Below are 284064 nucleotides of genomic sequence, written 5' to 3'. Positions count from 1 at the left end.
TGAGCTTTGAAAAGTGTAGATCCAACTGCGTAGGGTCCAGCTTAGAGATGACCCTGCTTCTTACCACCTTCAGGACAATATTCCTTGCCATGTCCTATCTCCAGGGCTGTGCAGCTCAGGCCCCAGCACCCTCCCAGTCCTCCTCCCTGTTCTCTGTGTTTGCTCCTTCCAGCCATTCTGAGCCACATGCCATTACGGAATGTGCCAGGGCCTTCATCCTTGGACCAAGAACTCTCGTCCTTCTCTTTGGCTGAGTTCTGCCTGTTCTCTAGTCCCCTGGGAAGGCCATGCTTTTGCAGGGAGCCTCCTCGGAACCGGTACGATGAGTGGTGGCCCTCCCATGTGCCTCCCAGCAAGTTGCATTCGTGCCTGGCAATGGCCCTTTGCTGTGTCTGTCTCCACGCTTGACCCCCAGTTGCTCCCGCAGGTGCCCTGGCTTGCTCTCTGCTGTGCCCGGGACCTCGCAGGTGCTCAGTGGAGGTTTGTCGAGTGATGGGACAGAACTCCTGAGTCGTGCTGCAGGGTCAGAGAGCTGGGGCCCAAGGGAGAGAGGAGGGGGTTGGCCGGCTGGGGGCATGGGGGTGGGGACGGCCAGCTGGAAGTGTCCCCCTGTTCCTGCTTGTCTGGGGATCACCAAGCCACGCAGCCACTTCCTTCTAGAGCTGTCCCGCTTCCCCAGCACCCCGACCCAGCTTCTCCACTTCAGACTGGCCTGACCTGCCAGGGTGCCAATCTTGGGGAGACAGGAGAAGCCCAAGGTGGGGCCGGGCTGCCCTGATCCCAGTTTACTGTTGAGATTAGCTGCTCACTGCATCTGACAATGTCACAAAAGGACCTTTTGGGGGATTAAGAGCTTCAGGTAGAAATAGTGGCTTGGCAGGGGTGGAGCAGGAGAGGCTGCAAGGGGGCACTGCCAGGGGATCCTTGAGGTCTCTGCCCTTCCCAAGAGAGGAGCATCCCATCTTGGGAGATATATTTTAAAACTAAAATCATTTTGTTAAGGTCTAATTTACATATAAGAAAATGGACCCATTTTAAGCGTATGGTGAAATCGTTCTGACAAGTGCGTACCTGGGCGACCTCCATAATCGAGACATAGAACAATTCCTCCAACCCAGAGAGGTCCCTCATGTCCCTTTGCAGTCACCCTTCGGGAAGCCTCCCGCAGCCACCCCTGCCCTGTGACCTTTCCTGCCCACCTTGCTCATCAGCCACTCTTGGGTCTGTGCTCAGATACATCCAGTATGTTCTTCCCTCTTCAAACAGACAGCAGCACCCAGGAGAAATGAAAGCATGCATCTGCAAAAACATTTGTTCACACATGTTCACAGCAGCGCTACTCATGTTATAACAGGCAGAGTAAGTGGAAGCGACCCGTGTCCACCAGCAGATGAATGGACCAAGGCAGCATAGTCATGTCACAGAGTATTATTCAGCCATAAAAAGGAATGAAGTGCGAAAATGTGGATGAACCTCAAAACATTATGCCAGTCTCCAAAAGCCACATGTTATGTTGTTCTATTCCAGGAAATGCCCCAAACTGGAAAATCCACAGAGACAGAAAGTAGATTATTCACCAGGGGCTGGGACAGGGGAGGGAATGAGGAGTGACCGCTAATGGGCACAGGGCTCGAGCGAACCTCCTGCCTCAGCTTCCGGGGTAGCTGGGACTACAGGCACGCGCCGCCATGCTAATTTTTCTATTTTTAGTAGAGATTCGGGTCTAACTCTTACTCAGGCTGGTCTTGAACTCCTGAGCTCAAGCGATCCTCCTGCCTTGTCCTCCCAGAGTGCTAGGATTACAGGTGTGAGCCACCGTGCCCTGCCTGAATTTTACACTTTAAATGGATGAATTGTACGATATGTGAATTATATCTCAATATAGCTGTTACCCACAAAAGCCCTCCCAGACTCCTGGCGCATGGGCTGGGCCTCCAGATGCCCTCAGGAGGGCTGCTGGGGCCCAGCGGCTCCCACCGCCTCAACTCTAAGTAGCCATGACGATGAGGAGCTCCAGCCCAGGAATCAGCAACTTGCTGTGTGTGCTGAGGGGGGTCCACACCCTCTCTGAGCCTCTGAGAAGTGATGCAGGAGGCAGCATGCGCAGAGGCGCTGGAGTGGGCCTCCTGGCAGGACTTCTGTCTAAGGTATGTGGTCAGGACCTGGGCAAGACGGTAGGGGTGGGGGTGGCACCCCGGCCTCCCTGCTTTGGGGGATGGGGGCCACTCTACCGTGCTCTGCCTTTAACATGCCCAGAGCCCAAGGGTGTTGGTCCTGAGACTGCAGAGAACGAAAGCAGATCACCGACGAAAAGCGCCTCGTCGTTGGCAGCGAGCAGCACATTCAGCTGTGACTCCGTATCTAGAGCAATTTTGCCAGAGTCTTTTTTTAGATTAACAACCTTTTTTAGATTAACAACCTACAGAGAACCTTGGTCTCCTCCCCTCCTAATCCCCTGCTTTGCACAAACATGAAATTAATCTTCTCAATACCCAAGCTGGTTCCAAAAAGAAGTGAGCAGGGAGAAGGGGTGGGGGAGGGCTGGACAGGAGCCCCCCCATCCTCTGAGGTCTCACTCATGTCTGAATCACTGCCCAGCAGGGGCAAGTGGCTGAACTGCCACCTGATGCCCTACGTGACATCCCTGCACCAAACCTGCAAGCGTTTGTTCAGCCGTACTTGCACACCTCTGGTGATGAGGAGCTCACCACCTTCAAAAGCATCTCATTCTATCCTAAACAGCTCTGCTTAGGGCAAATTCGCCCTCCGTGCAAGCCTGCCGCTGCCCCCTTTTGCACTCCCCCCTTGGGCTTCGCTCTGCCGTCTGGGAATTTTAGGACCATACCCAAATCCCCCCGAGCCTGTTATTGGTCCAACAAATAGCAAGGAGCCTGGGTTCAGAGCCCTTACAGGGAGATGACCCCTTCCTCAGTGCTGGTCACTGATGGGGAAGACAGATGCTGGGAGCGGCTCGGCCCCTCAGGCCCCCAAACGCCTGTTATCCCAGCTGGGACACATCCTCTTCCCCACCTGCCCAGGCTCAAATGGCATCTTAAGCAAATTAGAAAAAGGGGCCCCTTCCTCCAGATAGATACAGCTTCACGCCAAGGTCAAGGGTTCAGCCCCCACCGGCCCCTTAGCCTGGTGGCCTTGTGCAGTGAACAACATACACAACCATACCAGGGGGCCCTGAACCTGTGCCCATCCCAGGTGCCCAGTCTCGGCAAGTAGCTCCACTTTCCCCTGTGCTGGTTTTGCTTTGGGTCGAGTTGGCCTAGCAGGGACCTTGCTTCCCGGAACCCCCTCCCCACTGTGGGTCCGAGTTCGAGATGAACCAAAGAGAACGTTGTGCTCTGAGTGTCGTCCTGGCTAGAGGTGGGGGAGAGGCAGACCCAGAGGTGCCAGCAGGTTCCCGTTTGTCCGCGCTCTTCCCTCTGCGTGTCCTCTTCCTTGATCCACGGCCAGCTCTGCTTCCCGCCCGCCGGCCCCGCTGACTCACAGTGGCTGGGGACTTCCACACGCCGCTCAGCTACGAAGAGACACGGCTGTCCGCAGCCCTCCTCGACGACGTCTGCACCGGCCCTGGCCTCCCGCTCCGGACCCCCTGCGAGCTCCGACTGTTTGCTCGTGCTCCGGCGGTGGGAGCGCTGGCTGGCGCCTTTCCCCTGCTCCCCAGTAAGGCGGACGCCCCCATCTGTGTCAACGCTGATTCTTATTCTGCATCTCCTCCTGGCGCTGCCTCCCCGGGGGCCCGACTGCCACCTACCCGGTCATCACAGCAGAGCCATTGGAGGCGCCAGATACCTCCCTCTGCCTTGCACAGTTGATTGCTCCCTGCATCCTGGCAGCTCATCCCTCTCTCTAATGGATGCCCACCCCAGGACCCAGCCAGGCCCCCGGTGCCTGTCTCCTGCCCTGTCACATCCATCTTCTCTGGGTTTCCAGCTCTGGTCTAGCGCCATGAGGCCGCAGTGACTGCTTCATCTTTCTCTCTGTCCCAAGCCTCCCCGCGGCTCCCTGCCACTCACAGGACCAAGCCCCTTACCTTGAGTTCAAGCCCCTGTCCCCAGGCCTGGCATTCGCCACCTTTGTCGACGACACCCCGCCAGTTGTTCACCCTGCGCTGTGTTTCAGCCACGCCCTACGTCCCCCCTGCTGAATCCAGGTCTCTGATGATCATTCCTGGGAAAAATAAGAGGGAAAGGCAGTGTCCTGCCACCAGGTCGTGTCTAGAATCCCCTACCTCTGCTTCCCCTCCTAAATCTGTCTGGAAAACTTCTACTCATCCCTCAAAACCTTAGCTTCAATGTCAGCTGTGCTCCACTGGTTCTCTTGGCCACACTCTCCCCACCCAAATCAGAACCACCCCTCCCTCCTGGCTCTGCTGGGTTCCGTGGGCTTCTGTGTGTCCTAGTCCTGTCTCACTGAAGGTAGTGGCCGTTTTTCTTTTTCAAGACAGGGTCTCACCTGGCGCCAGAGCTGGAGGGGTCCCGGTGCACAGTGGTCACCCGCACAGATTCCACAGAGGCTCAGCGCAGTCCCCATCCGGATCCCTCCTCTCCTGGGCTGTGCAGACGAGGACAGTTGCTTTTCGTGCCTCCACTTCCTCCTGTGCGCCACGAGGCAATGGCGGCAGCGCCCGCCCGAGTGGCCCTCGGATGGCGGGAGTCGCTGCGGGTGCGCGACCCGGCCGAGCGTCCTGCCGCCGCCGCCCAGAGCAGGTTCTGGGGAAGGACCCGTGTTCTGCGCTCCGGGCAGCTGTGTGTCGCCCTCTGCGCCCTGAGTCCCCGTGGGGGTAGCCGGGGGACTCCCGGGACCCCAGCCGCTGAGGCGCCAGAGTCCCCGCTCCGACCGGCCGTCGGCGGCAGCACATCTGGGCGTCTACGGTCGCCTCGCGCTGTCCTGTGGGCTTTTATCAGAAAACGCAGGTTTTGTTGTGTGTTTCACAGTCTTAGCATCTTTAGTTTATCACACAACAAACTGGGGAGAATTTAGCGTGTATTTAATTAATTTGACGGAAATAGTTCAGCAGTGTAAACAAGGCAGAGGACGCGCGCTCTCTGCGAGGCCGTGGCCTGAGGTTGTGCTGAGGCGCCCAGCGGGCTCTGCAGGGCGGGCAGAGGTGGCACTGCCTTGGCGCCGGGGCCTGGCGCGGAGCGGGTGGCGAAGACCCGGGCAGGAAGCTGGGGGCCTGCTCAGAGCGGGGTCGCAGGCCCACCGCGAGCCTTGGTGTCCTCACGCTCGTGAAGGGGTGGGGACCTCTGCCCTCCTCCTGCTCGGGCCCCTGAGGATCTGCAGAGGCAACGGGGGAAAGCTGCTTTGCAGCTGGAATCCTGGACATATACAAGGCGCTGGAGTTACCTGCCGCCCAGTCCACTCAACTCCCGTTTGTCCTTCAGAGGGAGCTTCAGCTGCAAGTAGCAGAATTCTCTGCCCCAAAATAGTGGCTTAAACGAAATGAGGGCTTAGCATGTATTATAACAAGCAGTACAGAGACAGGAGAGTCATAGCTCCAGGGTACTGCCAATGTCTCCTGTTCCTTTTTTCCTCTTCACCATTCTCACTACTTGTCTTCCATCTTCAAAGTCTCCTCCTGGCTTGGAGACAGCTGCCACAGCTCCAGCCCTCACATCCACGTCCTCAACAGCACCAAAAGGAAAGGAGGAAGTGCAAGAAGGGTGCACTCAGAAGGGTGCAAGCCATCTGAATCTGTACCTCCCAGAAATAGCACTCAATGCCTTTTACATGTCATGGGCAAGAATTTAGTCACCTGGTTACCTTTATCTGTAAGAGAGATTGAGAAATGTAGTATCTTGGGCAGACTGGTGGCCCTAGCAGAGTCAGGTGCTGTTAGGGAGGACAGAGAGGAGGATGGATATTGTTGGGTGGGAGGGAGCAGCCAGCAGTGTCCAGCCCACCCTCCCTAAGCCCGGGTTGGGGCAGGGCCTACAGGGCTCCACTGGCCCCAGCTACTGGGAGGGTGCAGGGGGTTCCTGCCCACTGGAGCTGGGCTCGCTGGGGCAGGACTGTGTCTGGTTCCCCTGGGGTCCCCACCTCTGAGGACATACCCTGGTCCCAAAGGAGCAAGGGGGGAGCCAGTGAGTGAGTGACTGAGTGATGGCTCCTTCCCAGTGTCAGTCACAGGAGGCTGGAGAGGCGGGACATGGAGCCAGGTGTCCGGTGTGAGCCCAGCCCTGCCATCTGCCACCTGGGTGACTGCAGCATTTGCGGGGCTTGGGCCTGTTGGGAACGCAGGGAGGGGGTGGACCCAGGAAAGGGAAGAAAAGGAACTTCTCCAAGGGGACACTGGGCTGAGCACGGGCCCATGGAGAAAAACCTTGGCGGGGGGCCCTGTCCTCCCCCACAAGACACCTGAACCTTCCCCATTCGGTTGCAACAGGGATTGGTGCTGCCACCCTGTGCCAGGCATGCTCTGTCATCTCCCGTCCCTCCAGCCTCAATGCCACATGGTGCAACCAACTCGTCCTGTTTTAAGAACAGAAAGTCCCGGGAAACCAGGACGGTTGGTCACCCTCCCCCACTTTCTTCTGCGAAAGCAGAGGAAGAGGGAGAAGCCACAAGCCTGGAAGAGCCTGTCCTTCTTCTCCCTGGTGGGGAAGCTCAGCTCTGCCTTCCCGCCCAGCCCCCAGGTCCCTGACCGCAGGTGAGCCCACTCCTCCCTCCCCTGGGCTTGCTCTTTTTTTAAAAAAAAAAAAGTTTCATTGAGATATAATTGGCATGCAACAACTGCACGTATTTAACTTACACGATTTGCTGAGTTTGACGTGTGAACAAACCCATTAAAACATGGCATGATGGAGAATTGAGAATTTAGAATCTAGATTCTAGATGATGAGCACGTCTGTCACGCCCTCGCCCCTTGGGAATCCCGCCCCCCAGCCCCAGACTACCTCTGGCCTGCCTTCTGTTACTAGAGATTAGTTTGTATTTTCTAGAATTCTATATAAATGGGTTTCCTACAATACCTACTATTTTTTATTAAGTTTTTATTTTAGGACAGTTTAAGATCTACAAAAAAGTTGCAAAGATAGCAGACTCCCTCTACACTCCACATCCAGTCTCCCCTATTATTAGCATCTTATATTAGTAGGGTAAGTTTGTCCTGATGAATGAACCGATATTGATACATTATTAATAATTGAAGTCAGGCCGCGTGCGGTGGCTCACACCTGTAATCCTAGCACTCTGGGAGGCCGAGGCGGGCCCATCGTTTGAGCTCAGGAGTTGGAGACCAGCCTGAGCAAGAGCGAGAACCCTCTGTACTAAAAATAGAAATTAGCTGGACAACTAAAAATACATAGGAAAAAAAATTAGCCGGGCGTGGTGGTGCATACCTGTAGTCCCAGCTACTCGGGAGGCTGAGGCAGGAGGATCACATGAGCCCAGGAGCTTGAGGTTGCTGTGAGCTAGGCTGATGCCACGGCACTCTAGCCTGGGCAACAGAGTGAGACTCTGTCTCAAAAACATAAAACAAAAAACCAGAGAAAGGACTGGTCACGGTGGTTCACGCCTAAAATCCTAGCACTTTGGGAAGCCAAAGTAGGAGGATTGCTTAAGGCCAGGAGTAAAAAACCAGCCTATGTACCACAGTGAGACATCACCTCTACAGAAAACACAAAACTTAGCCATGCGTGGGATCGTGTGCCTGTAGTCCCAGATAATTGAGAAGCGTAGGCAGGAAGATTGCTTGAGCCCCGGGAGGGGCAGGGCCGTGTGGTGGTGACCAGTTCAGAGCCTGGGTTGCAGCCAGCCTGGGTTGCAGCCCTACCAGCTGGGGGACCCCTGCAAGTCACTTAGTCTCTTCTGAGGCTCATGGGGACCCTCATCAACCACTTCCTGGGGTTGTGGGGAAGGTGAAATGAGCCAGCCTGGGCAGAGCGCTTGGCACGGTGTCGGCCCATCATAAGCCCCACTATGGCTTTTCCGCTAAAGGGAAGCCCCACGGAGGGCAGGGTGCGTGTCCCTTGTCCTGTCATGTATCCTGAGCACCCAGTGTCACACAGGGGCACCCACAGGTATCTGTGAGATTAGTGAGCAGGGTGTCATGGGGCCGACTTCCCCCCTCCCTCCCCCTTCTGTCTCTTCATGGAGGTTACATCCTGCAGGGGACGTCGTGGCCCCTCCACCTGGGCTGGTCCAGTCATTCCTTCACTCCTGCCAGGCAAGGCGGGGCCCTTCCGGCCAAAGGAGCCCCCTGCTGCTGTCTCTGCGACTCCTCACCCTGGGCGCTGGGGTGGGGGGGCTCTGACCCTGTTCACCCCGTGCTCTGACTCACCCCGGCTCCTGAGCCCACCCAGCGCGGCTTGCCCACCTGTCGGTCCTGTGCCCGGGCAGGGCTTGCCCTCACTGCTCGCTCTTGGCAGACGGACCTTCCTGTTTCTAAGAAAACCAGCTTTAATTGGTGATTATATCATGTCTTTGTACAGCGTCTTTCATCCCGGTGCCCACAGCACCCAGCTTGTTAAACAGGATCCTTAGAAGGTGCCGGGACTTCAAACAGTCCCCTGGCTCATTCGGGCGCCTCCCGGGCTCCCCGCAGCATGAGGGCCAGGTGGGAGCCCGAACATGACCTTAGAGGCTTCCCCGAGAACCCCCAGCGTGGCCAGCCCTGGGGGGGCCCTGCGGTGGGGCAGAGGGAGGGGAAGACCATCCTCCCGTTCTCCCCTCTCCCCTGCAGCCCCCAAGTCCCTCTGTCTGAGACCTCCTGGTCTTGGCCACCCCCTCCCCTCCTTTGAAAGGAATCCCGATCTCCATAGAGCCCTCCCCCCACCAGCCACCTGGACGATATAAATCAGGGCATTTGTTACACAAATGTAACTTTTATGCAAATCTCAAAGCCCCGCTTTCCAATATAGATTGTTGCTCCTGACATTTACCCCCTTCCTCTGCCCCCACCCCCTCTGGAGATTTGCTGTGGGACAAAGATGAGCACCCCAGGCCCGGCTCGGGACCCTCTGGAGATAGCTGCGGGGACCACCCCCATGAGGACAAGAGCGAAGCACAGCTCACCAAAGCGGGCACTGTTTTCACCATTTCTTTCTCAGAGGCAACACAGGCAATTCCACATCAGGGTGGCGGTCTGTCCTGCCGGCAGCGTTTGGTCTTGCCCCTCGGAGCAGTGCATCTGCCAGCCGGAGCCGGGCTTGTACCCGGGCAAAGAGCTCTTTGCTTCCCTGCACGGAAGGACTCAGCTCTACCTAGATTGCGCACTCACCGGTAACCAGGGAGATCCAAGTCAAGGTCCCCGTGTGGGCTGGTTCCCAGGGACTGTGGTGACAGAATGCTGTAAACCGGGGGCTTGCACAGCAGGAATCGAGTGCCCCCTGGCTCTGGGGGCTGCCAGTCCAAATCAAGGTGTGCGCAGGTGGGTCCTCCTGAAGGCTGCGGAGGAGAATCTGTTCCCTGAGTCTCTCCAGGCTGCTGGTGGCCTCCGGTGTTCCTTGGCTTCTAGATGGTTCTCTCCGAGCCTTCATGCCCTTTGCCCTCTGTGCCTATGTCTGGATCCCAATTTCCCTTTTTATAAGGACAGCGGTCGTGTTGGATTAGGGCTCACCTTGATTACCTCTGTGAAGACCCTGGCCCCACAGGAAGTCACATTCTAAGGTGGGAGGGGTTAGGACTCTAACATATCCTTTCTGGGTAAGGACACAGTTCTACCCGTTACACCACGAGATACGGGTTGGATTCTTTGAATTGGCAACAGTGACCAAGTCTGGGAGGGCGAGACCAGCAGGGTCTCTCCGGCTGTGGGCGCCTGCCAGGCAGTGCCTTTCCCACGGTGGCGGCACGCGAGCAGGGCGTCTCATGTTTAGGCCCTTGGGGCCTTTTGAGGCTCAAGGATGTCATGGCCGCACTTGGATTTTTAGACCTTATAATACAACACGGCCAAGCTCAGAGCTCGGGATAGGGAAGTGCAGTCTTCCCGTGATGAGGCCGCGGCAAAGGTGTTGATCTGGGAGGCTTGGAAAGTTGGGGCCTCTCATTCAGTCTCCCACACTTCTAACACAGTCATGCGCCGCATAACAAGCGACATTTTGGTTAATGACAGACTGCGTTTATTATTCGATGGTGGTCCCATAAAATTATAATGGAGCTGAACAATTCCTATGGCCCCGCTGTTGTAATGTTGCAGCATAACCCATTACTCACGTGTTGGTGGTGACGCTGGTGTAGACAAACCTACTGCGTTGCCAGTCTTATAAAAGTTTAGCATGGACAATTATGTATAGTACATAATATCTGATAATGACTATGTTACTGGTTTATGTATTTACTATACTATACTTTTTATCGTTACTTTGTAGGGTACTCCTTCTACTTACATAAAAAAAAAAAAGTTAACTGTGAAGCAGCCCCAGGCAGGTCCTTCAGGCGGGATTCCAGAACAAGGCATTGTTGTCACAGGAGATGACAGCTCCACCGCCCTGAAGACCTCCCAGTGGGACAGGATGTGGAGGTGGAAGACAGTGATATTGGTGATCCTGACCCTCTGTAGGCCTAGGCTCATGTGTGTGTTTGTGTCTTAGTTTTAACAAAAAAGTTTAAAAAGTTAAAAAAAAAAAACATTAAAAACAGAAAAAAAGCTTAGAGCATAAGGATATGAAGAAAGAAAATATTTTTGTACGGCTGTACAATGTGTTTGTGTTTTAAATTAAGTGTTATTGCAAAAGAGTCAGAAAGTTCAAAACAATTGAAAAGTTTATAAAGCTAAAAATTTATACTAAGCTGAGGTTAATTTATTATTGAAGAAAGAAAAATATTTTTTATAAATTCAGTGTAGCCTAAGTGTGCAGTGTGTTTAAGGTCTGCAGCAGTGCACAGCAACGCCCCAGGCCTTAGTGCTCACTCGCCACTCACTGACACCCCCACGCCCCCAGAGCAACTTCTAGTCCTGCAAGCTCCATCCATGGTAAGTTCCCTATACAAGTATGGCATTTTAAAAATATTTTACACCATATTTTTACTGTACTATTTCTATGTTTAGTTATACAAATACCACTGTGTTGCAATTGCCTAAAGTATTCAGTACAGTAACATGCTGTACAGGTTTGTAACCTAGGAACGAGCTGTATCACATAGTCTGGGTGTGGAGTGGGCCAATACCACCTGGGTTTGTGTAAATACACTCTGTGATGTTCACACAATCACAAAATCCCCTAATGACGCATTTCTCAGAATGCGTCGTCCCCATTGTTAAGTGACACATGACTGTGTAATGTTGTAGACTAGGAGACTTTGGCTACCCCTTTATTTAACGTTTAAAAATAAGCAAAACTCTATATTGTTTAGGTGTACATATATATGTAATAAAATAAAATAAGCAAGAAAATAATAAATGCAAATTTAGGATGGCTGTTACTTGGCTTTGGGGAAGGCAAGTGGGTAGGGAGGTATAAGTGATGTGAGTTATTGGTGATATTCTAGTCCTTGGGTTGGATGGTGGGTGTATGGGTGGTCATTTTATCAGTCAATCAATCAGGTAAATGGAGGGAAAAAAAAAAGGGCCAAGCCTTGGTGAATGATCAGGGTGTCCCATGAACCAATGTTTACAGTTAATCTAATTTTCTAAATGTGAGGTCCAGGAAGTTCTGCTAGGCCATCTGCTGTGTAAAGGCACCAGCCAGACCCAGACAAAGTGAGTGTGGGTCCTTGCTATCCCCCGAGCTCCTAGAATCTCTCCTGCAGTGTAGCTGTTCTCTCCCAAGGGAGGCCCAGACTGTACTCAGAACTCTACGATGGCACCCACCCAGAAGAGTAGAATCCTTCTCACACTTCACACAGAACACCATCCTTCTGGGACTGCAGCCCCAGGAGAGGTCAGCTGGGGGGATGGCCCTGTGCCTCCTCTAGGACATGTGTCTTATTTGGTTGAGGCAAGAAGTTGGGAAACTGTGCCTTGAAGAAGGTTTACCATGTACAGCCATCCAGGTTGTGCATTGCTCAACTGAAGAGGCCACCATTTCCATTGTAGCCTAGGTTCTAAGTTGCGGTCTGTGTAAGTGGCACCCTGGAGCTGTGCGAGGCATACCTTGCGCAAACAGCCATGTCAGCCCAGCCTCGAGTCTGATTCCAGGGATGTGGGATTAAAGGCTGAAACGTGAGGGTTGCTGTGGACCATGTCCAAGGAGCTTTGGTCTCCTGCAGCAGCATTCAGAATCACTGGACACCTGTGATTCTAGACCAATCTGTGGCCAGATTGAGGCATGGAGCAAGAGAGGAACCCAGGAACTCAAGCAAAGACAGGTGGAGATGAGCACCTTAGCCTGGCAGAAACAAGGCTCCAATAGGCCCTCAGCCTGCTCTCCTGCCATGCCTCCCCTCCGCAGCCAGGGCTCTGCACAGTCCTTGGAAGTGACAGGCTTTGACCACACCTGTGCCTTGGTGGCTACCTTAGCCCAAAACATCCTCTCTCCACCCTGTGACCTGGCCAGGCCATGCTGATGCCACCTCCCTTGGAAACTTCACCTCCTCTAAGGGGACAGAGGGAGGGAAGGAGGGACAGAGGGAGGACAGGGAAAGGGGATGAAGGGGGAGAGCACATCTTCCAGTCCTTTCTGAGAAAGTACTTAGAGAACGTTCATGGCTGAAGTGCCTTTTGTTCTGCCCTCACCCCCTAGTGATTGGCTGGGGTATAGACGTCTGGCTCGGAAATTATTTTCCTTCTGACTTTTGAAGGCATCATTCTGTTGTCTTCTTGCTCCGTGTTGCTGATACAAGTCCGAAGCCAATCTGATTTCTGAACGGAGCCTGTCTTTGTCTCTCCTCAGCGTACCCAGGGCGGGACCTGGCCTAAGTGGACGAAACCAGCTCAGGGACCCAGGCCACACGCATTGCTGCCAGAGTGCCCACTGCGTGCTGGGGCCTGTGCTCGGGCTGGGGTGCAGGAAGGAAGCAGACGTGGCTTGTGTTTCCTAGGAACTCCACATCAAGAAGGGCAGGGCCCAACTGCCCACGTGTGTGCTGGGACCATGTGGCCTTGACATTGGGGGGACCTTATCAGCCGTGTCCTGTGCCGATGGCCAGACAGGATTGGCAGCCCCTGTTTGTGAACAGCAATGTGTTCCAGACACAGTGTGCTAATCCCCACGACAAACGTGCACAGGGGACAGGGAGAAGACTGAGCCCTCGGGGGAAAGATGCAGGTGAGGTCATAGCGCCGGGCCCAGCAGGACTCCAGCCCAGGGCCATCGGAACCCAAATCCATGCCCTCATCCTCCCACGGCCCCAGAGCCCTGTGGAGAGGCCTGTGGCCGTGCAGCTGGTGCCCTGCAGGTCAGCCCACCACGCTGGGCGCTGGAGGGATGACTTCCAGGAGCTCCTGCTCTCCACCATCTCCCACTGGGGGTGCCCGGCCTGTGGGCTGGGTGGGTGGCCTGGCTCAGTGATCCCCCTGGAGGGTGGTTAAGGTCAGACAAAGGTGACAGCAGGGAAAGTCGGGCTCATGTCTGGGCGTGGCAGGTGGGGGATTAACAAGTGGCTCAGCTCGCCCCGACCCTGCCCGGGCTGTCAGCTGCTGGGTACTGGGCGACTCGGTTGATCTCTGAGCCAGGGCAGCAGGATGTAGCTCGACATAATTATAATTTGTCCTGTTGCTGCCACCGGCTCTCCGGGGAGGGTGTGAGGCGTTTCCAAGCAGCATAGAGCCCCCATTAACACAGCAAACGGGGCCTGTGTGGCAGCCTCCAGGCCCTACGAGGGACAAAGCCCAGGCAACACTCGAGCCACCGCCCGCTGCAGGATGCCCCAGCCCGGGAGGCCCATCCGGATGCACCTCTGGGCTGAGCGACTCCCAGGTACACCTTCATGGATGGGGTGGGAAGGGTCCGGCTGGAAAAGTGCTGGTGCACCTTGAACTGGCACCTCGGCTGTCCAGGGGGACGAGGAGGTCTGCCTGGCTCTTGGGTGAAAAACAGGGAAGCAGAGGGTCAGGCCCCCAGCACCCTCCAGGGCCCAGCGTGTCCCTCCCCTCCTGCACATGATCCCAGGGGCTCCTCCCTCCCTGGCGCTCTCTCCTGCTCGGAGCCCCACAGAAATGCCGGCAGGGGCCTGGGTCCCCACACACCATCCCTGGGCTCCACCTGCAGCGGGCAGGGGGCCGGCACAGCAGGGGAGCAAGGGGCTGCACCTGCGGGTGGCGAAGCTGCCGTGACCTCCTTCCCCTCTCTAAGCCCCAGTGTCTACTCTGTGACAGAGAGCGAGGCAAGAGCAGGCTGAGGGGGCCCCTCTCGCCCAGGGCTTGTTTCCTGGGATCAGGGAAAGGCACCTGGGGACACAGAGGTGCTGGCGCGGGGGTGTCCCTGGTCCGGGCCAAGATGGAAGGGGCTGGCACAGAAGGAAGGCCCAACCTGCTCTCAGCGTGGTCCTCAGCAGCACAAGGGCCTGACTTCTCTTCCCTTCTCCGGCTCCTGTGCAAACTCAGGCCTCCCTGGCTATGGATGGAGAGCCACCAGCTGCCACCCCTGGCTGGCTTTCCTGGCCTTCCTGGGCCCACATGCTTGGCTGTGGGACAGAGTCCCTCAGGCCTGGATCTGAATTCCGGCTCCCCTGCCTACCCGGTCTGTGACTTTAGGCCATTTTCTGCCCAGGCAGGGTGGGAGTGGTGGTTGTAGAACATCTGCAAATTCTGGACACTCTCCCTATGGAGAGGCGGGGTCTAGATAGATCATCTTTCTTTGCCACAGGGCAGGGTTTTGTGACTGCTTTGGTAGAAGTGTCACCATGGGACTTTTGAGGTTAGGTCACCAAAAGCCATGGAGCTTGCACCTTATTTTCAGGGACATTTGTGCCGGAGGCCTGAGCCACCATATGAGAAGTCTGACAACACGAGGCGGCCATGCTCTAAGGAAGCCCAAGTCACACTGAGAGGCCCTGTGTCTCTGCTCTGGTCATCAAGTCACCCCCAGCTTTAGTGTCCTTCAAGCTGAGGCCCTAGACGTCACAACAAGCCATCCTTACTATACTTTTTCTGAATTTCTGACTCATAGAACCTGTAAGCACCCCATTATGCTTTGGGGGTGACTTTTTACAAAACAACAAATAATTACTCAAGCAGTGAGATTTAAATGTGATCTGTAGGGGACGAGTAGTACAGCCACAGGCCACTCCCGAGACTCTGGGGGCCGTGGGAAGATGAGAGCATGAATTTGGAATCCGATGGCCCTGGGTTCATGCCCTGCTGGGCCTGCTTGTGCTGTGACCTCAGGCACGCCACTGAATTTTCCTGAGGTCTCAAGAAAATTCTTTGAGGTCTCAGGACCTCAGGAAAATTCAGTGGTGTGCCTGAGGTCACAGTTTCTTCACTTGTCCCATGGAGTCGGTGTTTGACTTCCCAGGTTTGTCATGAGGGCTCTGAGAGTTGTGCCTGGAGCACGGTGGGTGCTGGTAAACTGCGGCTACCAACCTGTCTGGTCCTTGGCAGAGGACAGCTGCTCGTGTGACAAGATCCTCTGCCAAGAGACATGTCTCTCAGGCTTCTAGAATGTTCTACTGGCACCATGGCTCCCATGCCCATGGTGGAGGGGAGGTGCGTTTGCGGCCTGCCCTTTCTGGCCTGTCCAGGGCAGAATGGCCCCTTGGGCTCCTCCTCCCCCACTCCAATGTCATGGCTACGCACCACGGCTCCCCTCGGACGCTGTGGCCCAAACACAGACAGTGGGCTGAGTCCACAGAGACACCCACAGCCACGGGACGCCTGCCCACATCTCCTGTTCCCATCTCTGTCACGTACTCAGGAAAAGGCCCCAGCGTGGAGCGTCCTCCTGCAGCCACACTGAGGAGTTCCTGACAGGCCGGAGCCGACCCGGGGCCAGAGGCCGGCTCAGCCAGAGCAGCCCACACCGAATGCCTCGGGCCGAACCCTGATCTGGGGCCAATTGCCTCTTTCTCCCTCTCGCCCCACAGGAAATCGCCTCTCGCACCCGCGTCCCTCAACTCTCATTACCAGGTGGGACAGCTGCGATTCTGAGGACAATCAGGGGTGGTCTTTTCCCAAAGCCCCCAGGGTCCCGTCTTCCCCAGCCCCACTCTATCTGGAACCTTCCTCTAATTTGGAGGCAATTAGAAAAGACAAGGAAACCTTAAAATGAAGAAGAACGCCTCTTGCCCATTTTCTAGCTCCGGCCCAGTGGGCTGGGGAATGTGCTTTCCCACTGGCAGAAGCGCCACAGAGCCATCCTGCCCAAGGGCCTGTGGTCACAGCGTCCCAATGTCAAAACAGCTGCAAGGCTGACAGCTGAGAGGAGAAAGGGGTAGGGTTTGTCTGCCCCGTTGGCTCAAAGTCGCCCTAACCCAGAGCAGAGGGGTCTCTGAACTGAGTCTAGGAGCTCCTGGCTGGGTCCTGCTTCGGCTTTTGAGTTCACCTCTCGATGGTCCGGCCCGTCCCTCTGAGCAGCCCTGTCCCCTCTGCTCCCCTCTCTGTGCAGTGTGCTGGGACTGTCCACACCTTTACCTGCCCTTCCACCAGGACACAGACAACTCTCCTCGCGTCCTCTGCTTCCCTCAAGGCCTAGGCTGCAGGCTCAGGGCCCCTCTGAATGGGGTGTGGCACTCTGTCTGTGTCCCCTCATTCTTGGAGCCACACTTGTTTCTGGCACCACCGTCTGCAGTGCCCAGCACTCAGTAGTACTCAACAGATATTGAATACATGAATAAACTCAGTACATTCTGTGACTAGGTTACCAGAAGGTTCCAAACCCCAGGGATTGTCACAGATGAGTTAGTCCCCAAGAGCACATGGTATAGAGCTGCAGCAGATAATTGACGAGTATTTGCTAATTTGAGTTGCCTTTGAGATTGTGTGGGAAGTGGTGAGCTCCCCATCACAGGGAGTGTGCAAGCAAGGGCCACTTGATGGGAAGTAGCAAAGGGCACTCAGCACTTGGCAGGGCTGGACTCAGAGGGCCGATGGATTCCACTGGGCTGCTGAGGTCCCCCTGGCCTGAAAGTCTGTTGTAACTTTCCAGGTGGGAGGTGTGTATGAACAAACCCCGAGAGCTTGAGATCTGTGTGAGAGGCTGGGTGGGGGTGTTCAGAGCTGCATTTCTGGGGGCCCCTCTGTGTTCCTAGGAGGCCAGGGGGCTGCAGACTGAACATCAGTGGTGGCAAGCACACAAGGCCGAAGGGAAGGCCGGTGGTCCTTGCTCTGCAGGGTGCAGGTCTCAGGGAGCCGGTGACTGCAGCAGGGGAGGGCACGGGAGGGGTGCTCTAAGGCAGGCAGGAGGTTTGCCATGGGGGAGGGCGGTTGCGATGTGGGCAAAGCCTTGGAAGAAGGAGATTTCTGGAAGTATTTGGAGAATAGTGGAGAACAGAGTGGTGGCTGGCCAGGGCAGGGGCCGTGGACAGCCTGTTGACCCCAAGGAGTTAGAGGTGGGTGGTTAGGGGTGAGGGTTGAAGGTGGAGTCACCTGGTACTCCCTGGTGTCTGGGTAGCAGCTGTCACCTGCCAGGGGCTGGCTTCTCAAAGGTAGCTGGTCTCTTTCCAAGCTCCCCTCCTGGCCTTGTCATTCTCAGGTCACCTCTGGAAAGGGGCGTGGTCTTCACGAGGGGCTAAGTATCCTCGGACTCAACCCAGGCAGACCTGGAATTCCAGTTCTGGAGGCTACTTGCCCCCAGGTGTCCCCAGCTGGGAGCAGAGATCCCTCAGGAGTGTCTCTGACCCCAAGAACTAGCCATGGCCTTGTGGCCGGATGGGTCAAACAGTGTGACCAGCCATGGCACTGACTGGCTGCAGCCCCATCCAGTCGCAGCTGGGAGAGGCTGCGACTTCCACCAAGGACGCCAGCGATGCGGGGGGGCTCTGCCCTCCAAACCCCAGGACGGTGACTCTAAAGGCCACCTGCTTCCCATGGCACTAGGTTGCCTGATGACAGCTTCGAGGGGTCTGGGCTGCTGGCACCGTTTCTCAGATGGGGAAAACCGAGGGTCTGTGTGTCTCTGAGCTGGGCCCCCACAGTGAGGGCAGAACTCGCGGCTCCCCGTTCTCGGGGCCGCTGCACCCTCACACCCCTGCCTCCGGGACAAATGTCTCCCAACTGTCTCATCCTGGGTTTCCAGTCTCCACAAGATTTCCGACTCGCTCTTTCGGCCTCTGTCCTAGGAAGGGGCAGGCCAGGGAGGGAAAGCCCTTGTGATTCACTCACATGTCATGGTGACTCTTGCACTTCCCTCCCCCAGGCAGGCTGGGCGGCTCTCCACTTGCTCAGGCCTGTCCGGCCTTCAGGAGCCCTCCGAGGTCCTGGGCGTGCTCCCCGGAGGCCAGAGCTGTGCATGCGGAGGCCTCGGGCCAGCAGGAAGCCAGAGGCAGGAAGCAGGGCGGGTTGGGAGTTATCTCTCCAGATGGCATCATGTCCCCCGCTCCGCAGCCCAGAGCCAGGACGCCCCAGGGCCAGGCTTGCAGACTGGGCAGGGAAAGGCTACACCCTGGCCACTCTCCTGCCACCCAGGCCCTGAAAGAGGCAGGCACCTGTCCTGGTCACACAGCCCACCTCCCACGGCAGGTCGAGCAGTGGGACCGGAACCCAGGATCCTGCCCCAGAGCTGGGTCCTCCTCCACCCCGGCCTGCCGAGCACCTGCGGAGCATGTGGTTGGCCCTCCAGGGTGGGCACCAGGAAAGGAACCCTGTTGGATACAGCATGTCAGGGCCTGACCCCAGCTCTGGGCAGAGGGGCCCATCACAGGTGCTCAGGGAGGTCAGAGGGGCTGGCCAGAGTCAGCTGTAGCCAGGGACGATGAGGAGAGGGCAGAGGGAGGGGAGAATTTGGGTGGGCAGAACCTTCTGGAAGCTTTCTTCTGGAATCACTAGAAAGAGGGGCTCTCATTTTGGCTCCACCTCTTACCACTCTGGGGTGAGTCACTTAACCTGTGTGCCTCAGTTTCCTCATCTGGAACATGGGGTAAGGATCGAATGTGGGATCACATGTTCCAGGACACAGCCTGCCCCCCTGTGTGTGAGAAATGTCATCTGTTGTTATTACATACCCTCCCCCGACACCAGGGATCAGCCGTGCCGGGGCTGGGGGGCCTGAGGCCAGCTCCGGGGACAGTTAAGCTCTCCAGCTCCTGAGGACCAGTGGGCTCAGCGCCTGACCCCAGCACTGCCGGCCCTGGCAGCCGGTCAGATGTGGCGAGTCCCAGGAGCCGCCTTTGAGGCCGGGCCGGGGCTGTGCTGGGCTCATGGGGCTGCCGGGCCAGGTGTGGGCTCAGTTTGGCACCTCTACTGGGGAGTCCTTGGGTTGGGCGGGCCCGGGGTCCGCCTTAACGCTGGCGTATTGGAGAGGCAGATGCAGAAATCATCTCCACAAGCAGACTGGGGGTGTCACGTCCCCCCACTGTTGATAGGAGAGGACTAGGCTCCCTAGAGGAGGTGTCCTCTGTCCCCCATTTCACATAGCTTGCAGGGGCTGGACACATTGCAGCCTGAGTGTCCCCAGTTGCCACGTGGTGGTCTCCCTGACCCTCCGTGGCCCCAGGCCAAGTCTTCCCAACTGGTTGCAGGCCTCAGCTTACTGCCTGTCCTTGGCCAGGTGCCCCTTCCTGGGCCCTGGTCGCTTGGCTCTAGAGGAAACAGTTGGCCGGGGCTCGCGGAGATCCTCCAGGCTTAGGCGGTCTCTGGATCCAGGGCTTTGGCCCAGGCATCCCACAACCCCACCTACTCCGAATGGCCCAAGGCAGGTGCCTGGCAGGGAGGCCCGGTCCTGTCCTCTGTCACCTTCCACACTGTTGCCGGGCCTGGCACGTGGCCTGGGAGGAGCATATTTAAGGGCCAGCCCCCAGCCGCCCCCAGCCCTGCTGCAGCGCGAGGGAGCTCTCCAGACCATGGTACGCTGGGGCTGCCCTGCCTCCTGCCGCCGCCTCCCCCGCACCTGCAAGCTCCCAGGGAGCTCCACCGCCGCAGCTGTGGCTGCTGTCCCCGCCCGCTTGCCCCTGGGACTACCCTCCTGCCCTCATTCTTCAACTCTGACCTCATCCCATGACCTTGACTTCGTTTGCAATCCTGACCTCCACCTCAGGGCCCAGCTCCCCTGACCTTGACCTTGCTCTGGTGTTGTCCCTGGTCTGACCCGCTCTTCACCCTGGGTGCTGCGCCTGGCCCTGGCCCGCCCTGGGCGGCCCTCAATGTGTGGCTGGTCCATCCAGGGGGCCCTGAGTTGAGTCCCTGCTTCCCTGACTTGGTGGGGGCTGCTGAGGTGAAGGGTGGGGGGAATGAGGAAGAGGATGTCAGGGGGAGATGGGGTGGACCAGGATTCAGGGCTCTGTTCCCGCTGAGAGGACATAGTGCTGGGGGACAGTGTGGCTCCCCTGGACTGTGATGCTGTTCTCGGTCTTGCAACTCCTTACTGCTTGTGTCTCCCGCCTCGTTAGTCCTCCTTGGCCTGGGAACTCTGACCACTGTCAAAGCTCAGTTTGCCTAGGGCCTAGGGCCTTCCTGTGTCCTGAGGGCCAGTCCCTCCCTGTCACCCTCAGGATTGCCCATCTCTAGCGGTTCTGAGAGGTCCTCGGGGACAGGACAGGGCCTGATTCAGCCCTGGGTCCCTGTGACTGGGCACAGGCCTGGCTGGAGGGCGGCAGGTGTCTAACACATGTCCTGATGCTGTGAGGTAGGTGTGCTATTGGTTTGACAAATGGGGACACTGAGGCTCAGAGAAGGCAAGCGACGTTTTTAACATCACAGAGGCTGTGATCAGAAAAGCAGGATTGAAACCCAGCTGACCCCCTTCTCTCCTGAGATGTTCCTTTCGGTGAAATTTTATTTTCAGGGACCCATTCTCGGAGGGAATTTCCAAGACTGCCAGGCCTCCCAGGCCTGGGGACCCCCTGGGCAGTCAGAGCAAAGCGCCCCCTCCTCCTGGCCGAGCACTGGGGCACACTAAAGCCACAGGCAACCGGGCGGTCACGAGAGTCTGGGTGGGCAGGGCTGGGGACCCCAAGGCGGGGCCAGGTCCCCGAGAGCCAGCGCAGAATCCCCACAGGCGGAAGTGATCGTTTTTTATTAATCAGAGGGAAATGTATATGTAATTATGTGAGATGAACTCTGCAGGGAAGTTCTTTTCTTTATGATGTCTGAAGGGATTTATAAATATTACAGAGCTTTTACAGCATCATAACGTCCCGGCCGCCCTGCCAGCCCCTTTCAAAGGATTAGTGGAGACAAAGCACCCAGTAAAAGCTAATTATAAGTCAGCCGGGCGCTGCCGCTCCTGACGTGGGGCCAGGAGCCGAGGGGAGGGGGCCAGTGCGGGTGGGGCCGGGAGTGAGCTGGGGGCAGGGGGACCACACAGGCTCTGGGGGCAGGTGGGGGGCAGAGGAGCAGGGGAGCCCGTGCTCTGGGGGCTCTAATGATGGCTGCGGAGGGTGAGGTCCCTTGGGGGCTCTTAGGGACCTAGAGCTTTCAGTGACTGCCTCATGGGAGACACTCAGGCACCATGACACCCCAGAGGCAGGAAGGCCAGTCAGGGACCCCCATGTCCTCCACGTGGGTGGTCGCCCGCCCTGCCTGCTGCCGTGGGCCTGAGCTCTGGGCGACTATTTCCAAACACCAGCTGATCCCCGCTCTGAGCCAGGCCTGGGTGGGGACAGGAGAGGCCAGCAATGGGACAGACAGGGCTCGCCCGAGGGGTTCACTTAGTTGGGGAGATAGACACCCAGAGCTTGGCAGGACAGTGTGGTACTCGCTGTAGGGGTGACAGTCCACGTTGGAGACCTGTGGGGAGGAGAGAATGCCCTGGGGTCAGAGAAAGCTTCTCAGAAGAGGTGACAAGGAGCTAAGCCTGAAGGATGGATAGGATCCTTCCAGACGGAGGCAGGGAGGCCTTCCAGGCAGTGGGAATGGCAGGGCCACGTCAGGAGAGAAGGCAGGTTTGGGGAAGTAGAGGAACTGGGTGGGAGAGAGTAGAAGCTCTGGGTCGGGACAAAGGCCAGACGTTCTCCTGAGACCATGAGGGAAGGTTCTAGCAGCTGATGGCAAGGTAGGATTCCAGGCGTAGCAGAGGGTGGCGGGGCAGGGGATGGGGACCCCGGGCAGAGGCTGAAGATAGCAGAGGTGCCCCTTCCGCTTCACAGCGCGGGCGTTGACCCCCTTCCGGAGCCCGGGGGCTGGCCAGGAAGCAGCTGTCTGGCCCTGGGGGTGGCCGTGGGCTGGGAAGACGTCCTGATTATCTGCTTGGCCTCCCTGGGAGCGGGGTCTGTCTGCCGTGGGCTCCAGGAGGGCGAGTTGGTGTCGCTGGGGACCTCGCCGCTCTGGGAGATGGGGGTCGCTGACGCCCGAGGAAGGGGCTGCTGCAAGCCCTCACCTGGCACCTCGCAGGCGCCGAGAAGAGCCCGGAAAAGAGTGGAAGGCGGAGCCAGCTCCAACGTCTTCTCCATGTTCGATCAGTCCCAGATTCAGGAGTTTAAAGAGGTTGGTCAGTCGCTTAGGGAGCTGGACACAGGGTCAGCCTTCAGTCCCCGGGGCCGAAGAGCAGTTGTCATTACTTTCTGAGGCCACCCTGGCATGCCTCAGAGACTAGACATGTGACCTCTCTCTGTATCTGAGGCTGTGCTTGCTGTGTGACGCTGAGCAAGGCCTTTCTCTCTCTGAGCCTCAGTTTCCCTCTTTGAGCCAGGGAGCAGTTGGGAGGAGGACAGCCCTTAGGGGAAGGTGTTGGGGTGGGGACTCGGCAGGGACTGGGCTGGAGGCTGCTTAGTGCCGTGTCTCTGCCAGGCCTTCACCATCATGGACCAGAACCGGGATGGCTTCATCGACAAGGAGGACCTGAGGGACACCTTCGCCGCACTGGGTGGGTGGCCGGCAGCGGGGAAGTGTGTGCTGGAGGGGGAGCTGGGCCCAGGCAGCGGGGGCAGCGGGGGCAGCAGGGCAGTGGGCACAGACGTGTGGCAGGTGCCTGTGCTGAGGGCACAGGGGAGAGGTGGCCGCTGGCGGGGAAGCCAGGGGAAGGGCCTGGGGGCTGGAGGAGGACTCAGGCAGGGAAGCGGAGGACGGTTCAGGCGCAGGAGTGGCTGGGGGTGGCAGGATCGGGAGAGCAGGCGAGAAGCTGGGGGCAGGGGAGGTTGCAGCCCCAGGGAGGCTTGTCCCTGTCTAGGGGCTCAGTGAAGGGCCTGAAGGGGCCAGTGGGGGTGTGAGGTGGGGCAGAGGACTTAACCAAGTCAACTCTGTACTGAGCCCGGAGCCCCTGGGAATCTGAGTGTCCCCTGAGACCATGAGGAATCCATCTCCAAGGCATCCCCACCTTCGGGCAGGGTCCTGACCCCCTCCTGGGGTGCGTGAGCCCTGAGAGCCAGGCCTGCAGCCCCTGTGCGCCTCAGCTACAGCTTCTTTGGCCTCAGTTTCCTCACCTGTAAGATGAGGATAAGGACAGACTTGTTCCTTCCCGGGGAGGCCGGCAGGGGCAGAAGGGTGTTGCTGTGGCTGGATGACCCCACAGGGGCCCCCACAACCTTAGGGCTGAGTCAGGTGGGTGGGGTGACAAAGTGGGGAGGCTGCAGGACTCTCCATGGTCCCGAGCTCTGCTCCCCGGGGCTGCCTGCAGGCAGGGCCCTTCTGTAGGCCCCCCATCACGCTCCTGGGGCCCCTCCTTCCGCAGGCCGCATCAACGTCAAGAATGAGGAGCTGGAGGCCATGGTGAAGGAGGCGCCCGGGCCCATCAACTTCACCGTCTTCCTGACCATGTTCGGGGAGAAGCTCAAGGGTGAGCGGGCTGGGGCCCCGGGGAGGGGCCGGGGTGGGTGGCCTGGGGGGCCCTGGTGCAAACACACACAGCACATGGGGGAGCACGGTGTGGCCCCCAGACACAGCCCCTGGGCACACACTCCTTCAGCACCAGGGGTGACTGTATAAACCCTGCCATGTATGACCTTTGCCACCGTCAGGAGGGCCCCCCACCTCTCCCTGCCCGCTCCCCCTCTCACCTCCCTACCTGTGGGCTCACTGCCTGCTCTGCTGATGGGGGCACATTGAGGGTCACTGGGGACGGGATTTTGGAAAGCTTCTATGGCGACCCCAGTGCGGGATGGGTTCTTCACCCTGTCTGTAGTCACTGCAAGACTCCAGTGGAAGAGTCAGGGAGCCCCATTCACAAATGAGAACTCTCAGGCTCAGAGAGGTTGTGACACCTGCCCCAGGTGCCCCAGCAGAGAGTGGCTGGGATGGAGCCTCAACCTCAAACCCTGGCTCTAACCACTGCACCTCCTGCCACGGCATCAGGCCTAGGGTGAGGGTGGGGGCCATCTCTGCCCCCTTTCTCTCCTGCCCCTGGGGAGCTCCCCCATAATGGTGTCCTCTGAATTGAGAAGGGTTGGCTAGGCTGGGCAGTGGCTGCCCCAGGAGGTGAGTGCTGTGGTCACCCCCTCTCAGGCTGCCCTGCCCAGCGCTCTCCCTGTCCTCCCTGCCTTGGCCAGGTATAGGGTCATGACCTGACTTCCACTGCCCCCCTGGGTGACCTGGGACAGGATTATCTGCTTTCTGGACTCGTAATTTTTATCTGTAAAATGGGGTTTGTATTGGCTTCCAGAGGCTACTGTGAGGCATAACCACAAACGTGGAGGCTGAAAACAACAGAAATATATTCTCTCGAAGCTCTGGGGTCTGGAAGTCCAAGATTTGGCAGAGGCTCTGGGGAGAACCGTTCTTTGCCTCATGGAGCTTCCGGGGTGGTACCCCTGCCGTCCCTCCTCGTGGCCACGCAGCCCCTTCCTCTCATAAGAACATGTGCACTGCATTTAGGGCCCCCTGGGTCACCCAGGAGGACCGCCTCCATCTCATAGTCTTTAACTTACACCTGCGAAATCCCTTTTTCCAAATAAGGTGACAGTCACAGGTTCTGGTGGACATATGTTTATGGGGCCACCATACAACCCACTGCCGGGGTACCCTACCTAACACCACAGACCTATTGGGTGAAAAATAGATGCTCTTGTGGGTCACACCCCCCTGGAGAGTACAGTAGCCTCCACGCATGTGTCCTGGCTGATCCCAGAGCCAGGAGGAAGCTGACCTCCACCCGGGCATTAGAGACCAGGACACTGAGGGTGGGGAGGGCAGGCACCCCCATCTGGGGCAGGCTGTGAACTTAGGGTTGTCCAGCTGGGTCAGGGGTGCCCCTGGCCCCACCTCCAGGTAGCAGTGATTCCCAGGACTGTGGCTGCTGCCTCCTAGAAAAGTCCAGAAGCCCAGGTGCTGGGGCAGGGTGTGCACTATGGGAAAGCTGTGTGACTCCAGCCGGCCACTTCAAAGGAAGCAGACGGACGGGCCTGCCGCTTTTATCCAGAGCAACGTGGCTGAGGGAAACTTGTAAAGGGCCAGCAGAAAGGAGAGCCTGCGGGAGGGCAGGGGGACCTAGGGCCCAGCCCAGGGGCTGAGACAGTAGGCACCTCCTGCCCCCAGCATGGTGTGTGCCGGGCATGGGCGAGGGGGCCCTGCTGTATGGGCAGGAGTTTAGTGACACCCTTCAGAAGTGCTCAGGGGAAGGGGAGGGGGCTCTTCAGCTCATGAGGGGCCCCAAACCTGCTTTACGGATGGGGAGACAGAGGCCTAAGCTGGCGTTCGTCCAAGGCTGGGCTGGAGCTGTGACCCAGGGTCTGGTGGGGGCCGTGGAGCTGCAGCTTTTTTTCATTTTGCAGGGTGCCAAGCTGCGGCTCCAGCTGAGCCTGTCATGCAAACTCGGCCAGCCTGCGTGACAGGCCGGTGGGAGGGGCCGGAGCCGGGAGGGCAGGGGGCTGGGGCAGGCACCGCCTTATCCTGCCCGCTAATTGGGAAGAGGAGACTTTGTCATGAGAGTCCCAACAATGATGGGGGAAGCTGCCACTCTGCAGCGCATTTTATGAGGCTCGCAGTCCTGAGAGCGGAGGCCCTCTCTGGGGAGGTGGGAAGGGAGGACGGCTGGCCCAGCGCTCCCAGCCGCCCCGACAGGGCGTGGCAGGGCTGCGTGAGTGTCCAGCAGCTGGGCGCAGTCTGTGTGCGTGGTCCTGGAGCCAGACACAAGCCTGCCCAGCAGTGATGCCCTTCAAAGACGCTGGGCATTCTCCACTACTCCGTGCACCCCACAAGGCTGTGAGCTTGGAGGCAGAGACCCCACACCAGTCCCCATCGTGACCCTTTGGCCATTCGACCCTCACCGGCCTGGAGCCACCCCCACCCTGCTTGGCCAGGCCAGGAGGGCCAGGAGCCCTGCCCCAGCTGGACCCTGGGCCTAGCCTCTGGGCTGACACCCCAGCTCCCTGCCACCCTGCCCAGGGGGAGCCCACAGCGCTGCCCTCCAGGAGCTCCCAGGCAGCAGGGCCAGCATGGGCCAGGCTCCTTCCCGAGGGGCCTGTCTCAGGGATGCTGAGTGACGCAGACACCATCCCGTCCTGGGTGAGCTCCCAGTCTGAAGGGGAGACACAGAGCCCTGATCCAGTCTGACGGGGGAGTCACACGGCCCCACCCCGGCATCACTGGCAGGAGCACAGGTGGGAGAAGGAGGGGGGACTCCGCAGCTCCAAGGAGGGGGTTCAAATTCTCCCTTCTCTCATCAGCGGGGCTGTGGCGAGTGCCGGAAGCTCCGTGAGCTCGGCCCCGCTGTGGCAGAGTGGGACAGCAGCGCCTACTGCGTGGCTGTTCTGGAGCTTTCGTGGGATGACACGGTGACGCTGCAGGCACGGAGCTTGGCACAGACGTGTTTGTGGCCCTGATGCTTTGATGTTTCTCGAAGTCTTACCATTATCCTGTGATCAGCAAACACCACCTCTGTCCCCATTTCAACAATGACACAGCTGAGCCTTAAAGAAAGGAAGGGGGCATTCCTGGGTCCGCAGAGAGCCAGAGGGGCAGAGTGACAGAGAAGAGGAGAAAGTGCTGGGTGAGGGTCGCCAGGTCACCTGCTGTCCTTTACGCTGCCTGCAAAGCTTTGGGGAAGCCCCCTCCTCTCTCTAGCCCTCAGTTTTCTCATTGGTAAAATGAGGGGCTGTGCACTCAATCTACTGTGGGTATCAAAATTACTTCTTCCGATGATGTCTTTCCCCGGAGCTGTGACAGTGACAAAAGCAGAACTGCTCCAGCTGCCCCCAGGTGCAGAGCACTCTTCCTTCCACCCACAGACTCTTGTGCACAGCTTGGGTAATGTGTGAGCCCTGGAGTTGCCACCCCATGGACCTCACCCATCATGTGGCAGCATCAGCTGTGAGACCTTGGACAAGTCCCTTAACCTCTCTGAGTCTCAGTTTCTTCATCTGTTAACAGGGACAATTGTCAGGAGGGCTAAGCACATAGTAAAGGCTCAGCCAGGGTCTCCATGTACCATTGTGCAGGTTGTTCACATTATTTGTAAGCAGCACCCTCATCTGTTACGACTATTTCTTGTTTTGTTGAAACCTCCTTGCTCTTGCTTCAGATGGGCTCGCCCTCCACTGGGGAATAGATGTCAGAGAGGAAGCCCCGCACAGCTGTCCCCCTCTGTGAGGGATGCGACCTGCCCAAGCCCCCAGCCCCTGCCCAGCCAGGCTCCTGTCTCTGTGTGACCCTCTCTACCATCCCTCTCCTGCCCTGTGTGTGCTGCTTCTAGGCACGGACCCAGAGGAGACCATCCTCCATGCCTTCAAGGTGTTCGACACGGAAGGGAAAGGCTTCATCAAGGCTGACTTGTAAGTGCCCCCTGCCCTCCTCGATCCTCTCTGCCCAGAGGCTCAGGCAATGAGCCAGCGAGGCTGGGGTCAGGGTGAGTGGCCCCCCAGCGCCCCCCTGTGCCTGGAACTCAGCCGAGCTTGGGCACATCTGGCCAGGAGCGGGAGGCCACTGCCCAGCCCAGCAGCTGTGGCTTGATGTCCCCTCTCCTCTCTGGGTCCAGGTGTCCCCATCCCCATGTGTGTGGAAGTGGATAAGGCGGGGGTCACTAGGGAGAGCTTGCCAGGGAGAGGGAGATGGGGAGAGGGTGAGCCTCGAGGGAGGGCTCCCGGATGCCTAGGCTGGGGCCGGAACAGCATTGTAGATGAGGGAACAGAGGGAGCGAAGGGCCAGGGCTTGGGGAGGAGGAGTCGGCAGTGGCTGGAGGGTGGGGGAGAGGGGTGGGGCAGACTGAGCACACCAGCCCCTGCACCCCGGTCTGCCTGGGAGCATGGGAGAGGATGGAGGCAGGGACACCATGGGGCCAGCCTGCAGGAGGGGAGGAGAGGGCTGCAGCTCCCAGGAGGGCCACGGGTGCAGGGGTGAAGAGGGGCAGATAGACAAGAGAAGAGCCAGAGGCCAGTGGCCACAGGGTCCAGGGTCTGGGGACAGAACTGAGCCAGACGTCAGCCAGAGCCTGAGTGGACGCCCAGATGGAGGTGGGGCCACCGCCTTGGGCAAGGCGCTGGCGAGGGCTGGGGAAGGGACGAGCTTAGCCTGGGAGGCCTGAGGGGGAGGTGGCCTCGGGCAGCTGTCCAGCGGTGGAGGTGGGGGTGCTGCTGTGTCTTCCCATCCAGTGAGAGCACAGGAGCAAAGGGCCCAGGGTGGCAGCCTGCCGGGGGCCCCGGACACTGCACCTGTGGGTGGCCCTGGGCGGTGAGATTTCCTCTCAGGACACAGGCTTCCTGGCCAGTTGCTCTGATGCTTTGGGACTCCAGGTTTGAGGCCAGTTCGCTGCCTGTTAGATCCTCCCACGTGGAGGTGGGGCGGGAGGGGCCGGCAGGGCAGGGGTGGGGTGGGCAGGGTCTGGCCAGCTCACATGTTCTCAACTCCAAGGTTGCGAGTCACACATGCCCTAGGGTGGGAGAGGCTGCTGAGGGCTTCTCCATGCTGCAGCGTCCCTTCTCCACCCCTCCATTTGGGGGACCCGGGGAAGGACCAGGGCACCCCTAGAGTGACCTCAGCCAATCCCTCCAATGTCACCTTCACGCCCACTGGTGTGAGGTCACAGCTGGGAAGAACCCTTAGGGGCCAAATGTGGGAACTGAAGGCATCGCCCTGGGACACAGGACCTGGGAGATGTGGCCGCAGGCCAGACAGGCCGCGGTGGGGGCTCTGGTTGAAACGGAGTCTGTGAAAAGTCCCCAGCCTGGAGAGCTGGAAACTGTGACGGTCCTGTGGTAACATAAATAATGGAAAATGTGCGTCGGTCCTTAGTGAGGCCTGCTGCTGCCGGCGCCAGAGGACACTCTGGGTGCCGCGGGCCCGGCTCGGCCCTGCCCACTGAGTCCCCTAAGCCCTGCGGCCTCCTCTGGGCTCGAGGGGGCATCAGCCATTCGAAGATCCAGGAGGACACACCTGGGCAGGCCTTCTCGTGCCCTTGGCCAAGCACAGGCATCTTGCAGTCTGTAAAATGTTGTCAATGAAAGTCACCAGCTGGGAAAAGCAGTGTGCCCAGACCCAGGCACAGGAGGCCCCCGGCGGGGGTGGGAGGGTGGCTGTCTCCTTCCAGTGACCTGGAGGGCGATTATTAGTGCATGATGGGAAATTCTATTTGGTCCCCACCCGGTGCTCCGAAGAGAGCCTGCAAGGAAACCAAGGCTCAGAGAGCTGCCCGAGGCCACATGGCCATCAGAGAGGCCAGGTAGGGCCAGCCCCAGGTTGGCGTCCTCCCAGGCCAGGACGCCCCCACCCCCACCCCACCTACCGTCCTCACCCCTGCGATCTGCAGGTCCAAGCAGGGAAGCCCTTCCCCTGAACCTGACCCTTTCTCTCCCTGGAGCAGCATCAAAGAGAAGCTCATGACCCAGGCAGACCGGTTCAGTGAAGAGGAGGTAAATTGGGGATTTTCAAGGTGCAGCCCATTCCCTGCTCTGGCCACCGCAATGCTCCGCCTGGGCCAGGCTGACTCTCTGCTCCCTTCCCAGGTCAAGCAGATGTTCGCAGCTTTCCCCCCAGATATGAGCGGCAACCTGGACTACAGGAACCTGTGCTACGTCATCACGCACGGTGAAGAGAAGGACTAGGGACAGGGAGTGCCCCCCACATTCAGAGGCGGCACATGCTGGGGGGTGGAGGGTGGAGGGGAGCTCCTGTGGCCAGAGGGTGCAGGGAAAAGCCCCCCCCAACCCCCAACTTATGGTCTGGGGACGAAGTAAGAATAAATAATGCTAACAAGGTCTGAGTTTGTATGATTAATTCTCCAGTTGGGGAGAAAGCTAAACATTCCTATCTTTTTGGTTTTTCCAAAACTTTTTCGCTTCCCTGGCTTTGCTCACATGTTCCTGATGAGCTGGTGTTTAGAACTAATTGACAGTTTTAATGCTCCCCAGCTGGGCCACAGTCGCCTTCATTTATGTGGCTTTCCTTGGGCACCTAGTGCGTGCCAGAGCTAGTGCCAGTCCCAGGGCCTCCGAGAGGAGCCAGACCTGTCCCCGGGCAGGACGATCGTGCTGACTGTGATGCATGAGAGGGTCAGAGAGGGCAAACGGTGGGGAGAGGACATCCGTGGGAGCAGCAGGGGGCAGAACCAGAGAAAGCTGGCAGCAGCACCCTGGCCAGAGGCTAAGATGCGCGGATGTTTAAGGGGTAAGCAAAGACGTCTAAAACCGAACACACATAGCTCCGACCATCAAATAAAAAGTACATAAATTGGACTTCATCAAAATGGAAAACTTCTGCTCACCAGAAGATGCAATTAAGAATGTGAAAAGACGAGGCGGGGAATGAGAGGAGATACTGGCAGCACATAGATCACGACAAAGATCTCGCATCCAGAATATATATTTTAAAAAATCCTATATATCAATACTGGAAAGACAACAACCCCAAAAAAAAAATAGAAAAGGTAGATGATAAGAAATAATATCGAAATAGCCAATAAAGATCTGAAAAGATCCTCAACTTCATTCCTCACAAGGAAAATGCAATGATAATAAGGTTCACGCTACCCTCTAGGATGGCTAAAATAACGAGACTGCCAGTACTGAGTGTCGGCAAGGCTGTGGAACACCCAGAACTCTTCATGGACCTTGGTGTAAAGGGGGTCAACCACTTTTGAACTCTGTTTGGCAATATCTACTAAAGCTAAAGACATGCATATTCTGCCCCAGCAATTCCACTCCTGGGGATATACCTCCAGAAATGTTTGTCCTATAGCCGTCAAGACACATGCAGGAATTTACAGGCTGGGTGTGGTGGCTCAGGCCTGTAACCCTAGCACTTTGAGAGGTTGAGGCAGGAGGATCACTTGAGGCCAGTTTGAGACCAGCTTGAGAAACAGTGAGACCACATCTCTACAAAAAATAGAAAAATTAGCCAGGTGTGGTGGCGCATGCCTATAGTCCCAGCTACTAGGGAGGCTGAGGCCGGAGGATCACTTGAGCCCAGGAGTTTGAGGCTGTAGTGAACTAGGATGGCGCCACTGCACTCTAGCCTGGGCAACACAGAGAGACCATATCTCAAAAAAAAAAAAAAAAAAAGACATGTAGGAATTGACAGATTTATATTACTCTCAAATTGGAAACAACGTGAATGTCCATCAAGAGCAGAATTGATAAATAAATGATAGTGTATTCATACGTGGGAATACTACATAACAATAAGAATAAACTTCTGGTGCACACGACATGAATGCTGCTCATATATATTATGTTCATGGAAAAACACAGACCAAAGAGTGCCTACTTTAAAAAAAAAACCCTTTAATTGAGATATAAGTTATATATCATTCAATTCACCATTTTAAAGTGGCTTTTAGTATATTCACAAGGTTGTGCAACCATCGCCACTATCGGTATCCAGAACATTTCATCACCACAAAAGAGAAATTCGTTAGTCACTTTCCATTCTTCCTGCACCAGTCCCTGGCAGCCGCGAATCTTTGTGTCTCTATGGAGTTGCCTAATCTGGACATTCATATAAATGGAATCCTACAGTACATGGCCTTAGTGTCTGGCTTCTTTCACCCAGAATAATGTTTTCATGGCTCATCTTTGTTGTCGTACTTCATTCCTTTATATAGCCAGATAATATTCCGTTTTATAGATATACCACATTTTGTTTATCTATTCATCAGTGGAAGGACATTTGGGATGCTTCTACTTATTGTAATAGCTATTATAAATAATCTACTATAAACCTTCATTTACAAGTTTCTGTGTGAACATATGTTTTCAGTTAGTTCTCTTAGGCATCTATCTAGGAGTGGAATTGCTGGGTCATTTAGTAACTCGATGTTTAACTTTTTGAGCAACTGCCAAATTGCTTTTCAAAGAGGTTGTATCATTTTACATTCCCACCAGCAATGTAGAAGAGGTTCCAATTTCTCCACATCCTTGCCAACACTTGTTAATTTCTATTTTAAAAAAGAAATTCTAGCTACTCTAGTGGGTATGAAGCGGTATCTCATTTTTATTTTGATTTGTATTTCCCTAGTGATTTATGATATTGAGCATCTTATCATGTTTTTATTGGCTGTTTGTATATCTTCTAGGGAGAAAAGTCTATTCAGTTTCTCTGCCCATCTTTAAATTGGGTTATATGCCTTTTCCTTGAGTTGTAGAAGTTCTTTAAATAGTCTAGATCCTTTTTAGATATGTGATTTGCAAATATTTTCTCCCGTTCTGTGGGTTGACTTTCCACTCTCTTGATGGTTACCCTTAGTGCACAAAGGTCTTAAATTTTGATGAGGTCCATTTTATTTATTTTGCTTGTGCTTTGGATGTTATATCTAAGAAACTGCTGCCTAATCCAAGGTCATTAAGATTTACACCTATGTTTTCTACTAAGAGTTTTATAGTTTCAGCTTTCAGACTTTGAGCCATCTTGTTATTTTTTTGTGTTCTGCTCTATGGCGTGAGGTAGGAGTCCAACGTCATTCTTTTTGCATGTGGACATCCAGTTCTCCCAGCACTATTGCTGATAAAACTGTTTTTTCCCATTGACTGGTCTTGGCACCCCTGTCAAAAACCAATTGATCATGGATGTGTGAGTTTATTTCTAGACTCTTGTTTCTAATCTATTGATCTCTGTGTCAAAGAGGGTATACGTTTTAATTCCATTTAAGTGGAATTCAAAACCAGGCAAAACTAATTTATGGCATTAGAAGGCAGAATGGTGTTTACCTCGTGGGGAAGGGCCATGGAGGAACATTCTGGGGAGTGGGCAATGCTCTGTGTCTTGTTCAGGGTGGTGGGTGCTCAGGTGTAAATATGCAAGATCAGCAAGCTATACCATTAAGATCTGTGCACTTTATGCATTTTATTATATATGTTATGTCCCAATAGAAAGAGAGGAAGGAAAAAAAGAGAGAGAAAGAGAGAGAAGGTGGAGAAAGAAAAGATGACATGTTCAGGAGGCAGAGTGCAGAGACCTTGGGGACCAGGGGTGTGGGGAAGAGCTTTGGGGTCTCACAGGACTTGGCTTTGGTGGCTGCTGGCACTGCACCCCACGATGGAGAGCTCTGTGGGGGGCGTGGCTGTGGGGGGAGGCTGGGCTCAGCGTGGGGAAGCCCGGGGACGCCCATGCTATGTCTATGGTGCCGAGAGGCAGCAGCTGCGTGGGACCGAGGGCCGGGGACTGAGTAAGCTGGTGCGGGAAGAGCAGGTGGGGGAGAGGAGAGGCTATGGGCCAGTCTTGAGCGCTCAGGGCAGGAGGACCCGCAGAGACTGGTGGTCGGGGCCAGGCTGGCAGCCCCCAGGCTGACGTCTGCACGGGCACATGCTCATCTCACCCCTATGAGGACAGCAAAGGAAACTGAGGCACAGAGCCTGCCCAGGGCTAATGACGGGGCTGGGAATGGAACCTGCACCCATAAGCTCCACCTCACCCTGTCTCCCAACCAGGCCAGGGTGTAACCTTGGGACAGGGTAGCTGAGGCGGGGGGAAGAGGTCCTTGGAGCCAAGGTGGGCAATGGGGATAGAATTCAGACGCTGAGAGGCTCAAAGGCAGGAGGTCCAAGGAGGTGACATGCGGGACCAGGCAGAGGGCCAGCCCGGGCTCTGACGCAGCAGCTTAACTGCAGGGGCCGTGCTCCCAGACACTCAGCCATGGTGAAAGCTGTCCCCTCCGCTTCACCTCCTCCTGGGCCCCTGCTGCCTCCAAGGGGGTGGGAGAGAGAGGCGCCCCCACCAGTCTGGAGCGTCTGGCTCAGGGCACAGGGAGAGGCACAGGGCAGCCCAGGGGGACTGTTCGAAAACCTCATTCCTGCTTGCTCTCTAAGAGTTTGGCTTTCCTGGAAATCACAGACTGAGCCCTGTCTCAGCAGCTCAGGAACCTGTCAGACCTGTTCCCGCAGAACCAGGCCAGAGCCAAGCTGGAGGATGCAGGCACCACTGCACACCTGCTCGCCAGCCACTCCATGACAGCGGGCCTGCTGACCTGCAGGGGCCCCGCTGCCCAGGACAGGGGGGCAGCCAGTGGAGAGAGCCGGGGGCTCCATGCTGGCTCAGAGAGGAGGCTGGGGACATTCATCTCATGTATTCCTCTGTCCTCAGTTCATCCATTCCTCTGCCCCACCTCTGTCCCCAAGGGCTTCTGGTTGATGGCTGTGGCTGGGGTTGGCAGGGGGAGGACACCAGAGTGACGCAGCTCCAGTGGGAGCCCAGGGGGAAGAAAGGCTGCGGGCCTCTCAGGCAGTGCACACTAGCTAGGGGGCTGCTGGGGCGCCAAGCCTCCAGCCTCGGCCTCCCTTGGAGGCCACAGAACGGCTTCCGAGAGGCCCCTTGGCCCGAGCTGTGGGTCACCGGTGGTCTTGGCTGCCCCTGACCTGAGTCCATCACTGGCTGCCTTCAGTCTCCTGACTCCCCAGCCAGTCCTCCAGGGCTGGCTCTGCGTGATCCCGGAGGGCTTCCCCCAAACCCCACTCTGGCCCCTGCACTGGGGTGATGCACAGAGCTGCCCTTCCAGGGGTGGGGCTAAGGCTCCTGAGAGCCAGGGAGAAATCAGCAGAAACACGTATTTGGTGGATGTACCATCTGTCCCGACTCACATCTGGAATCACCTGTCTACAGACACAAGAATCCCCCTGCTGGCCTCCGTGACCTCCCACGTCACCGTCCCCTCGGCTCTTGGGCCAGCTGCACAGCTTCACTGAGGTCCTTGAATGCCCACATTTCCTCCTGCCACAGGGCCTTTGCCCATGCTGTCCCACCCCGTCACCGCCACCTGCTTGTGCAGCTACCCTCTACAGGTTTCAGCTCAGCAGCTCGTCTCAGGCCCTGTTGCGGAATGGCCCAAACGGCTTTCTGTGCACGTTCATGACACACGGTGCTTGCGCTGGGGAGTTGCAAGAGGTGTTTGTCCTCCCCATGGTGCTGTAAGTCCCTGAGGTCAGGGATCAGGTTGGATTTTGCCCGCGCCTGTGCCCCCAGCACCCTGCACGGCTGGCATGTAGAAGACTCTCGGGAAACATTTGACCTGCCCCAGGAGGCCCAGAGAGCAAACCTGGAAGCACGTGGGGCGTCTGGAGGCAGCTGTGTGGCGTTGGGACTCCAAGACACTGCGGGCCAGAGGTTGATGCTGGAATTGCAGCTGGTGTGGAGCCTCGTCCGGCTCCAGGGGACCTGCCCTGTCTGCCTCAGTGTCCCCTTAGGCAGCATGTAACCTCAGAGCCCCTTGTGTCTCACGGGTTTCCAGCTCTCAGGGCAGCAGCAGACCCAAGCCGGTGGCCAGTCCTGGGCCTGCCTGGTGGCTGGGCTGCATCAGAGGTGACCCGCCCTGTGAGTGCTCCCGGAATTCTTGGTGGCCCAGAGCACACCTGGTGGGTGACGAGTGGAGAACCCAGGCAGGGCCAGCGCAGGCCATTCATCCCCGGGGAGCGGACTGCAGGGATCTGGCCCAGCCCTGCCCCGGGCCCGCCGGCTCCCCCAGCCAGCTGGGTCTCATTGAGGGTAATTAGCCCAGCAAGACGCCTGGGTCTTGGCATTTCATTTTCCACTCGGGACCCATCAGCTGGGGCCTTCGGACAGTGGCCCCCGTATAAATCACGAGGGGGTCGCTGTTAAGAGAAACGGCACATTCCTTCCACCCGTGTGGCTGGCTAAATTGACTCTGAGAGCAGATTCCCTCCTGGCGCTCACTCAGGAATGGCCAAGTCCTTTGAAGGTCCTTCCAGGACGGACCCCAGGGGCTTGGAGCCGCCTGGGCGGGGAATCTCCCAGGGAGCCTCTGCTGACCGCAGGAGGGCGGGGCTCCCCCTGGGACAGTGTGGCTGGTGGAGGGCCCCTGCCTGGCACCGGGTTCTGCCATCAGTCTGTCTTCCTGGCAACCCTGGGGGTGACTGCACCTTTTTTGCAGCCAGGAAGTGGCTGGGGTGGGCGGAACCGATGATGTCCTTAGCCTGGGACACCAGACCTCAGAGCAATGAAATGTCCCCGTGGAATGTCAGGCCTCAGGGGGCTGCGAAGGCATGCGGTGAGGTCTGAGGGGACGCCCCAGCAGCCACAGAGTCTGCTTGGTGGGAAATTCTACTCCGTGCCTGCTGCGAGCTGAGCCCTGGCTGGAAGTTGCTGTGGGCCCCAAGAGTCTGTCTGCGTCTGTCTGTCCCTTCCTGTCTCTGTCACACACGAAGTCTTACTTGACAAAGGTGGAAAAAGTCCCACCAGGGAGACAGTGTAGAGTAGGGTTGACTTAGGCCGGCCCTGGGGGACTGAATTTGCATCCGGGTTGATGGTGACTGGGTGGGTGACTGCTGGCAAGTCACTAACCTCACTGTGGCTTGGTTTCCCCATCTGGAAAATACAGACAATGACAATGCTAATTTCCCAGGTGTGTCCTTCCTTCAAGCAGGCCAGGCTCAGGGGTCCAGTGGTAGACAGATGAGACCCTGGCTAGACCACATTGAGCCTCCTTCCAAGAGAAGGCAGACACCAGCGAGGACATTGTGATGCGTGGAGGGTTCAAGGTGGCAGAGAGGTGGACGGTGGGGGATGGGGAAGGGAGGGAACCATGACTGTAGGCCATGGCAACAGTGTACGTGGCACCAGCATCCTGGGGGTCATGCCTGGTGCAGGGCCTGGCTGGGGTGGGGAGACCCCAGCCTGTGCGGTCTGGTGGGAGTGACCACATCAGAAATGTGACTTATTAACCTAGGGTGACAAGTACAAAGTCAGAAAAGGTCTGCGGAAGGAGCACAGTGGGGATGCCTGATCCAGCCTGGAAGGCTTCCTGGAGGAGGTGGTATTAATAATTTGACGACTGGGTGGGAGAAGTGCAGCCAAGGAGGGGACAATGACCAGCCTCCAGGTGGAAGGTGCAGAAAGGGAGTCTCCGTCCAGACACGTTCACCGCTGACTGCATTGAGGAGAGAGGCTGGATTCCGAGCTGGCAGCCCGGGGCCTGCCACCGCCCCTCCAGCACCCAGGAGGCTCACTGGGGTTGAGCAGTATTGTTTTGCTTCTGTTGTGTGTATTTTTATGATTATTTGTCTGTTTATGGCATGTGGGACTAGCTTTTCACTTTCGGTATTGAGTTTTTTGTATTTTTGGTTTTGGTTAAAGTTTTCTTTAAAATAAATGTATGTACATGAGTTGATTTAAGGGAAAAGATGAACATAAACAATGTTTAGGGTCAAAAAACCCTGACAGTGGAATGGGAATTTCTGAAGTCTGGGAAGAGCTGAATTCTAGAAAAGAGGATATGAGATATTATTCTGAAAGAGAATGTTCTGGAACTCATGGGCCTTCCCTACTGTGTCATCTTCCGGATTTGAGTCCAAAACTCCTTGAACAAAGAGGCTGGAACTTAGACCCCAAACAGGCCGGGTGGGGCAGGGGAATGTGGCTGGCTGCTCACTGACAGACTGACAGACAGACAGACAGACGGCAGAACTCCCAGCCCCGCGGCACGGGTGCTAAAGTGTGTGCCGGTGGAGGTGGTGGAGAGGGGAACCTGTAACATGTGGCCTCTTGGTTGACAATGAGGGGCTGTAAAGTGGGGTCTCAGGCCAGTGGCCTGTTTTGGGGGGACTTGGGGCTCCTTAGTTCACAGGCAGAGGGCCTCTGTGAGGGGCTGTGCCATTCTGGGCAAGTCCTGCCCTCTCTGGTCCCAGACCCCTCTGTGCCACGAGGACTCTGGCTGGAGTGGCTGGCAGGGGTGGGCCTGGCAATGGCGTGGGAGGGAGAGGCCAGCCTGGAGCCACCCTAATCTGGGGCTTAGCTCTCACTTCAAAGCTGCGGCTTCAGCTTCCTTGGAATGTCCAGCCATGGGGGGAGGAGGGGCACACCTGGCTCCCATCAAGCCCCAGGGAGTAATAGTGGCCTCCTGAGGGCTGGGGCGTGGGGTGGGGGTGGGAGGCATTGACCATCTTGGGAGGGCAAGTCACACACCTCTGCTCCTTACAGCTGTGTGACTTGAGGCCAGTGGTTCAACCTCTCTGGGCCCTCACATTCTTCATCAGAGAAACAGTGTACGTGGCACCAGCATCCTGGGGGTTGTGCCTGGTGCAGGGCCTGGCCGGGGTGGGGAGACCCCAGTCTGCGCAGTCTGGTGTGTGAGCGGCCGTGTGGGCCCACAGCGCCACCTACTGACGGCCGAGCAGCCTCGCCCGGCTCCCGCTTCCCTGGGGCCTCCCGGACCTGGCATGTTCTCAGTGGCCTTGGGCGCTGGAGTGAAAACCGCAACTTTGGGGCAGACAAGACTGAATGTGAGTCCTGGCTGCTCCCATGACTGGCGGCGCGACAGGGCGAGCCACCTAACCTCTCTAGGTAAGTTTCCTTAAGTAAAACGTAGCAGCAAACACTTGGCAGCCAGAGCGCCGGGCGCTGCGGTCCACACACACGGCCCTCCCAGCAGCCCCGTGGGGCAGGTCCTGCTACTACCCCACTGGACAGATGAGCAAGCTGAGGCCAGAGAGCAGACAACGGCGGTCTGAGGTCACGCAGTCAGTGAGCGGCTGAGCTGGGATTCGAGCCCACGCAGACACAGCTGGGGCCCACCTCGCTCAGTTGTGGGGAAGAACGACACCTGGTCATTCCGCTGAAACCCCTGGCTCCAGCCACCCTCTGTGCTTGGTCTGGGCTCACACCCGGCTCTGTGCCGCCTGACCACGGGGCCCAGGCAAGCCATCTGACGTTTGGTGCCACTGCCTTCGTATTCGTTGTTTTTATGCTTCAATGGCGTCTTTCCTATGAGCTGGTGGCCCCTGCTGGTCCACACATCCCCAGTGACAGTCCGTGAAACAATCTCACAGAGCCTCAGTCCTGCATCCGCGGGCTCAGAGAGGAAAAGCGGCGTGCCTTTGGGCACACAGGCAGGAAGCGGCAGAGAGGCCCCAAAGGCAGGGCTGGGGCCTCGGGCCCAGCGCTCTCCCCAGGGCCTGCCGTGAAGGCTCCCGCCTTGGCTGAGGTCTGCTTCCTGGGGACTGGGCACAGACGGCAGGTGACAGAGAAGCCTGGATCGACTGACATTTTTTGAGCACCTGGGTGCTGGAACTTGTGCCTGGGGCTTCACGTGGTTGGTGTCTCTGAAACCTCTCTTCAGCCTTGTGTTGCTGAAAGGATGTTAATATCCCCATTTTGCAGATCAGGAAACTGAGGCTCAGAGAAGGTAAGATACTTGTCCAAGGGCTTCGGCTGCCCAGGATTGCCTGCCCTCAATGCCTGCCACCTTTCTGCCCCAAGGACCTGGTCAGGCTGCCCTCTCGATGCCAGAGACTTCCCTTCAGTGCAGCTTGTGCTGGGCTTGGGAGTCCGAGCCAGCTCACACCCAGAGGCTAGCGCCCACCAGCAGCCCACAGCAGGAGCTACAGAGTCCTGGGGGGCCTGGAGGAGAGACAAGCTCTGGCTGCTGGGGGAGGAGGAGCCAGCCTGGGCCCCGCTGAGCCAGGCCCTCCAGGGCAGGAGGAGCTCCCGGCGGCAGCAGACAGCCTGGTGTCGCATTCACTGGGAGCCAACCTTGGCCAGTAGTCAGAGGCAGGATCTGAGCTGAGACAGATTCTCAGGGTCAGGTGGCAGGACCTGGGGCCTCCCGCCAGAGCTGAGTGGCTGTCCTGACAACATGGGGCCTCCCTCGAGGCTTGGGGGCCCACACAGGAGTGGTGACAGAGGCCACCGCTGGGCACAGTGAGAGGCCAGCATGTGCCCTGTCTTGGACTCCTGCCCTGGGAGTACTTGCAAAAGCCAGAGACTGCCATCTGGTCTTCATGGGTGGAGCTAAGGACACATGCCAAGAGGGCAGAGGTCAGTGGCTTCTTTGGCCTCGGAGTTGCATATCCTCTGGGCCAGTTTCGGCTCCTGGGACGTGTCCTGTGAGCGCACAGAAGAGTACGGCCCCCGGCGCACTTTCCTGCAGGCCAAGCATTTCTGGCAGGTCCTACCCGAGATGGAGCCAACTGCTCCCCTGGCTGGTCCCTTCCTCCTGGACACTGCTGGCCATCGGGGGACAAAGCCCAGACTCGGGCTGGGCTAGGAGCAAAGTCCCTTCAGCTCCAGCTCCCAGCTGGGCCCAGGGGTGGAGTCCAGGATCTGGGGTGGTGTATGTGGGCCTGATGTCACCGACTGACCAGAACATACAAGCTGCCATGTCCCTGGAAACGGGGTGGGAGGGGGCTGGGCTGCCCTGCCCCTTGAGGTGCATGGGGTCCCCGGCCAGGCCCTGGACCCCAGTCGGGCCTGGCCTTTCTCTGCAGGGTGGACACGCTGTCCAGCTGCCCGCACGCAGTTCTGCCCAGATCCGGGCCCTGTCTGGGCCCCTTTCATTTGTCCATGGAGTGGGGTGTGGGCCAGGCCCAGGAGGCCCTGGGGCTGTGATTTGTGTCCTCAACATTGGGTCATCAAAGGCCTGACGAGGCCCTCTGGCAGGCCGGCTGGTTTCCGAGAGGTGAGATCATGCACCTGAAAGAGGGGCCCGCCCGGCCCTGCGCCCTGAATGGGCTTCTTGTTCTCCCAGATCCCGGCTGTCAGCGCCAGGCCTGTTGGCCGGAGGTGACTCTGTCAGCCACTCCTTCCTGGCCAGAGGCCCTGCCAGAGGCCAGGCGAGGTGGGGGCCGCTCGGTATCGGCCCTGACCATGCCCTCCGGGTGGGAGGCCCGGCCTGATGTCTCCCCACACTTCACCCGGATGGCGGGGCGTGGGAGGGGATTCTGATACCAAATACTCAGTGCGGGCTGTGGGCCCCTGTGTTCAGCAGCTGGGTTCTGATGCCGCCCTGGGGGCCCAGAGGTGAATAAGCCCAGCGACCACGCTCTGGTACGTCCAGCCCAGAGAGCAGAAGGCAGCGAGTGGGTCTCAGACGTACGACCCGGCCAGTGGGAACTTAGAGGGGTGTACCACAGACGACGCTGCAGAGGGGGAGTCAGAGCTGGCCTGGGGGACAGCGAGGGCCACACGAGGAAGAGCTGTCAAGCTCAGCGCTGGTGGAGGGAGGCAGGGAGGGGGCAGGGGACAAAGATGGGGATGGCTAATGTAGCCACCTCCAGCGTTAGGCATGAGGCCTGGAGCTCTGGCCAGGGCAGGACGGTGGGGGCGGGCGGGGGCCAGAGTGGGTGGCCACAGGGGTGCTGTGCTGGCCTAAGGGAGTGTCCCTGTCCAGCTGCCCCCCTCTTCCATGCCTGCCTCTCTCTTCAAAGTCCTCTGTCCCTCCCCATCAGCACAGCTTCCTTTTGATCTCTCCTCGAAAGCTTTCTCAGCATTCCTCCTATAATCTGTTAAATGTTTGCACCCCATTGGGCCATTCTGAAGACTTTCAAACTCACAAATAAATAAATAAATAAGGAAAAAAGTCCGCAGTGTGGCTTTTTAAAATTTTTAACCGAGAGGACTAAATAAATAAACGCTCAGAAACACATACGAATCCTTGGAGGCAAGGTTTTAAGTTCAAAGTCTCGTGCTACATATTTAACGTTCCACAGAAGGAGTTGGTAAACTGTTTCAGTAAAGGGCCTGATAGTAAATATTTTAGGTTCTTTGGGCCATACGGTCTCTGTCACCACCACGAAAGCCTGCCGCTGCCGTGAGAAAGCAGCCGTGGACGCTATGTGAACAAATGAGCGCCGCTCGTGTGCCACTCAAACTTTATTTGTGGATACTGAAATTTGAATTTCATATAATTTTCTCACTCAGGTCACAAAATAATATTCTTCTTTCGACTTTTTCTAGCCGTTTTAAAATGTAAAAACCGTTCTTACTTTGCAGGCTGTACAGAAACAGGCAGCAAGCTGTTGTCCATAGTTTTCTGGAGTCTTTTTTTTAAAAAAAAAAATATGAATAAATACTTAAAAATCTCCTAAATGGACATACCATATGTTTGGGTTTTCTGCATAACAAACTGCCCCCAAAATTAGTGGTTGAAAGCAATAACCATCTTATTAAATTTGATCATCCTGTGAGTTGACTATGCTCAGCTGGGAGGTTCTTCTGCTTTATGGGATGTTGGTTGGGGCTACAGCCATCTGGGGACTCTACAGTGGGCTGGAACATCCAACGTGGCTCATTCACATGACTGGCAGCTACATTGGACGTTGGCTGGGACTCTAGATGGGCTGTCAACCTGAGTGCCTGTATGTGGCTTCTCTGCGTTTTACAGCATGATGGGTAGATTCTGAGAAGCAATGTCCCAAGAGCTGGCATTCCAAGAGGGGAGAAGCAGAAGCTGTCAGTCTTCTTAAAGGATAGGACCATAACTGGCACAGCGTTCTTTCCATCACATTCTATTGATTAAGCTGTCACAGGGACAGCCTAGACTCAAGGGGAGAGGAAATAGATCTCTTGAAGGGAGTGACAAATAATTTGTAGCCATCTTTAATCCACCATACCACCTGTCAATGTCAGCATTGGATGAATGAACTGCTGTGGATTTCAGGTGATCGCTGGACACTTGAGCATTCATGGGCTGCATGCATGAGTACTACAGCCAGCTGGACAGCGGGGACATGTTCCCAGACAGTCAATGGCCACCATTCATTGAGCACCTATGATGAGCCCATTGAAACTATGAAATTGTTATATCCTCACAATATCCTGTAAGGTAGAAAATGTTGTTTTACTTTTACAGATGAGGAAACAGAGGCTTAGAGAGTTCCATCTGGAGTGTGCTAAGTTGAGTGTCCATGGGACACCCCATGATGAAGCTCAGGTGGCTGGATGTGCCAGCTCTCTCGGGCTCAGAGAGAGGTCAGGGCTGGGGGGCAAGGGACAGAAGGGCTTAGATGGTGAGAAGTGAACAGATGGAAACTACTCACTTGGCACTCCAGGCCCTGCAGTTTCTCAGCTATAAAATGGCCCAGGATTTAAGGATTAAATGAGATGATGTGTGTAACACACGTGACACAGAGTGCCCCCATCCCATGTGCTGGTGGAGGAGAGCAGCTCTGTCCCCAGCCCCCAGCCCCCACCCAGTGCCTGACAGATAACGTTCAACATGTGTTGAATGATGAATGAAAGCATCCTTGAATCCCTGCAGCTGCTAAAAGAACATAAAGTAAGGGCCGGGCGCGGTGGCTCATGCCTGTAATCCTAGCACTCTGGGAGGCCGAGGCAGGTGGATCGTTTGAGCTCAGGAGTTCGAGACCAGCCTGAGCAAGAGTGAAACCCTCTCTCTACTAAAAATAGAAAGAAATTAGCCAGACAACTAAAAATAAAAAAATTAGCATCCCTGGTCTCCTAGGCTTTCCAAAGCTAGGAGAGGCTGGGCCTGAGAGGAGCAGGTACATGCTCGGTGGTAGGAAGTGGCAACACTTTGGGCTTTACTCTTGAGATTTTGTGCCCAGCCTTCCCCCTCAGCTCCTGCCTGTGCTTCTCTGCTGCTGACCTCTCCTTGGGAGGGGGTCCGGTGGCAGGTTCTGCTTCTGACCCTCTCAGTCCCCCAAACCCCAACACTACCTGGCATCAGGAGTCCCCAGTGCACAGTTGTTAAATGAATGGATGAGAGAATGGATAGATGAATGGATGGATGGATAAATGGATGGGTGACTAGATGGGTGGGTGGACGGGTAAAGAGATGGAGGGGGGAATGGTTGGGTGAGTGGATGGATGGATGGGTGGAGGGAGGGATGGATGGGTGGTATGTGGACTTTTAATATACTTGCAAAGCAAGTTCAACTCCTTTATTTTGTTTTTTCCTCACAACACTGTTTTGAAGACAGGGACAGACCTATTAAGCCCATTCTAAAGAATTGAAAACTGAGGCTCAAAGAGGCAAAACAACTTGTTCCATGTCACACAGAGATGAAGTGACTGAGGTATGAGTCAAGATTAGTCTATTGACACCCTGTTCCTGGTGCCTCTTCTAATGAACCCCACTCCTTCCCTCATTCCTTCATTTATTCAGGCCGTCCGTCATTGTCACTGGGCGTCATTCCTTCAAGCAGAAGCTGATTAAAGCCCATGCCGGGCCACCTGGCGCTGGAGACCTGGCGATGAAGCAGACCTGCCCTGCCTGCAAGGGGATGTCGGGTCCTGAATACTTACAGCCAGCTCAGCGCAGTGGCCTGGGCTAAGTGCTGAGGGCACCCGCTGTTGTGACGCAGGGGTCGCTGAGAAGGTGACAGGGCTGCACCTGGAAGGAGGCGCAGGAATCGGCCAGGTAGAGAAAAACGAGGTGGTTGATGCCAGGCCAAGGCTGCACAGGACTCTGGGTCGTGGCAGGCCAGCTCCTGTCTGGGCATGTGGAGTGGGGGATAGGTGGTGGAGGGGACGGGGCCAGGCCAGGGAAGCTGGCGGTGGGTCTGCAGGGCTGGAGCACCGGGCCGAGTCTAAGGCCGAGAGGACATGCTGAGGGTGGGAGCGTGAGGAAGTCCCCAGCGAGACAGGAAGGAGGTTGGTTCCCACTGAGGCCACCCTCGGCCCTCTCCTGCACCCAGGACCGCCCTCAGCACCGAGTCACCCGAGGGCGGGTGACCTCAGCCAGGCCTGCAGCCCCAGCGCTGTCTCCCGCGGGCAGCAGGAGCGCCAGCCCGAGCTGGGGCCCACCCACGACTGCCCACCCGGGAGCGCCGCCCTCCGCTGCCAAGGGGCCCCAGCCGCCCTGGAGACCTGGGGCTGCGTTTAGCAGGGCCGGCCTCAGAACCCGCCGCAGGGCGAGGCCGCCACGCCAGGTGCGCCCGGCGCTCGTTAGGCCGCGGTGCGCGGCCCCGGCTCTCAGTGTCTTTCTGAGAATCCCTGAAGAAGAAAGAAATCAAAGGCTGGGGATTGAAAAACAAGGATGAGGAGATATAAAACAAGATTTCTATCTGAATAATTTCCTCTAATTGCTGGTAAGAGACATTAATTTTCCTTTTGAAGCTCCCCGCGGCCCCGGGCGCCTTGGGACGTGCCAAGATGGCAGCCCGTCTAGCCGGATTATCTCACCGCCCGCCTGCAGGGCTGGCACGGGGCCACTGCGGGGGCAGGCTGGCGGCGGGCTGGGTGGTGCTCGGCTCCCGTGGGGGGGCTCGGGGTGGGAGGAAGGAGCCCTTGATCTGGTGCCTCGAGGATGCAGGCAAAAGGCCTTCGGAGCACAGTGGCCTGGGCAGGGCTCCTGGCCTCGCTCCCCACCCTGTGATGGACACTGGAGTGTCCCGACCACCAGAGGCCTGGGCCCCTCTTCTTTGCTGTGAAATCATGGGGCTTTGCACACACAGGGCATTTCCTCACCTTTCCCACCCGTGACCACAGCCCCCACAGAAGAAAGACCCGGGTGGGGCCAGCAAGGGTAGGGCCAGCGTGCCAGAGGCCCCCGCGAGCGTGCACCTGTCCACAGCTCTCGCTGCTCCCCCGGGGAAGTAGCTCTCATCATTCTCCCCATCGTACAGATGAGAGTGTTGAGGTTCAGATTAGTCTCACTGTAAGAGGGAAGCCGAATTGAGCTTCTGTCTCCAAGCCCAGGGATCTTTCCGTCCTGCCCCCATCGGCAGATAGCTGTGGGGAAAGGCACAGGGGGAAACTGGGTTCTTTAGCAGACAGTCACGACAGTCCTAACGTGTCCCCAGCTCACACACCTGGTCTCTTCTCTCATTGTCCCTTATCCTGTTTCCTACATCGGGCCATGCTAAAGGCCTTCTCTGGGTTCCCTCGACTTGGGGCTTTCCCTCCCAGCAAGTATCATTGCCCTTTGCTAGGCCTGGTGTCCCCTCGGGCTGAGAGCATCTCAGGTCTGGGCCATATCTAAGCCCACTCCACGTTCTGTGCCCAGCCCGGGCCCCCTCCTGGGGGGCACAAGGGGACGCTGGGTGGAAGGGAGGCCCCACACTCCAAGACAGTGGTGTGGGGCATTCCAGCTGGTGATGGGACTCACATTGTCTTTTACCCTAAGAGGATTTTCCTTCCCCTTTGATCCTTTGCAATTTATGAAAAATAGAACGCATGTGTTTCCGATTAATTTCTACCAAAAAAATCACGGAAATGTTGACTTTAAAAAAAGAGTCATTTTATGTGGAGGCTCCTTTCAGATTCTTTCAAGATTGTCTTTGCCCAGGAAGTTGAGTTTGGGGAGAAGAACGTCCACCCTGCCACCAACACAGGATTTGAGGCTGTCACAAGAGCTGGCCCTGGTGGGCAGGTGTCCTGGGGTGTTCCCACCTCACTTGCATTCTTCCCTGGCTCCCTATTGCCCTCAGGGTAAAGTCTGGCCTCCTTAGTCTGGCGTTCAAGGCTTCCACAACCCAGCTCCCCTGGCTTCTCTGTCCCCAAACATCCTAATATCCAGCCTTGCCGAACTTCCAGTTGCTCCTGGAATATGCCAGTCTGTTCCTGTCTCTATCTCTTTGCACACACTGTTCCCTCTGCTGGGAATGGTCTCCCCTCACTTTTGCCACCACACAAACTCCTACTCATCCTTCAGGACCCGGGCCCAGTGCCTCCCCATCTGCTGCCCCAGACAGTCCCCGACTCTTACCCCAGCCTTCAAAGAGGTGAGTCCTTGTTTGACCCAAGAGGCCTGGACACGCTGCCTTTGGCCTGACCTGCGTGCACAAAGATGAAAGGCTGGCATGTCATGGTAAGAAGTCATAAAAGGAGAAAGACAAACCCTCCCCAAATGAAAGCCATGCATGGTGTTTATTTTTGGTATTTTATGGGGTGCTTTTGAAAATGGGAGCTGGAAAAAGAGAATTCCACCCAGGACAAGCAACAGATTTCACCCTTGGGGTGGGAGGAGGGAGAGAGGAGGAACAGTCCCTCTGGTTCAGAGCTGACCTCTGGGTCCTGCCTGGATTCCAAAGGAGCAAGAGTTGCTGCCCCAGCCCAGAGCTGGTCACAGGCAGGATTTTAGATCCCAACAGAGCATCCCACTGACTCCTACAAACTCTACCCCCATGCCCACCCCACAAGTACTAACCTTGTAATTTTGTAGCTAACCTTGTAAGGCAGGCAGGATGAGTATGCCCCCATTTTACAGATGAGCAGCCTGAGGCCCGGGAATGAAAGTGGTTGGCTTACGGCTAAATTAGCAGCCAGACAAGGACCAGAAGCCAGGCACCTGCCCTACAGTTTAGGCCGATTCTTTTGGGCCCAGCTGTCTTCAGTCTTGAGAGAGGCAAACCTGGGGTCTCCAGCCTTCCACGTTGATGGCAGAAGCTGCCATATTTGTCAGTTTCCTCCAGCCACACCGGCCTTCCTGGGCTTCCTGCCTCCTTCCTTCCCGTGACCTGCTGCTTCCGTGCTTGGAGATGGGGGCAGAGGGTGCATGAGGAGTTCCAGCCATGAAACCACGTGGCCTGACTGGGGTGGGCCAACCCTGTAGACAAGGGAGACCGTTATCTGCTGGATGGCCTCTTCCCTGCCCAGCCCCAGCCCACCCCCTCCCCACACCCACAAGAGCTGGGGGTATCACAGAGGGCTTCCTGCAGGCGGGGCCCAGCTGTGGGCAGGAGCCATCCTCATGAGGAATGGAAGCCTGAAGCCATGACAGAGGCTGGGAGGAGCCAGAGGCTGGGAGAGGCCATGGGTGCTGTTAGGTGTCAGCCCAAGTGAGGAGAGAGAGCTCAGCCCTTAGGGAATATGCATGGCTTCATGAAAAACGAGGTGGCCTTGGATGAACCCACTTCCTGAGCGCCTATTAGAAACCTGGCTTTGGCCCCTTAGTAGCTGTCACAGCTACCTGATTTGCCTCCATTGATAGAGAAGAAAACCGGGAAGGCTGGGGAGAATTGGTGACTCACCCCAGGACGCACAGCAAGTCCATAGCAGACCTAGGATTTGACCCACAGCTGTCTGACCGCAGAGCCTGGGCCCTGACCCTAACTGCAGTGGGAATGTCCCAGGTCCCTCCCCATGGGCCGCAGTTGGGCGAGAGTTTGCTGAACTGGCCCAAAGAGGCAGCCTCAGTGTGTGGCCTTGTGCTGCCTGGCCAGGCCCCATGGGAAGCATGAAGGTGAATGCTCTGCCCATGAGGAGTGACCACCGTACACCACTATGGAAGGGGGCTGGGCGTACATCCCCATTGTCCAATCCACTTCAGAATCATTTATAACATCTTGAGGCCCTGCTCCAGCTCTTCCTTGCCCTCCCTGTGGACTGTGTTTAATTGAACACTCACAGTGACTTCGTGTGAAAACTAAATGCTCGCCATTTATCCACGTGTTTCTCTATTTCCCAGCATCCTTTGTGATTAGCCAGGGGCCATGTGACTAGTTCCAGCCAATGGGGTGTGAGCAAAGGTGACTGCTCACTTCCCAGCTGAAGCAGTCATGAACTGACCCTTGCTCCGACTCTCTCCTGCTGGAATGATCTCAGAGGGATGCTTGCTCCAGATAAGAAAGCTGTAAGGTCGAGGAAACCTGCCACATCAGACTGCTGGGACAAAAATTAAACCTTTATTAAGCAATTGTGGTTTGGGGCTTCCTCTGATGTAACTTCCCTGAGTATTATCACCCTTGAGTATTAATCCAACCCTGGGAAACAGGAAATATTTTCTCCCCGCTGAAGACCGAGGTGCAGAGAAGGGACCTGGCCGTCTCTGAGTCCCAGAACCACTTCAGTCCGGACGGAAGTGAAGCAGCGGCCACAGCCTGCTTCCAAACTTGCATGTTGCTGCAGCCCGATGAGGCTCGTGCAACCCATGATGTGTGGGGCGGGGGCAGCTCAGAGAAGCAGGAGGGGGAGCTAATGCTGCGCAGACACCCAGGCCCCCCAGGACGGCGCAGGATGCGTGGCGGCCACGTGATGGATGTGCCTGCGGTTGGCTGTGGGATGCCCCACCTGCGGTGTGATGGGTGGCAGGTAGGGGCCACCAGGACCCAGAAGGCAGAGATAGGGCCTGATTTACAGGCACCAGGGAAGAAAACGCAGCCAAGATTTATGGGGGCTCAAGTGACTCGTTGGAGCCGAGTTTATTATCCATCACGTGCATCTGAATGTGTATTTATGGCTTTCCAAATGATCCTGTCTCGCTGAAAATTATGTCCGAAGAACATCAACAGCAATTAATCTGCGTTGAGAAGGGCTGATCCAGAGTGGAGTTCAAGGCCCCTCCTGGTCTCCCAGGGATGCTGGGGGCTGGTTCCATCTGTGTGTGCTTAAGTTCGGGAAGCGGGCGCTGGCCGGCAGATGCTGTGAGCCGAGCTCTCACGGCACCCGGCGTGCAGCGTTGACCACGTCCCCGGGGCCCTGCTGGCCCCCCATTGTGCCAGGCGCTCCAAGTGCTAGAGCTCCCAGAGGGAGGGCCAGAATACTAGCTCTGTCACCTGACTGCTGGGTGACCCTGGGCAAGCCACTGAACCTCTCTGAGCCTCAGTTTCTTCTTCAAGAACTTAGAAGTAGCAGCAATAGCGACCTCAGAGAAATTCTCAGGCATACAAGATACTGCCTGCAAAGCGCTGAGCACAGTGCCTGGCGTTCAGTAGGTGCCCATAAATGGTTGTTTTCTGTTGTCATCACGATTATTACCCAAGCATCATATGTAATGTTTGGCACAACCTGACCACCAAACAAAACCAAACTAGACAAATTTCTGGCCGAAGTCCCATTTGGGAGAAGAAGGACCACTTAATAGGCCCAGCCAATGAGATAACCACCTAAAAGTGGGTTTTATCTTGGAACTGCGTGAAAACATGAAAGAACTGGTTGTGAACGGCTTCACCTGCTCAGGTTCCAGACCCGCGGATACCTTTATGAAACCCTGGACTTGGGCATCGCTGAAGGCCAGAGTCGCCCTTCTGCCGGTGCACACCAGCGTGACTGTGTCTTCTCTGTGTCAGTAAACAGCAGCCACCCCAAACACTCAAAGTACCCCTCCTGCTAGCCTGGCCATCACCCCTCCCCACCAGGGCCCCTTGATTAAGGAGTGTCCTAGTTTGGATTGTTCCCAAAATGGAACCCAAGATGAGGTCTCAGGAGTTGGGAGTTTGGGAGGTATCTCAGGAAACAAACAGAAGGAAAAGAGAGTGTGAAGGGGAAGGAGGAAAGGCCAATGTCAGGGTGTGTTATCATGGTCACTGCTCTTCGCAAAGGGGGCTTGGTTGGGAAGGGACCCCTCGGGAGAATAGAAAATGTCTCCCAGAACTGTCCCTCTGCAGGAAGAAGCCTGCAGCATGTGGCCACCAGTTCCTGTGTCCCTCGGTGGTTGAGTATTGCCCTGGGGGGCACAACTCCCTCACAATTGTGGGCAGAGCTTGTTCATAGACTGAACAGACCCAGTTGTTGGGAAGGATCCTGAGCCAGAGGGAAAGACACCCGTCCCATGCTCGATGTGGGACACTCTGGGGCCTGAGCGTGCCTGTGACAGCCCACCACAGCTGCTGAAATCAGAGGGAAGCTGAAGGAAGTGACCTCGAAACGAAGTGACACCAGAAGCACCTGCTGCGGCCAACCCCTGTGCCACTGGGTTCCACGTGTGCCCACCTTCAGTCCACTGTGGCACGGTGGCAGTGGACAGGCATAATCTATAAAGAGACTTAATCCAGAGATGTATTATAACAAGCTGTGTGCCCTCCTGAGTCCATAATCTATACTGGCCATCTGCCCCCTCCAGAACCCATGCAAGATTTCCTTTATCTGTGGTCAGCAATTCAGCTGGTCCAGGTCTCTTGTCTGCTGGGGTGACCCAGGCCCTCATCCCTGGGAACCCCCAGCCTTGGTTCCCTTGCTTTGGCAGGCACGGCCGCTACCTGTTCACTGTCATCACCAGGCACGAACGTGCCCAGTGAAACGCCACGTTCCAGACACACTCCTCCCTGCCCCCGTTGTGTAGCAGCAACCCAGACCCCTCACTATAACCCATACTTGCCCCCGTTAGTGTGGCAGCTCCTTCCTTTGCCTTCTGTTTCACCTGCATAAGAGGCCCAGAGTGACAGGTGACGTTCATCCTTGCAGGTTCAGTGGGACTTTAGTGGGTTTCCAATGGAAGTGTTTCCCTAGCAACTGGGAACAGGGCCCCCGGTCTGGTGCAGCACAAATTCCACTGGGGTCGCTGGGGGTGACTTGAGAGGGATCAGTCCTTGCTTCTGGAACCTCCGAATTCTAGCTATTGAGATCAGCCTATCAACAGTTGGTTCAAGGTGTACACTACATGTGAAGGGCAGCTTGTAGCCACAACTTTGTAAAACTTTTCTGTATTTTATAATGATTTGACTTCTTGGGGCCTTACTAATCCTGGAGAGACTGCTTCTCCCAGGGCTCGATAATTCCTAGAGATAGTAAACAACTTGGCGGCCTGCGAGCGCCAGCACGCCTTTGGCACGCAAACCAACCGATCCAGACGCCTCCTCCCTCTGGATTTTGCACTCCGGGAGATGATACTGCTCTGCCCCAGTCATCTCGGGGCCAGACATCAGATAACCAGGAGCAGCCCCCACTTGCTAACTGACTGCTAGGGAGCTGAAACTATTCAAACCAGCCAATCCCAGACCTGGGGGGCCATACCCCAGCTCACCCATTCCCTCCTGTGAAAACCACCATAAAGGCTCTTGCTCACGTGTCCCCCTCTCCCTCCACCTCCCGGTGACCTGGTCCCTCCCCACGTGTGCCTCCCGTTTCTAAGGATGTGTGCGTGAAAACTTCTTCCTTCAAGGCCTTCGTCTCCTGATCTGTTGGGCTCACAGATTGATTAAAACAAATCCCAGCTACATTTTAATACAAGCTCCCAGCTCCACAGGGAAAACTCAAATGGGCTCCTTAGCTGAGGATTTAGCAGGCCACAGCAAGGGTCACTCAGGCTGGCTGTGTCCAGGTGGCGTGGTAGTTGGTAGAACGCACGAGCACATCTCCTGTCATGTATCCACTGTGCCCCCTTTGCTATAAAATGGGTCTCTTGGTCTGAGGCAGGGTCGTGCCAGATTTTTGGTTGGGGAATCGGTCACTCTGTAAGCCTGTGTATGGTGCTGGCAGGGGTGTGCAGCCAGGGAGGGCACACACATATCTGGAGTAGGTGACACTTATGAGGATGCAACATTGCCCCTCCACAGTGGAATGGATCCAAGTAAATCAGTTGCCACCAAGGGTTGGGCTGGCCTCTCTCTGTCTGAATTGGCATATAGAATTATCCGGGTGTCTCTATGTCCTTGTGTCTTTACATGGTGTTTTTATAAGTACATCAATCATTGGATATAAGTCCAACCCTAATCCAGTATGACCTCATCTAATCTCATTTATATCTGCACAGCCCCTATTTCCAAATAAGGTAATATTCACAGATAATGGGGTTCAAGACTTGAACATACCTTTTTGGGAGACATAATGCAACCCACAACAGACTCCCACCTCTCACCATGTGAGAAATTATCACCAAATAGATTACAGACGTATACATAAGAGCTGAAACTATAAAACCCTTAGAAGAAAACATAGGTGTAAATCTTTTTGACCTTGGATTAGGCAATGGTTTCTTTGATGTGACACCTCAAGCACAAGCAATAAAAATTAGATAAACTGGAATTTCTCAAAAATAAAACCTTTCGTGCATTAAAAGACATTATCAAAGAATGAAAAGACAACACAAAGAATGGGAGAAAACATTTGCAAATCGTATACTGGATACGAAACTCTCTATTGAGAATATACAAGGAACTCTTTCTTACAACTCAACAGTAAAAATACAAACTTTCCAATTTAAAATTTAGCCCACAAAATGCCTAATCCAAGGCCAGAAAGATTTACACCTATGTTTTCTTCTAAGGGTTTTATAGTTTTAGCTCTTACATTTAGGTCTATAATCTATTTTGAGTTCATTTTTTTATATGGTGGGAGGTAAGGGTCTGTTGTAGGCAAAGGATTTTACTAGACATTTCTTCAAAGATATATAATGACCAATACGCACATGAAAATATGCTGAGCATCATTAGTCATTAGGAAAATGTAAATCAAAACCACAATGAGATACCACTTCACATCCACTAGGATGGTTATAATAATAATAATAATAATAATAATAATAATAATAAAAGCAAGTGTTGATGAGGATGTAGAAGAACCAGAAAGGAGAATGTAGTGAGCTATAGCTAGTTATAATCCTGGTTCTTCTACATTCCACCCACACCTTTAAAAATAGTCTCCTTGATATAAAATCATCCTCAAATTAACCTAATCTAAGTGTGCCATGTGTTTCATGTTGGAGCCCCAAATGACTCTGGTTCTTTTATACCCCAGCCTCCATTGCAGTGAGATTGGGGTCACATGACTAGTGCTAACCAATGGACTGTGAGCAGAGATGACTGCATATCTCTCAAGAGCCTCCTCCATCCAGGTCTTTCCTGCTGTAGCAATCTCAGAGGCTACTTTCTCCAGATGGCGGGGCCAGAATGGCAAAAGGCTGCCTGATCTAGTGTATACTCACTTTATATGGGTCAGAAGGAGGCATTGCCTTAGTTAGATCACTGAGATTCCAGGATGGATTTATTATTTCTGCATAGCCAATTCTACCTTGACTTAACATCATGCACTATATCTACTCTTATATCACAAATATAGCTTGCAATTGATGTCTGCCTTTTTTTTCTTTTTCTTTTTTCTTTTTGAGATAGAGTCTCCCTCTGTTGCCCCAAGTTGAGTGCAGTGGCCTCATCATAGCTCACAGCAACGTCAAACTCCCAGGCTCAAGCAATCCTCGTGCCTCAGCCGCCCAATTAGCTGAGACTGTAGGCGTGGGCTACCATGCCCGGTGAATTTTTCTATTTTTAGTAGAGACAGGATCTCACTCAAGTGATCTTCCCGCCTTGGCCTCCCAGAGTGCTAGGATTACAGGTGTGAGCACTGTGCCTGACTTTTTTTTCTCTCTCTCTCTTTTCTCTTTTCTCCTTTCCTTCCTTTCTTCATACCTTCCTTCCTTCCTCTCTCTTTCTTTTTTCTAATTTTCTTGTTCTCTCTCTCTCTCCCCCCCTTTCTTTCTTTCTCTATTTTTCTTTCTTTCTCTGTTCAGTTTTCTCTTGTTCCTGCTGATTCCAAGACTTACAATTTTCTTCCAAAGAATTTTCTTTCTGCTTTACCCAGCCAGCCAGAGTGGGTTTCTACTGCCAACAGCTAAGAAGCCCAATTGATATACTATTTTCCACTTAATATTATATCACAGACATATTTCCATGCCATTAAAAAGTATTCAAAATATTGTTTTAATGACTATACAGTATTTCATCATATTTATGTACCATAATTTATTTAACCATGCCCAAGTGTTTGAGTAAATTATACATTTCTGTTAAATGCTTGCAATGAATATTACTGTATTCACAATTTGAGCTTCAATCCTGCACATCTCCTTAGGATACCTTAGGAGTGTGAGTACCAGGTTAATAGTATGAATATTTTAAAAGTTCTTGTGGCATAAAGTGAATTTTTTTTCTAGAAATTTTATCCTAATTTGTACCTTCACATGTGAGATGAATAAGAAACTCAGTTTCATTCCACTCAACAAGATTGGGTGCTGAAATTTTAAACATTCTTGAGAATCTGGTAGGGGAAAATCTCATTGGTGTTTTAATGAACAGTTATTTGATTACCAATGAAGCTGAATATTTTTAAATGTTTATTGCATAATTTTATTTCTTCTTTTGAATATTTCTTATTGACTGTTTTTCTAATGGAATATGCATTTTTATTGATTTGTAATTACTTTTTATATATGAGAGGTATTAACCCTGTGTAATATTTGTTACAACTATTTTATACTTGTTTGTAGTTTCCCAATAAATTTAACTAAATAGTTTTTTAAAACATGAAGAGATTTAAATTTTATGTATTAAGTTTCTATCTTAATCATCATTATTTTTTCTATTGCTTTTATGTTTAAAAAAGTCATTACTCACCCCCAAGAGAAATATTTATCTTTTCTTCTGATTCCCCTTTTTACATTTAATTCTCTAAATCCTCTAGAATTCATATTGATATATGGTGTGAAGGAAAGAGCTAATTTTATTTCTTTCCAAATAGCTAACTAAATGTCCCAGCATCATTTATTGAATAATCTGTCCCTTCCCCACAGATTTGCAATGCCACCTCAGTAAGCTGAGATGTGGTGATCGCCATGGCAACGGGGCTGCATTAAAAGCATCTGTGTTCACAAAGTGGAGGGCTGGTGCCTGGCAGAGTTCAGTCTGGTCTCACTGCACATCTTCCCTAATTAAGATGCACCTTTTGGTTTTGTCTTTTTTTTTTTTTTTTAAAGTGTACCCTTTATAGCCAAGATGCAGAAGAATAACTAAAGCCAGGGTCCTGTCATGCCCAATCTGGATCTGCCAGGGTGATGGGAGTGTGGGAGGGCCGTGGGCAACGAGGTGAGAATGTGGAGAGTGATTTGCCCCTGAGAACCTGGAAGGACATCCCCAAAGTCCTTGAATAGCTGGAGGGTGGGTGTGGGATGGTCACGTTTGAAAATGCAGCTCTAATGTAAAACAAAGCAGCAACTGCTCAGCAGGAGCCTGGCTGGGGACCCTCAGTGTCCCTTTCCTTCCTGGGGTGGCAGCTTCTGCCATCAACAGGCAAACCCCCCCCTACTTCTCACCCTGAGTCTTCTGGTTTTAGTTCCTCAGAATCCTCCTTCCTTATCAGGTATCTGTGTCCAGGCCTGGGACAGACAAGACCAGAGCTGACCCTTGTTGTCCCACAAGGAAAAGAAGGCTATGGGCTGCATGTTTGTATTCTGCTAAAATTCCTCTGTTGAAGCCTGCATCCCCAGTGTGATGGTATTTGGAGGGGGGACCTTTGGGAGGTGATTAGGTTTAGATGAAGTCATGAGAGTACAGCCCCCATGTTGGGATTAATGTCCTTATAAGAAGAGACACAGCAGAGCTTTCTTCCTCTCTTTCCCCACCATGTGAGGACACAGCGAGAAGGTGGCTGTCTGCAAACCAGAAAGAGAGCCCCCACCCAGAACCGATCTGCTGGCACGTTGATCTTGGACTTCCCAGCCTCTAGAGCTGTGAGACATGTTTCTCCTCCCACTCTGGTCTATGGTATCATTGTGATAGCAGCCCATGCTGCCTAAGATGCCTATGTTTTGGGAGATCTCAGGTGCACATGGAAGGTGCTTGACAACCAGTTTGAATATTGGATGACTGCAAAGCCACCTGCTGAAGGGGGACAGTCAGTGAAAGGTCATGGCAAGCCACGGTAGGAAGAAGCAGAAGTTGTGAACAGATTGAAGTTATGAGGCCAGAGACAGAATGACAGATTGCCAGGAGAGGAAGGATGGACACACAGAATGCAGAACCCCTGGGAATTAGCAACTTCGTCTTGCGGCTGACTCAGCTCCAGTTCTGCTTCTTTGGTGTCTGCCCCTGCTCCAGCCCCTGTCTTTGAGGATATCCGTGTAGCTTTGCAATGAGCCACACTCTCGTATCTCCCCTATCTCCTCCCTGGGACACTTCCAACAACTTCCGATGATTTTTCCCTTCTCACCCCAGCAGGCCTTTGGACGTGCTGGTGCCTCCCAGACTCGCTCTGCCTCCTCCTTCACCGGAGCAACTCCTACCGCGTCCCTCCCAGGAGAGGACTCCCTTCCCTCTGGTGGGCTGGGTGCTCCTCGCTGGGGTCGTCTGTTTCGTGTCTTTCCTGTCTCCCTCATTGCTGTCCTTGTCCCCCACTCCGTTGGAGGCAGAGGCTAGCCTGCCCCCGTAGACTGACCTGTTGAATCGCCCTGGGCTGGGCGGGGCAGGCGTGGGGCAGAGCACGGGGCATCTTCCCTCTACCCTGCCCTGCTAGGCAGTGGGCCGGGCACCGAGCCAGGGCCTGTGCAGTTACCTGGCCCCGATGAGGCTATGCCCACCCTAAGGGATGGATCGAGATGGGCTGTCCCTTCTCCTGCTGGGGGCTGCTGCATTCCCAGCACCCCCTGGGATGCCAGGCCTGGCAGTGTTTGCAAATGCAAGACGGCAAACACCCTGTGATGTGAACAGGCTGCAGCTGACCCTGTGCATGAAGACATCTTAGAGAGGGCGTGGCTGTGCCAACTCCTGATGCAATTTCTGGGGAGGGGACAGTATTTGGCAGAAACACTCAGACTACAAAGCCCAGACCCTGTAATGCACTGATGTGAGACCAGAGAGCGTGTGTGCCTCTCAACGTCACACAGCCAGCAAGGCACTGCATTAGGACTGGGCTCTTCAGGCAAGCCCCAGGTGCAGGGAGGGCACGCTCACCAGCTCTCCCCCCTGCCCCCAAGTCAGCTGCCCGGTAAGGCTCTGCTGAGATTGTCTCCCAAAGGTAGAACAAACCAAACGGCATCCTTTAGGTGCAGGTGCTGGTCCCTGAGATCGGAGCTCCCCATCTGTGCTGTGAATGGCCCCAGGTGGACACAGATGTTGGCCTTTGGAGGCTGCCAGGGTAGTGCCACCGTGGCCCTGCGTGATGTGGCGTGGTGTGGTGTGGCATGCCCCCTACTCCTATGTAAGTAACAACTTTCTTCTTCCAATGGCCTCACCTCTCCGAGTTGTCCCCCAGATTCCCCCATAAATTGAGACCCTGCGGGGACCAATGAGGCAGTAATCCGGCCTCGTGGCTGGTGTCCTAGCTCTCCCACGGTGCGGCACTGCCGCAGTTCTTGTGCCGGAATCCCCAGAGCAGGAGGACAGGACCTGGGGGAGGGAGGTGAGAGACCCCATGCCCAAGTCCTACAGTTGGGCTGAGACTTCCAGAACATGTTGATCCTATAGAAAAGTTTTCAGAGCTGCCGGGGGCCTTACTGGTCACTGTGGTGGGTAAGAGCAGAGGCTCCTACTCAGCCGTAAAGAGAAACGAAGCACTGACACACGCCACAACACGGACGAGCCGAGACAGCCTTATGCTAAGTGGAAGGAGCCATCACCGAAGGCCACATGTTGTATGACTCCAATTCTATGACGTGTCTGGAACAGAGACGGAAGGCAGACTGGCAATCAAGTGGGGTTGGGGAGATTGGTGGATTCCGTTAGTATTACAAAAGAGTGCAGGGGTTTAGGGGGGTAACAAAAGTGCTCTAAAATCGACTGTGGAAGAGACTCACAGAGGAGGCGGCCACGGAAGCAGAGGCAGAGATCCGAGGGAGCAGCCACAAGCTGAGGGATGCTTGGGGCCACGGACGCTGGAAAGGACAAAGAGTGGCTTTTCCTGGAGCCTGTAGAGGGAGCCCGGCCCCTGCAGAGGGAGTGCAGCCCTGCCAGCACCTTGACGCTGGAGAAAAAGCCTCTGTCGTAAGCCACCAGATGTGTGGTCCCTTCTTACTGCAGCCTAAGAAATTACAGTTTCTAGTCACTCTTAGCACAGCCACTCAGCCCGCGGTGTCAGAGCCAGGGCTGTTGTCGCACATTCTCACTCGAGACCTGTGTTAGGTTTCTCCAGAGACCTGGAACCAACAGGGTGTGTGTGTGCACACGTGTGTGTGTGTGCACGTACATACATACATATACAGGGTGGGGGAGAGAGAGATTTATTAAATAAGAGGAATTGGCTCACACGGTGATGGAGGCTGAGAGGTGCCAAGATCTGTGGTTGGCAAGCCCGTGACCCAAGAGAGCTGATGATATAAGTTCTGGTCCAAAAGCCAGCAGGCTCAAGACCCAGCCAGAGCCAACATCTCAGCTGGAGTCAAAAGGCAGGAAAAAGCCCACGTCCCAGTTCAAGCTGTCAGGTAGGAGTTCCCTTGCAGCCCACCTTTTTGTTCTATTCAGGCCTTCAGTGAATTAGATGAGGCCACCCACTTGGTGGACGGACACCTGACTTCCTGAGTCCACCCATTCAGTGCTAACCTCACCTGAACACTCCCAACTCATGGTTGACTAAAAGTCTGGGCACCCCATGGCCCAGTCAAGTTGGCACATAGAGCTAACCGTATAGGCCTCTTCGTTTCATTTGCCTTGAATCGAAACAGCATCAACTCAGGTATCTGAGGGTCTGGAGGCAGGTTCTGTGATGAGCACACAGAGAATGGTTGTCACTCGCCCAGCCCACATGCCCACCAGCTGCGCTGGGACCTGTGACCCCGGCCATCTCCTTCGGGACACACTGACTCATCAGGTTTACCAGCCCCTGCCTGAAAAAGTATTTAATTTGCCTTTTACAACGCACTGATGGCAAGTTAATTAACTGGCAATTGCAAGTTATAGGTGGCATTAGAATTTATTAATAACATTGGAAATAAATTGCCCTGGAATTCAATTAATTGAAAACCTCATGAAATTCTCTTTTTATAATCCATAAAACAGGCCTTAGAGGCGGGTTGGGACTGCAGGTGTCGGGAGTGGGGAGGGGGCTTCTGCTCTGACGTGGGCCAGCCTGGGCTCCCGCCCTGCTCACACCCTTGTCACTGCCCCGGGGGCTGGCAAGGGCCCCCCACTGTGAATGTCTTGCCACATGCCAGGGTTCACTGGGGGGATATCTCTGCACCGCACCCAGCCCAGAGCTGGGTGCTGGGGCCGCAGATGTGACCCCGCACACAGGACGCTCACAGCCAACGGGGGGAAGATGGAGCAGTGGGGATACCCTTTGGATCCAGAGGGTGAGGTCTGGAGCTGGGGACCCCAGTGGTACCTTGACTGCCCCTGGCTGGGGCCCAGGGCTACAGACAGGGTGTTCCTGCCACTCTAGTGGGACAGTCGCCCCTGTGGATCTTTGGTACATGCCAGGGACAGACTGAGAAGAGCATGCATCACTGGGGCCCCCTCCCACACCGTGCAGGGGAGGGGAGGCCGAGGTGGGGCCCTGCTCCAGCCTGAAGTCTCACTCTGCCTTGGGGCTCAGCTAGGCTGAGGGGGTAAGGGCAAGAGGGTCCCACAGAGCCATGGGCCAGGGCCTTGGGGGTAACGAGGACCATGGCTGGACTCAGCTCCGGAGCCCAGGGGAGGGGGCCCAGAAGGGAAGGAGATATTGAAGTGGTGTCTGCCCCTTCTCTGCCACACACAGACACAGGCACACACACGTGCACATGAGTATGAACACTGTAGTAGATGTGACAGTGTGCATGCTCATAAACACACACATACTCAAGTACACACGCGCACACATGTGTACACACACTGGTAATACATGTGCACACTTGCACGTGCACACGCACGTACAGCAGGGGCTGGAGCCAGTTGGTGTTGGAGAAGGAACGCAGTGCACAGGACGGGGCAGGCCCCACAGGTGGTGCCCTGCAGTGGGTGACTGGAGGGTGCAGAGCAGAGGGGACTAGAGGAGGTGACAGACAGAGCAGCCGGGCTGGGCAAGAGCAGTGGGGTGGGGTAGGTGAGATAAAGTGGGGCCGGTGCTAATTCTCCCTCCTCAGCTGCATGGGTGGGTGGGCAGGTACTCCGGGGGGAGCTCAGGGCTGTCCAGGCAGTGACAGGTCCATCCAGCCCTGCCCTTACTCTGGTGCTCAGAGCTCAGCTGTGCTAGGAGAGGACCTGGGAGCCCCACCTGTATGGGGCAGACCCTGGCACATCCCTTTCCCCAGGGCATGTGGGGACAGGAGCAGTCTGGGCAGAGGAAGCTGGCTGGGGCCCAGGCCCGCGGCATCCTAGCGGAGCTCTGGTGCTTTGCTTCATATTCTGAGTCCAAGCCCTGGACACTGAGCTTGGAGGTGCAGGTGAGGGTGTCCCCGCATGTGTGCAAAGGCCCACATGGTGAAGGACAGAACAAGAGGGGCCCGGCCTGTCTCCTTGGCTGCAGGGGTCAGAGGTGCTAAGGCATCTCAGGAGTTTACACAAAGCCAAGAGCTGGGGTCCCCTTGGGGCTGTAAATGCCCAAAGGTGCCCAGGCCCTTTCCCCAGCAGCTCTCCCACGTCCTGCAGGCACTTAGCGCCACCGTGTGCCTGGGGAGCCAGCGCCCACAGGCTGGGCAGGCGAGGCCAGCAGTGAGCAAACCTCCTGGGCAACTCCTTGGGCCAGAGCAGGGGCTCCGATGACAGCAGCAGGTGGCACAGCCTAGGTTTGGGCCAGGAACAGGGAGACACTGAAGATTCCCGAGCAGTGGAGGAGTGCAGCCAGGCTTGCATTTCAGAGAGATCATTCTACCAGCCAGACTGTGAGCCCCTGCCTCCTCTGCTGTCCCTCGGGGGGTCAATTTCCTCCCCCTCCTGCATCAGGGTCCTCCAACGTCATGCACCTGGCAGCTGCTGCAGTGTCCTGGGAGAATCCTCTCCGCGCTCACCCCGGTCTGCTCTGCTCCCCATCTGGCTCCGGCCTGTGCTCACACCTGCCTGCCACAGTGCTGTCCTGGGTCTTGGTTTGTGTGAACGCCACTCTGCCTTCCAGAACCGCTCGCTGGGGGCGGAGCAGGTGCTTGATCCCTACTAAGGCCAACCAGGACTCAGTGTGTCATCGTAGGCTTGTCATCAGAGCATATGGGTCACCCTGGGGTCCCAAGGGTGAGGGGCAATATGTCACTGACCCCTAGGCCTGAGCAGGCCAGAGCACCGAGGCCTCCCCAACTCGTCCCCTCTTCCTGCAGAGCTGGGGCCAGGCCCAGCTTAGACACAGCGGGTGGGAGGTGGGGCACCCTCTGAGGGGCTCCCCTGGCTGCCCTCACATTCCTCGCACCCCGGGGGGCTCCTGGAGGCAGAGCTGGGCCTCCCTGCCTCTGAGGCCTTGGGCCAGCCTCGGGCCTGGCCAAAGCTGCCCGAAGGCTTCCTGGGCCCACGGGCCACAGCCCAGCCTCGGGGACTGCTGCCGCCACACAGACAGACCCACAGTGGGGAGAGCACCTTTATTGTCAGACACGGTAACAGCGCGACAGGCTGGTGTGCCAGTCAGAGGTCCCGCCGCCTCTGGCTTCCCCTCCAGACCTGCCCCAGGAGGGGTCATCAGGGCCTTGAGGGCTGGGAGAGGTAACGAGGGCCCAGAGGGACCAGGCCACAGCCTCCCAGGAGCACCAAGAGCGCCAGGGACAGTCACTCCTGCCACAAGGGGAGACGTGTCCCAGGGTGGCGCCAGCACCTTTGATTCTCTGAGTTTGCTCCGTCGCTGAATGCCGGGTCCTGGCCCAGCAGGAGGGTGACACCAGGGCCCGGCAGGTCACAGGAGGACTGCGGTCTGAGCCAGCAGGCAGACCCTGCAGGTTTCCCAGGGAGGCTGGGAGGGGCCTGGGCTGCAAGTCCCACCTTGAGGGACATTCCCATGAAGCGCCCCTCCTCTGGCTCGGGGCGGGCTCGGTGAGCCTGCAGGGGCTCAGTGGGGGATGCCAACCTGGTCCGCGGCCCTGCACTCCCAGTGCTGCTCTGTCACAGTCCCCAAGTCCATGTGACCTCCAGTGATGTATTCAGGGTCTCCCTGGTCTCTGAGAGCAGCTACCAGTCAGGCCTCCCCAGCCTGAGGAGCAGACCCTAAAGCCTGGGGAGGGGGCCGACGAAGGGAGGCCCTGTGGTCTTGGACTGGGATGTGCCATGCAGGGCCCCGCCATCCCCTCAGCTGGCCCTGCGCCCTCCCGTCTGAGTTTCCTCATGAAGACGGGAAACCAGCATTGCTGAGAACACCGGGCTTCAGGAGCTGAGAGCCCCAGGTTCAAATCCTGCCCCAGCCATCCATGAGCTGGTGGCCTCGAGTGGGTAATTTGTACCCTCCGAGCCTGGGTCCTCTGTGTAAAGTGAGGATAATAAGCCTACCTCCTAAGGGTTAAATGAGACGACATAGGGAAAGCCCTGGACAGGCCCAGATGTCGCAGGGACTCAGTAAATGAGGAGTATTAGGATTCTTCTCATACCCGCCCCTGGCCCACCCAGACCCCGTGTCCAGCAGGGAGTGGGGGGTGGGAGAGGATGGGCCTCTGCCGAGGGTGCTGGTCCCCTCTGGACCCTGCCCCTGGAGGCGCCGTCTGTCCCCAAGACCCTCGGGCCCCAGGAGCCAGCGTCCCCCCACAGTCGGTGTCTGCAGCCCGGGCCCCCGGGGCGCCTTCAGGAGCCGGCAGCAGCTCGGGCCTCCGGGGCCGCGTCTCCGGCCACAGTGGGGCTTATCCCAGGAGCTGGGCTCTCACTTCCTGCCGCTGGCCCGCTCTGCACTCTTCTGCCCCGGGTCGGGGCCAAGCAGGGCAGCAAGGACGCCATCGGGCTGGGAGCCGCCTCGCTTCATCTTGAGGTTGGCTCTCAGGCTGGCGTCCTGGCCGGAGCCCCCCTCGGGGGAGGCCAGGGGGTCTGGAAGGAGAGCAGGGGCGCTCCAGACAGAGCCTGCGGGCACTCGGAGCACCTCTGCCCCCGTCCCGGCAGTGGAGAGAAGGCCTCGTCCAGCGCGGAGGAGGCAAAGCAGCAGCGGGCTTCAGGCCCTCACGCATTCGTTCACTCGCCCATTCACTCGTTCACCCGTGCCCATGTGTCCACCCACTCTCCTGTCCCTTCCCCCATTCGCCCACCACCCAGCCTCCTGAGCTCCAGAGGGGCTGCAGAGGCGCCACGTGCCACCTTGCACAGGGGATCCCGGTGGGCCAGGGAGAGACGTGGGAACCCCACCCCACCGCGGAGCGGCAGGCCCCTTGGGGCACCGTGAGGACAGAGGAGGGCTGGGGGGAGGCTTTGCAGTGGCAGAGATCTCTGAGCTGGTCCTGGGTGGGAGTCAGTGCTCCCCGGGCAGAGGGCCTGGCCTGAGCAGAGGTGTGGGAGTGGGAGGTGTCGCTCCCCACAGGGCCATGCGGGAGGGCCTGGGGAGCTGGGCTGATGCACCTGGAGTGGAAGGCAGCAGGGAGCTACTGGGGTCCCAGAGCAGGGGAGGGGCGGCATCGGCCTGGGCGTTGGTGAAGACCATCTGGTCTGGCAGCCACGTGGAGGCTCTTGGGGGCAGGAAGGCCCGAGCCCCGAGGCAGCAGGGGGTGGGTGGGGGAGGGGAGGGAGGGTCCCAGCCCGGTGGCCCTGGTCGCTGCTCACCGTGGATCCCAATCATGTGCTCCAGGATGAGGACTCGCTCTGCCAGGATCTTCAGCGCCTCTCGCAGCTGCTGCACCCCCTCGCCCTGGAGGGGACCGGGGGAATGGCCAGGGTCAGGGTGGACTCCAGAGAGGGGTCAGGGCTGTCCCGCTGCAGCCCCCACCCCTGCCTCTTCCCACCTGTCCCCACCGTCACTGCAGATAGTGTCCCAGAGGCTGAGGTTCAGGCCCATGTTCAAGGAGCCCAAAGCACAGAGGGGACAGGCAACATCCCTAGTGCCACACAGCCTGGACGTGGCTGCCTGGCTGCTCCTCCTGAGTGTCCTTTTTCCAGAAAATACCCTAACGAGGGCAGAGCACCCAACACAAGGCCTCAGTGGGGAGGTGCTTTCTCATTTCCTTCCTGGGCTGCCCAGCTGGGAGCTCCCTGCCACGTTAACGCTGCAGGGCAGGCCGGGGACAGACCAGGTGTGGCTGCACCAGGCAAGGAAGAGCAGTGGGGCTCCTGGTAACGGAGCCTACATTCCTGGCACCAAGGACCTTGCATATGGAGACACGTGAATGACCCAAAGCAGGGTGCTAACTTCTCAAGAAGACAGGTGTCAAGGCCACTTTGGAAAGAAAAGTGACAGTGGAGAGACAAGGCCACTGTCCCCAGCTGGTGGCCCAGCCCTGGGAGGTGGCAGCAAAATGGTACCTTTTGCTGGTGTAACATGACTGGTCTTTCTCACATTCAGATTAATTTAGCTCAAAACTAAACACAAGGAAACCAAACAGCAGCCTCCTGGGTCACAGGAAAGAGGTCTCCCCGCCAGGAACCCAAAGGTGCCGGGAAGCTGAGCCATACACAGCGTCTGGGATGGGGACGGAGCGGGGGGTGGGGCTCCAGGCCCCTCTGTCAGGGACCCAGATAAGCCTCATGTCCGTGAGCCATGGGATGCTCTTCTCATGAAATGTGGGTGGGCAGGGTGTCACAGAAACTTCCCAGAGTCCCGTGGCGAGTGACACGTGTACCTGGGCTCAGGCCCCACCTTCTTCCTTGCTGCTGCCTGCACCACTTTCGCTGCCTGGGTTCCAGCCTCTTCCCCTTCTCTGATACTGCAAGGACCTCCTGGAGGTCCCTCTGCCCCAGCCTCGCCTCTCCAGCTGTGCAGGTGGCCCACCGAGCCCTGACACCCACCGCACCTGGGCACCCCCACCCAGCCACCTTCACGCAGTCTGCCCCACAAGCTTCCCAGGGCAGGGACTGCCTGCAGGGTGGGTACAGATCTGCGGGGCACCCCTCCCCCTACAGCACTCTAGCACAGTTACCTCTGTGGCGGCCGCTTTGTCCCCCTCCTCCCCCTTCAGGCCGGGCTCACCCTAGGAAGGAAGTCACATAGTCAACACCTGGCACCAGGTGGGGGACACCTCTCCACCCTCTCGGGGGCCTGCGGGGAGTCAAGGGCAGGCTGGGCAGGCAGGGCCCAGAGGACGCCTGCCCTGGGGTGAGCAGAGCAGGGGAGCCCGCGACCCCAGGGCATGAGGAGGTGTCTGGGTTCGGTTTTAAGGGCTTCATAGGCTTCTGGGGCAGAAGAGGCTACTTCTGTGTGACCGTGAGCAAGTCTCTACCTCTCTGTGCCTTTGTTTGCTCACCTCTAAAATGAGGTTAGTACAATGAGTAAGATGTGCAACGCTTGGGGGATGGACACACTTGAAGCTCTTACTCAAGGGGGGAGGGGGGCATGGGCAATATATGTAACCTTAACACTTATACCCCCGTAATATGCTAAAATTAAAAAAATAAATAAATAAATAAATAAAATGAGGGTAGTAACAGTACCTATCTCAGAGAATTACTAGGACGATTAAGGAAGTTTATATTGACAATGAGCTTAGACCATAGCCTGGCAGACAGAAGTGCCATTGAAGTGGTCACCATGTTGTTACTGTCAGGAGACAGAAGCATGGGAGGGGGCAGGATGAGGCCGACACTCCTAGGTCAAATCCCAGCTCTTCTGCTGCCTTGCTGTGGTGACTTTGGGCAAGTTACTTAAACTCTCTGAGCCTTAGCTGCTGGTTCTGGCAAATAGGGATAATGAAGTGTGGTCTCGCTGAGTCTCTGTGAAGCTTAAATGTACTGTGTGTGGGGGGGGGGAAGTACCTCCATGGTGGCCGGCACACAGTAGGTGCTCAGCAAGGATCTATTCCTCCTCCCCCGCCCCTGCACCTGGAGTAAGGCTTGGGTGGAGGGAAGTGCCTGCATCCTTGGCCTTGGAGGCAGGAGTTGAGACTCATAAATTTTTGTTTCCAAGAAGGGCAATTAGAAGCCAGCTGTCTAAGCCTCTTACTTCTGGGAGGTTCAGAGAAGGGAAGGGACTTTTCGGGTCACACAGCACATTAACCTGTGGCCCCGGGCAACACAGCACATTAACCCAGGCCCAGGTCACGGACGCGTTAGCCAGGGCTCTGGGGGCTCTGGAAGAGACTTAGGGCTCTCCCCAGTTCCTGAGGTTGCTGCCCTCCGGCCTCCTCACCCCGACGGGAGCTATTTCAGGCCCCGCTCACACGCCCTGGGAGCCAGAGCCCAGGCAGGGCCACCTGGGACAGACCCCACCCACCGGGCGCCCTGGGCGTGGCCCGGGCCCATCGCACAGACAGACTTACGGACGGCCCCGCCGCGGCCCGCTCTCCCGCCAGGCCCTGCAGGAACAGACAAGCATGTGAGATGCCACCTGTGCCCGCCCAGTCTCCAGCCCCGACCCCGACTGGGCTCTGGGTCTGAGGATGAGGAGGGAGGCCTGGCAGGAACAGAAAGGCCAGACTCAAGGGCCTCCAGTCCTGGAGCCACCTGGGGCTGGCGTGTGGCCCTGGGCCTCAGCTGAGCCTCAGTCTTCCCACCTGCAAAGTGGGGTGATGCCAAGTACGGCTGTCCCATGGAGAAGGGGACAGACGGTCAAGCACTTGGAGGGCATGAGTCATGGTGATGGCGACAGTCCCTCCCTCCTGTGCTAACACCAGCCCTGACGGCTCCCCGGAGCCCCAGACCCATGTCTGGCCGTCCCCTGACATCTCCACCCAGCTGACCACGAGACGCCCACTCCATCTCTCCCTAAAGTAACCCCTACCCGGAAGCCTTCGCTTCTTGTGGAACTGGAACGGCTCCCTCCTGCTCCTGGCTGGTCCCTGCAGACCCGCGGGAGTGAACCCAGAGCCTGCCCTTCCCCTCCCGCCAGCTGTCGCCATCAGCCAGACCTGTCCAGCCCCACTCTTCACTCTGCCCTGTCCACTGGGACCTCCTGCTGGTCTCCAGCCTCCTTCCCTCTCCTGCCTCCCATCCCCCACGACAGCCAGGAGGCCTTTTAAAGACGTAAATCCTCCCTGGAACTCAAGGGGCTCCCTCTTGGTTACAGGAGCCTACACTTGGGCCCAGAGGTCAGGCCTTGCCCTCTGCAGCTCAACCCACACCACACTCCTTTGCTCACTCCCTGCCCCCGGGCCTTTGCACCTGCTCTCCCCACCACCTGGGCCTGATGGGCCGCACGGCATGGGAGGCAGAGCAAGGCTAGGGTCCGGGGTGCCTCACCCACCCCATGGGCAATTCTTAGGGAGGGAGGGGCCGAGGTGGGCATTGAGTGACTTGGCCCAGCTCTGCCCACACCCTCTGTGTGTCCTTGGGCAGCACTGGCTTCTCTGGGACTCAGTTAGCTCATCTATGAAATGGGGGTGCTGCTACCACCTCCCCGGCATGGAGGAAGTGGGCAGCAAGGGGCACTGTTACTAACAGAACCAGAACCCCACGCCTACCTTGCTCCCAAGCCACTCCAGAAATGGCAAAGTCCTCACCTGGGAGCCAGGTGCTCCTGGGGGTCCCGGGGGACCGTGCGGTCCTGGGGGACCTGTGGGCAGAGTCGCAGATGTTCACCTAGGGCCAGAGACGCCCACTGCCCCCTTCAGCTCTAGGGGAGCATTCAGCCTCCTGTCCCCCAGCTGCCCTGGGCCTGTCCCTGGGCAGCAAATGAAGGTTTGCTGAATGAATAGTTGTGGGGGCCAGGTGCTCCGGCCCCCATTCCTCGGATCCCACAGCCCTCCCTCCACCCGCCCCCTCCTGTGGCTCCTGCTCCTCCGCCTGCTCCCCTCCCAGAGCCTCATCCATGAGACCTAGGAGACCAGCTAGGACGTCCACGCAGCCACGCAGAGCGAGCTTTCGAAACAAACCAGGTAGGGACCTCCCAGGGATCCTGAAGTCCTCAGCCCTGCCCCTTCCCACCCTCACTCCCAGGTACCCTCCTGGAAAGTTCTGCTTTGTGTCTTTGCCAACGCTGTTCCTCCTCCTGGAGCTTCCCTCCCCATCCACGCTCCCAGAAAACTCTTTCCCACTAGTCTTAGGCTGAGTGTCACCTCCTCCAGGAAGCCTTCCCAGCACCTCCTCCCACCCCACTTCTAGGCAATCCCCTGACGTGGACCAGCCACCGCCCATGGCCACGGTGCTATGTGCTATACACGTCTGTCTCCCCTACGGGCCGTGGAGTGCCCAGAGGGTCAGGCTGGGTCTCATGCGCCCGGCATGGGGAGGGTGTCTCATGACTAACGTCTGGCTCTCATGGAGGTTGAGGCCTCTGTCCCCAGTGGCTCTGCACAGGCCTGGGCCTCCCGGACTGTGGGGAGCCCCTGCTGGGCTGTGCCAACGTGGCCCCACTCCCACACCTGGGGACACGTGGGGTGGGGCACCCCAGGGTGCAGTGTTAGAAACAGGCACCCTCCCTCCAGTCTGAGTGCTCCTGAGACCCGAAGGCCACCTGGAGGCTCCAGGTACCCCCCGCTCACCTCCTTTCCTCCCTGGAGCATCGGCTCAAATGTCTCGCTGTGCTGAGGCCCCACTTGCCCCAGTGCCCGCCAGCCCGGCTTCTCGCCTGTCACTGTCCCAGATCCCACCCAAGTTACTGATTCATGGTGTTCACGCACGGCTTGCCATCCTCCATGAGATGCCAGTTGCTCAATGACAGGGACCTTTGTTTTGATTACTCGAGTGTCCCAGGAACCTAGAACACTGCCCAGCACGTGTGGTCGCAGGTGCCCAGTGAACGTTTGTCAAAAGCACAGGAGAGTGGATGAGTGACAAGCAATGAGCGACAGGCTTTTCCGGGCAGGGCGGGTCCCTGGAGGACAGGCTCAGGCCAGGCCTGAGAGCAGGTTCCCACCCCACTGAGCCCCAGGGCCCTTGGTTTCAGCCTCAGAGGCCTGGCACTTCCTGTCTCTTATCCACCTGCCCCTACGGTTCCTGAACCCCCTAAGCTGACCCTACACCCCATTGCCTGGGCCTCCATGTACCCCGGTGCGGGTCCCACTCTAGCCCACGCAAGGGCAGCCTGGGTCCACATGTTCCAGCAGAATCACTTGGGCTTTGTGTGTCCAGTCCCGGGGCACTGGCACCGAGAAGCGAGGGGCTTCACCTCAAGCCACATAGCAGGTTGGGGCAGAACCAGATCCCAGCCCTGTCCCAAAGCTCTGGACTCCACCCGGCCTCCAGCCCCCTTGCGGCCCCTAGGCTTGGGCCAAGCCCTGGGCAGTCTTCCGTCTGGGCCCGGCTGTGCTGCTGTCTACTTACCTGGTGGGCCGGGGGGACCCCGGGGCCCTGGGACACCCGCCAGCACTGTGTCCACAATGGCAGGTGCCAGCCGTGAGTCTCCATCTGTGGGAAGAACAGAGTGGCCAGTGGTCTGGCGGGGCAGAGCTGGCAGTGCTGGGAGGCTGGCCCCGAGCACGCTGCCCAGCTCCAGGACGGCTGCGTCCCTTAAGGGCCCTGAAGCTTCGGGAAAAAGCGTCCTGTCTGAGCGGGGCTCGATGGCAGGGGGCAGGACCAGACGCAGGACATCATGCCCAGACCAGGGCAGGTTGGAGCCCACAGATGGCTCCTTTTGGCCCAGGGGTGCAGGTTACTGTCCTCTGAGACCCCCTCCAAGGCACTCACATTCGAGAACATCATCTGTTCTCTCCCTGCCCAGCATCCCTGCGCCACTGCACAGGTGGGGAAACCGAGTCTGCAGACAGCAAGTTAGTGCTCGCCCCTCCCCCAGCCCTGCCCCTGGCCTGGCCCAGCCGTCGTCCCCACTGAGGACAGCCAGGACCCCGCCTGGCCGGGGAAGAGTCCCGTCCTCCTGGCGTAGGCACCCGCTGGGGCTGTGTGTTTCCATCTCCAGAGTGGCTCTATCGGGGAGTGTACCCATCTCTACAGATGGGGAAACTGAGGCTGGGAGAGGGACGGGGATTCAGGCGTAGATTTCAATGCTCAGAGGAAGGCCGTGCTGCCTGTGAGGACGGAAGCCCCAGCAAAAGGGGGGTCGGGTTTCTCTGACAGTGAGCCAACACGTCCTGATGTCCCCCCGCCACGGTGCCCGGGATGCCCACTGACCCATCCTCTCTTTTCAGAATTTACAGTTGATCCTGTCACCTTCCTCTTACTGCCCTCCCAATTGCCCAGGACACTTAACAAAAATGATGCTCCTTTCGGGGACTTCAAAAATGATGTTCCCACAGGCTCCTCTGCCCAGCCCACCCGTGCCTCCCTGTCCCTTGGACTCAGAGTCCTGGTCCCGTCTGCTCTCTGGGCCCGCGGCCCCACCTCCCACGTGTGGGCGGGGACGTTGCAGTGTGATCAGAGCCGGATTCGCTCCCTGCTGCATCCCAGTGACTAAAGCCCTGTGCCCGGCGCACAGTAGGGGCTCACTTAATTCTGCTGCATGACTTGCCGTGGTAGTAGGGACAGGCCACGCTGGAGCCAAGAGCAGGGCTGAGGCCAGCACCATCCCCCCACTCCCCGGTGACCCTTGGCCTGGCTCCCGAGCTGACTCTGTCCCCATCGGTGGCAAGTCCGGTTCCCCAGGGATCCTCTGAGGAAGGCCGGGACCCCTGGAAGGGAAGACGCTGCGGCCCAGCCCTGCCCACGCCGCTCAGGCGCGGTACTCACTGTCTCTGTCTGTAGGCGGCTGCAGGGAGTAGAGGGCGCCCTGGGGGCTGTTTGCTGAGGGGCCCGGGCTGCCTGCTGGGCCCGGGGGTCCCGGGGGGCCAGGACGCCCCATCTCTCCAGGAAGCCCTCGGGGTCCTGGTGGCCCCAAGAGCCCTGCAGTGGGGAGAAGAGGAGTCATAGTGAGAGCAGAGCCTAGGCTGAGAGATTACAAATGGGGAAACTGAGGCCCTGAAGGGGAGGGGGTCAGTCAGGGCACACAGTGGTGGCCTCTGGACCCACAGTCCTCCTGGAGGAGTGTCCCGGAGTATGTGCGATGGTGTCCCCTTCCCAGCCCAGTCTAGAGGGGACACCAGGGACGGCTGGGGAGGGTGAGGGAGGCAGAGGCGAGGACCTCCCAGGGACCTCAGCTCTGGACAGGGACCCCAGGGACGCCTGCCAGCCTGTGCCGGCCCCAAGCTGCTCAACCAGGGATCCCTCCCCTGCAGGACCCGGGTCTTGGGTCATGGGTGTGTGGGATGTCACCTGCTCAGGTGGGGGAGAAAGCCCAGCCCCTTCCCCCCGGGAACAACATGGGGGCAGGGGCCTTACCAGGGGGCCCTGCTGGGCCCTTCTCTCCTGTCTGGCCTGGGTCACCTTTGGAGCCTGGGGGGCCTGCAGGCCCTGGCGGTCCCGTCTGTCCCGGGGGCCCTGGAGAGAGAACGAGACGGGCCTCAGAACCCTGGGCCGGCCGCCTCTGATGGCTCCAGGCCTGACCCCCAGGCTGTCTGGTTCACCTCCCCCTGGGAGTGCCGCCCACCTGTCCCCCTCCCCCACAACAGGTGAAGGCCCCAGGGTCACTGTAGGTTTGTTGTTCTTTACAGTTTACAAACCATTTTTGCACCTGTGAACATCTATGATCCCAAGAACTGCTTTTGTTCCCATTTTAAACATGGGGAAACTGAGGGTCTGAAAGGTCTAGCCCCTTGTTCAGGGTCGCAGAGCCAGGCCGCAGCTCAGGTCTCTCAGCGCCAAGCCCCCCCGAGAGTCCTACCGTGTCCCTACTCAGGGTCAAGAACTGGGTCTGTGGCAAAGTGCTCCCCAGTATGGCCCCTCGGAGGCCCCAGAAAGCCCAGGACTCGCCTGGCCACCCTGGGGTTCGAGGCCCTGAGTGGGGGTGAAAGGAGGACACACAGGGGTGAGGCCCACCGTGTGGCCCAGGGACAGCCCCTTCCCTGTCTGGGCTGCCAGAGAGGATGCTCAGAAATGTTTGCTGATCTGATGGAGGGACCCGCGCTGGCTCTTAGGGCCTTTGAGCTCGGGCTGCACGTGACTCTGGTCCTGGAGGGAGGACCTGGCTGAGGGCTGCTGGCTTGGGGACAGCCCCCTGCTCTTGGTGACTCCAGGGCCAGCCAGGCGGCTCCAGGTGCCGCCATGTGTAGGGTGTGCGCCCCACCTGGTGGCGATCCTTGGAACTGCATCTTCCCTGGTAGGAGCGGTCTGGCCTTTGGGGCCTGGGCGCGTAGAATCATTGAGGCAAATGCCCGTGGCTTGCTGGGTGACAACAGGGGAGTCACCTAGCTTCTCTGAGCCTACCCTCTGTAACCTCATGAGCCTTGTGTGAAGATGAGAGATGATATCTCTGCACCGAGTCTACCGTATTGACAGGTGCCAGCAACACAGGCACCCAGGCAAAGCTCTAGCTAGGGCCTGGCACCAGGAGGGCTGCCAACAACTGCGACTATTATCATCACAATTGTTCCTACTATTCTGCAGCCCCAGGGGCAGAGCCCAGGTCAGCGGGAAGGATCTACAGAGAGAAAATGTTTGCCCTTGATTTAAAAATGTGGCAGGGAAGTCAGGGCGGCAGAGGTCCTCCCACTCTGGTCGGAGAGTTCATCGAGGAACCCCCGGAATGTGGGGGAGGCGGAAGCTCCCGCTCTCTGGGACACGCAGGCAGGCTGCTGCAGGATTGAGCCGAGCACGGATGGGCCGGGCTGGGGGCCTATGTTCAGGTGCTAAGGGCCAGGGTGGGTCACAAGGACAGTAGCAGGCCTGTGACCTGGGAGACAGTCAGGAGAGGTGTGGACTGCAGCTAGCCACACCTGGACTGCATCTACAGCGACAACCAGGACTCTGCTGCAGCTGATCGTTTGCATGAGCCAGCCCAATGGCCTGAGCTTCCATTTTTTAAAGAGAAACTAGAAATCCTGATTTTTCTATGAAATTTTTCGGCTTTAAAATGTTAACTCAATTTTTTAAAATGCCACGTGGGCAGGCTTGACCCAGAGGGCTTCGTGGGACCTGTCTGCTGAGGTCCTGGGAGGCGATGCCTGCTCCCCCACCCCCACCCCCCAGCTGGCCCGAGCCTTCCCTGCCGGCCTCACTCACCAGCCGGGCCTGTGGGCCTTCTCCTTCGGGGCCCCGGGTGGGCCAGAGGGATGGCATCAGGGAGGAAGTCCTCGTTCCAGGGGGGCGGGGTGCTCTGGGGGGCTGGCAGGTCATTGTCAGGGCCAGAGGGCCGCTCCGCTGCTTCGAGCAGGAGAACCTAAGCCGGAGAAGGCAGAGGGTCGGGCCAGGCCAGGGCAGAGAAACGAGTGTGCAGGAACATGTGCCCATGAGACCTGCAGCTGTCCCCTGCCGCATATGACCGGTCATGCTCCTAGGTGGGACCAGTGTGCCCGTGCTCTCCCCCGGCCTCTTGTCCCTCCCACACCAGGAAGCCCTCGGGCTCCAGCAGGGCCCACTGACACCTTCATAGTCCCCATGCTTGTGCTCAGAGGTTGTGGCTGTTTGAGCAACAGTCCCATGCTTGTGCTCAGAGGTTGTGGCTGTTTGATGCTCCAGCTCTGGGGTGGGACTGGGGGAATCTGTGCACTTTGTCCCCTCACTCCCTGGTACAGGGCACAAACCCCTCGTCAGGGAACATTTGTGGGGGGATGGGAGGGAGGAGAGAGAGATAAAAGGAGGGAGGAAGAAAAGAATGAAAGAAAAGAAAAAAGAAAGAGAAGAAAGGAAGGGAGGGAGGGACCGAGGGTGGGGCCATAAATCAGCCCATTTTGGTGCCTGGTCCTTAGGGGCCACTCCAGGGAGACAGAAGGTGGCCATGGTTACTCAGGACCAGCTGGAGGCAGCACTCTTTTCTCTCCTTAAGGGAGGCAGGGGGCAAAGTCACAGAGCCTGGGCCTGGGGGGACTTTCGCCTTCATTCCCAAGCGACCTGGGAGCCAGGCCTCAGGGACCCCAGTGAGTCCCTGCTGCCCCAAAGAGGCCGGCAGGGGGCGCAGTGTGCCGGGGATGGGCTCAGGCCTGGCCGAGAAGCCCCGCTTAGAACCTGGGTGAGCCCTGGGGCAGGGAGCGCTGTGGACCTGTCACTCAAGCGGAAGCTGCTGGGTCGCAGGGCAGTCAGCTGCCCTCACCGCACTCAGGCCTGCGGTGCACAGGGAAAGGGTCCCTCTGGGCAGTCCCCTCACCAGTTCTGCAGTGTCCCTGGGCCTGGGGGACAGAGTCTAGGGACCCTTGGGAGCAAAGTGGCCTGTTGTGAGTCCAGCCCCAGCAGGCGGGTCCCCAGGTCTCAGGCACGTGGGGCGCAGCCACGGCCCCGCACCCAGGCCCTGCTGTGGGCCGCAGGACGGGCTCCTCCACCCCGCAGGGAGCGGCCCAGTCCTGTGGGACAGCCGGGGCCTCAGGGTCTCCATCTGCACTTGGCAGGGGCTCCTGTCCTGTGAGGCTACCCCTCCCTCTCCCCACCCGCCACCTGTCTGAGCCCCTCCCCCTCCTGGTCCTTACAAGGACCATGAGACAGGAAGGGTTGCAAGCGAGGTGCAAATAGAGGCTCAGAGATGGCAAGTGACGTGCCCAATGTCACCAAGCGAGCAGGTGGTACGGCCAGGGCCCCGTGCAGGGCGTCACCCACCAAACGCCAGCGGAGGCACAGAGAAGGGGAGCGGCTGGCCCAGATCACACAGCAGCTCGGGTGGCCCCTGGAGTCCCCGCTGGGGGAGGATACTGGCTCCTGCCCCACCACGGAGCGTCCCCTGGGAAGCTGATGCCACAGCCAAGGTCAGGGGCTCCTGGCAGTGGAGGGCAGGGGTGGGAGAGGCACGTGATGGAGCAGCCAGGGGCCCCTCCTGTGCAGACACCCCCGCCACAGAGCCCACGGAGCTGGGCAGAGGAGCCCCGGCCCGGCCAAGGTAGGCTCAGCCCGGGCTGGCGTCTCAGCCCTCCTGGGCCAGCCGCGGCCGACTCCTGGAGAAACTGACCCCGTCCCTGCCCAGGCATGAGCTCACCGGGGCGGGCAGCTGTGGGTGTGGGGACTCAGCCCAAGAAAACCAGACTGCGGCCTCCAGGGCCATGGCCCTGATGATGTCATTGCGGCCTGGTGGATTGGCCAGGGCACCTCCCTCCTGCCCCAGAGACCGCTATGAGGAGGCTTCAGTGGCCCTGGTGGGGGAAGTCCCCTTGGGCTCCCTCCCACTGTCTGAGGAAAGGCTCAGGGGAGGAGGGAGGGAGGAGAGAGGGAGGCAGGAAAGTTCCCTGGTGCCTTGCCGGCCTCCCCACCCAGCCTTCCCAGGAAAAGGGGGCAGCAGAAGTCCCGGATCAGCTTCTGGGTCTGGGAGCCCAGTAGGGAGTGAAGACGGAGCAGGCCCCCCACTGGCCCTTCCCCTGCTCCAGAACCCCCTACTGAGTTCCTGTACATGTGGCCCAGGGTAGGAATCAGGACTGGCCTGAGCAGTCACAGCGATCCCTTTCTTCTTGGCCTGGTGCCCAACTTTCCAGCTCCCTGCCACTAGGAGATGGTGACACCGCCCAGCACTGGCCCCTTACACATAATGAGTCTGTTGGGGTGCCGTGCCTCACCCTCCACTGCCTGCCTTTAAACACAACGTGAGGATGTGAGGCCTTGAGCCACAGCAGCCACTTTGCCATCATGAGGCACCAAACATAAGGACAAAGGCTTGCTAAGGGGAAGTCTGTGAAGAGCCTGGCTTCTGGAGCCACCAGCCAATACCAAGACCACCTATTCCTGGACTTCTTGTTGAACAAACAATAAGTGTCCTTATGGAATAAATGACTGCTGGCAGGATTTTTGTGTCCTTCCTGACACATCAAAACAGACTTCTTGTCTGAGGGAGCTGAAGCCTCAGCTTCCAGGGCTCTGGGGTGCAGCTGTTTTGTGCTGCTGCCTGATTTCTGCCTCCCCGTCTGAGGTCTGCCTGCCTGGCTGCCACCTTTGGCTCAGCCCTCACCTGCTCTGGGGTCCTCTGATCCGGGCCAATAAAGCTCCCAGCAGCCCTGTCTATCCAGGGGACATGTGGGCCGGAAGCAGGCAGGTGAGCAGCTGGAAGGTGACCCAGAGAAGACACAGGAGCTGAGACAGGGATGTCCCCGCCCCGACCTGGGGATGCAGGCAACTGTCCTAAGGAGGGACGCGCCAGACTCAAGCTGCCTCCCACGCAGGAGCTGCCGGAGCTCATAGCAGCAGACCAGCCTGGAAACGCCGGGGGTGGGGGCAGGGGGCAGGGGGCAGGGGGCAGGGAGGCGACTCCTTCAATTTCCATTTTCCAGGTCAGCCGACCGAGGCCCGAGGGCCTTGCCGAGGTGGAGTAGGGCTGGGATGGGAATGTCCTACCTCCAGCCCCTGAGGTCCACAGAGAGGACACGGCCCTCATCCTCAGGGTCCCCGAGCAAGCCCTGCCCAGGCCTGCTGTCTGAGGCCGTGGCAGGGGCTGTCGGAACTGGGAGGGCCAGGGGAGCAATTGCTCATGGCGGGAGGGCATGGGCGAGGGCCAGGTGGGTGGGGGGCAGAGGGCAACGTGCCAGTCCTGCCCTAGAGCTGGGACTTGTAACACCCACGCTGCTGGGCCGGGGCCAGGGCAAGCTGTGGCTGCTGCTCTGCGCCAAACCACGCGGAGGCTTCTGGTGCTCGGAAAATGTCCGTCAGGCTGGGCCTGGCCGGGGACCCCACCCCTCCTAAATTCTCGGGTGCCAGAAGTTCACCCCCAGCGCCTTCCCCCACACCCCTGCGAGGGCTGTTCTGGCCCCTGGTGGCAGCCCAGGTGGCAGCATTTGCTCCCTGGAACCTTCCACCCCTACCCGCCCTCCAGAGCTACTGACCCCAAGGAGGGCAGCTGGGTCTCCCCGACCCCTGCCCTGTGCCCAGGGGCCTGGGCTGCTGGGGGACCCTGGCCACCTGCAGAGGGCTCAAGGACAAGAGAGGTCGTGCATGCCCTGGGGCTCCCTGCACGGGAGTCTCCCACACACCTGTGTCTTTATCTGCAAGATGGGGACAGATGGTGGCAATGACACTAAGCCCTCACTCCTGGCCAGCACTCCACCATTTCCAAAGCCGGGTCCACCACCGCCTCGCCTGAGGCTCCCGACAGCCCTGCGAGGCTGCTGCTCTGGCCCAGTCTGCAAATGGCTGGGGAGGGTTTGAGAGAGTCGCCAGCTGTGGGGTGTGGCCCCAAGCCACAGCGACCAGCAGCCCCCAGAGGCCCTCAGGGTCAGCCTCTCAGGACAGAAGGCAGGGCCAAAGGGCAATGCTGGTTGTCAAGGGCTGGGCGTGTGTGTGTGTGTGTGTGTGTGTGTGTGTACAGGAGCATGTTATGTGTATGCATGCATGTCCCTGTGTCTCTGTGTGCATACATGTGCACAGATGTATGTGTTCACATTTGTATTCATACCTGTTTGTATGTGTGCTTGCATGCATACTAGTCTGTGTTTACATCAACATGTGAGTGTGCATGCATATATGTATATGTTTGTGTGTGCGTGAGTACATGTGTGTTTGTGTGTCCGTGTGTGTATGTACATGGGTATGCATGTGTTCGTGTGTGTGTATACGTGGGTATGCATGTGTGCATGCGTGTGCTTTCCTAGGTGGGGACACAGCTGCCCCTGGGCCTGCTCTCTGGGGGCTCTTGCTGTCCCGGGCTCCTGCCCGCCTCAGGTCTCCAGTCCTCACTCCAGCCACCCTACCAGCCGCCCCGTTCGCCTGCTCCCTCCTGGGCGATATCACCTGCTCCACCAACTGCAATTCTGCCTGAGGAAGAGCTCAGCCTCAGGAGGTGAATCCAGCCTGCTGGTGCCGGCTCAGCCCTGGGGGACAAGGCAACCAGCAGATCCTGCTGTCCCAAGAAGCTTCGCAGAGATTTGGAGGCAGCCTTGGCAGCCTTGTCCCCCAGGCCTGTCCTGCCCTAGGCCATGCCCCTCTGGCTAATCACCCAGAGCCACCTCTGGGTGCAGAAGAAAACAGGCTTGTCCCCATCCAGGGCAGATGCTCTTGGTGTCCCTCACATGGCCCTGGGCCCCACACGGCTTCAGCTTCTGCCTGCAGGCACCTGTGACTCTGCCGAGGGCTCTCTGGCCCCAGGAGCACACTCAGGGGCTCCAGGGTAAGCCAGAGCGACAGGGGCTACCCCAGGGAAGCCTTGCCCAGGGAGAGCAGGAGAGACTGCCCGGCTGATGCCCCCAAGGAGGGCTGGCCCTGAGATTGGTTCTAAACCATCTCCCAGACGGACCACGGGCTTGAGCCCAGATGCCCCCACAGGTAACCTGCCCATTAACACACCTGTACTGCGCACATCCTTCCCTTCCTCTCTCCTCTCCCAGCGCTGCCTGGGGCCACTCCCAGCTAAACTGCTTGTCCTTTGCGGAGTCATCCTGCCTCTGCAGCGACCACCCTTGGCCTGCTCCTTCCGCAGGAGACCAGGCTGAACACTGGCTGCTTCCAGGCAGCTCCTCCACTGAGTCTGTCCCATGGGGTCCTCCGTGCCCAGCCCCATGCCAGGGCTGGGACAGCAGCCCTGGAGGGACAGCAACTCCTTCCTCTTCCTACTGACTTTCGGGTGTCCAGCCTCCCAGACGCCCAGGTCCTGGGGGCTCAGTGCCATTCTGCCCTGCCCATGCCCAGCCTGCCGCCTGGGACCTTCAGATTCTTGCCCTCTCACTCTCCCCACCCCGGGAGGCTGGCCCAGCCTGAGAAGGCCACCCGGGGCCACCAAGGCCTTAGAAGCATCCATCACATAGGACCAGGCTGCTCAGGCCTGCTGGGCAACCTGGGCTGAGGTTTTCCCAGCCACACCCAGCAAGTGACTGATGTCCCCTGACCCTGGCCCCCAACCAGGTCCTTAGGCCCAGGCTCCCCAGCCCAGCTGACCTTGGCCTCCAGCGTGGTCAGCCGCTCACTCATGTCGCTGAGCCTGGTACAGTTCATGCACTCTGAAAGAGAAGAGGAACCAATGTGAGGGCAGAATGTAGACCCTGGGGAGAGAGCAGCTCAGGCAAGCAGGGAAATCTCCAATCATTTTACCTGGAAAACTCCTATTCAGCCTTCAAAGCCTTACCCTCAGGGCCTCCTCCTCCATGCAGCCTGCCAGATCTCTGAGCCTCCTTTCTGAGCACCCACAGCACACAGTACCACCTGTTTACTCAGCAAAGTGTCTACTCCATGCCAGGCACTGAGCCAGCACCAGGGATACCATTAGCCTGCGAGTGCCACGAGGGCAGGGGGCTTTGTCTTTTTTGTCCACCCATGAATCTGAGTGCCTGGCACAAAGCGGGGACTCAAAAACTATCTGACAATTGCTGAAGGAGTGGTAAACAAGATGTGCTCCCTGACTTTGAGAGCCACAGTCTGAGGAAGGAGACAGGCAAACAGACACAGGCTGGGAAGGGCTCCGCTGGGCTGTCAGAACAGAATGCTGCAAGCCAGTCCCAGAGGGAGCAGTCATGGAGGACGTCCTGGAGGCAGTGACATCTAAGGTGAGACCTAGGGGATGCACAGTGCTTGGCCATGTTCAGTGGAGAGAAGAACCCATGGCGAGGCCTGCAGGGGAGTGAGCGCAGGGCAGTGTGGCTGACTCAGCGGCCTGGGGGCCACCGAGGCTGGAGAGAGAGGTGGATGGGCCCCACCAAGGGGCCCGGGAGGGGCATGTGAAGCAGCATCCAGTGGCCACTGGGCAACTGCTGGAGAGTTTCAGGCTGGTCAAAGTCAAGGTCAGGTTCGCACTGTTAGAAGCTCCGTCTGGCAGCGGAGCAGACAGTGGGTGGGAGTGGGAGGCCAGTGAGGAGCGGGGTAATGGTGACCCCCAAGCACACATCTCCCTGGGCTGTAATTATCTGTTTAAGTCTGTCTCCCCCGAGGCCGAGACCTGGAGCTCTTTAATGAGGAAATAGACGGTTCAAAGCTGTTCTAAAGAGCTTTTATTGCCCTAGAAGTCAAGGGAATAAATTCCTCTCTTGCCTCAGCTCAGTTCAAAGCCTGACCCTGCGGGAACCCCAGCCCGGCTAAACAGACTCGCAGACACAGAAGAGGTATCTGGGCAAGTCAATGGCCCCGCTTGGCTGGGGCTGACCGCTTGGGGTGTCCTATCTGAGGCTCTGCTCCCCAGCATGGCCCAGGCCCCCCGCACCGTCAGCCTCCTCCGTCCTTGGAGATTTTCCCCATCCTTGTCACTGGGCACAAGTCACCTTGCAAATTCCCCTGTCCTAAAATGTCGATTTCTCCATAGGAGATGCAGGGCTGGGGGACCATGGGGGGGGGGAGGGTGTCTCAGGACCACAGAAATAAGTGGGTCAGGCTTTGTCCTCCCTGGGGGTGCCCAGCCTAGGGGCCAGAGGGGTGGACACCAGCCCTACCTGGTCTCGGGAGGGGACCCCGTGGGCCGGCAGAGGCCCCTCAGCCGCTCCCCTCCCTTCTCCCCTTGGCAGGACCAAGCCAGCAGTTTATAAGCATTTTTTAGGAACAGAACTCTTTCCTCTCCATAAAACCTTGTCAGTAACCATGATGCTCAAAGCAGATTAAAGACTGAGGTATAAACACTGAGCAGGGGAACAGCTAGAAGAATGTACACAGTTTTCTGATCCTGGGATGGGACAGGGCTTTGTAAAAGGCAAGCGACAGAGGTGGGTGGGTGGTTACACACGGAGGACTGAACACACATTGTCCCCTGTAGTTCCTCCCAGGAAAGGGGTAGTAAGGAAATACAAAGGTATAAAATCCATAAGCAAAGAGAAAGGCAGAGGAAAGATGCAGGTGACATTTTGCAAGGTGGCAGGCGGCCAGGTGCCCGCCCAGCCTGGCACACGGGAGGAGGCCGGGGAAGCCCCAGGCAGGGGAGCGGCAGGTGACTGGGACCCGCCAAAGAGGAAAGGCTCACCCACACTGACGTGTGGGAAGGCCCCTGATGAAATGGCGGGGTCCCCAGAACACCAGCCTCCAGGAAGAGGGGCTTTTGGTGCCTTCCTCTTAAACTGGGACAGCCGAGGACGCCAGGGCTGCTAAGAGAAGCCCTTAACGGGAAGGCAGAGATCAAAACAAACAGGATTCTGTTTGCCACCCACCCATCCACCCACCCTGCCCCCACCTATGCATCCCCCTACCTGGTATTCACCCCCACCCACCCACCTACTCCCCCACCCTCACCCTCCCCCATCCCCCCAGCCTCGGTGGGTGCTTCTGAGCTGTGCTGACGCTGCAGAACTTGGGGGGAGGCAGGGCCGCATGGATGGGGGTGCTGCCCTTGGGGGCTGTCCCCCTGGGACCTGAGTCCTATGGGCTGGGCAGGGTGACTTTGAGGAGGCTACTTTTCAGCTCGATCAGTGCTCCTGCCCACACCAGGAGGCTCCTCACCACCCAGGGGCCCGGCAGAGAGAGCAGGAGGAGGTGGCCCTCGGGGGAGCTGTAGAGAGAGCCCTGGCCTGCCCGGGCACTGGGCAAACATTCTTGAGGCTTTCAGAGTCCCTGAACAGGGCGTTTCTGGGCCCAAAGGAATAAATAGGATCCACGCAGGGGGCAAGGTCAGCAAGGGAGGGACGCTCTCGTAGGGACCTATTTCTGGAAAGTGTGCTGGGCCCGGGCCCAGTTTGCTCTGGCACCGGGCACCCTGCTTGGCAGGGGAACAGCGGCTTGGCTGTCAGCAGGCACGGGGAGGGGTCCCGCTCCCCAGCCAGCTCGGACGCCCCGCACCACCAGCCCGGGCAGGTGCTCCCGAGCCAGGCAGGTTTTTGGCTCTCCTGCATCTGTCACCGACAGGCAATTAAAGCGTGTTTGTTTAACTTTCTCTAATTATTCACTGGAGCGGTGGAAACGGTGCTGGTGGGACAGAACCTACCCACTCGTGGCCCTGTGACCAGGCGAGGCCCTGCCCGTCCCACTCTTAGCCGTGGGCTCTGACCCTCTGGGATTACAGGAGTCCCAGGTGCCCGGGTCCCCTCGATGGCATGCAGGCCCTCGAGCACCCGGGCCCACAGCACGTTTCCTGGGGTCTAGAGCACATGCGGAAACCAGCCGGGGAACCTTTGCCAATATGTGCGTGTCGGAAATGTCAACGTACCAGGCAGCCCCGCGTGTGTTCCTATGTTCCTGTGGGGAGGGTGGGGCAGAGAGAGAGAGAGAGTGAGCGAGCACCGACTGCTTGGTGTGTTCACTGGAATGAGAACTATAGAGACCTGGGCCTAGCCTGCCACTAGCTCACTGAGTGGCTTGAGAGGCCCATGCTCTCTTTGCACCTCGGTTTTTCTGTCTGTAAAAGGGATTTACACTGGATCAGCTCCAAGGGCCTCAGGCTCCAGGACTCTTTGTTCCTGCCACCTGTGCCCTCATCCTTGGCCTCTTGCTCGAGGGCTCCGTCACCCACTAGGACAGAGGTTGCCAACTCCACCTGCCATCTGCCTTTGGCCAGCACCCTTGCTAGTCATGGCTCTGATTCCAGAATTCAGGACCCGCCTCCTGGATGAGGCAGGGTTCCCAAGGCCTGGGCCCTGAGAGGGGCTTCGCCAACAGGGCAGGAGTTGGGTCCTGCAGGAAGGTCTAAAGAGGCAGCGTGAGTCCACTGTGAGGCTTGGGTCACAGAAAAATTGGATCATAGAAAAATTAGCTGGGCATGGTGGCACATGCCTCCCAGCTACTTGGGAGGCTGAGGTGGGAGGATCACTTGAGCCCAGGAGTTGGAGGCTGCAGTGAGCTATGATGAGGCCACTGCATTCTAGACAGGGCAACAGAGTGAGATGCCGTCCCCCCCCCAAAAAAAAGAAAGAAAGGAAGGAAGAAAAGAAAAAGAAAACAAAAAACAAAAAATACACTTTTAGAATGAAAAAAAATAGCTGACATTAAATAGTCAGTAAAAGGATTGGAACATTAGAAAATTTTCTATAAAGTTTATAAAAGAGAGGAATTGTGAAAATTGGAGAGGAAAAAATAAGGAAAGGATCAGTCCAGGAGGTCTAACATCTGACTAATAGATAAAGAGAAAGAAAGAAAAGTTTCTTTCCAGAGAAAGAAACTAGAAAAAATGGAGGGAAGAAAAGTATCAAAGAAATGATCCAAAAGCCCACCTAAAACTGAAGGATATGGCTTCTTAAGTTGAAAGAGCATACAAAGGGCAGATGAAAAAGTAACTCACACCAAAAAGCACATCACCATAAAATTTTGGAATCCCAGAGACAAGGAGAAAACCCTACAAGTTTCCAAAGATAAAATAAGGCTTAGGGAAAATATCAGGAATCAATATGGCATTGAACTTCTGAACAGTAACAGTGGCAGTTGGGAAATAGTGGTATTTTTGGTGGGGGGAGAAGAGGATTTTCCAGCTAAGATTCAGTATCCAGCTCAACTATCCCTCAAGGTTCAAGGATAGAATGAAGGCATTTTTAGATATGCATGGTCTCAAAACATTTACACTGCCCATACCTCTTCTCAGAAAAGTGCCAAAGGATGTACTCCACCAAAACAAGGAAGTAAACTAGGAAGAGGAAGACACAAAACATGAATATGCAAAACCAGGAAGTTTAATATGGAAGAGACCAAGAAACATCCTGAGAAGGACAACAAAGAAGTGTCACATGATGGCAGCTGTGCAGCAGGCCTGGAGCACACCAGAGCACCTTAGACAGCAAGACAGAGGGCTTTAGAAACTAGACAGCACCTGATGTGTGTGAATGTTAATAAAGGGAGAATTAAACTTCTCTTGGAAAATCGGGGGTGAATTAGCAACATGTCAAGTGATACATATTTATGACATTGCTTAGAAAACTAAGCATAAAAAATGAATTATTATCTCCCAAGAAAACTGAAAGTCTAAAGAGAGGAAAGCATCTTGGGATCTGTGACTATAAACTTGTTCCTTATGACAGTCACTTCCCTGTCCACATGCCTTCCCATACCCGATTAAGACAAATCCCAGGTACATTTACAACACTGGGGTGTATTTGTACATGAAGGTGAAGAAGGGCTCCACCACCAACTCACCACCTTTGCAAAGACTACTGAACACTGGGGGCTCAGTTTGCTCATCAGGAAAGTGGGCATGATGATCTCTCTCTAGCCCACCCCAAGAATTATCATGGGCCGACTGACACACGCACACACTCACGTGTGTGGGGAATGGCTCTCAGGCTCACATATCCGGTCTGGGGTGAGGAGGGGCTGGTCTTCCCACTCCCATAGCCCCTTAGGGTTAGGGGGCCTTGAGGCCCCCGGGATGAAGGGCAGCCGGAAGCCTGTGATGGCTCATTTTACGAATCAACTTGGCGAGCCTTGCTATCTGGTTGTTGAGTGGAACGCAGCTCTAGCTGTTGCTGTGAAGATATCTGTAGATGTGGCTAGCATCTGCAATCCGTGCACTACCAGCAAGGAGATTGCCGTCTCTAATGTGAGCGGGCCTCGTGCTATCCGTTGAAGGCCTTCAGAGGCATAAGTGAGGTTTCCTAGAGAAGAAGGAAGGCCACCGCCTCTAGACTGTGATACGAAATCCTGCTGCAGTTTCCAGCCTGCCAGCCAGCGCCACAGAGTTTGAACTTGTCAGCCCCACACAAGAGCATGAGCCAATTTCTTGACATAAATTCCTTTACACACTTGCATGCATGCACATACCCTGTTGATTCTGTTTCTCTGGGGAACCTGGACTGGTACCAGGCCCAACCCACAAATGCGTCCTAAATGGACCCCCTGACCAGGGGAGCGTCCCCTGGGGTCTTCAGAGCTCCAGCTGCCTTAAAGACAGTGTTGCCAGAGCTAGCAAATGAAAGCAGGGCATTTTATCTGGCAACCTCCTTAGTTCCTCGTTCCTCCTACAAACACACCGAGGCCTTCTCTGCAACAGGGATCCAGGGACAAGAGGCCTCATCTGCAAGGGTCTCTGGACATGCAGGTGCCTGTCTGTGTGCCGGATGCCAAGGAGGTTCTCGGGGTACATTCTGAACCCAGCTATGGGAGACCAGGAGGACTTCCCAAGCAGGTGGCACCTGAGTTGAGCCTTCATGACAATGATGACAACCACAACGACCTATAGTAATAAACACTTGCTGAGCAATTGCTCTGTGGAAAGAAGCTTCAGTAACCTTGAAGCTGGCACTAGATTGCTATCCCCATTTTACAGGTGGGAAAAATGAGGCTCAGTGACGTTAGGCAAATTTGCTGAGAATTCTCTGGTCAGAAACTGACCTGGAAGCATGTGCTCTTTGCTCTTAATGGTTGAACTATTTAAGTCCTGGCATGACGATGGCCAGTGTTGACCATGTACCTGCTCTGCTCTGGGGCCTGGGACTGGGGGATTTGGTGTAGGACTTTTGAAATCCTTGCATTGGCCAGCGAGGGTCTCTACTGTCACTCCCACCTACAGAGGAGGAAGCAGACGATGGCCATGAGCCCAAGCCCACAGTGAGTAGGATGGAGCTAGGAGGGGCACCAGCATGGCTGCCATGCTCCTCCCCCCACCAGTTTTAGGAGACTCTTCTTGGCCTCGTGCTGGCCATCTGCCCAAACAGACCTCGCTCAGGTCCCAGGTTTAAGCTCCTGTAACAGGTAGGAACCCCACTTTCCACATGTGCCAGAGGCGGGGAGGCAAGCCAGCTGCAGGCTGGAGTCCCAGAGTCCACTGGGGCCCCAGGTCCCTGGGGCAAGCAGGCCGTGACAGTTCTAAGTATGTCCAGTCCTGGTGTTTCCGGTTTAGCCTGCAGCTCCACGGTACCCTCTAGCACTCGAGCCCGGCTCCGTGGATAGCGGAGAGGCCCGTGCCTGGGAAGCCACCTCTCTGGTTAATTTCTAGAAAGCCCCTTGTCCCGGGTAATCACAGAGACTGGATTTCTCTAAGTCACACACCCAGAGAGGGGCAGTGGAGAGGACAGGCTAGGCTGAGGGTGGGGGCCCTGCCACATGCCAGCACAGTGAACCCCCTCGGGGGCTGGGAGCCTGCCGGTCAGATATAGCCATGGCCACTCACCCGGCCCAGCTGTAGGGCTCAAGGACTGGACGGAACAATTAAATCCCATCCTTGGTTGTATATCAGGGATCACAGAGAAGACAACAGTTTTCAGGAGCTTCTGCCAAGAATTTTTTGAAGAGGAACTCGAGTTGCTTCTCGGGGAGGAGCAGCCTCACATGGGTGTCGTCACCATGGACGCACACATCTCCAAAGGACCAACGGCACCAAAGCCTGGAACACAATGGTAGCCAGCCACTCCACCCCATGGGCACCCACGTCATCAGCCCCAGGACATGGAAATTTCTGGTATGTTCAGACACACCACACAGGTGAAAGGAGCAATGCTGGAGAATGGAGTTGACTCAACAATGTTAATCAGGCTCCCGCTGGGCGAGAGACACACATGCCCTGGTATACTGCCCTCCCTTTGCAAGTGAGGAGGATGGAAAGCAGAGAGGTTTGGTAACCTGCTCAAGGTCACATGGATTATTGATTAAAGGCCAGAATCAGAATTCAGATCTTCTCTTCCCCTGAGGCCATGGTGGTGGGCTGGGCTAGATGCTCTGGTGAGAGCAGCAACTCTCAATGTGATGTGACAAGTGCCTGGACCATGGCTGGGGCTGGGCAAAGTCTGCCTGTGACTTCTGCACTCAGCCATGGCCCTGGGGGCCCTGCTAACCTGGCTGGCTGAGTCTATCTTCCTCCCTCTCTACCTCCACATCCAACCCAGATTTCAAGGCTGATGGGTCTTGCACCATGGCTGGAACACACCCCAAGGTATCTTTCACCCAACAAAATCTAAAGAGGAATTATTAGAATTATTAAGTTGGTTTAGAAAATCAACTTTTAGTTAGAAAAATCTAACTTTTAGATTTTAGTTAGTTAGATTTTAGTTTAGTTTTAGTTAGAAAAATCAACCATATTCCCACATACAACAAGCAAATATAAAAAAAATTTTCTTCAATGATACCATTTACAAAAGCATCATAAAGTATGAAATTACTTAGGACTAAATTACTTAGAACTAAATCTACAGAAAACTATAAAACATCACTGAGAGAAATTGAAGAACTAAATAAATGGAAAGATATACAATGTTCCTGGATTGGGAGACTCAATATTGTAAATACATTAATTCTCCCCAGTTGATCTATAGATTCAATGAAATCCCATTCAAAATCCCAGCAGGCTTTTTTTTTTTTTTTTTGGTGGAAATTGGCAGGTTGGTTCCAAAATGTATATGAAAATGCAAAGGTCCAAGAATAGTCAAGGCAATCCTGAAGACAAAAAATAAGACATACAGGATAGATTTTTCAATAAATGGTGCTGGGATAATTGGATATTCAAATGGAAAAGAAAAATAAAAGAATCTGACCCCTAATCCACACCACATGAAAGTCAATGTCAATTGGATTGCAGATCTCCACGTATTAATAAAATGTAAAACAATACAGCATTTAGGAGAAAACATAGGATACTATTTAAATGAGCTCAGAATAGATAGAATCCTTAGGCAGTACACAAAAAGCTCTACCAGGAAAAAAAAATTTGACAAAGTGGACCACATTAAGAATTTCTTTTCATTAAAAAATACCATTAAGAGAATGAAAAAGTATATCAGTGAGTAGAAAAGGATTCTGGAATACATATATCCACAAAATAAGAGTTCTAAATCACCAGTGGTTTTATGAAGAGGAATCCAATGTCATTAGCCATAGCAGGGAAATGCAAATTAAACCACAATGTGACATTCCTACACACCCACCGGAATTGCTCATATTGAAAAGACTAACAATCTTTTTACCAAGTACTAGAGAGGGTGTGAAGCAACTGGAACTCTCATACACCACTGGTGGGAGCGTCAATGGCACAATCACTTTAAAAAACCACTTGGCTGTTTCCAACAAGGCTGAACACAAGCTCACCCCATGACCTAGCAATGCCATTCCTAGATTTCTACCCAACCAAAATGAATAAATATGTTCACAAAAAGTCATGCACAAGAATGCTCATAGCAGCATTGCTCATAATAACCAAAAATTAGAAATAACTCAAATCCCTATCAATGGTCAACTAAATTAATAAATTGTCTATTCACAAAACGAAATACCGTACGGTAACAAGAGTAGACAAACCATATGCAACAGTGTGGACAAATCCCACCCACATAATGTTGGGTGAAAGACAACTGACCCAAAAAAGCACATGACATTCGATTTCATTTATCTGAAGTTCAAAAGCAAGCAGAAGCATCTACGGTGTTGGAGTTCAGGTTAGCAGCTACCCTTGGGGAGAGTCGTGATAGAGGCAGGTCATGAAAATGTTCATTTGTGATGTGAGTGCTGGTCACACAGGTGTGGTCAGTTTGTGACAAACACGAGGAGCGGCTCCCCTAATCATCCTAAAATGCCAACCTGACCCTGTCACCCTCCAGTGCTCCCCATCGCCCTGAGGACAAACCCGCTGCTGCTGGCTGCCTGCCATGCTGAGCACCTCCTGCTCTTCCAGGCCTTCGGCCTCTGCCTGACTTGTCACCTCCTCTAGAAATGGCTCCAACCCGGCCCGCTGGCCGGGAGCTCCTGCTTAAGCACCACCTCCTCTTGGGACAAGCGCACCAAACGCCTGCCTGCCGGGGGGTGGGAAGGACAGTTCAGCCAGGCACGGCACAGAGCACAGCACCTAGGGGACACTCCCAGGCTCCAGGCAGCACAGCCTTTTGCATTCAGACTGCTTGGAGAGAAGCTCATTTAAGAAGTACCTGACTGTCCCCTGCTCTAGCAGAGGGCAAGGGTTACAGGCACACCCGTGCAGACCCCTCACAAGGGCTCTCCGGCTATGAGCATCCAAGTGTGGAGGGCGGCTGGCCCCTAAATTAAATGCCAGTTTCAGGGGCCAAATGCCAGTTTCAGGCACAGCCCCCTCCCTCTGCCCCTGCTAGCTGCCCGGCTTCCTGAGCCCTGGTCTCTGAGTCTGGATGTGTCATCTTCCTGAAGCCTCCTCCATGCCAGTGACATCTGCGTCAGCAAGTGCTTTCTTTTTGGTTCTCAGTGGTGTCTATAAGGATGACAATAACAAGAGACACACTCCCTGGAGCATCTGTAACCCCCCCTGGGCGTTTTAATTTTTCTCTGTGCCTCCTCACCATAGGTATTTGGACTCCTCTTTTACAGCTGATGAAAACGGAGACCTCTAGAGATTAGGAAGTTGTCCCAGGTTCCCCAGGTGGCAGGGGGCAGAATCCAGTTCAGAGAAGCTCCGAAGCCTGCGTTCGTGCCTTAAGAATTTCCTACTTCTAATTGCTGTGGCCCCCTTGGGAACCTCTTGAGTTAGAACTGTAGCCTTACGGAGAGCTCTCGAAAAAGGCAGTGAGCTTTGGTACCTGGTTTGGATGCCCACTGGAGCCACTCCGACCCGGTCATGGCTGTGTCACCTGCCGGAAAGATTACCTGGAGGTGAATATAACTCACCTCTGGACAGGTGAGCACAACAGGTTATAGCACAGCTGTTTCATTACATCAATGTATTCATCATCATCACTGCTCCAAATGGGTCGTGGAGTGGCCTTCCTCCAGACTGGCTGTGGCTGGGGACCATCCCCAGTATCGATGATGTGATAACGGAAGGGCAAGAATCTTGCAGGAGAAAGTAATTCTTGGCTCTCGATTGGGGACGGATTGGGGTCCCCACAGCTGGGGACGCTTGGACGAGGGCAGCTGGGTTAGTTTGCTCGGTGGAGGGATTTCAAGTCTTCCAGGAATGTCCCTCGGGACTTGAAGGGGATTTCATCACAACAGAAATAAGTGATCCAGTCTCCACGGCCATTCAGGGGATGGGAATGCAGGGTTGGGGGGCTCCCTGCTTATGTTTATCTTTCAGGGCTCAGAGATTCGGCTGCTTCTCCTGGGCAGATTTCTGAGGATCAGGTTGTTAATCTGAAGTTACTGTTTGAAGAGCTCTGCCCCCTTTTTTCCTCATCCAGGAAGAAATCATTAATACCTCCAGGGTCCCCTAAAGCTGGCAGCTGGCCGCACTGGGGCCTGAAAGATGACACCAAGTGCAGCCGGGGGAGATGAGCCCCGTGGTTCCTGACCCACTTGGACGTGTAGAGCCGCTGCTCTGTGTCACTGGGATAGAATCCCTCTTAATGGAGCTGCAGGCCCAAGGTCAAGGTTCAGCCGGGGGCCTCCAGACCACGGAGGGGGCTGCCTGACTCCGCAAGGGGCTCTGGCCCCCAGAGGGCTACTCGGGGCACCCACAGCCTCGTCCTCCTGCAGCACTCACCAGTCAAGGCTCAGGAAGAGGCGATCAGCTCTCCAGGGAACAGACGAGGTCCCCAAAAGTACAGCAAGAAGGGGCAAGTCTCGCTGGCCATGGGGGCTTTCAGAGAGAAATGGTAGCAGAGTTTTAAAAACTAAAGACACCTTGAGTTACTGATTTGAAATTCCGTGTTTATTAAACAATATATTTATGTATATATATATATATATATATATATAAAAAACTAAAGACAAAATCACTGGCTCTTCCCACCCCCCATTACACCCCCCCAATCCAGGGGGTGGAACAGGGCAGGCGGGGAAGAGGAGCCTGGGACACAGAATCTGCATCTTCTTCGATGGCCACGTGCTCCTGGGCAGGTCCCTTCCCCTCCTGGGGCCCCTGCTCCTCCGAAGGCAAAGTGAGGGCCCGAGGTGGCTTCCAGCTTTAGGTGAGGATTCATGTGGCCTCCAGGAAAGGCCTTGGCCTCATCCTGGGCCATCTGCCTCCCGACGGTTGGTCAGGGGAGCTGGGAAGTGAGCGTGGGGCCCCCTCTGATACCACGTCTCCCAGGGTCTCTGTCAGAGGTAGCATCTCTAGCTGGAGGGACCGCTGGCCTGACTGCTCGTTGGACAGGGGCTCAGAGCAGCAGTTTTCCAGACATGTTTTTAAAGAGAGTAAGACTTCCCCCTCCACAAAATTGCTTCGAAAACTGCTCTGGTCGAGGTGGGTGGGGGAAAGGAGGCAGAGAAGGAAGGTTCATGGGGCAGGGGATGGATCACACCTTTCCTGGCAGGAGGAGGTTGCCATGGCAACTAAAGGAGCACTTGATGGGGCCCCTCCCCCACCAGGCACAGACCTTCGCTGAGGATGGATTTTTCTTCTGACCGCCTCTATTTCCCAGCCTGGAAGATCACTCGAATACAATCTGGTTCTTTCTTAGAGACACTTTCCTTTTATTGCTCCCCTGAATAGTTTAAAACACATTTGAACAACATGAAGGCATTTGTACAGGATTTTGCAGCAGTTGCCTGATAGCTTAGTCATCTTTCTGGGCCCACCTGGGCAAACTATGTAACCCCGGGGAAGTTACTTAGCTCTCTGAGTCTCAGTTGTTTTGCACATAAGACAAAGGTACTTGAGGCCACCTGCTGGGGCCCCTGAACCTGTTAGAGAACATGGGATTAGACTGCATGTTTGAGAAAGGGTAGCTGTTATTCATACTATTATATTAAAAAGCGAATTTCCCATGCAATTGTCAGGACAGGAAAACTTAGAATTGTCACACTCAGCCCTTTCTTTGTGCAGATTAGAAAACAGATCTGGGTGTTAAGTGTCTCAGGGCCCTAGTTGCACATTTGAGTAGTGGCCAACCCAGGTCTCTGGGGGTAGTGCCTCGTTATTCCCCCTTAGTCATTTATACTATAGTAAGAATGAGTCTTCACAGTACCACTAAGGGCTCTACAAAACCCTCTCCCATCCACCTCTCCTTCCAGAGAGCCTGAGAGGGTAGTCTTGTTCCAACAAGGAAGGAGGGGAGAGAGATGTCCCAGCCCAGAAAAGGTAAGAGAGAGGTCCCTGAATCCAGAAGCACCTTGATCAGAGGCACCATCTGAGTGCAGGTTCAAGGAAGGGGACAGGAAGCACCCTGTGCTCAGGTGCAGAGTGCAGTTACTAGGTTGGGGCTCCTGTCACCTTGTCTTTCAGCACCCGGGCGCTGGCCTGGAGCAACAGATGGGAGAAGGTTCAGACCAGAAGCAAAGCCACTGCAGGGGTAGGGGACAGCTGAAGGCTGGCCTCAGCGTCTGATGCCTGCTCTCTGCTCATAGCTGGGCCGGGGCGTGGGAGGAGCAGGGAAGGAGCCCAGAGCTCCTCCCTCTGGCCTCTCTGAGCTTTAGGGATATGGTAGTGGCAGATGGGGAGCTGAAGATGCAGAATCTCTCAGGGGAATGGTCTGTCCAAGTGCAAAGGATAGGCGGTCTGGCCAACTGACCCCATGTCCCCTTCTCCCTCTCTGCTGCCCCCCAACCCCCGTTCTGCAGGCTGGGCACAGCTGCTGCAGCCAGGAGCACATCTGGGAGGGGGGCCTGATGCCAGCAGACTCCCAGGGAGCAGAGTCTCAGTCCCTGGGGTAGGACCCAAACAGCACTGCCTCACTGGCCATAGTACACTGTCTCCTGCCCTCTGAGCCACCCCAAACCAAGTCCTGAAGAACAACAGGAGTCGGAAGTGGCCTCCCTAGTGGGGCTGGGGGCTGCCTCTTGTCCCCTGCCTTTGACACCCCTCCTGCCCAGAGCCCGGAGCCCGGAGCCCAGAGAAGAAGCAGCTGTCCAAGAGACCGCACTGTCTCTGCCAGTTTGATGGATCTCGTTGTGGATTGAATTTGCATTTTTCCACTTTGCTAATGAGGCTGAACATCTTTTCATAGGTTTTTGAGCCGTTTCTGTTTCCCCTCTCTGGGAGGTACCCTTTGTGTCCTTTACCCATTTTGCTATTGGATTGTTCCGTCTTGTTCATTCTGATCCACAGGAGTTCTTCCTGTATTTCTGATACCAGCCTGATGTCAATTTCATGCTTTGCAAATATCTCCTCCCAGTCTGTGGTTCGTGTTTGTGCTTTGGTAATGGCGCCTTTTGTCATAAAGAACCTTCCAACCTATTTACCTTTTATTCCTTTAACCCAACATATCGGGCAGGGTAAGACCTGCATGGCAATGCTGACTAGAAGTCATGTTGGCTACCTCCAAATCCCATTCATGTCTTTTTTTTTTTTCGGCATATTATGGGGGTACAAATTTTAAGGTTTCGATAAATGCCCTTTGCCCCCCTCCCCCCACAAGTCTGAGTTTCCAGCATGACCATCCCCCAGAGGGTGCACATCTTACTCATCATGTCTTTAAAGGGCTTCTGTTGTCCCACATGAGCGTGATGCTTGCTGGGGGATGCAGTAGCTCAGATCTATGTGCCAGGAAGTTTCTTTCTCTTCTTAGCTTGCCAGGAGTTTTCATCATGAATAAGTGTTGAATTTCATCCAATGCTATTCTCTTCTAATCTGTGAATGAGCTGAATTGCATGAACAGATTTTCTGAAGAACCTCACTTGGTCAGGATCTATGATGTTTTGATGCACTGCTGCTGGATTTGAATGGCTAATATTTTATTTGGGGGTTTTCACCTGAATCATTTATGGCTCCAACCCAGAACCCATACTTGGCGGTCACTTGAGCTTTGAACCTGTGGGAGGTAGAGGTCAAGGTTAAGATTGCTCAGACTCAATTTTCCCCACCCAGAGTACAGACAGATGGGCAAGCTATCTTGTGAGCCAAGCATTTAATTTCATTTGTCACCTCTTCCACCAAGTCTCAGCTCTCCCTGCTGTGACAGAGGAGACCAAGCCCCTGCTCTGTCCTAGCTCAGGTGACCCCTGTCCCCACTCCACCCCAACCTCACAGTGACCACAACATCCCCGGCAAAACCTCTACCTCTTTAGGTTCTGATCCCTGGGGCACCGGGAACCCATTTCTGCCTTATGAATTTGGCTGTGTATTTTCAATAATTCTTGCACGACTATATCTTTTATTTTTCAGCATTTGTGGTAGGAGAGTTTCTAGGTTATCTGAGTCCATAGCCTTGGCAGAATTGGACCTCGGCAGAACTTGGGCCGTCTCTTTTGTTGTCCCATGGGAAAGCACTTCTGAGGGATCATTACCTATAAGGTTGCAAGTAGTTACATGAATACTACCAACTACACTGGCCTGACCCAGGGAAAAATCCATGTCCTGGGACTAGGAACATTCTTGTCCACATGTGGCACTCGGTGACTGCCATGGCCAGGGACCAGCAGGGCCTGTCTGCCTTTGGCCTGGAGCAGGGCTCTGAGCTGCCTTCTCTTAGGATGGTTTAACAGAACCCATAATGACTCAGTTCCTGGGCCAGTCAGGCCATTTTTGCGCTGGAGCAACCAGGAATCGCTCTGAGTATTCAGTCTGTAGCCCTCACACTGGGCACCCAGGAGTTCCAGCCTTGAGACAGGTCCCTGCTATCCCCACTGCTAGGGACCCTCCTGTGCCACTCAGCTAAGTGGGCTCTGCTGTTCCACATCCAAGCCATACCCAAGTCGATGGCACCTCCAAGCTCTATAACCAGATGACAGGAGAAACTTCAGGAAGCAGCTTCAAGTGAGAAGCTTCCATGTCCAGCTCCCGCGCTGAAAGGGCTGCCTCCAGCGTGCTGGAGCCCATGAGCTGTTGGAGGCGGCGCCCAGCCGGGGCTCTAAGCAGCTCCGACAGATGCAGGAGCTCAGTGGCTAGGGGTCTGCCCCAGGTGATGAGATAAGATTCGGTTGTTATAAGGTGCTCCTGGGCTGAGTGTGGGAGGACGGGGCCCACCTTCGTAGAGGAGGGGCTTGCCTACTTCTGGACACACAGTAGGGTCTTGGCACGCGCCGGGCGCTCTGGGACAACTCGCTGCTGAGTGAGAATGGCCCCTTGCCTTTGGAAAACCTTCAAAAGGTTTCTGCACTCAGGTGGACACCAAATGCTGAAGGCACTTCCTACGGAGAAGAAAGATCCCCTGCATTCCCAGCCGCAGCTGACAACCACCTTGTCTCCCAGGCCCACACCTGACCCCACGGGGACAGGCAGCTGCAGGGAGCTGGTGACAAAGCCAAGCCTGGGAAGACCAATGGCATCTAATATTCAGTCTGACATCATCTGGCTGCAGTTCCCAGAGACTAAAATTAGGCAGAGGAAATTTAGGATGTTGCTTCAGATTTCCAAAGAAAACAGGGGTGAGGGCCAGAAAACGGATCATAAAAGAATTTTTGTGACTCAGTCCCAGCGAGGGAAAATAGGCGTGAGCCCCGCTAATGGGAAGGGGCACAGGAAGCTTCTCTCTGCTCACTGTGAAGGGCGCCCAGGCTCCCTGCGCTGACATGTCCCCACCAGGGGGCTCTCGGTCCATCCCCATGTCACAGACAGATGGGAGATGCTGGGTCTGGCCCCAGGTCTGCTGGAAGCCGGCTGAGCTCCGTCTCTTCCCCTCTTCCTGGGAGAGGTGAGGTGGTCCTGAAAGGCCTGCGGCCCCATCCAGATCAAATGCTCTATCCCATTTCTCGGCTGGGCCACTCGGGTGGGCGGGAAAGTACCTTGGAATTTGCAAAGTGACCCCTGCCTCATGCGAAATGCAGCCTAGCAAGGATTAGGGGCCTCTCCTAGTTCTACCATCTCAGCTGAAACACCTAAGACTCGGGTTTCATGAGCGACCAGGGAGGCCTCCAAGGTTCCTGTAAGGAAGTCTGTGCCTGGGCAAGCTTCAGGAGAGAGGGTCCAAAGTTTCATCTGATTCTCAGCGTGGGAGGGGGTCTACAACCCCATAAATGTTGAGATCATTACCTTCATTGTCCAGTTCAATTCCTCCTCTTATAGACAAGAAAGCCAGGGCCCAGAGACGCAGGGTTATCTGCCCAAAGTTGCACAGCGCAAGAGGGGCAAGACTGGGTCAGGCTCCCAGCCAAGTTCAGCACTTCCCCTCAGCCAGGGTCCTCGTGCAGCTGATGGTGACAACGCCTTACCAGGTGAAGGGTGACTGCAGATGCTGACACACAAGCAGATGCAAAGATGGAGAGGAGGAAATGTCAGGGCAGAAAAGTACAATGAAGCCAAGAGTAAGTCAGGGTTTAAGAAATGGGACTGGGAGAGCCTCCCCTGTTGTCAATCATCAGATACAAATGGGTTAGGGTCAGGGTTAGGGTTAGGGTTGGGGGTTAGGCTTGGGCTTGAGGCTTCCTAGGAGGAGAAGCAAAGAATCATCATGTCTCTAGGCTGCTCAAGAAAACGGAGCTTTCACTTCTGGCAAAGGTAGGAGGAGTTTCTTCAGGGGCCTCCCTAAAAAAGAGGCTGAATAAGGAGGTCCCCAACCCCTGCTGGCACATCCATATCAGCATTGCAGGAACCTCTCCCAGGGCCTCTCAGACACACCCAGGCCAGGCCAGCCCTTACTTGTCACATGGGGCCTCTCTTCCACCCTCACATGGCTGTGGTGGGAATTGCAGGCACAAGCTGATTAATACCCACCCCCACTTGTGCATGGAGCCAGACCCAGAGTGAGCAGGTGCTCTATACAAATATGAGTTTTCTTTCTTCATAAGAAAGGAATAGGACAGGCCACAGTCAAGACCTGTTAAGGGGGAGGGAGTTGGAGAGTGGGTATCATTTACCATGTTTTTTGGCATCTTCAAGTCCATAGTATTCCTGGTTTACTGCCCAACAGAACTATAATCCTGGCAATGTAACAGAGATTTCAGATCTTATTCTGGGATTTCATTTCCAACTTTCTAGGCAAGTTCTTTTAGAGGTACAGAATAAATAAACAGGAAGGTGAATGGGAAGACTAGCACCTCCCACCCCCTAAGAGCAGCAGGTTAAAAATCCAATTCCAACACCAGGGCTGTGGGGAGAGAATTAGCTACAGTCCCTGAAGATTTCCAGCAGCTAACCTAAAGGAAAAAGGAAATGTGGTCTCTGCAAAAGACACAGAGGAAGCAGAAGGAAGTGGGGACAAGGAAGGATGATCCCCATCCCACGCTGGCAAAACCAACTCAAAAGTGGTTTGCCCAAGGTAATCACAATCAGAATATGCAGCCTTGTTTGAGGCTGCCACAGCCTCAGTGGGGGGTTCACCCAAACTTTCATTTTCCAAACAAGGAAATGGAGGCCCAGAGAGGCCCTCCCCACAGCACACACAGGACAGTGACAGAGCCAGGGCAAGAACCCAGGCTTTAAAAATAAACCAGAACCATATATCTATGGCCAACTGATTTTCAACAAGGGTGACAAGACTATTCAATGGAGGAAAAATGGTTCTTGGGACAACTGGATATCCACATGCAAAAGAATGAAGTTGAACCCCTACCTCACACCATATATAAAAATTAATTCAAAATGGATAAACAACCTAATATAAGAGCTAAAACCGTAAAATTCTTAGAAGAAAATACAGGGATAAAGATCCACAACCTTAGATCTGGCAACAAATTCTTAGACATGACACCACAAGCAGGAGCAACTGAAGAAAAAAATTGATAAATTGGACTTCATCGAAATTAAAAACTTTTGTATATCAAAGCACATGATCAAGAATGTGAAAAGACACCCTACAAGATGGGAGAAAATATTTTTAAATTATAAATACAATGAGACTTCAATATCCAGACTATACCTTATAACTCAACAACAAAAAGAGAAACCGCCCAATTAAAAAGGAGCAAAGGACTTGAATAGACATTTCCAGGAAGATATATAAATGGCCAACAAGCACATGAAAAGATACTCAATATCACTAACCATTAGGCAAATGTAAGTCAAAACCACAATGAGATGTCATCTCACACCCACTAGAATGGCTATAATTAAAAGAAAAAAAAAACAGAAAATAAGAAGTGTTGGTGAGGATGTGGAGAAATTGTAACCCTTGCTGTCCATTGATAGTGGGAATGCAAAATGGTGCCATTACTGTGGAAAACAGTGTGGTGAGGGCTCAAACAGTTAAACATAGAATTATTACATGACCCAGCAATTCTACTTCTACATATATACCCAAAAGAATTGAAAACTGGTGTTCAAACAACTACCTATACATTACATGCTCATTGTTCACAATAGCACTATTCACAGTAGCCAAAAGGTGAACACCTAAATGTCCATCAGCAGATGAATGGATAAACAAATTATGGAATATTATTCAGCCATAAAAAGGAATTTAGTCACGATACACAATGCAACATGGATGAACCTCTAAAACATTATGCTAAGTGAAAGAAGACAGCCACAAAAGGTCACATATTGTGTGATTCCATTTATATGACACATTCAGAATAGATAAATCCATAGAAATAGAGAGTAGGTTGGTGCTTTGGAGTGACAGAAATGTTCGGAATCAGAAAGAGGCAATGGTTATACAACATTGTGACTATACTAAACACCATGAATAGTTCACTTTAAAATGGTTAATTTCATGTTGTGTGAATTTTATCTCAGGAAATTATTTTTAAAATAAGCCAGAAAATCTATTACAAACCACAGGATATCCATCCCTAAGCTGAATGCCCCTCACCCCTTCTCAGACCCCTGAACCAGTAAGTTGTCTCCAACTACCCCATGGAGAGCACACACCAGTCTCTTCCTCAAGCCAAGTAGCAAAAGGGAATGTCCAAGCTAGACCTTGTGGGGTTTGCTCGTGCTGCATGGACCCTGCCTCAAGATGATAGACAAAGTCATGCCCCAGTAGGAAAGGATCTTGGTCTGAAATGGCACCACTTCCTGTTTGAAATGACACCATTTCCTGTTTGAAATGACACCACTTCCTATTTGAAATGGCACCACTTCCTGTTTGAAACAAATCCTTCAGTGCCAGGTGTTCCATTTCCTTCAAAAAGGCAACTGCCAACCTAATTAGAGAATTCCCTCCCTGGACACTTCACCAAGGGCTGCCCCCACACACTGCTTCTCTTCGGGGCCAATTTATTATCCGAAGCCTTTCTCACAAGCTGCCTGGTTTGAGTCTGCCTGCAAGCCTAAGGCAGACATGATAGTAGCATGATGAAGCTGAGGCTCAGAGAGGTTTTTGACTCCCTCAGGGCCACGGAGCAGCTGGTGACAGAGCTGGGACTTGAGTCCAGTCTTATGATCCTGGCTAATGGGATACCCATTCCATGACCTGCCTCCTGGTGTATGATCCCACAGCTCTTGCAGGAATGGCCTTGATGCCAAGATAAAAATGGACTGGGCACCACCCTTCCCACTGTGTCCACCTTACCTTTTCCTTTCTCTGTCTCCAGGGTTCCAGGCCCTGCCCACCCCCATCCCCACCCCCAGTCCTAGGACTTCAGGCCAGGAGCCAGCAGCTCCCCTACTCCTCCTGAGGAGGCAGGACAGGCAGGGCTCAGACCCACCTCTGCAATCACTCAGACTCGGCTGGAATCCTGGATCCACACCTTACTGGCCGAGGGGCCTTAAACAAGTTTCTTAACCCCAAAGGCCTCAATGTCCTCATGTGTAGAATGGGACCATGAATAGGGTTGCTGTTGTTGTTAGAATTTAATAAGCTCACCATAGTGATCAATGAATGTTACTTGTTATTCATTTTTCCCTCTTGGCTTCCTTTGTCATTTATTCTACCTAATAAATAAATGACATTTACTGAGAAAAATCTCATCTATTTTGCCATTTTGAACTGAGAGCCCATATAAAGGATACTTTGCTTAAAGCCAGTGTTAAATAGCAAAATGCTCAAAAGGAGTTGAGCTGATTCTCAGGACAAACTTTGGGAAGTTTCTACTCTGAGACGAGCATTAAATGGCTGGTGTTTAGACTAGACCCGGCCAATGAAACCTGTTGGCAAGGAGCTCACAGCCCAGGGACATCCAAGGGACATCTAAAGGACAAGGACAGCTGTCGATAGAACTATGCCACAGGGGAACCCAGGGATTGGGGTTTGGAGGTGAGATGGAGGCATACCTGCCCAGCCCTGGCCTGGAAGGCTTTCTGAGCCTTGGCCAAGCAGAGAAGAGGCAGGTGGAGGGATGGAGAGAGTTCTCAGCAGAAGGCACATGTGCAAAAGGACAGAGGCGAGGGATGATAGAAAACTCCTAACATAGCATTCGCAATGTGTCAAGCCCTGTTTTAAACATTTCACAAATACCAACTCATGTAGTCGTCACCACAGCCCCTCGAGGAAGGTATTCCTAGCATCTTCATTTTACAGATCAGGAAACTGAGGACGCAGAGGTTAAGGAATTTCATAGCAGGTACAGGGCAGAGTTGGGATCCTGTCTGCGAACTCCCCATTCCTCATGACTGTGTCCCAGTGCATTTGGAGAGCCTCAGCTTGCTATCAGTGGAAGATACGATAGGAGTGGGGGGAAGTGGTGGAAGTGAGGCTTGGAAGCCACCAGGCAGTTGGATGCAGGACGCACAACTGCATGCACAACCCTAGGGGGCGCCATCACACTGCCCAGTCGTCACAGACTTGAATATTTATTACGACAGCTTTCCAGCAGATGGCAGTCACGTGCCTCAAGGAAGAGGTGCCTTTTCCTTGTCCGCACAAAGACACCATATGCACTGGCGGGCCGTGCTGCTTGGCTTATATCCAGAAGGGGGTGGGAAGCCGCTGGAGGATCTCAAACAGGGAAGGGGATGTTTAGGTTTGTGTTTTAGACAGCTTGCTCTTGGAAGGGGGGGACTGGAGGTAGCTAAGCCGTCCAGGTGATAGGTGGGTGAGATCTAAGGTAAGAAATCAGCGGGGGCAGGGGCAGAAAAGAGGAGATGGGTTCAAGGGTTGTGTAGACAGAAGGATCCACAGGACACAGAGATCCCCTGGAACCGTGGATCCCAAGGAGAGGAGACTGGTGGGGCTTTGAGGTTTCGGATTCAACAGCTGATAGAGTAGACAGAGCAAACAAGGAGAATTAGAAGTGGTTCTAGGGAGGGGCGGGGAGTAGCTTTTGTTATGTTTTTGTTTGTTTGCATGAGACAGGGTCTCCACTCTGTTGCTCTGTCATACAGACTAGAGCGCAGTGGTGAGATCATAGCTTGCTGCAACCTCAAACACCCGGGCTCACGAGATCCTCCTGCCTCAGCCTCCCCAATAGCTGCGACTACAGGCGTGCACCACCACACAGGACTAATTGTTTTTAAATTTTTGTATTTCTAGAGATGGAGTCTCATTATGTTGCCCAGGCTGGTCTCAAACTCCTGGCCTCAGGCCATCCTCTGGCCTTGGCCTCCCAAAGTGCTAGGATTACAGGCGTGAGCCACCACACCCGGCCAGGAATCTCTCTTGGAAATTTGGGGGAGGTGGGGGGCTGCAGGCAGGACAGGAATGTTGGGATGGTGGGTGGACACAAAGATAGGAATCCGAGCACACAACTGACAAATCCAAGGTGCTGGCACCCCAGGAATCCCCATAATGGTTCAAATCATCTTGCAGAGCTGGAGAAAGCTGAGAGGCAAGTCGGGTTTATCCCCCAACAGTGGGACCCTGAGTCGCTGTCCCCCTCCTGTGCCAAGATCTTTAAATATACTCTCTCCATCAGGGCCACAGTGGAGGCCCACTGACTAGTTTGAAGAACACCCCAGGAACCTCTCTCGCAGTTAGGAATGCTGAGGCCTGGAAAAAGGAGACCCAGGGTTCTACAGTTTGGATACAGGGGACCCAGGGCTGGCACCAAGGATCTCCAGCTTCTAGACCAGCCATGCAGCCCACCCATGGTCTGGGAGCCCCTCTCAGCTCCCTCGAGCCAGAGCTGCTGTCCGAGGGGGAGGGCTGGGTGAGTCTGGCACTGACCGGTTTGGTTTCTGCTAAGAGGCCCCCACCAGCTCTTTGATTAGCAGCCAAGATATGCTTCTTTCCAAGTCAAAAATAAAATAAAATAAAGCATGTTACAAAGTGACTCTCTCTCCTCCAATTCATTTTAATGTGGTTTTCAGCATGGGTTTACTGTGAGCAGCCCAGTGTGCAGAAAACATGTGCTTGCAATATGCGTGTGACAGTCGGGGTCCAGGGAGCCGCCCAGCCGCCCGCCTCGGCAACACGGACGGGCGGGAAGGAAGTTCAAGGCATGTCTTTGAGGATCAGGTAATTGGTGGCTCTCAAATACTTGTCCAAGGCTCTGAATGGGTGTGCTTTCACCCAGAGTCCTGTCCCTTCCTGACCCAAGCCTAGCAGAGAGGGAGAACTCAAGGGCAGTGGCAAGGGGTGGGTGTCCACCTTGAGTGTGGCTTCTCCTGTCCCCAGAGATGGAACCAGCTGGGAAGGAAGAGCTCTCCGGCAGGAATTAGGAGACTCAGGGTCTAGCCTATAATGACACTGTCATCTTAGGCAAGTGTCTGTCCATCTCTGGGCTGCTGGGCCTCGGTTTCCCCACCTGTAAGAAAAGGTGGCTTAGGAAACAAAAGGTCCCTTCCGTCTCCAACACCGTCTGGCTTCTCCAGGTGGGGCTGTGGGAGCAGGGCTGGTGGGAGGATGGCCCAAGCCCTGGCAGGATCTTGTGGCCTCCTTGTCATTTGTGCAGAGGGAGAGGTTCATTCAGCATTGCCCAGCCCACTCCAGTATGTTATGTGACTCTCAACACCGTCCCCGCTAACTTACTGTCCAGCCTTCTCCTGTAACGAGAAGTCACCGCTGCTCAGGGGCCCTGTCCTGTCCTTCCGTGGGCACCTCTGACCGACCGCAAGCAGGTTCCTCTTGAGGATATGCTGGTACCTGCCTGCGGGTCACATCCCCATCTCCCGCTGGTGCTCCCCAGGCAGAGCTGGCCTTCCTTTCCTGCCAGGACAGCCCTTCTGATGCCTGGAGGTGTGGGCGAGTCTCCCCTGAATCTCTCCGTGGCCTTGGCCGACGCCCCGCTCTGCAGGCTCCACCTGCAGGTCCCGGAGTCCAGGCCCGGCCACCGGCCAGGCTCACGTGCAGGAGAGCTCCGCCTGCTGACCACCCTCCTAACAGAGCTGCCGGCGCTGAGCGAGAGGACAAAGGCAGAGGAGGGGCCAGCACTTCTGTTTCCTCCTTCTCTGTGTCGCAGTCCTGGAACTCGCCCAAAGTCACGTGACTTGTACCTAGTACTGCATGCAGTATCGGGAGGCAGTGAAGCCCAGAGGTTAGGAGCTGGGTCCAATCGAGTCCTCATGGCTTTCCAGCTGTGTGACAGGGAGAAGGCCACTTAACTTCTCCAAGCCTCAGTTTCCTCCAATGCAAAATGGGCATAGTAGCAGTGCCCGCCTCACCGGGCAGCTCCCTTAAGGCACTTGGCTCAGTGCTGGGCGAGCTGTGCTCACTGAGCGATGGCAGTCACGGCAAAGTGCCGGGCGCCATGGGGCCCTGGCTCCACTGGACTCTGCCAGGGTGGGTGCAAGCAGCCACCTCAGGCAGGACCCTCTTTCAAGAGGGAGGCTGAAGGTCACCTTTGCTTCTTTGAGACATAACAAAACCCCATGGAGTCTGGAAGACGTCACTCCCTGGTCCTGGGGCTGCCGGCCAAGCCTTGCTCAGGCTCCACCTGAGAGCCCCAAACTGCAGAGTCTGAGCCCCAACCTCAGACCCTGCTGCTCCTTTCTGTTCACCTTCCCTTTGTCCCACTGGGCAACCAGCCCCAGCTGACCAGAACCTTCCGGGGCCTGATTCCAAGGGAGCGCCACTTGCCATGGATGTGAGAACGGCTTCAAAGCAAATATTTCAGTTTGTGGATTTCCGCAGTCATCCCGGTCTCTGGGCCATTTCCGAATGGCAGGGGAAGGGCAGTCACACACACTCAAGCATGTGCACATGCACTTATGCACAGATTGTTCACACACGGCACATCCCACAACGTGGATCCCACACTCATGCACACCCAGACCTGTGGGCTCATCCACACACGTGAGCGGACACACAGGCACATGCGGACACTGACGGCTCTGGGCCAGGCACAGTGACACTTTGGGAGGGCAAGGTGGGAGGATCGCTTGAGGCCAAGAGTTCGAGATCAGCCTGGGCAACACAGTGAGACCTCCATCTCTACAAAAAATACAAAAATGAGCCAAGAGTCTGAGCCCCGCCATGGACAAAGCCCCATGCTGGGCTTTGTCAGGAGGAACCCAGTGACTGTCCTGCCCAAATGGATCATGCCACCGAGTGTGGGATCCAGACCTGGGGCAGGAAAAGCAGACAGAGTGACAAGGGTGGAAAAAGAGGGGCAGCCCCTACAGACAGCCTGGCTCCCATCCAGACAGACCAGGGAGGGCTTCCTGGAGGAGGTGCCCGGTGAATCTGGAAGAAAGGACGGAAGATTGTGGAGCTGAAGAGATGGGCCATCTCCCAGGGTTGTCACCTCTGAGCTCAAGCCCACCGCCTCCACAGAGGGAGGGACCCCTCCAGACCCAACACGGTGGCAGTGAGAGCTGGAAAAGGCCCAGCGCTGGGTGTGGGGACGTGTGCAGGTCTCCTGGTCAGTGTCTCTTGTGGTCACCAACCCACTCCCCCCCTCCTCCCCGCCCCCCCCCCAATACTGCAGGCTTATTCCAATTGGCGGATTCCTTAGCAGTATTTGACTGTCTCATTTAGAAGATCAGGGCAATTTTCTTTTTTAATAAGACTAAAAAGAAAACACCTCTGTACAGGAGGCTCAACTCCTGGGCTCTGCAGTAAGAATCTGGTTCCAATGAGTCGGATGGCCCTGCCCTGGGAGCCCACGCTGGTGGACCAGTGTCACCAGCTGGCCTGCTTACATGAGGGATGTTAAGGGAGCGTGTGACTTAGAGAGGGACCAAAGACTAACTAACACCCCGAAGGAGCCCCTTAGAAGTCTGAGATCCCAGGGTCTGTTGTCCAAAGACCCCTCTCCTCCCTGGAGCAGGAGTGTCTGCGCAGGGCCAGGGGCAGCAGCTTCCTTGGGACCCATCGTGACCCAGGAGAGATGCCTCCAGGCCACCAGACCTGGTTCCACGCCCACTGGGCCACCTTCTATGTGGTTCCCAAGCCCTGAGCATTTTGGCCAGGGGAAAGGCAGACTCCCACTGGGTGCTCTTCCATGCCCCTCCTCAAACATGCTAACTCCCCCGATGGGGCCCAGAGACCCAGAAGCAAAGGGAATGGTTTGCAAATATGTGCTGCTCCTTCTAGCAAGCTGCAGTTCAATAGTCCAGGCTGTGCTAAGGTCTCGAACCTGCCCCTGTCCCCATGGGCAGGCACATTTCCTGCAAAATCAGCTTGCGACGGAGGCAGATCTCACCCTCATCCTTCTACTTAGATCAAGGCGGAAAACCTTGATGAGTAAACAAGTCTGCTTGCTGGTTACTCTCTGAGCCTCAGTTTTGTCATCTGTAAATGGGGATAACAATAGTTATAAAATCATATAATAGTGTATATGTTATACATGATATATTGCTATGATATGTATTATTTGATATAATATATTAATAAGGATGGCTTCATAGTGTTGTTGGGCAGACTGGGTGAGTGCTTTGCAAGCATGCAGTTTCTGCACTAACTGTGACTATTGTTTCTTTTATGCATCAGGGTGTTAAATTGAAAGTTTCCACTAAAGCACTAAGCTGCTAAGTACCAAAGTCAATTTAGGAATCGACATCATGCCTCGTAATATTCTGAAATTTAAAAAAAAATAGAAACATCACGTAGCAAGTTCAAAGGAGGTGACCGAGAACCTGTTAGACAATTCACTCCTACCCAAGATATCAAAGGGCTGAGAGGATTTCGGGACATGTATCCGGAGAGGGTGGGGTGTGCTGTGGCCCCCAGAGCTGCCCGCCTCTCACTGCAAACCCGGTGGGTGGGTAGTGAGATGGCTCACCAGGCCCCGGCACTCCGTAGCGGGAGATCCCTGCAATGACAGGACACGGAGAGCTGTTGGGTGACTCTTGGAAATCTATAAGATGAGGGTGGAATGGGGGTGAGTTATCAAAAATTACCTATTGGAGGTCTAAGCGTGGTGGCTCACACCTGTAATCCCAGCACTGTGGGAGGCTGAGGTGAAAGGATCACTTGGGAGATAGAGACCAGCCTGTGCAAGAAAGTGAGATCTTGTCTGTACAAAAAATACAAAAATGAGCTGGGCATGGTGTCCACACCTGTGGACCCAGCTATTTGGGAGGCCGAGGTGGGAGGATCCTTTGAGCCAGGAATTGGAGGCTGCAGTGAGCTATGATGATGCCACTGCTCTTCAGCCTGGATGACAGAGCAAGACCCTGTCTCAAAAAAAAAAAAAAAAATTACCTGTCTGTTACAATGCATGCTATTCGGGTGACAGGTGCACTAAAAGCCTTGACCTCACCATTCCACAATGCATCCACGTAACCAAAAACACTTGAACCCCCTAAATCTATTGAAATACATGAAAAAAACAAACAAAAAAGAAATCTGGAAGATGAGCGGTTGGCTGCTTTGGTGGTGGAACCAACGGGAGTTGCAGGAGCCGCTGCACTCTCTGCTTGTCTGAGCAAAGGGTGTCTGGCTGCTTCCCCTAGACCAGGCATGGGCCACACACATGGCCAATTGGCCAGGGTGTCACCTCGTGTCCAATGTGGATGAACAGGCCTCAGCGGAGGAGGAGGTGGGGATGGCCTCCAAATTCCTGCAGGTTGAAAACGGCATGAGCAACTGCCAGAAAGGAGTGCCTTTGCCCAGGGTTAGGGTTAGGGTTAGGGTTAGGGTTAGGGTTAGGGTTAGGGTCGGGGTGGGAGTGTCCCTTCAAAGAGAAAGGCAGCCTGGAGGGGACAGCTGGGCTTTCCCCACCTCCCCCACACCCCTGCTTCAACCCTGGAGAGGTCAGGAGAGGTGGCCAGAGAGGCGGTGGCTGCAATGGCAGCGAAGGTGAGCGTGCCCAGCCCATGGCCGTAGCAGGCTGCAGCTGCAGAAAGGGCAGGTTCAACTCTGAATCGAGGCTGGAATTTTGCTTATTACACAGGAGCAGACGTTGCTGGTTAATGAATTGTAGCTTATGACCTAAACTGACTTTATTAAATAGTCATGGGAATGCCCCATTTCCACTCAAGGGTGAGGGGAGATCCCCCACCCTGCACCTGAACAGATGTCAAAGGGAGCATGGGAGATAACTGCAAAGGTGCTGTCTGGCCACACCCACGAGTCCTGCGTTTCTCCTGCCAGTTTCTAGGACACAGGCACCTGCCCCAGGGAAGGGCATGTTAATGACTTGCTTTCCGGCACCCTCTTCCCCGTGTTCAGGAGCAGCCCCCTTCTTACAGGGACAGCCCTTCATCCTCCTGACTGTGGAAGTGTGAGCTGCCGTCCTCAGCCACCCCTGCCTCCCTGGCTCAGCGGATGGGCCAGGGTGGCCAGGGGACCCATCGGGCCAATCAGAATCCTTCCCTGGGATTTTTTTCCTTCTCCAGCATCCACAGGAGCCTTCTTTCCTCTGACCCCCAGTGGTGAGACTGTGAGCTTGTGTCACCGTGTACATGCCCCGTGCTGCAGGGAGAGACTCCTCTGAGCGAATGAAGGTGGCGCATGCAAGGGAAAACCCAGAGACAAGAGACAGAGAGAGACGGAGGGTGCTGACTCCCTGGTCCCCACCTGTCAATCATGAGCCAGCTCCAAGCCACCCCTTTGCAGCTTGGTTGTGGGATTCCCCTGCTGCCTATGTCCCCTCCATGACCATCACACCAGTGCCGTGACCCTCATCAAAATGCCGTTTGGTGGAGGGCTCCTCAGCGTATACAGCTGCCGCATAAGTGCGATGCCATTTTGTCCTTCCAACAACCCTGTGAGCAAAGCATGATTATCTCCACCCTAAACATGAGAAGGTGGGCACGCCCTCCCCAGCCACAGACTCGGTGATCACTACTCATCAGGTCTTCCTTAGTTCCTGACCCTCAGTTTCCCCATCTGCAAAGTGGGGTGATCGTCCCACCTTGCCTCCTTCCGGCCAAGGGGAGAACATGTGTGTGGGGAGCTGGGAGCTGCGGAGCACGGCCCCACTCCGAGACTTTGCCAGCAGGACGCTGCAGACACACAACAAAGCCCGTCTGTGTCAAGAACAAACTTCCAGCAACACTGGCCCAAATGGATGTGATAAACAAACTTCCTTGAATCCAGTGGGGCCAGCCCACTGGCCTACCCACCATCCTCCTAGCAGCATCAGGCCCAAGGTCACGTTTCAGGATGTCTGGTCCTGTTTCTTTTCTTTCATTCATTCACTTATTCACTCATTCCCCAGGTATTTATGGAGCAACTGGATATAGCAAAGCCCTACAGGAATCTACATTCCAGCAGAGAAAGATTATAATTCACACAATAAGTAAGCTATGCAGCACACTGGGGTGATGAGGGCCACGAGGAGGAACAGAGCAGCCTGAAGGGTAAAGCTGGGCATGTGGGGCTGGGCCACGCTGTCTACATAGGAGTGCATTCCAGTTAGGAGCACCAGGGGGTGCAAAGGCCCTGAGGCAGGAGTAGCTGGCAGTGTTGAGGACTGTCCAGGTGCCGATGGGCTGAGGTGTAGGGAGCAAGGGGAGCCCTGGCAGAGTGGGCCAGGAAGGCCACAAGTTGCCCCAGCGTGGGCAGGAGTCACCCACCTGCAAACAGACCCCACAGGGCTCGGCTGTAAGGGGCAGACATTCCCCAGTGCATTTCTGGGGCAAACTAGAAGGGGCCTGGGAGGGGTCAGAAGGCCCCACTCTGTCCCCACTCAGGCTCTGACTCAGATTCCAGAAGTTTCCATCATCACCTTTGGCCTGTGCAGCTCTAAACTAAGAGTCCTAATGCCCACCTTGCAATGGCTGGAGGGCTCGGGAGGAGGAGGTTGTCCCCCTGTACCCCTGTGTCCCCACGAAGCCAGAGGCCTGCATGCCACAGAGCTCCAGCTGCCACAGCTCTGCCGGCCTCCCCTCCCCGGCCGACCTTCCCGGGAAGGAGCATACCTCTGCTCCCCCAATCTGGAAAGCATTGAGGCCGATGGCTCCATTTCAAGAGCAATTATTACTAACCCTTCAGGGAATGTGAGCTCCAAAATGAAATCTCTCTGTCAAAACTTTCATTAATGCGCCGTCTTGTGCTGGGATCGGCTTACACGCCGGCCCGGCGCGCTCGATGGAGACCAGATTCTCGGGGGTGCCGCGCGGCGGGGAGCCAGCGCCGAACCTCCCGGCCTTTGCAAACCCCAGGAATCCGTCTGCCTCCAGCCCGTGCCCCTCCAAGACTGCAGCCTTCTTCTTGGGAAAATGTCCCCTTGACTTTCACCAAAGCTGGCAACATGCGTGTCTAGGAGAAAACACGGCGCCGCTTGCTTCGTCCAAAGCGCCTTCCCTCGAGGAAAACCGGCATCACCAAATAACCCGGGAGCGTGCCGAGCGGCCAGCGCGCCACCCACAACCGCGGCAGCAGTGCCTGGGGCAGGGTCACCGTTTCTCAGGTGGGAAAACGAGGCGTAGGGGCCCCATGCTTGCTCAAGGCCACAGTGCTCAGAGCCTGCGTGAGAACCCAGGGCTCCCAGTCGTTGCTCGGTGCTCTGCACACCCGGTCTCCTCCCTCAATCACTCTAGTGTCGCTTCGATGGCCCCAAGGGTAGGGGGTCCCAGGGAAGCACCAAGAAACCTAGCACAGGGGCCACCTTGGCCTCACTCTCTCTGTGTTGAGTAAAACTGACAGGAGCTCCTGATTTGGACCAAGCTTCCTGCACGAGGTCCCAAATGGAGTCGCTCCTGCTAAAGGTCCCCATGCTACCAATCTCGCGCCCCCTCCTTTATCTGACCTTCCGAGAAATCAGGAGAGAGACATCGCCGGGCGTCCTCAAACTACGGCCCACGGGCCACAGGTGTGTGTTTTTGCCAGTTTGTTTTTTTACTTCAAAATAAGATATGTGCAGTGTGCATAGGAATTTGTTCATTTTTTTTTAAAACTATAGTCTGGCCCTCCAACAGTCTGAGGGACAGTGAACTGGCCCCCTGTTTTAAAAAGTTTGAGGACCCCTGTTTAGCCAAATCCCCAAACTGGCCAGTTGTGGCCAGCATAATAAGGAAGCTCCCTCAGCTGTAACCTTTGGGAGGAAAGCGACTCTGAAATGCCATTCCGCCTTTTGTTCTGCGTCTGCGTTCCTCAGCCTTTTCTGCCTACAAAAGCCCACCCCCCTGCCGGCTCACGCAGTTCTATTGTAGAATACCAGGTGTCGCCTGACTCTAGAATGGCAAATAAAGGCCAATTCGGCCTTTACACTAAATTTGCTATAATTCTGTCTTTTGACACCCAGAAGGCAAACTGGAGAAATTCCTGGACCAGAAGCCCCCCCCCCCACCAGGGCACCCCCCTTCTTAGAGGGAAACAACAGAGCAGGGACCAGCCCCTCAGCCCCAAATCCTCTCTGTGTCCTAAAAGCCTCCTCCTCCTCGCTACCAGGGAAGACTTTCCGCCTCCTGCCCATTTCTCTGCTCACTAACCGCACACACTGCCCGCTGCCCACAGGGCCAAGTCGAGCCGGTGGGGCAGGCGGCACCACCACGTGCAGCCACAACTCCCCTGCCCCCACCCCAAGCCCTGTGTCCCGAGCGCAGGAGGAACCTCTTGCCATTCCCTAAACCCAGCCACGTGCTGTTGGAGCCTCCGTGTCTTTGCATTTATTTGCTGTTTCCCCACCAGGACTTTTCTGATTTATTTCAGCCGGCCGGTCCTTCCTCATCTTTCTGGGTCTGCCTCCTCTGTGAAGCCCTCCAGGGCTGCCGGGGAGCAGGCCGCCTCTCCCCTGAGAGCCCACAGCCCCCGCATGTCCTTCTCTATCACGTCGGGTGTCAGGCCCTGTCGAGTTTATCCGTGTCTCAATCTGCCCCTTCGCTAACAGGCATGAGCTCCTTGGGGACAAGGACTGGGTCTCAGTGTCTTTAGAATCTCCAGCACTTAGCAAAAGATCTGACAAAGAGACAGTGTCTGAACAATTTGGGCTACACAGCTTCGTGGTTCGGGCACAGATAGTTTTAGGTCACAGGTTCAAGTCCCAGCCCGGGCACTTACAAGCTGGGTGCGCTCAGGCAGATTTTTCAAGACTTCAGTTTTCTCATTTACAAAATCTGACCAGTCTCTCGGGATCGTACAGATTAGCCCAAATACAGTGAACTTGAAGTAGGAGAAGCCGCCTGCTCCCTGGACCACAGGGGGTAGCTCCAAACTGATCACCCGCCGCCCCTGCCCTACAGCCCGGATGCTGCAGAACCAATTTGTGACAAACTAGATCCAGAGGAAGAAGGAAATAAAGGCTCAGGGTGATGTGAGGGGTCCAGCCTGCTGGGCAGAGCATGCTGGTGAGCCATGAGCGTCCACCCCTTGGGGACAGAAGCAACCAAGGGTCCCACTCTGATGAACCCCTGAAGGCTCTGGTGCCGGGCCACGCCTTGTCATGCTGAGTCACCTCTCTGGTTGCGTGTGGCAACCATTTGAAGGCCCCCATTCCAGAGTGGCCAGGTGTGGTGGCAACAGCACCCCAGGCTGCCCACAGTGGCTGCTCGTGTCCTTGCACCAAATCTCACTGCGGAGGTGCCCTGGAAACTTGAAGAGCCAGGCAGCTTCTCTTGAGATGAAAGAGAAATCAGGTCAACGTGCTTTGGAAACTCCGACTGCCAGAGTCCCCAGCGCCTGGTCTGCCCGACATCCGGGCTGCGTCAGGCAGATGATGTTATAGCCCCGAGTGCTCAGCGGTTCCTCTTCCCGGGCGGCTCCCCGATAGCCTGGCATTCTCCGCGGATGGCGTAATGCCTCCTTAAGACGCCACTCAAGATCTTTTCTCTCCAGGCCAGAATAGTATCAGGTCAATTACTTTCTTAAACCACAGCAGCTCCTACAGGCTGTCTTTGCCAGGAGGAGGGTTTGGAAGCGGCAGGGAAGCCCAGGGCCGTGGCGAGGCCCAGGGGATGAATCACGGCCACTCCTGGGCCACATGTTACAAGCACTGATTCGGAGAGAGGGTCTCGCTTTCAACCTGCGGGGCTCTGGGCAGCGTGTGGTCCCCACCAGGGCACCGGGCAAAGCCAAGTCATGTTCACACCATTAAACAAGGGCAGCTGGGAGCCCTGAGAGGGGAGGAGCGTGGCCTGGCCCCCCGCTGTGTCCTGCTTGACTTGAGTCCCTCACCCACCCGCTCACCAAACCCGCACTTGCCGCACAGCTGCCTGCGTGGCACCCGGTGCTGACACGCAGCCCAGACCCCGTCCTCACCCTCCGGGGGCTCTGATTCTGGAACCCAGGCTCTCACCAGGGGCCAAGGACTGAAATCAGAGGTTGGTGAACTTGGATGGGAAATAGAACTACACTTTTACTTTTGCCAACCTTGAACTGAAATTTAGTATCGCTTCCTGTTATGAGCACAATGACAACAACATCAAGTAGAAGTACGTGTGCCTTTGTTCCCAGTAGAATTCACAGAATGCACAGGCCGGTTGCCACAGCTATCTTGAAATACCGTGTCCGCAGGCCTCCAGTTGGATCTCGATATTTGTGTGTTAGTAAAGAAGCACGTGCATCGTTCTATATATAATTTTTTTTTAATTTTAATTAACTGTATTTCATGGCCATTGGTAATCCTGATGGTTCACTTTATGTACTTAGAAACATCATCCTCACGCCTGTAATCCTAGCACTCTGGGAGACCGAGGCAGGAGGATCGCTCAAGGTCAGGAGTTCAAAACCAGCCTGAGCAAGAACGAAACCCCTGTCTCTACCAAAAATCGAAAGAAATTAATTGGCCAACTAAAAATATATAGAAAAAATTAGCCGGGCATGGTGGCACATGCCTGTAGTCCCAGATACTTGGGAGGCTGAGGCAGGAGGATCACTTGAGCCCAGGAGTTTGAGGTTACTGTGAGCTAGGCTGACGCCACGGCACTCTAGCCCAAGCAACAGAGTGAGACTGTCTCAAAAAAAAAAAAAAAAATCATCCTGAGAAAGAGTCTACCAGCTCTGGCAGATAGCCAAAGAGTCCGGGGAACCAAAAGTGAAAAGCCGCTGGCTGAAGTGACAGCAGTTTTCACCTAGTGGTGAGGACTGCAAAGGATGGGCAAAGTCAGGCCTGCAGGACCTCGGGAGTCAGAGGGGCTTCACGCAGGAGGGGACTTGGGAGCTGGGCCTCTGCAGGCCACTGGGGCCTGCTGGGCAAACAGGGAGGGGTGAGGTGGGAGTTTTCTGGCCTAAGTTTGGATGGAGGAGGAGAGAAGAGTGGCTGGGGAGGGGACAGAACGTACTTTGGTTTCAGGCAGATCCCAGCTCTGGCATTTCCCGGCTGAATGTCCCCGAGCCAAGTGGCCTCTCTTCCAGCTTCCTATTTTTCTCCTCCATGAAAGGGGAATGGCAATGCCCGGCTCATCTGAGGATTAAATTCAACAATGGACGAGGGCTGTGGTTTGTCTGCCCACCACCCTTCCTACCTAGAGGCTGCCCAGGAAATGGTTGCAAATGGACATCGTGTCCATCTGACTTTTACTATTACTTCACCTATTGTTTTTTTCTTAAGGGAAAATGAAGAAGCCTCTTCCGAGGAGATTCTGCTGTCTGGGCATAAGTGAAGAGCAGGAAATGTCACTTTCCAGAGTTCCTTTCTCAGTCCCTTAGATTTCACCCCTGCTAACCAGGGACTTCCCTCAGGGACCCTGCCCTCGTCATTCCATCCAAGCAGGATTTTCCCAGAGCACCCCAGCCGCCCACCCAGTGTTCTCTCACCCTGTTATACCAAAGTCCTCACACCTCAGAGGGGATGAGCAGTGCCAGGCACACATTTGGCACAGCCACCAGTGGTGTGCTGGTAAATATTTAACAACCAGCTCTCTGTGGCGCTCGCTAGTTTCCATGGTGTAAATACACCCAGCAGGGCTGATTTCAACCTACCAACAGGACATCATTGCTCATGGAGTTGGGAGGTCACCTCTCATGACCTACAATAGTAGGTGTGAGAGTGGATGTGGGGAGCACATCCAGGGTCAGTGAGAGTGGATGTGGGGAGCTCAGGGTGGCCACAGGCATGTAGGACATGCTCAGGGCTGCCCACCTGAGCCCGGCCACAGGGCCTCTATGGTCACATGAACAAGTTGGCAAGATGCTCTGAGGGTCCCTTGCAGCTCTGGCTGGCAGACCCTATAATCACTGTCACCTGGCTCCTGACATCCTCATCTGCCACCTCTGAGCAGTCACCTCTCATGACCTACAATAGTAGGTGGCTCCAGCACACAGCCGGCAATGCCCTGCAGGGAAAAGCATGCACAATTGTCCCCATTTTACAGGTGAGGAAACTGAGGCTAAGAGGGGTGAAGGCCATATACCTGGAGACTCTAAATCTATGCTCTCTGCTTTACCATGGGCCACCCATAAAAGTGCACTATGTTCAGAATAGCACTGAAGAGTTGGTCAGAAGGACAGATGGCCTGGGAAGGACTTGGGGGTGGTGGGAGGCCATGGTTGCTGGGAGTCTCCAGCGGGGGGGGAGCTCCACCACCCACAGATCCCCGGAAGGGGCTTGTTTTCAGGGGAGGCCCAAGGTGACCTGCCTGCTCAGAGACAGCTGCGGGAGGAAACCCAGCCTGTAATTCCCCCCAGTGACAAATGCATTTTTCCAACCAAATGAACAGCCACCCAGCGGGCAGTATTTACATTTCTCCTGCAAATGCTTTTTATTGTTTTGTTTTTTTTCTTTAACGATTCTCTTTCTTCTGAATCAAATAAAAGACTCTTTGTTTGAGCAGTTCCAGGCACCCGGGAATGTCTCGTTTGTTCCACTGGGGACCCCTTGATCCTAAGGACAGAGCTGGTAAGAACAGAGCTGGAGGCCTGGGCCCCTTAGCCGCTGCTGCCTGGCAGTGGCGAGACCTTGAACTGGCCATTTCACCGTCTGGAGGCTCAGTGAATTCGCTTCCAAATGGGAGGCAGCACTCACCTGTATGCACACCTCACAGGGACGTCCCCAGGGTCAGTGAGAGTGGATGTGGGGAGCTCAGGGTGGCCACAGGCATGTAGGACATGCTCAGGGCTGCCCACCTGAGCCGGGCCACAGGGCCTCTATGGTCACATGAACAAGTTGGCAAGATGCTCTGAGGGTCCCTTGCAGCTCTGGCTGGCGGACCCTATAATCACTGTCACCTGGCTCCTGACATCCTCATCTGCCACCTCTGAGCAGTACCCAGCTCCCAGGTCCCAGTGGGGGGTGGGAGGAAGGCACAGAGCTGTCCCAGCCCCTGCCACGCGGCTACCTATTCTCACTTCACGTGGCACTGTGCCTTTGGCTGAGGAATTTCAGGGGTTAAACCACAGCTCCTCCAACACCGCAGACTAAAATCCTGTTGTTAAAGGACTGATTCTCGCAGGAAGAAAAACCACAGCTCTCATGCAAATATAAAACGAACATATGTCAAAGATTTTATTTAATGCATTAATCAAAGAAGGAACAAACCAGTGAGATGCCACAAGCAGTTCAAAGGCAAATGCACAGAACCGCAAGAACACGTAGGCAAACACAGAATGCTGAAATGAATTTACAAATAGATGCAAAACAGGCCCGTCCCCAGGGCAATAACCAATTGCATTCCACCGGACACGATGAACTCACATTAATGTGGACAAGCGTTATTATTTGTTTTGCACAACTTTACAAGGGTTGTAAACTAGCTCAAAGACAATAAAAGGTGGAGATATCCCAGAAGGGTGCGCTAGACAGGACACGCACAGGAAACTTTTTTTTTCCCTTTAAGAGTCTGCAATTTAATTGGGATGGTGAAAAAGTTACAGACACGGATGGTGGCAATAGTTGCACAACAATGTGAATGCACCTAATACCACTGACTTGTACACTTAAAACTAGTTAAAATGTATAACTTCTTATACATTATATACATCTCATACATTTTAAAAATGGTAAATTGTATCTTATATATAGTTTACCACAATTTTTTTTAAAGCCTGCAATGTAAAAGGTAGTGCAATAGCCCCAACCGTGGCACAGGGAGTTTACTTCATGGGCTGGAAGGTCAGTGCTCTGACCTGGCCCCAGAGCTGGTCTTTTCTGCCCAGAACCACTCCAGCCCCAGCGACAGGGGGTGAGCTTTCCTCACATGGAGGGTGGCCAGCCACAGGGCTGGCTCAAGGGCTGGAGGCCCTGGGGACACAGTGGTGGCTGGAGTGGCCAAGGGTTTCAGGTCTGCACGGGAGCATAGCTTCTCACAGGAGGGCAGAGAGGCCTGGCCTCTGCCCTCCACAACCCCGATGTCATACCCCAGCAGTGTGGCTGGTCCTAAGTCCCTCCCTCAACAGGGACGGGGCCCCTCAAGTGTGCCCCAGAAGGTGCTAGGATGGCAGATCACCATGTCATAAGAGAAAAGGTTGAAGGACCCAGAGGAGAGCTCCCAGGGGCCATGTCAGCCCTCAGCCTAGGAGACCTGGCAGCAGGCAGGGGGGACAGGCTGGCTGGGAGCCTCCAGGGCCAACATGAGGTGAGGGGTGCAGGCTGCAGCCCAGGCTGCCTGGGGAGTCCTCAGAGAGGGAAGGGGCTGCCTCACCAGGGAGGCAAGGAGCCCCTGGGACAGTAGTAAGTGGCCGCAGCTAGATGGACACAGCAGGATGGAGGCCACTTTGAGCTCATGCCTCCTCCCCAGCCTTTCTGATCCCAACTCAGGGGCCCTGAGATCTGTCTGGCCTGTGGTCTCAAAGGCCTGGGGGGGGGGTGCCAGGCCTGTGGTCGGGGGCTCAGGACAGCAAAGAGACCTCTGTGTGTCCTCCATCTCCAGGGACAGACCAGAGAGAACTTCCAGGGACATGTGCTACTCTCGGCTTGGGCACTACCTCTAGTGCACACAAAGGTACGGTATGTGCTGGTGACAGCCCTGGCGTGTGATATTATGATAGTCACTACCTACTTACCTGTTCAACAAACAGGGAGGAGACCTGTCCTGGCTGGGGGCAAGCTGGGCAATGCATGGCACACCAGCCCACCACCAGGAACAAAACTTTCACAAATAAATGACACTCATACATATTTCTAAGGCTCAAGGATGGCTCTGGGCAGAGAACTGCAGCCTCGGAGACTGGGAGTGACCATGCCGGGGCCACGCTGTGAGCGAGGGGGGCAAAGCTTGGCTCCAAGGGGAGTCCCTTGGTCACACCACCTTGCCTGGACACCCAGAATCAAGGTTCTCCTCCCCAGGGCCTCGCAAACTGGTGTCCAGTGTCTGTGGCCGGCCCCTGAGGCCCTCCCCATTCCTTGGTTTTTAGAACATCTGTGCCCCTTCCTCCCGCCTGCATCCTCCCGGCTTCCTTTGTCTGTCCCCAGCACCCTCTGGCCTCTCCTCCCACGCCTGCCTGGAATTCCCTTAATGGGGAGCTGTCGCCCGGCTCCCTTCCTCCCCCGCCAGCCTGGGACTGTGCGGTTCCCGGTGCCTGTCTGATGGCCACGGGAGATTTACCCGAAGGCTTCAGAATTAATAGGCAGCGTCTGATTCCAAACTAGCATAAATTACATCCTGGACTGCATTACGTTCTGATCTGTTAGAAAGGAGGAAACGTGGTCTGTAGCAAAATAAAAGACATCCTGGAACCCATTATGGACTCCAATAGAAGACAAAGGCAGCAAAAAAGGACATTATGGGATCGACGTGCCTAATAAACGACGTGTTGGCATCTCCCTTCCACCGGGATGTGGATTAACAACAGATGTACTACACTAATGTCGATTTGTATGCTAATCTAAAACAACTGCATGGCCTTTGCAGACAGGAATTCTATAAATGCAGCCCCGGTCCCGTTCCTGCAGCTGCTGGTGGCAGAGGCAGGGGCGGCTGGTGGGGGCTGTCTCCGGCCCTCCCCTACAGAGCTGCCAGTGGGGGACCCCAAGTCTCCTCAACATCTCTGCCGAGGCTGGCCTGTGAGCCCGGCACGGGGCTCCCCAAGGGGTAGGACACAGACAGCCTCAGGCTCTGGCGGGGACATGGGACTGAGAATTCAGTTTGGTTCCTGTGAGACTGACGATCTCTAACCATTCCCTCCCCAAGGTTCAACTGTGCCCAGCGGGTGAAGACGGGTCCCAGAACCCCAGAGAATCTCGGACCAGCTGGGATCACTTTGGCCCCCATACGACCATCTGAGCTGAGGGTCAGAGGCTGAGAGAGAGGATGTGACTATCTCAAGTCACACAGCTGGGGCGGCCAGGCCTCCCCAGGCCTCCTGCATCCACTGCCCCCATGCTGCCCTCCCCATTGGCAGGGCCCCCACAGCCCCGGCACCTGCAGGTTTGCCAGAACATTCCATCTCTCCCACCACAGAGCCTTTCCTGAGGCCGCTTCAGGGCCAGGTGCTGTCCAGGACACTGGGGACAGAGTTGAATCAGATGGAGGTCCCAGCACTCTGCCCAAAGCATCCAGGTAAACAAAGGCAGCCATAGGTCAGAGCTGCGACAGAGCCTGGGACAAGCTAGTGAGGGGCACAGAGAAGGAGGTGACTGCAAGGGCCTTTCTGGTCCATCAGCACCCAAGCAGGTGTCCCAGGAGAGGACCGGTGGTCCCTGCAGCAACATAGCCTATGGCACAGAGGACCCAAACTCACATTTATCGAAAAGCATTCATGCCTATCCTTGGAATGTCTCCAAAGATGCGTGTGTCTGCCTCATGTGACAATCCTCTCCTGCTGTGCCGTAAGCACCTCACGCACCTGAGCTGCTCTGCCACTTCGCTGCTCCCAGGGCTCAGACAGGGGACAGCATCATCTGGCAGCACTGCCATGTCCAGGGTGACCCCTGGATTTCTCTCTCCTCTCTCCACATCTGTTTGCTCCTCTCTTTCTGGCTCTTTCCTTCCCCCGGAAGAAATACACGATGTGGAGTCAGAGGTGGAAGGCACATCCTAGCATAGCTACTAACGTGGGGTGGCACCTTGCATAAGTTTCTAACATCTGTGAGCCACAGTCTCTGCATTGGCAAAGCTCCCTGCAGCATTGCTGAGATAGAAAGAGAATGTGAAAAATATAGCCAAGCACAGTGCGGACGCGTAGAAGGTATTGATGAAAGTTAATTTCTTCCTGTTCTGTCTGTAACAGAGACAGATGGAGCCACCAAATACCCCATTTCCTTCCCTACATTTCCTTGACTTCTTAGAGTTGACCAGGGTCACACGACTGGTTTGGACTAGTGAATCCTAAGACGCGGAGGCAGTGAAAAGTCCACAGGCAACGTCCCAGGCATCCCACCGCTGCAAGATGGCACAACTTCTGTCACCCAGAGCCCTAAGGAAGCTGCGATGCTCATCCCCCACTGACCACACTGGACATGTAGCATGAGCAGGAAGGGAACTTCTGTTGGCTTAACTTACTAAAATCTTGGGGCTGTTCGTTACCAAAGTGTGACCTCATCCTTCCTGACTATTACAAAGTCCGACATTATGGGGTTATTATAGGGTTGACACGAGATGATATATATAAATGTAACTAGCATAATTTGGGAATCCTAATTTTTATTTAATTTTAATTGCCTTTTTGCTACCTCCTTCTCAGGATAAATTTGGCACAACTAAATATCATCACTTATATAGGGAGCAAATTAGTTATTTTATTTTCAAAGGCCTCCAGCCAACAAGCTACATAAAAATATCAATAAAAAGGAAAAAAGTACATTTGATATCAGTGTAATAATCATCATTATTGTTAGCATGTACTGAGCACTTCCATGTGGCTAGATTGTTTACTTAAATCCTTACCTAATCCTGATAACTCTTTGTAGAAGGAACATTATTCCCACCTTATAAATGAAGAAATTGAGGCTCTAGTAGGTTTAGTAGATACCTCTGATTCTATCTAACAGGATGGTGGGTAAGAAAATCAGAAAACCCTCCTGCTACCAACACTTTGAAATGCTGGATAAAACATAGAAAAATTGGCCAGGCCTGGTGGCTTATGTGTATAATCCTAGCACTCTGGGAGGCTGAGGTGGGAGGAACACTTGAGGTCAGGAGTTCAAGACCAGCCTGAGCAAGAGCGAGACCCTGTCTCTACTAAAAATAGAAAAGATTAACCAGGCATGGTGGCACGTGCCTGTAGTCCCAACTACCTGGGAGGCTGAGGCAGGAGGATCGCTTGAGCCCAGGAGTTTGAGGTTGCTGTGAGCTATGTTGACACCACGGCACTCTAGCCCCAGGCAACAGAGCAAGATTCTGTCTCAAAAAAAAGAATACATACATATATATAATTGTTATAAATGCATAACTGAGTTCCCAAGGAAGAAAAGAAGTGCTTACAAAAATAAAGAGGAAACTGAAGATAGAGAAGCTGCTATATGAACAGACGCTATAACTGAACTTGGGTGGGGGGAGTGGTTATCATCACAGTAACCCAGCTGCTTCTACAGCTGTTTTTACACCCATGTGTTTGGACAGACTATGAAATGGGAAGGCAGCATTCTCTATGAAAGATTTGCTAGAAAACTCTCTGCCAACCATCACAGGGAGGGAATAATGCAGCTTCTCCTTTTTGCCTATATTTAGACAGAAATCCTCCCCTGATACATCCAAACCTCAAGCCTGTACCTTGTTTGGAGCTGGGGTGTGAATTAATATTAGAAATCCACTAGCATCTATCCAGAAACCCACAAACCAAGAAATTAACATAGCCGGGCGCGGTGGCTCACGCCTGTAATCCCAGCACTTTGGGAGGCTGAGGCGGGCGGATCGCTCGAGGTCAGGAGTTCGAAACCACCCTGAGCAAGAGTGAGACCCCGTCTCTACTATAAAAATAGAAAGAAATTAATTGGCCATCTGATATATATAGAAAAAATTAGCCGGGCATGGTGGCGCATGCCTGTAGTCCCAGCTACTGGGGAGGCTGAGGCAGGAGGATTGCTTGAGCCCAGGAGTTTGAGGTTGCTGTGAGCAAGGCTGACGCCACGGCACTCACTCTAGCCTGGGCAATTAAGCGAGACTCTGTCTCAAAAAAAAAAAAAAAAAAAAAAGAAATTAACATAAAAACCAATTCCTGCCCAGTGATATTCTGGAACATCTTGTAAAACTTTGTGGAAGAATACTTCAATACTCCAGGCTGCTTGTTTTCTCACAGGACAAGAAGCTGTGACAAAAATGAGCTCACCATAAAACAATTACAAGACAAATAAGAAAACAAGCTACCATAAGTGAGAGAGCAAATAAAACAATTGGGAAGATTAAAGCCCCAACAACATGAGAAAATAGAATTTCAATATGAAAGAAGTATGAAATATATATAAAACAAGGATGTTTTAAAATATCAAAGAGCTAAAAGCAGTTGAAAATAGGATAAAGATGAAAAAAGAACTAAATATAACATAGAAATTAAAAATATCATTAAAAATTAAATGGACGGGTGAAAAGGCATACTGGACACTGCTGAGGAGATTAATAAAATGAAAGCTAGATCTGAGAACATTGCCAAAAATACAAGAGTGAAACCTAAAGAAATAGAAAGCATGAGTGGTTTAGAGACTCAGAGGATAGAATGGGAGTTCTGTCTGTCTAAAAGTAGCTCCAGAAGCAAAGAATAGAGAAAGTGATAAAGAGGAAAAACAGATAATGGCTCAGTGGTTTCTGGAAATGATTTAAAATACATGGATGCTCATATATCAAGGATTCAAGGAGTATGAGTACCAAACAGATAGATACATTGATCATTATCTAGACAAATCATAGTGAATCTGCAGAACACCAAAGACAAAGACAAAATCAACCAATCAACCAAAGAAAAAGGATGAATTATCTTCAAAGGCATCTTCAGTAGACCTTTAAACAGCAACAATAGCAGCCAGAAGATAATAGTATATCTCCAAAGTGCAGAAGAAAAATAACTGTCGACCTAGAATTTTATACCCAACTAAATTATCATTTAAGAATAATGCCTATGCCAAGGATATATGCAGGAAAAAAATAAAAAATAAAATTAAAAAGAAGAGTCAATGACTAAATACAATAATTTTTGAAAAAATAAAAACTGAGAGAAGCTAAAACTTAGATATATTAGGAAAATACAAATTTTTAAATGATATACAATTTCTCACCCATTAGTATGCAAAAATTAATAAGTCTGGTAACACTATTGGCTAGGCTGTGGAGTAATGGGGAACTTTTGTACACTGCTAGTGAAGTGGAAATTGGAACACTGAATTTGGAAAGCAACTGATAATATCTAGATAAGTTAAAAGTAAATCTAGATAAAAGTAATATCTAGATAAGTTAAAAGTTAAAAGTAAACCTTTTCTGTCTGGGCAAGACTTTGCTCATACACACATACTTGTAATTACAAAAAAGTAGAAGCAATATGTCTTTCAGTAGGGGAATGATAAATAAACTGTAGTATATCCATGCACTGGAATACTATAAAGCAGTTAAAATCAATGAACCAGAGGTAAAAAGTGTCAATATAGATCGATCTCACAAATAAGTGAAAAAGCAAGCCGAAAAATGATTAGTTCAGCAGAATATCATTATGCAAATTTAGAAACACACAATCATATATTTTGTTGATAGGTATAAATATATATGTATGAAAAGTACAGAAATTTGGGAATGACATGCATTACCTTGAGATCAGTGTTGTCTGGGAAGGGAAAAGAGAAAAGGCATGAAGGACATATGCCTTTAGCTATACCTGCCTTCAGCCCTATCTGTAACATTTTATTTCTTTAAAATACACTGCTCTGGCATATTTCAAAATGGGAAGTTAAAAAGAAAACACTGAAGCAAATATGACATAATGCTAACAACTGTTAAATTCCAGTGGTAGGTATATACATATTTTATGGGGTGTTTTATGTACTTTTGGTTAATTTGAAATATTTCTTAGGTAAATTTTAGAAATTAAGAGTTTAATTAAGAGTTTAACTTTGCCATGAGGATGGTAAGAGTCACACTACGGGTTACTGAGCCCAGTTGCCCTGTGTTGTGACCGAACCTTCAAAGGGACATTCCATCTTGCTCTGCTCATTCCTTTTTGGCACAGATGGCAGCTACACACTTACCATCATGCTTGCCTGAACGCCTGTCCTGAACCCTCACCTGATCACGCCCCTTTTGTCCAATCATACTTCTCCACGACTGTCCACTTCTTCATCAGACTTAGCATAAAACACACAGGTTTGTTTCCCTGTTTCTTTGGGTCTGAAAGCTCCAGTGTCATTTAAAACTTATGTAAATAAATTTGTATGCTTCTCTCTTATTAATCTGTCTTGTGTTATAGGGGCCTCCACTGTGCACCTAGCAATGAGTGATAAAAGAAATCGTTTCTCCCCCACGCCATCACGCCCAGGGCTTCCCACACAGCCGAGCCCTGGGCAGCCCCAGCCACGGTGCCACCACGTACTGTGATCATGCATTCATTCCTGTCCTCCTCAGAGAAGAGGGTGCCCCCAAAAGTGAGCTCTGGCTTCTGGTCTAAGATCAATCACATACTACCCTGTAGCCTTAACCACCTGCCCTCACCTTTCCCATCTGTAAAATGGGCACACAGTGACACCTGCCTGCTCCATGGGGTTACTGGGAAGGTAAAAGAAAATAATACTGTCAGGTCAAGGCTTGTGCCAGGCACTGGACCCATTGCCCGGGTGCCCACCAGGTGCTTGGCACTGAGCTGGGCACCTTCTAGAAGCCTCTAGACCTAGACCTCCTTCCACTCTTGTAGGGTAAGCACCATTTTCTTATGTCGTTCATGGAGAAAGTGAAGCTCTGGGGAACAAGACAGCTTGTCCAAAACTTCATAGCTAAGAGGGGCCAGATTTAACCGCAGGTCTGGAGGCTCCAAGCCTAATTCTTTTTCTCCCTTGGGTGGGATCCTCACAGACAAAAAGCAATAGAGAAAGATCCAACTCTCGGGCAGCTCACAGACTAGTTGGGAAGATAAACACGTAGGCAAGTGAGAGAAAAAGAAAATGAAAACTCCAAGCTGGTGAGAGAAGTGCTGAATGAGAGGCCCAGGCAATAAATAACTGTTCAAAGGCAGAGTGAGGCCCAGGGATTCTGGAACATTCCAACTGCACGTCGGGAAAAGCAGGCAATGCTTGGCCATAAAGAACATTTAGGAGGTTCTTGTGGGGACCGGGGACCCCGAGCCAAGTGCACTCCCTCCGCAGATCCGGAGGGTCCCCCGGGGCCCTGCAACACTTCAGCTGGAAGGAGTGAGGGTTTGAGCCACAGATTCCAGTGTTTATGGGCTCCTAAGAACATGTGGGCACTTCATAAATGCGATTTGATAGTGGAACAGTTGGCTGAAGGAAGGGCTGTCCTCATCCCAGCTGCCCCTTGCTCTCCCAGGGGGCATTTTCCTGAGGCGGGGGGACACGACCTGGGCCCCACAGTCCACATGTACCAGGATGGCAGAGCGCCACGTCCTCAGCACACACAGCGTCCTGTGGGTGGCACTGAGACACCGGCCTGGGATTGCACGGGTCCCCCCACGCCGCAGTGAAGCCATGGTCATTGCTGGACTTCGGCCACCCTACTCAAATCTCAGCCATTGCTCAACAACGTGCATGATCCGAGCAGAGCCCCTGTGCTTGTTCACATGGGGGCAGACCCTGGTTATGCCACGTGGGGGCTGGCACCATGGAACGTCACGATCCAACACGATCCAGGGTGACCCTATCTGGAACCTAAGTCTCAGGTGGGCGTCTTCAGCACACTCAGTAGCATCCAACCCCAGTTCAAGGAACTTTGTATCTGAGATAAATATATATATTTGGTCTTTGTCCTCAGTTCCTGGCACAGAGCTCCTAAAACCCTTGAACTTCCCTGGGTGATAGGAGTATCTTTTGTTATTCCTAACAAGCCCCATTCCCCTGCAACCACACCTGAGTTTATGCTAGTGAGGTGACTCTGGGTGGGCCCCTAGACAGCCTCAGGACAGCAGCTGGTCACCAGAGGAACCAACCACGTGATTAGGGAGTACGAACTTTCAGCCCCACCCCGCCTTCCATCCTCCGCCTATCCATAGGGCCTATCCCACCCTTTCCATAGGGATGTCCCTCTGTCGAATACTTCGAATAAAACAGTAATTAGCCATAAGCACAGTGGCTTCCTGAGTTCTGGGAGTCATTCTAAGAGGGAAAGTCGTAGAAATCCCTGAGTTTGTAGTTGGCCAGGCAGAAGTGCAGGGGGCCTGGGTACCCTGCTTGTGGCTAGCATCTGAAATAGGGGCGGAGTTATGAGACTGAGCCCTTAACCTGCAGGGTCTGCCCTAATGCTGGGTAGTGAGTGTCAGAATTGAATAGAATTGTTGGTCACCTCAGGGAATCCAGGAATGGTTGTTGGAACAATGTATTTGGTGTCAGGAAAAAGCACAACAGTATCCACTTCCTTTTCCACAAAGAAATCTCCTAAATTGCTACCAGCAGAGCTTTCAGCCCTTTTCAGCAGAGACCCCCGGAGACCCCAGAATTTCCAGGACAGCCCCCTGGCATCTGCAAGGCACTGCACAGGCTACCAAGCCCTTCCCCCGCCTCGCCACGCCACCAAGAGCCCCAGGAGGCAGGTCTTGAACTCAGAAAGGCATTCCTTCTGCCCAGCGTGCGTGTCTACTGCTTCGCTCTGCCAGGTGATAGAGGATCAAGGGATGGAAACATGTGTGCTGGAAGATTCTCTCTCCCACGCCCATTTTACAGACGGGGAAACTGAGGCCCTGCGAGGCTGTGATTTGCCCTAGGTCCACTTGGCGCAGCAGGGCGGAGCTCCAGCTGCAGGTCTGTGGGAAGCAGCTCTGGGCACTGCCCCCTTGGGAAGAGGCGCTGGCTGAGACCCTCTGAGTGCCCAGCTCAGGCTCAGCCCCAAGGCGGTGGCTGCTCCCCTACAGATGGCCCCAAAGGAAGTGAGCGCGTCTCTTCCCTCCGCAGTCTTCCCTAGCACATGTTCAAGACACAGAAATCTCTCGTTAAAGTGTTACAGTTTAACCACCGAACATGCCACTTTGCCATAATTTATACCTGACCTGCAGCTAGACATGGCATCACGGGAAGGTGGGCCTGCGATGAGCAGAGCTCGGCGTGGCCGCAGCCGCCTTGCCCAGCGGGCGCAGCTGACGAGGCCGGCTTCCGTGGCTTCTGGTACCCAGGGAATCTGTACTCAGACCCCCACCTCGCAAAAGAGAGCAGAGACTGAATCAATCTCTCTCACTCACACCCCAGGACCTAACCATGGCGTTAGAGTCCATTTTGGTCCTAAGCATGTATATTCTAAGGGGAAAACACAAAAATCAGTCAGCAAGCATGCCTAGCACTGGGCAAGCTGAGAGAATAACAAAAGTAACAAGAGCCATTTATTAAGGACCTACTACGTGCCACAGACAGGTACTTGTTATTCGCCTCGTTTAACGTACAACATAATTAACAATTCTGTAAGACAGGTATTGCTGTGCCTATTTTACAGGTGAGGAAACTGAGGTTCAGACAGGAAGTGAGCATGTGGAGCCAGGATTTGAACCCTGGGGCTGGGGCTGTGGGAGCCTGTGGCCTTTCCACCGCCCAAGTGGGTGAGGGGTACAGATCGCTCGGCAGGGACAGACTGGGAGTGACAAGCCAGGCCCACAGGCGCTGCTGGGGAGCCCTTGGGGGGATGCTGAGCGAGCCCCAGCGCCAGTCAGCCAGCGAGGCCCTGCGATGGGAAGGGGAGGTGGGCAGGTGCTTCCTTGCTCCTGGCTGGGCGGAAAGCCACTGCCGCTGCCAAGCCGGGTGCCCTTGCCTCTGCCCGAGCCAGCCGAGCTGACACTCTCTGGCTGACTCACTGTTGCACTCTGCGGGGACAAGCGAGGGCCCCTTGGAAGGTGAGACGCTCTTCTGCATTCTGTGTGCAAAACTGTCACACTGTGTTCATAGGTTTCTGGTTACATGGGCAGGGGCCTGATGTCTTATATCACCCCCACGCTGGGCTGAGAGCACTTTCCCATGTCATCCCGTACGGGAGTGTAAGAGGGAAACCCGGCTGGCCACTGGGCAGCAGAGCCCTCTCCTGGCCCCCGGCCCAGAGGCTGCTGTTAAAATGGTGCAGAGAGAATGCTCCGGGCTCCCAGTGGACCCCAAGCTGGTCTTGGCCAGTCGTGCAGCATTAGGAAGAAAAAGTTTTAGGGCTGGGTGAGGTGGCTCGTGCCTATAATCTCAGTACTTTGGGAGGCTGAGGAAGGAGGATCACTTGAGGCCAGGAGTTCAAGACCAGCCTTGCAACATAGTGAGACACCATCTCTACACAAAATTTAAAAATTAGCTGAGCATAGTACTATGTGCCTGTAGTCCCAGCTACTCAGGAGGCTGAGGCAGGAGGACCACTTACATTCAGGAGTTCGAGGCTGCAGTGAGCTGTGATGCCACCACTGCACTCTAGACTGGGCAACAGAGTGAGACCCTGTCTCAAAAAAAAAGTTTTTAAATGGCGTACATTGCCCAGAAGGCAAACTGGGCATGGACTGAAGCCCCCTCCACCCAGGCACGGGTGGTCTACCCTGCCACAGTCCCCAGGGGCAGGAGAATCAATCAAGGCAGCAAATGTGGAGGCTGCAGTAACCTGTCTGTTCTGAAAATGTTTAGGGAAAAAGTTTGCTCAGCAAGAGAAGAGACAGAGACGCCCTATAATGGGGAACCGCAGATACGCAGCGCCTCAGCTGTCCAGGCCCAGGCCGAGTGGGGGACACACAGCCTTCCCCGAGAGTCCCTCCTGTGAGGGAGGACTCGAGGATCCATCTTCACAACGCCCTTGTGAAACAGCAGCTGGGGTGTTTTACAGGCACCACAGCGAAATCCTGAGGCTCTAGCAACTTCCTAAGAGTAACCTGATGCTGAAAGGGCGCGGGGAGGCTGGATGTGAGCTCCGTTCTGCACACCCACTAGACCACAGTGCTGCGACCTGCTGTGTGGAGAGAGACACAGGTTCAGTGTCGGCGTCTCCCAACCTGGAGCTGGAACATTCGGCTTGATCAAGCATCAGCCGATGCCCTCATGGGGGATGTTGTGCCACCCACAGCGCCGCTTTAGGACCACACGTGCACACACACGTGCACAGACACATGCACACACACATACACAGGCACACACGTGTGCACACACACATACACATACCACATTGCCCCCTCCCTCAGTCTGCATCCTGGGGACCCCAGCATGCACGGTTCTCTGGCCTCCCCACTTTCCCCACCCACGTGTCTTTGGCCTCATGAACTGACGTGGCCTTCTCAGGCCACGTTGAGTCAGTGTCGGGGGACCTTTCCTCAAGGACAGAAGGTGGGTTGGCAACTGTTTTTTAAATTAAGAAAGCAAAACACTCTAGGGCTTTCTCTTCAGAGCCCCAGAAAGGCCAGGTTGGCCCAGAGGGCAGGGCTACAGTAACACTTCTCACACCCTGTCCTGGACCCATGTCACCAACCTGGGCCACCTGTGCAAAGTCCTCACCCAAGAGGTTGTTAAACACACAGGTAGCTGGGCCAGCCCCCTGAGGGTCTTACTCCAGACCTGGGGAGCACCTGAGGCACCCCCATGTTTAACCTGTCTCCTGGGTGGTTTTAAGCCTCAGGTAGCCAAGGAACCAGCCCCACTATCCAAGCCTCAGGTGGGCACTGCCAGCACTCTACCTAAAAACAAGCATCCCATAAAGCCCAAATGGCCTCAAATGTCCAACCCAGAGCTGCCCGCTACAATTGAGTGACATCATCGAATGAAATATTCACTCTTGGAAGACTCTGTGCTATTTCTCTCTTTTTAAATAAGGATCAGAGCCACTGATGGCAGTCGGCAGTGTTTGCCCCCAGTGTTGTTCCAAAGTCCTTTATGCATGTCCTCTTGGGTGATCCTCCAAAGGTCACCCAAAGGTGAGGCAGTAAGTTGGGTGGAGGCCTGGCCTCAAAGGTTGGAGAAGAGCATGGAAGCAAGGAAACTGAGGCAGGGAAAGTGGGCAGTTCTTCCAAGAAGCCTGGCTGAGAAACGAAGCCAGAGGCAGGCAGTGGTGGCAGGGTGACACAGACTCTGTGAGACTGAGCAGCTTGGGCAGGTGACAGATGCTTGAGTATCCTCAGGTGTTCATGGGAAGAAACCAGTGGGAAGAAAAGTAGGATCTACAAAAGACAGGGGCTTCCCAGTGGAGTCCTGAGAAAGTGAGCCGAACTGGACCCAGAAGGCCAGGCCTGGAGCCAGAGGAGGACCCCCAGGTCCCTACCTCCTGCGGGTCCCATAGCACCTCAACCCTACCCTCGGCAAAGCCTTTATTTTACAACACAGGGATTCTCTGCTCACTCCTCTGGCCCCCACACACCCCAGCTTGGAGTTCCTGAGCTCCCCTTTTCATCAGTGTGATCCAAGCACCCTGCACACTGCCTGGAACTCCCTAGGTACTTGGTTCATTTCAATAAATGGCCCCGGCTTTAGTGACAGCCATGATGGGCAAGTCTCAAAGACTGAGAATCATTTCCCTAAAATGATGAACTCTGCAGACTGACCGGGAGGCTGCAGCCTTCCCCCCAGGAGAACCCCTTTCTGTCTTTGAACTCTCAGCCATTCAAAACACAAACACGCTCATACACAGCGCCGGAGTCGGGGCGAATGTCAGCATCGTCTTGGACTCAAATCAGTCAGCTCCACGCTTGGATGCACTAGCTAAGCCACTTTGCCCCACGCCTGCCCTTGCCCATATGGGGGCCTAGGGGATTCATTTCCTGTCCTGCCTGGCTTTGTTTTGAGCTGGAAAAAAAGAAAAAAGAGGGAAAATCCTCTACTCCAGTTAAACTTATCACCTCCTGATGGTTGAGTTCATCAACGTTGTTTGTGGCATATTTCCACCACACCAAGGCACAATGAGATACAGACTCTAAAACCCTAAGAACAAGGCTATGTTAGGTTTTGCAGGAAGAAGACAGCCCAAAGTCCAGCTTCCCTGTCCCTCGTGCTGGGACAACTTTAGATAGGATTTCCCAAGACCTCAAGGGTCCCAGGTGGTTTAGGAGCACCTAACTGGGATCAAAAAGACCCAGGTTTTCCATTGGCTGGATGACTTGGCCAAATCTCTCCTTTCCTCTGAACCTCGGTTTCTGCATCTATAAAATGGAAATATATAATAACAAACTGAAAGCTCTTTCTAAACGGTAAAGTACCATTTCAGAGGTGAAGAATACTGACACGATGCCATGATGTTGATAAGGGTGATGATGCCCCCTCTGCTGCCAGCCAGACTGAACTCACTGGAGGTCTACACACTGGTGGAATATACTCTTAAGATAAAGTCCAGTGGCACAGGAATGGTGCATTGTCCCAGGCTTAGTGCTGACTCCTTCAATCAACACTGGCAGAAGTCATGTTCCAGGTGCAGTCAACAGCCTTTACTGTGCCTTAACTGTCAGGCACAGTACCAGGCACCACAAAAGGAAATAGTTGACAACACCCTCTCTATCTTCTGGAACTTCAAATTCAGCAGTACTGTAATGAGGCCACTTTTCTGGGGACAAATTTGGCAATAGGATTCAAAAGCCTTCATGCAGTGTATGCCTTTTGACACAACAACTCTGCATAGGAATTTATTCTAAGGAAATTATCAAAGCTGTAGGCAGAGGTTTAGCTAACAAGATGTTCACAGAGTTCTAGCTCCAGTTATGATGGAGTAGCTTATAACAGCCTAACTCTACTTTAAATTAAAAAATCATAAGCTCTAGATAAAATATTTTTATCAAATAAAAACAACTATTTGAAGGCACCAGAAAGAAACAAAAAAGCTGGCAGATCCTGAAGGGAATTCAAACCTTAAAAAAAAGAGAACAGCACCAGGTGAATTCCACATGACATGGCCTCTTCCCTGAGGAGCCAGCTCAGCTCAGGCAAACAAGGGTGACCAGAACTGAAGTCGAAAACCATAGTCATCTGGCTTAAGGTGGCAAGAGGATCTGGAAACTGAAGGGAAGAAATCTAATAAGGAGAGAAGACACACAGAGCTGAGAGCCCTCAACTCTGTGTCCAAAACTGCCCTGAAATCTTTGGTCCACCCCTGAACTGTGCATGTGCAGGGGGGATTCCAGTGAGCTCAGCAGAAAACAATGAGAAGCTTCTGCCCAGAAAGGGAAACACAGAATTTGAGTCCCTCCAAGTTAGGGAGCTTATTTAACTGCTATGACTTGTCTTTGAAACCACACAAATGCTATGCCTTAGGAGTAAAAACTGTATCCCAGGTCTAAGGGATTTACATACCCATCCAAATAAGGTATAAAACCTGAGCCTTCACAAATGTATGGTAACAACTGCTTACTAGAACAAAAAGCAACACTTCTAGGAAACCAGAATCTCTCCAACATTTCATTTAAAGTGTCTGCTACATAAGCAAAAATTACTAACAAAGAAAAAAAGAGATAAAGAGACAAAGAAAGAAAGTAAGAAAGAAGCAACTATGCTCCAAGTCAAGAGAAAACTGTGGGTACAAATAATCCCCAGGATGACTCAGATATTGGAAATAGAAGATAAGAACTGAAGAGCAGCTATTATATAAAAGTTCTAACATATAAAATAAGTTATGGTCATAATGAATGAACAGGTGGGGAAATCTTATCAGGGAAATATTTAAAAATTCACAAATGAAAATCCTAGAACTGAAAAGTACAATATCTGAAATAAAAATGTCACTGGATGAGGTTAACAGAAGGTTGTAGATGTTGGAGAGTCAATGAACTTGAAGACAGATTCATAGAAATTATCCAATCTGAAGAACATAGGAAAAACAAACAAACAGAGCCCCACTAGCAATATCAAGCAATCTTTGCAGTGTGCAAATGGAATTTCGGGAGAATATAAAAGAGAATAGGTCAGAAACAATGTTTGAAGAAATAATGAATGAAATTTTCCTAATCTAGTAAAACAAAAACAAAACATTGACTTATAGATCCAGGATGCTCAAAGAACCCGAAGCAGAATTAAGAAAATTCCACCTGGTAACATCATAGTCAAACTGCTGAAAGGAAAGAAAAGAAAAATCCTGAAAGCAATCAAAGAGAAAAAGGCAAACATAGAGGAGAAACAATATGAAAACAGCAGACTTCTCACTGGGAACGATGGATGCCAAAAGACAAGGGAATAACAAATCTGTTTAAAGTGTTGAAAGAAAAAAAAAATATCAATCCAGAATTATGACTGCAAGGAAAATATTATTCAAAATTTAATGAAAATAGAATATTAGTGAGGATGTAGATAAATTGAAACCTCATACATTCCCACCAGCAGGTGGGAATATATAAAATGGTGCAGCGCTATGCAAACATTTTTACAGTTCCCCAAAAAGTTAAACATAGAATTACCATATGACCCAGCAATTCTAATTCTAGGCATATACACAAAACAATTGAAAGCAGGTGTTCAAACAAAAACTTGTACACGAATGTTCCACAGCAACACTATTCACAATGGCCAAAAGGTGGAAATAACCCAAATGTCCATCAACTGACAAATGGATAAACAAAATGTAACATGTCCATGTGATGGAATATTAATCATTATTCAGCTACAGGCTACAACATGGATGAACCTTCAAAATATTATGCTAACTAAAAGAAGCCACACATAGAAGGCTATGTATTGTATAATTCCATTTATATGAAATACCCAGAACAGGCAAATCAACAGAGACAGAAAGCAGATTAGTGGTTGCCAGAGGCTGGAAGAAAGGGTTTGGGGGAGTGACTGCTAATGGGTACAGAGTTTCGGTTTGGGGTGATGAAAAAGTTCTGGAACTGGCTAGTGGTGATGGTTGCAAAACACTGTGAATATGCTTAATATCTCCGAATTACATACTTTAAAATGGTTAAAATGATAAATTTTATGTTCTGTATATTTTATCACAGTAAATAAAATAAATAAATAAAAATTAAGGTAAAATAGAGACTAAAAAAAATTTTGTTTGAGCTGAGAGAATGTATTGCAAACAGACCTGCTCTACAAAAAATGCTAAAAGAACTTCTTGGGTCTTGGGTAAAAGGATACCAGATGGAGGCTCAGAGCTCCAGGAAGAAATAAAGATCATGGAAATGATAACTATGGGATAAAATAGAAGACTTTTTTTTTTTTACTCTCTTCACTCCTTAAAAGACAACCTATTCAATGCAAAGTTATAATACTGAATTGTGAAGTTTAGAACATATTTGGATTTCAAATACGTGACCACAATAACATGAAAGAATGGTGGGAGTGGACGGGTCAAATGGTACTGTTGGAAGTTTCTTCCATTTTACATGGACGAGTCCCATATTGACTCTAAGTTTATTATGATAAGTTAAGGATACATACTATAATCCCTGGAATAACTACTAAGAAGTAACACAAGGAAGTATGATGAAAAATCCAATAAATGAAAATATGCAATTTCTGCTTCTAGTCATGTTAGACAAACTCATACTGAACTTGACCTTCCACCATAAACAACCAGAAAATTGGACAAAATTAAGGAAACAAATATTCATAGACATTGGACAAAAGGCAATATGGAACAATACAGATCCCCGAGAGAAGGGAAACAAACAGGGTGACTCCCAGAGGCACATTCTAGATGAGCACATGGAGGGGAGACTAAGTAGAACCTGGCAACATCTCTGAATTGAAGGAGAGAAATCGAAGTTAAGGGAGGCTGAGACAAATTTGGTGGACAGAGTAGCAGAGAGAACTATATAGAAAAGGAGCTCCAGAAATATGCATGTGGTCAAAACCTATTGAACAGATGGGGATACATTATATGCATGTAAGTTATATGTACATAAGAAGATGTGTGTAAATTATTCCTCAATAAAAAGTCAATGTCAAATACATAAATAATTCTTAAGAAATGGAAATATGTATAGCCCATCTATTGAAGAAAATAAATTTGTTATCAAAAACTTCCCCACAAAGAAAAGTACAGGACCAGATGGCTTCATTGTGGATTCTATAAAACATTTAAGGAAAAAGTAATAACAGCTTTATCCAAAAAATGCTTTCAGAAAATAAAGAAGGAGGGGATGTTTTCCAATTCCTTTTATGAGGCCAGTATAAGTCTCATAACCAAAAACTGACACAGATATGGCAAGGAAAGAAAATCATGGATAAATACAATTCAAAATTCAAGTTGAGGCCAGGCGAGGTGGCTCATACCTGTAATCCCAGCACTCTGGGAGGATGAGGCGGGAGGATTGCTCAAGGTCAGGAGTTTGAAACCAGCCTGAGCAAGAGCGAGATTCCATCTCTACTAAAAAGAGAAAGAAATTAATTGGCCAACTAAAAATATATAGAAAAAATTAGCCGGGCATGGTGGCACACACCTTAGCCCCAGCTACTCAGGAGGCTGAGGCAGGAGGATCGCTTGAGCCCGGGAGTTTGAGGTTGCTGTGAGCTAGGCTGACACCATGGCACTCTAGCTCAGGTGACAGAACAAGACTGTTGTCTCAAAAAAAAAATTCATATTGAAATTTAATCCCCAATCTGGCAGTATTAAGAGGTGTGGTCTTTAGAAGGCTCTGCCCTCATGAATGAGATTAGGTGCCCTTATAAAGGGGATTGATGGAGGGAGTTTACTCCCTTTCACCCCTTCTGTCTTTCTGTCCTGTGAGGACACAGTGTTCCTCCACTCTGGAGGATACAGCATTCATGGCACCATCTTAGAAGCAGAGACTAAGCCCTCACCAGACACTGAATCCAGCAACACCTTGATTTTGGACTTACCAGCCTCTAGAACTATGAGAAATACATTTCTGGTCTTTATAAATTATCCAATCTCAGGTATTTTGCCATAGTAGCACAAACAGATTAAGATACATATCAAATACAGAAATATTTAAAAAACAATAATACATCTAAATGAATTTTATCCAATAATAATAAGGTTATTCCCAGGAATGAAAAGTTAGTTTAATATTCCAAAATCAATGTAATTTGCCACATTAAGATAGGAAAAGATTAGGAAGACTTATAATCACCTTAATATAGATACAAAAAAAAAGCATTTGACAAGACTGAGCACTTAATCATGATGAAAATTCTCAACATATGTAGGAAAAAATATCCTCATCTGATAAATGGCACCTAGGAAAAATCTACTGCTAACAACATAGTTAATAGTGAAATACTGAGACATCCTCCCTAAGACCAGAAATAAGACAAGCATGTCTGCTCTGGCCACTTCTATTAAACATTTTATTAAAAGTTCTAGCCAGTCCAATAAGGCAAGAAAAAGAAATGAAAGGCATAAAAATTAGAAAGGAAGAAGCAGAAATGGCCCTATTCTCAGAGAACCTGATAGTTTACATAGAAAAACCAAAGGAATCAACAAATTATTAGCTACTAGCAACAAGCTACTAGCACTAATGAGTGAACTTAGCATGGTCTCTTGATATAAGGTCAATATTTTAAAATTTAAGTATCTTTCTATATACTAGCAGCAGAAAAATTCAGAAAATGAAATTTTAAAAAACAATCTTTCTCTCTCTCTTTTTTTTTTTTTGAGACAGAGTCTTGCTCTGTCACCTGGGTAGAGTGCAGTGCCATCAGCCTAGCTCACTACAACCTCAAACTCCTGGGCTCAAGTGATCCTCTTGCCTCAGCCTCCCAAGTATCTGGGACTACAGATTGTGCCACGACACCTGGCTAATTTTTCTATTTTTAGCGGAGATGGGGTCTCGCTCTTGCTCTTGCTCAGGCTGGTCTCAAACTCTTGAGTTCAAGCAATCCTCCCACCTCTGCCTCCCAGAGTGCTAGGATTACAGATGTGGGCCACCACACCTGGCCAGCAATCTCATTTTTTAAAAAGCACCAAATATATAAGATACTTAGAAATAAATTTAAGAAAAGACAAGCAAGCCCTCTACTCTGAAAACTACAAAACAGAGCTAAGAAAAATGAGCAGACCTAAATAAATGGAGAGCTATACTATGTTCATGAATCAGAAGACACATTATTAAGATAGCCATTCTCCTCAAGTTGGTTTATAAATTTATCACAACCACAATCCCAACATACACTTTTTATAGACATTGGTAAGTTGATTTTGAAATTTATATAAAAATGCAAAGGAGTTAGAGTGGTCAAAATAGTCTTAACAAAGAAGAAATTACAATTATATACCATTCCATATCCAATAGCTAAAATTAAAAAGACTACCACCACTGAATGTTGGCAATGTGGAGCAATTAGAACAGACTTTGCTTGTGAGAATGAAAAATGTTAAAAACTCTTTAGAGAACCATTTGACTATTTCTTATAAAATTAAACAACCCAATTAAAAATGGCAAAAAAGTCTTGAGCAGACACTTTACAAAAGAAGATATAAGAATAGCTGGTAAGCATATCAGATGGGCATACAAAAAAAATGCTCAACATCATTAGTCATCAAGGAAGTGCAAATTAAAATCACAATGAGAGACCATTTCACACCCACTAGATGGGATAAAATTAAAAAGACTGGCAATACCAATGTTGGCATGGATATAGAGCAATTGGAACATATTTTACTGGTAGGAGTGTAAAATGGAAAAATCATTTTGGAAAACAATTTGATTCTTATAAAGTTAAGCGTACATCACGACCTAGCAAAATGGTGGTTATTCACACAATGGAATAATACCCAGTAACCAAAACAAATAAACTACAGACATGTGTGTAAACCATGGATAAATCTCAAAGACATTATGTTAAGTAAAACAAACCATATACAAAAGATTAGATGTTTACAGTAATGTTATTGAAAAATTGGAAGCAAGTTGTATATCTTGTAGTAGGGGTTTAGTTAATAAAGTGTGTGTGTGCCCAAATTCCACAACAACTCAAAATGATATTATAGAAGGCGACTGACAAGGAGAGATGTTCGCGGTAACTTATTCGAGAAAGAAAGTTACCAAATGGCATGCACAGTACATTTGACATGCAAGCACAGGGAAAGGTCTGGAAGCTTTTCACCAAGGTGAGACTTGAGCTTACCTCGAGAGGTGTAATTGTGGGTGTTTCCCTCCACTCTTTCTACACTGAACATGTACTCACTTTTATAGTGAGAAAAAATCATTTTTAGGTATATAGAGATAGATGCACAGATGTAGTTGATTCTGGTTACTGACAATAGTTATGCTCTACAAAGTCACCATGAACACTGCATTAGCAAACACTCAGCGTTTGCTTCTAGGGAAAATACAGGTTTAGGGTCCTACAAGCCTCTAATCACATTTTCATCAACCAACCAATACATGGTCTTGCTTTATGTGTGTTTCTGCTTAAAGACACCTTTAAAAATATCTATTGTTGATTCTATTAACATTGAACTCACAGCCAACAGCACTACAACTCATGGCCGAACAAAGTTTCTAACACATATATTTTCTCTGTGAGGCACATCATGGCCTTCTTGCCCTTAGGGACATTAGACACAGTTCAGCACTATGCTTGGGGGACATTTTAAACAACAGAGTCACCAACTAAAAAGCACAAAAATGTGACACCAACCAGACCAAGAAGAGGACACTTGTTTGCAGTTTGAGAGCTGAAACAAGGAGGCAGAGGGTCACCTTGTCTGACCTCAGCTGGGAACACGTGCGTCGGGTGACTCAAAAGGTTTTGCTGCTCTGCCCACATCCTCGAATGACCGCTGTGAGCACTGATTTTGTGGTTACACATCACTTTTAGTGGGTAGGCAAATTCACAAACACAAAATCTGCAAATAATTAAAATCCACTGTATATAGACATATATATGAAGCAAAGTATTGCCCAGCCTTAGACATGCACTCCTGGGGCGTCCAGGGAGGGGAACCTCCTCTGAACCAAAACAAAACCCATTAAGCAGCACGTCACTGGCCTGCGGTGCTTGGGGGGGGGGGGAAGAAGCAAAGGGGAATTAATGGTGCAGGACCCACCACAACCATCTTAGGAATGTGCCTAAAGTCATGGGCATGGCCTTGATTTAGCCCGCTGTCTTTATTGGTTTATATTTGGGAATGTAAAATCTTTACAAGGGTTTTCAGGAGCCAGTCCCAAACTCAGCCCAGGCTCACACTCCCAGGAATCCCTCCACTGCCAAGCCCCCCACCCCAGGGCTTCCAGGACCCTCATGCTCACAGCTGGGAAGGGCCACTCAACCCTGACGCCCACTGAAAGAGGCCAGCCTCATCCCGCATCCCGAGGTGGACGTGCATCCTAAGCAAGGTGGGGAGCCCAGAAGGTTCTTCCACCGGAGGGAGGGGTTTTGGCAGAGGCTCTGAGGCTGACAGCACCTTCAGAGGTGCCAGCAACTCTTCGTAATTAGTCCAGAAACCCCAGATGTGCCTGGTGAGTACAGTCGCTGCATAACGACATTAGGTCAACGACAGACTATGTATGCGACAGTGGTCCCATAAGATTATAATACTGTATTTTTACTGTACTTCTATGTTTGGATATGTTTAGATACACAGATACTTACCATTGGGTTCCAGCTGCCTCCAGGGTTCAGTACAGTAACGTGCTGTTCAGGTTCGTAGTCTGGGAGCAACAGGCTAGACCGTATCGCCCAGGTATGTAGCAGGCTGCGCCATCTAGGCTTGTGTAAGTACACTCGGACGTTTCCAAGGTGACGAAATCGCCTACTGATGCATGTCGCAGAACGTATCCCCATCGTTATGCGACACAAGACTATATATTGATAATCAATATTGATGTGGCCTGATCAGAGCGTCTTTGTTTACAAGGGAGCCTTGGGCCACACCCTGCAGTCTATGCTAATGATGTGATTTCGGGTGGGATTTGTGGGCCACATTGGACAGTTCATGCTAACGATACAGTTCATGGGGGAGTCCTTGGGCCACATGGTACGGGCTCAACGTCCAGAAGAGCTAGGAGCTGAGGTCAGCACTGCAGGCTGCCACCATGCCTGTGCCACCAAGCCCCAGTAGACGCTCTGGCTCGGGTGAGCGTCCCTGGCTGGCAATGCTCTGTGTGTACTGTCACATGTCACTGTCAGGAAAGTAACACTGCCCAAGACTCCACTGGCAGGGGACAAATGGAAGTTCCATGTCTGGAGCCCCCTGGACTCTGCCCATGTGTCTACTCCCTTGGCTGATTTAATCTTTTGCCATAATAACCCACAACTATGACAGTCATGGTTTTCAGTGTGTTCTCTGAGTCCTTCTAGCAGGTTATCAGACCTTAGGGTGACCTTGGGGACCCCAATCTACAAATACGTGTGTGCACATGTATGTGTGTGTAGACACACACATATCCATTTCTCTAATCCTCTGGTTCACTCCTTCAGGGAGTTACATAAAACATGTAAATAAAACAGTGCTCACTATCTAGCTGCATAACAATTATGCCCTAAACATTTTGAGACCCACACTTCATTTCATAGTATTCATTTATTCAACAAAGAGACCACGAAGAGAGATGAAAAATATATATGCTCAAACTTGAGGACAGGAGACAGGGCCCCTATTCGGGCTGGCCTCAGTTACTCTTACAAGAATGGGACAGTCCTGCAGGGCCGCAAGTGGCTGCTGATGGCAGCAAGAGGAACACATGCGATCACAGCCAGCTGAGCTCGGGGCTAAGAGAAGGGCCTGGAAGCCTTGGTAATGCTGAGAGGAGGCTTCTGGAAGCAAGGCCTGGAAGGTAAGCCCACCCAGGACTTCAACTCGTTGCCCATTTTACTGATCATTGAAAGGGGCTCAGGCAGTGACTTGGGCTAGTGACAAACCAGCTTCACCCTAGTTTGGCCAGTCCAGAGCATTTGGTTCAGAGGTGGTTGGGAAACAAAGAAGTTCAAGCTATGAGCACATGTGGCAGAAAGGAGACCTGCTTGCAGGAGGAGGGGAGAGGAGGGAGAGATGCCCAGCAATGCGGCAGCCACCTGGGCCAGCACCCCGTCCCCCTGCGCCCTGCGCCCTGGCAGACTTACCCTCATCACAGTTGCTCCCGGTGAAGCCAGGGCAGCACCTCCACTCCAGCGCCGTCACCGTGCGGTAGGACACTCTGTAGGTGGGTCTGATCAGAGTCCTGTAACTAACACAAGGACAGCTTCAGCGGGGCATGAGCTCCTGCCACCCACCTGCCCCCAGACCCCACTCCTGCAAAGACGGCCCAGCCTGTGTGCCCACCCAGGGCTCTGGAAGGCCCCCGGGCAGTGGAGCCCATGGTCCACCTCTGTGTCAGCTGCAATCTAAAGCCCCTTACAGCTCTGTCTTTCTAGAACTCTCCTACTCATGGCCACTGCTTGGGAAAATGTCGTGCACGCTGACCAAGATAATGAACAAAGAAAACAAAAATATTATCAGAACTTTCACAATTTTCAACCACCCTCTATCCACTAAGTCCAGTCTTTTTCCCAGTCATTATTTCTTTTGGTTGATTCATCCACAAACACTTATCAAGCACCCACTGCGTGCTATATACTGTGGTCATAGGTTGATAAAACTGAGTTCCCATTCTCGGGCGAGTGAGACACTTCAGTGAAAACTTGGAATACTGTAGGGGACTCATGCAGGAATAAAAGAGTTCCCATGAAATGCCGTGGATCCCGGGGTAAAGCTTCGCACTCCTGCAGTTTTGATATTTTTCTTACAAATAAGTTGGATACTATTTTGTCACATTCCAAGAATAGTGAACATGAAACGTGTTACCAAATTTCACAAGGGGGATACATTCAGCTTTTATTATTTGCTTTATGGGCATCATTATAACTTTGCTGCTTGATCGAGTTTGCACAGTATCCCCTTGAAGACAAAAACTACATGACTTCACAGAGTTTAAATCTGCTGACGTCGAGCAACTTCATCGGTGAATGGAAAAATTATGAATTAATTGGTAGCAGCAGGCGTGACGTCGGGAGATGTACCGTTGACAGGAAAACACACGAGTCATGAATTGCATTTCAGAAATATGGCTTGAAATCTGAAAAATCCTGTTACACTAATTTATCTTTTTTAAGAAAAACCTCTCTCATGTTTCAAACATGCAGGCAAACGGGCTTGCCCCTGGAGACGTGGGGGCGGTGTGGTTGTGCACAGCTGGGGCAGGAGCCTTCGGGAGGAGCCAGTCGGCCGGGAGAGGTGCCCACAGCTACGGGCTGGGCACAGGCCCAGGCCTTTGGGAGCCCCTGGGGAGCCCTGGGCAGGTGGGGTGGGGGTGGGGGTAGCAGAGCAGCAGCGTCATGGCCACCTCTCCTCACCCAAGTGACCTGGTGAGACAGAGGGTGTGCTGATGAGTTGAGGTCCAAGGAGCACAAATGCACTGTCTATGTGATAAACACACGCTCACACCCACACACATGCACATGTTTACATGCACACTCGTGTGAACACACACGTGCACGCTCACCCTCTCTCACACTGACACACCTGCACAGACTCACTCACATGCTCCCACAAACTCATCCACGCTCACTCACACTGTCACGAACATACTCAACACTCACACACTCATGTACACACTCACGTGTTCTCTAAACACACACTAGTATCTTCACTATCTCACACTCACACACACACCTCTGCACACTCTCATTTGCTCTCACACACACTTATGTATGTACACACATTTTCACACACTTGCATAAGCACACACTCTCACACGCACACTCACAACACCTCAGTATTCACACACGCACACACTCACACTCACTGTCCTGTACACTGTCACACTCACATGCACGCCTCATTGCTGTGTCTCAGGATGCTAAAACAGGATGCAGCCAGCCAGTCTCAGCAGGGGTCCCCAAGACTGGGGACAAAGCCACAAAGCCACTGCCCAGAAGTGAGGAGCTGGAGGGGCTGGAGCAGCCAGGCAGGAAACGCCCCCTCCTGTGAAGGCTGTTCTGCCAGGCTCAGCCCTCTCCGCCCTCAGGGCATGAGAGAGACAGTGAAGAATGAATCCACGGGGGCTGGGGGGTGCAACACCTCAAGTGGGGAGTTTTTAGAGAATTCATTGACCCCACCCCGATACCTAGAAGGAGGGACTCAGATGCTCCCCCCTGTCCCAAGAGACCCTGGGGAGAACATGACACAGACCCCAGGAATTTGGAGTAGGGGTGGGAATCTGACTCCAGCTTGAAGGGGACAAGCAGCAGCAGAGTGGCAGTGTGTGTGTGTGTGTGTGTGTGTATTTGACGTTGGCCAGATATGGAACCCCAGCACGCCTGAAAGGAAGCCAGACTTGCAAGAGGGGCACCTGGATCGAGGTGACCCAGCAGCAAGGAGGATTCCTGGGAAAACCAAAGCTGAGGGCAAGGTCACGAGTGGGCCGCCAGAGGGGCCCTGCAAGGTGGGGACACCCAGGATGGGCATGCACGACGCCTGGCCCGAGAAGGGGCCAGCCATTCACAGGAGTGACATTCAGGGCCCCCTCGCCGGATGGCAACAGTATCGGCCAAGTAAGACTCTCCTGTCCCCTCCTGCCCTAGGGAGCCCCTAATCAGTATCTTCAAGTGAGAAATGACGACAAGAAAGAGAGAAGGGCCCCCAGCTCCTCTTGCTGCCACAGACCTCCCAGCCTGAAGCAGGTCGGCTGGGAGAGGGGAAGAACTTTAATTTAGACTCAAAATGGCAGTTGTAAAATTAATTCTTGAAATGAGATTGTTCTTTTGACTAAGAGAGACCAGAAAAACTGCAGAATTCATCCAGGGCACAGGCTCTGTGGCACGAGCCTGGTCTCTGGACCAACCTCTCTGAGCCCATTTCCTGTTCTGCATGATGATGTTACCATGGAGACCAGGATGCCAGGCGTGAGGCTCTGAGAGCAGAAAGGGACACATCGATGCCAGGTTTGCAAAATGCAGACCTGACCTCATTCTTCCTGGCCCACACCCTTCCGCCGTCCCCTCTGTCATCAGGAGAGAGTCCGAGCTGCTTAGCCACATGTGCTGGCTCTTCTGCAGCTGACACTGCCCCGTCCAGCCCCCTGTGCCACATTCTGCCCCTCACCCGCCAGCCCCGAGCCCTCCAGATGCACCAGGCATTCTCTATTCTGCCCGTGCCTGGAATGATGATGATGATAACAATACAAAACAATAGTAGATATAATAAATGCTTCAATTACACACTCACCATGTGCCAGACACTAGTGAGTGGTTTCTATATACTGACTCACGTCAACTGTGAGGTGATACCATTATTATTATTATCATCCCCAGTTTACAGATGAGGAAACTAAGGCACAAAGAGGTTAAGTAACTTTCTCAAAGTCACACTGCTAGAAGGTCACACTGGTAGAAGGAACTAGGATCCGAACCCAGGTAGAACTGGTTCCAGGGCCCAGTAACACTAGTTTGAGTCCATTTAGTATATTTTTCCTCCTAACATCTGCATGACAGTACTGATCTCGGGCCCCTGAACTGGAGGGAGAGCTCACCCCCGAGAGAGGCTCTCTTTCCAAGGGCCGAGGGGCTGGCCTTTGCCACCCTGGCACCAGAAGGCTGCAAAGCAACCAGATGGCCAAGGCCAGGCACGGGTTACTCCAGTAGGTGGCGCTGCTGCACCAGCCCACAGGGCCAAGGCTCAGCTCCATGAACCCCCTGAATGCCCCAGGCAGGTTCAGCATGCATGGCCCATCTGCCAGTCTTGGCAAGAACTTGAGGGAGCTTCACCTCCTACCTCCATGAAGAACTTCCAGCCCCTGCCGACAGGGTCCAGTTGACAAACTTTCTAAAAGGCAGATCCAATTTGGTGACTGCCCTCTCTCTAAATGTTCCATGGCTCCCATAGACTAAAGACCAAACCTTTCAGGTCAGCAAATAAGGCCTTTCCCACCTTTCCACGCTCACCGCCTTCTACCACCACTAGACAAGGCTCCTACCACTGCAGCACAACAGGCTGCCTGGGCACGTGAGGCTCTTGCTGTCTCCCAGCCTTTGCACACGCAGGCTGCTCTGCCTACGTGCCCTTCCTCCTTTACTCTGCCTGAGAAAAGTCCCTAAGAGCCTTCAGGGTGTGACTTACATGTCCCTCCTCTGTGAAGCACCGCTACCCTCAACCAGAGTCGGCAGGCTCCCGTGTCATCTTGTACAGAGCTTTGTGACGACCCAACAGTGCTCCGCACACTCAGGGGACACCAGAGTGAACACGGCAGGTGTGGACTCTGCTCTGCCAGGGCCGACGGCTAGTGGGGCCACCAGCACCAGTCCCACGGTCATAGGCGTGAACAGGTGCCGCCCACTGCGTCAGTGCTATAGGACAAAGGGCTGAATTCACTCCTCGCATTACGGTGGATTTTTTTCTTTGTCTTTTTTGTTATTACAATATAATTTACAGGCAGTAAAAAAGAGAAATCTAGTGTTTGGCTCAATAAACTTCTACTTATATGTGCACCAACGTTCCCGTCAAAAATCCCCTTGTGTCCCTTCTCAGTCAATTTCCTGGCCCCCAAAGGAAACCATTATGTTGACTGCTCTCACCATAGATTAGTAATAATATTGCATTATATAAATATACTATAATTTCCTCATTCTCCTGTTGATGGACATTTGGTTGTTTCCAGTGCGAACCTTCCCCCACCCTTGACTGTACATGTCCCCATCTTTGTATAAACTGCCACCTGCCTCTCACCTTTCAGGTGAGTCTAAGAAGTCAAATGAGGCTTCTCCAGTTTGTAGCTTCTAGTCAATCTCAGGACAGTACCCAAAGCTTAGCACAAGACTCATAGCCCTGTGGACTTCCATGGCCACCGTCCATCTTGGCCACCCCCTCTGCCAGCCACGCCGGGGCTTGTGCACCTGCTCTGCCACCACCCAAGACTCGCAGCACCTATGTCTTGGTGGAAGTGCCACCTCCTCTGAGAGGCCCTCCTTGACTAGCCCACCCTCAGTCCCCCCACCCCACAGCAGGCTGGGCCCCCTCAATTTACACCCTCAAAGAACCCGCACTTCTCTTCTGAGCAATTACAATGATACCCCCACCTATGTAATTATCAGTCTGACATCTGTCCCCTCCACCGAGCTGGTGGCTGCACCGCAGGCCTCATGCAGGGCGAGGCACATCCTCTGCGCCCAGTAAAGACTGGTGGAATGAAGGAAGCAGTCGAAGAACAGTGAGCCCTGACTCGGTCCCCATTCGGGAAGTGCGATGCTAACCAAGGCTCGGAGGCTCCCTGGGTGGTTCGGGGTGAGGGCTGCAGGGACGGGCAGCAGGACACGGCCACTTCCACCAGGAGAGGCAAGAAGGAGGGACATTTGGAGGAAGCCTGCCAAGCAGAGAAGGTGAGGGGCAGCCCGTGCCAGCAGGGCCCAGGAAATCGCTTTTGGTCACTTGAGGAGCAGAGGGTTTTGATGGCGGACAGGGCGTCTCCCCAGGACCAGGCTGGGAAAGGCCTGGAAGGTAGGTGGGGATGGTGGCCTCCGCCTGCGGACACTGGCCTGGCTGCAGCCCTGCAACCGCTTGACGGCTGTCCTGGGAAGTTGCAGACGTGTCCTGTGTGTCCCCAAAGGCAGCCCTGGGCTTACAAGGTCACACGAGAGGGGATTTGAAGGGCTCCCAGGAGGAGTGAGGCCCTGTCCCTGGAAATGGGCAAGCAGAGACCACCTCCAGAGGTGACGTCCCCACAGCACCATGATGTCCTTCGGTGGGTGCCAGCACACTGCTACCTGCAGGACTCTGCCAGCCCAGAGCCCTTGTCTGGGGCAGCCAGCACCCCTCCCTCGCTGGGCACCTCTGTGCCTGCCTGCCCCCACTCCTGCCCTGACCCCACTTCCTCACCAGGGACCACCGCGAGGAGGACAGACTGGGAGGTTCCGAGACAGGCTGGAGACGCCACAGGAAACGGGAGTGGCGGTGTGGGAGAGGGAGGCAGGAGATTATTAATCTCTTGGTTCCTAACAGCAGGCCAGTGGGAGGGGAAGGGGCTGTCCCGCTGCAGTTCTGAGGCAGAGGGGGGGGTCTCTGGCCTCCCCAGAATCCATGCTAGTCGTTCCTGAGTGCACAAGGAAGGGACGGCAGGCCCAGCGGGCAGCGTGTCCCGCCCAGGACCACAGCTCACTCGGGGGCAGTGGCCGCAGCCAGACAAGCTCAGAGGTGCTGCGTCGACTGCGGGGGTCGGGGGCAGCCCTGGTGAGCTTCTCGACCCAAACCGGCCGGCTGGGGAGGAGGGGCAGAGAAGAAAGGCCAGTACTTAAGTCCGGGACTTCATGTAACCTCGAGGGCGTCCGCCTGAGCACCAGGCGACCCAACCAGAGGGGGGAGGCTGGCTGGCAGGGGGCCGTCTGGCAGAGGGGAATGAAGGAGGCAGACGAAGCCCTGGAGAGTTCCGGCAAACCCCTGTGCTCAGCACATCTGGAAAAGGTTGGCTCTAATGCCATCAAAGAACTCCGAGGGGCCTGGGACGCAGCCAAGGGCAGGGGAAGCCCGGCCATAGAAAACTTAACCCCCGAGTCCCTGGGACTCGTCCTTCTAAACCTACCAGGCCCCTGCACCCCGGGCACCCTGGCCAGCAGCTGGCCCAGGGGCTTGGGGCAGCCACCAAGGCAGTGTCAGTGTCACCCGGGTGTCACATCCCCACTGCTGTGAACAAAGCACAGCCAGGGGTGTTTTCTACCTAAGGCAGGGGGTCTTCTCTCCATTTCCCAGAAAGGGAAACTAAGGCACAGAGGAGGTAAGCACACCTTGTACTCTGCCTGCGGATCCCCAGCCGATTCCAAGAGGCCCCCACAGGGAAGTCTAGAAGTCACCCAAGTGGCATGGAGGCGACTGGCCCAGGACGCTGGCCCAGTCAGGGGCTCCCCCATCCTGGTGGCAACCCCTCTTCCCACCCATATCTCCTTCCCTAGAGAGATGCCCTAGTCCCCCAGATCTCGGCTCTAATGTTGCCCCCTGGACCAGGGCTGGGTGCTGCTGTGAGTCTTTGATTAGCCCGCGTCCCCCACCCCACATACACACACGAGCTCTGCGAGCAGAGGACCCTGTTCTTTTTATACGCTGGAGCCTGGCCCTTCGCTGCTCAGTCAACAGCGAACAAACGGACAGCTGAACGGACGAACCCATGATTAGAGAAACGCGAGGCAAGGCCACTCGCTGTCCCCCACGCCTCAGGCTGGGCCGGGCAGGAGCCCGTGCTCTTGTCCACCCCTGCTGTTGACTGACTGGGCACCCCACACTGCCTCTGGGCCCCTCGCCCCACCTCCAACACACGCACACACACACACACACACACACACACGCACACACGCGCGCGTGCACACACACACACACACTACAAAATCCAAAATAATAAAAAAGCAAATCACAGGATGGGAAAAATCCACAGGAGAAACAGTTGTATTTTTTTCTTTTTTTTTTTTTTTCTGAGACAGGTCTCACTCTTCGCCCAGGCTGGGGTGCGGTGGCGTCCTTATAGCTCACTGCAGTCTCAAACTCTTGATCTCAAGTGATCCTCCTGCCTCAGCCTCCCTCCCGAGTAGCTGGGACTACATGTGCATGCCACGATGTCCGGCTAATTTTTAAAATTATTTTGTAGAGACGGGGTCTTGCTATGTTGCCAAGGCTGGTGTCGAACTCCTGGCCTCAGCAATCCTCCCACCTCAGCCTCCCAAAGCGCTGGGACTTCAGGCATGAGCCACCGCACCCGGCAGGAAATAGTTGTGTCATATATTTTTTTTCATTTCACAAGGAGGTGGGTGCATCCATGTAATGAACGTTGTCGAGCACCTTAACATGCCAGATCCTATAGCACCTCCTGGGAATAATGATGTGAGGACATCGTGGTCCTGCCTTCGTGGCATTCACAGGGCGGTGGGAAGAGTCAGCCCGGAAATCGGACGCTCTTGGTGGCTCCAGCAGGTGTCCTCTGCCCTCCTGTCCCAGCCATTCCACCCCTTTCCTAGATCATTCCCAGTGGTTTATACACATCGCTCCCCAAAACTGCACTTGCCAGGGGCCACAGCGGCCCCCACACAGCCAAATCCAGCGGCCACTCCTCAGCCCTTGCCCTGGGCGGCCTCTCAAGAAGCATTTGGGACACACATTCTGCCCCCGAAAGTCACCCTCCCGGATGCCAGGTCCTCAGCCTGCTCTCCCTCCTATGCCCCAGGTGTAAGATTGGGGTGGCCAGGACTCTTTGGGACAGGCACCCCTTCTCCATCTATTCATCCCCAAGGTCACCACCAGTCCCACGACTTTAAGTCCAGTCCACACGCTGATGGTTCTCAACCACACCAGGTCCTCTCCACCCTAATATGCCCATGTGGTTACGTTTGAACATCTGTGATATTGGGATTCACATTACAGTTGATGGAGAGCTAGAGTTTAATGAGCAGCATTCTTAGCAATAATAAAGTAATGCACTTCTTACTGCCCATGGCACCTTAGGATCAATGAAACACAATCTGGCCCCAGCCCTGGCTTCCTCCTGGTGCTCCAGACTTTTCTACTCAACCTCTGCCTTGGCACCCCTCCCCTACGGATGCCCCGTGAGTATCTCACACTTAACTTGGCCAGAGCTGAGCTGTTGGTTTCCACCTCTGGGCCTGACCTCCTCCGGCTGTCCCCGTCTCTATGAGTGTCCCCGTCTCTATGAATGGCACGCCGGTCCCCCACCAGCCAGCTGTCAAACCAAAAACTTAAGGTCATCTCTGATTGCTCCCTGCCATCAGGTGACCGGACCTTCCTGTCATCTCAGCTTCCAGACTGCCTCCCGAATCGACCCAGTCCTCACCTCCCAGCTGTCACCCTAGCGTGAGCCACTGTCGTCTCAGGCCTGCGTCCGTTCTCCCCACCGCAGCCAGGGATCTTTTCAAAACCTGGATCAGATCATCTCAGAAAGCGTGGAAATAGAAGGAAAAATAAACCTAAACCAAGGAGAAGGAAAGACATAGTAAAGATAAGGGAAGAAATCAGAAAAACTGAAAAAAAAGAAAGAGAATAGAGACAAAATAAAAAAATTGATGAAACCCAGAGCTGGTTCCTTGGAAAGATCAGTGAAATGTCAAGGCCCCAGCAAGACTGACACAGGAAGGATTGGGAAGACACAATCAATCAGTCTCAGGAATGAACAAGTGGATATCACTCTACACATCAATTCAACAGCTATAGCCCTATAGCTATTAAGGAAATTGAATTTAAAGTTTAAAATCTCCCAAAATAGAAATATCCAGACTCAGATTGCTTCACTGGAGAATCCTATCAAACATTTGAAGAAGAATTAACACCAGTTATATGTAATCTCTTCTAGAACATAGAAGAGGAGGGAACACTTCTAACTCACATTATGAGACCAATGTTACCCTCTTTCCGAAGCCAGGCAGAGACAGCACAAAACAAGAAAACTGTAGAATAATATCTATCATGAATATAGGCACAAAAATCCTTAACAAACTATTAGCGAATATAATTCAGCAATACATATAAAAAATTATACATTATCGCCAAGTGGATTTATTCCAGGCTGCAACACTGGTTCAATATTTGAAAGTCATGCAACGCAACCACCATATTAACAGGCTCAAGAAGAAAAGTCACATGATCACGTCAATCAATGCAGAAAAGACATTTGATGAAATTCAACACCCATGACAAAAATAAAAACTCTCATAAAAACAGTGAGAGGGAACTTCCTCAACTTTATAAAGAGCATCTACAAAAACCTTATACTTAATATTATATCCACTCTCCCCATTCCCGTTCAACATATTACTAGTTCTTGAAGTTCTTATCCTCCACCACATTCCCACCTGGCACATAGCAGGCCCTCAATAAACGTTTGCTGGAAAGGTTGAGTGGATGAATATGCACATGGAAAGAGGTGTGTCTGGGGTCCTGGGAGGGCACAGGCCCAGTCCCCAGCGAGTTCTGAATAGGCCTCAACGTGCCCACATTCTGCTAGACTCCCATTTCGCAGCCACCCCTCCCTTCCCCACCTGCGTACGCCTGTCATAAAACGTCATTAGGACGTATCGAGATAACCTGCTGACCTCACAGGACTCCACAAAGAGAGGCTCCACCAAGGACTGCGGCCACGCTGATCCCCAAGTCTAGCTAATGCGCAAACCAGCTCCCCGGAGCCTCTGGCGAGCGCTGTTTGTTCCTTTGGTATTTATACCTCTTCTCGGAGAGCCATAGCTGACACTTAGCACAAGCCAGATGCCATCCTAGACCAGCCTCCAACTAGGTATTGAACCCTCCCAGGACCTCACGAGGCAGGTCCTGCAGCCACTTCCCAAATGACGCAGGTGAGACATCAACCCTCATGCCTCCCCTCATGCCAGCCCACATGTCCCACCCCTGCAAAGAGCCACCTCTCGCCCCGCCGTGGGGCACGGGATGTGCCCACCATAGGCACTCTCCCCTTTAGGGGGGCAGATTCCAGGGAGAGGCCAGTGCAGGCCTAGAAACCACTCAGGGCTGTTTAGCCAGGTACCCAGAGAATAATCTAGAAGAGGCTCCAAATGACCTCATGGACTCCTAGCCCCACAGGGATGGGCATGGCTAGAGAGGGCCAGAGTGGCCTCCCTGAAGGTTAAGATTCCTCTGTCTGGTGGAACATGGCTCCTCCCATGTAGCAAGGAGCAAGTCCTACAGCCGCTGCCTTGGCAGGAGGGGTGGGCATTGCAGAGTCTCAGAGTCCTACATAAGCCAAGGGAGTGGCCAGCCAAGCCTTGACCCCTTAGCTGAGTGCAGTGGGCTCCTCCCACCCCGTGTACCCCACCATTCCTATCACCCAGCCCAGCAGGGGTCCAGAGCCCTGAGCCCCTCCCCCTACTGTCACCCCATGCCTGGGCTCAATCTTCCCCATTCTCCTGCAAGGCCCAGCCTCAGCTCAGATGTCACCTCCTCCCTGGAGCATTCCCTAAGCCATCAGAACCAGGTGACCCTCCCCAGCAGCCTGGCTCACCCTAGCCCCAGCCACTCTTAGGAGACCATCCTTGACTTAGCCCCAGAGAGCCCTCTCCTTGAGGACAGACAGACAGACAGACTGTGCCCTCATTTAGCCAGACCTGGCATGCAACCAGCCTCTGGAGACATGAACTAATGAATGAATAAGTGAATGCATGACTAAATGAATGGTGAGTGTGTAAAGAAACAAATAAGACACACCACGTATCCTGGGAGGGAATACTGTAGGGTAGAGGGTGTTCCTGTCACCCCAAAATGACGTCACCTATTTCCAGGCAAGGCTGAGCTCCTCTCTAGGAGGAAAAGGGGTGGCAAGGCCATCCCTTCGGAGTGGCAGGAATGTGGCACAGCGTGTCTGCCCCAGGAAAAGGTCCCAATATGCCCACAACTACAAGGAGGGGGCGCCAGAGAGGGCCCATGGACAGCCATGTCCACGTGACTGGGCCAGCCCACCACAACCATTTAATAATCTGGGACTCCCCACCAGGACCGGCCCCGGGGCACAGCCATGTCAAACCAGGACGAACCAGACAGGACCTCCTTAAAGGGCATATCTCCAAGGGCCTCACCCCAAACCGCCACCCCCGCCCAAGGTCGTGGTTTGTTAGGGGAGTCTGAGATGACCGCCCTGCCCACCCCAACTTTGCTTCCACAGCCATTTACTCTTCAGCCCTGAAACTCTTCCAGCCCTGGCTCTGTCTGGGCTCAGCTAACCTCATGTCCCCCCTGTCTGACATTGTCACTGCCACAAGAAGAAATAGGGATGGAGTGACCCTGCCTCATTGGCTTTGTTTTCAGACACAGAGTCTGAAGCTAAAAATGCCTTTCAGGATTCTATAGGCTTCCTTGTCATGTCTGCTGTTTTCTGGTTGCGCTGCCCACAGTCCTACACATGGGTAAACGGCTTGGGTGAGGCCCAGTCCAGGAGCCCTCAGTTAAATATGAACTCCCTTGAGGTGTGGCACACCTCTGGCAAGGATGCCCACTAAGCAAGATGCTTTCTCATGGGGTGGGAGAACCCCAAGCAGCCAGGGGGTTAAGAGGCTAGGGGAGTTGGGACAGGAGGCAGAAAGGAGGTGGGAAGTTGGTGAAGGTCATTTACCAAGGTCATGATTCTCTTTTCCAGGCCCTTTTCAGCAAAACCCCTGCCAAGAGACAAGCACTGTCTCTATTTTAGAGGTGAGGCTTAGAGAAGTTAAGTAACTTGCTCAAAGTCACACAGCTGGTCCCAGACTCTGGTCTTTTTGACCCCAAAACCCACCTTACTGTACTATGTCTATGAAAACTGCCAGAATCAAAATGGAGTCACTTGTGTCAAGCCCTGACAAATGGAGCCAGGGAAGCCCACGAAGCTAGGGTTCTCGTGCAATATGCCTGATAACAAGAACAAAGACCACTGCAACCTTACACAGAAAAATATATATACTTCCATCTTCCCAGCAGCTGCCCGTCCAACCTTGGACTGATGACACCACCCTTGTTATTGATCCGTGAGCTAAGGATAATTGATTCAAAACAATTATATAAGTTTATAATCCTCATTTTTATTTTAAAAACTCTTGTCTTTCTGTACCTCCCTGAGTATGCACATAGTTCACTCTGGCACTTGCATTCCCACTGCAGTGCCCGCTCCTGAATAAATGTCATTTTCTTTTAGAGAGCCTCTCTGTCTGTTATTTATTGACACCAAAAAACAGGCTGGGAAACAACCTGGGAGACAGCTTTTCTCGTTCTTGTGTTGTGAGGCAGGGGCTGTCTCATGCACCCATGTCCCCAGGAGTCATAATGGCCTGTGTCATCGCAGTAGACGACATCAGCAAAGGAGGCTTCAGTAACAGGGGCCTGTTAGTCTCACAGTGTACCCGGGAGAGAAGGTTCTAGGACACACCCGGGCCCCAGAGACTACAGCTGAGACAAGAAGAAATGGGTCGCAGGGAGGATCACGCGCCACCCTGTTTTTCCTGCAGAAGTTTTGGGTAAACACAAACAAAAGCGTCCAAAATGCTTCAAAGGATGAAGGGAACCAGAATCGGGCCCCATACGGCTTCAGAAAATGGGGCAAGGACACAGACAGGAAACACAGAAACCTGCACATTTCTATGTAAATGCCGTGGTTGAAATGCGGCAAGGCAGCGGGATCACAGGCAACAGAGCACTGCCCAGGGCGGCGTCGAGGGCTCCACTGGGGCCACCCCTGAGCTCAGAGCAGGCCCAGGCTCAAACCGCCCACCGGGAGCTGCCTGATTCTCTCCACAGCTGATCCGTGCCCAGGCCTCGGCTGGCGTTCCCAGGGCACATCATCCTCCAACAACCTCGTGAGGCAGCATTCTATCGCCCCTGCTTTAGAGTTGGGGAAACTGAGGCTCAGAGGACAAGTCCTGGCTAATGAGACATCACAGGAAGTCTCCTGGGGGGTCTAGAGAAGCCTGTCCTCTCTGGGAGGGAAAAAACGTATCCTGCCACCTTTCTTCCTTTTTGGGGTATACTGTTGTGTGAGATGTGATGTCTGGAGCTGCTGCTGCCCTTCTGTGACTGTGAGGAACATCATAGCAGACACATAGGGGCTGGTGTGGAGCTTAGTCAAAGGAACCCTGAGTCTTGAGCATATCATGGCCCAGTTCCAGAACCTTCTCTCCCAGGTACATTGTGAGATTAACAGGCTCCTGTTATTGAAGGTTCTTTTGGTGATGTCCTCTACTGTGATGACACAGGCCATTATGACTTCTGGGGTCATGAGACAGGCCCTGCCTCAAAGTGCTCTCAGGAACCTTCTGAGCTCCTCCCACCCCAGGCTCTGCTCGGGGAAAACTGCCCAGCACACACACTCTTGCAGCATGCAGACTCTTAAGAAAACTGTACAATCATGTTTTTAAAATTACACAAAGAAGCACTGGGACAGGCCCCTACGATCCTGAGCTTTTTTGTCCCCTGGGTAAGTGCCCCACTCATAGAACGCCCCTGCTCTGTTAAGCCCTGAGCCCCTGCCCTGGCTCTGCCCCCACCCTCAGGGCACCTTGCTCCCAGGCAGCACCGATGGCAGCTGGGACCATGCACTGGTGAGTCAGGGTCTGGTCTGACCTCTCATGTCACACAATCTCCAGGCCCTCCCTGCCTGGGGCCTGTATACAGGAGGAGCCAACAAATGATTCTTTGGAGGAGGAAGAGAGCTGGGCCTTGGAACCTCTGGGGCATCCCACTAGAGCCCATGTGACGGGGCAGAATAAGAACAGCTGACTTGATCCGCAGCACCGAGCTAACCCTGTATGTAGCCTTGGCGAGTCACTTTGCCCCTCTGCATCTCACTCTTCTCATCACAAGTTTGTGCGCGAGTTTATAAGACACAAGCTCCACATCACAATGATCGTCGTCATCACAGCTCATCCTCGACATATTGCCACATCTCTAATCTCATCTCATCCTCCCAACATTTAACCATAAATTCGGGAACATTGCTTGAAGCCCTGCAAGCCAGGCCCCGCAGACAGAGCAGCAAACGACACAGTCCCAGCCCTCCTACGGCTCCCAGGCAGGTGGGGAGGGCAGACGACCAACAAGCTAGCCAGGGAATAGACTATGGATCGGGGACTGAACCAGGTGAGACACGGCCGGTCCCACCTCTGGGGAGGAAGTGGTCCGGGCTACAGAAGAGCAGACGTGAAGGTCTCCAGGAGGAACAGAGAGGCGTGTGGACTTTAAATGAGATGGAAGCTACTAGAAGATTTGGAGCATGAAAGACACTTGCTGATTTAAGATTTTAAAAAATGTCTGTGGCTTCTGTGGGGACAAGGAACTGGAGGGGAGAAGGAGGGAACAGGGAGACCAGTGAGGTTTCTGCCAGCAAAACTGAACTTGAGACAAGAATGCACGTGGACCCCCAGGTCAGCCAGGGAGCAGGTGACAATGCCGTAAACTGCCATCCTCACTCTCCCTGCCCAGCCAGCAGCCCCAAGCCACCGATGGAGGGGCTGCACCCCAATTCTAGCTCAGTTGTGAATGACTGGTGAGAAAGAAAAGTGTATGAACCCCTCCTTACTTAATAAATAATAACAGTAGCAATGATAATAAGATCAGCAATACAAAATTCCTCTAAAAGAGTGGAAATTTTAATTAATTAAGTTTCCATTAACACGGCTCCTGCTAGCTAGGTTTTGCAGGCACAGTGCAGGTTCATGATAAATGCGTGTCTGTTCTGACTGAGTGTTCTGTTCTCAGCTCCTAACGCCAAAGAGCAAATGGGAAGAACTCCTCTTCCCTCAAAGGCCAGGAGACGCCCACACTGAGGACCTCAGTGCTGGTGACACATGCTTCAGATAATTACTCCAGTCATAAAGCAGAAGGCAGCTGTGAAAATGAGCGGTCATGTGAAAACTGTGCAGTCCAGGTCAGCGATGACTCCGTAGTTGCATGCCCAGTGTTTCTTAAAGGCTGTGTTACTGTATTTCTAAACTATGACAATTTCAACTTGTAATTATGACATTCAGAGCACCACTCACCATTCCCTTCCTTCCAAGGTTTTTCAGAAAAGACACTCATGACAGTTTGTTTTCTAAACCCAAATACCATATGACGGCGTGTGTGCACACATGTGTGCATGTGTAAGTGTGTGTGCACTTTCTTGTTGCCATCCCGGCAGCTGACTGTGGGTCACATTCAATACATTAATAGTAGGATTGTGGCTAAAGTCCAATACAGCTAAAATCTAGAGAGGAAAAAAATTAGTTAGAAATACACAACTCTTCACGTTTAGGCTTCAACTCCAAAGACACTATAAATTTGTAAAGTCAAAGTCTAGGGCTTGAAAAGAGCCGGTTCCAAGTTGGCTCTGCCATGAATTGCGAAGTGGAAGTGTAGGCTGGCTTCTCAATGGCCTGGTTGCGGGGCCAGCCAGCTGGCTTCCCTGTTTAAAGAGTGGGACAGCCACTTTTCCAACAGAGCTCTGAGCCAAAGTTCACACTGTCAGGGTCATGGACAGAGCAGAGACTAAAGAGTTTTCTTCTCAGAAGGTGCTCCCAGGATCAAAGGGCTGTGACCTGGCAATTTGAAGTTCCCTGCTGATGGGAAAGACAGGACAGGCTTGGAATTCAGCCCCTGGGGACATGGGAAAGGGAGGAGAGAGGGGGTCCCTGTGCCTTTTGCTGAGAAGGAATGGGTAGTTGGCATCCATTTCTTCATTAGGGAGCCCCTGGCCATGTCTCCAGCACAGCACTTAAAAGCAGCCCTTTCTGTTAAAATTTAAAATGGACAGCACATCCATTTACCTAGCCATTCCCCTTGCAAAATGAGCTATATAAAAACACTCAAATACAATAGGGACCCTAAATTAAGAACCTCTATTATGAAAGAATGATGAAAATAGAAAATCACCATTTGGCAAATGCCACAGTAATGATTGCTGCGAGCAAGATGACAGTATGAGAAAAACAAGATGTTTGTGTAGACTCAAAGTACAAAATGCATATACATGACAAAGGGAAAAATAACACAGCAGCTGAGAAACCTGACAGATATCACCATAACCAAGTGATCAAAGTTAATATCACCAGTTGTGAGAGGTATCAATTTGACGTGTCTCTTAATATTAATATGATGCTCTGAGAAGGGCTCAGTGTCATTTTTGCAGTATCTTTGCTAAAAATGCATCATCTCAATCAAATCATGAGGAAACATCAGACAAGCCCAAACTGAGGAACATCTACAACATCACCGGCCAGTACTTTCCAAATTGTTATGGTCATGGAGCAAGTGTTCCAGATTGGAGGCAACACGACACCTTAAATGCAAAAGGGGGCCGTGGACCAGAAAAAAGGATATTAATGGGACAGTTGGCAAAATGTGAGTAAAGTCTACCTATAATATTGTATCACTGTCAATTTCCCAACTTGGATAATTGCACTATGGTTCTATAAAATGTTAACCTTAGGGGAAGCTGGGTGGGAGGTACAGATATGGAAACTGTTTACTGTTTCTGCCACTTTTTTGTCAATCTAAAATTATTCCAAAATTAAAAGTAAAAAAAAAACCTACTTATACAAATGTTTATATATATATGTATAATGATACTTATTGAAGCATAGCCTGTAATAACAAAATCTAGGAAACCACTTAAATATCCATCAATCAAGAACATGGAAAATAAATGATGACTGGTCCCACGGTGGAATACTATGCAACTGTTAAAAATGAAGTGGTCCATGGGAACTAATTGCAAAATACTTTTCTGGCAGGTTGTAGAACAAAATAATATCATCCCATTTCTGTTTAAGAAAAAACATAAATGTGTACAAGTGGAGAAAAAAGCCTGGAATAAGGTTAATTTCAGGAAGTATGGAATTTGGAATGGGGAAAAAGTCTGGAATAGAAATAGTAGTGGGGCTATGGAAGTAGTATTAAGAGAGGACAGAATGCTCACTTTTTACCTTATTGGGGTCTGTAACATCTGGTATTTTTTTTTTTACAGTGAGTACATATCACTTTCTTCATAATAACAACAATAAAAGGTAGAATGTAAATCTAGAAAACAAAAAAAGCTACCCCTCTCTGTGACTGGCTCAGTGGACAGTGGCCCAGGACAGGGGCACAGGGCCACATTTCCTGGTCCCACATGTTCAAGCTGCAGGCAGGGTCTAGGTGTGGGCTGACACTGAGCCCTGCAGGGGGTGGCGCTGTGGGGGGCAGGTAAAAGGGACAGGCCCAGTTCACAGGCTCATGCTCCATCGCTGGTAATGAAAACGCACCCAAGATGTGATGATCCCATGATGGTTACTTTAAGGTGTCAACTGGTTAGGTCACAAGACTCAGGTATTTGGTCAAACATGAATGGGTGTTGCCATGTAGGTATTTTCTGAATTAACATTTAAATCAGTAGACTGAGTAAAGCAGATTACCCTCCATAATGTGGGTGGGGGGCCCCCCCAATCAGTTGAAGGCCCTAAGAAAAAGACGGACTTGCTGAGGAAGAGGGTGTTCAGCCAGCAGCCAGCCTTCCACCTCCCGCTGCAACGTCACCTCCCCAGGGGTCCCTAGCCCACCAGGCCACCCTGCAGGCTTCAGCGCTGTCAGCCCCTCACAACTACAGAAGCCAATTCCTCACAATCTCTCTCCCTCTCTCCCCATCTATCTGTGCATCCTCTTGGTTCCGTTTCTCTGGAGAACCAGGGCTCATACAGACTCCCTGCAAAAATGTCCTGTTGGGGGGGGGCGCGCAAAGTGCTCTCAGTGAAAGGAAGGGGAAATTGAGGACATCTGAGGAGAGCAGCCCCAGGCAGAGATGGGGACAGGTCCTTGAGGCAGAAGCCCAGGGCTGGACAGGCTGTGGGGAGAGCAGTTGGAGGAAGCTGGTCCCTGGAGCTGGAGCAGGGCCTGGAAGGGGAGAGGATGGGGGAAGAAGGTGAGGTGGAGCTTAGAGGCCCCAAATTCCAGCCCTGGCAGCAAGATGGCTCCCTGCTGACACTGAGGAGTTGTTGAGGACTTGCAGTCTCCATCAGGTTGGGGAGGGGTAGGCTAGTGGGAGGGAGGGGAGGGGCTACTGGGAGGAAGGGGCGGGGCTGGATAGGGGTGGGACTAGTTGGAGGGGGCAGGGATGGTGAGGGGTGGGGCTAGTTGGAGGGGCGGGGCTGGGAGGGGTGGGACTAGTTGGAGGGGTGGGGCTGGTGAGGGTGGGGCTAGTTGGAGGGGCGGGGCTGGTGAGGGGTGGGACTAGTTGGAGGGGCGGGGCTGGGGAGGGGGCGGGCAGAAGGCAGGCTGGATTTCCAAGAGCATCATAGCTGCACCTTCCAATCTGAAGCCCCAGGACTGACTGGTTCCCTCTTCAGCCCCACCTGGCCCCTCCCTGACCCTTCGGTCGCCCCCACCGCCCCACTCATCTGTGGTCTGCTATCTGTCAAATGTCCACTGAGTTGTGAGGTTGTCACAGTAGGGAGCACGTCTCTTACATCTTTTTGCACACACATATATCCCCCAGCCCCTGTACACAGAAGGTGCTCCATTAATGCATGCTCAGGTCTTGAGCACAACCCAGCCTCCTCAAGACCTGCACTGGGGCTGGATCCACCCAACGGAACAGAAAGGAAGGGCAGAGCGGGCCAGCCCGCTGGCCTTTACCTCACGAGGTTGGCGCAAGGCCCCGGCCACCGGCAGCTCTGGTACACACGCTGGACCACCGTCTCTGAGCCATTCTGCACCTGGCAGGACACCGTCCGTGTCACCGTGTGATGGCACCAGTGCCTGTGGGAAGAGCAACAGTCACGTCAGCCCTGCCTTTTCCTAGCGGTACCAACTAGGGGTCAGAGGGTCATGCTGGATGAGGAGGGGCCCCCACAGACCTGGGGGGTTCGTTCTCTCAGTGAGGGGTCCACTGAGACCCTCTGTCCCAGTCTAAGGAGAAGGGAGAGGCCCCACGCCCCTTGGCCACCAAGCCCTGGCATCAAACACCCCCTATGGAATCAGTGAAAAAGACTCAGCCCCACCCTGGAAATCCACTCTGGTGTGGAAGACACTGTCCACAGGAGCATGGGGTGACAGGTCCAACCATGTGGTTAGCACAGGCAGCTACGGGAACAGAGCAGGGCACCCAGCCCAGCAGGTCCTAAGAAAGGCCACCAGCTGAGCACTGCAAGATAAGTTAGCCCACCAGATGTGGGGGGCCAGGAGAGGGGTCGGCCCAGCAGAAGAGGGAGCAGTGTGTGACAAGGACCCAGAAGGGAGAGAGACCGTGGGAACCTGCCTGCAATCAGAGGTGGCCAGAAGGCTGGGAAAGGGGAGGAGCCAGGAAAAAGGAAGAGGTAGGTTACCTGCCAGGCTACCTATGGCTGCTTTTGTGAAGTCAGTGGGAGCCACAGAAGGTTCTAAGCAGGATACACCTGGCTGCAGAGTGCAGGAGGTGAGGAGGCCCGAGCCTGGGCAGTAGGGACGGGGTAGAGGTGGCCGACAAGCACATGCTCCACCTCCTCCTCCTATCCCCATAACCTGGAAATTTAAAATCTAAAAACAAGTCCCCAGCAGCACTAGAAAGCCAGAAGCAATGGGCCAGAAATTGGGAGGGGTCCCCAAGAGACAGAAAGTAGATGGGCTTAAATTGATGGAGGAAACCATAGCAGAAAACACCCAGAAAAGAGGACAGGGGCTAAAAGTAGGAGCCACTGGGGAGCAGCAGATGTGGATAATGGGGAAGTGAGGGGCTGTCAAAAGGCTTGGCTATTTCACCATTGATCTGGAGTAAAAAAAAAAAAAAAAAAGGCTTGGCTGGGGGACCACAAAAGGAGAAGGAGCCAGACAGGTAGAACCCAGGTCCCTATCCCAGCTGGTATCAAGATCAATCATTATATTCACCTGCCCTGAGGCAGGTGTGGTCAAAGGGGGTGCCTCCAAAGCTGGTGACCACCAGCAGAAACAAGGACAACTCTCAAGGTCAGACAACTGAATTCTTGCACACTCCTTCCCCATTCTCCACCCATACCACCAGCCCACCAAGAGCCGAATTCTCAGTAAGCAGAGTCAAGTTAATGGAAAACCCCAAATACCAAGACTTTCACATTATTTAAAAAGCCAACACTAAGAAAGAAAGGCACCGACTCAACAGGCAATAAACCACACCTCAAGAAAAAATAATAAAGCAAATAGATGGAGGCAATTTTAAAAGCATAATTAATATCCTCAAAGAGATGAGAATATAGCAATCATTTAACAATTATGATTTGAAAAAATTCAATATCTTAGCAATGAAATGCATGACTGTGAACAGCAGAATGGAAACAGTTAAAGAGTGATCTGATGAGCTGGAAATCTGAGCTGTGACCTTTCCCAGGAGATACTGCAAAGAAACAAAGAGACAGAAAATGTGAGCAAAAAGGTGAGGTACCTAGAGGATGGATCACGTGCCAACATCGGTCTAGTAGTAGCTCTGGAAGAGGTGATCAGAGAGAATATAGAGAAGCATAGACTTTAAGAAATAATAAGAAAATTGCCAAGAGCTGAAGAAAGACATGAGTTCTTAATTTGAAAGCACCCACTGAGTGCTAGTGTGGTGAAACCTCAGAACAATCAGGATGAAAAGAAAAGACTAAACACCGTAGAAAGAAAAGAAAAACAGATTGCTCACAAAAGATATCCCCCTCTGAGCATATATATATATTCTATCTCCCAAGGTTATACTGAGCATTAAATAAGCACATACCCCTCAGTGGTGTGTAAATCATGCAGTGCGACCTAATCCAAGGTATCATTCTTCTTTACCTGGCTAATGAAATCCCACAATGTAAACAACAGCTTAAGGACTGTCCTTCCTATTTTGCAGATGGGAAAAGAACAACTGAGAGATTAAACCTCGTTGCCCATGGATACAGTTCAACCAGAGGCTGAGCTGGGAAGGGAACCCAGCCTTCCTGCCCCGGAAACCAACAGGGTCCCAACCACCCAACACAAACTGTGAACCCCGCCTCTGCCAGGTACCAGGGGAACTGGTCCTGAAACTGTGGGAGACGTCAGCAGCCTGGGCCCTTCCTTTGACCAGGGAGAATCAGCCCTATCTCAGGCACTCGGTGTGGTTCCAAAAAGGGAGAGAAGTGTGATTCTCTTTGGAATGAGCTACTGTTGCCTCCAAGGACAAATGCTCCCACCACCCCCAGATCTGCCCCGGGGGGTGGGGGTGGGTTCTGGAACAGACAGTCCAGCCATCCCGGAATCACACTGGGTCAGGGATTTCTATAGGGAAATGAGCTGTGAATTGGAAAACATTTTCAAATGCCTCGAATCACCATCTCCAGAACATTTGGTCTTTTAATGGGCTGTAAATGGCTTCCCAAAATCAAAACCCAGCCAAAAACAATGCAGGCAGGCAGAAAGGCCCTGGACCTTTCCAGATGAAATTCCAAAGCATGTTCACCCTCAGGTGCCCATGGTTCCAGGGACCTGCGTGGCCTCCCTCCTAGAACCCCGTGTCCTGAGCTTTTTGTCTGGCTGTGTCTTCTGTTTGGTGAGTGACCCTCCATGGAGGGTTCTGGCTCACATCCAGCCAAGGCTGTGGGCTGGGACTGCTCCCTCCAGGTCTCATTCCTCGTGAGAAGAGGCCCACAGCACTGAGCGGGAAGAGCAACCGAATTGGCCCTTGAGCAGCCACAGGCTCGAGGCTGTTGCCACTGCAGTTTCGACACTCTGAGCGTCTGGGCTCTGTGGTTTGGCGGAGCAGTGAAATCCTCAATTTAGGGTTCTTAGGGAAAACAAGTGCTAAGTGATTTCAGGAGATCATGCTATGATTGAATGGAGGGACCGTCCAGACACACCCCCGGGCTCATGCCCAGCTCTGAATGTGACCAACCCTGCTCCGAGGCTGCCTGCCACCTGGGACCACCTCCTCTCGGGCTCGAGCTCAGCTGCCCAAGCCCCAGTGCTCCTATCGGAGCTTTGCTATGGGACCTCTTCACATGTGTCTCCTCCCTTCCCGGGACCCTGAGCCTGAGTCAGCCGGAGGCTTTGGAGGCGCCCTTCCCCTCCTCTGGAACCACCTAGGCTGCCCCACTTCCTCGTCTGAGCTCTGCCCCATGTTGTCACCTCAGTGCTTCCTCTTGAACCCTGCCACATGAGCCCACATGCAGGGGTGGTCACCCATCACCATAGCCCACGGGACACCGCAAGACACGCCGGCTCCATCTGTCCAGTACTGAGCCCTTCGCTATCTACCCCCAACCTACTCCTCCAGCTTGGTGACCAGCCCCTCTAAGTTCCCTGTCCCCTTACCAAGAAACTTAGGAACAATTCGGCCCAGACTCCGCCTTCTCCCTCCCTCCCTTCCCACAGCTAATCAGCCACCACGCCTAGTGAGCCCATCTCCGGACACCTCTCCCTTGTGGTCCTGACTGGTGTCCATGTCCATCTTCCACCTGGACAGCCTCAGCCCCTCCTGGTCCCCCGGCCTGCAGTCTCCTATGCTGCCACCAGAGGGCGCCATCTAGAGCACAGCTCTGGCCCTGACACTCCATCCCCACCCCCATCCCCCATTCTCCCCCACCTCACCCACCCACCTAAGCCTTTCTGAGCTTCCTCCCTTCCTTCCCACAGGGAAACACCAAGTTCTCACCCATTGCTGGACATCACCCCCCAGCCGCTCCATCTCACCACTCACACTGTCTTGGCCCCCCGCCAGCCATGCCACCACCTTCCTTCGCGTGACCAACTCTGACCCATCCTACCAGACTCCACTCAGCTTCCTTCCCCTCCTGGAAAGGGCCTCACATGCCACCAGCCCCATGCATGCCTCTGTCTTAACTGTGCCACCCACGCGGGAAGACTTCTGGCTCCTGGGCAGGGCAGACCCCAGAAGGCCAGTTGCTCTGACCCCAGACTCCACGTCCCAGAAAGAGCCCACCCATCCACAGTCCCACACTCAACCATAACTGTTTGGGGTCGTGCTCTGTGCCAGGCCCTGAGCCCTAGCATAGTCAAGGCTGGTGAGGGGGGGGTCCCCGTTTCAGGCTCAGGCCCCTCCCCCACGTGCCCGCATCTTTCTAATCGCCTGGCCACACCCTGCCCAATGTCCAGAGAGGCGGGTTCCAGGGCAACTTGCCTGCCGGCTGAGTTCAAGAAGCTCTGTTAGAACTGAGGTTTGCAGCCTTAAGGCAATGGCCAAACAGATGGGGCAACCCAGGTGGCTCTCGGGCCCTGCCCAGGACTGCACCCCTTGGGGCACTGGCCAGTCCCCAGTGAGAGAGAGGCAAAGAAGCCTCCCAGTCCCCATCAGGGAGAAAGGGAACAACCAAGCTCAGCCAGCTCCCAACCACAAAGAGACTCTGCTGTAGGCAGAGTGGGGCCTAGCACCCCAAGGCCCGTTTTATGGGTGGCAGAGCAGTTTCACATATACCCACAGGCTGAGTTGTGTCCCCTCCAAATTCATATGTCGAAGTTCTAACCCCCAATATGGTATTTTCAGATTAGGTCTTTAAAGAGGTAATTAAGTTCAAAGGAGGTCACTGGGGTGACCCCTGATCCAATCTGACCCATGTCTTCATTTAAAAAAGGAAATCTGGACACACATACAGTGGGAAGACGACATGAGGAACAGGGAGAATACGGCCACCTACAAGCCAAGGAGAACGTCCTCAAAAGAAGCCAAGCCTGCCAACACCTTGATCTCTGACTTCCAAAATTCAGAACTCTGAGAAAGAACGTTCTGTTGTTTAAGCCACCCAGTCTTGGTAGGGCAGCTGTAGCCAACTCGTGCATGTGATGACTCCCTCCAAACTGCTCAACAATTCTGACACACAGGAATTTTGTAGGTAAGAAAACTGAGACTCAAGAGAAGAAGATTCAAAGTCACACGATGAGCGAGTGGTACGTTTACGTGTTGAAATGCAGTAGTCCGACTGCAGACCCCACGCTGCATCCACGTGCTCATGAGGATGGGCGGATAGTCCGAGAGCAAACAGAGCAGCCCCTGGCAGGCCCTTAGTAGCCACGGCCCTCAAGGGACATGAACAACAGCAGGGAGGAACTATCCCTACCCCGTGTATGAAACCAGTAAGATGATTGAGGGCAATTTAGGTAGGATCCTCAACAGCAGGACCCATGGGGAGGGCTCTTGTACAGATGAGGAAACTGAGGCACAGGGAGGGGTAAATGACTCGTCCAAAGCCACCCAACAAGTCAACAGGCAACCCTTGGCCACTTTGTTACACAGCCAGATGGACCTGAAGCCCACCCCAGACAACGGTGGTGGTCTCTCCTTGGGTCCATGTGCCCGGGACAGGCAGGCCCTGCGTCGGGAGACAGTAGCTGCCGACAGAGCCGCGGAAGACCAGGAGCCGGCAGGGGCAGGGGCCTGGGCCGCAGGAGAGCGTCGGCATCCAAGCGAGATCTGCACGGCCCACAGCAAGGAGCCAAATCTAACAAGAGGAAACATGACCAGGCGGGTGTGAAGTCCTGCGCTGCAGCCCCCAAACCCAGCGGGCGAGCCCCAGATGGGGTGTAGAGGTTCCCGCCAACAATAAGTTCAGTGTGAGTCGATGTGTGTTCGGGGCCTCCGAAAAGCAAAGGCCAGCTCAGGCTGTCTTACTAACCAAACAGCGTCAAGCACAAGCCTTGCTCCCCTCCACACCTGCCAGCCCGCGCGTGGTGGACTCTGGGATGTGCCACCCAGATCCCATGTAACCAAGGGCTTTTTGCCCCCACTGTGGGAGGTGCCATCAGCAGACATCGTTCAGCTGCCCAGAGTCACCCAAGGTCGGGCTCTTCCCGGGCACCCCGTGTCCCGGGACTGGTTGATGCAGAGCTGAAAGGCCCTGTGGCATCCCGGCTGCAGAGCTCCCGGTGGGGGCCGTGGCAGCTGTCATGGCCTGCATCACGTCCCTTCCCTTCCACGGGCATCAGTCCTAAAGCCATCCCTGACAAAAGCCCTCAGTGTTAGACTCTGCCTCGGAATCTGCCTCCTGGGCACTCCTGGTGTCGGCCGTGAGCCCCAGTAGGAAAGGCGCCCTAGGAGGACACGTCTGTGGCCGCTGTCGCATGAGCAGATGACTGAGCTGGGGGGGAGGAGAGGCTGACCTCAGAGCAGCGAGCCCCGTGGAAAGAAGACAGGTCACAGCCCGAGCTTCGGCTGTGGAGGTGGAGGGAGGCCCGGGGGCCCTCAGATTCAGAACCGCCGTCTCCGCAGGGCAGGTGAGGACTGCCCGGAACGAGTCCTGCAGATACATCAGGTAGAAATCAGCCGAGGCCACGTGGACAGGGGAGCTGGGCCAGACCTGCTCGCGTGGCCCCAGAGGACCGAGTTGGGTCAGAACATGAACCTACTGGGAGACAGGCTTCGGCTCCAGCTAAGGGGGTGCCTGCTCCCAGGAAGAGCTTGTCCCGGGTGCAACGGGCTAGTGCCCTGTCCAGGAAGGATGAGCAGAGGCAGGACACCCCCTTGGTGCGGGTGGGAAGAGAAGAGACACAATTGGCCCTGGAAGAGCTTGGAGAGCCCCTGCTCTGTTGGAAAAGAGGAGGTGGAAACATGGAAGGTTTTTAAAGGAGAAGGGAACCCGGTCAGAGCAGGGTCCCAGGGGCATCCGCCGGGGACAGGGCAGAGGCTGGGGGCTGAGCCCCGTCAGGACAAACGGACAAAGTCCATGAGGATGCTCATGGCCACAGTCCCCTGACCACCCCCTGTGAGGGGACTCGGCCAATTGGTCCAAATCAGGTCACCTCACCAGCAAAGCGAGTCTCTGCGGCTGTCGTTCCTGTCTGCCACACACCCGTCTACACGCCCGCAGGGAGATGTGCTTCTGTCCACGTAGGGACAGCTGAGTGTGTGCAACACCAAGGCCCGGTCGGGTTTTAGGGCACAAAAATCAGTGGGAGCGTTTGGATAGCAGATAGATTCGCCTGCCGTCCTCACAGTAGTTTTTACTGGAACTGCCCGTTCCGAGGCTCTACAGGGGAGGAACTTAAGTCAAGTTCAGGTCACTGGTTTTTAAAGGGAAGGGATGATGATCTGAAATCCCCTCAGCAACTGACCAAATCTTTTTGCAAAAACACGAAGGTGACGACATGGATTCCAGGGCCAGCTCGAGGCATTCGGATCCCCGCCCGGGAAGACAGAGACGGCTCCCGCATGCGTGACCCGCTCCAGGGGGCGCGGCTGTGCCGCAGGCAGCCTCCGGGCCTCCTCCCACTTCATCACGAGCATTCATCTCCAGCACCTTCCAGGCGGGGAACTGCAGAGGCCAGTCCCACCAGCAACACCAGCTCATCCCCAGCACGCTGGCCAGGAAGAGCTGGTGGGGCCGCTGATGGATTGAATTTCGCATTTGGAGGGGCAGCTAGGGGCGGATGTGATCTGGCTGAGCAGACCCTGTGGTTTGGAGCACTTCGACAGTGATCCCCAACGGCTCGCATTAACAGGAGTGCGAGAACGGACACGCCAGGAGATGGTGCCAAACGCGTTCCACGGGATCAGCATTCAGGGACGATCACATTCAGGGAAGCCACCTGCTGAGAAACGCCCTGACCAGCATTTTCACTGGGTGTATGCCATGATCCAGGAAGGCGCCGTGCATTTGTTCTGGAAATGGGTACGGAACAACAGCCTTCAGTGTCCACCGAGGGCCACCATGCCTTTGGCCAGCAAATGGCCTCTACAGACTCTGGAGCTTTCTGTGCATCCAAGATCAGCACAGGCCCCAGCAGCTGTGATCTTCCTCGAAAGGACCGTCTCTCAAAGCCACCAACGAGCTCAGGCTCTCTGGGAACGGGTCCAGAAGTATCCACCTATAGCCGGCTTCCCAGGGGACACTGATGCCCTCTGGAGTAAGGTAGGTGACTCGATACACTTCATGGAAATTGGAAAATCAAGCGGTAATAAGAGAAACCAACATTTATTGAGCACTTACTATGTGCCAGGTGCTGTGCTAAGCCCCTGATATGTCTCCTTCCTGTAGTAAGAACTATTAGTATCCCTGTTTTACAGGTGACAAAAGCAGAGAGGGTAAATAACTTCCTCCCCAAAAGAAATGTGTGCTTAGTGACATCGTTGCTGAACATTGGAGTGTCAGCTCCTGTTTTCTCAAAGGCCACACTTGGAGAAGCACTGATGAGAATCACCACATTCTCTCCCAGTTCTGGTTCTAGAAAGAGAGAGAATCTGGCCCTGCTCTTCTGTCCATGCCAGGCCCCAGCAGGCCTAGTGACTGGTTGCTTTGGGTCACATGCTCACCCCTGTTCCAGGCAGATATGGAGGCAAGTCCCACGGTACAAAACAGGCAGCCTACGACCTCCTCCAATGGGGGACTATGTCCTTTAGAACAAACCATGAGAGAGGCAGGTCCATAACTGACCTCTCACATAATACACTCAAGTCCCAACACTCATCTCCTCCTCCTCTTTCCTTGCTAACCGATCCTTAGTTTTCTTCAGACTCTAGATATTAAAATGTTCAAGAAAGGTGGGCAAAATCATAATCTCATTGGTCGAGGTGTGGGTATGTTCATTCAGTTCTGTTCAATGACAAGTAAGAAGTCAGCCAAGGGGTTTCTGGAAAAACTTATCAACTGTGGGGAAGGGAGATGAAGAAGAGAAGGTGTGTTCTTGTTTCTGGACACAGTTGCATGAGGATATGATAGCTGGAGCTGGGGCAGCCATCTTAGGGCCTGGGGAAGGCAGAGCGAGAGGCAGGGTCCTTGGGCATGTGACACTGTTGAATTAGCTGACTCTGGAGCCACCCACTTGCCAGGGCTGCCAGAAGTCCCAAGAGCAATCACATCTATATGAATGCAATTTGTGGGTTGCAAACTTCTAGGCAGACAATGGGCATTACTATTAAACTGTCAATAATCGTACTTTACAATGGAAATGTCATCATAATCCTGAACTAGCTCCATCTCTTCTAGAACAAAAGGAGACCTGGCTCTTTCCCCTTATGGTATCTGCATTTTTTTCTCCACTAGATAACCTTCTAGACTGTGTCTGGGTCGGGGAGGGTTAGACTGGTCCAGCCTGACCGGCCTCTTGGTTTTGAGTTTTACGCCCCTTGAGACTCAAACATCTCATTTCCAGAAACTTCAGCATGGCACATGCCCTGCGACTCCCACTGCTGACTGCCAATGGAAATGTAGCTCTGGGCCACGGTGACGTCATACATCAATTCCACAAATGTTCACGAAGCCCCTGTCACATGCAAGGCCCCAGGCTGGCTGTGTGGCCCCTGGGATGCCCTCACACACCCCAGGGTGGCGGACAGTGCCCGGGCCGTGGGTGGGTGAGCAGAGCCAGGCACCAGTTGCAACAGGAGTCTGAGCTCACACTGCAGCACCTCCCGCTCTGAGAAGCAAAGACAGAATTTTGTTTGGGTATATTGTTTCCCCGAAAGCATCTAGCCAGGGGCTTGAAAGGAGGATTAGAAAGGCTCTGCACTGCGGGGGGCCTTGGAAAGATCGTCTTGTCCCAACGCCCTTTGTAGAGGCGAGAACCCCAGGGCCTGGGAAGGGAAGGGCCCAAGGTGGCACAGCCAGCTGGTGACAGAGCCAGGACAAAAGCCAGGGCTTCTGTTTTTAATTTTCTCCCATCCTCCTGCAATCAGTGGGGAGACGGTCCAGTGTTCGCTTGGAAAAAAAAAAAAAAAAGCTCTGATAAGAATCTGAGGAATGTGACTGCTGAAGGGGACTGACTGTGGAATTTGGCATTTGATACCCACGCCCCTGCAAGGTCACACACAATCGCAACGCAGCAGAACACCTCCAGGTCTAAATGTCTGCAGCCGGTGGCATCCCTGCCACACGCGGCTGTCTTGGAGTCTAAGGAATTCCTCAGTTCCCCTGCAAGGGCCAGGCCCGGGGGAATCTGAACCAACTCGGAATCCGGGCAGGGGGACGAACATTCCGAAATAAATCCTGCTGTTTGTGAAGCCTTTTGTTTTGGATCACCACTTGTCTCCAAACCCCACTTTCTTCCTGCCTTTTACAGGTAGTAGTTGTTGGCAGCTCATCAAACCCCCAGCAAGCAGGGGGGAGACGTGGCTTAAACACCACTGGGCCCTGCAGCTGTCCATGGGACACAGGCCGTGGGCTCCTGGGTTGGGGGCATAGTTGCAGAATCTCTGTGTGACCTTATGCTGGGTCCATCCCTCTGCAGGATTCCTCCTCCTCCTCCTCTTCTTCCTCCTTCTCTTCCTTCTCCTCCTCCTCCTCCATCCTCCTCCTCCTCTTCCTCCTCTTCCTCCTCCATCCTCCTCCTCCTCCTCCATCCTCCTCCTTCTTCTCTATCCTCCTCCTTCTCCATCCTCCTCTTCCTCCTCCATCCTCCTCCTCCATCCTCCTCCTTCTTCTCCATCCTCCTCCTTCTCCATCCTCCTCCTCCTCCCCATCCTCCTCCTCCATCCTCCTCCTCCTCCTCCCCCATCTTCCTCCTCCTCCATCCTCCTCCTCCATCCTCCTCCTCCCCATCCTCCTCCTCCTCCTCCCCCATCCTCCTCCTCCATCCTCCTCCTCTCCATCCCCCTCCTCCTCCCCCATCCTCCTCCTCCTCCCCCATCCTCCTCCTCCTCTCCCATCCTCCTCCTCCATCCTCCTCCTCCTCCTCCATTCTCCTCCTCCATCCTCCTCCTCTCCATCCTCCTCCTCCTCCTCCATCCTCCTCCCTCCTCCTTCTCCTCTTCCTTCTCTCCTCCTGGCAGCATTAGAACTGGGAGGGGCTTTAGAGATCATGATGCTGACATAGTCACTGTCATCGTTGTTGTCAGCAGAAAGGCCAGAGTGCCGCTGCCTATCACCCAGACGTCAGACAGCCGGGAACCCAGCCTGGCTGAGTGAATGGCCTCTTTGTGTTCTCCAGCCCTCCGGGGACAGGTGTCCACAGCCTGCAGGGATCAAGGGATCAGAGAAAGCCTCAGCCCCACATCCTACCCAGGCAGCTAGTTCTGCAGACACCTGGCACAACAGGGCGATCCCAGTCTGCAAAATTGTCCCCAGGTGAGGGACTCAGTGACAACTTCCAGCCAAAGAAAGCCACCCCTGTGGAGCACGTGTGCAGATGTGCTGCTGTCCACCTGCCCTGTCTAGCTGTGGCCTTCAGCGGGCAGACACTTGAGCTCCCATGTCCCCAGCCCCTGGGCCAGGTTCAGCACGGGGCGTACATCAGTGAGTATCTGCTGAGTGAACAAATGAGTGAAGAAAGGAGGTGTGATTGAGATCTGGAAGGGACAAAGCCCACTGCCAGCCACCTCCTGCCAAGGGTCTCCATGACTGAGCCTACCTCGGCCCTCTCTGTGCTACCCCTGTGACAGTGAGCCCCAAGCTGAGCTGGCCCTGCCCCCATCCTGGCCTTTAGCCCCCTGTAGTCCAGAATGCCCACCCTCCACCCCACCCTGTCTCCCTGGGGGTCACCACTTGTCGTCCACATCTTGCTCAAGTGGCCCCTTCTCTCTCACATCTCTGCTGTCCCATGTGGACAGGTCTGACCCCCTCTTTTTTGTCCTCCCAACTCTGCCTATGGCACTCACAGCCACTGTCACACTGCAGGGCATGACCGTCTCTCTGCCACCCCCACCCCCCGGTCCCTGGAAGCAGAAAACTAACTACTCAACTTGTATCTAGGAGGCAGCATGGCATAGAATGGGTGACAAGTCCACATGTGGGAAGGGAGGGGAGTCAGGTAGGGAGGGGCAGGCTGTGGAAGAATTAACTATATGCAAACCATGTACTCAAAGAAACAACCTTCCAATTCTTACATTCAATTTCTGACATATTTTACCATCAGATTGTCGCCCATGGGAATGCATCTTTGAAATGAGAATGCAAGCCCGTTAGGGAGGATACTTACGCACGATCTGCTCTACCCACATTCAGAGACGACTTATAACGTGCGAGGGAGGAGAAGTGCAAAGTGCGGCACGCAGGCGTGTCTGAGAACTGTGGCTCTCACCAGCAAGTGCTGGGGTTGGGGGGGCGCAGCCCTTGTCCTGGCCATCCCAGGACCGCACTGTCACCCCATGGGCACCCAAATTGGCCAGAGTACAGTAAACATCAGACACAGACCAGGAGCCACCGTTCGCCCTCCTCACTCCACTTTCCTCAAAGCAGGTGTGGCTGAGACATACGGACCGGTTGTTTAGTCTCTCCGTGCCTTGCCCCATGTAAAGTGGGACCACAGCAGCACCTCCAAGGGTTGTTGTGAGGATTCAACCCAGATTGAACCCGGTAAGGCGACGGAACGACGGTGGACAGTTGGTCAATTCTCAGCCAATGGCGGCTAGTTTTATAGAAGTTCACCTGTCCCCCGCCCAGGGTTACAGCTAGGAACTGGGTGGAATGACACAGCTCAATGTCTGTCACACAGTAGTCCCCTTGGAAAATATCAAATGGAAAATTCCATAAATAAACAGTGCATAAGTTTTAAGTTTCCCACCATTCTGAGTAGCAGGATGAGATCTCACACTCCCACTCTGTCCCTCCTGGGATGTGACTCCTCCCCTTGTCCAGCGTCACTCAGTGGCCATCTCGGCTATCAGATCGACTGTCCCAGTATCACAGTGCTTGTGTTCAGTGGCCTTTCTTGCACTCAGCACTGGCCCCAAAACACAAGAGTTGTGGCAATTCAGATGCCAAAGAGAAGCCATAAAGTCCTTCCTTTAAGTGAAAAGGTGAAAGTGCTCAACTTAATAAGAAAAAAATTGTATGCTGAGATCAATGGTAAGAATGAATCTTCTGTGAAGTTGTTATATTGTTATAATTTTTCTATTGTATTATTAGTTATTGTTGGCAATTTCTTACCGCACCTAATTTATAAATTAAACTTTATCATAGGTATGTTACGTATAGGGAAAAACATAGTGTATATGTATAGCTATCCATGGTTTGAGGCATCCACTGGGGGTCTTGGAGTGTATCCCCCATGGATAAGGGGTGACCACTGTATTCTGTTAACTCTACACACATAATGTCATCTCTCATCTTGAAGGGTGATTCTGACCCACAGTGAGTATTTTAGAGCCCTGCCCACCGCCGGGAGCTCACTCCACACCCACCTTCCCCAGGGCTGAACCAGCCCCTCCTCCCACATGCACTGTAGCCAGGCATTTGTGAGTCTAATCAGACTGTCACCCAGTAATGCTGCTGTTATGAAGGGTCTCGGATAAGCAAAGTCCACACCCCTCCCCTGTGAGACCACCTGAGCACTCTACACCCTGCTTTCGGAGTGATGACAACTGGGGAGGGGACTGAATCGCCTCCCAAGGCCCAGACAAGGAGACAGGATCGACAGGGTGAGTGACACATACGCCCTTAGCACAGTGTCTGGCTCAAGTGAGCACACGATGAAAGGCGGCTGCTGCCACGTTGATTGTCACTGTCATTGCCAGTCAGGTGGGAGGACTCTCACACCCCGGAAGGTTCTCAGGCCCTCTGTGACCTGCTGGCTTGGGGCCATGGACGGCCAGGATCCCATCTGTAAGCTGACGTGGGGATGTGGCCAGCCTGGCGCCAATGAGAGGCGCCACGCAGACATGGCTGCTGAGAAAGCTCGGGGTGCATTTCTCCCTCTGTGGGGAAGAAGTGCAGCTGTGAGCCAGAAAACTGGGGTCTCATCCCAGCTCTGCCTGTGACGCCCTAAGTGACTCCCCATCTCTGGGCCTCAGTCTCCTCCTTTGAAAATGAAAATGAAAGGTTCAGGCCGGGCACGGTGGCTCACGCCTGTAATCCTAGCACTCTGGGAGGCCGAGGCTGGTGGTGGATCGCTTAAGGTCAGGAGTTCAAGACCAGCCTGAACAAGAGCGAGACCCCGTCTCTACTAAAAATAGAAAGAAATTAATCGGCCAACTAAAAACATATAGAAAAAATTAGCCGGGCATGGTGGCGCATGCCTGTAGTCCCAGCTACTTGGGAGGCTGAGGCAGTAGGATCGCTTGAGCCCAGGAGTTTGAGGTTGCTGTGAGCCAGGCTGACGCCATGGCACTCTAGCCTGGGCAACAGAGTAAGACTCTGTCTTAAAAAAAAAAAGTGAAAGGTTCAAGCTGACATTCTCTAGCTCCTGTTCACCAATAAAGTGTAAAATTGATAAGGTAGAAAACAACCCAAATGTCCACAAAAGGAGAATGAAAAAAGTATGGGATTCCCATGATGGAATACTACACAGCAATGAAAAGAACAAAGCATACGATGACATGCGTGAGTCTCACAGACGCAATGTTAGCACAAGTAGCCAGATCCCATGAGTACACACCGGATCATTCTGTGTATGTGACGTTCAAGAACAGGCAAGGCTATTCCACGGAGATGAAACCAGAATAGTAGAAAAGCATCAAGCTGTATACTTAAGATTGTTACACTCTACTGTATTTAAGTTATAGTTTAAAAAAAAAAAAACAGTTAAAAAGAAAGTGCAATTCTGAGCCATTTTTCAAGGAACGCTTGTTAAGCCTTTTCTAAGCACCAGACTCTGAGGTGGTCACCAGCATGAGAGAGCTGAAAAGGAGACCCGCAATCTGATGAGAAGACACAAAGAACCACAGACACATGACACAGGCGGCAAGAGCAGACCTGTGCTGCTAGGGAGCCCTGAGGAGGGGGTGCCTGGCTCTCCCGCTGCACAGGGACTCTAGCCCCCACCCAGGCCTCACCCGTGGCCACGCCCCCTCCTGTCCATCGGCTCCCGTCTGTCTTCACCCCTCTCGCCCCCACCTCAGTGTCTGGCAGCCCCAGACACCCAGCAGCACCCCAGGCCCGCGCTGCTGAAGGAGCACCCCCCGACCACACAGTGCAGAGCCTCTGGCTCTTCCACACTTTCGTGTCTGTTCTCCACTGGGTCCTGCACGCCAGGATCTCACATCAAACCCTGGCCTCCACTCCCGGGAAGACATCGCCCTCTGGCAGGCCATGGTCCTCTAAAGGAGAGTCCACACCCCCAGGCTCGCCCCAGCCCGCTGGCCCCCGACCCCTCCCCTACGCCAGCTACATGTCCCCTGTCCAGCCCAGGGCCTCTTCTCTGTCCTTCTAGGCCTCTTGGTGACATAACCCTCCTCCTCCATCCCTTTGTCCCCCACATATGTTTCCCTTTCCAATTCTTTCAGCTCTGCCGGCTCTGGATTTTCTTCCTCCTTCTAGATGGTGGGTCCTCAGATCCCATGAGCCCTTCTCCGTCTGTGCCCAATTGAGGGAGCTCATCCACTCCGGACCTCTGCCAGGAAGCTCCCGGACGCCTTCCCCAGGGAGTGCCCCGCCACACCTCCCTCCTGCTCCAGTGCGGACCCCACACCAGCGGGGCTTCCCCTCCTGGGTCCCTTCTCTCTTGGCAAAGTACACCATTCTCCAGTCCCCTGGCCAGTGGCCATGCCCTCCGCACCCCTCCTGAGCATCCTCCTGCCCGCTGCTCCCCGTCTGGCGCCTGCTGCAGTCGGTCCAGGCCTCACAGGTTTCTCCAGGACACCTGAAATCCGGCCTTCCCAGCCCCTCCCCACGCTGGCAAGGGGCATTAGCAAAGGCCCCGCAGCTCTGGCATTGTCACAGGAGCAGCTCTGTGGGGCTGGAGTGGCCAGTTCAGGGCTGGGGAGTGAGGCTGAGGTTGGAGAGTGACCTGGGAAGAGCTGGACCACAGAAGGCCTCAGATGCCACGCTACGTGGGATTCGAACCTTGGCCTGAGGCGTGGGGCGCCACTGGGAATACTTAACCGAGGGCCAGCCGTGAACCAGACCTAGGTCCAGAGCTGTTCTCCAGCGGCCCCAAGTGCACAGCGACCTGAGGCTGAGACCCCCGACACCCCTGAAGCTGCAGCCCCCAGAGAAACCCGAGCCACCCTCAGGTGGCCACAGCAATGATGTGGCCCCTTTGTTCTCAGCAGATTGAAAGCGGATGTCCCCCAGGTGCAAGGTGGGAGGAGCCTGACTTCCCCTCCCCTTTCCCTCCCCTCTAGCGGCTGCACCCAAGTCCATCAGGCACCAAGGGGCTGACCACAAGAAAGGCACGAAATCCCCGCAGAGGGACCGCCACTCTCCCCCGGCAACCAGTGGGACAGGACCGTTTCAAGTTCTTGATTTGATCCCGCAGCCCCGCTGATCAAAGGGCTTTCCTCCCGGAACCCCTGCAGACGGCGATGCCACAGAGCGCCCGGAGGAGCCTCGGCTTCCGCACCGACCCCTGTCCCTGGGAACGAGGCCACCGGGGCGGGCGCAGGGCCCGCCTAACACGGTTCTACTTGTTGGTGGGTTTCGCCGTGGGATCAAAACAGAAAATTAAACCCATCGCAAGCGGCAGGATGCTCTGAACTTGGCCACCCAACGGTCACACATGAAAAAGCTGAGCACTAATGACTTGCAGTTTCCCTAAGAGAAAGGTTTCTTTTAATCAGTCCTGCGGTGGCTTTGCCAGCGTTTTTTGGTTAGAATTCCTCGGGATAAGGTTTTCTGCCCTCCAGAAGAGACCTCACAACAGGACGTCTGGAGCCATGTGACAGTGAGATCTGGAAACTGTCTCATGGGGACAGAAAGTTCAGGCAACAGCCAGAGACCCGAAGGCCCCCTGCTTTCTGATCCTCCGAGACTCAGAGTCAGGACAGAGGTACCGCGACCATCTACAGATGCATGAAAACTTGTGGTTCTGAGAGGGGACGTGGTGTATTGGTTTCCTGCTGCTGCTGTGACAAGTTACCCCAAACTGAGTGACTTAAAAAAACAACACACATCTATTGTCTTACAGTTCTGGAGGCCAGAAGTCCAAGATGGCGGCAGGGCTGGCTCCCTGCTGAGGCTCTACGGGAGAATCCGGTTCTTGCCTTCTCCAGCTAACAGAGGCCGCCCTCATTCCTTGGCTTGAGGCCTCTTCCTCACGTCACTCCAGCCTCTTATTTCCGTGCTCACAATCCCTCTGCCCCTCCCGCCTCCCTCTGACAAGGACCCTTGTGATTAGGTGAGGCCACCTGAACAGTTCGGGAAATTCTTCCCCCCAAGATCCTTAATTCAGTCACATCTGAAAAGACCCTTTTATCACATAAGGTGACATATTCATGGGCTCCAGGGATTAGGACCCAGACGTCTTTGAGAGCCACTGTTTTATCTCCTCCCCTGCCAGGGACAGGCCACACAGCCCGGAGTCCGGGCCTTAGAGATCCACGCTCTTTCCTCACCGGGACGAGGGTGAGGCCTTGGAGGGGGGCACATTTCGGACAACTGGCAATTGGATCACAAACATCTGTCACCCTTTCTGGGTTCCTAGACATCACCATAGCCTGGTTTTTGAAAACTTGTCCCCTAGCTGGTCAACAGTGTGCAAAGAAACAGGTGCCTACAGCCGGGAGGCGGGAGGGAGCTGTGTGCACATGGCCCCGCCAGACCCGCTGCCCTCGGGGCTCCTGCCGTCACCACTATCCTGTGGCATCCCTCCCACCTGGAGGCCCAGCCATGTCACACCTCTGTTGTGAAATCCACAGCAACCTCTCGCTCCTCTGCTAGAATGGCCTCTTTCCCCCACTGTTACATCCCCCCAAGTCTCAGGCCCACATCCCGTCCTGCCTCCTGCCTCAGTGCACCCACACTGCCCTGCTGGGCTCCTGGAATGCACCCCACTCCCGGCTACACGTGCAGATGCCCCTCCCCCCCGACCCCCCCGGGCAGGCTGTGGCCAAGGCAGCCTCATCTCCACATCCATCATCACCACCCTCCACTCTCAAGCACTGCATCGTTGGGTAGCTTAAGGGCACAGGTTCAAATCCTGCTCTATCCTTATTAGCTTTGTAACCAGGGCAAGCCCTATAACATGCCTGTTTGCCCACCTATAAAATGAGGATGATAATAGCACCTAACCCATGGGGTCTTTGTGAGGAATACATGCATTAATGTACTTAACACACATAGAACATCGCCCAACACATAAGCACAAATTAAGTGTTTGCCATTGTAATTAGGCACCTAGCATGTTCCAGGCGCAAGACTGGGAGCTTAGACTGAAATCGAGAACACAGATATTAAATAAGTAATTAGTTAAATAATTAATTACTGAGTTAAAAATGTGTGTAGTGGCAGCACACGCCCCTGCCTGTCTGTGGTCTGCACAGATCCACATCAGCTAAGCGGCTGATCAGCCCATTGTCCACAGCCCCAAGCACCTCCTTTATCAAGCACTCAGGCCACCATTCCCTTGCCCTAATCTCCCCAGGGCCAGATACCAGAAAATGGGGGACACCCCAGAGCCCACTGATACTATTCACACGAGTTAATCCTAAACCTGCTTACCCTGCCTTGCCTGCTCTACCTGTGGAAGCCACAGCAGAGGCCCTTGCCCACCTTTCCCTGTCTCCCTCCACGTCCTGACCAAGTCCTGCACTTCCCTGTGTGGCACCCGTGGCGTGACCCCCTCCTCTTGGGAACTGTGAATAATAAGTCTCTCTTCAATGGGCATTTTCTCCTGATCTGCTGGCCTTCTCATATCTCGCTTTTTCTATTGATACACTAGATTTTGGAACACCTGTCATTCCATCAAGCCAACAGACCCAAAGCTGCACGACGCAGATGGCACAAGATGTGAGGTCAGAAATCCCAGATTCCAGCCTCGCTGCCTCGCTGACCTTGGACCAACCCTGCTCGTCTCTTAGCCTCTTTCCGCGTGGTGGGCAGAAGGGGGTAATCAGACCTGCCCCTGAAAGGGGGAGCAAACGCAGGTGCACAGGGTCAGCCTAAAATGACATAGGTCAAACGCTTAGTTCCAAACAACTCTGTAGAATTTCAAAGGCCTCTAAAATTGGATCCAAATGCAGAGCTCCCTCCCTCCCCTACAGAGCTCTAGAGAAGACAAACAAGGATCAAACCAGGAAGATGAAGATTCTCTTTTGCTCCAGGAACGTCCTGGGTCCAACCATCATCACTCATGGGACCTTCACGACACTCACCCAGGATGCCCGGGCCTGAGGGTGGGGTCAAAGCGCCCACCCAGGAAGAATTCACAGCTGAGACAAAACCAGGCCCTGGGAGGACCGACAACAACCAGCATCCCCACCAGGCCCCCACACTTCCAGCAAAAAGGGGGCGACCCACACCCTCCACACCCACACACAGGCGTGTGCGAACAAACTCCTGAGACCAGAGAAACTCGCGCCTTGGCCTGGAACCGGACGCCCCACAGAGGCAAACGAGCCGTGTTTTTCTTCACCATCTGCTCCGGCTCCGAGGGCTGGGCCCTCCCCGGCCCCCTTCCTTCCGCTACTCTGTCCCCACACCCCAGGCTTCTGTTACCATGGCCAGGCAGCTGCCCGGCAGCAGGAGGGTTTCATTAGCAGATCGGGCCAGAAGCAAAGGGCACGGGCCAAGGAGGAGACCTGCGGAGGGGAAATGCTCTGCTGACAGAGCCCTAAAGCCACCAGAGGAACAGACAGGGACTAAGAATTCTGGGGGTCTATGGGAGGCCCGTGGGCAAGACCCCCTCCCCACACAGCCTTCCAGCCTCACAGAGGTGCTTCCCAATCCCTGAGACCTCACTGGATATGTCCAAGGAAATTTCTGGGAAAGTCTTCCTTCTCTGCCCACTTCTACTTCAAAGGGAGAAGCAGGACCCCCTAAAGCTGGTGGCCTCTCTCTGTGACTTCTTCAAAAGTAGCCCCAGAAAGCTGGCCTGGTAGGAGCATAGAGCAGGTGAAGCCCTCACTGCAAGCGGACCCCTTGAAATTACAGACCTGCTCAGGAGGAGGGGCGAGGGCCTCAGTTTCCCAGAGAAGAGTGGGTCGGGCACTAGCTAATGTGTTCACCTATTTGTTCCCTCGCTTTTGTCCTCAGCTGTTTGAGCCTGTGACTGGGCCGAGGTTTATAGCCTCCAAACACTTTGTGTCTTTGCTCCAGTGGGTGTCAGACCCATAGGAGCTTCTGGACCATGTGGTGTGTGCCTCAGGTGACCCCACAGTTCCTAGCACTCAGTAGGCCTTCAGAGAGCTTTGTTTGAGTCTGAATTCCACACACATGGCTGCAGGCTTCCCTACCTCGGGGCTTTTGGAGAAAGGGTCAGGCTTTCATCTTCCCCAGGTGGTTTCTCTTCCCTTCCTCTACCCAAGTCTTGCTCATGAAGAACCTTCCTGGTTCAGCACAACTAACAATGCTGATTAAAATATCAAATTAAAAAAATAGATATTATTTAATGCATGGCTAAATTGGAGAGAAAGGAAAGGAATTCCTAAGAAGCCAGAAACTAATAGAGGGTGTAAATTCATAGGGATAAGCTAGCAAATATCTCAGCCTTGGCTCTGGGACTAACCCCAAGCTTCATGCACACTCAACCCTTTCTCAGAAAGCTACTAGAGGATATGCTCCATCACAATGAGGGAGTTAACAAAAAATAGTGGATATGAAACACAGGAGAGATGAGGGTGAACACAAGAGAGAGGCTTGGGGAAAAGAAAATCCTCAGGATGTTGTTGAAGGGCAATCCCAAAATTATAGGTCTCACCTTCAATTAGCCCAGATCTCAGCAGACAGAGGTTTAGGTAGCAATTGCTCCAAGAAGGTAAATATCTAATGCGTTATCAGGAAGAAAATTGCACAACTGGGGAAGAATTTGAAGATGATGAAGAATAATCCCACAGAAAGCTAAGCAAACAAAAACAAGAAAAGTAAAAAGGGAGGGCAGAAAAAGGAAAACTCATTATAGTACACTGCATGGCTCAGCTCTCACTAGGCATAGGATATAATTCCTGAGTATTGAGCTAACCAGAATAGTGATACAAATGAAGTGTACTGGGAAAGGGAAACACAGGAAATGTGTCTGAAGGTGATAGCAATGTATGGATGACATTCCACCCTCATCTTTCACGCCAGAGAGTCAAGATACCTAATACCTAAAACAGAAAAAGCAATATAACTCTGTTATATGTAGCAGTATAACTCTGTTTTTTAGAGATGTGGGAGCAAGTATCAAAAGTATAAAAAGTTACAAGAGTCGGAATGGTTGTCTCTGGGGAGCAACAGGGAGGAGGTGGATGATAAAGGAATATTGTTTTTCATTTTAAGCTTTATAGAACTATTTGATTCTTTACATAAAGAGGAAAGATGCATGTGCAACTTTCATAAAAAAATTTAAAAGTTAAGACATGAGCCCAGTGAAAAAGAAAAAAAATTTTTGAAGTGCCATTGAAATTATAAATATATGATCCAAGTAGGGATAAAGCCATATGCTTTAAAAGACTTTTCTTATTTAATCATCACCTCCAACTTTGAGGTAGAAGTGTTACCTTGTCTCACTTCTGTTTCTTCATATCCATTTGTTCAGACCTTTGTGACTCTAGACCTCGTATAAGAATGGTTCATTTGCTCTCCTCCACTGGACTTCAAACCCAGTGACCCTTTCTAAACCATTTTGTTCACTCAGCAATTGACACAGTCTCTGGTAAACCATGGGCATATGTAAATATCTATAGAATGAATGGAGACCACATCATAAAGACTTCTGGGAAAATGTGTTAAATGGAAAAACAACACCCCAAACTAAGAATACTGACCTTCCTCCTTAATATATGCTGTGTGATCTCAACTCTGCTAAAATAATAAATAAATAAACAAGCACAGAGCAAAGACCAAAAAGAAATATTCCCAAATGCTGACAGGAATTACAGGGCAAGGACAGTCTTTTCAACAAATGGTATTGGGAAAACTGAATATCCACATGCAAAAGAATGAAGTTGGATCCTTCCTTACACCATATATAAAAATTAACTCAAAATGAATTAAAGGCCTAAATTTAAGACCTAAAAGTATAAAACTCTTAGAAGAAAATATAGGGGGGAAGCTTCATGACATTGGATTTTTTAACGATTTCTTTGCTGTGACACCAAAAACACAGATAACAAAAGAAAAAACTAGATACATTTGGTTACATCAAAATTAAAAACTTCTGTGCAGGAAAAGACACAATCAACAGACTTAAAAGGCAACTCAGAGGATGGGAAAAAATATTTGCAAATCATCTATCAGATAAGGGGTTAATATCCAGAATATATAAGAAACTCCTGGCCGGGCGCTGTGGCTCACGCCTGTAATCCTAGCTCTTGGGAGGCCGAGGCGGGCGGATTGCTCAAGGTCAGGAGTTCGAAACCAGCCTGAGCAAGAGCGAGACCCCGTCTCTACTATAAATAGAAAGAAATTAATTGGCCAACTGATATATATATAAAAAAAAAAATTAGCCGGGCATGGTGGCACATGCCTGTAGTCCCAGCTACCCGGGAGGCTGAGGCAGAAGGATCACTCGAGCCCAGGAGTTTGAGGTTGCTGTGAGCTAGGCTGACGCCACGGCACTCACTCTAGCCTGGGCAACAAAGCGAGACTCTGTCTCAAAAAAAAAAAAAAAAAAAAAAAAAAAAAAAAAAAAAAAAAAAAAAAAAAAAAGAAACTCCTATAACTCAGCAACAACAACAAACAACCCAATTCAAAAAAGAGCAAAGGACTTAATAGACCTATCTCCAAAAAAGATATACAAATGGCCACCAGCACTTGAAAAAATGTTCAACATGACTAATCGTTAGGGAAATGCATATCAAAACCACAATGAGATACCACTTCATACAAACAGGGTCTCAAAAAAAAAAAAAAAAAAACCCAAAATAAGAAGTGTTTGGTGAAGGATGCAGAGAAAGTAGAATCCTTGTGAACTGTTGGTAAGAGTGTAAGATGATGCAGCCACTATGGAAAACATCATGGCAGCTCCTCAAAAATTAAAAATAGAACTACCATATGATCCAGCAATTCCTCCCGTGGGTATATACCCAAAAGAATTGAAAGCAGAGACATGAAGAGGTATTTATACTCCCATGTTCTTAGCAGCCTCATTCACAATAGTGAAAATGTGGAAGCAACCCAAGGGTCTATCCACAGATGAATGAATAGACACAATTTGATATGTACACACACACACACACACACACACACACACAGAGGAATATTACTCAGCCTTTAAAAGGAAGGCAATTTTAACACATGCAACAACATGGAAACTTGAGGACATTATACTAAGTAAAATGAGCCAGTCATAAGAGGACAAATATGTATGATTCCTCTTCTATGAGGTCCTAAGAGGGGTCAAACTCCCAGAGACAGAAAGTGGGAGAGTGGTTGCCAGGGAGTGGGGGGACGGCAGAATCGGGAGTTAGTGTTTCATAGGCGCACAAAAGTTTCAGTTTTGCTAGATGAAAGAGTTCTGTAGATGGATGGTGGCGATGACCACATGACAACATAAATGTATTTAATGCCACTGAACTTTGCACTTAAAAATGGTTTAAGATGGTAACTTTTATGTCTGTTTTACCATGATAAAAATGTAAAAGTTTAAAATCTTTACAAAATAGAATGATAAATGATTTCTTTCTTTCCATGTTCCCAGATTGTCTAGATTGTCTATAATAAATATAATCAGTGGGGGAAAATTGACTTTTTTCTTTTTTTTAAAGAAAACGTGTCTTGCTCCTTTCACATGAACATCTGTCTGTGCTGGCCACGGGAGCCTGAGCTCCTGCCGCGCCGGGCCTGCTGGGCCGGGGCTTCCATCAGCTTTCTGTACCTGACACCAACATTTGGTTTCCATTTCCAACTCTTCCCATAATTCTCAGAGATCAGCTTGTGCAGGTTTCAGGTCCAGCGGAAAGAAAGTGGGTCTTGGGGGCGTCGGCTTGCTTCCCCAGGGGCGGATTTGGCTTGGCCAGCGGTGAGCTGCCGGCCTTGCCCAGCCACCCCTGGCCGCCCGAGAGCCCATCCATCCTGCGGCTGCCCACCCGCTGTCAGCAGAGCAGGCGCGCTTCCTGGTGTGTGGTAACCCTAGCTCCTCTCTGCTCCCCGAGGACATGGCCTGGCCCTGGGATTAATCTCGGACAGATCCTGTGTCCGAAGCTGAGACAGCTGTCCCCATGTGCAGCTGTCCCAGGCCCTGGCCCAGCAGGCAGACAACTTCCAGCGCTACCACCTCCCTGCCAACATCCAGGCGGAAGAGTGGGCTTTCCTGCCAATCTCCTTGCTCATGCGACAGCCTGGACCCTCACGCTGTGTCAGGGTCCACGGAGCTCCCTGTTCTGTTCGATATAGTTCACTCCGGGTTAAAAGTCAACTCCAGCCGCCTCCTGAGCTCCTGAGTGGGCTGGACTCTGCAGTGTCCCAGTTGGTCCAGCTGCAGTTGAATCAATAAGGGATTGTTTTATTCCACATCCTGTGCCTGGCCCTGGATTACCTGCCATGGCAGACAAAGCCCTCAAGACAGGGCCCCTGACCCCAGGGGGCTGCCGCCCAGCTGCAGAACAAGCGCATCAAACAAGCCCAGAGCCAGCCAGGGCAGGACCAGAGGAGGCCTGCTCTCGGCGAGCGCTCGGCAGGACCTGCACCGTCCACGGCCAGCTCCTGCCGCAGATGTTCGCACTGGATTCCAAGGGCAACACAGCCCCGAGTCAAACAGCGCATTGAATGCTCCCACAGCCCTAGGCACAATCAGTCCCATTTCACAGGTGAGTAAGCCAAGAGAGGGAGCCAACTCCGCCTGACTCTGAAAGCGCCAAGAGTTAGGTCCGTGCTTTCGGCTCCATCCATCCCAGCTGCCAGCGCTGAGCCGCTGAGCCGTCACAAACCGACCTGCCCACCCGCCCAGCACGGACCTACTTGGCTGTGTCACCTCTTGCTGGCTTTGTATTGGCAGATGCCAAGGATACAGTGATGGCCAAGGAACCCTCTAGGCTTCCCCACTGGGGTATGTCAAGAGTCCAGGCACTTGCGGTTTTGACCCTCTGAGCCCGGGACTCAGCCTGGCTCTCCCTGTGACTCCCCCGAACCACACCAACAGGCGCGCCCCGCCCGGATGAGGCAGCTGACAGCTAACGCCTGACTAACATGCAGTGAGCGGCAGCCTCTAAAATAGCCTCATGGCCGCGTGAAACGCTGTTCTCTCTCGCCCGTAGGAACGCCTTTGGATACATGGGGCACCTATACGGAGGGACACAGGGCTGTGTTCTTGGGTGTGTTGATCAAGACGCCCCTTGCTTTCCATTTTGCCTGCACTCCCCAGCAAGGGACAGGCTGGGCAGGGGGAGGAAGGAACCCGCAGACTCCTGCCCCCTGCTCAGCACTGGAACCTCCTCCCCAACAGGTGCCGGGCTCTTTGGGGAGAAAGAGAAAGACCGAGCAGAAGCCTACAGCTCATGGTCTGGGTCTCCGTGCGGGATTTTTTTCAGGAAGATTAAACTGTTGCTGATGAGGAGAGCCGGTGATCACGGCAGAAGCAATGAGCCCAAGTCTGTCCCCAGGAGGAGTCTCAAAGCCACATGCCTTCATGTCATAAGGGGGGAGGGGGCGGCAGGGGACAGGAAGGCAGGTGAGCCCATCTCTAACCCCGGAAGCAAGGTGCACCTTCTTGGCACCTCTCTTCAGAGCAAAGGAGCAAGGAGCAGCAGGAGAGGGACAGAGAGGTGGGATCAGCCAGCACCCCCTTTACAGAAACTCCCCTCTCCCCTCAGAGCCTCCGCCTCGGGCACCCTTTGTGAAAAAGGTGAAGCCCCATCCTTGATGAAGCTCAAACAAGGCTCTGGGTATTTTATTCCCCGGTTTTATTGAGGTATCACTGACATATAAATATTGTATATATTTAAGGTGTATAACGTGATGTTTGCTATACATATGTGCTGTGAAATACCACCATAATCACGCTAATGAGCATATCCATCACCTCACATAGTCACCATTTTCTTTCTTTCTTTCTTTCTTTCTTTCTTTCTTTCTTTCTTTCTTTCTTTCTTTCTTTCTTTTTCTTTCTTTCTTTCTTTCTTTCTTTCTTTCTTTCTTTCTTTCTTTCTTTCTTTCTTTCTTTCTTTCCTTTCTTCCTTCTCTCTCTCTCTCTCTCTCTCTTTCTTTCCAGTGAGAACACTTGAGATCTATACTAGCAAATTTCAACTATTTAATACAGTATTGCTAACTATTGTCACACTGCTGGACATGAGATCTCTAGAACTTAGTCATCTCACATAACTTTGTACCCTTTCACCAATATCTCCCTATATGCCCCGCCCCTACAATGCCTGGAAACCTCTAGACTACTCCCTGCTTCTATGATCAAACAAGGTCAAAACCTTATAAGTGATCACACTTACACAATGACAGTGCACACACACACACACACACACACACATTGGGAGATTATAAGACTCTCTATGCCAGGCTGGGTGCTGTGGCTCACGTCTGCAATCCTACCACTCTGGGAGGTCAAGGCAGGAGGATCACTTGAGCTCAGGAGTTTGAGAACAGCCTGAGCAAGAGTGAGACCCCGCCTCTACTAAAACTAGAAAAAATTAGCCAGGCATGGTGGCGCATGCCTGTAGTCTCAGCTACTTGGGAGGCTGAGGCAGGAGGATTGCTTGAGCCCAGGAGTTTGAGGTTGCTGTGAGCTATGATCACACCACTGCACTCTATTTGGGGCAATAGAGTAAGACTGTGTCTCAGAAAAAAAAAAAAAAAAAAAGAGAAAGATTCTCTACTCCCAAAACCCAGAGAACCACCTGAAAAACCAATAAAATAACCTTTAAAAAAATTCACAAAAGTAGCTGGTACAAGATCAACATGCCTAAAATCAACAGCTTTCCTATTCGCCAACCATAAACATTTACGAATGCCAAGGAACAAAAGCAGCCATTCACGGTAGCAATAAAAACTATAAAATGCCTAAGAATAAATCTAATGAGACCTGAATAGATGCAGCAGTAGACCTTGTTCCTGAAAAGCACACCATATTATAAGCACGTAATTCTATTAATCCATTAATGCAACACAGCTTGATCAAAATCCCAATAGAAATTTTTATAAACCTAAAAAAGATGATTCTAAAATTTACCTGAAAGAAAAAATGTACAAGAACAATTAAGACTATTTTGATAAAGAGGAATAGCAAAGGAGGAATTGCTCTATCAGCTAATAAAATATACAACAAAGATAAAATAATTAAAATACACTAGTGTGGCTTTGGCACCAGATCAGATAAAGAGCACAGTAGAAACTGTGAGTTCATGCATACACATGAAAGGATCATGCATACAGCAGAATTTAGTATATGATAAAAGTGGCATTTCAAATTAGCAGGGAAGAGTGAATTATTTAATAAAAGTGTAAGGGAGATTTGAGAAAAGAACTAAAGTTAAATCCCTACATCACAGTCTGCTCCGATGGTCTGGCCCTTCACTCAAGGCTGAGTCTTAACAGGCTTTTGATGCTCAAAGCCACTGTCAGCCTTAATTCTGTTTGCAGCCTGGGATCACTGCAGCCCTCCAACACCTCAAATATCTGGTATATCTTTCCCCCTTCATCTCTGTTTGTGTGTTGAGGTAAATAATGGCTCCCCCAAGGATGTCCTCTTCCTAATCCCTGAAATTTACGAAAGCATTATTTTACAAGGTGCAATGTTTGAATGTGTCCCTCCCAAAGCCCGTGTTGGAAACTTAATCCCCAGTGAACAGCGTTGGGAGGTGGGGCCTAACGGAAGGTGTTTGGGTCATGAAGGCTCCACCCTCATGAATGAGTCAGTGCCAGTTATAAAAGGCTTCAGGCTTCAAGTTTAATCTCTTGCTCTCTATCTCTCTCTCTCTAGCCCTGTGTTTGCCCTTCCACATGAAGTGACACTACCTTTGCCAGATGATGGCCCCTGGATCTTGGATGTCTCAGCCTCCAGAACCATAAGCCAATAAATTCTGTACATTACAAATTATCCAATCCATGGTATACTGTTGTAGCAGCACAACAGGGACTAGACACATAGTAAAAGGGACTTTGTAGGTGTGAATTAAGGGTGCTGAGGTGTGGAGATTATGGGGGATTATGCAGTGGGCCCAACCTAATCTCATGGGTCCCTACAAAAGGGAAGTGGGAGGGTCAGGGTCACAGAGAGAGCAGATGTCAGAAAGAAAGGTTGGAGCTACAAGCCAAGGAATGCCAGCAGCCACTGGAAGCAGGAAAGGCAGGGGATAGATGCTGTCCTGGAGAAGACCCAGCCCTGTGAATGCCTTGATGTTAGCCCAGTGTGAATACAATCTGCAGTTCTGAGCTCAAGAACAGATAATAGATTAGTGTTGTTTTAAGCCACTAGGTTTGTGGTAATCTGTTACAGCAGCAATAGGAAACTAAAACGGCTTGTAAAGCAGTTAGTCCCTTCCTGAGTCTCTCTGGAATCCAGATCAGAACCCGGAGGTAAAGTGCCAAACAAGACAGAGACAGAGTCCTGTCCTCAGAGAGCTTACAACCTAGGGAAGCCACACACTCACTAGTTAGCAATCCATCAGTTACAGGAGTTACTTATAGTTGATTTGGATGGGTTTATTAATACTTAACATGAACCTCTAAGTAAGACAGCCAGCTCTGAAAGCGTTTAGCAAAGGAGCCTGACCTCATCTTGAGAGGCAAGGAAACATTCCCTGACCTCTGAGGTTTGAACAGCAGTTAGTTAGGCCAAAGGTAAGCAAAGACTGATCAAGGCTAGGGCAACAACATGTGCAAAGGCCCTGAGGCAGGAAGGAGCTTGAGGCTGAAGGGCAGCCAGCAGTGAGCAAAGCACCAGGAGAGACCAGGAGCAGCCACAGAGAGTTGAGGCAGATCTCCCCCTGGGCCCAAGTGAGGGGCTCACCCCCCTGCTCAGCTGCCCCCCAGGAAGGCACACATGTTCCCAGTGCTTGAGCGAAGGGTTCCAGGGTCTGAGCTGTTTGCCATCACCAGCTGCAGAATAAAAGAAAGGAAGAGGCCAGCAAACCCTGCAGGCGCCAGGATCACGTCACCCCAGAAATGAGTGCCCAGACTGGGCGGCCAAGACCTCTTGGAGCCCGGGCATCGGTCAGGTGCCCAAGTCAGTCACAGGAGGCAGGAAGAGGGATAAGCCCTTCCAGGGGAGCAGGAATGACAAAAATGTCAGAAGCTGGAGGCAACTGGCCTGGGCACAGATGGCCGGGGCCAAATCAGAAGGAAACTGCCACTTTCTCGAAGAGGCTTCACAACCACAGGGGCCGGGGGAGCCCAAGTGAGCCCGGCGTGTCCAGCAGCCTGCAGGGGCCTGACCCAGAGGCAGCTCCCTGGGGAGGAGGCCAGTCTGAGCCGGTACAGGCTCCAGCAGGGCAGGCCCCCCATGGGGCTGGGAACGCTGAGGTGCTGGGGGAATACCACCTCGCCCTGCCATTCCAGAACAAGGGAGGGGGTCGGGGACCAGATTGTTGTCAACAAAGACACACAATATTTGGGCTGCAAACCGCACTACGAGCCACAAACGACTTACACACAGAGCAAATGTCTGTGCTCACACAAGGAGTGGGGCCCCCCATCTCGTGCATAGCAGGGAGGGGGCTACAGAGCTGGGGGCTACAGTCTGGGCTGCACGTCTAACAAACACAGTTCCCGTCTGATCCCAGCCCAACCTTACTCATTTCATTTCTCGGATGAGGGGAAGGGCTGGACTGCGGGTCCCTGAGCAGCAATCACCCCCAGCCACTGCATGAGACTCAGCAGAAAAAGCCTTTCCCCCACCTCAGGACCTCCCAGCGTCCCCTCGGCTGTCACACTCCCTGGAACCCGAAGCTCATCCGGAGTCCTCCACCTCAGACCTTGCCGCAGGCATCTAAGCACACCAGACCCTCCAACCTGCGCCCCACCCACATCCTGGGGGCTGATCCTCTGTGCTGAGCCCCCCTCCAAGGGGCGGAGGTTTAGCAGGGAGTGTAGACGGGTCCCACCCCTCACTCTTGGCCTTGAAAACCTGAGCAGGGTCCTAAGAGATTAGGGAAAACAGAAAGGACCCCAGCTTCTGGATTTCTCTGGCTCCCCCACAGCACGGAGGGTGGGTGCAGCTGCAGGGTGACCTTGGAAATGACCCTGGTGAGCAAGCCTAGGACCAGCTTCCCAAGAGCACCCGGAACCTGCCGCAGCACTTAGCGCATCCTACGACACCCACCTCAAACGGTGACTCCTCTGGGACGTCCTCGGCATTTAGCCTCCATCCACTGGGTCAGCATCCCACGGAGTGTGTGGCCTGGAACACCATCCTAGCAGAATGCTCCCCCAAAAAAGGATTCCATGGCCTCATAGGTTTGTGAAACCCCTCATTTCATCATTCCCCCCAAGCTTGCTAAGACCCCGTCAGCGCACTACGCCATCCGAGAGAGACTTTATCATTTCACAAGGCCACACGGAGAGTTTACTAGACATTGCACTTTGTTAATGTGACTTCACGTAAGCCCCAGAATGACCTTATGAAGTAAACGCTATAATCATTCCCATTTTACAGATGAGGAGACTGAGGCACAGAGAAGACAGGCAACTCAGCCAGGGCCACACAGAGCCCAGACTCAGACCCGGGCAGCCTGGCACCAGGAGCCTTCTCTTCCCACCCGTCCTCTCTAGAAAGGAAACTCCAGAACGCTGCTGACAAGCGTTTCCCAAGTTTTGCTCCCAACATCCATTAACGCCCGACAGAAGCAGCTCAGGAAACTGCTCCGGCAGGAGAGAGCTGGCGAAGGTCACCGTGTCAGCAGACGATGTGCCAGCTCTGACCCTTGCACAGATCACTCCGGGGACAGCGGGGGGTGGGGGCAGACAGGGAGGCGCAGGAGGCCGGAGTCCAGGCTGCTTTCCTTAAGTGTTACAGAACTAACCTGGACTAAGCCAGCTCATCCCAGGTGGTCTCTTACAGGCCAACAAAGGGAAGCATCTAGACCCCGGTTTCTGGGAGGCAGGCAAAGAAGACCAGGCTGCGTAGGCTGGGGACCCCGGCAACTCGCAGAACAGTATGTCATGCATCCGTTTCCACAGGCTCATGTGCGGGATTCCCGAGCACTTTGTGCTAACATTCCTGAAAATCCTCAGACAACGGTGACTGTTGTTGCTCTAGTCCCCAGCCCCAGGCAGAGCTGGTCGGACTCCAGCTCACAACTCTCGAGGTGGCAATGAAGTGTTGCCCCAGTTCCAGCCAAGAGAAGCCTGGAGTGGTGTTCTTCTTGTAGGAATTGTTGCTTTGGGAATGGGTTCTAAAATAACAGACAGGCCAGGGAAGAGGGGAGCGAGATGACGAGGGAAAAGATTCAGAAAATCCTGGGCTTTAGGACAAGATCTCACCAAATAATCACATCAAGGCCATTCCTGTGGCTCTCAGGAACAGCCCTCTGTGCCTCCTCTCATGGTGGCTTCCAGAACTGGCCTAGTGGGAACAGAGCACAGACAGGGACCTTGCTCCAGGCTCCCTCAGAACTGCAGATCTGCCCTGGGGCAGTGGCTGCTGCCTCAGTTTCCCAGAGGAGCGAGGCCAAGATATGTGTTTGTTCATTCATGCATTTGTTCATTCATTCTCACAACACCCATTGAATTCCTAACATGTGCAAGTCCAGGGCAAGAGGCTGAATTTGGGGTTGAAAACTCCATGGAGGAAAAATAAAAGTATTTCACAAAATGCAAGGTAGGTAAACACTGATTTGCTGCCTTTTGAAAGCTGAGAAAACACTGCAACGTCTTTGTGGTGTTCCAAGGAGCAAAACACCCAGCTCCTCGGCACCCCCAAGCACCACAGGCTCCCTAAGCACCAGAGACAGCCAGGAGCCCAGGTCGAGATGGTTCTAGTGGCTCCTCTCCCCTCTGCTCCATCCATTGCTCTGCCCTCCGGGTCTCTGCTGCCCCCAGGACTCTAAAACTACACACTCAGCCGATCTGAACTCGACCCCACTAACCGCATACCCTAGGCACCGGCTGACAACAGCTTCATGCCCTTACACAGCTGTCTGTCTGTCCGAAACGCCCCCAGTCACTGCCTGGAACTCTCCTGCTCATCCTACCTCAAACGCGGACTCCTCTGGGACATCCTCAGCATCTGGCCTTTGTCCACTAGGTCAGCAATTTCCCGAGTGTGTGGCTTGGAATATCATCCTCACTAAATGCCCCCCAGAAGAGGAGCCCGTGGCCTCATCTACCTGTGGAAACCCCATCCTTGTGACCTGAGCAAGACATGTCAGCGCACTACCTGCATGGAGTGTTTATTATCTATTTTTCTAAGAACTTTATTATTATTATTAACTCATTTAAGCCCCAGAACAACTTTATGAAGTAAGTACCATAATCGCTTTCATTTTACAGATGGGAAAACCGAGGCACAAAGACTGCCAAAGTCCCCCACTCCCACACTCCCCTAGACGAGTGATTGCTCACCTGCTCCTCACCTGCCCACCCGACTTTGCACATGTTTGTATCACAGCAAATTCCACGCTTGCTTCTGGGCCAGCCTTCCCCACCCAGTCTCCGAGCTCAGCAAAGGCGAGGGCCGGGTCTGAACCCTCTCACACAGTAAGTGCTCAGTAGTCACTTCTGGAACATGAGGCGCCAGGGAGCAAAGAAGCAGGGCCCAAGCCTGCACACACATGCAATGCAGTCGGAGGGACGAGGCCTGTGCATGTGATCGGTCACTTCCCTGGGGGTTGTAGAGAGCCCCCTCTGTTAAGGCCACTGGTAGAGCCCCCCTGCCCTCAGGTTCACATCCCCAGCCTAGAGTGGGCTCAGTGAATGTGGGGTGATTAAATGCTCAACGCAGGCTGGGTGCTGTGGCTCACGCCTGTAATCCTAGCACTCCCCGAGGCTGAGGGGGGAGGATCACTTGATCCTCAGGAGATGGAGACCAGCCTGAGCAAGAGTGAGACCCTGTTTCTACTAAAAATAGAAAAATTAGCCAAGTGTGGTGATGTGTACCTGTAGTCTCAGCTACTTGGGAGGCTGAGGCAGGAGGATCGCTTGAACCCAGGAGTTTGAGGTTACAGTGAGCTACGATGATGCCACGACACTCTAGCCTACCTGGATGACAGAACAAGACTCTGTATCAAACATAAATAAATATAAAAAATAAATGCTTGACCTAGAGAGGCTCACATGCCCAAGAGGCAGGGGCAGGTGGTGGGCAACGTGAGCTGTGCAGGGCCACTCTGGGGACTGAACAAGGTGAGAGGAAAGACTCCATCTGCAGGGAAGGAAACTGCAGAAGTGGGTTCTCAGCACCCAAACCACAATCACAGAGAGTAGGGGTGCAGGGGGCCACCTGATAAACAGGGGCCATGAGATAAACAGAGCCGGGAAGTAAGTCCAGGAAGACTTCCTGGAGGAAGGACACTTGCGATTGTACCAGAAGACGGTGGAGTCAAGGTGCAGGAGAGGCATTGTGAGTGAGGAGGGACATACCAAGCCCCTCGGCTCAGCAGAAACAAGGAAGAGGCCCCCAGGACAGAGAGAGCTTGGAGTATCAGGCGTAGGAGGTGGGGACGGCCCCCGCTCGATGGTCTCCTGAGGCAGGCCAGCCCCACGGGGAGGCTGCAGAATTCACTTGCTGAGTCTTGACAAGCACTTCTTAATGAACTAGATGAAATACAATAAAACAGAAGATCACATATGATCACAGTAATTATTATTTCCTGAAACTTGTTTCGTGTGTGTGTGTGTGTGTGTGTGTGTGTGTGTGTCTACCCGGTCACCACAAAAGGCATTTTTTATTTCATGCTAAAAGGAACCTCAAGAAACCTGGTTCTCACCGCAGTGCTTTGCAAACCTGGCTGCACCCACCTGGGTGGGGGTGGGGGTGGGGGTGGGCCATGAAAATGCAGATCTCCAGGCCCTGCACGGGTCTGGACACCCAGCTCTCTTCTATCTGCTCGCTCATCCTGATGAGCCCGACAGCACCGGGAGCTTGGGGTGCGCCTCACACACGAGGACAAGACACGCTGACTAATCTGTGGGCTCTCATTCAAAATGCGAGGAAGGTTCTAAACTATAAAGCTTTTGTTCTTTCTCATGTGGTCTCTCCCAACCTGTCATTTAGTTACTATTCAATGACATGCTCCCTCGTGTACCAGGACATGTGTGGGGCAAGTATATACCTCAGAGGCGCACGGGGACCTCCCGTGCCAGCTGCTGGACCAGAGCATGGGTACAAAAATGGGTAAAAACCCTGAACACTGGGCCAGAACACGGCGCTGTTTCTACAAGAGTAGAAACAATCCCAGTGAGTAGCCTCGGCGTCCCCTTCCCAATGCTCCTTGTCACTTCTAAAAGGCATAGACCCGTACCAGGCCACGGCCCGGGGATTGGAGGCTGCAGCACTAGACCACCTATGAACCACTCCTGTCCCTCCACAAAAAAAAGAGACCCTAAATCTAATCAAACCTTTAAATCCAACCACCAAAATAGAAGAGACGGGGGCAGAAGATTAAGTTAATTACCACCAGGAAGCAAACGGCCAAATCTAGAACACGGACATTGTGCAGGACAACTGACTGACCTTCGACAAGTCAATGACAAGGAGAAAAATCATTCTTTCAAAGGAGGGAGGACTCCTCTATACTGGAAGAGACAGAAGAGACACCAATACGCAGATTTTGTTTAGATCCAGATTTGAACAAACTAACAATAAAGAAATGCTTTTTGGACAATTAGAGAAACCCGAGTGTGGTTTGGAGTTTAGAGGGTATGACGGAATGATGGTGAGCTTGGTAGGTGTGATAACGCCATGGTGGTGATGAATCAGGTGGACATTGACTATTGCAGATGAAAGTGCATGAGTCTAGAAAATTTGCTTTAAAATACTCCACACACACAAAAAGGAGAGGGGGTGCCGTAGTATAGCAAAATATGATCGATGGTTATCAAAGCCCAGATGAGCGAAGAATGGGTTATTTTACTCCCCACTTGCATGCAGGCTTGAAAACCTGGTAAAATCAAGCTGATTAATCTAATTGACTTAATTACAATATTTTTGGATGTCCCTCAAATCAGAATGATCAACTTCAGAGAGAACAGTGGTTTTTAACTGGGTATTTTGCTCCCCAAGGGACATTTGGCAATGTCTAAAGACATTTTTAGTTGTGAAAGTTGGGGTTGGGGGTGCTACTGGCATCTAGTAGGTGGAAGTTGGGATGCAGAACACCCTACAATGCACAGGACAGCCCCCACAACAAAGGACTGTCCAGTCCCCAATGTCAAGAGTACCGAGGTTGAAGGACTTTGAGATGGAAGTGAGCAGTGTCCTAGGTGCTCACAGGAGGGCGTCTGACCCAGCCAGGGGAGACATTCCAAGAAAAAAGAAACAACGTATGCAAAGAAGCAGAAGCAGGAGAGAAATAAATCATGCCGTATACACAGCCGGTGTGGAAGCAGAGATGGACTTTTTAAAGGCAGCCTCTATATGTAATGCTAGAAGAGGGAGACTTTATCATAAAGGCCTGGGCTGCAAATACATCCCACTCCCCTTTGCTCTCCTGCCCCTACACTCTCACAGGGCCATCACTTGATTGTCCCAGCACTGCTTCTCATGGAATCCAGACTCCACCTCAGAATCCTGCTTAACACACTGGCCTGGGAAGCTCCTACTAACCAGTGAGAGTTCACCTAAGAGATGAAACCTCTCTGCCACCTGATGTAGGAGATGATGGGACACCAAATGGTTTCAACCAGGGGAGAGATGGCCTCTGCCACCGCTGAGAAAGTTCCCTTGGACAGTCATGGAGGAGGAAGATGGACAATGATGGAACTGAAATGGGCCCCGCAGATGGCAGCCTCCAGGCCTGGTCAGGATCTATGCTCTGTGGCCCCCACACCACGGCACTGGCACTCCAGCGCCCTCCTGCCAGGCACCTCCTGTCAACACTGCCAGCAGCCCCCTGAGCCTCTGGAGGGGGGAGGGTAAGGAGCCAGAGTGAGGCCAAGACGAAGTGGCCAAGGTAGAGTAGAGGTGAGAGAAAGGCCTGGAAGTGGCGCTGGGCACTGGTGAGCCATGTGGACCTCTGGGTGCCCAGCATAAAGACAGGATGGGGAAGAGGGAGTGGCAGCCTCGGGGCGGGTGAGAATGACGGTGCCTGCAGGAACAGCACAAGGAGAAACTGTCACCATCATTCATTATATAAGCAGCCTCACTGAAGGTGTGGCCTGGATGGCCCAGAGGGTGAGGAGGTGGCACAGGGGGCTGCACAGGCTGGAGAGGGCTGGGCACGTGGCTAGGCAACTCGGACTCGCTCCTGATGACAGTAGGACTGCCAAAAAGAATGAGGTTACGCATTCTGCAAACCCAGCACCCGTGCACCCTTTTCCACTCCGGGAAGAGGAGCAGAGAGGGTAAGTCACCTGTGCAGGTTTGTGCAGCGAATCAGGGGCACAGCCTGAGGCCAGAGCTCCGCCACCGGGAGAGGAGCAGAGGGCCCTGCCCTGGGCCCTGCACTTTAAAGGACCTGCCCTGCCCTTCTCTAGCTGTGGTCCCCCCGTGGGGTGACAAGTCTGTGGGGCCAAGGAGATGTGCCCACCCAGGCCCCTGCCTCCTTCTAGACTTCACTCCTGGGGCTCTGGCTCCCTGCCCAAGTGGCCCCAAGCCCATTTCCAGGGCCACTTATCCCAGGCCATCCTTTGAGGACACATCCCACAGCAGTGCACCCACTCCTAGGCCAAGGGGTGGCTGTTTGTAACGGCTGTGGACCAAGCTTGGATGTGCCGGGAACTCCGTGGAGGAAGCCCCTCGCCATGCTGGGGGAAGCTGGCGGGGAGGGTGTGCCGGGGCAGGCTCTGCTCTGCCACCGTTTTCCAGAACAGAACTCCAAGGCGTCTGAGAATCCCTCATTGGAACCTGGCTCTGCAGGTCATGATGAAGGTGCACTTGTCCAGGCTGGAGGCCAGAACCTACCTGCCGAACCACTCATTAGTTAAATTCATAACCTGCGACTATTTAGCCCCAAGCACGCGGCCTCCATCTGTTCTCCAGCCCAGGCCCTGGACAGAGTGACTGGCTTACCAAAGGAGCGCCATTCCTCAGAGTAGGAGCCGCAAGTGACTTTGTCCTCCATGCCCTGCCCCAGGAACCCACTCCAGAGGTGCTCATTCCCTCCTCTCCCAAAATCCCAGGCAGGCCCACAGCCCTTCTGGTTTCCCTTACTTAGAAGAACACCTGCACTTCGAGAATATACAAGCGTTATCATCTATTAAATTAAAGCTTCTCCCTCCTGTGGCTGGGAGCTGTGCAGCAAGGATGGAGTGTACGCCCCTCTCTGGTCTCGCTCCTTCTCCTGCCCCGACCACTCCCACTTCCACTCTGCTGTTTTGGCCCCCTTACTGTTGGATATGGGGGTGGGGAGGGGCCAACAGAGCAGGCCCCTAATAAACATCTGTGGAGGAGACAGAAGAAAGGAGGGAGGAAGAAAGGGAAGGAGGAAAATGAGTAAGACGTGCATACTTTAAAGAGTTTCACAAACGTGAATACAGTCATTCTTCGGTATCTGGGGGAATTGGTTCTGGGACCTGCCCCCCTCAGATACAAAAATCCACAGATACTATATCCCTTATATAATATGGTATGATATTTGCATATAACCTACACAATCCTCCTATATACTTTAAATCCTGTCTAGCTGATTTACAATGTAATGCTAGATAGGTAGCTGTTAGACTGTATCATTTCTTATTTGTATTATTTTTTATCATTGTTTTAGGGTTTGTTTGGGGTTTTTTCACCAATGGTTGGTTGAATCTGCAGGTGTTGAACCTGCAGTTATGGAGGGTCGACTGTTGGGGTAGAATGGGAAAATTGGGGTAGGGGGGCTCAGGCCTTAGTGTAGCCCTCCCAGTCAATTAATTTGCATTTCCCTTCAGCTTTTATTTGGCATCTGAACAACTCTGTGGCCAGCAAAAATCATTAGTGGCCTGTATCCAGGGCCACAAGATGCTACTGGAAATGGCCTCTAAGCAATTGGAGACTTTTTTGCCAGAATAGCTTGGACAGAGGGATCCACACTGGGCTTCTGATGGAAGTGACCAAAACAGAGCACCCCTGGGTAAGGCAAGATGTCCTCAGCATTAGGCAACCCCTGACATCCTTCCCTGGAGGGTGGGAGCAAGCATGCACGCATGCACATACACACACACACACAAAGAGAACACAAACCATGTTGAAAAATCAGACTCCAACTAGGAGCAATAACTGAAATAAAAAACAACTCTTTGCCAAGAAACAGCTCTATGGACTTGCCCATCAACTGAGTCCAAGCCACTCACGGAGCCAAATCTGTGGCCAGTGCGGTGAGAAGCACCGTCCCGACTGCTGTGCCCACGCTTTCTGCCCCTGGGGCTCTTGTATTTCAAGGACAAGGACCACCTGTGATTAACAGCTCATGAGACACAGGATCATGTGACTCCCAGGCCAGCTCCAGTCTGTAACCCACCCAGACAGGAGCCAGGTGCCTGTAGTGCCCACGCTGGGTGTTCTGTGGAAAGGCTCAGTTTCGCTGTGGGGCGTCAACCTCGAGGGTCTGGAACATGCCCCGAGGCTGCTTAACACCTCCTAGTGTCCTATCCAGGAGTCCGGTGTCCACAAATTCGTCCATGTCCTCCCTGAACTTAACTGCACCTTTCCTCTCTTCTGGTCCTGGTGGAAAGAGTTCTGGATGATAACCGCATGTGTTCAGGTCTCTTTTTGTTTGTGCTAAAATGATCCCTTCCAAGTTTCTGCAGAGGTCCCCAAGTTCCAGCCCACCAAATGCCAGAACGAGGTCCCCATGCACTCCCTCCCTTCACGGACCTCAGCTCTCCCTCCTCCCAGCTAGCATATTCCAGTCTGCCGGAGCCTTTTTTCCCTTCCCGCACATCTTAATTACAAAAATAATACATAAATAGATGTTCTTTGTAAAACATGCAGACAAGACACAAGTAGAGGAGAAATGAGGTGGTCCTCGGGTCCAACCTGGCCTCTCCATATCACTAACTGCTGGAAAAGCTTTCCTAGAAATTTTCTTCCAGGCATTTATCTCCCTAGATGTACATCTGATTTTCTTTTTCTTTCTCATAAATGAGATCATGCTATATGTATTATTCTGCAACTTGAAAAGCCTGTTTTTGAGACTATTCTCATATGGAAGGGTGCAGAGACCACACTATTGCGGGTGTTTGGAGAATCCTCCTAATCGAAGCTTCGGGAAGTATTTCCAAACAAAATGAGGGAAATAGAATTGCATGCAAACTTTTCCAGAAGCACTGTTATGCTTTTCTGGGTCCCGCCCTATGCAGCCATGAAGTGCACGCTCCTCCCGGCACAAAACACCCCTGTCTCCTGGCTGCCAGGGAGGCACTGCCAGAATTCATCTTGGTGGTCCTTGGGTTTGGGAAGTATTAAGGAGAAAAAAGAACTTGGTTTCTGCCGAGTAGGGCGGTAGAAAGCAACAGACCTGGAGAAGGAAGACAAAGGGTCGGTCCTGGGTTGCCACTGAACTCAGGGAACCCTCTCTGGGCCTCGGTTTCCTGGGTTTAAGGAAAGATAATACTCCAGTGACCCTAGTGGTTTCAGGACCGAGAGAGACGGCGGGTACAGACAGAGGTCGTGTGTCCCAGCGCTGTTAGAGCAGTGTGGACTGAGGGTGCCACTAACTGGGGAAAGCAACTGCAAGCGAGTTACGCAAACAAGGAGTTCGGCAACTTTTACTCGCGGTCTTAAGCCTGTTCTGGGGGATTCAAACGCGGGCTAAGGAGACGCAGCGCCGACCGCCCGGGGGTGGCCAGGGCGCCCCCTGCCGGCAGAGGAGGCGGCCGGCGGGTCCCCGCACAGCGGGCTCGGTGACCCTGCTCCTTCTCCGACCCCGCAACCGAGCCACCGGGTCCAAGCCGGCTCCTCGTCCCCGGGCGGCTGGGGACTCGCAGCGAAGGCTCCTCCGCGGCCTCAGCCCCAAAGACTGGACGAGACCGCCCCCGCGGGACCGCCGGGCCGCCGGGCCGCCGACAGGAGAGGCGGGCACCCGGCGCGCGGCCTCGGCAGCCCCGGGAACCTGCTCCCCGACACAAAGCCGCGGCCGCGCAGGTGAGCGCGGCGGAGCCACGTGAGCCGGTCACCGTCCAGGGGCCGCCCGCGGAGCCCCAGCGAGCCGCAGGTTCGAGCCACCTCCTCTCGGAGCCCGGAGCCGCGGGGGCGAAGGTTGGAGAAGCAAAGAAAGGAAGGGAGAGGGTGGGCGCGGCCCGAGACCACCGCAACCCCGGCTCCGCGCCCCCAGGCCCCAGCCGCGCTGCGCCCCAGCCGGCCCCAGCCCCGGCCCCGCCGCCCCGCGCCACTCACCGGCGGCTCGCGTAGCCGCTGCCCGGGGAGCCGGCGCCGGGCTCGGGGTAGCCGTGCTGCTGCAGGGCTGCGGCCGGGAAGGGGTAGAGGAAGCCGGTGGCCAGCGCCGACCCGCAGAGGCAGCAGCACGCCCAGGGCAGGAGGAGGGCCAGCTTCATCTTGCGCGGCCGCCCGCGGGGGCCCGGAGTCCCGGGCGCGAGGACGGGCAGGGGCGCACCGGCGCCTGGACCGAACCCGCGGCCCCGGCCGGAGCAGAGCGAGCAGAGCCCGGGTCCGAGCGGGAAGTGTCTGGGGGCGCCCACGCCTCTGCTGGGCCGCCTTTTCAAATTCAGCGAGGTGGGCTCTGCGCCGTCAAAGGGGGCGTGGGGCTTTCTCATTAACCCTCGGCGGCCCGGGCCCGAGGAGGCGGCAGTGGCGGCAGAGCCGGGGTGCGAGCTCCGCTGGGGGTCCCGGAGCCGAGTGCTGGGAAAACCAGGCCTCCTCACGGGACCCAGGACACACTAGAACCTTCTCAGCTGAAACTCGTTGGATCCGCAAAGGCGTGTGGAGCACCCATTCGGTCCAGGCAGTCTCGCCTGGGCAATGTTTAATCCCCACAACACTGCCCTGTAGCTTAGGTGGTACCCTCCCATTTTCCAAAAGTGGAAACTGAGGCACAAAAAAGTTAAACCAGAAAAATTCGTGTCTTCTGCTCCTTGTGCAGGACTCTTTGGATCAAAGCACCACGTGCCTGTGAGAAGCTGGCCAGAGCTTCCCTGGAATCTTCTTCCCCTTTCACCCCCACCCCCACCTGGCCAGCTGACTCCTCAAGATGACACGCCTCTGGGAGTAGAGGAACACTCGGTTTGGGGTGAGATGAACTTGTCCCTAGAATCACAGATTCATGAGGCCTCTGGTCTGGAAGCGGGTCGGGGAAGATGTAATACAAGCCCACCTTTCGCGGATGGAGACGCTTTGAGTCCCAGATCCCACCCCGAGCCCACAGCCAGCCTGTCCCCACGTTGGTCTTTTCTGGGCTGCAGAATTCCCGTTCGTGGGCCCTGCACAAGGGTCAGTTAGGACCGAAAATGCAGTCGTGCTCCATTGGCCTTTTTCTAATTCTCCCAAAGTCCGAGGCCCTAAGGGTGGCTCAGCCCTGGGACCAGTGGGGAGCTCCCAGCCTGTGATGAAATGCCTGTAGGACAGTGAGAAGCCAACGAGTAGGGAAGTGCTTGGTGGACTGCAGCATGTTTTGTAAAAGGATCACAGGGTTGTTGTTAGAGGAAGACAGGAGGATGAAAATGTGGTGGGGCCCAATGCAGTGGCTCATTCCTGTAATCCTAGCACTCTGGGAGGCTGAAGTGGGAGGATTGTTTGAGGTGAGGAGTTCGAGACCAGCCTGAGCAAGAGCGAGACCCCCCCCCTCTACTAAGAATAGAAAAAAAATTAGCCAGGAGCAGTGGTGCACACCTGTAGTCCCAGCTACTTGGGAGACTGAGGCAGGAGGATCACTTGAGCCCAGGAGTTGAGGGTTGCAGTGAGCTATGATGACACCACTGTAATCTAGCCTGGGTGACTAAGCGAGACTCTGCCTCAAAAAAGAAAAAAAGAAAAGAAAACATGGTAGGAACAGCCAACTTTTATAACCTCTTGTTTACACATCCCAATGTGTGCCCATATGTACATATCCCATATGTACTGTCTTGCGTACATGTCCCAAGATACCGTATCCAACCTCCTTCACCCTCTCCCCTAAACTACCTATCCTATTCACTCAATTCCCTCAAATCCCACCTCAGCTGTTTAAATGGAATGTCCACACTTCTCAAGTCCTGAGTCTGTGTCTTGGAGTTAGGGTTGGTTGTCTCGGTGTGGACAGCCTCCTAGTGGGATCACTTCCTTCCTCTGGCCCTCCATCCCTTTCTCGAGGCCTAAAGATTTGGGGAATTTGGGTTATCAAGGGGTTTTCAGCACCTTCTCCCAAAGGAATCTGAACTGTGCTCCTTGGGCAGTTGGCCCACACCTAATAAATGATGAGGTCATCCCATCCACCCCAGGAATTTGTAAGCACTCTGTCTTCCACCGAACCCGCCTTTACGTGCACAATGAGATTTTAAAGACCAGAGAAATGCCATGTTGCTGTAAACTGGCTTTGTGCTGGGGGCATTACAGTAAGGAAATGGAATTTCATTTATTATCTTAAACTCATTCTTCCAGTGCCATGGGCTGCACCCAAGCTAGGAAGGCCATGGAGGAATTGGGAGACAAAGGCATATAACACTACTCCATATAGTGCAGGATTATTTTAAGACAAAAATAGGAAAAGAATTAAAATATCCCAGAAACTTCAGGACTGAGGCAGTTGCCCAAGTTTGGGCCAATTCTTCCTGTCTGGGCCAGTAAGTTCATCCCAGCCTGTGAACATGTACTAAGCAACTTCTGTGTGCCCAGCACTGAGCTGTGCACAGCAGAAGCTGTTGAAGATGCAAATGGCATGGTCCTCAATGTCCACCCTCAACCTCAATGTCCACCTCGAGGTGCTTACACTCTTCTTTGGAAAGGCATTAACATGGGCTTGTGTCCTTCAAAAGACAGCAGGCAGACTGGACAGATGTTCTACAAAGGAGATGAGGGTCCATTTCGATAGGGAGGGGTAAAAAAACAAAGATGCATGAAATCAGTAAAACAAGCTGATAGCACTCGCACCATCCAGACCTAGAGTCTCAGCTGCTCCTGGTTCCCCCGATAACTTGCAGGATGATGTGGAGCAAACGCATCCCCTCCCTGAACCCTCCAGCGTCTTTATTTATAAACTGTGGAGGGTGGACTGGCTTGTCCCTTCCTCCTCCACTCCAGCCTCCAAGGCAGCTGTGGACACATGCAACTGTTTGAAGCGCTCTCTCTCGTAGGCAAGATTTTCAGCTGCAGCACCACACAGCAGGGCTGTAGGAGCCAAGAAGAATGGAGAAGAATTCCGTGGCATCACCTGCTACCCTCCCCCAGAGAATACCGGCTAGTAGAGTCCAACTCCAGGAAGCACCAGCTGTGTGACTTTGGACAAGTCACCTAACCTTGCTGAGCATCCTCATCTATGAAGTCAGAATGATAATAACAGCATTTCATTTATGGATTTGCTAAGAGGATTAAATGAATAATTCATATAAAGTGCTTGGAACAGTGTGCCTGACACATTATAATGCTCAATATATTAATTATTATTGTTCTTTTCAGGGCTTTGTTGAGGGGTAAGATGGAAGGACACCACACATCTCAAACCCCCTGGGTGGGGCCAGCCAGGACACTCATACCCAGTAATACTCAGAGCTTTGTCAGAGGACTCTTGGAGCCGTGGGATAAACTCAGTACATCTTACTCCATGGTCAACAGTTTAAAATAAAGCTTTATTTTAAAACAAACAGAATATTATTGTGTAGAAGGTGTGATTTGCATAGTTTTTAAAGATGAAACACAGCAAAAGTGAGAGTTGAGCAACCCTAAAATAAAGGACTTGGCAGAGCCCTGGGAAGGGCTGAGTTCTCTGCATCAGGATGTCAGCTGCAGCTGCCACCTCCGCCCCCACAGAGCCATCGCCCCGTGCCCTCCAACCAGCCCTCCACACAAAAACTTGTCTCTGTTTCAAAACTGTGCCTCAGCATTCCCCAAATACATGCTGAAACTTCCAGAGAGGTAGAAGCCACTGTTCTGAAGCACCCAAGACATCGGGCATGAGAGGTTTGGAGCTGGGAGCCAGGTTTCAATGTCCCTTCCTCCTCACTTCCTTGGTGACATTCAGCAAGCACATAAGCCCTCCACCCCCACACTGAAACTCACTACAGTGGAAGCTGGACAAATAAGGTTCACAGTTTGTAAAGTGCTTTCTCAGCCTTTGTGTCCCCAGCTGATCACAGCAACTCTTTGACGTGGACCAGCAGCAGTTAGCACCTCCATTAACAGACGAGGGGACCAGAAGTGACCTCCCCACAATCGATCTCGCACTCTTCCCATTCTGTGAGTGCAAAAGTGCCTTAGAGACAGGGTTCTTTGTACAAGGAGGGATCAGATTTCTTGATGGAAGAAGACGAGCTCCATCAGAGAAGTGGGCTCCGCGGCATTTATGTTTCCAGGCCTTTCTGATAAGAAAATATCGGTCAGCATCCTCTTCGGCAGACAAAAAGCAGATCCTCACTTCTGCTGAAGTCAGCAGAGAGAGCGCCACTGAACAGAGGGTAGAGACTCATCAAGCTGAAGCCAAGGTAAATATTGACCTCTTGGCATGATAAATCCTCCTGTTAATCTAAAACAGAAATCCTCCTCCTCCCTCCACCTCCCCCATTGCCCTATAGGACACAGATTCTGCAATTCTTCCAGAAGTTCAGGAAGACAGCGGTAGGAGCTGAATGGTTTTCATCCTGATTTCTCTAGCAGCCCGTGCTCCCAGCTGTTCTGGACCCCAGGACAACACAGGAATGAGCTGGAGTTAACTCAAGGTAGCAGAGAGTCACAACAGAGGGGCTTCTTTGTTTTGCTGCAAGCTTGCTGTGTTTGGCCAGGGCAAAGTGCAAGCAGAACACGGATATTATGGAAGATCCTACCTCTGAATTTTCTTTACCCAGACAGTCCCAAAATTCCACCCAGGCCCTATAACAGTGAACCCTTCTTTGCATACCTGCAAGTGTAAACCTGCTTGTTTCCCCAAACACTGGCAGTGAACTAGACATTCAGAAGATAGCAAATTGGATGGCTGCTACCATAACCCATGATCTTAAACAGAAGTTTGAAAGGCAGAGGGAAAAAAAGTGTTCAAAGCAAAACCTGCCAGGCATGGTGGCTCACACCTGTAATCCCAGAACTTTGGGAGGCTGAGCCAGGAGGATGGCTTAAGCCCAGGAGTTTGGGTTGCAGTGAGCTATGATGATGCCACTGCACTCTAGTCTGAGTGATAGAGCGAGATCCCATCTCCAAAACAGAAAAAATGGGGCCTACCCAACTGCCCATACCGAAAGCCCATCTCAAATGTGGTGATCAGTTTACCCACTCGCTGACGTAGCCGCAGCTGAACAAATGCTTCCTAGGGAGCTGGGCAAAATCACTTCGTGGAACATGAAGAACAAGGACTAGACATATAACGTGGAGAAGAGGCAACACTCAGGGAGGCATTGAAGGCCTTATGGGCTCCCCTGGCACAGGCATGAAGACAAGGACATTTAGTCACAATCAATCCACACCATGATGTCCTCCCAAAAGATGCCCTAAGCTGAAATGGACGTCTGCCCAGGGCTCCCCACCCCCCTCTCCACACCACCTCTATTCAGCCACTGGGGCTCCCATGGTGAGAGGTGGTGGTTAAACAGACCATCCATGTATGGACCGGGAGCCACCAGCCACCAGTTGCACTTAGAGAAGAAAAGACTGGGGAGATGTGAGCCAGGTCTCCAAAGCTATGCAGGAAAAAAGAATTAAACTTCTTCTTGGAGCCCCGAGGGTGAATTTGGAGGCAATGGAAGGAAGATATCAGCTGGGGAAACCTTGTCATGGGGTTGTCACGGTTGGATTTAGCTGCATCGGAGCAGGGCTGGGATTGAGTCCCCCATTACTAGAAGCATCCAAGCAAAGACTGGGGTCTCATCTGGTAGAAATGTTGTAATTCAGGGGAATGCACAATCTATGGCCTTGTAACTATGATCCTTGACCCTAAAGGCAAGAAGGGGGTGTGACCAACTGTAGGATTTTCCCCACACAACCATTAGTAAGGTCGACTTTCCCAGTGCTCACCAGTGTCTGGCTCTCCTGTCTCCTCTGGACACAGAGAAGACCTCCCTTACCAAGCTCTCCTGCAGCCCAGCAGGGCCATGGGGCAGGTCTGGTATGAGCAGAAGGAGCCTGTTCCACTTCTGGACCAAAGAGAGAAGAGCAAATGTGAGTTCCCCCAAGACTTCCTGTCTCTCTGCTGCAAGTGCTCCCTTTGTCAGCCTGAGTCCCTGAGCGACTGTGTGCAGAAGACCCTCCCTGAGCCACCCACCCACCCTCTAACTGGCTTTGGACCTGTTTCCTGAGTTTTGTGGAGCCATTGAGATGTCAGGGTGGGGCTGCAGTTGCACTATCACCCAACCTTCCCTGAATGACTCACTAGGATATACGTGCAGTTTGGTGGCTTGGTCCAAAGGGGTCTTTTCCATGCCTGTCCATCTGCACTGTTGCAGGGCTGGTCACATCCCTGTCCTTCACTTTCCCGCCTGTGTCCCTCATTCTCACTGAGCAAACGCTGATCCCTGGCAAACCACACTCCACGGGTGAAGCCCTGGTGGTGCTGGGGTGGGTCAGACATCATTTCCACCTCAGCTGGACTCACAGCATCCTTAGGAAGGATGCAAATAAAGAGACATTGTCACCTGTGCCTCATGATCCAAAGTGGAGGCTGAGGGTCTGGTGGCCGGGACATCCACACCATGTCGAGAGGGGCCCAGAAGGCAGAGGAGGGATTTGGACAAAGCTGAGAGGTTGGGAGGGTGCTGTGACTCCGAGCAGGGCAGAGGTGGGACTGTGTGCTGGGCTGACAGGGCTGAGAGATGGAGGGCCTGGGTTCAAGCAGAAGGCGCATGCCCAGCTCAACAGCCCCGCGCACAGCCAGCTGCTCACCCTGGGCAGGCACACCGCCGGGGCAGGGCCACCTCGCAAAGGCAGCTGGTCTGGTCCCTGACACCTTGTTTCTCTCCCAGCCTCCCAGCCCCACCCTGGAAGCCCAGGGCTCAAGAGGAAACCTGCGAAGAGGAGTCGCTTGTGGAGCTGTGGGACCAGGTCAGGCTAGAGGTGGCAAGAGGAGCCAAGGTTTCTGCAGAGCAGGTGCGACGTCGGGGGGCTGAGTGGCCTCAGGGATCGCAGATCCCAGGAGCAAAACCCGGAGTGTGGGAGAGCCAGTCATGACAGAAAGCAAGCCCCCCAGCCCTGTCACCACCCCTCGGACATCCACATCCTGGACTCCTATGGGCCCTCAGACTGGTCAAGTTAAAAACCGAGCCTCACTCTCCGGGGTCACCACCAGCCCTCTCTTGCTTTAGTGCCAATTAGGAAAAGGTGCCCCTTTGTTGCGGGTGGGCACAGCCCCCGTCAAGCCCAGCCAACAGAGGACAGTCTGGATTTTAGTCCCTACTGGCCCCTTTGGTTGGGCGTCCTTCTGCAGGGGCAAGCAGGACCCTCCCTCAGCAGCCCTGTGGACCAGTCCCCACCCCCCCATCCCCCACCTCTTCCACCTGGAGTTCCCATCACAGTGTCACCACGCACCCAACACCCAGACTAAAATCCAGTCGCCCTGCCCCACACACATTCCTTGGGTCTCCAAGTCTGTCTGTTCTAGATAACTCTGCACACCCCACCCCTGCCAGCTCCTGTCTCCTCTGCCTTTCTTCTGCATGGCTGCCAGAAAGCTCCTTCCTAAACACCAGTGTGACCCTGTCAGTTACCTGCTAAAACAGAGCAGCTCTGCTGGCTCCCCATCCTCACAGGGAGAATCCTCACCCCCTTGCCCTGACATTCAAGGCCTCTGCCATCTGTCCCCTCTCCCACCCCACCCCTGTCCTCCCCAGCCTCCAGCCACAGTGCAGGACCTGCACTCCCTCGCCGGGGCCGCATCCTCCCTGTGGCCATGGCTGAGCACAGACTGTTCCTTCTGTCTGGACTCGCCAACCCCGCCAACTAGAAAGAGTGCCCACTGTGTCATGAACAGAAGCAGGTCCTCCTGCAGGGTCTTTAAGGATCTTCCAACACTGTAGAAATTACAATCGAAGAGGCACATGCCGTTAAAGGACTTGTTATCCCTAAGGGTCCTAGAGAGGGAGGTGAGAAGGGGCCAGATGGGAGAAGCTCCAGGGAGAGGACAGGGAGGAAGGGGCAGGGAAGGGAGACGGAGAGGAGAGAGAAGATGCATGGGCAAGTGTCTTTATGGGGTCAGGGTTGAGTACACATGCAAGAAGGCGAGAGGACTTGATTGTGCATTTGGATGTCACTAGGTCACAAGGGAGAGTGAAAAGGGGACTTGGGGCACAGCCAGCATGGTCACGCTGGTGCACCCTGCCACCCAGACCAGGATATGGAGGCATCATGGAAGTATGAAGTTTTTAAAATTTACCATACGCCCCCTCTGTGCTCCCAGAGGTCTTTCCACCACCTTCCATGTCCCCAGCCACCTCCTCTCAGCATGCTTACTCCCTAACACCTTTGCCATCCTCCCCACAACATAGTGCACACCGCAAGCACAGGACAATTTTCCCTTTATCTCTGTGTCCCTGGACCTAACAGCTGCTTGCTCAATCAAAGCCTGATAAATATTAGCTGGATGTCCAAGAGAATCAATGAATCATTAGGTTCGTTCTCGAAAGCTCCCAGAGAAAGGAGAGCCTGGGCCCCGCATCACGGCTCCTGCCCTGGGCACTGAGGATGCCAGCCCCTGGGCAGAGTCTGCAGCCAGGGTCAGCTCAGGCCTGGCACACCTTCACAATTAATGTCTTGGGCTGTAGGTTGACACCATAATCCATGGTGGCATCTGGGAGACACTGATTAAAGTTTCTTGGACCCTGAGAAACACAACTGTTTACTGTGTGTTCTATTTTCTTTTTATGTGACACGAAAGAGAGAGAAAGAGAGAAAAAATGGAAATGAAAATGTCAGGGGTGTCCTATAGATGACCTGACCAAGAGAAGGAACTCACCATTCATTCCAAGAGCAACTGACAGCCCCCCACACACACACATCTGATCCAGAATTGTTGAGTTTAGCACTTAAGAAAGGCTTTTCAGGTGCTATATTCAAACCAAAAGTCTCCAGATAGTCTTGGAAATATCAGCCTGCCACGAGCATTGCCCATGGAAGTTTTTGTCGTGCATAACCTAAAACACCTTCCTGCGCTTCTCAGATCTGTTTTGCTGACAACCTAGGGGAAGGCAGGCCTCATTTCCTAAGATGGCTTTGCATGGATACTAAGATCTAAAAGAAAGAGAATGAAAATGTTGTTCCACTTGATAAAACCTTGCTGCAATTAACTATTCTGAAGTGTCTGTTTGAAGTTGAAACAAGTTCTAGATAAGCCCTAAGTTGAGAAACCAGAAAGAGGCGGGTAAAGTGGTTAGAGTGGAATGCTGATTAGAGAGTCATTCATTAAGAGAGTCCTGCGGAGTGACCTTCGATTGGAAACATTGATGACTGCAGAATTAAAGGCTTTAGAGGAAAATCCTTTCGTGCTAAGGAGAGCCAAAAATTATTTCAAGGATTTTTAAATTAAGGTATTATTAAAGCTCAGGCTTCGGTTGTGACCAGAAGACCCTGTCGATTTAATCAAAATCTTACGGGGAAGGGCAGGACCGAGTAAGAAACCCAGTTTGTTTCCAAGCCCCATGCAGCTGTTTGATTCTACTCCAAGGCACTTTCAGTCTGGTCTGTGTGCCCTCACAGAGCCACCCAAGTGACTTTGCCACTGGGAGGCAGCGCCCTAGCTCAGTGTGCACCTCTCAGAGCAACCCAGAGACTGCCACCTCCCTGGTACGGGGGTCACCACAGGGGTGGGGTGGGCGGCGCCAGACTCCTCCAGCCCAAGCCCCACCCTGGATTCCCTGCTGCCATGTCCCAGCTCTCCAGCAAGTATTCAGGCCCCACAGGACTCCAGCGCAGACACTTAGCACAGGGTGCTCCGGTCAACTTTGTTAACCTCTCTGAACTTCGGTTTCCTTCTCTGTAAAGTGGAAAGAATATTTTTGCCTTAGGGCCACTAGGAAAATTCATGCCTGTGTATAGTCACACGTGTAATATTTGAAAAGGGCCTGGCCTGCAGAAGCTCCCCAAGTGTTCATTCTCTTCCTCACTCCTTTCTCCAATCCATCCCTAACTGGCATTCAGAAAAGATGGTTCTAGGAAGCAGAGCATGTCATTCCCCTCCAGGCCTCCAGAGGGTGCCACGGGTTTGGGTTTGACCTCACCTTGAGCCTGAAAGTCAAGCAAAAGCCCCTTTTGGCCTCATCGCTTGCCCTACCTAACTGCTCTCCCCAACACCTACAATGGCTCCCCATTGCCTACAGAATAAAGTTGCAATTCTCCTTGGCCTGGCATCCAAAGCCCTTCACAACCAGGCCCCAAACTGCCTCTCAAGAATCATCTCTTTGCTTCCTTTTACGTACACAAATCCCAGAGCAAGCTGTGTGCACAAGGCTGGGAAACTGCACGAGCGCAGGTGACATTGTCCGTGGCTCGCGTGCAGGACCGGGGATGAACGGCGCAGTTCCTGTCCTGAGAAGCTCTCGGCAGAGTAGGGGAGACGGTAAGTGCGCCCACAGTTACAGACAGTGTGACACCTGCAGTGTGACGCCTGTTGTTTACAGCATGTGTGGGGTGTTTGGGAGGAACCCAGGAGAGGAACCCACTGCTAGATCAGCCGATGGGGGCGAAAGGTGTCCCAGAAGAGCTAAGTCCTAGAACTGAGGGTGTGCCCAAGGGGAAAAGCAGGAGCAAACGGCCAAAGTTGTCCCCTCCGCAGGGGATAATGCACCCCTGAAGGATTTCAAGCAAGAGCAATACATGATCAGATTTGCATTTTAGGGACATTTCTCTGGCTGCGGAACATAGAGCACATCTGGAACAGGGCCGTCTGGAGGGTCTTGCAGGAGCCCTAGCGAGAAGGCGGGGAGCAGAGCTGAGAGACGGGCGGGGGGAAGCGAGCAAGGAGCAGATCCCAGAGGATCCACGAGTCTCTCTGGCCAGTTAGGCCCAGGCTGAACCCGCACAGTGGCTGCCAGCCATAGGTGGCTGTTGAGCTTTTGAATGTCACTGGTCCAAAACAGGAATATAGCACACGTGCCAGATTTCAAAGAGTATGCTCAAAAAAAATTTTTTTAAAGAATGTAAAATATCTCACTAGTAATTTTTATATTGATTGCATGTTGAAATCATCATATTTTTGATACATGGAGCTAAATATGATTGTTGAAGATAATTTTCCTTATTTATTTTAAATGTTTTAAATGTGGCTATTAGAAAATTCAAGAGCACATCTAAAGCTTGGATCGTGCTGGATGAGAGGGACCATGAAGTGGGGGACAACCCCTAGGTGCCTGCTTCGTCAGGAGACAGAGCAATGCCAGTGGGTGGCACACAGAGCACCTGCGTACTGCGTATGGAACAGGATGCTGATGCTGTCCCCAGCACCTTCAATCACTTACTCATTTCTGCCTCCCAACAGCCTAATAAGGTATCATTAATTATCTCCATGTTACAAATGGGGAAACTGAGGCACAGAGAGGTTACAGGAAGAGCTGGGATTTGGACCCAGGCAGTCTTAACTCCAGGGTCCAGGCTCTTAGTCACTATGTGGACTTCCCACTTCTGGAAGTGCCATGAACACCTGGGAATGGGGGCGCAGGCTGGCCATGGGCGGCAGAAGAAAGGCATTCATCTGAGCCTCTAGGATATCCAACGAGATTTCTCGAAGGCTAAGACCTGGAGGCAGTCACTGAGCAGCCCACAAGGACCCCAGGAGGAAACCCAGCCAGGGCAGCTCTCCACTCAGCCTTCTCTTCTCCCTCTGGCGCCCCACCCCAAAACATTTGGGATCACTGATTCACTGATTCATTTGACAAATACGCACTGAGTGCCTATGACATGCCAGGCACTCAACTGTAAGCGTGATTCCATTGCAGCAGGAGACTCATTGGAAAGATTCCCCCCTAGCAAAAATGATAGAATAACGTAAGGAAGGAAGAGTTCTCTACTGCATATAAATCCACAGGAAAGGAACAGACCACTGTGGTTAGTGAACGAGACAGACCAAGGCCCTGGCATCAGAATACCCCCACTCAGGGGACAGGCAATGAGCACGTGAACAACACAGGCGTCACATTTCCAGATGTCCAGTGTTATGGGTGATGGAGGAACCCGCTTTACATACAGAGGTCAGGCGGCTCTTCCCAGGGTCCCACTTCCATGCCCTTCACACACTGGCCCTGTCCCTATTTAATCAGGGTCCACCATGGTTTAGAAAAAGAGCCCAATGTTTTAAGACAGTTGTGATCAGAATGAAAGAATGACGAGCTGGAAGTGAGTCTTGAATCTTATTCCAACCCCTGATCTTCCAACCCCACAATGTGCTGGGTTTTCTCTGTTTGCCACCAACCCCGACTACAGGTCCACTGCTGCCCTGCTCTGCCCTGCTCTGAACCCTAGGAGGCTGAGGCAGGAGGATCACTTGAGCCTAGGAGTTTGAGGTTGCTATAAGCTAGGCTGACACCACAGCACTCTAGCCGGGGCAACAGAGTGAGACTGTCTCAAAATTTAAAAAAATAAATAAAAATTTAAAAATCAGTCTAATCTTAAAGAACACTAATCCAAAGAGAGAAAACTTAGTTTGCAGAAAAGTGCAATGACAGATAGAATGCATATGTAATGTGGGTTCAAAAGGGTCCTCCAAAACCCCTGGCAGGAGGACCTCCAGAATTAGGTGCCTAATAATGTGATGCAGTAAGTACGCAGCAACACCCAGAAAAATTCTTGTCTAAAAAAAAAATGGAATCTCACTGTAATCAAGCCTCCACCTCTAATCATAAATTTGTAGGAAATGCAGGGGACAGAGGAACACGCTAAACGCCATAAGGAAGCAATCAGCCACGTCCGAATATAGGACATTCCCTGGGCCTGATGACCCAGTTTCTGCAAACATCAAAGGCTAAAGAAAAAAAAAAAAAAAAAAGAGGTAGACTGTGACAGCTTTAAACAGACTACTAAATGCAATGTGGAGTGGATCCTGGAACAGAACAACAATATTATTGGAAAAACTGATGAAATCCAAATAAGCTCTGAAATTTAGTTCATTGTAATGTACCAATGTTAATTTCTGGATTTTGACAGTTGTACGGTGGTTGTTTAAGATTTGAACGTCAGGCAAACTGGATGAAGGGTATACAAGAACTGTCTGTACGAGCTTTGTAACTGGTACAAATAAAAAGTTTGTTTGAAGGAGAGAGAGAAACTTCAAAAGTATGACAGCCAAAGACAACAGGTGGCCCTTATTTGGATCCTGGTTTGAACAAATCGCTTGTGAAAACATCTTTCAGACCAGCAGGGACATTTGAAGATGGGCTGGCTGTTGGGTGACAGCGAGGCATCGCTGCTCATTTTATTAGGTGTGATAATGGCTGGTGGTTCGGGTTTTTAAAAGCCCCTATCTGGTAAACACATGTATTTAGTGGTAAGATGATATGATGTCTGGGATTTGCTTTAAAATACTCCAGGGGAAAGAAAGTGATGATGGTAGATAAAACAAGATTGAAAACGGTTGATAAAAGCTGAAGCAGATGATGGGTACATATACACTAAATTGTCCACATTAACAAGTTACGACGAAGGAGGGGACAGAGGAGGAGACAAAGAAGAAAGTACTCTGTGTGCTCCCTTCCCCGCCAGTGGGTTTGGAGGCCTCCCTGTGAGATGGAAGAGTCTGGTCACCAGCTTGCTTTGTTCCCTCTGTTAGGGCTCCCTGCCACACCACCAAGTGACACATTTTCCACCATCATGATGGCGCCACCCAGGGCGGCGGTGCACCAAACGGGAGAGGCAGCAAGTTGGGTACTGGCCTCAGGCAGCCTTGGTTCAACTCCTGGGTGGCCTCAAACAGATTCATCTCTGTGCCTCAGCTCTCACTTCTATAAAATAAAGACAATGATAATAGTAGTACCTGCCTTGTAGTTTGCTGAGAATTTGAAATGAGTGGATATGTGCAAAGTGTTTAAAAGTGGGCATGGCATAGGGTAAAGCCTTAATAAATGTCTGCTGATGTCATTGTCATTGATGCAGATAGCTCCCTCCCACCTATGCTGCGTGTTCCCACATCCACTACAACTTGATGGCCAAAGCGTTCTTGTCTCGTGCTTCCAGCCGTCCGTGGATTATGAACGAGTCCCATAGGAGCGTTCAGAATCGCCTCGAGCTGTCTGGCCAGAACTAAGCCTTTTGGTTTTCACATGCTCCTAATTTTCGAGTTAAAAATTCTCTTGTTTTCATGGTCTCTGTCAGAAACGATTTGATTAATCCCTTTCTCCATTCTCTAAAGCCTTCAGGTCAAAGAGATCTCTTTTCAAATAAGGATTTGCCAAACCTCTTCGGTCTTTCCTTATAACCAGCTGATGACAGACGCAAGGTGATGTTGATCCTTGATGCCTCATTTCCCGGGGGCACAGGCCTGTCTGTCCGTCCCGTGGTGCTGGGTGGATGCTCCCCACGTCCAGGTAAGAGAGACACGCCTTTGATTTATGACCTGGTCCGTCAACCTGCTGCCTCAGCGTCCTGACCAAACTTTGCATGACAGCCGTACCCTGGGCCAAAAGCTCGGAGGGACATTTAAAGGAATCCTCTCCTAACACATAAATCCTCATACGCGCACACAAGCTATTTGCAGAGCAGGTATTTAGCTAGTCGGTTTGTGGATAACTGGTGAGCACCACATAATCTAATTTGTAGTGATCTTAAGTGTCTTTTCTTTGCAATGTTTCGTGCCTATGGAGAAAGACTGGCTCATGAACCAGCGTGCTACGCTGGAGTCGGGCCAGGTTTTCACAGTTATAAAATCTAACATTGATGGACCCCTTCCCAGGTGCCAGGAGCTAAGCTGAGTACGTTGGGTGAATTAGTGCATTTATCCTAAAAACAATTCCACAAAGCGGGTGTCATTATAATGGCCATTCTGCAGGCAGAAAAACTGAAGCACAAGGCAGTTACGTAACTGGTCCAAGGTCACCCATCTGGGAAGTGGGAGCCAAGCTTTGAACTCAGGACTTTGGGCAGCAGTGGTCCAAACTCCCTGCACTCCCAACAGTGCCTCTCACGGCTACCCACCTAGTGGCAGTGGGACATCATTGCTGCCGTCTGAATCGTTGTGAAGGGTTTCTGATGACCACTGAACTGATTGGATCAAACCACTGTGTAGTTGTCCCTGTTGTTATTGCTGCTGCTGTTTGGTTTATTCCGTTGTTGGTTGTTTTGCCTGAATCGATTGTCTGCTGACTATGCATCGAGCATCTCCATGTACATTATCTCACTTTGTCTTCCCAGTAACCCCAAGACATACAAATTGCTATTCCTATTTTACAGAGGTTCAGATGGGATTGATGGTCACCCCAAGTCACACTGCTAGTGTTTGGAGAGAACAAAATGCCTTAATTGTGAATGGCTACAGACCAGGGCCTTCAGTGTGTAGACTAAAAAACCTGACTACCAGCTCCAAACCTCCACCGAGAGATCCAAAGGGAGAAGTTGGAGGCCAGAACAGAGCAGGGGACTCTCCAGGGGCAGCCCACAGGAGGACAGGCACAGGAAACTGGCTCCTGGTCCTGGTCGTGTTGCCTCGTGCTGTTCTGACTTGCAGGCGCCATGATAGAAGGAAAACCATCTTCCCTTCCAAAATCTGCTGTGAAGATTGATTAGATAACAGTGACAGCAGTGACTTTGTGATAACAGTGATAACAGTGACTTTGAAGACAGTGATCTAGGAAACAGTCCGTGTTTGGGTTGGTTCCCAGGGGACTTCAGACAGGATTAAGGCCAATGAATGGGCCTGCTCAGGTGGCTAGGATGCTTTGTGTGGGAAAGGAGTCACTTCCCAAAACATTTCTCCTAGAGGCGCTGCCAAAATCGACCAGCTCTGCTCCACGCCCAGCCATGTCTTCCTTCAGCTTGACTGTCACAAGAGGAAAAGGAAATTTACAGAGTCAGTTCAACCACAGACTGGCCATGAAGTGTTGATATGCACTTAGATATCAAAGGGTGTCTTTGATGAAAAAACATTACAGAATGTTTTAGAACATGACTCCAATATGTAAGTTACATCAGGAGGGAAGAAGAAAATGAGATGCTTAGATGAATCATATCATCAAACCAAAGACAATCAGGACAAGAAGGAACATCTCAGGACATTTGGTCTACCCCCACCTGTGGTTAATTCCCACTCCCTGTCCCCAGACCACATTCTAGCTGGGGCTGAGTGGTCACCAGCCTGTGCCTGAACAGCTATACCCACTGGGCGGCTGTATGTGAATTACCAGCTGGTAAGAGAGGAAACGCAATGTAGAAGTGAGCCAATGTTTTCCATGTAAATATCCCTATCTCATGCCATAGGCATCATTAGTTTAGGAACTTGAAAAGTTAATTTTGTAATATACTCTACTGATAATGCTGTAGGCAAACAAGAATTATCATACATTGCTGGTGGAAGCGTAAAAATGCAAAATCTAGATCGATGACCAATTAGCCCTGTTTGTTCATATCAAAAGTGAATTTACCCTTTGACCCAGCAATCCCACTTCTGGGAATTTATAGACACCAGCACACGCCGGAAATTCGGTATTCATTGCAGCGCTGTTTGCAATAGTATCCGGCTGGAAACAAGCAAGTACATGAACAGATGGATCTGGTTAATTAAAGAATGGAACACCCATGTGTTGAAATACTACAGAGCTGCAAAAAAGGAGGCAAAAGCCCTCCTTGTACTGAGAAGGGCAGAGCTCCAGGCTACATGACTAAGGGAAGGAAAGGAAGGTGCCGAACAGGATAGAATACATTTTATGCAAGAAAAATACAGTATATATTTATTATATATATTCATATACAGTAAGATTTTCTGTTAACATTTGCTTATGTGAGAAAACAATGCAGAAACACACAAGAAGCTAACAAAAGTGGTTAATTACCCAGGAGAGAAAGTCATGAATGTGGTGGACAGGAATAGGGTGGGAAAAGGACTTCCTTGGGATTTATCTTTTTCTGACTTTCTTCTTTTGAACCATCTGGATGTGTTACCTATCTAAATCATGCGCGCGCGCACACACACACACACAAATAAACATAAAAACAATTGAGTCTTGAGTTTTATGGAAGAAAGTTAGTATGCAGTTGTCAAAGTATCACATTTAACTCAAGGTCTCCCGACTTTCTGTCCTCAGTCATCTGAGCTTCCAGCCTGGTGCCCCACCCCTGCTGCGGAACCCTCTCTTCATTCCATAGGATGAGATGACTTTGCCTTTCTCTCCCTTCCTGGGTCTAGAAGTCTCCAGAGCCTCAGGCTTTGGCCATAGGCTACTGAAGCACTGCCATACCCAAGGGGAGGGCTGGGCTCTGGGAGACCGTGGGAGTCCCACTCCAGTTTCTTCACCAGCGCATGCCTGTAGTCCCAGCTACTCAGGAGGCTGAGGCAGGAGGGTCACTTGAGCACGGGAGTTTGAGGTTATAGTGAGCTACGATGACACCACAGCACTCTAGCCTAGAGAGACCCTGTCTAAAAAAAAAGTCAAAAGGTACAATGCCGATATGTTAAGTCAGGGGTCCTCAAACTTTTTAAACAGGGGGCCAGTTCACTGTCCCTCAGACCGTTGGAGAGTGTGCACTGTGAGCCCAGGACGAGTCGGCTGCTAAGCAGGACAGGCAGCAGTGGTTGATATGAGGGTCTTTCTGACTCTGGAGAAACTGCCCCTCCCAGGGCTAGCCTCTACCTAGAGAGAGTAAGTGACTCACCGTGAGCAGGCCTTTCTAGGCCAACAGACCAATCCAGAACCCACACCCAACTCCCCTGACACTATGGTCCACTATCCACCTGCCCTAATCCCCCAGAGCCTGGTACCAGACAACTAGGGACAGCCCCTCTGCCCCCGAACCCACCGAAGGTATTCAAACTAACCAATCCTAAGCCTGCCTACCCTGCCTCACCCGTTCCTTCCTGAGGACACCACAATAAAGGCTCTAGCCCACATTTCCCCTCACTCTGCCTCCCAAATGACCCTGGGGCTTCCCCGTGTGGACCCTGTGTGCGATGTGGCGTGCCCCCTCCTCCAGAGAACCATGACTAACAAACTATCTTTTAAATGGCAGTCGCCTCCTGATCTATTGGCTTCACCATACATGAATAACAATAAAACCTGCAGTTTAAAACAGCTTTAGCCGGGCGCGGTGGCTCACGCCTGTAATCCTAGCACTCTGGGAGGCCGAGGCGGGCGGATTGCTCGAGGTCAGGAGTTCGAAACCAGCCTGAGCCTGAGCGAGACCCCATCTCTACTATAATTAGAAAGAAATTAATTGGCCAACTAATATATATATAGAAAAAATTAGCCGGGCATGGTGGCGCATGCCTGTAGTCCCAGCTACTCGGGAGGCTGAGGCAGGAGGATTGCCTGAGCCCAGGAGATTGAGGTTGCTGTGAGCTAGGCTGATGCCACGGCACTCACTCTAGCCTGGGCAACAAAAGCGAGACTCTGTCTCAAAAAAATAAATAAATAAATAAAACAGCTTTAATACAAGGGTGGCATTTATTCAGGAAAAAAAGACTCTTGAATTATCCTGGTTAAATGTCAAAGTAAAGCCTGACCCAAAGAGAGGTAATGCACCCAATTTGAAATGGCATTAGGAAAGCAAGTCTTTGCATGAATGTATAAAGGTTATACACTCCATAATGCAGGTCTTCTAAGCAATGCACAGGGGTATCAGTCCTTCCTATGCATTGCCAATTATAGCTTCGAGTGCCTATGTGACCTAAATACAGTGTGGAAGGTGTGTAAATGAAGGCTTCTTTAGGTAACAAATGCAGTTGGACTTTGCAGCTGCCTGTTTAATGTGCAGTAGCCTTCATTTTAAACAGATATACAGAATTTTGAGCAAACTAAGCTGAAAAATCAGGGAATCAGCTAACTTTAGCAAGCGCAAAATAGCTGTGCATAAAATGAAATTTCAGCAGGACTACATCATAGGGTAGAGGTATTAATCTGTTTGCAATAAGTTAAAGATATAAGTGCTCTTCCCTGGGGGCATGGGGGAAGGCAGAGGAGGATCAAAAAGTTTTAGTGCTCAAAAGACTTACATTGATTGCGACGTAGTGGGAAAGTTCTGTGGGTGTGGAGGGGGTTAGTCAAAAGCATCACAAGAATGTTATAAAGGCCTGTGAGTGCTGTAAGTGATAATAGCTATCAGATATCAGCCACCTGCTATGTGCCAGGACTTAGGCTAGATTGCTTGCGTGCCTGTGTCATTCAATCCTCCTAACAACCCTACAGCATTGGCTTTAGAATCCCCATTTTAGTGAGGGACAAACTGAGACTCTTAATTATCTATTGCTGCATAGCAAATTCTCCCAAAACTTAGCAACCTAAAGCAACAATAAACATCTATTATCTCACGCCATTTCTATGGGTCAGGAATTTGGGAGTAGCTCAGCTGGGCGGTTCTGGCTTGGGGTCTCTCATGAGGTTGTAGTCAAGATATTGGCCAGTGCTGCCGCGATCTGAAGCCTTGACTGGGGCTGGAGGACTCCCCTCCGAGGTGGTTCACTCGTGCAGTTGGCATGTTGATGCCAGCTGGTAGGCGGGAAGCTTCGACAGGCCTGCTTTTGTGTCCTCAAGACATGGCAGTGGGCTTGATCTAGAGCATCGAACCAAGACAGTGGAAGGCAGAATCTGCAACATCTTTTTATGACTCGGCCTCAGATGTTACCCATCCATCAATATCCAGTTGGTTACACAGGTCGGCCCTATCCAGTGTGGGAGGGGACGACATAAGAGTGTGAATATCAGAAGGCAAGAATGCCTGGGGCCACTTGGATGTGGATTTCCACTAAGCCCAAGAGTTTAAGTAATTTTCTTAAGATCATTCGCTTAATTTCAAATTCTATCTTACTCCCAAGTCAGTACTCTTTCCATGGCATGACACTGCCTTCCCAAACCCTCCTGCGGGACACTGCCAAGTGCAGACTACAAGATCCTGGTTCAGCCACATCCCCGTTTCATTGCTCTGCCAAAGTCTTTATCTTCAATCTGCTGGGAAATACTTTTTATATTGAAAGCATAGCTCAGGCTTTCTAATGGGAATTTCTGGAAATAATTTTTACTCCATTGATTTTATCCTAAACCAAACTTGCTGGACCTCATCTCTGGCTAGAGCTCACCCTGCTTTTAAAAAAAAAAAAAAAGGATGACAGTATTAATAGGGGACAGAATATTTCTAGGTTACAAACCATTTTGTGAAATTCCTATCTTTGAGAGTGGAACTGAATATGTTCAAATCTCTGCATTGTATGAGAAGGTGATTGAAGAGCATTTTTATTCCCTTGAGTCAAAGGAAATCCACAATTTAGTCTTTAGTAATAAAAACTGCATGTGTAATAATTGGGACCATGGAGGGTCAACGCAAATTAAAGATTTTATGACAGGCAGTTATATTAAATCTTTTCAACGATTTATAGAAAGGATTTGAAATATGTCAAATTTATTTCTTTACATTTTTTTCAAGGGAAAGGTTTTATTGCATCGAGTCACAGAATCGGGAGAAAAATGACACTTAGTTCACCCAGCCCTCACTCCTGCCAATGTCATATTGCTCCCTTCAGGACCAAAGGCTGGGTATTAAGCTGTCTGAAGTCAACCTCTTCTAATTAAAATGAAAAGTCATAAAGCAAAGTATTTCAATAATTTATAATAATAATAATCCCAAATTTATATAGTACATATATCCAAGAAATGCAAAGCATTTCACATTTCTTATTTCTCTCACCTGGAAACAAAAACTAAAGCCCCCTGGCAAGTCTAAGGGAACATTCATTAATTTAAATATTTATGGAGGAAATGAATATGTATGTGTTTCTGTGTGTGTGTGTGTGTGTGTGTGTGTGTGTGTGTGTTGGGTGACAGAAAGATGGAACTGACACTTATTGAGCACCTACTGTATACCAGGCTTCCAGCTAGGTCCAGTAAACCCAAACACGAATGAGATCCTTCAATGAAGTCATGGATTGTTAAAAGATGTAGCACACAAACAACTATTAATACATCCTAGTGCAATAAAGTAAACACCAAGGCTGAGGAAGCCAGTGCTCTGGACCTGACACAGCTGGCAAGAGGCACAGCCATTTCTGTGCACAGAGGGGACATGGCATCTTTTCATGTAAAAAGGAGAACTAGAGCTGTTTTAGAGCCTGTAGTTCTTGCCTTCCCCCAACACCAAATTAAGATAAGGACTCATCACCTTGCCTTATGGTAATAGCTTCAATAACAAATTAAAATAAGACTATATATATATGAGAAAGCACTTGACAAGGTGAAATGCACTCTCCAGTTGGTCTTCCCATCTGGACTAGACGCTACCAGCAGGCAGGGACTGTACAGACCCATCTCTGGAACCCCACATCTACCCAAGTGCCTGGCACAGCTCTCCCAAAGCCCGGGCCAAAGACCTAAGTGTATGTTTTATGCCAAAAGGGGTGGAGAGCAAAATTCCCCCCATTTTTTCTAGGTGTGAAAGGGAACAACTTTTTTGAGATTCCTTGGACTTTTGAAACTTTACAGTTTTTAATACACACAAAAGAATATATGGTGGTTATGAAGCAATACTAATAAAATAACCACCTGGGAAGAGGTAGGGAGCCAAAAAGTGAGAAGCTCACAGAGCATGGGGATTTCAAAAACATGTGAAAAAAGATCCTTAAGGGCCTCCCAATGGCCAAATCAAGGACAATTTGAGCACCAAAATCTATATACCCAGTGTATAAATAGGAAACCGGGAACAAGTGTGTGTGCAACATATATACACATATGCGTGCATGTGTGTGTGTGTGTGTGTGTGATCCCTCGGTATCCATGGGGTATTGGTTCCAGGACCCCACAGATGCCCAAATCTGCAGATGCCTATGTCCAAGTCCCTTATATGAAATGGTGACGTGTTTACCTATGCACATCTTCTCACACACTTTAAGTCATCTCTAGATTACTTGTAATACTAATACAATGTAAATGATTTGTAAATAGTTGCTATACTATACTGTTTTCTATTTGCATTATTTTCTGTTGTTGTGTTGTTATTTCTATGGGTTTTTTTTTCAAATACATTCAATCCATGAATTGGTTGTATCGTGGATGTGGAACCTGTGGATACCAAGAGCCAACTATATATAAAATCACATGATCCACCAATTCCACTTCAAGGTATTTACTCAAGAGAAATGAAAACAGATGTCCAGACAAGGCTTTATTTCTAGCAGCTTTATTTATAATAGCTGAAAACTAGAAACAACCCAAATGTCCATCAACAGGTGAATAAATAAACAAATTATGGTATATTCATTCATACATGGAATACTACTCAACAATAAAAAAAATGAACTATTGGCACACACAACATGAAATAATATCCACAATCTTGTTTGAGTGAAAGAAGCCAGACACCAAAGAGTAAATATTGTGTGATTCCATTTATATGAAATTCTAGGACAGGCAAAATTAATCTATAGTAATAAAAAGTACAACAGAGGTTTCCTAGGGCCAGGGTGGGAAGAAGTTGATTTCAAAGGAAAATGATGGAGATTTTTTGGTGATGAGAATATTCTGTATCTTGAGGAAGATGGTAGTTATATGAGTCTAAACATTTTTCAAAAGTCTACACTTAAAATAGGTACATATATAAATGATATAAATGTATATAAATGATAACTCAATAACACTGATTTCTTTTTAAAGAAACAGACTCAACTGGCAAACATTTTGTCCTTCCCTTTTCTTTCCTTAATTGTAGGCATGATGCCTGGAGACACAGCAGCTACCTTGTGACCATGAGACAACAAGCAGGAGGACAAAAACTAAACCTAGGGATAGCAGAGAAAAAAGGTGGCCTGAGGCCATTGTTGAGCTGCCACACCAGCACTACGGTGTCTTCAGACCTTGTTGCCACTGTAGTAGGGTTTTATTATTTCAAATGAATCCCCCCAAAACCACAAAATCCCTATGCTCCAGATCATTTCCACTCCATCTTTATTTTTCATCAACTGAGAATGTATCCCTCTTCCTCTCCCAGAACTCCAAACCAAGGATTCAACCACACAATCTCCAAAAGTACATTTTTAAGTGAGGGCTTCATAAAGTTAATTATGCTGATCTTCAAGGGTACTGGAATTACGATGACCAAGATGGCTTCTTGGGAAAGGTGGTGCAGAAAGCTTCAACCTACATTTCCCAGATTCCCTTGCAGCTTGGGAGGCCATGTGACCCACTTCCAACCAATAAGACATAAGGAGAAATCACTGGATATGGATTCTAAGATAGCCACTGTTTTCCTCATCAAAGGCAAGGCTATAGTGCCATGTATTCTTAGACCTATACTCTTTTCTTTTGTTCCTGCCTTTAAAGCAAATACCCAAAGGCAGAAAAACCATGTGAAAGATGTCAGGACAGGAAGGGAGAAGGGATCTTGTTCCTTGAGAGAGTTCACCAGTCCTTCAATGCCCATCCCTAGATTCCTTGTTATATGGGGAAAAAATAAACCCCTTATTTGGTAAATTGTTGTGATGGAGTTTCCATTATTCATAGCCAAATATAATCCTGATAGGGGCCTCCCATCACTTTCAGAATGAATTCCCAAAGTCATCCATGATCTCTCCAACAGCATCTCCCATCCCTCTCTCCTTTATTCTTCCTGCACTGGCCTCATAAGCCCTCTGGACTGTTCTTTACCTAGGCCAAGTTTATTTCCTCCTGTTTGCCATAGCTGTTCTTTCTGAAATGCTCCTCCTCCAGACTTTTCACATAGTTTGTGTAGGAAAACAGCCAGTTTCACGGCAAGAGTGGTGCCATCTTGAAGCAAAACTGCCATAGTGACCGATGTTTGATTTCTGCATACCAATGTGTTCAGCAGCAAGGTCTTTAAACAATGCCTGTAGCACAGATAACCCCTCATAAAGATGTTTATCTAACCTCCCCAGTGGTCACAAGTTTTGCAAGAAAGTCTGAAACATGACCATCAGCACAAGTTTTACCAAAAAAGCTTGCTATATGAAGGATCTTTTCTGAAGGGCAGGTGCAGGGATCTACCATCTGTGACTGCCCGAGACATGGCTTCTGTTCATAAGTCCCTAGTAAATGCTTCTTTATGAGAAACTGCCTTGGTCAGCCTCTTTCTCTGGCCTCTCAGCCCCCTCAGTCTTTGGGGGTGGGTATGTATAAACCTGCTAACTGAGTAAAAAATAGTCTGACTCCTTTCTTTACTCAGAGTTCTGTTTTTTGGGTTTGTTTGTTTTTTGGGTTTGGGTTTTTTGTTTTTTGTTTTTTTTTTTTTTGAGACAGAGTCTCACTCTGTCACCTGGGCTAGAGTGCAGTGGCCTCATCATAGCTCACTGCAACCTCAAACTCCTGGGCTCAAGTAATTCTCCTGCCTTGGCCTCCCAAAGTGCTGGAATTACAGGTGTGAGCCACCTTGCCCAGCCAAGACAGCAAGCTTTTAATTGGTAAATGTTTGTGTTCTAACTGTTCCACCAACTGGCCATCCTCCATCTCTCTCCCTCTCCTCTAGCCTCCCTATTTCCTGGGTCACAAAAATATTGAAATTAGGCAAATTAAAAACCTATGATGGCCTTTAAGTGTTCAAATGAAAGAAAGTGTCCCACATCTCACTTTAAATCAAAAGCTAGAAATAATTAAGCTTAGTGAGGAAGGCATGTGCATGTCAAAAGCTGAGATAGACCAAAAGCTAGGCCTCTTGTACCAAAAGTTGGCCAAGTTGTGAATGCAAAGGAAAAGTTCTTGATGGAAATCAAAAGCACCACTCCAATGAATGAACACACAAATGATAAGAAAGCGAAACAGTGTTATTGCTGATATGGAGAAAGTTTTAGTGGTCTGGATAGAAGATCAAACAAACCACAACATACCCCTGTGCCAAATTCTAATCTGGAGCAAGGCTCTAACTCTCTTTAATTCTGTGAAGGCTGAGAGAGTTGAGGAAGCTGCAGAAGAAAAGTATGAAGCTAGCAGAGGTTGGTTCATGCATTTTAAGGAAAGAAGCCATCTCCGTAACATTAAAGTGCAAGGTGAGGCAGCAAGTGCTGATGTAGAAGCTGCAGCAAGTTATCCAGAAGATCTAGCTAAGATCATTGATGAAGGTGGCTATGCTAAACAACAGATTTTCAGTGTAGATAAAACAGCCTAATATTGGAAGATGCCATATAGGACTTTCACAGCTAGAGAGGAAAGGTCAATGCCTGCCTTTAAAGCTGCAAAGGACAGGCTGACTCTCTTGTTAGAGGTTAATGCAGCTGGTGACTAAGTTGAAGCTAATGCTCATTACCATTCTAAAAATCCTAGGGCCCATAAGAATTGTACTAAATCTACTCTGTTTGTGCTCTATAAATGGAAAAATAAAGCCTTAATGACAGCACATCTGTCTACATTGTGGTTTACTCAATATTTTAAGCTGTTGAAACCTACTGTTTCACTATTGAAACTTCCTGCTCAGAAGAAAAGAGATTCCTTTCAAAATATTACTGCTGCCGGGCGTGGTGGCTCACGCTTGTAATCCTAGCACTCTGGGAGGCCGAGGCGGGCGGATTGCTCAAGGTCAGGAGTTCAAAACCAGCCTGAGCGAGACCCTGTCTCTACTATAAAAATAGAAAGAAATTAATTGGCCAACTAATATATATATATATAAAAAAAATTAGCCAGGCATGGTGGCGCGTGCCTGTAGTCCCAGCTACTCGGGAGGCTGAGGCAGTAGGATTGCTTGAGCCCAGGAGTTTGAGGTTGCTGTGAGCTAGGCTGACGCCACGGCACTCACTCTAGCCTGGGCAACAAGTGAGACTCTGTCTCAAAAAAAAAATATTACTGCTCATTGATAATGCATCTGATCACCCAAGGCCTCTGATGGAGATGTTTTAAGGAGATGAATGTTGTTTTCATGCCTGCTAACCCAACATCCATTTTGCAGCCCATGAATCGAAGAATAATTTCAATTTTCAAGTTCTATTATTTAATAAATACATTTTGTAAGTCTATAGCTGCCATAGATAGTGATTCCTCTAATGGATCTACGAAAAATAAATTGAAAACCTTCCAGGAAGGCTTCACCATTCTAGATGCCATTAAGAACATTTGTGATTCATGGTAGGTCAACATTCCTATTCCTATTAATTCCTATTAATCAACATTAATAGGAATTTGGCCTAGCTCTCTGGGAGGCCAAGGCGGGTGGATTGCTCAAGGTCAGGAGTTCAAAACCAGCCTGAGCAAGAACGAGACCCCGTCTCTACTATAAATAGAAAGAAATTAATTGGCCAACTAATATATATAGAAAAAATTAGCCGGCCATGGTGGCGCATGCCTGTAGTCCCAGTTACTTAGGAGGCTGAGGCAGTAGGATTGCTTGAGCCCAGAAGTTTGAGGTTGCTGTGAGCTAGGCTGACACCACGGTACTCACTCTGGCCTAGGCAACAAAGAGAGACTCTGTCTCAAAAAAAAAAAGGAATTTGGAAGACATTGATTCCAACCTGACTTCAGTGAAGGGAGTAACTGCAGATGTGGTAAGAATAGCAAGAGAACTTGAATTATAGGTGGAGCCTGAAGATGTGACTGAATTACTACAGTCTCATGATAAAACTTTAATGGATAAGGAGTTGCTTATGGATGAGCAAAGAAAGTGGCTCCTTGAGATGGAATCTACTTCTGGTGAAGATGCTGTGAACCTTGTTGAAATGACAACAAAGGATTTAGAATGTTCCATGAACTTAATTGATAAAGCAGAGGCAGGATTTGATAGGATTGACTCCAATTTTCGAAGAAGTTCTACTGAAGGCAACATGCTATCAAATAGCATTGCATGCTACAGAATCCTTCATGAAAGGAAGAGTCAATCAATGCAGCAAACTTTATTGTCTTATTTTAAGAAACTGCCACAGCCATCCAAACCTTAGGGACCACCACCCTGATCAGTCAGCAGCGGTCAACATCAAAGCAAGACCCTCCATCAACAAAAGGTAACAATTCTCTTTAGTCTCACATAATTGTTAGCCATTTTTTGGCAATATTTTTAAATTAAGGCATATACAGTGGTTAGACATAATGCTAATGCACATTTATTAGACTATAGTATAATGTAAACATAACTTTTATATGCACTGAGAAACCAAAAAATTTGTGACTCATTTTATTGTGATATTTGCTGTATTGTGGTAGTCTGAACCCTAACCCACATCCTCAAAGTATGCCTACATGTTATTAACTTGTTTACACAATATCTATCTACTCCACTAGAATGTAAACCTCAAGAAGCAGGGGCACAGTCCCAGTACCTAAAACAGTGCCTCATATAAAATAGGCATTCAAAAGATATTTATCTAATCAATCAATGACATCTTGAAATTGAGGACTCTTCATTACTGTTCACTCAGCAGTTCTTTGTTATATAAAGACTATATAACTATCCTATCAAAAGTTAAAGATGGGATAGTAGGTTCACTTAGGGAATTTTTGTCATGCTAGCCCTTTTCTGCGCTGGCATATTTTGTATCCGCACTCCTGGCACATAGACATCTAATCTGATGGTTTTATCCGAAAATCTGGCCTAGCTCCGTAATTTAAAGTTGACCTAATGTCAACCTTAACAGTGTCTAGCACTGTTTCTAGACATCTGCACTGACTAAACAATGCCAGCATATCACCCTTTTGGTTTCTCCCAGATCATCCAAATGAATCGCTTTATAGAAACCAGACTTTTTCCTGACTTCTTCTAGGCTGGCCCAGGGCCATGATCAATCTGTTACCAGTGTGGACAGTATCATGCCCGAGTGATAAAGCAGTCTGAAGGCCTGGTTCCAAGCCCAGCTCGCCAGCTGGGGGTCCTGTTTGACTCTCAGGGTTATCGGGAGGAACAGAAGAGATGAGGGACCGGCAATTCCGCCGCCTCCCAGAGACTCGCTTTCCGCATCTCCACAAACAGAGAGGCCAGACTCGCAGAAGCGCCCCTACTGCCCGGGTTTGCAGTCCTGCTCTCGTTGTCTTCCGGGCGCCTGCACGCCCCTTTCCGCCCGGCGCACCGGAACTGGCCGAGTCCCGTCGGCCCCTGCGGGCTGCTCCCCGTCGCCATGGAAACGAAGGCAACCAATGAGCACTGAGGCTTGAGCTCCGCCGCGACGCCGGCTCGGGTGGGCTCCGGTGGGCTCCGGTGAGCTCCCTGCGGCGGACGACGATGCTGAAGGCCAAGATCCTCTTCGTGGGGCCCTGCGAGGTGAGGCTGGGCCTGGCGCCTCGACGCCTGTGCGAGCGCGCTCCTCACCCCCACTCTGCCTTGTGCCAGGAGCCCCCCGGCAGGCGGGAGCCCAGTCCCACCGCGACCACCCGGGCGGGCGCCGCTAACCATACAGTGAACCCTGCACTTTCAGACCTTGATCCCAGCCACCGCCCAGAGGAGGCGGGGCCGGCGAACCCCGTGGTCCTGAGGCCCAGGGCAGTTAGTGGCCTCATTGGAACCAGAGCCTAGGTCTCATGACTCTTTCCTTTGCCCCCGGGGGTCGTTCCTAATGAATGTGTCTGTGGGAGGAGAGTGCCAGGAGGGAAGACTGGACTATTTATCTTATGGTCTTGGAAAAAGTGGCTTTTAATGTGTGTGCGGTGGTAGTAATGGGGATTAAATCTACATGTGTACTTCACACCATACACGAAAATAAAATTCAGATGGACTAAAGCTAAACGTGTCAAGAAAAGAAAGGTGGAAGTAGTAGGTGAATATTCTTCAACTTCAGCGAGCATCAGAATCACCTGGAGGGCTTGTTAAAACACTAATTGCTAGGTACCACCCCAGAGTTTTGATTCAGTAGGTCTGGGAGGGACCTGACAATTTACATTTGCTGATATTGTTGGTCCAGGGACCACACGTTGAGAACCACTGTAGTAGATGAATATATGGAAAGATATGTTTTTGATGTTGAGTTAGAAAGATCTTTTTAAGCACAGCACAAAAATGAAGAAGCCTTAAAAGAAATCACAGCAAACATAATGCCTGGTATATTTGCAAAATAAAGTACAAGGAAGGACTAATAGGCCAACTACACAGGGAAAATTTACAAATCAGTAAAGAAAAGAGAAAATTCAGTAGCAAATCAAGCAAATGCTCTGAACACAAGAAATAAAATTGCCCAATAAGTATGAGAAGGTGCTCAACCTCAGAACCACAGTAACACAAATTAAAACAAGAAGACGATACTTATTTGTCCGTCACATTGGATGGGAAAAGTTGAAGATTGATAATGCAGTGTTAGGATGAATGTGATGAGAATTCTAGGGTTCTGTTGGTGGGACTATAAATTGATATGAGCTTTTTGAAGATCACATTATTAAAATTTAAAACGTGCATACCATAGTACAGCAGTTATATTTCTCAGAATCTACTGTAACTGAATGCTTGTGCTTGTTCCCAATGAGTGATGTACAATATTGAATAGTTGGAAAGAGCCCATCTATAAGAGAATATCTAGGATAGTAAATGAAGGTACATTCTTTGGAAGACTGTCCAGCCATTAAACAAAATGAGGCAACTCTGTTATGTACTGATGTGTAGAAATAGACAAGAACCAAAAGTATGTGTAGAATCATGAAAAGCAAAACAAGTATAGATACCATCTTTTAAATGTATGGAAATTCTCAAATGTAGACAAAGGGAGAAAGAATGATGACCTCTTGGTCCCCGCCACTCATCTTCAACAACAAAATATATTTCTGCATGTACATTTGTCCCCCTCCCTCCCTACTCTTCAAACTTACCGGCCTTTCCAATCCTTTAGCTTGCTATACCCATTTCTGCCCCAGGGCCTTTGAACTAGCTATTTCCTCTGCTGGATGGCCTGGCTGTCATTCAAATCTCAGTTTAAACGTAACCTCTTCAGCCTTTCTGACTCATTTCAAAGTCTCTATCACATTACCCTGTTTTATCATCCCAGCACTATCACTATCTCACCTTCTTATTCAACAGCACCTGCCACTGAGGTAGACACTGGCAAATATCTAAAATGCCTGAATCACCTAACACAGTTTCCAAAACACATCATCTTTCCACTCATCTAAGTTGTTTGGAAAACAGTACTTTTTGAATCTACGTATGACACTATTCCTGGAAATGTATCCCAAGCCCCAGGAGTTGTTCCTATAACCTCAGAACATTTGTTTCATTTGCTCATCCTAAAAATAAATATTCATAATCTCTACAACATAACCACTTACTGTGTTATTTTTAAGTGATATTTAATCTGTGAGGACACAGCTTTAGGAAAAATTACTAATGGCAAGCTGAGCACCCAAACTCCCCTCTATTTTTTCGTATTCTGTTGGTGGTGTTTATAAGCCTCCCAAATTGGCACTGATTGAGGTTATTCTAGTCAAGCAGTTGTTGTTCATAATAAAGTAATTGAGAGAGTGGGGCATAATTATATTTTTGTAAGGAGTCAAGCATAAGAGATTGCCTTTCTTCTTAGGAATAATTTTGGGGGAGAAAAAAACTTATTTTGTATTTGGCAGTATTTGTTAAATGAATGATACAAATATATATAAAAGACCTGAAAAACAGATCATAGATTTTAAGCTTTGGGGAAGGAATAGGATGAATGGACAGAGAGATGGTTTGGGTGGAGGGCTATTTTGTTGTTTGTTGATTTTTTTTTAATGGGAATGTGTATTACTTATAGTCCAGCAGGAGAAACAGCTCTTTGTCCAGCCAGAAGTCCCCAGACCTAGGACTCAGCCGTCACCTTGATCCTTTGTGACCTTGAAGAACTCTTTTCCCCTCTCTGAGCCTCAATGGCTTCATATCTATAACAGACTGTTTTCTTGAAAGTGTGGCAAGGAGAAAAACACAGATAAATGATTTTTTTTTTCTTTTCTCAGATAAGTTGACTGAGAGCCAGTCGGGGAAATCAGTGTGGGTAAAGTCACCTAGCAGCAGAACCACGCTCCCTGGGTCCCAGACCAGGCTATGCCCACCATACTAGAACAAGGCAGTGAAGTCCCAACCAGGGAGAGCCCTCTGTCCTGGTGATCTCAGGTGGCTATGACCTATATTCACTATCACACATAGTTTGAGGCCAGCTACTGGAGGGGCTCTTCTATGGTTTCCATTTCTGCTCTTCAGCAAAGACCTTTATTCACTTTCATTTTCAGAGTGGAAAAACTGTTTTGGCTAACTTTCTGACAGAGTCTTCTGATATCACTGAATACAACCCAACCCAAGGAGTGAGGTGAGCCCTGACAAATCTGTATCCCAAAGAGTCCCCAGCCATCACCCCCCTCCTACTTTTGGTGCTGTTGGCATTTCAAAAGTATGATGTTTCCTACAGCTGCTGCTGTTGTTTTTATTTTTAGGATTCTGGAATTTGAGAACCCAAACGTTACCAGCAACAACAAAGGCACTGGGTGTGAATTTGAACTATGGGACTGTGGCGGGGACACAAAGTATGTTTCCTTCAAAGACGGTCTGCTTCATCAAGTGATGTAAAAATCAAATCAGCTATCCACCAGGCACCATGGAGTTGGGCCGACCATGTTTCCCAGCATGTATAAGGAACTTGATAAATTATTTGATGACATGTATTGTTTTATAAACTTTAGCAATTGGGTTATGATACAACTAGGAGTCATAGACCAATTATTAATAATTGGTCGATGTTCTTTTTAAAGGTCACTGTTAGAAACCAGAATGATGTGATTCCCTCCTCTGGCTGCTTTTTTTTTTTTTTTTTTTGAAACAGGATCTCGTTTGGTTGCCCAGGCTAGAGTGCAGTGGCATCATCATAGCTCACTGCAACCTTAAGCAATCCTCCTGCCTTAGCCACCCAAGTAGCTGGGACTACAGGCATGTGCCACCCCACTTGGCTAATTTTTATATTTTTTGTAGAGACAAGGTCTCGCTCTGTTGCTCAGGCTGGTCTCGAACTCCTAGGCCTCGAGTAATCCTCCTGCCTCAGCCTCCCAAAGTGCTGGGATTACAGGCATGAGCCACTGAGCCTGGCCCCCTCTGGCTCTTTCTCTGCCTTGCAGGTTCGAGTCCTGTTGGCCGGCCCTGATGAAGGATGCTCATGGAGTGGTGATCATCTTCAACCCTGACATCCCCAGCCACCGGAAGGAAATAGAAATGTGGTATTCCTGCTTCGTCCAGCAGCAGCTCTTACAGGACACTCAGTGCCTGTTAATTGCACACCACAAACCAGGCTCCGGAGGTGATAAAGGAAAACTGTCTTTGTGTAAGGACACTGGAATTTCTCTTTCTCCTTTTGTCTTGAACATTTGGAGCACTTATATATTTCTATATGTCTTTAAAACTAGTGGCTATATGCAGTTATTAAGCACCTATTATGTCCTACACATTTGTTTTTCTCACCATGTAAATCAGAATTGCTAGGTTGGAAGATCCATCCAGGCCAGGATATAGACACCATAGAAGCAGGCAGACACTCAGAGTGGGAAAAACTTGGTTTCAGCCATTCCTTGGTACTGTTGGGGATACTGTTTCCTGCCATCTTTTCTCAAGAAAACCTCCAATTCACATATGACGCACACATTCCAGAGGTGACAACTCAGAAACAACTCTGAAAAACAGCTCAGAAAATATTCAGAAACAAAGTGAGAGTGAGAGAGAATCTATTCCTTTCTGGTTTAGGAACAAAGAGGATCTTGGAAATAGCTTGTAAAGTCACTATCCTATCACCAGGTGGCAGTATGGTGAAACTGTTCGCTGTTCAGTTGTGTCAGGCAAGACATAACTTTATTTGTGGACTTTAGAAAGTTAAATGAATCGGTTTCTAGGAGTCTCAGGTTATTGGGGGCTAGAAAGAGAGCCTCATTCAAACTCCAGGCCTAATTAACCTTATTTTCCTTTTTAAGCACCACCCTTGAACAAGCTGAAGCTGGTGCACTCGAATCTCGAGGATGACCCTGAGGAGATCCGGATGGAATTCATAAAGTATTTAAAAAGCATAATCAATTCCATGTCCGAGAGCAGAGACAGGGAGGAGATGTCAATTATTACCTAACCAGCCTTCATCTGGGACTTCCACATCCCAAATGAAATCAACATCTTTCCCAGTGCAGATCTGAAATCACATCCAGCTGGTGACATTTTCTTCTCCCTATGCCTATAGAAGAAACTTTCCTGTCTGCTAGAAGGTACCAGTCAGCCAGAGAGTTGACTCAGACCATCTATTCTCTGTCCTTGGTTCAGTTGAGAAAAATCCTATCATTGAATTCTGAATTCCTGGCCCCAGACCATTCCAAAGCTGGAAATTTGAGGGGTTTTTTTCCCTCCTTCACATATGTCAAGTTATAAAACTTGTGGAATTGTAACTGTCATAGTCCAATGGGACAACAGTAGCTTAATCCATGTGTATTGGTTTGAATGTGATTGTGATTCCTTGATTCGTCCAACAAATACCAACTGGTTGAGCATCTGCTATGTGTGCAGCAGTTCTAGCTGTTGACCACATACAGCATGAATGAAAAAGACAAAAATCCTTGCCCTCACAGAACTGCCATTCCATTTTTCTAAATAATAGTAGTAGACGAAAACTTAAGTACTACATCTTGGATATGCAAAACAAAAATTCTACATTTTCTATAATTTATTTAAATTTTGTATGTTCCCCTCCACCAGATAATGAGGGGACCTGCGGTACTTAACAATGCTAAATGAAGGTATAGTTGATCCTCATTCATAGATTTTGTATTTAAAAATTTGCCTACTCACTAAAATTTATTTGTAACCACCAAATCAATACTGTGGCGCTGTCCCAGTTATTTGGGGACACACGTAGAGTGGCAAAAAGTTTGAATTGCCCAGTGCACACGTTTCCAGCTAAGGTCAAACAAGGGACTCTGCCTAGTTTCAGCTCTCATACGGTCAACAAGTGTCCTTTTCATGGTCTATTAATACTGTGTGTCACGTTTTCACATTTTTGTGCTTTCTGTTGGTGATTTTGCTATTTAAATGGCCCCCAAGCATAGTGCTAAAGCGCTGTCTAGGTTTCCTAATTGCAAGCGGTTGTGATGTGCCTTATGGAGAAAATACGCGTGTTAGACAAGCTTCATTCAAGTGAGAGTAACAGTGTTGTTGGCCATGAATCCAATGATAATGAATCAATGTATATTAAATGAAATGTCTTTAAAAATAAACATATAAAAATGGTTTCCTATCGATCAGTTGATGGAAAGTTGTGACAGAGGCTCATAGGAACCTAACCTCATGTTTCCCCTAGAATTATTCATCATTTGCTAATTCAGTGTTCTTGGTGACTTTATAGAACATAACTACTGCAAATAACAAGAATCACCTATCTCCACCTCATGCAATTCAAGGCTTTCACGTTAATTGAGTCTCTGGAATAAATACTTAATCAATTCAAGATTACAATCCACTTCCTCTACCTTCTCCCCAAGATGATGTCAAAGTGTCTGAAAAGTGTGTCCTGTTGGGGTGGGGCAGCTCTTCCAAGGGCAGGCACTTTGGTTTCTCCCTGCTGGCCATCTTTTGGGAAGTCCAAGACCTTCCAGGCTTGTGGCATTGTCTCTCCACACATTCTAGAATCCGTAGTCCCCAGATTGACTCTGCCCCATCCTGGCTGGGCTGAGGCCATCTACTGAGAGTCAGCAGTGTCCTCCCACCAGTCCCAGGTTTCTGTGTCTCCATAGGGCAGGATCACTTTACCCCTTGCCACAGCTGCCCTGTAACAGGCCAGTGCATTTTCAATGCTTAGCCTCCTGGGGCAAAAATATGACTTTCAGGGGAATCAAGAATGTGGCAGGTGAATATTTTCAAAATACTATTCCTGTTACAATAAGAAATGCATTGTTATTTTCATCATAAACCTAAAAGGTTTACCTGATCACCTAGAATTTTGTCCAAATTTTAAAAATATTGTTATCCTGTTTTTAATTGTGATAAAATATGACATACAACTTAGCATTTTAACTATATTAAGTGTATAATTCAGTAACATTAAATATACTCACATTGGTGGGGCATGGTGGCTTACACCTGTAATCCCAGCGCTTTGGGAGGCTGAGGTATGGTAGGAGACCAAGACCAGCCTGGGCAACATAGTAACATTTTTTCTATATAAAAAATAAGAAAAATTAGCTGGGTGTGGTGGTGCATATCTGTAGTCCCAGCTAACTCAGGAGGATGAGGCAGGAGGATCATTTGAGCCCAGGAGTTTAAGGCTTCAGTGAGCTATGATATTGCCACTGCATTCCAGTCTAGGTGACAGAGCAAGACCCTGTGGTCTTTAAAGAATAAATAAACACATTCACATTGTTGTGCAACCCACCATCCATCCATCTCCAGAACTTTTTCATCATCCTCAACTGAAACTCTATCCATTAAACAACAACTCCCCATTCTTCCTCCTCACAGCCCCTGGCAACCAACCACCTTTCTACTTTCTATGTCTATGGTTTTAACTTATATAAGTAGACTTGTACTGCATTTGTGTTTTTGTGCCTGGCTTATTGCACTTAGCATAATGATCTCAAGTTTATAGAGATCTTAGCATAAAATCTCAAGTGTTGTAATGCATCAGAATTTCCTTCCTTTTTAAGGCTGAATGTTCCAGTGTATGGACAGACCACATTTTGCTTATCCATTCGTCTGTTGATGAATGCTTGGGTGTTTCCACCTTTTGGCTTTTGTGAATACACTGCTAGCAGCACTGGTGTACATTTCACCCGGGATATTTTTGAAGAATATTAGTATTGAACCTCTCCGAAATTTTATATTTATTTAGATGTCCCTGATATGAAAACCATATCCAATGGGAAGGTGGAGTACACACACAACTTCTAAAAAGTTTTTCATGATCAGGGGAATTTCATTCTTAAATGTTACTTCATGTAATACTTGTGAAAACAATGTTATGTGGGCTGGGCGTGGTGGCTCACGCCTATAATCCTAGCACTGTGGGAGGTGGAGGTGAAGGGTCGCTCAAAGTCAGGAGTTCGAAATCAGCCTGAGCAAGAGCAAGAGCAAGACCCGTCTCTACTAAAAATAGAAAGAAATTAATTGGCCAACTAAAAATATCTATTAAAAAATTAGCCGAGCATGGTGGTACATGCCTGTAGTCCCAGCTACTTGGAAGGCTGAGGCAGAGGGATCGCTTGAGCCCAGGAGTTTGAGGTTGCTGTGAGCTAGGTTGATGCCACGGCATTCTAGTCTGGGCAACAGAGTGAGACTCTGTCTCAAAACAAAACAAAACAAAACAAAACAAAACAAAACAAAAAAACAATGTTATGTTCTTGTTACAAACACCAAATTTGTAACAATGTTCAAAAGATTTAATGCTCAGAATAACCAGATATGGTGAGTTTATAGTTTATTATACAAGCAAGTTTTTTTTTATAATCTGATAATTTTAGAAATTATTTTTCATTTTTTTTTTTTTTGAGGTAGGGTCAAAGACCCTGTCTTGCTAAAAAAAAAAAAAATTCCTTAAATAATCACATCTGCAAAGATATTTCTTCCAAATAAAGTAATATTTACAGGTTCTAGGGGTTAGGACTTGATATTTTAGGGAACCATTATTCAGTCTACCGGAGGCCTGGACCCCACACCTCTGCACTTCCACTCTTAGTAACTGGGAAGATGATTCCACAAATAACATGGCCAAGAATGTCACCCTCTGAGACTGAACTAGTAAAGCAACCACAACCACAACCACAGCAGGACATTTTAAATGTTTTTGAAGCAGAGCACCCAGAAGATGGTTTGCAAGTATGTTGCAGATAAAACTATTAAATAATGCTCTATTTCTTTGAACCAAACAAATGATCAAATAGTATTCAGAAGCTCTATCCATTGTAAAGAAAACTATTATATGACTTATTCACTTATATCATAACTCAAATGTCCATGTCTCAAAATTGTTCAGGCAAAGCTCCAGGAGATAATTATACTCTTTGTGGAACACCAGAAAACCCTTATATCCACAGAGTAGACTAATCTGCCATAACAGAGAGTAGAGCTTTGCTGGTAATTCAGAACGTACAGCAGTTAATTTAAAAAGGCACTACCCCTATTATCCACGTAAAAGGTAACTGGATTTGTGCCACTTAAGAAAATCACTCTGAAAAATGGCTCTTCTAAATCTTGACCTTCAAGAAGATGACTGCAAATTCCCCATCTAATTGTTGAGAATTATAGTTACATGAATATCCTGGCCTTGGCTGATGCTTTCTCAACAAAAAAGCATTACTCTTTCTTTAGGCAAGAAATGAATGGTTCCATGTTTTAAAAACCAAAATCAAAGAAATTAAATAAATGAGGAGGGAGAAAACTTGAACAGATTACATATTTTTATATGACTTCTAAATTGCTTTATCAGTTAAATAATTCTCTATATTTATGATACGGGCCATTCTTCCTACTGAAGTTAAAAGGCAATGGAAATGTTGTGTATGCCAACTATTCCCACTTCAAAAGGAAAGTTCTTGGTGCTTTGATGTGAACAACACATCATTTATCTTTCTGCACTGTACAGTTCATTCCTATCTAGGCTTTTTGACAGGCTTTTAAAATATGCATCCTTTCTCTAAGGCCTTAGTGAAGATTTACTCTTTCGATCAAGCATAATTATAGATTGTGAAATAAAAATAACCCATCTCTTGTACATTTACAATGTTGCTTGAGTTTTATGACAAGTACTTTATTCATAAAGAACCATTTTTTCTTCTGTGTGACTTTAAAAAGCCCAGAAAACACCTAGTTAACCATATCATAAAATATTTTGTTAAGAGGAATAAAATGCTAATTTTATGAGAGTAAATGATGAATTTGGTTTCTTCTCATAGAAACCTATTTCAAGTGCTTTTCAATAATTTGTCTACTTTGCAAATCCAGCTACACTTGGAATTTATCACCCTTTTAGGGTACAACTGTTTAAAGCAGGAAGTTGAGCTCTGCATTTTAAAAAATAGTGGCAATGGCTTTAAGGTATCAGTCATAAATGAGATGAAGAACTGTAAATATTCTTCTCTACGAGGAGGAGAATAACGGGAGAGAGTAGGTGAGGTCAAATATACAAGCCAGCTAAGCAGCAGAGGCTTGATTTTATTAGGCATTGAAGAACCGTACGCAAAGCAGGGACAGATTACTCTGATGGAGGCGTGGAGGTGTGGAGAACAGACTTAATAAGCAGACGACTGGAGTTAGGAAAACCAGGTAAATGCTCCACTTAGGAAATGAAAAGTGCCTGAAACACAGCACTGAGGGCTGGCATAAGATTGGGACAAATTCTGTAAGCACTTAGGAGGCAAAATTTGCCTTTGAGGGGACACGAATGTAGAGGGCTTTATTCCCTGTTCTCGGCGTTCCTGGCTTGTCTATATGCTAGAGGAAGTGGCAGGTAATCAGTGACTACAGTTCCCATAGTTCCTGGGAAAGCGTCGCTTGCATTTCCCAGAGGGCTGTGCGACGATCGCTTTGGCCCTGAGGGTCCATGAAAGGTGGGCAAACAGAGGGGACATTCTCTTTAGCGATGCTTTATAACAGAATTCCCCATTCACCCCTCCTGTAGCTCTCTCCTCTGACTCCTGCCCCTTTGTCCGCTAGCGTCAGGGACCCAATACCCCGGGACTTGACTCCTTGGCAACAGCTCCACAATGTTACCGTTTGGGTACCTCACGACCGGAAGTGGCTGCGCCTGGCGCATGCTGGGAAATGTAGTTCAGCTTTCCCATGGTCCCTGGACTGGTCCAATTGCTCGGCCTCTTCCGACTGTAGAACGAAAGGCCAGGGGCACGTGGAGGGGCTGTTCTGAAGCCACAGGTGTGGGTGTAGCCTGCGCACGGTCACAAGCAGGCCTAGGCCAAGACGGTCCCAGAGCCGAGCCTGCTGATCTCTATCCTGGCCAGTCTCCGTGGCAACCGGCTTGCCGCTGAGAACTCTGGGAATTGTAGTTGGAAGGGAGCCGGGCCCGCGCCCAGAGAGCCGAGCGGTTGCCGTTAGCGCTCGCCACCGGCCACTGCAGGCCACAGACCGGCACAGTGGTCAGAGCGAGTGCGCCCCTTTGGACGGTGAGGATAGTCTGGCGTCCCGGGAGATAGCCTCCTGCGTTACTTCGGCCGGCGACCCGGGTTGGATTCGCGGGAAGCCGGGCCGCAGGAACCCGAGACGCTGCGCCTCTGCGTGGATCCGGACCCGCCCCCTCCTGGCCTGGGGCGCCCGCCTCCCTCCGCTCGGCTCGGCTCGGCTGGGCTCGGCTCCCTAGGAATGTGTTTGGCTGGAGTTTGACGCAGAGTCACAGAGTAGATCCTAGTGATCAGCGTGGGGCCACAGACTGGGTCAGAGTGGAGACTTTATATTTCATCTAGCCCAGTCCTCTTCTGTTAGAAAAGAGGGATCCGAGGCCAGAGATAGGCAATGGCTAGTCCAAAATCGAGGGTCCAGACCATGGCTGCCTGCTCGCCCCTTCATTTCTAGCACAAAGCACAATGCCTGGCACAGAACGGGCGCTCAAACCTTTGTCAAGTGTCATGTCATCTTGAGGACAGACATCTGAAATACTTCAACAAATAAATTACAAGGTTTTAAAAAAATTTTTTTAAAGAAGAAAGTGGACCTGTAGATTAAAAGACTTACCAGCCAAACACAACGTTGTAGGCCTTATTTGGACCATGAGTCTAACAGCCATTTATAGGTGAGAACACATGATGTATGTTTTTCCATTCCTGAGGTCCTTCATTTAGGATAATGGTCTCCAGTTCCATCCAAGTTGATGCAAAAGTCACTTCATTCCTTTTTATGGCTGAGTAGTACTCCATGTGTGTGTGTGTGTGTGTGTGTGTGTGTGTGTGTGTGTGTGTGTGTGTGTGTGTATACACATACACATTTTCTTTATCCAGTTGATGGGCACTTAGGTTGATTCCCTATCTTTGCACTTGTGAATTGTGCTGTGATATGTGATAAACATTCGGGTGCAGGTGTCCTTTTTGATAAAATGACATCTTTTCCTTGGGAGATACCCAGTAGTGGGATTGCTGGACTGAATGGCAGGTCTACTTTTAGTTCTTTGAAGTATCTCCACGCTGTTTTCCATAGAGGTTGTATTCAATTACATTCCTACCAACAGTGTAGAAAAGTTTCCTTTTCACTGCATCTATCAACATTATTGGTTTTTGACTTTTTAATACTGGCCATTCTGACAGGGGTAAGGCCAAATCGCATGTGGTTTTAATTTGCATTTCCCTAATGATTAGTGATGTTGAGCAATTTTTCATGTGTTTGTTGGCCATTTGTCTATCTTCTTTCGAAAAAATCCATTCATCTCTTTTACCCACGTTTTGATGGGGTTATTTGTTTTTTCTGGATGATTTATTTGAGTTCTTTGTAGATCCGTGATATTAGTCCTTTGTTAGATGTGTAGCTTGTGAACTTTTCCTCCCATTCTGTAGGGTGTCTATTTACTCTGTTGATAAAAGCTATTTAGTTTTTAAAACTAACTTTGTATCAACAATTGGATCAAAATTTAATTTAGATTATCTCTGGGAAATAGAGTTATGAAGGACTTTCCCTTTGCACATTTTTATAAGTATGTACCATTTAATTATTTTTTGCAATAAATAGACATTGCTCTGCAATCAAATAATTTTTAAAGAAATATACTGGGGGGGGGGGGATGGAACAAGAAATTTCCTAAAGAGAAAAAAAGCAAGTAATCTCCCTTATTCCCCTTAGAGCTGCCAGGTTTCTTCATTGGCTCCAGAACAAGAATTTTTCTAGGGTAAATGTCACCTCCACAATGAGCACAAGAATCCCCACATATCACCACCTTCAGCCAGTTGAGACCCTGTTCAAACGTGAATCCTGAGAGCGCCCCCTTCCAAGCCAGTGGTGAAAAGCTGGAACCCCCAGGGTCCTTGTTCCTTTTTCATGGGTCCTGCTGTGTTGCAGAGCAGGCAGAACGTCGCAGCTTACAGATCCGCATTGGAGCCACGTGTCGTCAGCAGACTAGTATGAGAGCTCGGAAAGTCCAGAACCCAGAAGTACGCCAAGGAGAGTGACAGTCTCCTCTCAGCTGCCCAGGGGGATCCGGGCCACAGCTGAGCGCCTTCATTCCCGGAGTGTGCACTGTGCATGATGTTTGCTCTTTTGAATTGTGGTGTGGCAGCTTTTTAGCCAAACTGCACTTTATTGACAATAACATCACATCTTCATCTTTCCTTCATAAAGCCTGGCCACAGGATTTGAAGGGAACCTGTGAGAGATCAAGCCCCTTTGTGGGATGTACCGGGGCCTGATGCAGGGAGAAACGGGGTTGGAGAATCAAGGGAGCAGACCCGATGAGGCATCACCCCAATCCCAGAGGAGGAGTGGCAGCGGGAGAGGTGGGCTGTGCTTCTGTCTCTCCCTCAAGAGGAGTCATTACCTCGCTGTTTCTTTTTGCTATAAATTCTCAGATCTGGGTGACTACATTCCTTTATAACAGGACTATTCGCATTCATTGCAAAGCCAAATGCCAACACCACGGAGCTGCTGTGTGCCCACGGATCTCGCACGAGGAACCAAGAGTTGACTCCACAGTTGTGGACATGTCCGTGACAGCCTGCATCAGGGAGATGTAAGCTTCCTTCTCTCTACAGTGTGGTCTGACTGCGAGCTGCCACTCTGAAAGAACTGACACTCTGGACAACTTCTAGAGTCTCCTGTCACCATTGGTATCCATGGGACATAGAAATAGGGGGAGGCCAGAGGCAGAATGACACTCATCTGGTGCCTGCCAGAGCAGAGGGATGGGTTGTTAAAGTATTGAGATGCTTCTGCTCTGTGCTCCCGAGCACCCTGCCAGCCACCTGGGTCACCCCAGCTACCTGCCCCCCACCCCTCAGGACCACTCCAGGATCCAGCATGTAATGATTATCTCCTGGTCCGATGAGAGGCCTCCAGGCCCCAGGACCAGCATCTCTTCTAACCGGCCAGTGTTTGGGCCCTGGCAGTTGTTAAGGGGTTTGGCATCTGCCTTGGCCTCAGCCTTTCCACACTGCCACTGCCCCCACCCACACACACACAGGACAGTGAAAAGATGCAGGTCCCAGCTCCACTGCATACTAGCTGTGCACTCTTGAATCTTGGACAAGTCCTTTCACTTCTCTGAGCCTCAGTTTCCTCATCTGCAAGCATCAAATAAAATAAAAGATGAGGAAGTACTAAACCACAGGGTGCTTACATCTCTAAGTTGCTGTTTTGCTTATCGTTTATGATGCATGTGAGTCTTTGTCCAACCCAAGACACGGCCTCCACCCCCAGCTCCCTCCCCCCGACTCCCCTTTGTGCAGGTCTCAGTCCACTGCTGCCTGGAGAGGTGCTTGTGAGCTTTGTGGCTGCCTTCCCGCCTTCCTCTCACCTTGGAGGGAGATGCCCCAGGACTCAACTCTACTCAGGGAGGTCACTAACTTTTTTCACCCCTTTGGGCAGCCTCCTGAGCCACCTGCTGACCACACCCTCCTCCTGTGTGACCAGGAGAGCTCACGTTATCCTTCCAGATCTCCCACGCTTCCCGCATGCCCCCACCCCCTGCTTTAGTCCCCTGCTTTGTCCTCATCCTCTCCCAGGTTTGTATCATCATAATTTGAGGGTTATGCCTTGTATTTAGAAAATACAGATATGGCTAAAAAGAAAATGAAAGTAATTCAAAATCTCAGTGCATATATAATATTTAACCTGCTTTAAAAAAATGTCTGATAAGCCTCATTTTTCATTGTTGTGTTTTATGCCATAATTTGTTGAATCGAATCCTGTGGTAGGCACAGATTGTATTGAGTTGTCCTTTTTTGTACAGGAAACACATCATATTTGAATTTCCTGTGTGTGATTTCAGATGATGACATCAGGACTGAGAACAAGAAGTTCATCTCCAATCAGGAACTTTCTGAAAGGTGATCCCATGAGTGACCTCAGGCAGACCATTTAGGGAAGTTCTGCGGACAAGGCTGAGAGACACCACAGAATGTTCCAGTACCTTCGAGCAGCATCAGGGAGCTTCTCAGAGAGGAGGCTGAGCAGCTCCTGTTCCCAAGAGAAGAGTTTCAAGCAGGAGAGAGGAACGATGCATGCCAGGTGAGCCCCTTGTTCCAAGTCAGAGCACTGCAGAAGCAGAAGACCCCGTCAGTGTTAGCACGAGTGACCACAGTTTCCGGGCAGACCCAGTCCTTACTCAGCATCCAAGAGTCCACACAGGAGAGAACCCCCGCCCCCCAAGTGTAAGCATGTGGAAAGCCCTTTGGTTCTTCTAGACAGGTTAGCTGCCGTTGATCGGGGAGCTTCACACGGACAGAAGTCCTGTGACGGGAGCGGGCAGACCAGCGGCGCCTTCAGCTGTGGGAAGGCCTTGCATCAGGCCAAGTGTCTGAGCCATCAGAAAGTCCACTGCCAGGAGTGATCCAGAAGGTGATAAATATGCAGAAGCTCCATGTTCAGTCCCTGAGACATCTTGTTTGGAGCCTGCAGAGAAAATTCCAGGCTGGGGCTGTGGCCCTCACACCAGCCACCTGCCTCCACCTTAGTCCCCTCTTGGGCCACTTTTCTGTCACTTCTGTTTTTAAAAAAAAAAAAACAAAAATATAACACAGGCCGGGCACAGTGGCTCACGCCTGTAATCCTAGCACTCTGGGAGGCCGAGGCAGGAGGATCACTCGAGGCCAGGAGTTGAAGACCAGCCTGAGCAAGAGCGAGACCCCATCTCTACTAAAACTAGAAAGAAATTAGCTGAACAACTAAAAAAATATATAGAAAAACTTAGCCAGACATGGTGGCGCATGCCTGTAGTCCCAGCTCCTGGGGAAACTGAGGCAGGAGGACTGCTTGAGCCCAGAAGTTTGAGGTTGCTGTGAGCTAGGCTGATGCCACGGCACCCTAGCCCAGGCAACAGAGTGAGACTGTCTCAAAGAAAATAAGTAAATAAACAAAATGAGAAAAAATTAATCACCTATTCTGGCAAGAATCACTGGTAATATTTAAGTGTCTTTCTAGCACTTTTTCTGTGTGTATGTGTGTGTGTGTGTGTGTGTGTGTGTGTGTGTGTGTGTGTGTGTGTGTGTGTGTGTGTGTGTACATTTTCCCCATTAATCAGGTTTCTCTAAAAGAGAGGGAGGAATCTCCTCGGGTCCAGGCTTTTCAGCGTGAGAACCTAGAGCAGGTCCCCAGCGAGGCTGGGCGCCCTCCCTGGAGCCTCTGCAGCAGCAATACCGCTCTCGGCCACAGGAGGGGGGTGTTTGCTCGTGAATGTCGGCCCCAAAGCCTGCTGGAAACCGCAGCCCCGGCGTCTGCAAGGAGCAGCTCCCATCCAAGTCGCCCCTGGCTTTTTGGCTAACTCTGCCCACTACACTCTTGGTAAACCTTCTTGGTTCATGAAGCAAAAAAGACAGAACTCACATGCTTCACTCTTTCACCACATCTACCCAAATTTGACGAATCTTTGGATAGATCTTCCCTCATGCTGCAGCCTTGCGCTACCCGGACCACTCCCCCCAAATTAACACTCTTCGCTGGTCTCCCATCATGTCCCGGGACCAAGTCCAAACTCCTCACCAGGCCTGTTGGGCCGCGAAGGCCCTGGGCCCTCTTCTCACCTCCTACCCTGGCGCTCTCCACCTCACCAGCTCTATTTTCAGACAACACTGGGCCCGTGTCAGCTGTGATCACTCTGTCACCAGCAGGCCTTCCTGCGTGCTTCTCTCCGCAAGACTTTCCCCAGCATTTCATGAGTTATTATGTCTTTCCAGAAGTCGTGATCAACTCCGAGAGTCTGGGTTACATAATTCTCCGTGGGGCCCAGAAATTCCCCTTTCCAAACCCGTATCACACTGGATCGCCTGCCTTCCTTCTAGAATGGAAGTCCCCTGAGGCGAGGACCACGTCAGTCGTATTCACGCATGTTCCCAGTGCAGTGCCTGGCACTGCATGGGGCTCAGTAAAGATTTACTACATGGGCGAACGAATGAGTGAAGGAATGAATGAGTGTGCCTTTTCCTGTGCCCCGAGGTAGAGTCTGCAAACCAGTGCATTTCTTTCCTTTCATCTTTGTCCCTCATGGGACACTAGGTGCCTCTCATTGTCTCCCATGTCTCTGGAAAAACATCCCAAGAAATAGTGTCTCTATAGGACCAGGTCCCTCTCTTGCGGTGGGAAGAAATGGCATTTGGAGTTCAACAGACCTAACTTCAAGTCCCAGCTCTGCCACTAACTAGCTGGGCATGTACTTTATGTCCTCTGGGGGAAGGTGATGCTGAGCTTGCAGGGTTGCTGTGGTAAACCACATGCCAGCCTGGCACATAGCATGGTCATTAGATCAGTCTTCCTCCCGCCCTCCCAGCACCCCCACCTAAGACCCTTCTGGAACCTTTTAACACAGACACCCCTGTCATCTCAAGGCTGCTGCTACTAGCTCCCTGATCCCCCTCTGTCCTTCCCAACGTTGCCTGAGCCACTTGTTGCTGACACCTCCTCCGCTGTCCTGTATCTCCAGCATAAAGAGTAGTGCCAGGTACAGAGTAGCTGCTCCAAAGACATTGCTTAAATGAATGCAGGAACGAATGAACCAGCCACAGCAGTGTCCCCGGGGGCATGTTTGCCAGTAGTCACCAGCCTCTTGATGGGCAGGTGGCTTCCCGGCCATCCCAAGCCAGGCAGAGCACATGTGGAGACACAGATGCCAGGACACCCTCACAAGGCCAAGACCAGGAACGGAAAAAGTGACACTGGGCTTTGCTGAAGAACAAGAGGAAGGAGGAGGGAAGATGAAGAAAAGCTGTAGCCCCATGGGAGAAGGAAACTGACAACTGCGGAGCCTGGATTCTCGAGTCGTGCACAGCATTAGGTGCCCCTGCCAGCGGGCCTCAGAGATCACACGCGCAGGACTGCGTGGCGTCCGAGCAAGCTCCTCCTGGAGGGTGTCTGCATTCCTTATGGCCATTACTGGTGCTAGAAGTGCAAGTTCCAACAAAACTTTTTTCTTAACTCGCCTCTTTCATCATGTTTTCCTCCTTTGTGCGCATTTTATGTCACTCGTACCCTGAAGCCCCTCTGACAATCCTTGCCGGGCCCCCTCCGTGATCTCCCGTGTTTCATGAGATCAGAGCACCCCCTGAGCCCCATCACCCGTGACAAGCACCCGCCCTCTCTCCAGTCGGAACCGTCAGCTGATGAATAAGTGCTGATTTCTCCTCAAATGATCACCACCCCAATCCTTGACATTCAAAGGATTGTGCTCAGAATGGCTTATCTGCTGCGGGGTGAGGTTGTGCCTTCTCAGAACGTCGGTGCATTCATCGGGGACGTGCGTTCTCTCCTGCGTGACGCTCGAGCGTGAGCTGTGACGTGGGTTCCACTCTATTCTGTGCCGCGTCCGCCCCTGTGATTTTCTCGTCCCTAATTACTGCTCACTTCCGTCTGAGGATTTTCCTCCATTGGTGCCATTCATAAAGAGCCTCTCCAGTATGAATTATGAGATGAATGGAAAATTTTCCCTCATTCAGATGATTCAAAGCTTTCCTCTGCTCTGCGAATTCTTTGATGTTCTGCCAGAATCCTGTCCAAATGTTTGGCCACGTGTATCACGCCGGCGGAGCAAGGTTTGGGCTTAGAGTCTGCTATTTCCCCAAAGCGGTGTTTTCTTCAGCGTCACGTCTCTCCGAATCCTGGCCTCTGAGGAGTACCTGTCCCTCCAGGTCAGCCCCCGCCGTCGCGCCATGGCAGGAGGGCTGAGCATTTGTGTTCACGGCGCGTCCTTGGCCCTGGCTTCATGCTATGATGACACTGTAGGAAATGAGGCTGTCACAAGCCCCCGTTTCTGAGAAACAGATTTCTGGGAGTGTTCACGGCCACGCTGGCCCCTGCCTGTTTCGTCTTATGATTGCAGCAGCAAGAACGAGGAAGCGCTGGGTGAGCCCTGCAGTCCACAAGGCAGCGAGGACCTAACACTCTCCCGGGTGCTCAGGGTCATTGCTCGTGTTGCACCCACCCCACCCCCGCCCCTATTACCACCCCCACCCCACCCCCCACTCAGGATCCTGCCATCCTCTAAGCCTGGCCCAAGCCCACCTCTTCCCAGAAGCCTTCCTAGGACCCTGCGAGCCTGCAGTTGGGCCCCCTGCAGTTCCGTGAGAATCCACAGCCTGCAAAACCCATTTACACTCATGTCATGCTCGAGTCCTTCATTATCTCTTTATGCCTTTTTCTTCTCAAACAGACTTAAAGCTTTTTGAAGAAGAACCACGTCTGTCCTTTGGATTCTCCACAGCTCCTTTGAACGTCGGGATGCTCAGGAGCTCCGCGTGGATTGGCCGCGACGCAGCAGCCTAAGCAGACGGGTTTGTGGCTCGGGGTTACCTTTGCCTGAGCACTGGAGCCTGCCTTCTCCGGGACGGTCGTTGGTTGGTGGTTCTCTTCAAGGTCACACGGAGAAGATCTAGTACTTATGGCCACTCCTTCCTCCCTAGCCCACCCCACCAGGCAGGCCACCCAGATTAGCTCCGATGACCAACCGTAAGGTGGCAAATGCTTTGTCCCCGTGCCTCAGCTCTGCCTGAGAGAAGTCGCTAGTTGCCATGCATTGTGCCGAGCCCTGGGAGGGACCTTGGGAGGGGGAGGCAGGGAACATGCCAGAAATCAGTATTGCTGCAGAGCTGTGCATTCACAGGGTCCTGGCTACATACAACTGGCTCAGGGACCACCCTCAGTGTGAACTTGGAGCTCTTTGAAGGCAAGGCCTGTGTCTTAGCCCCATCTGTGTCTTCACAGTGCCTGACCCAACATCCAGCACGTAGTCCATAGGCATCAGTATCTACTGAGTGAATAACTGCGCCACAGTGACCAAGCATCCAAGGATTTCATGGAGGTAACAAGGAGAACAGACATTAGTGACTGTGCTGGAATGTCCCACCTGTGCCTTTCCTAGCCCCGGTGAGCCCCTCATCCCACTGGTGCATGGCTAAGTTTGGGGTCCCAAGCACAAAGTACAGAAAAGGCCCCTTACTTTTTGTTAGTTGCAAAATCTCGATCTCCCCTGAAAAAATGGGAACAAATTCTGGGTATATACCCAGGGTTTTACATAGCCTTCGAGCTTTCTTCCAACTTGCTTTAAAAGCTAGTGAGTCAACTACATTCATGGTAGGGCCACTAAGAGCTATTCTGTAGTGTTGGCACAGCCCACAAGAACTGCATGCCCAAGGGACCCAGGTCTTCCTCCACGCAGCCCACCCTTGACTTGGTGAACATGCCATCAGGTCAGTGAGTGTGCAGGACAGAAGGAAAGGGAGTGTCCTAGCCTGCCACCTCTTCGTCTGCTACCAGAGGCCTACGTGCTCCCCACTCCTCTCCGGGACACAAGAGACAGCCAGTCACCGGCTTCGTGTGCTCCAGTCCTGGAAGTTTACAGCCAGTCTGCAGAATGCCCTCTCGAATCATTCCTCCAAGGCCAAACTGGATAAGAAATGGCAAAGACAAGTGGAGGAGACAGAAATGGATAACAGGGAGAGCCACTAGAGCCGCAGAGGACTGGAGGCATGTGACCCTAACCTGGGCACTCCCGGGAGTGGCAAGGGTCATTCCAAAGAGCGGTACAGGCACCTAGGAAATCACTCAAGAAACTGGGTCTAGGTGGAAAGCTGTAAAGTAGAGACGTACTCTCACCCCATTCCCGCTCCCATCAAAGAGGACACCAGGAAAGTCCCTGCAGAACAGCCACGCCAGTATCTTGACGCTCCTTAACTGGTTCCGTAACTGGCTAAGTAACTTGCCTAAGGTCACGCAACTAATAAGCAGAGGAGCAGGGATTCAAATCCAAATCTGCCCATTGCCCATGCTTTTAATAGCTCTAAGTTTTTCCATTGCAGGATTTTTAATTCCATTTGCTGGGCTAACTGGCCTGTTTTCTCCGTGTGTTATGTGGCCATGTTGAAATGGTCCTGTTTCCGCAGTCCCTTCTTCAGCCTGTCAAAGCCACAGGAAAGGTTCCTAACAGACCGATCGCAAGGAACACTTGCGACCCCTATTGAAACCACGTTCATGAGAGACGTCAAGCTGTCGACTGGCAGTCGCTGGAATTTCTGCTGTGGAAATCGGGGGAGACTCTCAAGTCAAGGCGGATTTAAGAATCTGTGGTTATGCTCTCAAGTCCATAAGTCAGGATTTACAATTTATTTCTGCTCCACTATGTCTGGGGCTTCAACTGGAGTAGCTGGGACAGCAGGTAGTGGCCGGGATGGCCCGACTGGGGCTCTGTGCCCGGGCCTTGGTTCTATCTGCCAGCTTCTTCTTCAACTCCTTTCCCATGGGATCTGGTGGGGCTGAAATGTCCAAAATGACTTTTCCCTCATGTGTGTGGTGCCTCATGTTCTTCCGTGTGGCCTCTCTCTCCAGCAGAGTAGGCCGTCTTCTTGTGTCAGTGGCAGGCCCATAAGAGCCCTCTGTCAATGCTCCGCTCCATAGTGCCATCCCTGTGCTACCCCACAGCCCCTTCTGTGGGAACTGCTGCCAGGCGGCTGTGTTGTACACGTGATGCTGCCTCTGTGCCCTCCCCACCCTGACACAAAGCTCATTGGACCAGACCAGGGTCCAATATAGGCTGGCCAATGACTCTTGAAGTCGTCTGGCACAAAAGCATAAAGAAAGCCAGTCAGATGTGCACTTTTGGAAATTTGAACCAAAAAAAAAAAAAATCAGATGGTATAGACAGAAGGCAGGCAGGTCCTGGATGGACCAATGTGTCAGACAAAATTACACTGAAGAAGAAACTTGGAGATTGAAGAAAAACCCAAAATAAGCTTTGGCGTGGAGAAAAATCCACTCACAGTGGAGGGAAAAATAAGCTGATTTTTTAGCAAGATGATAGAGGAAGAGAAAGAGCATCGCTATGAAAGCAGAGGAGGGCCAGCCCCACAGCTGTCCTGCCCGCCTGCCCATGGCTCACCAGGCCTGGCCTCGCCCGTGTCTGTCGTTGCAGGCAGCCTGCTACTTGTTCCCTTTGCTGTCAGTTGCCTTACAAGTGGGCATACGACTTAGTTCTGCCAACCACCTGAGACCAAGGGGAAAGCCAACTTGCTGAGGATGGCAGAGCAGACAGACGAAAGGAGCCTGAGTCCTCAGTGACATTGTTGAGCCATTATGCCTGTCCCGGGAATCACCCACTTCTGTTTTCTAAGCAGATTTCTGCTACTTGCAGCTTAAAGCATTCCTCACCTCTTCCTAGAACCTCTCTGTCATCAACTCCTTAGAGCCCTGTGGCTCTTACTATAGCTCCAGATAGAAAATCAACCCAAGTTTAGACATTGGAAATCTCGCTCATATGGGTAGAAAATAAAAATCAGGATTTGTCACAGCCCACAAAGCAAGTCCAGATCTTAGTCCCCTCCCCCATCCTATAGGACATAGACAAGATAAAATGAAATGTTCAGCAAGGTTCCAAAAATTCAGCATGTCTTCTAAAATGGGGCTGAGTGATAAATTTTAGGAAGAAGCTCAGTGGGGGTTGTAAGGCCTGAGATGCGGCGCTTCAGCCAGGAAGCCATGGAGGCTTGTGGGAGCAAGCGGCAGGTTGGGATGGGCAGCTGGTAGTTGGGGTGGACAAGTTCTGGAGAAAGAGACCAGTACCCACAGCTGGGTTTTGTGAGTTCCATGTACCAACTGGAAGGAGTTTATGGCAGGAACTAAACTGGTGGAAAACTAGACCTTTTGGTTACTCTCCAGCCAACCTTAGTGACGTTTCAGATCCTCTTACGAATAAAGTGGCCTGAACTGTGGCCCTCTGTTGCCAGTCCCTGTGCACCGGCACTCCCCATTTTGCCATTCCTCATCTCCCCACCTCTCCTCTTTTTTCTCTACTTATTCCTTCTAGCTTCTCTAAGCAAAGCCAGGAGCCAGCAATGTACAAGACCTGAATTGCTTCTCGATTAGAGAGTTCCTATAGGGGGAGGCCAAGATGTATTTTGGGAGACTTAGAATGCTGGTCTAAGGAGGAGGAGCGAGGTGGTTGGTAGGAGAAAAGCAGCCAGTTGATGAGACTGGAGTGAGCTTTCTTCTGGTTCAACTTTCATATGTGGATTTGTGTGTGTGTGTGTGTGTGTGTGTGTGTGTGTGTGTGTGTGTGTTTCTTCAACACAGGAAATGTACCTGATCCTTCCCTTGGGAAATGAGAAGATGAACCAAGAGTTCTAGCCCTTCCCCTTTAAATCTGTTTTTAAAAACATAAAACAAAAATAAACTGGCATCCTCCTAATGAGCTTATAAATGCAGATCATTCCACTCACCGTGTTTCCTATTTCAGAATAGTCTTTGGAGATGTGGCCCTTAGAAGTTTATCAAATTTATGGGGCCAGATTCTGCCCCCAAGCTCAGCCCTCTCAATGCAGTCCTCGTGCACCCTATATATTGTATGGAGCCCTGGCTCTGAAGGCCAAACCCAGTGCAATGCTGATGTTTGCCTGTTTTATTACCTCACTCAACAGAAATGTACTGACTTCCTAGTAGGATGAACCCGAGCCTATAAAAGGACTCAGGAAGACAAGTCATTAGAGACAAAAAGAAATCCTATGACATAATCAGAGAAAGGATTGCTTTGGTTGTGGTGAAAAAAGTAAAAAGGCTTAAACCCCTACTTTGATGGCATTAATGCTTTAATATGCTGCTTAATAAAGCCTGAATTCCCCCAGAAAGTTTCCCTGTGTATTACCAAGGATTTTCTGAAGTCCAATAAGGAAAAGAACTGAAGGCTTTTCCCCAGTCTTCATCACCGAGGTTTGTCTCCAGTATGAATTAGCCTGATTACTGAAAAAAGCTCTCCCACAGCCTCTACAATGAGAGCAATTCTTTCCTGTGAATTCTCCAGTGATGAAAAAGTGCTAAGCTATCCCCAAGTGATTTTCCACATTGATTATCCTCATAATCTTCTTTCCAGAATGAATGGCCTAACGTTCAATGTACACCACGCTTCCCCTAGATAGCTTTCCATATTCATTGCATAGGACCAGTTTAAGTCCCGAATGAATTAGCTGGTATTGTCTAAGGATGGAGCTCTGATTCAACCTTCTTCCTCATCCATTATACTCAGAGGGCCCCTCTCTGCTGCAACATCCCAGATGTCTAATTAGCTCTGAGCACCATCCAAAAGCATTTTTATAGCCATTACGTACATATGGTTTTTCTCCAGTGTGAATTCTCTGACGTTGAATGAGCTTTACTTTAAGCCCGTGCACATTTATGCATTTGTAGAGTTTCTGCTGCATGTGAATTAGCTGACGCTGTGTTGGAATGCTGACAGTGCCTCCCCGTGCCCTGGGATTCTCTCCAAGATGAACGCTACAATGTTCAATGGGATGGGAGCCCCAAGGAAAATTGTCTGTATTCACAACAAAGATGTTCTCTCTAATATGAATACTGTAATATCAAATAAATTCTAAATTCTGTACCAAGGCTTGGCCAAAATATCTTACTTGGGGTTTTTCTCACTTCTAAAAAATGTAAATGGAGTGGCAAGTTTTTTCCATATTCATCACACTCATGGATTGGGCATCCCTAAAAGGGTTCTCTGAGATGTCTCCATAGTCACAGACTTCTCCAAACTCAGGGACCTGGTCAGCATCCCATGGGACCATCTCATTGCATCCATCTGTGATTCTGCTGCAAAAGTGCCTGCTTTGGGGTCAGCCCATTCATTGTTCATGGTCCCAGTCTCACAATATGAAATTACAGAAGTTGTTAAAATGTTAACCCTTTCTAACAGTACTTTTCTATTTTGGAGACAGAGTCTTGCTCTGTAGCCCCAGCTAGATGTAGAGTCGTCATCATAGCTCACTGCAGCCTCAAACTCCTGGGCTCAAGCGATCCTCCTGCCTCAGCCTCCCCAGTAGCTGAGACTATAGGTGTGTGGTGCCACCATGCCCAGCTGACAGTACTTTTATGATTCATTTTTTATTTAAATCTTGGATCCAAGTAGAATTTAACATAATGTAAAGATTACGCTAATGCACCAGCTTGCCCTTTCCCACCCGTGATAAAAACAGTTGCCTCAATACTGTCTAATGAACACTCTTTGCACAGCTATTTGAAATTCTGCCTTTAACATGTGTTAAATTCCCATTTGAATTTGGATCTTTTCCTTGAATTGCTATTTTATCTATCTGCCTGTATGTTCTCCAGTATGTAATTATTTTACTTTGTAAAGTGTTTTAATATTTGATAAGTTTAGTCCCCTCATTGCTCTTATTTTTCAAAATGTTTACAGTAAACACAAGGTAGATACGTTGGAGTCAGCAAGAGTCACTTAGAGATTGAAAAATATCTTGAGAGTGGTTAAATGTGGTCAGTTGTCTACGTGGCCAAGAAATTACATGAAATGAAAAGGATGAGAGGCAAATGATGTAATAATCACAAAACACATTCACCATGATGTCAGGGATTGCACAAAGATCCCATAACATAGATAACATTTTAACAATATCCTTATTTTGAGCATCCATCCTTTTTCTCTCTAATGCATTTCTGGAGCCATTTTTTTTAAAGTCATATTTTCTCTTAATAATTACTCATATTCAGAAACACAACATCAAAAATATTCCAATTCTAATATGTCATTAAAAATATGAAAATTAGGGTGGTCTTTAGTAATATAAAAGAGTAATATTATGCTTCAAGTCCTATTACGTGTGTATGGAGTATATACATATATAGATAGATAGATCTCAAGACTGATTATTTTATAGGCCTCAATATACTGTGAAGTCTACACAAAGCACACACCATTCTGCCATTCTATCTAGTCTAAACATAGCTTTGAGGTTTTTTTGTTTTGTTTTGTTTTGTTTTGTTTTGTTTTGTTTTTGAGACAGAGTCTCATTCTGTTGCCCAGGCTATAGTGCCATGGTATCAGCCTAGCTCACAGCAACCTCAAACTCCTGGGCTCAAGCAATCCTTCTGCCTCAGCCTCCCGAGTAGCTGGGACCACAGGCATGCACCACCATGCCCGGCTAATTTTTTCTATATATTTTTAGTTGGCCAATTAATTTCTTTCTATTTTTTTAGTAGAAACAAAGTCTCGCTCTTGCTCAGGCTGGTTTTGAACTCCTGACCTTGAGCAATTCTTCTGCCTTGGCCTCCCAGAGTGCTAGGATTACAGGCGTGAGCCACTGCGCATGGCCCAGCTTTGGTTTTTTTTGTTATAAAAACCAAAAAAACCCCAAACAAGCATAACATTAACATTGTGCTTCCCTTTTTGGGATTCAGGAGAATTTGGAATTCATGAGAAATCACGTGTAAGTTCCAGGTCTTTTTTTAAAATAAGATTTCCAGAGAGAACTGAAATGATCCTTTCTCTTTCTTCTGATAAATTTCCCTGAAATGAATAGAAGCATTCAGAAAAATTCCATTGACCTTATAGCTGCATATAATTTTAGGTTTTTTCTAAAAGGGACTGTTAAGGGAATTTAACATGATGTTATAGGAATTTAAAGGCCTCATTGGGACATGAGTTTTGAATGCATGAAAGTATTAAGAGAACTAGTCTTTCAACTTATGCCCTTTAACTCATCTTTTCTTTTTCACATAAATGCTCTATATTGGTAGAATGTACCTAAAAATAAAATGCTTGGGAAAATGCACCCAGTAAAAATTCCTCCAGTAACTCAGAATTTGCAAGAGGAAAACAAGGTCTATAGAACTGTAAAATACTGTATGAGTTGTACATTGTGCCTTCCTTCAGGAGAATACCTCATGGAACAGGAACTGTACAGAGGAGAGGCCTGAAAAACATGACCTCAGCCAAGTCATGAAGGTTAACACCTGACCAACTACTGCTCACCTTTCAAAACTCAGCTCTGCCATTTCCTCTTCTAAATTTGTATTTAACTCTGCAGTCTTGTGTCTAAGACCCTTCCTCTCTATGCTCTGGTGAGGGGCACAACTGAATAAGAACATACTGCCCATCTGATTGTAATCATTGCTCTATCTATAATTTCCCTCGTTAGACAACGAGCTTGTGTTGGGGAGATGCCAGGGTTTTTATTGCATTTTGGTTTTTTATCTTTGTAGTGCTTATACTTCACATAGTACTGGGCATGTGGCCGGCACTATTAGTCTTCAATACATAACTTCACAAAGGTGGGCCTTTCTATCCTGCCACTCAGGCTAAACATCTTTATCAGACTTTTCATCAGGATCAACTGGGACCTGGCTTCTGCCCCACTGTCCTGTGCGGCTGCAGAGTATACGGCCAGAATGAAGACTGCTTCCCATCCAAATCTTCCTGAAGGTTGGCACAGCTAGAAGCTCCGAGATTTGAGGGCAAGTGAGACAATCCAGGCCTGGCCAGAGAAGGGAAGGAAAGTGTGTTAGCGCTCACAGGTCTCCGAGTCTAGCCCCTCACTGAGCACAGAAAGAACACCCTTACGTGCTTCTGAAGCTCAGCCCTTGTCCCCTTCCCCAAATCCCCTCCAGAACACCAAGGAGGCTTCTGAGAATAGCAATGGGCCAACAGACCCTCCATGATCACAGAAGATGTACAAAGACCTTTTGCTAGTGCCTTTTTGGAGTTGAACTCCAGTGTCTGAAAATCCATGTCTGCATCCCACACTCAGGGCACGGCAGAAACAATCAGAGGCTAGGAGTGCACAAGGCTTGCCTGGGAATCAGATCGAGAAAACTCTGGAATAGAAAAACTGAACCCAAAGGAATATTGTGCACTTGCCAGGACTGTGTAAAGAATGTTTCTGTATAAAAGACACGAGCTAGCTGACTTTTGCATGTTGTATTAGTTTGCTAAGGCCACCATAACGAAGTCCCACAGACTGGATGGTTTAAACAGCAGAAGTTGATTTCCTCACAGCTCTGGAAGCCGGAAGTCTGAGCTCAAGGTGTCAGAAAGTTGGTTTCTTCCGAGGCCTCTCTCCTGAGCTTGCAGACGGCCACCTTCTCCTCGTGTCTTCGGATCGTCTTCCCTCTGTGTGTCTGTGTCCTCATCTCCTTTTCTTAGAAGGACGCGAGTCATACTGGGTCAGGGCCCTCCCTAATGACCTCATTTTAACTTAATTTCCTATTTTAAAAAATAAAACCTATTTCCAAATACAGTCACATTCGGAGGTCCTGGAGGTTAGGACTTCAACATGGGAATTTTAGAGGACACAATTCAGCCCGTAACACACAAAGCTCAGGCAATTCAATGCTGAACAAAGACCTTCCCAGTATAGAAAACCTTATATAAGGTATAGATGTCTTCATGTTTTTCCACTGCTTTCATCCTCTCGGTTGTTAAATCAATAAAAGTCTCAAGAGTTTTAAAAATATCTTAACAATTTTGACATTTAGGAAGGTTCAATGCCTTTGCTAGCTCTTAGATTTGCCCAGCTTGATAGGATCTTATTAATATTTTTCAGAGGAAGCAACCTCTGTTCAGCTCCTAGTCACAGCTGGCCTCCTGGAACATCCTTTCTCTCATTTGAACATTTCCAGGTGCTGGGAGGGGGTTTCTTTTATACTGAAACATTTTGAGTAATCTAGCTCACGCAGGCATCCCTCTTCATGAACAACTGAGCTACCTGACTTTTGACCAGAAACAGATGGTTTTAAATCAAAATTACTTTTATAAAAAAGTTGACCTACCACCTATCAAAAGAGATACCAGTGCTTAAAAAATTACTGTAGATAATTTGTAGAGTCAAAAGACCTAGGAGGGCTTCCATTCCTAGCTACTAAACCTTGAGAAAATTACCCAACCTCTTTGATCATATTTTGTCATTTGAAAAATGGGCAGTTAAAGATCTTCAATCACTTCCTGCTGTAAAATTCTAAGTTTTTCGCTGTTCAGGCTGGAAGGCAGTGTCACAATCATAACTCAGTGTAACCTTGAACTCCTGGGCTCAAGCAATCCTCCTACTTCAGCCTCCCAAGTAGCTACAGGCACATGCCACTACCACACCTGGCTAATTTTTAAATTTTTTGTAGAGACAGGATCTATGCTCCTCGAACTCCTGGCCTCAAGTGATCCTCCCACCTTGGCCTGCCAAAGTGCTGGAATTATAGGTGTGAGCCACCAAGTCTGGTCCTCTAAGATCTTAATATAAAACAAACACACAGCTTTCATCACATTGGCATCCTCCTACTTTACACTGAAAATTAAGATTATTCCATTTAACTCTGAACTTAAGCATAGTAGCCCAACCATTACCCAACTGAAGAAATCCTTAACAATACAGAATTGTAGCTCATGGCAGTGACCATATTTACAGGGTGCAACCATGAATAAGCCACAGTGATATCAGAGGAAGCTCAATGCTGCTACTACACCTTCATTTCATTCAGAACAGACTCTCTGTCTTGGCCCTCAAACACCTTCAATGTCTTTGGAGTTCTGGACTTCAAAAGGTCCCCGTTTTCCTATATTTGTTACTTTTTAGATTTAACTTTAATAAATATATATTTAAGACCCCATGGCATGGGAGAAAATCTCAAACAAGTCAAAATATAAGACCATGTGGGCCAGGTGCGGTGGCTCATGCCTGTAATCCTAGCACTCTGGGAGGCCGAAGTGGGTGGATTGCTCAAGGTCAGGAGTTTGAAACCAGCCCAAGCAAGAGCGAGACCCTGTCTCTACTATAAATAGAAATAAATTAATTGGCCAACTAATATATATAGAAAAAATTAGCCGGGCATGGTGGCGCATGCCTGTAGTCCCAGCTACTCAGGAGGCTGAGGCAGCAGGATTGCTTGAGCCAGGAGTTTGAGGTTGCTGTAAGCTAGGCTGATGCCATGGCACTCACTCTAGCCTGGGAAACAAAAGCAAGATTCTGTCTCAAAAAAAAAAAAAAAAAAAGACCATGTGGGCAGGTGCGGTGGCTGGAGCCTGTAATCCTAGCACTCTGGGAGGCTGAGGCAGGCGGATTGCTCAAGGTCAGGAGTTCAAAACCAGCCTGAGCAAGAGCAAGATCCCGTCTCTACTAAAAATAGAAAGAAATTAACTGACCAACTAAAAATATATAGAAAAAATTAGCTGGGCATGGTGGCACATGCCTGTAGTTCCAGCTACTCAGGAGGCTGAGGCAGAAGAATTGCTTGAGCCCAGGAGTTGGAGGTTGCTCTGAGGTAGGCTGATGTCAAGGTACTCTAGCCGGGGCAACAGAGTGAGACTCTGTCTAAAAAAGAAAAAAAAGAAGAAGACCATGTGCTAACTAGCATTATGGAAGTATGAAGTACTAAGAAACTGCTGGACAGGAGAAAATTATGTACTTTGGAATAAGGCATATCATTAAAAATCTTATGTTTGCAGAACTAATCTTTGGTATAAATGCTCTGATGTTTAATAAACTTAGTGTACCCCAGAAAACTTCCCCCAAATCATCTCTTCACTATGAATTCTCTGATAGCCAGAAAGAGGTGAGCTTGAATTGAACCTTTGCCACATTCTTCACATTCCCAAGGCTTTTTTTTCCAACACAAAGTCTCAGATGATGAATCAGGCTTAATCACCAACGGCAGTCTTCCCCACATTACTTGCAATTATAAGATTTTTTTTCTCCAGTAGGAATTTTCTGAGGAAGGGTTGAACTTCCTCCAAAAACTTTCCTGCATGCTTTGCACAAATAGGATTTCTCTCCGGTTTGAATTATTTGATGCTGAATAAGTGTTTTTGTTTTATTTTTTTTAAAGATGGGGTCTTGCTATGTTGCTCAGGGTGGCCTTGAACTCCTGGCCTCAAGCGATCCTCTCTCCTCAGCCTCCCAAATAGCTGGGACATTAGGCATGCACCATTATGCCTGGCTTTGAATAAGTTTTACAGTTTCCCAGAATGCATTTCTACCTGTGCTACACTTTCTTGGTTTCTCTTCTATATGAATGACCTGATGTGGCCTCAGGTTTGAGCACTGATTGAAAGCTTCCAATAGTCATGACACTCTCGTGGCCTCTCTCTACTGTGAATTCCTGGTGCCTGCGAAGGCCTGAGCCCTGCTTGAAGAGTTTCCCACCCTCTTTATAGTCATCTGGTTTCTCTATAGTGTGAATTCCCTGATGTTGAATAAGGTGTGGGACTCTAATTAAAGATTTCCCACATTTAAAGATTGTTTCTCCAATATGAACTATATATACTTAATGAGTTTTCATTTTCCCTGAAAGCTCTTCCACATTAACTACATTTCTTTATTGTATGAATTATACAATGTTGTTTAAGATTTGGACTCTGGCTGAAGGTTTTCCCACATTTATCACATTCATAGAATTTCTCTCCACTACAAATATTCTTGTTTCTAGTAGGATCTGAGCTTCACCGAAATGCTTTCCCACATTCCTTACCTTCACATGGCTTTTCTCTAGTGTTTTTTCTGATGTTCAATAAGATGTAAAAGTTTTTTCATACTCATTACATTCAAAGATTTTTATCTCCAACATGAATACTGTGATGCTGTGTTCTGAATTCTGCTAAATACCTATGGGGTTTCTTTTCTGTAGACACTATCTGATGTACAATAATCATTGAGCCTGAACTGCAGTTTCTCCCACACAGAGTTTCCCCAGTGCTGCTCCAAGTTGTCCTCCTAATCACAGACACGGCTGTGTGGACAGCAGCTGGGACCATCGTCCCAATATAGCAACTGGTGATTTCGCTTCTGCAGAATGTTCCTGCTTTTCAGTCAACATCTCGTTTCCACTCCCAGTTTCACATGCAGAAACAAAAGAAAATATAAATATCACCAATTCCCCATTTAAGGAAAAGGGAAACTATTGATTAGATATCCATGCAGTTTTAGATGCAAGCTTAAAGGGGAAAGTGTTTCTGAATATCAATATAGTAGGATAAGATTTGTCTCTGATAGCAACTTTATTCAAGAGTAAACAACAGAAAATATTTGTGTACTGAAATAAGTAGATGTAAAAACATCATTCCATGAAAATAGTTTTGAGTTTTCTGGCTGACAGATATGCTTATTATGTTTATTCTTGTGGTGGCAGTAAGTTGCTTTTCTTGGTGGCAACTAATCACGGTTTCCTTCAGGACGACCTTGAAACAACTGACCAATATTGACTGTCTTAGATACTTAGGAGCTTGCAGCTAGGATGCTATGAAGGAAAAGCAGGAGAGGACCAGTGAAAGTTCCAGAATAGGGTAGTAACGTGCTTGGAAGGGGGTGAAGCTGTGTCTGCATATTTAACATTCAGATTTTAGTAAAGCCAATAATCTAATTATTTGCAGGTGATTTGGGGAGGCTAATGGAGATTGTGGGGAGCTAAGTCCTCATAAGTCTCTCCTGGTGCTGCCACAACTCTGCCTCATTGCAACAGTAAATTAAATTCTGGCCTGAAGCATCATCATCAATAAAGGTTGCTTTCTCTTTGTTGTTGCAAAAGTAAAGTGGGCGATAATTAATTTAATATTTCTAGCAGCTTTAGACATTAAAAAACTGTGCATTAAGCCATTAAGTATGCTGGTGATACCATCAAATGTAATGATTGTAACTGTTGCCTTGTAGATCTTGGGGAGGCAGAGACTAGGGATTCTGCCCTTAGCTGAGCTTAAGTCAATTTTAGGCTCATTTTCTACTAATAATCTGCACATGTGTAGGATAAATATTTGCTAAATGAATAGGTGAATGAATTAATGAATGAATACATCTGAATTCTCTTGTGTAGCTTAACACTTCTACTTGGTGAAAATATTGCTGAATTTGTTGAAGTTTAAGGAAAATAAGCTAAGAACAAAATAAAAGGGAATACACTGATGTCTATTTGATTTCCAATCATATAGGCTCAAGGATACAAAAAGAGACAATTGACTATTTTACTGAAACTGTGGCCAAGAACATACCCTCTTATTAGCACTTGACCACAAGGCTCATTTAAAATGAGCTTTTATGATTTTGTCAATAAATCATTCTTCTAGCTGTCAGTTACAGAGGCAAAGTAGGCAGAAAATCATGGGAGCCGAAGGCATAGAGCAGGAGTGAAGCAACAGGAAGTGAAACAACGGAGAAACAGGAAGTTCAGGTGCAGAGCCAAAGTTACACAGAACAAAACCTTAGGAGATTGTTAGGTCTTATCAGCGTGCAGATACAGTGAACTGCCCACGTGGTGAAAAACTAGGCAAAAGGGAAAAGAATAAAAGTTACAGAGAAGCTTGTTTAGTTGAAAGGAAATAAATAAATCTCCTTTTTGCTGCAATGTGTTCCTGAGAATCATGTTGCAAAGCAGATTTTTTTTTTTTGAGACAGGAGTCTCACTTTGTTGCCCAGGCTAGAGTGAGTGCCGTGGCATCAGCCTAGCTCACAGCTACCTCAATCTCCTGGGCTCAAGCAATCCTTGTGCCTCAGCCTCCCGAGTAGCTGGGACTACAGGCATGCACAACCATGCCCGGCTAATTTTTTTGTATATATATTTTTAGTTGGTCAATTAATTTCTTTTTATTTTTAGTAGAGACGGGGTCTCGCTCAGGCTGGTTTCGAACTCCTGACCTTGAGCAATCCACCCGCCTCGGCCTCCCAGAGAGCTAGGATTACAGGCCACCACGAATTGAATTCAAAAAAGTTCAATTCAAAAAAATCTGAAAATATTTTTCAGATATTTTCAAAAATATCTGAAAAAGCAGATATTTTTCCAATGAAGAAAATTGCAGTCCAGACCAGAGACAGAATATCATCTAAATCACAGCTTTAAATAACATAGCACAAAAGAAAAGAATCAAATACTCTACAAGTAGGCTCCAGGTCCTATGCACTTAATCATGTGGAACCTCTTCCCTTGCTTGTTAGCTCCTCATTCCCAAGGACTGTGGCCAAAATCTGGGTCTCGGTGACCTTATGTCTGCAAAATTTATTTATTAATGTTAGGGACAGAAAAACAAGAGGTAATGGAATGATATGGGCAGAAAAACACGAAGGAGGAAACAGTTAAAGAAAAACAATAAGAAAAAAAATAGTTACAGAAAAATAACCAGAGGAAACAGTTATTTCAGTCTTAAAGAATGCGGTAATTAGACCATGGAACAGTGACCATCAATCAGAAAATAGAAAAACACCATAAATGGTGACTTTCCCCATCACATGCATAGGAGAAAGGAATGACTGGAACATAACCTTTAAGTTATGTCCATGCCTCAAAAAATCCCAGGAAAGACTTCTGGGAATTTTCTTTAGGTCAGAGCTGACCTTTACATCAACATAAACTACTAGCATATAAAAGGAGGAATTTTGGAGTTAATTAGCATCCTCTCCAGTCGCAGAGACAGATCCGTTTCGCCTTATGGAAGGTCTTTCGTTTTGCACCCTTAAATTTTCCTTACAATAAATTCTTCACACATTCTTCCTGAGTGTCTGTCATCTCTCTCCCTGGGGTGGATCAAGGCTTGTAATTCTTCCAAGCCCAGAGCCCAAGAACTGGGGCAACACTTCAGAGTTCAGCCCTGAACAGGACCGTGACATTATGACAGTCAGAAACTAGCACTCTCCTCTACCTGTTCCGAATACTTTTATTTTTAACCTAAACTACAGACAAGTAAATGTAGGAGGGGCTTGGAAGTCGGTATAGCCCAGAAATTTGCTGTGCAGGTCATCAGGGCTGGCGTGAACTGGTCTCTTCCTAACATCCTTCCACTGCGTATTAGATTGACCCAGAAATGGGACAGCATTATGAGCAGTGAGAAGAAAGATACTTACTGGAGCAAACGTTAAGGTGGGTGAGTGGCTTGGGTGGACCCCATTTGAATGGAGGTTTGAGACACTAAACAGTGAAGAGTTACAGTGAAGACTCAGGAGTAGAAGGACACGGCTGCATCCAGCACGGTGCGACTCTTAATCACATAAGGCAAAGATTTTGGGGGGGGTGGGGGAATCATTGTTCTCCTCCTTACTGGAGTCACAAACCGCTGATGAATGCGATGGACCCTTCCTTCCACCTCCCAGTTGCACCGCGCCCCGCCCCTTCCACAGAGCCGTGCCGTTAATTGGCCAGCCGGGTTCCCACGCCCCGCCCCGGGCTCATCTCGGCTCCTCCTTCCCTTGGAGGGTGGATACTGCGCAGACGCCGACGCCGATGCCGCTCCTTCCCCTCGAGTGGTTCCTTGTCCTCCAGACCACCGAGCCCTCCTCCTAGAGCGGTCCCAGAGGCGGCACCACTCTCCCCTTCTCCCTCCCTCCCTCCAGAGCCACCCGGAAGTGTAGACGCCCGGAGGTTCTGAGCGTCATTTTTGGAAAGGCTGCCGTTTACTCTTTCATTCGTCCAACAGACAATTCCTGGGCGCTTGCCCTTTGGCAGAGATGAACGCGGCACAGTCCGTGTCCACATATAGGACTGTAGGACTGGGCGATAACTGCTGTGCCTCTAAGGAGCCGGATAGAAGAAAGCTTTCGTGGAGGGGTGACGTCCCTGGGCCTAGCAGTTGCCTGCCACGCAGACACGGCAGTGTTTGGTGGACGGGGATCGCCAGTTGACAGAGCATTGCCGGTGGAAGGAGCACTCCGAGTAGAAGAAAAGTGGCTGTCGTGAAGAAGTCAGCGTGTGCACGGTGCGTAGGTTGTTGGACATGAAGCTGGAAAGGTGAGCCGGGGCGAACCTGAAGGGCTTCATGTGCACGATAAGGAATTTAAACAGAATCCTGAGTAGCCTAGACGATATTTTAATAAGGACATATGAGTTCCAATTTGCACTTTGAAATACAACTGGTAGCCAGGCTGGGTTGAGAAGGAAAAATCTGTAGGAGGTTAGAGTACGGTGATGAAATGGAAGCGGGAATGGCCTGACATCATTTATTCTTTAGTAGCCTTGTCTCTTCCACGAAACTGTGACTTTCATGAGAGCAAGAACTCTGTTTAGTTCATTTCTCATGCCCAGCACTTAGAAGAGTGCCTGACACATAGTTCTTAACAAATGTTTGTTGGATGGGTGGTTGAATGAATTTGCGGCTTATAGGGCTTCCTAACTGGATAGTAGATGGAACTGGGAATTAGACAGATTACTGAAGATTGGGAGAACACAAATTGTGGAATCCTGTTCATTGGGTGTTTGCTGAGCAATTCTCCTGGGTCAGCCACTGCAGAAGGCCCCACCTGCTAGTGTACTCAAGAGAGAGGCCCAGAGCCCAGATTGCTAACAAATACCAGTTCTAGGTTTTAGTCTCACTAATCAAATATGTCAGTTTCCTTTCTGCCCAACCACCTTACTGAATTTGAGAAGTACATACTTTTTTGTTTTGTTTTGAATATTACCATCCACATGCTTAGAATCCATATGAGTGTGATTTTAAGGCTGTATATTATTCCATTATATCGATGTATTATCATGTAATAAAACCATTCCCTGGCATGTTTCTTGTTTGTTTACCTTCATAGATAATGCAGGAGTGAATATCTCCATATCTTTCTTTTCCTTTATTTTTCTCCTTTCATTGAATGTTTCCCCAAAGGAGTAGATTATTTAGCCAAATAATATTGCATTTTAATTATAGCTCTTATTATATATTGCTTCATTGCTTTCCAAAAAGTTAATAATGGCAACAGCAATATCCATTTATGCAACAGTTAAAATTGGATGCCTACCAAACTGGGTTCTAGGGGCATAATATAAGCAAAACAGGCATAGACCCTGCCCACATGTAGCTTCTAATCTAGGGCAGGAGGCCGGCATTAATCATATCATCACACAGATGATGATGACAAACTGACAAATAGTATGAAGAAAAATTACAGGCCACTAGCCAATAGATGGAACCAATTTTACAACAATTTCAGCAGAACTGGTAGTGGTTTGGGGGAGTTCGTTTTTAATTTTACTACAGTACTATACTTGGTAACAAATGGTTTCTCAGGGATTGCTTTGTCTGTTTTCGTTTTGAATTAACCTGAATTGTTCCTTCCCAGTTAACTCACTGCTTAAGGGAAGTAGTAGGTGAATTCTCTTGTAAATCAACAAACACATTACAAATTTTGGGCAAATTTTTTTTACAGATGAGTAACTAGAGTGTGTACTTAGGAACATGTCCTAACCTTTCCTCCTATTTTTACTTTAAGTCAAGGGTCCCCAACCTTTTTGCCATCAGGGACTGATTTCATGGAAGACAATTTTTCCACAGACTGTGGTGGTTGTGGGTTGGGGGAGGGTGGTGCAGAGCTTAGGTGGCCATAGGCCACCCATTTCCTAACAGGCCACGGACCGGTACAGGGCCTCAGCCCAGCGGTTGGGGACCACAGCTTTTAAGTGATTTCTCCTCTTCTCTGAACACACAGCCCTGTCTCTGTCCTCTTATATGAAGAGGCAGCAGGAACCTAGTGCAGGACTTGGGTTTGGATCCCAGCTTCTAGCTCTGTGACATTGGGCAGATTACTTAACTATTTTGAGCTTTAATTTCCTCCTGGGTCAAATAGAGCTAATAATAGCACCTTCCTAGGTGTGATTTTTGGCAACATATCATGTGTGAGCATTCCATTAGGTGGGAAAAAGTGAATGAGAGCAGAATAGAGTCTGGCTCCTGGCAGGTTTTAGTATCATACTCAAACCAATCCTCAAGTAGCTCACAGAAACAGTACTAGCAAAGAGAGCAAGGCATGTATTATAGTTTTATGTTCTGAAAATGTAGGACTAGTATATTTTCCCTGTACAGGAGACCTCACCTAGTCTAGGTTGCCAGAGAAGCTCTTCCCTAAGCAAGAGCCTTCGAGCCGAGAACTTGGGATAAGTAGGAGTTCACCAGGCCGGTGACGGCAAAAACCAATTTGTCATCGTAGTGTCCCCTCACATGCCATCCATCAGTACATCCCAGCAACTCTACCTTCTGAACCTACAGCCTGAATCCCTCACCTCCACCACTACAGTTGTAGACCAGGTCACCAATGGTCCTGCCTGGCCCATTGGTGGCCAGGCCCATGGCCCAATAATGGAAGGGACCTGTTCAGTGGCCTCCTGCTTTTGCTCTGGCCTCTACCACTTTTTCTCCAGGCAGCAGCCAGAGAGATCTTTTTACACATAAAATTAAATCCAAATTCCTTACCATGGCCTACAGGGCCCTGTGTGATCTGTCCTCATTTTCTGTCACTCTTTCCTTTGCTCATTCCACCAGGCTACCTTAGCTTCCTAACTGTCTTGGTCTGTTCTGTGTTGCTATAAAGGAAATACCTGAGGCTGGGTAATTTATAAAGGAAAAAGGTTTATTTACTTCATGGTTCTGTAGGCTGTACAAGAAGCATGGTGCCAGCATCTGCTTCTGGTGAGGGCCTCAGGGAGCTTCCAGTCAAGGCAGAAGGTGAAGCGGAGCAGGCTTGTCACTTGGTGAGAAAAGGAGCCAAAGAGAGAGGACAGGGTGACAGGCTCTTGTAAACAACCAGCTCTCATGGGAACTAACAGAGTGAGAACTCACTCTTTACCAGGAAGACAGCACCAAGCCATTCATTAGGGATCTGCCCCCATGACCCAAACTCCTCCCACCAGGCCCCACCTCCAACATAGGGGATCAATTTCAGCATGAGATTTGGAGGGGACAACATCCAAACCACGTTGCTGCCTGTCTCAGACAACCTTTGCACGCTCCCTCCTTGAGGCTCTTGTCCTTGCTGCTTTATCTGCCTGGAATGTTCCTCTTCCATTTACCTGTGTGACTTATTCATTCATGTCGAGGCTCTGCTCAGGTGTCACCTGCTCAGAGTGGCTTCACTGAGCACTCCTACAGTAGTATCCTCCTCTTCCCCCATTTCTTCACCCTGCTTTGTTTGTTTTCATAGCACTTTCAACTCATGACATTATTGCATTTAAATGAAAAAACTATTTCTTCACTCTCGCAACACTTCTGACACCACAAGTGTGGGTTTTTTGGACATCAAGCAATCCTCTGATTTTCTGTGGACACCAACTAGGTGTCCTACAGTTCAATTCTGACACCATCTGCCTGGAATTAGCATCCAGTCCCACAAGTTAAGGGCTCAGTCCCTCAAGACTGCCTCCACGTAAGACTCCCAAGTTGCCACCTGTACTCCTGACCAACTGGCTATAAGTCAGAGGTTCCCAAGACCCCCTCTCATGTTTGATAATTTGGTGTAACAGCTCATAGAACTCAGGGAAACACTTTATGTACTATTACCAGTTTATTATAAATGTTACAACTTAGGAACAGCCAAATTTAAGAGGTGCGAGGGCGAGGTATGGGGAAGGTGCTCAGAGATTCCATGTCCTCCCAGCGCCTCACTGTGTTCACCAACCTAGAAGTTCTCTGAGAACCTCAGAGTTGAGGGATTTTTATGGACGCTTTATTGTGTTTGCACAATCGATTATTAACTCAACCTCCAGCCTTTCTCTCTTCCCCAGAGGATAGGGGAGCGGGACAGAAAGTTCCAAGCTTTTAATCATGGCTTGGCATTTCTGGCGACCAGCCTCCATACTGATGCTATCTAGGAGCCCACCAAGAGTCACATCATTAGAACAAAAGACACTCCAGTCACTCCCGAATTCCAAGAATTTAGGAGCTCTGTGTAAGATGCTCCTATACCCATCACTCAGGAAATTACAAGGATTTTAGGATCCTTTTGTTAGGAATCAGGGCAGAGACCAAATATATATTTCCTGCTATGTCACAGTGTTTTAATTTGCTTAATTTTTTTTTCTGTTTTCCCCACAAAAATGTAAGCTCCATGGGAACAAGAACTTTATTCAGTACTGATCCCTAGCACTTAAACAGTGCCTGGCATATAGTAGGTACTTAATGAGTATTTGCTGAATGCATTAAATCTTAAATGAATGAATGAGCCAGATAAGCAAAGGAATAGCGAATAGATGTTTTAAATAGAGAGGACTGCATGTGCAAAGGACCTGGGGCCACTCAGAGAAGGGTGAGGCAGAGAATTACAGGGGTACCAGACCTCAGAAGACCTTGTAGGCTGTGTTCCAAGATGCTAACCTTTGTTCTAAGGGCAATGAGGAGCCATTAAAGGGTGTCATGTAAATTGAGACTTGTGTTTTTATAAACTCCCTTTGAGTACTGGGTGGTAAATAGATGGGAATGGGGCAAATGGAGGCAGGAGACCAGTGAGGCAGCTGTTGAAGTCATGCAGGTAGAGATGACATAGGCTTGGACATAATTTGGATGTAAAATTAACAGGGACTACTTCCCACATCTGTGATCGAAGGTGAACGGCTGTGCTAACGAGACTGGAAAAGACACAAACTCAGACTTAGGAACTCTTCATTGGTACAGAACTTAGCCTGCTGATTAAGTCATTCTCCTCCCTCCCTACATGTATACATTCAACAAATTCTGATGGAGCTTTCACCATGTGCCAGGTCGATGCCAAGAACTGCAGCAGGCCGGGCGCGGTGGCTCACGCCTGTAATCCTAGCTCTCTGGGAGGCCGAGGCGGGCGGATTGCTCGAGGTCGGGAGTTTGAAACCAGCCTGAGCAAGAGCGAGACCCCGTCTCTACTATAAATAGAAAGAAACTAATTGGCCAACTAATATATATAGAAAAAATTAGCCGGGCGTGGTGGCGCATGCCTGTAGTCCCAGCTACTCGGGAGGCTGAGACAGAAGGATCGCTTGAGCCCAGGAGTGTGAGGTTGCTGTGAGCTAGGCTGACGCCACGGCACTCACTCTAGCCTGGGCAACAAAGCAAGACTCTGTCTCAAAAAAAAAAAAAAAAGAACTGCAGTAAATATAAAGGTGAATATGGCACAGGCTACCCCCAAAATGAGCCTAATAGAAATAGTGCCCCTGTGGCTTTCCTATGTCATGAGCCTAATAGAAATAGTGCCCCTGTGGCTTTTCCTATGTTTCCTATAGTGTTTGCTTCCTGTCTTTGGTCTTGTTTCTACTCATCCGCTTCATATTGTGTCTATCTTTTTATCCTCTATGCACACCCCAAGGCCCAGCCAAAATTAGGTGCTCAGTGCATCTTTGAATGAATGTGAATTTTTCTTGGGTCTTACAATAGTGGTCATTAGGGAGCCAGTTTCCCAAACTGAGGTTTTTCTCAAAGTTTACAGGCTCATACCTGTAATCCTAGAATTATGAGAGGCCGAGGCAGGAGGATCACTTAAGCTCAGAAGTTCCTAGACCAGCCTGAGCCAAGAGCCCCGAAAGTCTGAGGTTGCTGTGAGCTATGATGACACCACAGTACTCTAGCCCAGGTGACAGAAAAAAAAAAATTGAAAGATCTTTGCAAACGTGAAAGGTCTTTGGATGATAATTCACTGCCCTCTTCACTATTATTTGCTTTATTCCCGTTTATTCAACACATATTTATTGAGCATTCACACTGTGCCAAGGGCTGTGCTAGGTGCTGGATAAACAAGAAGTAGTCTCTGCCCTCGTGGAACTTACATTCTAATGTACATTAAACCACTGTGGATCAAGGTGAAAAGAATGTGAAAGTCACTTCCCAGTCCCCTCACTGCACAGAACACTGAAGGTGGAGGAGTTAGCACCTTTATCCTTCCCATGTTTTGATTGCCTCTCACTGCTAAGCTTCTCATTGCCCAGGACCCTATGTGGCAGGCTTTCCCCCAGGGTCACTCCTAGAAGATGGTTTATCTAAATAATATTTAAAATATTGGACTCTCTCTGCAACTAATGGGACAACAGCTCTTTTTTAAAAATCCCATTAATAGTACCTATTATGATGTATTCCAGTGTCTGGGTGTGTGATAAAAGATCCAGTTATCTACCTTCTTGCATTATAAGAGTCAGCACAGGCCCTGGAAACCCTGGTACTAATAATTTCGTTGCAGGACTTCAGGGTTCTAGATTTCTGGGGGGTGTTAGACTGGTCCCTAAAGTGATGTGATCCCTGCCCAGCTTTCCACCCTCCTCTTTCCGCTATTTTCAGCCCTGGGGCTAACCGCCAAGACACAGTACCACGCTTTCCTGGGGCAGCCTCCGTGGAGGAAGGCATAGATCAAGGCACCCGGGAAGATGAAGTTGTGGGAAGAAGTCCCTCGACTCTGCAAGGACCTCCCCGAGCGTGCGCACTAGCGCCCCCTCCGACGCCGACCGTGCTGGGAGGAAGGGGCGGGGCGTCGCCGGTCGCTCCTGCATCCGCCGGACGCCGGAAGTGACTCTCCGCCCCTGCCACTGGGCCATGGAGACTGTGGCACAGTAGAGTCTGGTTGAGGCTTTAGGGGCGGCGGCCATGGAGGCCGTGCTGAGCGAGCTGGTGTCTGTGGATGACTTGGTGGTGAGGCCTGGCCCCGAGAGAGGGCAAGGGAAGATTCGGAGGGCGGGTCCTGAGGAGAGTCGGGCATTGGCCAAACGCTCTTCCCGGCATCGGCCTGGCTAAGGGGAGCCGAACTACGGCTCCCGGCAGCCTCCGCAGCGTCCGGCCTCTGCTCGAGGGCCCACTTTGCTCCGGAGGCTAGTGGGAGTTGTAGTTTCTTGAGCCGCCACTCCTCAATCTAAAGGCCTGCAGTCTGACGGTAGAAAGACTGATGGGTTCTGGGTTCGTGCAGGAGTTGGGAGCTCGGGGTGCTCCTTCAGTGCTGAAGGAGTATACCGACCATCATAAAGTTTCAGATATCACTGTGTCTGGCGCGGTGCTAAGTGCATTGCATGCCACATCTGAATCTTTGTAGCTCTAGGAGATAAGGCACTATTTCTGTTCCCGTCTTGCAGATGGGAAAGAGCCGGACCCGGCAGGGTGGGGCAGGATGGGGCCAGCCGTCTCAGACGAGGACCGCGTGGGCTGTTGTCGAACAGTTCTGACAGCGTGTTTACTGTTCAGCCACTCGCGGTCAGCTGCTCTGGGAGTGGTGCCTGGGGCTGCTACCAGGTGGCATCTCCGCTCGGTACCACTAGGGGGCGGGAAATCGAGGGGGCTTCTGTCCACAGAGCCAACTCGCCAGCCCTGGGGAGCAGAGTGCCTGGATCCCAGGGATGTAGATAGCAGAAGCTGGGCTGCCAGGTACCAAGACCCGCGAGGGAAATGGGACAGAGACAGGAAGATGGAGTGTAACTGGAAACGGACACCATGTCCAGTTTGAGAATGGTTGACGCCCTTCATTTCTAAATGATTCCTCTCCTCCCCTATGGCAGAAGTTTGAAAAGAAATTTCAGTCTGAGAAGACAGCAGGCTCGGTGTCCAAGAGCACGCAGTTTGAGTACGCCTGGTGCCTGGTGCGGAGCAAATACAATGATGACATCCGTAAAGGCATCTCGCTGCTCGAGGGTGAGGTGCTAGGCTACCCAACTCTCCCCTTCCCGACTGCCATGGGGAGCTGCTCTTCAACATGGGCCCTATAAACAGTCACCAGCAGTTACTTCCCTTAAACTTACTGCAGCAAAGGGCTGTACTTAGTCTTATTCTCCCAGTGAACTGTTAGCTAATTACCACCCACCATTGTCTTGCCAATCAGAGTCATAGCATGCCAGTTCCCACAGGACTGTCGTGATCTGGTAGAGAAAGTGACTTGTCTGAGGTCACACAAATAATCAGTGGCTGAATTAGAACTAGAAGCTTCTGTCCTGTGAGTCGCAGTCCCATGCTCCTTGCCCCCCACCATGTTGCTTAGCCAGCAGCTATTGAGAACCTTTTGTGGGGATGGCATAGAAGAGGCACAGAAGACTGTCCTAAAAAATTGTGAGCAGATGGTGCTTTGGGATTGGAATCCTATTTTCCATTGGTTTGTGGTGGGTCATCATTTGTTAAGAGGCCACAATACTTGACCTTTAAATTTCTCTTTACCCTGTACCCCCTTTCCCTTGGTCAAGTAATCATTTATGAGCACACAATCTGTGTGCAGTCACCCCTTGTTATATGTGGGAGATTGGGGCCAGGACCCTCCGAGGATACCAAAATACACAGGTGCTCAAGTCTCTTGTATAAAATGGTATAGCATTTGCATATAATGTTATGCACATCCTTCTGTATAGTTTAAATCATCTCTAGATTACCTAAAATACTTAATACAATGTCAGTGCTGTGTAAGTAGTTGTTATATTGTTTAGGAAATAAGGACTAGAAAAAAATCAGTACATCTTCAGTACAGACACAACCATCTTTTTTTTCCCCTCCTCAAGTATTTTCAATCCTAGGTTGGTTGAATCCACAGATCGGAACCAAAGGGCTGATTGTACTAGCAACGAATGCATATCGTAAACCTGTAAAAATAAGAACCTTTCTTAATGCAAATATTCTCACCCTACTTTTGTCTGTTTAGCTAATTCAGATTTTTCAGGTTTATTCTATAGCAGGACACAGCTGTAGAAGTGGTCTAAGTGTTGCCATTCTAGTTGAGGAGACAGTACAAAGTAGTCTCCTCAAAGTAATATACTTGGGAAGATTTATAAACACCTGAAAACTACTTAGCAACACATTCTAGTGCTTAGAGTACAACCAAGCACATAAGCTTCTGGGAAGTCACTGAATTAAGAAAGTCAGGTGGGGTCATTCAGGGAAGGCTAACTGAAGGTGAGTTTTGAGGTGATTTTTTACAAGGGTAGGGAGTGCAGACTTATTTTTAACAGCGAGGCAGTATGGTTTGAAACACAGCAGGTACCAAAACTGGGTAGAGCTGCCTTTTGACTCCTCCAAGACCTTGATTTCCTGTCAGTTCATGTGTTCGGGCGAGAGTTGACTTTGATACTGATAACGTGATGATGTCTGTTGCTGGGGTGCTTAGGCAGCCTTGGGCAGGGTCCACCCTGCCCCAGAGCTCTGGCTGGGAGCTGGAACGGAGGCTCAGGACAGCGACTTCCCCAGGATCGCAGAGAGAGTCAGAGAGTGGAAGGGGTCTTTGGGACATAGTATTAGGAAAAGAAAAAAGCAGTTTTCACCCTTCCCCTCCCCCTCTGCAGAGCTGCTGCCCAAGGGGAGCAAAGAGGAGCAGCGGGATTATGTCTTCTACCTGGCTGTGGGGAACTACCGGCTCAAGGTGAGGCAGAAAGGGCCCCTTCTTCCCTCCACCCTACTTAGGTGGGCTGTAGTGCCTTCTTACTTCCCCCGGGGTAGAGCCCCAGACATCAGGAAGGCTGAAGAAGGGCAACGGGCAGGGGGTGGCGTCAGGTACAGAGGTGCAGCGTGGTATCAGACCAGGACTCTGAGGGAAGGTGAGAGAGGATCAGGGTGCCAAGGGTGTGGGGAGCAAGGTGACGTCAGATTGGGGTGCAGCCCCGAGCCCTGGGCTGTTATCTTCCCCAGCTTATCACCCCTACACAGTTGGGGCTGTTTGTGGACTCTACTCCTTGGGGTGGGGCTGGAGTGAGGGCGCAGATGGAGGGAGGAGCCCCCAGGGCTCGAGCAAGGAAGGCCTGGTGGGCAGGGGGAGCGGTAGAGCCCTAGCCTGTGGATAACGTGTATGTGTGTATGTGTGTGTGTGTGTGTGTGTGTGTGTTTTCTCCCTGAGTATAGGAATATGAGAAGGCCCTAAAGTATGTTCGAGGGCTGCTGCAGACAGAGCCCCAGAACAGCCAGGCCAAGGAACTGGAACGGCTCATTGACAAGGCCATGAAGAAAGGTGAAAGCTGCCTCTCCGTTTGTTAAGTCCTCCTCCTTCCTTCTTGTTTGGACCGTTTGGTCTCTCTTTAAATGACCCCCCTCCAAGCAGTCCCTCCTCAACACCCCCAACCCTTGGAGGCCCTTGTCCTGTGACTCCAGGTAGGGTACACGCTTCTGTTGAGGGGCAGGGCCAGGGGGAAGGTGATGGTTAGGGTCCCTGCAGGGATAGGGGCTGGGTTCTTGACAGTGTCCCTTTTCCTTTCCCCAGATGGACTAGTGGGCATGGCCATCGTTGGAGGCATGGCCCTGGGCGTGGCAGGACTGGCTGGACTCATCGGACTTGCTGTGTCCAAGTCCAAATCCTGAAGGAGACTGCACCTTCTCTGCCCAGGGTGATGTGGGAGCCCATGGAAGACACTGGAAGAGGGGCCCGTCCGTCTTCACTGTCCCTTCCCACTTCCTCCCCTGCACCCCTGCCATGGGCCAATGTGGCCTTCAACTTCCACTGCCCTGAGACCTGTCCTTCAGCCCCAGATCATGTGCTTTGGGATGAGTGTAAATAAAATTGGGCTGTGGCTTGGGAACCTCTGCGTTGAGTTGGGGGAGGGGCTTCCGCTGGGCACAAGGGAGGGGGGCCACTCATGGTCCTTTCCTGCTGCTACCCTCCAGGCTAGGGGGGTGTCCTCCTTTGTCCCAGAGCAGCCCAGACCCCACACCCTTCCTTCCTTTCCTCCCCCACGTCCCTTTTCATGGCCCTAGGATCCTGGGAGGGAGCAGTGACCGGAGGAGGGAAGGGCAGAGCTGCGGGCACAGGATGGGATTTATGCCTCCCGTCTCCTCTGACCCACTCGGCTGCCTCTCAGCACCTGGAGTTTTCCATACTAGTGGCCCCCCTCAGCTTCCTCCCACCCCCCCTTCCCTCCCTTTGTCTTCCTGCACCCCTGTTTCTCCCTCCCTCATCCTCCTCAGGGGGAGGGTGCCTCTTGGGGAAGGAAACTGGCATTGGCATGGGGTGGGCAGGGCCTTGGGAGAGGTCGGGAGCCCAGGGTGCCAGCTCTGGCCTGTGGGATGGAAGGTTGACCCGTCCCCACCCAGCCTGCTGTGCCCCACACCCCCTCGTGCCAGGCTCCGCGTGGGCCTGTTTGGCTTCCCTGCATACCTCTCGTTCCACAGCCCAGCTGGGCAGCGGGGAGGAGGCACCTGAGGGGAGTACAGAGGAGCCTGATTCGTGAAGGGGGAACAGGGAGGTACAGTCCAGCTCAATGATGTCCCCTGTGGCTGGGTGTGCAGGATCAGCCCCTCAGGGACTGAGCCCCAGCGCCACTTGCCAGAAGGGAACCAGGGCTGTCCCAGCTCTGACCCTGGGGCAGAAAATGAAAGTGTCCACACTGGGACAGGTCGGGCTTGGGGACCCAGCAGTTTCTAATCCATCATAATTAACACAGCTGGTGTTCCTGATAATTCTGAATGGGTCACATTCTGGGCCTGTGATCTACCTCGGGCCCCTTGGCAGCAGGATCAAGCTCGATGATGAGAGTCAAAGATCAACTCAGTGAGGGGGAGTTAGAGATCTGGAGAAAAGTGATATGTTGGTGGCCTCACTCAACCCTGCGGCACTCAGATCCAGGACAATCCCCAAGTATGGAGCACTTGGTATGTTTGGGGAGCTTGGATCTGTGGTCCCAATCCCTGTGACAGCCTATGAAGTGAGCATTGGTATCTCTAGTTGACAGAAGCAGACACGAGCTCAAAGGGAAAGAAGTGCCTTCCCCAGTCACCTGGGTCAGTGGTGGGGTCGAGCTGAAATCCAGGTGGGTTAGACTCCAGAACTGCTGGTCTCTCCCACCTTCCCGCCTCCTCATTCAACGGTAATCTTCCTTGGAGACTCAAATGTCCCAACTCCTAGGTCCTTGAGTGTCTTGGGTTGTCCTCCCCACCCTGAGAGGGTGGCACTGCAGCCCCCCTGCAGGCTACTTGTGGGCTGGAATTCATTCTCATCCTCCCTTGCTTCTGTCTCTCAGTCACCTTTTCTCCTGTCCCTCTGATCCGTTCCGGGCCCCCATGAAAGCTCACTCAGAGCTGGAGCTTCCCCTTGGCTCCCAGTGCCTCCCTGGAGGCTCCTCCTTGGCTGTTTCCGTCTGTCACTCCTGGTAAGTCCACTCCCCCCCACCCTCGTGGGGCGGGGAGTCAGGGCAGCCCAGAGGCTGGGGGGAGGAGGTGGACTTTTGGCCGTTTCATTTATTCCCTCCATCTCCTCGTCAACAGCCGCGTGTGCTGGGCTCACTCCTCTGACCTGCCAGGAAGCAGAGAGACCCGGAGAGAGGGAGGGACGCAGAACCTGGAGACAGACCTGAGCCGAGGAAGAGGCAGGCAGAGGCTGCAGCTGGACTCGTGCCCTTCCCCTCCCTCCCTCCCAGCCTGCCTTGGCACCCTCCTGAGCCAAAGCCCCTTCAAGTTCCCCAGGGGCTCTACCCTCCCCCTCTCTGGGGCACCAGCCCCTCAGGGCCCTGCGTCCCACCATGTCGGTGGCCGTGGAAACCTTTGGCTTCTTCATGGCAGCCCTGGGGCTGCTGATGCTGGGGGTGACCCTGCCAAACAGCTACTGGCGAGTGTCCACCGTGCACGGAAATGTCATCACCACCAACACCATCTTCGAGAACCTCTGGTATAGCTGTGCTACTGACTCAATGGGAGTCTACAACTGCTGGGAGTTCCCGTCCATGCTGGCCCTCTCTGGTATGGGGTGGGGAGAGCTTCAGGGTGCAATGGGGGTGGGAGGTTGGAGAGATTCCAGGGGAGGCTGGGTACTGCCATAAGGATACAGGGGCCCTGGGTCGAGCTCTGGGATCTGGGGTTCTGTACCCAGGAGTGCTGGGGATGGCCCCTATCTGGAATTGGAGTGGAGACCTTGTCACACATAGCCCCCTGCCCTGTGTGACACTCTTATCTTAAGGGTAATAGGTGCGGGCACCGGAGTCAGACTGCCGGGGGCGACTTCTGCTTCTACTGACTCTATGCCTCGGGCAGGTGGTAAGACGAGTTTCATCTTAACCCATCTGTAGGACGAGGATGGTAACAGTCCCCATTCACAGGTGGTCAAGAAAGTACAAAACGTTAACATGATGTTAACATACATGCACTCAACACAGTTTAGCATTTTATTTTTGGGGTAGGCAGAGTGAGGAGGTCCCACCTCAGATTCTTGGTAGTTGATGCACTTCTAGTCTCAGTAGTGTCCCTAGGCATCTGCGTGCTGGGACGTTGGTCTCCACGTCTGCTTAGTTCTAAAGGTCTCTTGGGAAGGCCTGGTTCCAGGGCAAGGGAGGTGTCTTGCAGGACTGGGCATCTACTGTAAGGAGGAGGCTTGTGTATATGCATATGTGTTTGGGGTTCTCAGGACAGTGTCATTTTTGAGGTTCCTAGAGTGCTGGAGCCTACAGCTTTTGGGGCCCAGAGCAGTTCTCTCTGGTGGCTGCAGCATCTTCCTGCTTCCTGCTCACTCCCTGGGACTAGCCCTCCCCATGATTTTCCCAGGGGAGTCTCTCTTTGGTCGGCCCCATGCCAGAGACCAAGAGTCAGTGGCTGTGAACCATAGGTAGTGCCACTCCCCACCCTCACTGGGTCCTTCGGGGCCAGCCTGCTCACCTGGCACCATGCTGTAGGTACCCCGTGGTAGGGAAGGAACTGAAGCCAACACTAGGTATGAAGCAGTGTTCCTTGAAATTGCCCCCTTAAATGTCAGAGATGCTACAAGCAGTTAGGGGTCCAGTTAGGTCTCTTGTGCCCCCAGCAGTCCCAAAACCTCCTGAGGCTGTGACAGGGGCTGTTTCATCCATCTCTCTAGGACTAACTGCAGGGCAAGTGCACCCCAAACCCCTGTAAAGGCTGAGTACAATCTGGGCCAGAAGCTCAGAGTGCTGGGTGGCCAGAAGTGACACTGGAGGCAGCTAGCTCAGTAGCCAGGGCCAGCCCCACTTCACCCACCCCTCAACCACACCGTGGTGTCAGGAGGGGACTTTGCAGTGAGCCTGTGCACCAGAGAGGGGCCCTACTTGGAACCGCTGCTCTTAGCCTGAGAGACGACACAGGTGTGCATGAAAGACAGGGGCCATAGCCCTTATGTGGCAGGGGCAGAGGGTGGCAGGTTCAGGGCCTTGTGCTAGGTACTGCCACCCACATATTTTCCTGATGTCTGCAATAGCCCTGCTGTTGGGGGCAGCAGGAGGAGACCTCCTTTTACAGAAGCTGAAGAAACCTGGCAAGGTTAAGCCACCTGCCCAGAGTCCCACAGGTGGTAGAGGGGGTGCTGGAATTCAGACTTCATGGCTGGTTGTGGTCCTGAGGGGGTCTGTCATCTAATCATCTCCCAGCTGTACAACCTGACCCCTAGCCACTCAGCCCATGTGCTTCAGGCCCTTTGATAATCTCCCTTTGACTGCTGGAGCTTCCTGGGGATTCAGAGTCAGGGTGAGGGGAGGCCAGAGAGTGGCTGGGAGTAAGGATGTACTCCCAGAGAACTTTGTCCCTCCTCCCTACCCCCCAACTTGGGGCCACTTTACCTCCTCCTGGCAGGGACTCAGCCTTTCCCCTTCAGCACCTATGGTACTGCCCCACCCAGGAAAGGGGTGCAAGGTCCTTGGGAGTGCTTGCCAACTATCAAAGTCAGAGAAGGGAGGAGAGGGCCAGAGAGGGAGCCAGCAGCTTCTCTCGGTTTTGAGAAAGGGGAAACTGAGGCATTGAAAGTTTTATGAGCTAAGCCAAGAGTGGTGGTTCACACCTGTAATCCCAGCGACTCAAGAGGCTGAGGCAGGAGGATTGCTTGAGCCCAGGAGTTCAAGACCAGCCTGGACCATATAGCAAAACCTCATCTCAGAAAAAGAAAGAAAATGAGCTAAACTGATTTGGATGAGTCCTGGGCCCAAGTATCCACCTTCCAGATCAGAAACTGCCCTAGACCCTCTGCCACAGGCACTGCTGCCCCCTAATGGTTACTCCAGGAAGAAACAGCTTACTGTGTCCTGCACTGTGCTGGGCACTGTGGCGGGACTTGGAGAGGAACCAGGTGTGGGAAAGGGGCAGGGTGTTCAGGTACAGTGTCTATAATGCACGGCACGCAGGAGCAATATAATCCAGCAGCAGCTCTCATCAGGGTGGCCCTGCACTTAGATTGTCACAGCCTGGGAGCAGGGGTTGCTCCTGGCACCCAGTGTGTAGAGGTCAAGGATGCTGCTAAATGTCCTACAGTGCACAGGATGGTCCCCCAGCATAAAGAATCATCTGGCTCAAAGTGTCTGCAGTGCTGAGGAGAAACCCTATAACAGAGGGACAAGCAAAGTGCTCCTGGTGCTGGGGAGGACGGAGGGAGGAGGGGAGCTGGCAAGAGGGGCTGAGATTCATAGGGAAGGATATGTAAGTCCTCAGTGGAGTAGGCGGGAATGGAACCCTGGGGGAAATGAGAGGATTTGGGGGCTTTTGGGGACAAGAGAGGAGCAAGAAGATGAGGGGTTGTCAGAGGCTGGCTGAGTGGGAGAGGGGAGGAGATGGAGAGACTGATGCTGTGCCCCCTCCCCAGGGTACATCCAGGCCTGCCGGGCACTCATGATCACCGCCATCCTCCTGGGCTTCCTCGGCCTCTTTCTAAGCATAGTGGGGCTGCGCTGCACGAACATTGGGAGCATGGTGCTCTCCAGGAAAGCTAAGCTGGCAGCCACCGCGGGGGCCCTACACATGTTGGCTGGTAATTGGGGAAGGTGATGGGTGGGGGGCTGCACTGCAGTGAGGGTTGGGGTGGCCCTTGGCCACAGACCCTGGGTTGTCATCATCTCCAGACCCCCGCTTGTGGCATTGCCTTGCCTTCCCTTAGCATTGACACCTGCCCTTCCCCTGCTCACCGTACCCCCCAATCCCTTGGCTCAAATCAGCCCATCAGCAGTGATTCTTGAGCTCCACTATGAGCCAGGTGTGGGGAGGACTTCAAAGGTGAGAGTGAGTGTCTGCCTCCCAGAGCTTACATCCTGGCTGGGCGACCAGAGTTAGACACACACACACACACAGCGCACAATAACAGTGTGCTGGCCATCACTTTGCAACTTCTGTAACATTTCTGCACACATCACCTCACAATAAGCCCTTGACATAGGGTGGGTATTGTTTTCCAGAGGTAAAAGTTCAGGACAAGCCCCCAGTGGGTGGAGTGGTGCCAGCCCAGGGGTCTGCCTGGCTGTGGGCACTCCCTGCGCCCAGTGGCTAAGGCCTGTCACAGGCCGCGAGGGCTTTGGGAGGCAGGAGGACAGGGCAGGCAGGGCCCATTGGGACGACTCCTGAGGTGGCCGGGCTTTCAGAGGTGGGTGGGATTTGGATGCAGCACATTCCAAGTGAGGAAATGATGTGATGGAGTGAACTAAGCAGGTATGGGACCAAGAAGAGGGGAGAGAGGCCAGACTGGTGGTAGGGGAGGAAGGTGGGATGGAGTTAGGGTCCTGAGTTCTAGACTGGGGAGTTTACTGTTGACCCCAGGAAGTGGGAAGGTTTATAAACTGGGGCAGACAGGAAGGCATTGGATGAAATTGCTGCTCTGGGCAGCCCCGGACTTCCCCTCCCCGATAAACCCTGCCCCCTGGACCACCGTCCTCCTCCCGCCTCCGTAGGTGTCTGCGGGATGGTGGCCATCTCCTGGTACGCCTTCAACATCACCCGGGACTTCTTCGACCCCCTGTACGCTGGAACCAAGTGAGTGAGGGCACCCCGTTCTCGGGGCAGCGGGTGGGACTCGGCCCTGTCCCCCCAACCCCCAGCCGGCGCCTCACCTCCAGCTCCCCCGCTACGTACTTGTCCCAGGTACGAATTGGGCCCTGCCCTCTACCTGGGCTGGAGCGCCTCCCTGATCTCCATCCTGGGTGGCATCTGCCTCTGCTCAGCCTCCTGCTGCGGCCCTGACGAGGACCCCGCCGCCAGGTGAGGGAGGGGCGAGTGCGTGGGGGTGGGGCAGGGGAAGCCGTCAGGGGGCGAGGCCGCGCCTCCCTCTGACCCGGGCCCCTCCCAACAGCCCCCGGCTCCCCTACAAGGCCTCCACGTCTGTGGCGCCCCTCTCCGCGTCGGGTGAAGAAGGCGACAGCAGCTTTGGCAAATACGGCAAAAACGCCTATGTGTAGGAGCTGCAGCCTGTGAGCCCCATTTTCCTTCCCGCTGCCCCAGAGGAGAGGGGTCGCCGCCGGGTCCCACCCTCCCAACAGCTTAAGGGGAAGGCCACGCCCCAGGCTCCACCCTGTACCCCAAGCCACACCCATCAACGGGCCCTCCTCTCCGGCTAGAGCCACACCCCGGCCACGCCCCCTTGCCTTGCGCTCCTGGGGCCTTCCAGGCCAAGAACCGCAGTGAGAAGTCCCTTTGGCTGGATCCCTCCCTCCTCATCCATCTTCTGAGCCTGGGCTCTGGGATGTGAAGGGAACGGAGGTGTCCCTGAGTGTGTGTATTGTATATAAATACATACATAAATAAATGTATATTATGACTGTTCAGGGGTTAAGGGTGTCATGAAGCAGCTAGCCAAGCAAGTTATCGGGGGTGGCACCAAGGGTCAATTCAGTTCTTGGACCCTAGACTGTCACAGTCCACAACCTTTGGGTTGCCACCTCCAGCAAAATGGATAAGGGGCTACAAGTGATTTCAGAAGTGGCACATAATTACTGATAAGAATCATCGAGGAGCAGATATGGGTGGCCCCAGCTCCAAGAACGTGGAAATACCGTGTTTCCTCAAAAATAAGACCTACCCATAAAATAAGCCCTAGCAGGATTCCTAAGCATTTGCGCAATATAAGCCCTACCCTGAAAATAAGACCTAGTAATGGGCGTGGCTACGCAGCGTATCTGCACAACCCAGGCATTTCGTTGCAGAGCAGTAAAGAAGACAAGCAGCCTTTCTCATCTGCCCCATCGTGACAGCTACTATCCCAGAGGTGACTGGAAAGGTGAGGGCAGCCCCACCAAGGTCAGCTCCCCGTCAGGTCCTGGCCATCCTGTGCATGCTGCAAGCTGAAGCTTTGAGGGGAAAATAACACATCCCCTGAAAATAAGCCCTAGGGTATCTTCTTGAGGAAAAATAAATATAAGACCCTATCTTATTTTCTGGAAAACACAATAGCAGAGATGGCCCCAGCTATCTGGGGATAACAAGCCTGTCCTTTTACTCTCCTCAGCTGTACAAGGCGACAGTTGGTCTAGAGCAGAGCTGCTTTACCTGGGCCCGAGCGTGGGTATCAACACTGCCAAGTCCTTTGAAATTCTGTGTCAGATTAACTGGGTCTAGTGCAAGCATGTATCTCTGTGGAAGATTCAACAGCTTCTAGAAAAGACTACGAAAGTCTGCCAGTGTGTGTGTGGCTTGACAGTGTCCAGCTCAGACGTGGTCCTGGGTTGTGGATGAGCTTGGTGCAGGCTTTAGTGGGCACTGGGAAAGCTGCACCCATTTGAGATAGAACAATAAAGCCACCAGAACAAAGCCTGACATCCTGTGAAGAGGAGGGAAGGGGCCCTTTCCCAGCCAGCATCCTCCACAGCACTGACTAGTGACCAGTCGCTTAGGGGTGCCCTGGGTTCTGACCACAGTCCCTTCCCCTTTTCTCCCTCATCCCATTAACTTGTTGGCATCCACCCTCTCCTGCAGAGAGAGTGCCCACATCCACATTCTGTGAGGGCTATCTGGCCCTGGTCCCAAGCACACCCACCCCCAGGATATTTTCACCAGGCTGGGCTTCAGGAACATCAAATTCATCACCTTCCACTGAAGCTGCAGCTCCTGTCACTATTGTTACCAGCATCACCAACCTGTCTGGTCCTCAGGCCTCAGACATGCCTTCCCATCAAGGCTTCCGACTGGGCTCCACACCCAGAAACACTGGTGCTTCCTGGGTGCTACCTACATAGATGGTCCCATGGCCAAGTCCACAAAAACTCATATATCCTACCCCTCCACACTCTGCTTTCATAAAGTGTGCAGGTGTCCCATAGGCCAAGTCCAGAGTCCATGTGGAAGGGACTGCACAAGAGCCCAGGCACTGGGAAGCATGTCTCATGGGAACCCTCAGTGCAACACTCTAACCCTGCCAAGTCCTGGGCCACGTAACTTGCTTTGTTAGCACAGATAGGGGACTTCTCTCTCAAAAATGAGACAGATGCCTTAAAAGTGTCTTACCACCCTGAAGGGCTACAAGAATGCCCTCCCACACACACAGTGAAGGACAAAAGCCAGTTACAACTTCTGACACTCCCAGGTGCCTCCAACACAAAGTCTCCTCTGTCCCACCCCACAGGCCTTCCTCCTTTTTTGAATGACAGCTCTGCTCCTCTCACCTGCTTCCCAGAATCCTTGGTTATCCTAATTCCCATCAATTAAAACCAATGCTGGCTGGGTGCTGTAGCTCATGCCTGTAATCCTAGCACTCTGGGAGACCGAGGCGGACAAATCACTGAAGGTCAGGAGTTCGAAACCAGCCTGAGCAAAAGTGAGACCCCCTCTACTAAAAATAGAAAAAAATTAATTGGCCAACTAAAAATATATAGAAAAAATTAGCCAGGCATGGTGGTGCATGCCTATAGTCCCAGCTACTTGGGATGCTGAGGCAGAAGGACTGCTCAAGCCCAGAAGTTCAAGGTTGCTATGAGCTAGGCTGATGCCACGGCACTCTAGCCTGGGCAACAGAGTGAGACTCTGTCTCAAAAAAAAAAAAAAAAACACCAACGCTAATTGAGGTCTTTGGGAGTAAGTCCCACATCTCTAGCCTTCCAGATCCTGGCACTAACCTCTTCTTCCCCTGTGTTCCCAGGAAAGGGTAGGGCTGCCCCTATCACATGACACTACATTTAGCTTCTAGAAGCTTTTGGCATAGTGTACATTTCCCAAAGACCAGGTGTCTCCCAAGGTAGGGAGTAAGTCTCCCCTAGCACAAAGGAAGCTGGCAAAAATTGTTCAAAGTTTTCCATGGGGGTTCCAGAGATCCTAGAATCAGCTTCCCAGAGGACATCAATGGGTGACAGTGGAGCCAACCAGCATCAGAGCAATAGGAAGCCCTTGGGGTCTGGCTCTGTCTTCTCAAGGTCATTCAGCGCATCACTGAGAAGACATCTCACGCCAAGCAGAACCTATGTGATTTTTTTTTTAATAAGAAGAGGCAAAAAAGCCTACAGCACCTGGTATTCCCAGACGGTCTACCATCCAAGTACTAACCAGACCCAACTCTGCTTAGCTTCCAAGATCAGACAAGATCAGGTGCGTTCAGGGGGATATGGCCGTAGACTACGTGACTCTTTGTAACAACAAAATATGAAACAAAATCAATGAAGTTAGGAAATAAACCAAGACAGTGTGAATCAGACAGGAGTTCTAAGGCAGAACGCCACAGAGCAGCTGAGGTGGTGTCATTCTGCCAGAAAATCTTTCCCACTTCTATTTTCTTGCTTGAGTGTACTTGGGGGAGAGGAAAAGATAAAGGGAAGGAAAGGCAGCTGAGGACCCCAGAAAGGACCCTTTCCTGGGAGAGGCAATAAGCCTAGGCAGGTGGTGGCAGCCAGCAAACTGGACACCTGGGGCCCAGTTATTGTCACTGCTAATGAACCATCCCAAGACTCATTGGGCACACACCAACTGTTTTATGATCCTGTAGGTCAGGAATTTAGACAGGCACAGCAGAGATGGCTTGTCTCTGCTCCATGTTTAAGGACACAGTCGAGAAGACTCAAACAGCTGAGGGTGACTCAATACCGGGGTCTGGGATTACGTGGAGACACCTCCACTCGCATGACTAAAGATCACACTGGGGCCAGGCGCGGTGGCTCACGCCTGTAATCCTAGCACTCTGGGAGGCCGAGGCGGGCGGATTGCTTGAGGTCAGGAGTTCGAAACCAGCCTGAGCAAGAGCGAGACCCCGTCTCTACTATAAATAGAAAGAAACTAATTGGCCAACTAATATATATAGAAAAAATTAGCCGGGCATGGTGGCACATGCCTGTAGTCCCAGCTACTCGGGGGGCTGAGGCAGAAGGATTACTTGAGCCCAGGAGTTTGAGGTTGCTGTGAGCTAGGCTGATGCCACGGCACTCACTATAGCCTGGGCAACAAGCGAGACTCTGTCTCAAAAAAAAAAAAAAAAAAAAAAAAGATCACACTGGGAAGACTAAGGCTTGGCTCAGCTGAGCTGTCAATGGGAGGACCTGCATGTGGCCTCTCTGTGTAGCCTGGGCTTCCTCACAGCATGGCGGCTTCCAGATAGTTGCATTTCCTTGGCTCAAGGATCCAAAAGCAAGTGTCCCAGCCCACAAGGCAAAAACTACACTGCCTTCACGACCCAGACTTGTACATCGCAAGGTCTCCATTCTGCCATTCTCTCCTGGCTAAAGCAGTCATAAGCCTGTCCAGATGCTAAGGGAAGGGGACAAACACCCCACACCTTGTGGTAGAAGGCCAAAGAATTTAAAGCCATTTTTAAAAGATACCAAACCTGGATTCTCTAAACCCTGACATCATCACCATCCAAAAAAGCTGTCACCAATATCACCTGCCCAGCAGCAAGTCTTCAGAGAAAGGGAAGTCAATTCCTCAGGAAAACACTGGGGACATTTGGGTCAGCTCCCAAGAAAGTCACCAAAAGGGGGGAAAGGAGCCTAGGAAACTGCCTAACACTGACATTGCTGGATCTCATTAATATCTCAATGAAGTTATTTGTTCG

At 51.5% G+C, this 284064-nt stretch overlaps 5 protein-coding genes, 1 long non-coding RNA gene and 1 pseudogene across 12 annotated transcripts; 5 read left to right on the top strand and 2 right to left on the bottom strand.

The window, feature by feature from the left end:
- The first annotated feature begins 22363 nt into the window (after positions 1-22363).
- MYL10 (myosin light chain 10) lies at positions 22364-29972 on the top strand. Its single transcript, XM_012758880.2, has 6 exons — positions 22364-22414; positions 22718-22793; positions 23598-23702; positions 27552-27630; positions 29655-29703; positions 29797-29972. Exons 1-6 carry the CDS (start codon positions 22379-22381, stop codon positions 29893-29895), a joined length of 444 nt encoding a protein of 147 aa, XP_012614334.2. The 5' UTR covers positions 22364-22378; the 3' UTR covers positions 29896-29972.
- A 32667-nt stretch (positions 29973-62639) lies between these two features.
- On the bottom strand, positions 62640-199437 carry COL26A1 (collagen type XXVI alpha 1 chain). Of its 2 annotated transcripts, none has more exons than XM_012759465.2 (13): positions 199154-199437; positions 158747-158869; positions 139735-139838; positions 79093-79154; positions 73324-73480; positions 71545-71643; positions 70957-71109; positions 69598-69681; positions 67836-67888; positions 66657-66692; positions 65322-65372; positions 64012-64096; positions 62640-63288 (listed from the first exon to the last, which is right to left on the bottom strand). In XM_012759465.2, exons 1-13 carry the CDS (start codon positions 199309-199311, stop codon positions 63128-63130), a joined length of 1326 nt encoding a protein of 441 aa, XP_012614919.1. In that variant the 5' UTR covers positions 199312-199437; the 3' UTR covers positions 62640-63127. The 2 variants fall into 2 exon arrangements, with proteins under 2 accessions (XP_012614919.1, XP_012614920.1); XM_012759466.2 differs by having other exon boundaries at positions 139735-139832.
- Positions 199438-227018: 27581 nt separating this feature from the next.
- IFT22 (intraflagellar transport 22) lies at positions 227019-233110 on the top strand. Of its 2 annotated transcripts, XM_012759464.3 has the most exons (6): positions 227019-227173; positions 229822-229978; positions 230095-230171; positions 230296-230385; positions 230971-231173; positions 231814-233110. In XM_012759464.3, the coding sequence occupies exons 5-6, from the start codon at positions 230996-230998 to the stop codon at positions 231960-231962; spliced, it is 327 nt and encodes a 108-aa protein (XP_012614918.1). In that variant the 5' UTR covers positions 227019-227173; positions 229822-229978; positions 230095-230171; positions 230296-230385; positions 230971-230995; the 3' UTR covers positions 231963-233110. The 2 variants fall into 2 exon arrangements, with proteins under 2 accessions (XP_012614918.1, XP_012614917.1); XM_012759463.3 differs by lacking the exon at positions 229822-229978.
- A 4799-nt stretch (positions 233111-237909) lies between these two features.
- LOC105868497 (uncharacterized) lies at positions 237910-251359 on the top strand. Its single transcript, XR_012913448.1, has 3 exons — positions 237910-238613; positions 241791-242029; positions 251177-251359. It is a non-coding gene; the product is annotated as an uncharacterized LOC105868497 (long non-coding RNA).
- Positions 251360-268923: 17564 nt separating this feature from the next.
- FIS1 (fission, mitochondrial 1) lies at positions 268924-272926 on the top strand. Its single transcript, XM_012759226.3, has 5 exons — positions 268924-269087; positions 269942-270074; positions 271703-271779; positions 272256-272361; positions 272611-272926. Exons 1-5 carry the CDS (start codon positions 269043-269045, stop codon positions 272706-272708), a joined length of 459 nt encoding a protein of 152 aa, XP_012614680.1. The 5' UTR covers positions 268924-269042; the 3' UTR covers positions 272709-272926.
- A 146-nt stretch (positions 272927-273072) lies between these two features.
- On the top strand, positions 273073-279857 carry CLDN15 (claudin 15). 5 transcript variants are annotated; one of them, XM_075995362.1, is made up of 8 exons: positions 273073-273981; positions 274069-274153; positions 274364-274492; positions 274608-275078; positions 277915-278079; positions 278990-279071; positions 279180-279296; positions 279388-279857. In XM_075995362.1, the coding sequence occupies exons 4-8, from the start codon at positions 274862-274864 to the stop codon at positions 279491-279493; spliced, it is 687 nt and encodes a 228-aa protein (XP_075851477.1). In that variant the 5' UTR covers positions 273073-273981; positions 274069-274153; positions 274364-274492; positions 274608-274861; the 3' UTR covers positions 279494-279857. The 5 variants fall into 5 exon arrangements, with proteins under 5 accessions (XP_075851477.1, XP_075851476.1, XP_012614674.1 ...); XM_075995361.1 differs by having other exon boundaries at positions 273073-273995; XM_012759220.3 differs by having other exon boundaries at positions 274069-274492.
- A 2660-nt stretch (positions 279858-282517) lies between these two features.
- On the bottom strand, positions 282518-282636 carry LOC142862538 (uncharacterized; annotated as a pseudogene).
- Between the last annotated feature and the right edge of the window lie 1428 nt (positions 282637-284064).

Source organism: Microcebus murinus, chromosome 19, assembly GCF_040939455.1.
Source record: "Microcebus murinus isolate Inina chromosome 19, M.murinus_Inina_mat1.0, whole genome shotgun sequence".
In the NCBI taxonomy this organism is placed as follows: Eukaryota; Metazoa; Chordata; class Mammalia; order Primates; family Cheirogaleidae; genus Microcebus; species Microcebus murinus.
This window is presented reverse-complemented; position numbering and strand designations above follow the sequence as displayed.

Bases quoted from the DNA above. Each gene is read 5' to 3' on its own strand.
- COL26A1 (XM_012759465.2), bottom strand. From the start codon at position 199,311: ATGAAGCTGGCCCTCCTCCTGCCCTGGGCGTGCTGCTGCCTCTGCGGG. The intron at 67,889-69,597 runs GTAAGTAGACAG...CTCTGCCCACAG, and splicing joins GGGTCCCCCCGGCCCACCAG to GTCCCCCAGGACCGCACGGT. The intron at 66,693-67,835 runs GTGAGGACTTTG...CTGTTCCTGCAG, and splicing joins CAGGAGCACCTGGCTCCCAG to GGCCTGGCGGGAGAGCGGGC.
- FIS1 (XM_012759226.3), top strand. From the start codon at position 269,043: ATGGAGGCCGTGCTGAGCGAGCTGGTGTCTGTGGATGACTTGGTG. The intron at 271,780-272,255 runs GTGAGGCAGAAA...CCCTGAGTATAG, and splicing joins TGGGGAACTACCGGCTCAAG to GAATATGAGAAGGCCCTAAA. The intron at 272,362-272,610 runs GTGAAAGCTGCC...TCCTTTCCCCAG, and splicing joins TGACAAGGCCATGAAGAAAG to ATGGACTAGTGGGCATGGCC.
- MYL10 (XM_012758880.2), top strand. From the start codon at position 22,379: ATGTTCGATCAGTCCCAGATTCAGGAGTTTAAAGAG. The intron at 22,794-23,597 runs GTGGGTGGCCGG...CTCCTTCCGCAG, and splicing joins GGACACCTTCGCCGCACTGG to GCCGCATCAACGTCAAGAAT. The intron at 23,703-27,551 runs GTGAGCGGGCTG...TGCTGCTTCTAG, and splicing joins GTTCGGGGAGAAGCTCAAGG to GCACGGACCCAGAGGAGACC.
- CLDN15 (XM_075995362.1), top strand. From the start codon at position 274,862: ATGTCGGTGGCCGTGGAAACCTTTGGCTTCTTCATGGCAGCCCTGGGG. The intron at 275,079-277,914 runs GTATGGGGTGGG...CCCCCTCCCCAG, and splicing joins GTCCATGCTGGCCCTCTCTG to GGTACATCCAGGCCTGCCGG. The intron at 279,072-279,179 runs GTGAGTGAGGGC...TACTTGTCCCAG, and splicing joins CCCCTGTACGCTGGAACCAA to GTACGAATTGGGCCCTGCCC.
- IFT22 (XM_012759463.3), top strand. From the start codon at position 227,135: ATGCTGAAGGCCAAGATCCTCTTCGTGGGGCCCTGCGAG. The intron at 227,174-230,094 runs GTGAGGCTGGGC...TTTCATTTTCAG, and splicing joins TCTTCGTGGGGCCCTGCGAG to AGTGGAAAAACTGTTTTGGC. The intron at 231,174-231,813 runs GTAAGGACACTG...TTCCTTTTTAAG, and splicing joins TAAAGGAAAACTGTCTTTGT to CACCACCCTTGAACAAGCTG.